Consider the following 232,819-nt stretch of genomic DNA (forward strand, 5'->3'; position numbering starts at 1 on the left):
TATTGCTTCTCTTTGTATAGAAGAGATAGATGTGAATACATAGTACTGGGTACTTTTTTACTTATTTAGGAAGAGTAAAACATAGCCTCCTACAGATTAAAAAAAAAAAAAGAGATCTTCCAGTTTCTTGCTCATTAACCACCTTATTATTATTTCCTAAGGAAGTTGAAAGCTTTATTTCATTTTGTGAGAATTCATTTTTACATGCCTGTCTTAAGGCATGCAAGAGATTCTTTTTAATCCGCATTTATCATTTCTCCTGGAAATGCAGCATTACAGGGGAAACAGTTGGTGACAATGATCTCAGCCTTCTTTACCAAGCAGCGCTGTTGTGATAATGAAATCAGAACAAACATTTTGAAGCATACATTCCTATATGCACTTTATGCTGCCCGTGGACATCCTCGCTGATTTGGAATCTTGAAAACAGCAAAATAAGATTCACCATCCTTTGGAAGTATTACACTGGAAAACCAACCAATAGTTCAAAGAAAAACACAGTGGGCTCTATGAATTGAAACCCCCACACAGCTGATGATACAGCACTCACATTCTTCTTCGGTGTCTCTCCTGGAAAGGTTCACAAGCCTATTATTGTTTTAAGTACAAAAAAAAAAAAAAAGAATGAAACTATTTTATCCAGCAATGGCTAAGTAAAATACTTTTCTCTGGAGAGAACATTTTCTGTGATTACGAAAGAATACCCTCAATCTTCAGGCCACCTAATCACAGTGTGATTGAACACAGTGTAATGGAATATTAATAATGTTAATAACTAATTCTTTACTGGGGAATGCTTTACTGCATATTGTTTATTGCTTTATTGTTCCCCCAAAGTGGTCCATGTGTACATAGTTATGAGGGTATAAAGAGCTAAGCAAATTGTGATGTAAGTGATAAGGAAAAAAATAGAAAGACAACATAGCAAAATATGATTATTACAAAAACGTGCATCACTGTGAAAGTTCTTTTTGCATTTACAAGATGAATGTATGATTAGTAGGCTATATTTCTAATATCCTACATACATCAGTTAAGCCTATATCCATGTATCTACACACACACACATATATATATCTTCATATATATCCATAATCCACAACACGGACACACACATACACTTTAAAATCAAACTCTATTCAAAAGAAGAATTGTTGGCAAATTATGAGTGTGATTTTGTCCCTGGCCTAGACATCTTTTTTGTTCTAGACATAAGATAATTTTAGTGCCACTTTTGGGTGTGGGTGGGAATAAAATGCTGCCTTCTGGTGCTTCAAAATAAATGGAAAACATACCAAACCAAAGCCCTACACGTGTACTCCCAAGAATAAAAATTTCAGAGACCCCATGAGTCTGACCTCGAGGGATGGAGAAGCAACTAATATTTTCTCAAGAGAAAGAGAAGGATGGACGTAAGGGCACTAAAGTAAGCATATGAAGAGGAAGGTGACAACAAAAGAAGTTTCTAAAGGAAGACATCAGAGACAATATTCTCACATAAATTCAGACCATTATTCTAGATTTATGCATATAAGAAAGAATTTAGCACACATATATACTTGTATAACTATATTCAATCTAAACCTTTCTCAGATAGACGTATACATACTAGCCATCTGTACATACAAACATGGAATCATTACGTTGTACATCTGAAACTAATATAATGTCACAGGTCAATCATAGCTCAATAAGAAAAAATGTACAGAATGGTCCCATGTACCTTCACCCAGTTTCTTCCAGAGGTAACATCTTACATAACTACAGTAGGTATTAGAACCAGGAAACTGACCTTGGTACCGTTCACAGAGCTTATTTAGATTTCACCAGTCTTACATGCACTCGTGTGTGTGTGTGTGTGTGTGTGTATGTTTCTGTGCAATTTTATCATCTGGGTAGATTTGTGTAAGCACCAGCACATTCAAGATACAGAAGTGTTTCATCACCACGAAGATCTCTAACATTACCACTTTTTTTTTTTTTTTTTTTTTTTTTTTTTTCAGTACGTGGGCCTCTCACTGTTGTGGCCTCTCCCGTTGCGGAGCACAGGCTCCAGACGCGCAGGCTCAGCGGCCATGGCTCACGGGCCCAGCCGCTCTGCGGCATGTGGGATCTTCCCGGACCGGGGCACGAACCCGTGTCCCCTGCATCGGCAGGCGGACTCTTAACCACTGCGCCACCAGGGAAGCCAAACATTACCACTTTTAAATGACTCACCCTCTCTTTTCCCCCCCACTCATACTTTGCCGGTGGGAATGTAAAATGTTTATGTGTTTATAAATATGTGTGCTATAATGTGAACCAACCTCCTTCTGTATTCCACTCAGGTGTCAAAGGACAGCCCTTAAAATGTCCAAAACTTCTGACCTCAGACAGAAAAAAATATATACTTGTGCTGTTTCCTCCTGGGTGAGTGTGGGGCAGAGAGAATGAGAGTGTTTAAATGGGATGAAGAGAGTGGAAATGGGCCGGATTATCCTCCGCATCACACACACACGCACGCGCACACGCACACGCGCGCGCGCGCACACACCCACCCACACACACTGAACTCCATCACTACCCCCGCAACCACCACTTCCCTCCAAGTGTTACTTTCACTGAGAGCAGATGTAGGAAGACTGGGAAGGGACCGGGGCATTTGGCTCCTGAGTTGCTGGAGAGGAGTCAGGGAAGCCCCACAGACCTCTGCGTCCCGGGGACTGTGGAAGAGGCTGGGGCGGAGCCTGGAGTGGGGCTGGGGAAGCTGCTGTCACTTTTATGAGTCCGCAGCCCACACTGAGAGTATCTCGGCTGCCAGACGACCGCGGAGGGCTGGGCGCAGGGCCCCCGCCTCTCGCTCACCGCGCGGCAGCCGCGGCGGCGGCGGCGGCAGCCGAGCCTCGCCCACTCCAATCCGCACCCTCTCCATCCTCGGCTGTTATTAAAGAACAGCAGCACCGGGCACGTGCCTAGAGGATCCAGGGGGCGGAAAGCGAAAGGGAGCTGGCGCGGGGGGACTGCACAGGCAGCATGCGCCCTCCGGGAGCGGCCTCGGCGCCCAAGGTCTGAGGCTGCAGCCCCCCGTTCGCCATTGTGAGCCGCGCCGGGGGTGGGGGCAGCCGGCGCCACCGTCCCCCCGGGTCCCCGTCCACGCCGCGATGGGGCACCTGCCCGCGAGGACGCGCGGCGGTCGCCGCCTCCTGCCTCTGCTCTGGCTCTTTGTGCTGCTCAAGGTAGGGCCCCCCCTCCCTCCCCCCGCCGCCGCGGTCCTGCCTCTCCGGCGCCCTCGCTCTGTCGCGGGGGAGCGGCGCGCCCCGGGTCGCGATGGCCGGGCTGCTGGCGGCGCCCCCGGTGCGGCCCGGGCGCACGCTTTGTTGTCCTCGCGTTTACGTGTTCTCCGCGGGCTTCAGGGATGGGGGGGGGGGGGGGAAGGAGAGGGAAGTTTGCTCCCTCCGGCTTTGCCCTTTTGTGCTCCTGTACCGCCGCCGGCATGCACATCAAAGGTGGGCTTGTGGGATGGTGCTTCCTCAGACAAAGTGAGATCACTTTCCCTGCTGGTCGCTCCTGCACCCCAGTGCTGCTTAACCTTTTCTCCCTCCCCCAACGGAGTGAGCGGAGGCTTTGTCTTCATTTACCTTCTGCTGGACTTATACACCGGGGCCCGAGCTCCCCGGGCTCAGATGGACTGCCGGGGCTGGGTCGTGAGCACGGTTTTCTTTGACTAAGGGATGTCCGCTGGAGCCTGGAGAGGACTCCCCCCGCCCCCACAAGTCCTCATCTCCAACCCGAGAATATACCCTTTACAAAGTCTCGACTTTCCCCCGCTATATTTACAGAGGATGCTACCTCGACATGTCAATGGCAGACATCTGTATAATTAACTTTTTCGTGCCTTTCTTTTGGAATGTCCTGCTTCAGGGTTTTACCCTGAGAAAAATAGACAAGGACTGCTTAAAAACAAAAACAAAAGACATACCCCTAGTTTGACAACTATACGGTGCATAAAATTTTAAAAAAGAAATTTAAGCTAGATGTCTTTGGAGAAGTGTTATGAAGTTACGAGGTGATTGTCTATCACGCGTGTCTACTTTAGTTCTGTTATTCGTCCTTCTTCCGGCAAAGCAAACTCAAGTACGTCGACAGGTGACCGGGAGCTATCCTTTCAGCACCACAGTGATCTCTACCTTAGAAATGGACGAAACATTAAAGGATGCAAATGTTTTTCTTATCAAAGAGTCAGTTCTTGCTCATATGCACCCTTAATCGTGAACGTCTGACAAGGAGATAGTGGAACAGAGCCAACGGATTGAGAACAGCATCTGTTTTAAATATTCCATATTTTCATTCTTTTAATGGAAAATAGGAAAAATAGTTTCCGGGAGAACCAGCAGCAGAGTGCCTAAATAAGATTCTAAATTGTATTTAATATATTTTTACATTTTCTGAAGCTATCAACAATAATATTATTTAAAATCTGATAAATAATAAGCTCGGTCACATATTTTCACTCTAAGAGGTTGCACTTTAAGCAGACACCACAAATGTGTACGTTTTATGAACATACACAAACTATGAAGTTTTCTATTAATTTTTCTATTTGTCACATTCTATCATAACTGTATGTCTATGCAACACTTGGCATGAATGCAAAGTGAGAAATTGATCAACCACACATTTTACTATGTAACAGCTAGGACTTACACATATGACATCTGATCCAAACCCAACCTTTGGCACTACTTCAGGTTTCTATTTGAAATCTTCATAGTGAGTGAGAATTTCAGAAATGGTCAAATGATGGGTTCGGGAGTATGGGTAGAGTGCCATAAAAAATGTAAAAATTTGTAGCAAAAGTTCTAATCAAAACCTGATATCAGACTGAGAAATTGCAGTCAGTAACGGCATAGACTTTAATAGATGTTCACCCTATTCTACATAATAGGTGTTTTCCTGCACATTTGCAGTTTAGTGTCAATTATGATAAACTGCATCACACGGTAAATACATTAATAAAGCTTGCCTTTTAGTAAATATTGTAACGAGACAAGTAATTTTGTAAAGCAAGTCTTTACTCTTTATTTTATGTAAATGCAACATTTTATGTCAACTGGATATAAAGTATACCAAAAGAAACATATATATATATATATATATATTGCCTTCATATATGTACACTGAATACACACCATGTGCCAGTCAGTCTTCTAGGTATTTCACACATGCTATTTCATTCACTTATTTTGTTACAGTTGACAAGAAATGTTCAAAGTGGTAAACTGGGCACACAGAGTAATGCATTAACATTTTGGAAGTAGTATATTACATGGTAAATTGGGTTCATAGTATAATCTTTCCATAATTTGGAGATGCTTTTGCATTCAAGGTCCTGAATAAGTGTCAGTAAAACAGACTTAACATGCGGGTGGTGATAGAAACATAACATTCCATTATTAAATACCAAGTTGTCGATTGAATATCAGCGATAAAATCTAAAAAGGTCTATCTGTGTTGAGTCAGAAAGAAACTGTTGCCCCAGCCCTCCCCCAAAACTCTGTAGTTCTCATTATGTCAGACAGTCTTTCCCTACTCTGTATGAAGTATCCTCCACAGGAGAGTGAAAATCCCTTAAAGCCATAAAGTTAGAGAAACTCAAATATGAGGCTTGATTTGTAGTTTCATCTTTCCCACAAATCAGAAACAAGCAGCTGGACATAAGTGGTGGGAAAGTCTGAAATTCTGAATCTGTGAGATTGGCTATAACCAGTTTCATTGAGGTAGCCTCAAGGTGCCTGGCTAAGGAGGCCTTCGTGCTTTGTTCCGTATCTGTGGCTTAAGGATGCACATTTAACCAGCCATCGCCAATCGTTTAAATCATTCACTTTATGTTATGAAGCTAATAGCTGCGTAATTGACGTTTCATAAGCACAATGTTGGTTATGAAAATTTCTACTTTCATATCAATATTGGTGGTATATTTCTAAAAACAGAAAACAAAAGAACTCTGTTATCAAGTATACTGGGAGCCTACCAATCTCAAAGTCTTCTACCCACATGTGAATGTAAATCGAGTAGTATTTATTGGAGTATTATTTATTTATTATTTATTTAATCACCAGATAAATACTACTCCATTTAGATTTTCCCTCTCATACATCTTCCCATAATTCTAGTAAAAACAATGTAACTTCTCTCACCTATCCTATCTTTACTACACCTCTCCTTGAAAATTGCTTCCTATATGAGTTCACTGGACATCAGTATTTTGTCAACAAAGAGGCAAGTTGTAGCATATGACATCCTAGGAATTTAGATGCTGCCTTCCCTGAAACGGTGTTCATTAGTAGTTAACTGGAAGGTTTCCCTAAACTCATAGGTTTGGCCAGAATCCTTCTTTCTTTCTGAACCTCCTCTCTATATTTCCTTCCATTTCTGCTCTTACCTGATACATAATCAAGGAACATTAAATTTGAAAAGGCCTCAATTACATTTTCTGAAAGAGGTTTATGTTTAATTCTATAAAGCATGAGTGTTACCATGTTGACCATAGTACTTTTATTCGGGAGAAATACCCACTTTCCAAGTTTTATCTGCCTTTCTCCACTTCCTTGTGACCCCTCTCTCTTTTTCTTTTTTTTCCTTATTCTCTCAGCCTTTCTCTCCACCGCCACCCCCATGTCTCTCCCCGCACCTCTCCCTCTCTGTCTCTCTCTCTCTCTCTCTCTCCCTCTCTGTCTGTCTGTCTGTCTGTCTCTCTCTCTCTCTCTCTCTCACACACACACACACACACACACACACACACACAGAATCTTCACTTTCCTTCTGGAGGTTTTACATGCACATTCTATATTATACAATGTCGGCAGATGAACCATAACTTTTTCATCTTTCTGAAGCAGCGTAGACCCTCCTCCTCGCAGTGAAGTTTGCTGCCATTAACTCCTTTGTCAGTTGACTTCCTTGACAAGTGTTGTTGCCAGCTTATTAGAGAAACCCTTTTATACGTGACATCTCTAGTAAGTTGGAGAAGGTTCACTGGGCTGGTCTTCTGCAGGGGATTAAGTGATAATCCTTCCCAATGTGAACATCTGTTGCTTTCTCTTCTTCTTTGTTTTATGAAAGATTGATACCGTATGAAAGAATAGAAAATTCACACTTACCTCTTTCTCATTTTGGCCCATAAGAAAGCATACATCTGTATGCATAAATAATTAAAACAATATGAGTTGTACTTCATTTTTAAATGTAGTGGTATTTCTAGCATCTAAATACCCAACTTGGAGGTATTTAAACTTATAAGCACATTGACTCCTGGGTCTTATAAGTATAATTCTGGCTTGAGTCTTGAGGGTTTGCAAAGGATCTTTGGTGCTGGATACAGTTGATGCACCTATATAAGCCATTGTGATTGGCAGCAGCATAGCACGATAGAATGCTTAACAGCTGTGACCACAGATATTTCTTTCTCATTTTCTTCCTAATTTAGTGCCTTCAGGTACACACTTCCAGTGGTGTTGCATTTTCAGAAGCATAGCCTCAGTATAATGATGGGCTCTATTAGAAAGCATCGTGTTCATTTAACTACTCCAAATACATTGTAAATATTTTTGAAATAAATGCATGTCTATTGTAAATTTTTTCTTCCATTGGGCCTAGTATGTGGTGTTAGGCATATAATAGAAGCTTAATAGACAGGATTCAAATTTTCGTCATTATATAAATATTTTCTGACTGAGAAGTGTTAAAATATCATAATATTGACTTGTGAACTCATCCTTAAGGAAAATTTGAGGAAATTATCATTGTGTGAATTAAATCATTATGATTACAATGCAATCATTACACCAAAAATAAAATATCACCCATCCCTTATATTAAGAACTTATTAAAATCATAAATCAAAATACCAATATGTTATTTTCCCCAAAAAATAGTACTCTGGATTGCTCCAGCGTTACCTCAACTGCTATTTACTGTCATCAATTAAAAGTCTAAGTTGAAATACTAGAGGAAATGGCTTTCCTTACCTCTGTATGTGGCCTATATTCGGCCAATATCCAGATATGCAGGTAATATTCTCGCTTCCTCTTCCATATTATCCTTCTTCTGTGACCACTACCAACTAGAACTGACAAAGATTTCTGCATTCTTCTATAGAAATCCCTCTACTTTTTTGCCATAACTTTGCTTTTAAGAGATGAAGCCTCTGCCACACCCTGGTCTTGTTATATCTATGGTAGTGGTCAATGCAGCGGCATAAACCAATGCTGTAAAGAACTCTTCTGTGGTGCCCCTGGAGACCCACGGGTATCAGCTCATATGTGAGAGACCTCCTTGTTCACTTTGTGTCATTGATTTGAGGAGCTAAACCAAGGTTAATATGGCACCAGTAGAATGAGCAAAAGGGTGAATGGGCTAGGATGAAACTGGAGACAGAACACAAAGTGTCTTGTCCTCTTCTCTCCTGGTGCTATTGGCTCCAGCAGGTTCCATATTGCTTCTACCAACCTTTCAGAAGAATAGGTGAATAATCTTCTTAAACACCTCTCATGTCATCTGTGGTCACTAATTTTTCCTCATTAGTGAGCTTGTCCGTTCTTAAGCTTGTTCTAGGTCTCCAGAGTGCTGATCCTTAGTTTTGTTTTGTTTTTTTCCTCTGAACAAGGTGCCTTCAAATTTATTTCTATAAGTAGAACCATATCTTAGCCCTGTGTCAGAAAATCATCCTCAACTCATTCATTCAGAATCTCATTCTCCAGCAAAACATGTTTCCTTTGCCTAGGCATTCTAGTTATCTAAAAGGCCAACTCCTCTTACTTCTGAATATATTAAAACCACCAAAGAAAAAAGAGGATGTTTGAAACAACGTTGTAGAGGTTTCTTGATAAAATCAGTTTTTCCCTTCCTTTTTGTCAGGAAATTGAGATGAAAGAGAGAGCAATGATACACGCTTGGAAAAATCTTTCAGCAACAGAGAATCAGGATTGAAAATAGGACTCTGAGTTTGAGAGTTGTGTTACAAACTATAAATATGCATGTTAATTTCTGTAAGTAAATGAATATAGGGAAAATTAGGGAATCGCATGAAAAAAGTTTGATGAAAACAAATATATTGCCATCCTTCTATCTATATGCAAATAAATGTGTTTCCTTCTTGAATACTCTTCATTTGTTTGGTTTTCCACTCTTCCTAAATAGGAATGCTGTGCAGTTCATTCTTCTAACAAGACTGTTCCTATCATAAAGCAAATTAAAACCAAATGAACCTGGTAGTTTTTGTACGTTTACTAGCAAATAAAAATAATAGGGATGCAATTTATGTACAATGTAGAGGTACAAAATCAGAATTATTTTTCATAATACTAATGTATATGTGATTTAAAAGATGAATGTTTCTCTTGTTTTATATCATCTCATTTAACTGTTTTTTAGATAACTGAGATGTTTGTTATTCTTTTTCTTTTTCTTCCCCCCTACATTTTTTAATAGATGATATATGTGTGAGAAAATATCATCAGGCATATATCAGGTCTTTAATCCTAATCCTTCATTATGACCCTCCTATTGATCCAATTCACTACAGAGGAATTTTTGTCCCTTTTTCTCTTTACCCTTAACTTATACCAGAGACCAGCTATGGCTCTGTGTACTGATCCAGTTTGTGATTCCTTCTTAGTTTCACCCACAGAAGCTTGTGGTTGGAATGTACAAGCCAGATGTTAGAGAATTCCAGAAAGTCCCTTTGTGTATTTGGTCTTATCTGAGGTCTGGTTCCTTACCCCTTGTACCTCACTTTCTGAATCAGGACTCCAATTAACTCTAGCATTCTTGCCCTTTCACCCTGGCTTTAACTTCTAGTTACTCTGTCCTTGTCTTTTCATTTCCTTGGAAGGGGATCCTAAATTTTGGAAACCTTGAAAGAGCCAAAACGTTTTTGGCTGACTATTCTTTCCCCAAAGCCAGAATGACCACATTAAGAAGTTACTTTTCTTCTTCAATACTAAGTCTATCTTTTGGAATCTAGGATAATGATACATAGCTCAATTGCATTCAGTTAATCAAACATTAATTGAGCATCTATTGTGTGCCAAGAATTGTACTAGATGTTGTAGGTAGACGAAAGGATATCAGTCAGTTGAATCCTCACAAATGACATAATGGGAAAATAAATATAGAAAAAGGAAATGCCATTAAAATGTGGTCAGGTTTTGTTCTGTTTTGTTTGTCTGATAGAGGAAAACATGGTAATATGCTAGAGGAAAGACATTTAACTATATCTCAAGGTTTGAGAGATGACTTCTTAAAAGATGACACCTGAGCTGATATGAGGTAGGTTAAAAAATATGGACATACAGGCAGAAAAAGATGCATGAATAAAGACCCAATGGTGTGAAAAGCGTGGTAGTGTTTAGGAAAATACAAATTTATACAAAAGGAAATGAAGGGATCGAAGTTAGCTCAGGGAGGCTCCTATAAGCGGTGCCAGAAAGTAGAGCCTTTATTCTCTAGGTGAAGAAGATTATTTAAAGGGTTTAATCAAGGCTTAAGGGAGTAAGATTTGCATTTTAGATAGAGCTTTGGGCTGTAAGAAAGGCTATCCCAAAGGTGTATCAGGCCTGGAAGCAGTTAAGCTGCTTGGCGATTATTGCAATTGTCCAATTAAGAGATGATAAACCTTGACACTAGGGTGATGGGAAAGGGGCTAAAGGAAGAGAGACAGTGTTCAAAACAGCTAGATTGACAAGACTGGTTAGGTGTGGGAAACTGGGGAAAGAGGAGTCCAAGGTAATTTCCAAGTAACTGACACCTCTGCCTAAGATGTTGCAGTTTTAAGATACCAAGTGTACTGGTGGTGTCCATTCTCCTCCAGATCCGCTTACCTCCTTCTCCACCCTCAGTGCCAGGGAGCTTCCCTGTAAAGACTGCTTCTTCAGGATCCCTTGCCCTTTGGCCAGCCTTGAGTTTGACCAACAGGAGGCACTAACAGAAGATTATTGGTAGGAGTCCACGCTGGCTGGACCCTGATAGGCAATGGCTTCACCCCCTCTTTCAATCCTGTAGTCAGCTCCTCTTTCAAAGCCAAGTTCTAGCCAAGTTCCAGAAACAGCTTCCTCCCTTGGTCTCTTTAGGGTAATAGCTTCTCACTGCTGCTCGTCCCTGGGTACTTTATCATCCCTGTTTAGTATCACTACTCCACACCTTAATTAACAGTCTCTTGATTAAACTCCATAGAATTTCCCCTGAGTGTCCGGCTGGGACCTCCACTGCTGTAGTACATGATGAGGTTAGTGGAGGATCTTTTGAATTTGAAGTGCCTAAAAAAAGCAGGTACTTAGATATGAGTCTGATGTCTAGGGGAGAGGGCAGACCTGGAGACATGAATGGGGATGTCCCAGCAGAGGGCAAAGGAGAGAAGAGCAGTGGGCCAGGGTGGGGCCTGAGGAGCACTAACGTTTAATAAGGAGCCTTAGAAGATGAAGAAGGAACAGCCAGAGAGGCATAAGAATCAAGGAAACCCAAGGTCTAGGAAATTTCAAGTGAGAGGGGTTGGCAAACCGCATCAAATGCAATGGAGAGATTCTATAAGCTAAAGTCTGGAAAATCTTTGGATTGGGAAATAAGTAGGCTGTTGGTCTCTCAGAGCTTGGGAAGGGTGGTATGCTTCTGGGAGGAGAAGAGGTGAGAACTGGCCTTTTGTCAAAAGGATAGGCGTCGTTGGGTCAAAGAGACCTGATTTCAATCTCAGCTCTCTGGACTGTGCCTTTTACCAACAGCAGGATATGGGGGAAATTATTTCACCTCTCTGGGGTCCCTATGGTGATTGGCTATATTTATCTCAGAGGATTATTGTCGGGAATAAGTGAGATAATGACCATAACATATTTTAAACAGTGCCTAGAGTACAGTAAGCATTCGATAAGTGTTGTGTGCAAAAAGAAAAAGAGAAAGAAAGAAAGAAATAGGACAGTAAAAATAGCCCAAAGCAAAAGTCAAAGAAGAAGAACAATTAAAAGTGTGTCTAGAGCGGCATCTTCCCAAGTGTCCTCCATGGAACATTAGAGACTTAAAATGTTAACAGATATTATTAAAAATAAACACTTCTGTGCTGACATGAATTTGTAATCTGTTTAACTTTGTTTAAACTAGTATCAATTCATTTATTATTATTATTTTTTGTACCAGGATTCCTTGGAACCTTCACTATGTTAATATGCATTGTGCTTCCAGTAGGAAGATATAGTGTGTAGCATTTCCCAAGTTTGAGTGCAGAATCGTTTTCTAAAAGTGATTCATGGGAATAGTGAATACACCTTAAGAAACAATATCTATATTTGTACACTAGACATCTCTTCTCTTTCTCTCTCTCTCTCTCCTTAATGAGAAAAGTAACTTTAATGATGGGGAAACATACCAGTAAGATCAATCATAGTCTAAATCTCAGAATCTGAAGAATTTGCATGAAGGAGAGCAACTATTCCCAACTTTCTTTTCAAGGACTGATGTTCAATTCTCTTGGAAGAAAAAAAATGTGTATATTTTCCTTATTTTATGGGTTGCGCTAACTCTGGGTGTGGTAACTGTACGTACAAAAATTTCTTTGGCTTTTGACTGTTAAAAAGATAGAAAATTAATTTTAACGCTATTTTTAAATATGATTGTCTTAATATATGACTTAAGAGAACAACATATTTTGTTCAGTGTATTTCATTGAATCATAAAGCTATACTTTTCAAAGATCGTCTAGTTCAATACTTAAGCCGGTACTTAGATCTTGCCTCTAATATTACTGCCAATTGGTCATAAATGGTGAAATTGGTCATATCAGCTGAGAGGTGGCTGTTCCCCTTTTGGACAGTCATTTTGTTGTTTGGTTTGGTTTGCTGTTGAGATGAACTATTTCTGGTTGTATCTTTCACACATTACTTCTATCTCTGTTTCATTTTAATATGGCACTAGGTTGTGACTGCTCCTGCTTTCTTGCATGTTCTGAAGAACCGCTTGCCAACAGACTTGACAGGTTATAAAGATTAAATGTGAGAAGCTTGTCATCTCTCTGTCCTGTCCTCAACCCTCCATCATACTGTTGTAAGCTATTTACACCAGTCCAAGATTTCTGGCTGTTGCCCTTTCGTCTCTTTCATGGCCACAATAGCCAGTTGGGTAGAAGACGATTGTCATTCTTCCCAAAGGTGTTCTGTGATGAACCGTGATAAGGGGCCAAGAGTGCCAATCTCTGCGCAAAGGGTGGTTCCTTAAAGTGTCTTTCCTGAACAGCCAATCGAAAAATCAACCCATCACTCAAATTTTATCACTTTTACCCAGGTTTATTTTCTTTAGAGAATGTATCACTCACTACATGGCATTATATTAGCCCTTTATTATTACTTAACTCCTCTATTGGAATGCTTGTAGGTTCCATGAAAGCAACGTCTTTATCCTTTTTGTTCACTGCTGTATCCACAGCTGTTAGAAGAGTGCCCGGCCCAGGGTAGATGCTCAGTAAATATTTGTTGAATAAATGGACGGATATTGAATGAATACATAGGGTGAGAAAGGTCAAACAGGAGTTATGGGACAGACTCATGACAGAGGAAAAACAGGTTGCAAGCGTGCAAGTTCAGGGAATGGAGCCAATGCACGGTGAGATGAATTAGGAGAGAGGGTCCATCGGGCAGGCAGTGCTGAGGCAGAGTGTAGTCAGAACGGAGGGATAATCTCGAGATGCTGTTTTATTGGTTTTGTGGAGGTAGCAAAGGATTTATTATCACAAGTGAAAAATAAAGTCTTTTAGACATCAAGATAAGGTTCCTCACACATTTTTTTTTCTTGCTTCTGTATTGTGAGAAACAACCACTGGTAAATGATGTGTGCTCAAGCAATGGATGGGTTGCCCTGTGTGGCAAATTCTCATCTGTAATGAAGTAAAAACAGCTTTTTTGATCACTTATTCTCTATTTTATTCATTGACTGTGCATAAAATTTACTTTTACTTGTAAACAAAGTAGTTTGGGGGTTTTTCAAATCTAAAAATGTGTTCTTTTCTTGGCTCTACAATTTGAGAATATCAAAAATAAAAATAATTTTTTACATAATGTTTTTTCTTTATTTTTCCCTCACAATGTATATTAATATACTCAGTTTGGATCTAGACCTCTAAAGGCGTTTCCAGAAACTCACATGACTGACTGAAGTTCAGATGATCATTGTTATTTTTCTTCAATCATTAAAACTTATGAGTCCCTTTATTCCTTAAAATGATATTTTTTTCTTTTTTTTAATGCATATTGGTACCTCATAGAAAATTTCTTAATGGATTTCAGTCAATGAATGTCCTTTCTTGTTTAAGATCCCAATAGGTAATTTTATACAGAAACAAATGATAATTTTCATACTCAATTGAATACTAGATAATAAGTGTTTTATTATCCAAACATGGACAGACAGTTAAGCAGGCTGATTAAATTAGTGTTATAGTCGTTAAAATGTTAGTATATATACACCAAAAAAATGGACTGTCAAGATTTTCAAATGACTAAAATACAAAAATGTATGCATGAAACAAGTACTATTACTTACACTATTTCGCTAGAGGATTGAAAGGTATTACATTGTCTTGTAATATACTAATTTATATCCATAGTCTACTACTGTATTGGTAAAGTGTGGAAGTTTGAGTTAGTTGTAATTTTTTTCTCTATGACTTTAATTTTCTTTTTGTTTGTTGATAAATCAATATCTCCTCTAGAGTCAAAAATACAAGAAAAATTGTGATCAGATTATTTGTACACTCACATAAATGTCTAAAAAGAGGTTTTCCCCTCCCTGAATGTATAATAAGGAGAAGTGCACCTAAAGAGTATAAAAATAATATTAACAATTCTGCAATTAATAAATTATTATTTTTAAGTTTAACAATCTTCTTTTTTTAGTATCAAAACAAAATTTCTGGAAGTCTCCAAGAACACATTTATATGAGTCTCTTTCTCTCTCTGTGTGGTGCATCAGAAGTAGGCTAACGGTCATACATCATTCTTTGTCTCAGATAAACCAGGAATTTCCTATTTAAGTCAAGTTGGTGGTCCAGAAAATAGATATTCTAGTAATATTGCTTTGGGATGTCGATTTATTTTGATGTTGTGCTGAAAACTAAAGTGTAACCCTAAAAATGAGAGTGTTCTTGACAAATTCCACAAAGTATAACCACGAAGTATAACCATCATTTTTACAGTAAGGGCCAACAGCATTACCATAAAAAATACCTTATTACTTGGATGTACTTAAAATTCCTAGATGTTATCTAGGAAGAAAAATTGACTTCTGAAGTTTGTGAATGTTAAGTTGATTAATAAGGTGAATAATAAAAAGCCAAGGGAATTGTATAATGTCTGTAATGTATTATTAAACAGTGAGTCATTTGGTCCTCCTTTAAAGGATTTTAGAAAAAGCTAGGTTATTATAGTGTTATTTACATATCAAGATAGTGATAGGATGTGGCCAAGTTTATTTTGCATCATTATGGGGACTTTCTTCTACAGTTTCCCCTAACTAAATTATACCTTTTAATTAGTCTTTCAGAAATAACTATAGGTCTCATTCAAAATGGATAGGTACTTGGGATTTTTAATATGAAGATTCTGGTATTATCAAAACTGTGTTAACAGTTTTGCAACAACTTAGAATTAATCACTATGGACTTAAATCTTGAAAACTTAGTTTATGTGGTTCTTTTTAATTAGGTAAAACTGTTAAACCTGCTGAAAGTCAGCCCCCTTTAGAGGTGCTCCAGGTTCTTTCCTGTTGCCACGTCTTTTACTTATTTTTTGAAGGCTAATTGGAAACCTAATGAGACTCTTTCTATTAAAATTCTTGTTGCTATGTTGAGGCCTCCATTAGTCTTTTCACCATGTGGTTTCTTGTGCTTCTGAAGTAGGGATTTCTTAATTTGAAATCTCAAAGTAAGTCTGAATCAGGCATGCATCACCAAACATAAGAATTTTATAATGGATTAAAAATTTGAAAACTAATACATGTTCACCGTGGAAACTATATAAAATACAACAGGCAGAAAAGGAAGAAAGGAGCCCTTCCTACATATTCAGTTCTAAAATAACTACCATCTGGGGGACATATCATTCCACATTTTTTTCCTATGTCTGTGTACTGGAGTGGGTATGTAAAAAAAAAGTATCAAATTGTCCCACCATTTTAGCATGCTCTTTTCACTTAAATGTATTATGATAATTTTTTCAGGACCTGAGCATTTTCAGTCCTCTTCAATTTAGGAATTAAGCCAGGGGTCTGAGGTTCAATTATATTCAATTCCCAATTGTACTTTCACCAGTGAAGGACATGGATGATCATAGACATTGATTATGACCATGAAATGTTGGGGACCATCACCTATATGTGTACTTCCCATTGGTGTGATTACTTCAGAATTAGTCACACAGAATAACTTCAGAGGCTATACTGACAGGCATTTATTTTCCATTTCTCCACAGCTAAATATAATGCATAATCCAACTTAAGAATATAGGCTCTGTAGTCAAAAAGGTACAGGATTGAATTTTGGCCGTGCTCTTCTAGCTGTGTGTCATTTGCTGGTGTGCTGACCTCTTCACTGAAGACATAAATGACAGTGACTGCCCAGATCACCATTCCTCCAATGGCCACATCTGCCATCTTCTCCAACACCTGCCATCCTTTGAGGAAAAGTCCTTTTTAATCCTTATGGTTGGAAAGGATCCTACTTGACCTTAATACCCTGGACAGTGATCAGTCAAGGAGTGAACCCTGACCTAAGCTAAGCCCATTTGGGGACTGTACCTGACTACTGTCTTTGAGATTGGCATGTGATCTAAGCCAAACCTATCAGAATCCATCCCTGCAGTTACTTCCAAACTGGCAACAGTGGGAAAGAGTACTCTCCTCTCCAGTTGTGGAGCTATGACATGAGCTAAAACACAGGAGCTAAGTCATGAGCCTGGAAGCTGTCCCCAACCATAAAACTGAAACATAGGAAGAAACATTTTCTAACAGAAAAGGAGGCGGTAGAAAAGTAGAGACTTAGGCAAGACTATCTTTCATTGCACAAAGACTGTCTCATTTCTTATACTCTAGAATCACTGCACTGATACTCAGAGAGATTACAAAACAGCAGTCTACAAAAATGCAATCTATCATAGCCAAGCAGGCATAGCAATGCTTGGAATCTTTAAGAAATCTGAATCTTGTGTACCTGAAACTAACACGACATTATAAATCAACTATATCTTCTAATCAACTATTTTTTAATCTTCAATTAAAAAAAGAAATCTGAATCAGAGAGATTATATAATTTATCATACCAACTGGGGCCCTTCCAAGACTGAAGGGGTCATTATGCCAGGACAGCAGACATAAATCGGCCTGTTCTGGGAAAACCAGGACAGATGGTTACTCCTTCCTGAATATACTAACTAACATATTTGCTGCAGTATGGAATCACTAGCTCCTCACCCATGTCATCCATCTCTGAAAACCTCTGCTCTAAACAAGATGAGTTGGCTGTGTAAGAGGAATTGTAATTATCTTCAGCAAAAAGCTAAAGCTTGTGCAGGAATGTCTATCGTAGCTTTGTACTAACCAAACACTGAAAAGAACCAAAATGCCCTTCAATAGGTGAAGGGTTAAACAAACAGCGGTATTTCTGTACCATTTGATATTATTACTCAGCAACGAAAAGGAATAAATTATTGAAACACACAGCAACTTGCACGAACCACAAGAAAATTATGCTGAGTGAAAAAAGCCAATCTCAAAACGTTTCATACTATCTAATTCCATTTATTAAAATATCCTAGAAACAACAAAATTATGAAGATGGAGAACAAATTCGTGGTCAGCAAAGATTAGGGATTACATGGAGAACAAATTCGTGGTCAGCAAGGATGCGGGTAGAGGAGAAAGCGTACCTGCCTATGAAGGGGTAGCATGAGGGAACCTTGTGATAATGGAACAGTTGTGTATCCTGATGGTTGGGGTACTCACATGAAGTTATACTTGTGATCAGAGTGTGTAGATCTACACATACACACACACACAGATGAGTGCATAATCACTTGTGGAATCTCAGTAAATTTTACGGATTGGACCAATGTCAATTTCATACTTTGGATATTTCCTTGTTTGGGATATTTTCTTGTTTTGATATGCAAAATATCAACATTGAAAGAGGCAGGGTGAAGGGTGCATGGGACCTGCCTGTACATTTCTTTGCAACCTCCTGTAAATCCGTAATTTTCTCAAAGAAAGAGGTTAAAATAACTTTATTTAGTTTGTTTTATCTTCTTCTCTCTTATTATTATTATTATTATTATTTTGTCCCTGGCCCTCTGCTAAGTATTTTAACTGACTAACTGGAGATATGGCCTCTTTCTGATGAGGACTGTCTCTGAAAGACAATAATTATACTTGCAAGGGAAAGTAAGGCTATCTAAGCAAATGTGAAAAGAAAATCAGGAAAATACACAAGGACCTCAATAAAACTATTAGCTGCAAACTCAAATGCATTATGAGAAAGATTGCCTATTGAACTATGTTCTTACGAGATTTATCTGTTGAATTCTGGAAAGGACCAGATATTAAGGCATTCCCATTCATCATTCTCATACCACCAATGTTAACATTTTCATAAGTCTTCAGAGAATCAGTTAAAAATGGAGCCTTGGAAATTACCATTTGGGGAAGTTAGGCCAAATACTTTGATTGATGAAGTAATGTCTTTCTTCCGTTCTTTTAACAATTATTAAATAACATATCTGGAAATAATATAAATAAATTAGGATGAAGTAGAAAGTTATAAAAGGAGCTTAGGTAGCTTGAGTAAAACAGGGGAGATGGGTGGAGGGTATGTGAAGGTGAATAGATGTTTAAGTATTTCAACCAATGAATCCTCAAACATGTATTAAACTGGACATATAAGGAAAGTGCTGTATTCATCATTTTTAAGAGTGCAAAACAAAGTTATGCCCTGAGGAAGTCTGTAAGGTAAGGGAAAATAACATAAACATGTTACATGAAAAAGGGCTATATGTATACGACTTCCTACTGTAAGAGAAGCCTGAATGAGACACACAATTATATCCAGTCAAGTGCCTTTCCCTTCAGATAAAGGAGAACGCACTTAGGCTTGAGGGAGCACTGGTTTCACGAAGGAAGACAAATTGTGATCTGAACTTTATCCATTGCAATTCAGATAGACAGACTAGGTTAAAGAAAACACTCCAGGTGGGAGAAATAGAGGAACAAAAGTAGGAATGTGAGAAAATTGAAGTCCTGTTTAAGAAGGTTGAATAAAAGCAGGGAGGGCTTCCCTGGTGGCGCAGTGGTTGAGAGTCCGCCTGCTGATGCAGGAGACACGGGTTCGTGCCCTGGTCCGGGAAGATCCCACATGCCGTGGAGCGACTAAGCCCGTGAGCCATGGCTGCTGAGCCTGCGCGTCCGGAGCCTGTGCTCCGCAACGGGAGAGGCCACAACAGTGAGAGGCCCGCATACCGCAAAAAAAAAAAAAAAAAAAAGCAGGGAGAGCAGAGTCGAGCTGGAATCTGGGTGCTTTTGCCCAGCCATGAACTTCTATTCACAACCTTCTGTTCAATAGTGCTGCAAAGGCAAACATTAAAATGAGCTTTAGCTCAGCAGTAGTGTGCAGGGGAAAAAAAATGATCATACCTCATTTTAGCTTTAATTGCTTTTATAATTCTGAATTTGCTGTTAAATGCAAAATGCTTAATTCTAAATACGTGTGCTCTGTCTTAATTAGATAAAATAATCCTCTGTTGCTTGGGTAGTTCAGCAAATTAGTCCCTAGACTTAAACTCCCCTGGATCATGTTGTTTATGCATATTATAATCTGTATGCACTCTTAAAGAGAAATGGAAAATAAATGGATTTTATTTTTTTCAGAGACAAGTTGTAACTGTCAGCATACTTTCCAATTTATATCCTCCACGTGTGACTTAAAAATTGCCACGTTTATTATAATAATTATTATTCACATGTATATTACCCCATACCTGTAAAATTTCTTCAACAGTTTTATATTTTATTTAAAACTACGAGTTAAAATTATATTTTGCTGGCCAAAACTAAATAAAAGATCTAAACCTCTGTTATGTACATAAACAGCCTGCCAACTCAGCAATCAATGAATTACCTGTAGTGCCACATTTGTATATAAGGTATGTCCCAAAGGAAACAACCAATATAAATATATTGGGCACAAATCAGAAGTTCTTCCAAACCTCACTGCCTTGCTGAGAATGATGGTGAAGATACTGACAATCACTACCATTTATTGGACAGCTGCAGTTCAGAAGGCATTCTTAAATAATCCTGGGCATCATTATCATTACTTCAGTAATGGGGAAACTGAGTTTCAGAGAGGTACCGAAGCAGTTAAGTACAAAACCTTCGGGCTTCCCTGGTGGCGCAGTGGTTGAGAGTCCGCCTGCCGATGCAGGAGACGCGGGTTCGTGCCCCGGTCCGGGAAGATCCCACGTGCCGCGGAGCGGCTGGGCCCGTGAGCCGTGGCCGCTGCGCCTGCGCGTCTGGAGCCTGTGCTCCGCAATGGGAGAGGCCACAACGGTCAAAGGCCCGCGTACCGCAAAAAAAAAAAAAAGAATGAAACCATTTTCTGACCGTAGAACCTTTGCACAGTGTCCCATTCTGTTTTGTGTGAAAACTCCGGCATGCCTTTTACTTCCCCACTCACTAGCTTACAACTTCTGCCTCTTCTTCTTCCTCTAAAAATATCCTGAGACACAGGTGACCGAATCCGTTTCTAAGTCCTTGGTGGGGACTGCCATCTGGAGAGAAGTGGGCTATGGGGTAGTCCCGGAGACAATTGATTCCTGGTCATCCAAAAGTTTTCCTGCCGTTTCTCCTTTCTGTCAATCAGTCCGTGAATCCCATGTTCCCAGACCAAGGCCTGCTGACTGTCAGAGGACTCCTGCAAATTCACAAGTGTCAGGTTTATGCCTTTGTCTATCACCTTCTTCAGTTTAATGGATCTGTGGCGTCTGAGCTTAGTTAGATAATTGCACAGAGCTGAAAGGAGTGGGATGTGCTGATGTGGAGAGCCCGGGTTTCAGTTTTTGTGCATCCAGAGCTTTCAGAGTCAATGCTGTAAAAGCACGAGGCAAAATTTTTTGCCCCGGCTTTAGAAGCCTGCATGGGATTGTGTGACTTGCTGCTTTATGTGACATTTACACCTCAGACAGGCTTTTCCCTCCATGAAAGATAGCACCTGGACAAAAACAATTTTAACACTAATGTCTTCCTTTTGATTGCATGAGATTTGCAAATTAAACAGATTAATGGCCATGTTCTGTGTTCCTCTCAGCTCTTCTGTTTAATACTCTTACCTGACAAAGTGTAAACAGAAGACAAAGTTAATTACTCATAACTTGCACGTCAAGCTGAATAAAAAATTACCTCCCCAAGAGGCCCGTTATTACATATCTGACTGTTCCGTGAAATTAGTTTTGCAAAGAAAAAGCATACCTAAAGATAAGAGTTTTGTTTGTTTTTCTCTACTTTTTTTTTTTTTTTTTGTGGTACGCGGGCCTCTCACTGTCGCGGCCCCTCCCGCCGCGGAGCACAGGCTCCGGACGCGCAGGCTCAGCGGCCATGGCTCACGGGCCCAGCCGCTCCGCGGCACGTGGGACCTTCCCGGACCGGGGCACGAACCCGTATCCCCTGCATCGGCAGGCGGACTCCCAACCACTGCGCCACCAGGGAAGCCCTTCTCTACTTTTTATTTAACTTACTAGAGTATCTGAAAAAAGATATGGAAGAACAACATTAACTGTTAACATAATTTTAAGGAGCTTACTTCATTTGCCCAAGGGTATGTTATTTTTCTATTAAAAATTTTTTTGCGTTGGTTCATGAGATGCTGAACCCTGTATATGAACGCTATCAAAATGACTATGCTTCTATAGAAGGAGGGTCCCAGAATATGGTTACTACCCCTCTAGAATATGTCCTGCTGAGAAAGTTATTCGCCAAGCCAACTACGCCATACCATCCCCTCCATAAGTTGTCTGAAACTTGAGCTGGGAAGTGTACTACAATGACTAGAAAAAAAATAGAATAATCGTACAGCCCTTTCTTCTGCTTCATCTGTCTAGAGCTGATCTGAATGAAACGATGCTTCTGCTTTAACTGGAGAGCTCAGCATTTCATATTTAGCTCTCAATCTGTTTCATGATAATTTTTGAAGGAACAAACTGCACATGACAAAATCTGCTATACTATTATTAAAGGTGTATTGTCTATATAGATTTCTATCACTGTGAAGCAAAACGATGGCTGTGAATAAATTTTGAATGAGCATATTTTCTAAGTTTTAATAGCTATTTAACAACATGCAGTATATGCCTCAGGTTAGAGAAAACCAAGTATTTGATGAAAAACATGTGAGAGCTATCAATAAAACAAGGCAACATAAAGAAGAGATAACTTGCCTACAGTCACTTAGTCATGTCACCTCTCCGTAAACATGAGAATCATAATCACTTCCACCTCCTGGGATTACAGTGCAGCCCAAATGAGATAATCTGTGAAAGCACTTTGTAAACTGTGAAGCACAATTTAAATGTAAAATATTATCTTATTAAAAAATAATTACACCCCCTGTTTCATTGGCTCTGGTATAGAAGTGTTTTCCCTTCCCACATTTATATGTAACTGTCCATGTGTGTAGGGTGTATCATGAAAGGCTATAATTAATACTTTAATATCAATACGTTCTTCTTCTTCTTAGAAAGTAAAGTTTGCCATACCCAAGTTAACTTTAGGTCCCCTGTAATCATGGCTTGATCACATAAAATTTATTAAATGTTTATGTCTCATGGCAAAATGTTTTCACATCAGCTCTACCTCTTATCTACTGACCAGGTCATTCCCGTAGAAAAGTGATTTTTCATCTAACTTAATGATATAATATTGTCGAGTGTTCTATTCATACAGTGTTTCTGTCTATGATCACGAATCATCATTCATATATGTTCAACAATAGTTCATTCATTCTTTCAATGAACATTTATAAAGCAACAATTGTATGCTAAATATTGTGCTAAGCATGCACTGTCTCCTTGGGCTTCACTCGTCTGTGGTATAAATGGGTTCATATCGACGGTAATAACTCCAATTATAAAGGCTCATGAGGCGTCTGCCTTCTTTCTACAAAGTGCTCACTCAGCATTTCTCAGACTATATAGTAGGGCATTGGCTATGGAACCCCAGTTCTTCTAGGAACCACATCTGCCCTTCCAGGCCCTACCTTTCTCTATTAGACTCCCCCCAACTCCACCAGGTACTACCCCTGCCAACACCAACACCTTCCCTGATGCACTCAAAAATATGGGAAAAGAATCTAAAAAAGAGTGGATGTATGTCCATGTATAGCTGAATCACTTTGCTGTACACCTGAAATTAACACAACATTGGAAATCAACTAGACTGCAATAAAATTTTTTTTAAAAAAGAAAAATATTTCCATCCCTTTGATAGCTAAGGCTTTCTTAGCTTAAAGGTCAAGCATGTGTGTTTTTTTTTGTTTTGTTTTTCCCCTCAGAGCTTGTCAGCTGTAAGCCAATGGATTTCTGGAATTCCTGTCCCACTAATTCTTCAAGCATGTGCGATTTCCATTTAGACAGAAGCTTGGATCTCCTCCCCCGAATCCCTATCACATTAACAGGAGCAAAAATTACTGATCTGATTTGATCTTCCTCTTATTTACCTTGTCCACTTTCCAGTTGAGTTGAAGAAACTAGTGGACAGTGAAATAATCAAATGCTTAGTAGCAAGCTGGAGGATTTTAAAAAAAATGAAGACAACATAACTACAAAGAAAGAAAAAAGCCTGTGTTAAATGCATTCTGTGACCTTTGAAAAAGGTTGATGTCTTTAGTGAATGTAAAAATAGATTATGATGTCAAAGTTTATTTATATTTGATACTCTGTCTCAGGTATTTATAAATTCCTCAGTTGTTGAGATATTAAAAATTACTAAAAGCTCTATTTATCTCAAAAGTATTTGTTTTACATTAAATGTCCGAAATAAGTAGACATTTTACAATTCACAATTTAATTTTTAAAACGAAGCTTTATTGTATTTATGAACACACTCTAACATAAAGAATTTTTATGTGACTCTACCTAATCATTATTATGTCCTGACAAAAATAGAAGGTAAATATAGAGACCAAGCTTGATGTCTTGAAATTAAAAGGGAAATAATAATAAGAAATTTGCACCATTTCAAAATTTCCACTTTTGAACATTGTTAATGTTAAAAACCCCAGAATTATGGAAACATAGGTATTATGTCATACTGTGAGTGTAACGCTTGCTGATTACATTATTTTCAGAATAATCAGTGAGCGTAATAAAATGGCTCTAAAATACATTTATTTGGAAATTTAAGTTCAAAGAGAAAATCACCTTCAAGTAATATGATGTATTTCACAAACATGGCACTGACTTTTTAGAGCATGCTTTTCCAAAGGATTACCAAATTCTACTAGACCTCCTTCTCCAGAAGTCTTATAAAACTTGGATACATACAAATAAATCAATGAAAATAATATCAATTTCTTCCTCCTAACTCAGTAACTTAAGATTAATAAAACACCTATTAAAAGAGGTGAAAGCAAATGTGGTATATGCTGTTGAAGTCGTTGCATATTGTAAATTAAAACTTCTATATGTGATCTTTCAGATCATAAACAATTCGTATAATATTTCCTTAATGAGATTTCCAGACTACTATATAGAAAAAAATGTGTTTTAAGTTTGTGATTTCATGGCTCTTTTCATATGCTGATCTCAGTTCAATATCAAGTCTCTCTCTTTTCACAAACCATCTGGGAGATTGACAAGTTGCATCTCACCAGATGGCCTAACATACCAACCTCTCACTTCCATGGCACCATACCTTCATGATAAATCCTGGAATGCTTTGATTCAATGTCCCTGCTCAGGAGGAATTCCACAGCTCATGGCTTTAAGGTTCATCATCGCCCACTTCATTTCCCAAGGTTGAAATTGGATATGATTTCCACTGGGCGCTAAACAATTCCAAGGCACAGAGGACTAAAGTGATTCTCCCATCATCCTATCTTTCTACAATTTCTCTTCTTAACCCATCTCTCTCTCTCTCTCTACTCTCTGGTCTATACTTTTATTACTACTACACTTTATATAGAGACAGTCCTTTCTTCTTTCTTCCTTTCTTTTTTTCTCATATATAAATCATTGGAACATATACATTAAAGCGTCAGAAAGTAACTACACAGTTTTGAGCTTTCTGTGAGGGAAAATATCTTCCTGAATCTAGCATGCAGCTTCTTTATATCTTGTAACAAGAAATTTAATTGCCTGTGTCAATTATTTTATAGAATAACTACATACTTAAATGTTACTGCCTGTGAAGAGACTCTCAAGGTCCTTCTGTCTTCCTTTTGTCTTCATAAATATCAGGGAGGCCCTAGAGAATTCGTGAAGGACAAGGACAAGGACATGGAAAGGGGTCTTTTTGTTTTCCAGTTTAGAACCCCCCTCATAAGTTTTAAAACTTCCTCCAGCTATTTAGTTTTTAAGAACAAAGTGTGGGGCTTCCCTGCTGGCGCAGTGGTTGAGAGTCCGCCTGCCGATGCAGGAGACACGGGTTCGTGCCCCGGTCCGGGAAGATCCCACATGCCACGGAGCAACTAAGCCCGTGAGCCGTGGCCGCTGCGCCTGCGCGTCCGGAGCCTGTGCTCCGCAACGGGAGAGGCCACAACAGTGAGAGGCCCGCATACCGCAAAAAAAAAGTGTGAATCAGAAACTTGTACAAATATATCAGTCTTATTTCTCTGGTGCCGGGGCATCTTTCTTTTTAATATATTGGATTTTAGCTTCCTTTTCTTTTTTCTTTCTCTTTTTTGGACTTTCAGGCTTTAGTGTCTCCAACAAACATATAAACTGCCCATATCCTCAAATCCGTGTTCTGAATGTCAAGGCTGAGTACCTGCTAAGTTTTTCTTCTCATCTAGCAGTAATTGGCTGTCGTAAATGTACTACCACTAAAAACAAACCCTATCACACAGAACTTTGCCTCCAGGAATATTATTTCAAATCTCCTTTTTACTTACGTTTTCTAAGTGCTGTCTTTTTGATATGCAGGCCTCTCACTGTTGTGGCCTCTCCTGTTGCGGAGCACAGGCTCCGGACGCGCAGGCTCAGCGGCCATGGCTCACGGGCCCAGCCGCTCCGCGGCATGTGGGATCTTCCCGGACCGGGGCACGAACCCGTGTTCCCTGCATCGGCAGGCGGATTCTCAACCACTGCGCCACCAGGGAAGCCCTAAGTGCTGTCTTTTGTGTTATTTTATTTCTCCCATTGCATGCCCAACTTGGATATGATAATAGTACACCTGCATCATTTTTATGTGTGGAGGTTTGCTTCTCTCTATATCTGATGCAGAGTCATAGGAAGTTGTCCGCAGCTTGCCAGAAACAGAAAGAGCTCGAGGGAACCTCAGCTCAGCCTAGTCTGATATTGATCCGAGACAAGTTGAATGCTTCCCTCGGGTGTGATTTTGTGTACTAGAAGAACATCAGCAAATCTTTCCTAAGAATCCTGCATGTTCTCTTCCATGTGGAGAAAAAGAGAAATAAGATGATGAATGAAAGAGGACTGTCTTGATGTAGTATGAATAGATTCGTTCCAGCATGAGGGTGGGGGAACTACCACTAATTCAGTTAGTCAAAGGATAATGGAATTGAACAAGATGAAAATCTGTCATCTCCTCTCCCTATTTAAAACACATAAATGGCTTTCCATGGTTCTTTGGAGGAAACCCACGCTCCTTCATAAACTTAGCCTCCCTGGTTTACGACTACTCCTCTAGTACCATTTCTTCCCCAAGCCTCACTTTTTATGCTGTGGTCATTCTGAACTTTTCCCAGTTCCTCAACATTGATACTCATTTTTACCATCTTCCAGGCTTTTGTATATACCATTTTCTCTGCCTGGAAAATTCCTTTTTCCCACATCCTCCCCTTAACTCAACAAGTGCATATTCATCCTCCAGGTCTCAGCTAAAATGACCCTTTATCCACAGACCATTCCTGACCCTCTCCCCTTCTGAACTGGAAGAAGTGTTTAAGTTTTTCACTTCTCCCTGGAGCTCTTCTCCATTCCCTTCCTCTATGTCCATCTGGAAATGTCCTATTTATCCCTCAAAACACAACTTAAGATCTCCTCTTCTTTGAAACCATCCCAAGCACATTCCAAATGTGATAGATTTCTGCCTCCTTCATGCATCACTGTAACTTGAAGATATGTCTACCATTGGTTTAATTACATTGTAGTGGCGATATTTGTCAATATGTTTGTATTCCTGACCAGGATGTAATATTAACTTTTAGGAGGAAAAGCTTTTCTTGGAGTATAATATGCCTTTATTATCTTTGTATCCCCAAATCTGTTCTTTTCTATCTGTACTTCCTATGAGTGTAATTACTTAATTACCTGTCTCTAAATTATTCTGTAAGCCTTGTAAGGTAGGGACTGTGTTTTATTTACCACACTTGATCTACCACATTTCACAAAGCTTGGCACATGTAGGCACTCTAATACTTTTAGAAGAAAAGTATGAGTTTGTAGTAACTTCATACAAATGATAAATCTCTCTGTAATAAGTCATGAAGGAACGAGCAAGAGACTCTTGATGGCTTTATGTAGATTTTACTAACAACATTTATGATTTATGGTAAATCAGTGATTGTAAAAAAATTCATTTGGTCTATTTGGTTATAATTCATTTGCATGATTCCATGAAGGGCAAAGATCTAGAAAACATAATATCTAGAATTTGTTTAAAAAGTTATAGCAAATAAATCAGGCAAGAATATCAAATTGTTTAATTTATCTATGGCCCTATAAAATTGCCTAATATACACAAAAGGCCTAAATACTACTGTCATCTGCATACATTTATTTTGTCACTCAACACACTATTTACTGATCACTTAAATATGCTAGGCTCATGTGGATGGACCTAGAGATTGTCATACTGAGTGAAATAAGTCAGGCAGAGAAAGACAAATATCATATGATATCACTTATATGTGGAATCTAAAAGAAAGGGTACAAGTAAATTTATCTATAAAACAGAAATAGAGTCACAGATGTAGAAAACAAACTTATGGTTACCAGGGGATAAGGGAGGGAGGGATAAATTGGGAGACTGGGATTGACAAATACACACTACTATAAATAAAATAGATAACTAATAAGGACCTACTGTACAGCACAGGGAACTCTACCTAATACTCTGTAATGACCGATATGAGAAAAGAATCTAAAAAAAGAGTGGATATATGTATATGTATAACTGATACACTTTCCTGTACAGCAAAAACTAACACAACGTAAATCAACTAAACTCCAATAAAAATTTTTAAAAATATATGCCTCTTTTAATAGGCAGAATAATGGTCCCTCAAAGATGTCTACACCCTAACCTTGGAATCTATAAATATGTTACCTTATGCAACAAAGCAGACTTTTCAGATGTAAATAAGATTAAAGACCCTACAATACTGAGATTATCCTGGAATTCCAGTTGGGATCAATCTAATCACATGAATCCATAAAATTGGAAGAAGGAGGTAGAAGTATAGCTCAGGATGCACTCAGAGAGAATCTGCCATTGCTGGCTTTGAAGAAGAAGGGAGTCAGGCACAAACCAAGGTGTGCAGCTAGACTCTAGAATCTGGGAATCTGACAGCCAGCAAAGAAATAAGAGTCTCTGTCCTACAACTGCAAGGAATTCAATTCTGTCAGCAACCTGGATGAGCAGAAAGATTTCCGCCTAAAGCATCCAGAAAGGAAGCCCTGCCAACACCTTGATTTTAGCCCAGTGATACACATACCAGATTTCTGACCTGTAGATCCAGAAAGGAAGCCTTGCCAACACCTTGATTTTAGCCCAGTGATACACATACCAGATTTCTGACCTGTAGATCCAGAAAGGAAGCCCTGCCAACACCTTGATTTTAGCCCAGTGATACACATACCAGATTTCTGACCTATAGAATTGTAAGATGATAAGTGTGTGTTGTTTTAAGTTGCTATATTTGTAGAAATTTGTTATAGCAACAATAGAAAACTAATGCAGCACTGGACTAAACTCTTTGGAGAAAACAATGATTAAGATATCGTCTTAGTTATAGTCTCTTCTTCAAGGATTCTTGAAGACCACAGAAGAGTCTGGTCAGAAAAACAGATTCATGGACAGACAAGGCCAATGTAATGCTATTAAACATATTATAGGAATCTATAAGTTTTATGCTTCACAAAACAGTGATGGCATTAAGGAAGGAGCCAACTCTATTTGGAGGGGGATCACGGAAAGTTTCAGAGAAAAGAAGACACTTGTACGATGGGTCTTTAAGTGATAAATGCTAGTTTTCCAGTCCAAGTAGAGATGTATAGAAGCCACTTCGATGTGAGTTCAGAACTAGGACATGGATTGAAGATAAGGATTTGAAAATCATCTACCTACAAGTAAATTTCATAGACTAGAATATTTCATATGAAAAATCTTGGAGAAATCTCCTGTTTCTAAAGGATAATATATGAGTCTATCCATAACTCTGCTCTAAAAGAAATTCTCATCTGAGTCTGGAAGACGGCTCAGCCTAACTCAGTGTGCTGACTGCCAGACTGGGCCTGCTGGCGGAATGGCAGATGACCAGGTGGCCTGGGATCCTACCTGTGTGTCCTGCCTGACAGGGTCAGAGCCCTGTTCCCATGGAAGACCCTCTATGCCACGCGGTTCTGTTGCATTGCCGACCAGTGTGAATGTAAGCTTTTTCCTCTCGATAACATTTTAACCCCTTCATGAACATATAGACTTCCCACCCCATCCCCCAGTTAGCTGCATATCTGTTAATTAGCAGACTGACAGCTCAGTCAAGGAAACAGCGAAGGCCGGTTTTGCAAAGAATTGTTAAATCTGGCTTGAGTTTGCTAGTGGAAAATGAGAGAAATCTAGGGTCATACCTCTCCCTGCTCCCTGAACAAAATCTTTTAAATGAAATCATTGCCTTCAAATATTCTGATACAGGATTTCTTGAAACTGCCTGGTGACTTCATTAGAGGGAGAAGCAGCCACTAACTGCAAAAGACTACCTCTGTTGTACCAGACACACAAGAAGAGATTTTCACGATTGCAAAGCTATTTATACACAGCCAACTTCTGTCCTCAGTTCACGCACACACACAACTCCCATTGATATCAATGGAAGCTACAGACATGTGGCTGGAACAGAACTTGGCCCACGGAGCTGCAAGGCTTGGCATTCTTTTGCTCACTATGACAACTTCAGTACTGGATCCCTTAGCATGTGAGCTTTTAGAGGAGAGTTCTTGATTTCTTTTTTCTTTTTCCCTCATCGTGGCCTTGAGATACGAAAGGGAAACTTGAGGAACCCCTGGCAGCAATGGGTTCCCTGCAGAGAAGAAACTGTGTGAGGGACTTGGAGAAACTGTGACCTTCCAAGTGTCTAGATTCAAAAACTTGACAAAATAGCTTCACTAAGTGTTGTAGTTCCCAAGGCACAGACTAATGGCCTGGCTTCAGAGTCACCCTGGAAATAAAAGCAAAAGGTATCTTGAAACCACTTTTGAACCCATCTTAGTAAATTACATTTACAAAATTTTTGTAATTAAGTTTTTGTAAATTAAATTCTCAGGCCCAGCATTTAATTTACAAATGACATATTCCAATAAGTATTTGAAATCTGTCATGAGTATGTACCTTATATTCTTTCTTATAGGAATTGTTCCTTCTCTAGTCCCAGTGATTCTGTTGGTACTGTCAGCAAGATTCTTGCCTCCATTATAAAGTTATATGCCAGGCTGGACAATCAGGGTATCCAGTCCCCTTGGACACAAAAATTGGCAGAAGTGGGCACATGAACCGAGGAGAGATAATCGTGTTATGCTATTTTAAAGATTTTACAGGGGCACAGGGAAACTGAGACTCTCCTGATATCAGGAGATGAAAAATACAAAAACATTTAGCTCTCTGGGCTAGTTTTCTACCACTTAGAGAAAACCTGACACATAATGAAGCCAACAAAAAGAAAAGTAAAGGTAGTAAAGAAAAAAACACATATTTGATGATATCACTTAAGTACCTGGATCCAGCCATGCCTCGCTGGATTTCCACAATACAAAGAAAATAAATCCCTCTTATTCTTAAGCTGGTTTGAGTTGAGTCTCTGTAACTTGTAACTACAGAGATTTAATAAAAAACTTTGTTCACTTAAGAGATTCTCTTCTTTCCCAAATATATTTTTCCCTCCCATGCAAACAACCATATTTCACCAGCTCTGAACATACCAAAGCTTTCCTAAATAAATAACCTCAGAGAAAACTTGTCATTTGCAAATGACTGCAGATGCTCTATATGTTAAAAGAAAATGCAAAGCACACCATGTCTCCATGTCTCTGCTCTACAGGGAAATAGGAAGCCAGAGGAGGCCCCTCCCTGGGGAAGTGCTTTAAGAAGCATCCAGTTGTCTTGGGTCTTGGCTTTCACCCAGTGTGGCACCTTGATAGGGTCTGAGCTCAGCATGTAGCCCTGGTAATGGATCTGGCAACAGGGAGAGTGTGTTACAGGGCTCATTCCACGTGACCAGCTGCTATTATGACATCAGTCTCCCCAAATTATTTGAGTGCCATTTTTAGAGAAAGTTAGGAACTCTTCATGGTTGGTAGCTATAGAAGCTACTATTTTCAGAGAAATGAACACCAAGAATACAGGAGTAATCGGTGGGATTTTCAGAAGTGTGAAAGTCCAGTGGGAATGGAGGTGTCTTCTGCCATTGTGAAGTCGTATTGCTTCGCTCATTCTAAAGATAGAGGAATGTGATTCAGCTTTGCTGCACAAGAACTGGAAGAAGAGCTTACATAACCAGGTTTAATTATCTTTACTTAGCATAGCGATGAATCCACACGGAACCTTAATAGTTTCTCTGTGTAGTAGATTCCCGTCACTCAAACAGAAAATATACGTGTTAGGAATATATATCTACTATCTACTTCCTGATGAATTTGATTGTTGAAGAAATAGTTTGCTTTCAGCGTGGTCTGATTTCTGGCACCATTATCAATGTATGTTTCCTCACACCTGATAACTCATTTTATAGACATTCGCCTTGATACTCCTACTCATATGCAGGATACAACATCCACTAGACATAGAAGTCTCCTCACCACACATACAAACACACACACACACACACACACACACACACACATCATAAGGCTAAAAATTGTTAAAGTTTAAGTAGTTTCACTCATCTAAGAGAATCGCAATCATTTATTTGAATATAGGGATGACAAGGAAAGCTCGTTTTCCTTCTATTTTAAAATGTGTGTTTATTTATTACTGAGTAATAACAAGAGGAACCATTTAAAGTTCTTTGTATAGGTTGTCTTACTGAATACTCACAACAGGTCTATGAGACAAGTAGGGTGACCCCCATTTTGCAAATGAAAAAAACAAGACTCAGAGATATGAAGTCACTGAGGAAACAGGTTTGACTCCAAAGTCCATTCCCCATAACCCCTAAGTAAATTTCAGTACATGGTTGTATATTTTAATCAAACTTTATAAAGGGTCTCTAAAGACCAAACTCCTCTCTGCATATAGTTACCAGCAAGCCATCCACCATGCTGCATATTTTCCCCAATACCTTTCCCTTTAGTCTAAACTGATCTTTTTAATTCTATGATTTTTGAAAGCCTAAGTAGTAAAGAAATTTAGGGGAGGGAGGCTGAAGGGAGAGAGAAAGGAAGAGAGAAGCACAGACTGAAATGAATTTAGAAATTAAGGCAACTATGACTCATACTGGTGATATTTCTTTGTGCCTCCTAACAGGGCTCTCATCCGAGATGGACCTTTGTAGGTTGGGTTGAGTATCATTCTGCAGTTCTTATTGCTTCAGTCCCAACTCTCTTCCCTTTCAAAGGACTGAAAATAGTGAACAGAAATGATCTTTTCCGTCATTAGTCATAGTTCTGTTTGGGTTTCATGTAAGAAACTGTAACTGTGCTCTCCCCTCCCACTGATTTCCATGTTCATTCACAGTCTTAAGCAGATAACTGGGCTGTGAATCTTCCTTTTCTGCCCAGGAACAGCCCAGTGCTTGCTGGGTAATTTTAGTTCTCACAATTAAGGAAGCACTTCAGTATGGACATGTATTACCTGGTAAGACTTTTCCCGAGAACCAATATTGCCTTCACAGCCAGGACAAGGAAGGTAGGAATTTATTTGTAATCTCTAATTGATTGCAAAAGTGAAATTAAATCCTATTCTCATCTTTCTCTTCATCTGAAATTAAAAAAATAAAATAACGCTTGAAATATTGCCCCACAAAAGAACATTTTGGACAGATCTTTCAAATCTGAAAATCATGCCTCTTCATTGAAAGTTACCAGATAGTTTAATGTTTATTAGACTGAAGTGTTACGTTGAAAACTCCTCGTTAATGGACACTGAAGTTTTCCATGGCTATTTATATTATTACATAAAAGAAAAATAACAAAAAAGTGCTTTTATTCATTTGAGGAGGTAGCTGGTATTTGCTAGCAAAGGAGAACTGCCATATAATTAACTGTGTCAAAATGTTTTCTTTGTTCACAGTTAATCTAAGTGCAGCTGCTAGGAGACAGAATGCATAAATGTGACTGTGTACTTTTAATTACAGAAAATGACAGGCGTAAGCTATGACTGGAGCCTTGCCTGATATTGTTATAGGCAAAAAATGTTGCTCAGAGGCTCATTGAATTAATAAGTAGCCTTTTGTTTTTTTGGTGTCAAAATTGTATAGATGTTAATAGTGACTAAAATAAAATTGAAATTCAGAATTCTAATCAGCCAAAGGAGATTTAAATGAAATCAATGTAACATATATAGGGAAATATATATGTTATATTGAGTTTTACACAGAATAATATTTCATGCATGTCTTGGAGAAAGAAATGTTCCAAATATGTGCATTTTCTAGAGGCACCTTTAAGAATTAAATTATTTTTTCCCAATTTTCCTCTCTATTCTATGCAAAGTCACTCCAAATTTTAATTGTGATCCAAGGTGCTCTATTAATAATGAAGAAACAATATTTCATACTTGCTGATTTTTTTGATTCCAATGATTTTTTAAATTCCCATACAGGGAAAAATGGGTACCCCTGGGCCCTGGAGTTCATTCACCTCTAAAAGTTTATGCCTATTCAATAACATTAACTAAAAATGAAGCAGCACTTCATTCTTTGAGACAGTCTTCTCTTCTGCCCCCTCTCTCTTCTCCCTTTACTAGCTGGATGGTATAGCAGTATGTTCACTAGGCTTTACATCAAACAATATGTTTTACCTTCTTTGTAACCCTGAGAAAAGTATTTAAAACCTCTCTGAAAACCAATTCATTCTTCTCTAAGGATGAAATAGGATAATCCATGTTTCAATCTTAAATACTGCGGTTGCTCAAAAATGTTATTATTTTTCTTTTTTATGTCTTTCCTCTAAGACTATTGTTTAATCATCCATTTTCTTTTACTCGTATCTTTTTTCTGTACACCGTCAGACAGGTAGAGGGTGTGGTTTGGGTTAGAGAGGTTTCAGGAGTCATGGCCAAGGCTGGGATAAGTGCTGTTTTCAGCTTCCTTGTTGCCTTCCTTCTACTGTTTATCCCTTTTTGCGGTCACCGTGAGGGTGGCTGTCACCTTGGTGACGGCAGTTTTGTGCAGCGCACGTGGTGTGCACACCAGCTTAGTGTGGAGTATAAACAGGTCCTGCTGTCTCAGGTGATTCACTATAAGCAGACAAGCTATCGCCTTTGTTCTCTTAGCAGCTCTGCCACTGAAATACACTAATAATAGAACATGTTAGTTGAGATGGTGCCTCTCCATCTCTAATTACTGCACGCCGACGTATTCGGACTGCTAACTGTGAACAGATGATGGCTGGAGGTGATTGTTTCAGCTTGTGCTGCAGGGGTTCTTCTACTCATCCTGTCCTTGCTCCCCCGGTGTGGTGTGTGCAGTGGCTTGGCTGATTGATTTCAGTACGCTGAATGGTTTCAACGAAATAGAAATGAACATTAAGAAAATATTTTCAAATCAGCAGACGTTCCTTGCTGGTTGACTCTGTGTAAAGGAAAGTGAACAGTCATAGAAATCTCTCAGTTAACACAATCCATCCATTCTTGAGTCCAACTTTTCTGATCTTGGTGGAGACAATGATTCGACTTAGCCTCTACACCTACTGGCTCTCCCAAGTCTCCAAATATTTCAGACAGTCCTTAAACCATGAACCTGGCTTTCTTCCTGCTGCAGACAGTCAATTCTGCCCCGTCAAGCTTTGGGGGGTCTTAGGGAATCTCTAATCCAAGTTGCATAAATGAAAGGAGCTCAATGCTAAACGATTTGTCCAAGTTCTCCCAGTACTTAAAGCAAAGACAGAACAAAAATTCACGTTTCCCATCTGTTGATCTAATGTGCTTTCTGCTTCACTTCATTGTCTCTACCTTTTACATGTCAGTTCCTCTCACAGATGCTGCTGATAAAATGTGAACAGAAGTTGTCATTGGCAGGTACAAATCCCAAGCCAACACGGAAAGTTTGTCACTGCCAGAACTTCTGTTCAGTTTTAGTTACATCTGCTAAAGATTTTCTGATCAGTTTACGTGAATCTTCCAAAAGGCCCTTGGCATTTTTACATCACTTTCCTTTACTCCCTCCTCATACATTTTATGGAGTGAGATCAAAATTTTCAACGTGCAGTTTGCACATTCGTGCACTCAAAGCTGAATTTTAGATGCATCCCAGAATTTGGTCTAATTCTGTTAACTAAAACCTGAGTTGAAACTGGGCTATACTCCAAAGCAAGTTTGATATAAGTGAGGTACAAGAACATTGTGCATTTTCCAGAAGATCCAACCTGCTGTTTCTGAAAGAGTACATGACCTAAGAGACCACTAGAGGAAAGTTGTATTTTTTTTTGCTTTTTGAAAAAAAAGTATTTATTTTTATTTTTAATTAATTTTTATTGGGGTATAGTTGATTTACAATGTTGTGTTAGTTTCTGCTGTACAGCAATGTGAATCTGTTATACATATACGTATATCCACTCTTTCAGATTCTTTTGCCACATAGGCCATTACAGAGTATTGAGTAGAGTTCCCTGTGCTCTACAGTAGGTTCTTATTAGTTATCTATTTCATATATAGTAGTCCGTATATGTCCATCCCAATCTCGCAATTTATCCCTCTCTCCCTTTCCCCCTTGGTAACCATCAGTTTGTTTTCTACATCTATGAGTCTCTTTCTGTTTTGTAAATATTTAATGGATAGATGGGGGGGCATAATAAACCTTTATAATAAAATTGATTCTCATCCATGTATGAACATAAGTGTACCTTTCCATGTACTCAGGCATTCTTTCAAGGCTTTCATTATTGTTTTATTAATATTGAATGCTAGATTTATTTGCAGATATTAAAAAGTTTTAGTTGCTCTTATAAATGGATTTACGTTTTTATCACGTTTTTCTGATTTATTTTTGTTGACTTCCTGGCACCGAGTCTTTTGGTTTTTTTCCATGTTCACCCTGTGCCTAGCATCACTGCAGAGCTCTCTTGCGAGCTCAGAGTCTGTTTTTCCACTCGCTAACCTCATCTTTACCAGCCCGCATGGCTTTGCTTCAACCATACAGACATTAAATAATTTCTAGAATTCTCCAACCATTTTTCTTCCTCAGAGTCTTTGTTCTTCCTCTTTCCTGTGCCTGAAACATTCTTCAACTCTTCAAGTGGTTAAAGCTCTTTTGTTTAATCTTTCCACACTCCATTTAAAAATCAGCATATTCCAAGAGCCTGTTCCTGATCACACGTGTCAAAGGTGGGCCTTCCTGCTATTTCACTTTTCTAAAATCACCAGCGTCATGCTTCTAACCTTTCCAAAACATTTCACAAGCTGGAAGTATTTGATTTACTTCTGTAATTACATTAGAATATGAGTTTCATCAGGGAAGGAACTTATCGATGTGACTCACCGTTGTCTTCTCTGCACCTCGAATAGTATCTGACAAACAGTCCATGCTCAGAAAAATATAAAAATGCAGAAAGAGTGATCTGAGGCCAATGATTGAAGATCACTGGTTATCACATAGAAGATACATTTTCAAAGCATATAGTGATACACTTTGTATCCATTGTTAAAAAAACACAAATAATGTATAATCGTAATGAATATACGTGATGAGTAAAAATTGTAAAATTTCCTGTAACAAGTACAGCCCCAAAGTAGTAAGCAGGAAAGACAACAAAAAATTAACATTGCTATTAGCCACTAGAATTTAAACAGTTTATAATCTGTTCAGTCATATACATATATTTTAACTTGTAACTTCAGTTACACACTAAAAATATATACCAGTAAAACAGAATACGTGATAAATATTTAATAAATAGTTCAGGAATCACTTGCTTCAGAAATGCAAAACAGCAGAAGATCGGGGCTTATTTGGTCAAAGTTCATTAACAAAGTGTTGTGCTTAATGAACCTTGACTCTGCCACAGGAATAAAAGGTGATTCTGATCTGTCAAATAAATGAATCAAGTATCAATGTACCTGGTTTTGCTGAAGAGCACAAATGGCTAAGTGACTGAATGAGTTAAAACCTTAAGTTAGTATTGTGGATGTTTGACAAATGTTAAAAAATAAAAATCTTTGAAAATTTGACACCATGTAGATGCTATGCTGTGTTACATAATATACTATATCGTTCCTAATATTCAACATTAAATCAAACTTATATGTGGAGGAGAATAACTCTCCCTTCATTATTCCTGTTTTTATACCAAACGCCTCTGGAACAGTATAACCTAGAGGCACAAACTATCCCATGGACCCCATTTATAAGAACTTTTCCGTGTTGCTATTACTGGCACACACACTGCCATTGCATTCTGTTCCCCAAGCTTCTGAAACAGCCCTGAAAATCACTGAGGACTCCACATTCACCTCGAAATGTGAAAGCCACTAGTAACTACTGAGAAAACAATGCAAAATGAAGTGCAACCCCGGTTGGATGGTAAATATGGATTTAGTACTGAGTCCATATGAAATATTCTCAGCCATATGCATTAGAGCTAGATTCCAGGTTTTGTACAATAGGTTCACATTTACTTTTATTTTATTTTACAAATACAGTCTAATTCCAGTTTAAAAGTTTATCTATTCTTCAATGTTTCTAAATACATTTTTTCTGTAAGTATTTTCTTATGTTAGATTTACTTTGACTAGGTCAGGCCTTTACAAAGCAGACAGCAAATAGAAAATACTTGATATTTACAGGGCATTTTCTCAGGTTTAGGTATCTTATTATCACATGCCCTTTCTTCTATGATATAGTTTATAAAGTTTTAGAGTTCACTAGTAAATGAATTGGGAACTGGGAACTAGGTCCAGCAAAACAGAAACCAATACACCAAAAGGAATAATCTCCTCATTTAGAAGTGACTTAAACTATAATATAAATTCTAGTTCCAAATAAATGAAATTATGCCATGCGTGTTCAACAGGGATTAATAAATTACATGATTCTTTTTAAAAATGTAAATCTGAGTTAAGTATTCTCATTATCGTAGACTAATGCATACAGAGTTTTCGAATTCCAAATTGGAAAAGTTAAACCTATTTACCAAAATGTTTTCACCCGAAACATTTTTAAACATTATATATTTTTCATTATTACTTGAGCTTTCTAAAGTTAATTATACAAACTAATATTGGGACACCTTGCAAAATGTGATTGGAATGAAACTTACAAAAAGGAATAAGCTATAAATTCAAGATGGAGGAAATTTAATTTCTATGCCGACCTTGATTATGCCTAGGGAGGAAAACGGGCACTCTCTCAACAAAATAAATCAGAGCTCAGTTTCTCTATGGAATGAAGTTTGAAGTGAATATAGAATGAAAGTAAATATTTGGAATATTAATTCCTTGAGCTTCCTCAATATCTTAGTTTTGCAAGACTTTGAAACTATCTTCTCCAGGGACAAAAGAAAATAATTACCTCTCCTCCACATGGTGTTTAATCATGGTCTATTTTTCAAAGAACAGCTGTGTAACACTGGCTGGGCTACAAATTAAACATACCTCCTTCAACTTGCCTAGATTTAAAAGATAATGAGTATGTTAGGTGACAGAATCTGAGCTGAAAAAGATTGGAATAGGCTGGAGCTATAGGCTGAAAACAAGATGAAAGTTATCAAGGATAAATGTAGCATCTTGTACTTGGGTCCAAGAAACCAAGTGAGCAATGCAAGGTTGGGAAGACGTGGCTTGATAGCAACCGAACAGCAGAGTGAATTTAAAAACACAAAGTTTAGAAGCTTTTTTTAACAAGAAGCTAAATATGTCAGTGGTTTGATCTGATTAACAAAAAAAAAAATGTGACTCGTACTACATAAGTAAAAGCATTCATGGTTCGAAACCTTAGTCTGACACAACAAAAAATAATTCAGGTGGACTTAAGGCTCTTTGCAAACAAATGCCATCAGTGTTCATTTAAAGTTTCTTTAAACAGAGGTGGAAGGATTCGCACTGACATAATGTTCATTTTACCAGTTTTACTAAAACTCCAGGAGTTCCTTTTATGACAGAATTTGTAACCTCATAGATACTTGGTGACATCAGAATTTTATGCACATGAAAATATTAGCATATACACAGACATAAATCAATAATACAAGGTGCAGCAAAAATGAGATTATAATGGAGAACTATCCATTTAACTTATGCCTCACTCGTTAAATCTACATTTTCATAATTTGGGCAAATACCACAACTGACCATTGTACAATATAGAAGGAAAAATATGATCTACATAAAAATCACAAGAGGATCTGGGCATATGACATATAAGACATTTATGAGGCTTCACTCTGGAGCATCAAGAGTGCAACTTGACACACGTGCCAGGAGATAAGATAAACCTCTAAGCATATGTAAAAGAGAGAGGTCATTAGTACCTTTGTGAATATTCATTATCACAGAATTGGTACATTCCCCAGTATGTTTACCAAAACAGCAAAACTGTTTTCCTGGCTTCTCGCTCTACAAATAAATGACTATAGTAAAAACTCTCAAAGGAGTGTCAGGTGGCTTTTCTGGAAGTATTTACCATAATTGATTTCTATGGGCTCCTAAATGCTTTAGCGCAAAACCTCATTTATCAATGTTCTGTCTATTTCATTGTAATTGCAGGGTTTCCTATTACGATATCATGGCAGCTCAAAGCAGCTCTGTGACAAGGAGCCCCTGTGTTAGGAGAGAAGCACATTCCACACACTAGCCCATCAATCCAAGTTCCTGACTGTAATTAAACTTACAGGGGAGTTACCCTTGTTTGACAGGGAAGGAGATGGGATGATTTGCGGGACTTATTAAGTCTTAGCAGCAATGCCGGGTACCTGCCCCCAAGCTTTCTTTGAATGTTTGCAGCATCCGTACACATTGGGCTGAATAAGAAAAGACTGGATAACTTTGTTCTGCAGCAGAGCAGTGTGTGTATTGATATCGCTGAGCCCTGCACTTGAACCCTAGAATCACTGGCCCCATTAATTGGACAATATGAACATGCCCTTTGAAGAAACTGATAAACCAGATTTTGCTATTTTAATACCAGTTCATTGCAGTTAGAGCTTCTGGCCTGGAATCCAGTAACAATGTCATTTTTAATGCGTTGATTGCTAAAATCTCTTAATGCTGCATTCTGACCTATTCTTTTCTTCTTCTGGACTTGACTCATCTTCCTTTTTACAATTAAGCTTTGTCCTCACTATGCCTCACTTCTCCAGCTTTGACCATCGACTTCTGTCTTCGCCAAGAAACCAGAATCTCACTTGGACTCTACTGCTTTTTCTACACTGAACACAACCATTCATTGGGGGTCTTGAGGAGCCTTAGATTCTGGATGCCTTGGTCTCTTCTTCTTCCATCCAAGATCCCCTTCTCCGAAATGTGGCCAATCCACATGGCTATTCAGTTTATGTTCGTGAGTTTCAGACAAAAGTGTAGCAACCTTAGTTTTCAAAAAATAAAAATAATTCCGACTCTTGCATGTTACTGTTTGAAATGTGTTCAGGTCCTCTGGGTTTCAAAAATTTGCTCATTGCCACCTGGTTTTCCTTTTGCTTAAAGGGAAAAGGGAATGGTTTTAAAATAACGGAAAAGCTATTTTAATCTATACTTCTAAAATAGCGAGATTTTATCTTAGGTAAATGGGAGCAGATAAGAAGTTGTTTTACCTAAATAATACATTTGCATTCAAGGGAAAGACCCCTTAAGGAAAAGACCTTAAGGGAAACTAGATACAACCCAGAATAGCTTGGAGTAGCTGAGCAAATCCCTAGACGGTCGGGGTCACTTCAAGCTCATCCTCATGAGCCCAAGGTCCACCAGATAAGAGGCAACCACACAAGCTCCATTTGCTAACTAGTACGCCCCACTCGCTCAAGCTTCCATGGCTGCTACAGAAAGTAAAAAGCCCTCCCTATGGAAAATAGCAAGCACTGATCCTGCCGCCACAACCCGCTTTTGGCTATTGTGTGTGTCACGCTGTCATTGCTCATTTTTATCCTCTGGGGAAAGGAAATGGAAAGCTTTCAACAGAGTCAAAGTTTGACACTAAGTTGAGAGAAGTGTTAACGAAAAGAAACAGGGTTCCCAGAGTGAGATTTAATAGGAATTAGACTCATGCTGCCTTTCCTATGTCTGTTTGTGTTGGACCCCTGTGGTGCTTACAGTAATTTGACTTTCTGTCCCTTCTAACATCTTCTATACTATTTCTTGTGTCTTATTTACTGCAATTCAAAAAGCATGTTTTAAAGTCCTAAATTAGATCTTTATTATTAAAGATCTAATTTATTATTTATCTAATTTATTAAAATGAGGATTTTAGGGAAGCAAGGTCACAGAGTGACCAACAAGCTAATTAGGAGATGGTATAAACTAACAAGCGTCAAAGTTAGATCAGGTATTAAAGTACATACTTGTTTCAGGTAGTGCCATTTGAATATTTTATTTATGTATGTATCTAACATCTATTTCAAATTAACAAAAGATTTTACAATTAAAAAATTAAGGAGATCAAGGCAAAAATGAAAAGGTATTCATTAGTGACAAAATTGAGTGAAGGAGATACTAAATTAACTCCACTCTAGAATACGTACAAGGTAAACACTGTTACTGAAAGCAAGAGAAGGCAGTTGTGATGATTCATTTCTTCATCCCAGCTAAATTAAGTCAGTACATATTTTTTGAGCATCCACTATAGGAAAGCAATTTTCTACGCTCCTCAAGAATGCAGATAGGCGCAGCCTTTGGTATCATACCTCCAACCATAAAACTTATAAAGAAACATTCAGGAAGCAGGAATCAAATTACAGAGCAAGATAATAAGAAGCACTGCAACAAGGCACTAAGTAAATGGTACAAACCACCTGTCTACAATGACTGAGGAAAACCTTACATAGAAGGAGGGAGTTGAAAAACTGGTAGAAGCCTGATGGATAGAAAGAAGGGGGAAGAATTTCCAGAAGAGTGTGAGCAAAATTTTGTTTTATTTTATGTATTCATTGGGGTATAATTGACGTATACCATTTATATTAGTTTCAGGTGTACAGCAAAACAGTTCGATATGTGGATGTACTGAGAAAAGATCACCACAGTTAAGTCTAGTTACCATCTGTCACCATACATAGTTATGAACAAAATTTTGGATGCAGCAAAACAGTCTCAAAAATAGTCAATAAACAATTTGACTATTAGACCCACATTGGGGGTAATATCTTTTTTCTTTTGAAACTCTGTGGGGAATTTCCCAAGCTATTGGGGGAAGGGAGTTCAACAGTTGTTTTAAATGGCTTTCCATAAACCATTCCCCTGCATTATCATTGAGTACAGTTAGTTCTGTTGGCAACCCATAATGAGCAAACCTAGTAAATAGTGAATATGTCTTGTGGTTTACAATACCAGTCTGCAGGATGCTAAGGTAATAACTCAGGTCTGGGTCTCCCTAGGAACACCAGATTCACATGTATACTTCGTATCTCCACTTGGATGTCTAATAGGCATCTCCGATTTAATATGCCCCAGACTGGGCTTCTCATATTCTCCCACCAAGCCTGTTCATTGGTAGTATCCCCCATCTCAATCAGCGACAATTCCATCCCCCACCCCCAGTAGCTCAGGTCAAGCATGTTGAATTATGCTTGACACATTCCATCCTCTCACACCCTACAATGCCCAATCTCAACTCGAATGAGACGAAGTGGACAGGATGTTCCTCGGAACCGGTGGGCTGTTGTGGATATAGCTACCGTGCTCTAAACCCACCCTGCTCTGAGCCCTGCCTTCAGTGGAGAGAGCTGTAACTTCTCTGCCTGGGCGACAGTGCCTGCCCTTCCTCCCTTTCTGGGACTAAGGGTAATGGAGGAGACAATAAAGACTGCTTGCTTGACTCATTGAATCAATCAATCAATGGATCAATCATCTGAACACTTCTCAATAAAATACTTCAGTAGTTTCAGTTCTCGTTCAGAAGCCAAGTGCTTACAATGAGCTACCAGCCCCTTCATAACGCTTCTTCAGGACCCCCCTTACCTTTCTGACCCTGTGTGCTTCTACTCTACACTTGGCTCACTCTTCCGGCCGCAGCTTTTTGCTGTTCCCTCAAAGTGCCAGGTATGCTTCCACACGGAGCTTTGCCCTGACACTTCTATCTGCCACGTACCCTTTGCACCTCCTCTAGGCCCAGGATCGCTCCCTTCCCATATCTGGCTGTTTATTCAAACGTACCTTCTCGGTACATCCGTACTGGCCACTTTATACAACGGCCTAAGTTAACCATCTGGCTCACCGTTTGCAAGCACCATTCCTTGCTTTATTTTCCTCCTTAGAACTTTTGCCGCTGAAACACTCTGTAACCTATTTATTGGTCGTATTCATCGATTGTCTTCATTTCTACGAGGTAGAAAGGGGTTTGCCTGCTTTAAAAACCGCTGCATCCTCAGCCCCTAGAATAATATGTAGGCCAGAGTAGAATTCAAAAAATATTGTTGAATGAATGTGTTGTTGTTGGAAAAGAATGAATAAATATCCAGAAGTGTAGATACATATGACATTTATTGATAAGCCTGGATTTACCTTCTAGGTAAATTTCTCCAGAATGTTGACCTTCTGCTTCTCTTATTTGTTTCTCTTTAAATGTGTCTCCCAAACTGTCCTACTAGATTAAGCACTGAGAATAAGTCATATAGTTCTTGTTTATTGCTGCATCTCTAATTCTTGGAAGTAGTTAAGTGGGCCTGGTATGTTGAATATTTCTGAGATGAGAAAGAAGGTTGTCCCTTGGTTGATAATATAGTATATCCAATATGGCAGGGGTGGGTGGGGAGTGAGGAAGGACAGAGATAACAACCTTACATTCTTTTTCATGGGAGACTCTCATGGGAGCTGTGAAACCCTGCAATGGAGGACCACTGAGATGGCGGATTCTGTCTCACTAAGGAAAGCGGTCACATAGATGGAGCTTAGTCTGCCAATGTGCTGCTTCATTAATTCTCTAACCACCCAATGGGTGTGAAGGGGATGCCATAGATTTTGAAAGAAATTTTAATTGGCCTTTCAGTCAATATAGTTTTCTAAAACTAAAATTAAAAGAAGAAATCCCTCATTGGAAGAGTTCAGTGAACACATAGTCTACAATAGGAAAGAAAGATTTCTTTGAGTTAATGTTATTAAGGCGACACACCCCATAATTAAAAACAACCCTCAGCTGAAAATGTATGAAACGTGAAGAAAGTAGTCATTCTTTTCTCTCCTTGACCTTGAAGTCTTCAACCTCAACTTTCTCATTTACCTGCTCTTACAGATATACCAACAATCAAAGGTGCAGAGCTTAGTATAAACCTACCGAGAAAGAGGTGAAATCTTCTCACTAATATTCCTATGATTTATTTAAAGAATCCATCCAATTTTACCTCCTCTTCAAGCCCTCCCAAATTTGAAATACATAGTGGGTTAATTAACTAAAATATTCAATTGGAATTACTAGATTATAAATTTGATATCTAACATAGACTTTAAGCTCTGCATTATATTACATCATGTCTCTTTCCTCATTAGCTTACTGGTTGCAACAGAGCTACTAATGAAATTAAAAGTGATTTCCAGCCTCTAAAGTCTCCTTCAGTACGTATTCATGATATAACCTAGAATAACTAAACAGAGTCTGGAAAACCCTGACCACTGAAAATTCTGACAATTGAGGAAAATCAATCAAAAATTTTAAATTTGTTTATTTCCTCCTCAAAGATTAATATAAGTATATATGTTATTTCAATTATGGGACATACTTTAACAGAGGTTAAAATTTGAGTAAATTTCTTATAGACAAAGCCTTTGTATAAATTGAAGATCTTCACAAAAACTAGTATAAGCATTTATGATATTTTAAAGAAAATCTGGACTGTTTTCCTGCCTGTTGCTCTGCATTTCTAAAATCTCAGCCCCTTTATGTTAGAATCCATCAATGAGTTAAATAAATAAATTAATTAAAAGACAGTAAATAACTCTCTGAATAGCAGCTTCAAGTCTGTCATAACCAGTTCGATGAAAAAAAAACCTTTAATACCACAATAAATTCCAAAATGATTAAAGACTTGAATTCAAATTACAACTGTAAAATAATTTTCAAAAATATGTGAGTAGTAATTTAGGTACAGCATGTGGAAGACTTCTCAAAGCATAATTCTACAGGCATACAAATTTAAACCTCTATATGTCAGATTTCATTATAAATAAATTTAAAAGCCAAGAAAAATTAAGGGAAAAGGACAATTGCTATGTATGCATGACAGGTGTCCTAATTTTTTATATTTCTGATACTCTTAATATATTAAGCATTTTTGCAAATCAATACAAAAGATGAATATTTCAATAGAAAAATAGGCAAAGGAATTAATGAATGACTCCAAAACAGAAAGTAAAAATGGCCAAGAGCCATGAAAAATATTAGTGAATATTATAAAAATTTACAAAGAAGTTCCTTCTTTGCCTTTTTTTTCACAAAAAATATCATAATTGTCTTTGTTGGCAGTGATACAGGAAAACTTCTATGACTGTCTCAAGAGCAAGTGACATTAAAAATCCAAAGCCTTGCATATATGAATACTTTAAACCCAGTAATCCTACTTACAAGTCTATCCTAAGGGGTTAGTGAAAGATGATACAAAGCCTTCGTCAAAGATGACTGCAATGATACATATGAAGAATGTTCATTGCAACAGTACTTAGATTACTAACAAAATTAAGCAACCTAAATTTCCAACAAGCAGAGATAATAAATTAAGGCATATTTATACGTAGCAAACAAGAACATTAATGTTTCATAAGATACCAGCAATATGGAAAATGTTCATGATGTATTGTTAAATGAAAAAATAAATGAACTGCACTTACCATAAAGCAGATAATAATATGGAAAGATCTTCACCAAACTATTTATATTAGCTTCTTCAAGTAGGTGAGATAACGATTTTCCAAATTTCCTGCAATGAACAAGTATTATAGTTAGAAGAAAGCTTGTATCTTGTAACAGTTGAAATACTTTACAACCAGCAAGGTCAGTTAATGTTAAAATAAGTAGCAAAATCTCAAGCTCACATTTTGATTTTAACCACTGATTACATGAAAATGAAAAATCCTTAGGCATTCACTAAATCAGCCATATATTGTATGTATGTGTGTGTTTGTAATTGTATTCCATATATGTGTAGGATTTTTATTTTTTGTAAATCAAAATTGTCTTTTAAAGTAGTTTCACTTTGCAAAATTCTTAACTTACGAGCTCCCCTAAAAGATATTCTGTTCATTAGATGTTCCTTAAGAATTCTTCTGTATGCCAAGTATTTGTGGTATATTATGGTGGTATATATTCCTAATGAATCACTCATCCACATGTGCTGAGAATATTTTCTGCCTTCTTAGCTCATTGGGATGCAATTTAAGAATTGAGATAATTGATTCATATGGAAGATCTTCACTTTTTGTTGTCTGTAGCAAGAGCCATTTGCACAATAATAGAGCGTTCAAGTTCCATAATGCCTTTTATCGGCATAAAAGCATAATGCCTTCTATTCTGAAGTCCATTATGGAACCAATTAGGAGATTCCGACCCATTGTAAAACCCAGTACCTCTGGTTGACCACAGCTGCTATGTGGCAGTAGAAGTTCAATTTGATAGTTTCTTGTTTGTCTTAAGAGAGGAAGTAAAGAATAACTTCTGTGATTAAAACCCCTATGATTTCGTGAGATTTTATTTTTCTTTAAGAGAGAGGACAGTGTAATTCCACAGATTGGAATTCAGCCAAAACACTAAAGCTAAATACTTAAGAGTATTTACGCAAGAACTTACCAACATTAATAAGTTGTTGGAGGTGGGGGAATGGACATGGGAAAGATACACAGGATTCTCCCTACTGACTTGTGAATTGAACAAATCGCTAAAGATAAGCTAGTTATTGATTTTGAAGTATAATGAGAATACTCAGTTTTCCTCTATAATTTAGCCTGAGAAATGAATAGGCTGTCTTATCAGTGCCCAGAATTTTCACAGGCAATGCTGCCGAGGATATTATTTTGTGCTAGATTCAGACTAAAACTGGTTCAGGCAGGTAGACCATCTATATTTGTCAGTTGATTAATTAGAGTTAGTTCTGAGTCAGTTAATGACATGACTGTCACAGGGGCAAATTGGAGTGTAAGTTTATAGGACAGGCAGTAATTAGTGTCTCCAGATGTTTTACATGGAATCTAGTTAAAATACGAGGAAAAATTAAATAGAAGTAACTGCAGTACCTATGAGAAGCTGTTACAATATTCAGATCCATATCTAAAGTGCTAAGTAAAGTGGGCACAGTGGTTTGGTAGAAACCAACATAATTATGTAGTTACAAAGTTGAACATAGGCTTTGCTGCCTTGGACCCTTAATGCTAACATGGTGGCTAGCATTGTCACTTGTGAGAGATTTTCCTGTGAGAGACACACAATAGGACAGGAGAAGAAAGTAATTTGGGCCCTTAGATTGGCATCACATTTGAGACCCCTGAGAGCAATCTTCATCAGTTCTTTTATATTGTTTCATACTGAAGGATCTTTTGGAGAGACGGATCTTAGGATTGGTATTGAGAGATTTCTAAAGTTTTCCAAAGTTTATTTTATTTTATTTTTATTATTATTTTTTTGTGTGTGCGGTACACGGGCCTCTCACTGTGTGGCCTCTCCCGTTGCGGAGCACAGGCTCCAGACGCGCAGGCTCAGAGGCCATGGCTCACGGGCCCAGGCGCTCCGCGGCATGTGGGATCTTCCCAGACCGGGGCACGAACCCGTGTCCCCTGCATCGGCAGGCGGACTCGCAACCACTGTGCCACCAGGGAAGCCCTTCTAAAGTTTTCCAAAGTTTATTTTAAATCTATTCTCAATATCAGCAGAACTTTTTCATCTGTTTTTCCTCCACCTACTCTGCTGTTTCTTGAGTGTAACATATTATCAAACTATTCTAGTTTTTTTATTTAGAGCAATGTTTATCTGTCAAAAGTTGAGGAAACAGAGAAGCTAAAATAATATAGGTAAAGTAGTATTTGTGCAAAATATAATTATTAGGCACCTAATATACACAAACCATTTTATATTACATGATGGCTGATATTTAATCAGCACTCAATAAATGTTGATTTTATCTTTCTGAGTTACTACAAATGATAAATTTTTTCAGAGCCAAAGATGGTAGAAAATATAGGAACAACGATTATAAACAAGTGTAGCATAAAATGCTAAGAGAGAAATTCTTAATCTGTATTCCAGAGACATCTTAGGGATTCAGGACCATGAACACATTTTTTAAAGTGTGTATTTTTTTCACTCATATGTGTATATTGGGAGTGAGAGTTCATACCATTCATTATATTTTTTCAAAGATTCTACCATTCCCCAAATACAAAGAACAACTGATTGAAGAAAGGAGTGAGGATACTGAATACATTAGAAAATATGCTGACTAGTACAGATATCTATTAATACTATTGCTTTAGAAATATTTAAACACAGTATATTTATTACCTAGTTTTGGAATGGCTCAGAACAATTCCACAGTAAGACTAATATCCATAGGAAAGAACTTCTTCTCCAATATAGAAACTGGGTCATTGAAATACTGGAAAGGGAGTAAGGTAAAAATAAGAGTCAATAAAGGGAATTGGAGCTTCTGGGTGAGAACTTATCAGAGTGAGAACTTCTGTAAATCTACTACTTCTGTAAATCTACTCTATAAAAGAATGAAAACAGAGCCTCCTAGACTTGAGAAAAAAGAATGAAAGCAGAAAAAATTATCCAAATCATTTTTCTCAGAGCTCTAGAAATTAACCAAAGCCTTGCAACAATCTGAGAAGGGTTTATTCAAGAAAAGTTGCTGAACCTCAGTAAGAACAACATTTATGGCTTTTAAACTTGACCTACATTAATCCCCTGCTCCCCAGTTCTCAAGTAGCCTTGAAAACCAGCAGACTTGGTTTTCAGCCTCCATGGAGGAGACAGACCAAGTTTGGAACTCCTCAAATAGTCTCATCCTCGAAGCATCATCATTATGGGATTTGTCTCAAAGTTTCCTGGAAGATCTCTGTTCACAAGTCATTGTCATTATCTGACCTGATTCAGAGCTCAGGAGCCCTACCTCCAGGTCATTTGTTGAAAACAATCAGCAGAAATTGGTTATTATCACAGAGGCCTACATTAACAGTTGTGGTAAACGAGAGACTGGACAAAATGTAAAAGACATGGTAATGAGATGTTCATAGGGGTCTTTGAAAAGCTCTGACATATTGTTGAGAATTTAGATGGTCATACACATAAGTAGGGCTGTGTGCAAGCTGAGTAAAGAGCAAAGAATGCCCCAAACTCTCATCTCTGGATGAGGCCCTGTACAAGCAGGAAGTGATGGCCAGGCAGTATTATAAATTGCCTGAATACTACTAGAGTTTTCTAATAAGTTCCGTGGCAAAGGGTAGAAAGCTTACTGGTTTAGGCCATTTAACAAAATCTTTGACCACTCATTTACTGACCATTTAGCTCATCAAACAGAGACTTCAGTAGTGCCCACTTTAGGGAATACGTACTTCTCAGAATTAGTCCCAGGAAATCACTAAACAATAAAACAGCAGCAACAACAACAACAAAAATCAACAACAACAAACTCTGGGGAGGAGATCTGAATTCTAGATTTGCAGTATTACATAATCTGAAATGTCCAGATTCCAACAGAAGACTTGCTCAAACACAGGGAAAAAGTTATCAGTTGAAATTATCCCTGTGGGACTCAGATTTTAGACTTACTAAACAAAGACTTTAAATCAGCTATTATGAATGTGTTCAAAGAACTAAAGGAACTCCTGTCTAAAAAATTAAAGGAAATTATGACAATGATGCTTCACCAAATAAAGTATATCAATAAAGAGATAGAATTTATTACTTTAAAAAATTAAAAAGAGCTAAATAGAAATTCTAGAGTTGAAAAGTACAAAAACTAAAATAAAAAATTAACTAGAGGGGATCTACAGCAGATTTAAGCTTTTAGAAGAAAGAATTGGCAAACTTGAATCTAGGTCAACTGAGATTACCCAGTCTGAGAAATGGAAAAAAAAGAGGGGGGGGGGAAATAAACAGGGTCTCAGGGGACTGTGGGACATCATCAAGCATATCAACATCTACATAATGGGGCTCCCAGAAGCAAAGAAGAGAGAGAAAAGGGCAGAGAAAATATTTCAAAAATTATAGTCATAAACTTCCCAAATTTAATGAAAAACATCAATCTATAAATCCAAGAAGCTCAAAAAACTCTGAGTAAGGTAAAGTTAAGGAGAGCCACACCTACACAAACTGTCAAAAGACAAAGAAAGAAACTTGAAATTGATAACAGAAAAATAGCACATCAAGTATAGGAGATCCTCATAAGGTTAATGGCTGGCTTCTCATCAGAAACCAGGGAAGCCAGAAGACAGTGGGATGAAAAATCAAAATGAAAGAGATCGTCAACTAAGAATTCTACATCCAGCATAATTATCTTTCAAACATGAGGGAGAAATTGAGATATTCTGAGGTAAACAAAAACTGAGAGAATTTGCTACCAGCTCTACAAGATTTACTAAAAGGAGTCTTTCAAACTGAAATGAAAGTGCACTAGACACTAACTAAAATCTGCACGAAGAGATAAAAAGTATTCATAAATGTAACTCTACAGGTAAATATAAAATTCAGCTTAAATTTAATTTTTTGAAAATCTTTTTTACTTCAATATGATTTAAAAGATAACTATATAAAACAATAGCTATAAAAACTGTGTTGGTGGGCTTATATAAAGATATATTTTACATGAAAATATTAGTACAAAGAGAGTGTAGAGAACAGAGCTATACTGGAACAATTTTTTGATACACTATTAAATTATTGTTAATCTGAACTAGATTGTTTTAAATTAAGATGTTAAAAATAGTGTTGGGGCAAACACTAAGAAAATAACTTAAAATTTTTTACAGTGAAAGAAATAGCAAAGTAATTAAAATGGTGCACTAGACAGTATCTACTTAACACAAAAGAAGGTAACAATAGAAGAATACAGGAAAAAAGATGTAAAAAAATGTAGGGAAAAATTAACATTATTGAAGACGTAAATCCTACCTTAAACTCTCTCATAAAAAGATAGATATTAACACAATAAATTTCATAAACGATACAGCTGTATTCCATCTACAAGAAAGACACTTTAGACTCAAAGCCATAAATAGATTGAAAGTTTAAATGATGAAAGAAAAATACCATACAAACAGTAACCAAAAACAAAGCTAGATGGAATTCCTAAGCAGAAGATCAACAAAGAAATAGAAGACTTGGACAACACTCTAAACCAACTAGACCTAACAAACATCTATAGAATACTTCATCTAACAATAGAAAAATACACATTCTTCTCAAGAGCACATAGAATATTCTATAGCATAAATGATGTGCTAGGTCATTGAAAAACCTCAGTAAACATAAAAGAATTGAACTCATCAAAGTATTTTCTCCAACCACAGTAGAATTAAATCAGAAATCAATAATAAAAGGAAATATGAAGAATCACAAAAATGTGAAAAATAAACAACACAGTTCAAAGAAAAAATGACAAGTAAAATTTTAAATGCTTTCAAATGAATGAAAGTGAAAACACAACTTACTAAAACTTGTGGGATGCAGCTTAAATACTGTTAACCAGGAAATTTATAGCTGTGAACATCTATATTAAAAAAGAAGAAAAATCTTAAATCAGTAGCCTAATCTTCCTTTTTAAAAAACTGGAAAAAGAAGAGCGATCTAAACCTAAAGCAAGCAAAGGAAGGAAATCACTTTAAAAGTTAGAGCATTGGGCTTCCCTGGTGACGCAGTGGTTGAGAATCCGCCTGCTGATGCAGGGGACACGGGTTCGTGCCCTGGTCCAGGAAGATCCCACATGCCGTGGAGCGGCTGGGCACATGAGCCATGGCCGCTGAGCCTGCAGGTCCGGAGCCTGTGCTCCGCAACAGGAGAGGCCATAGCAGTGAGAGGCCTGTGTACCGCAAAAAAAAAAAAAGAAAGAAAGAAAAGAAAAAAAATTTAGAGCATAAATAAATGAAATAAATAATAGAAAAACAATAGAGAAAATCAAGAAAGCCAAAGTTGGTTCTTTGATTAAGAAAATCAACAAAAGTTTGCTAAACTTATCAAGAAATAATAATCAAATTACTAAAATCATGGATAAAGAAAGGAAGACATCACTATTGGCTTTACAGTGTTAAGATAAAAAGGATTATAAGGGAATACTGTAAATAACTACATGCCAACAAATTAGATAACATATGAAATTGATAAATTTTTAGAAAAACACAAAATACCAAAAGTGATTCAAGAAGAAATAGAAAATCTGAACATACCTATTATAAGAAAAGAGATTGAATTTGTAATTTAAGAACTTCTAGTAATTAAAATATCCTAGGCCCAAGTACTTCTACCAAATAAATAGAAGTTTTGGTGAATTTTACCAAACATTTAAAGAAGAAATAATACCAATTTTACACATACTCTTTACACACACACACACACACACACACACACCCAAAAAATAGAAGAGGAGGAAATTTCTAACTCATTCTTGAGGCCAGTATTATTGTGATACCAAAACCAGACAAAGACCTTACAAGAAAAGACTACAGAAGGAGAGAAAATATGTACGAATTATATGAATGGACCTGTATCCTGAATATGTAAAGGATGTTTAACAACTCAATAACAAGTAACCCAACTAAAAATGAACAAAGAATTTGAATAGACATTTCTCTAAAGGCATATAAAAGGATGCTCAGGGCTTCCCTGGTGGCGCAGTGGTTGAGAATTCGCCTGCCGATGCAGGGGACACGGGTTCGTGCCCCGGTCTGGGAAGATCCCACATGCCGCGGAGCGGCTGGGCCCGTGAGCCATGGCCACTGAGCCTGCGCGTCCGGAGCCTGTGCTCCGCAACGGGAGGCCACAACAGTGAGAGGCCCGCCTAGCACACAAAAAACCCCAAAAACAAACAAACAAACAATAAAAGGATGCTCAAATTCCATTGTCATTAGAGAAATACAAATCAAAATCATAATAAGATATTAATTCATACCCACTAGGATGGTTATGATCAAAAGACAAACAATAATGAGTGTTGGCAATAATGTGGAGAATTTGGAACACTCATACATTACTGGTGGGAGTGTAAACTAGTATAGCCATTTGGAAAACAATTTGACAGTACCTCAACATGTTAAATTACACTCATAGGTATATGCCTAAGAGAAATCAAAATATATGTTCACACAAAAACATATACAGAATGTTCATAGCATAGTATTCAAAATGGTCAAAAAATGGAACCAATCAACATTTTCATCAAGATAAGTGGAGAAACATAACTTGGTATACACATACAATGGAATAATGACAATGACAATAAAAAGGAATGGATTATTGATGTGTGCTACAATATGGGTAAACCTTGAAAATATTATGCTAACTGAAAGAAATCAATCACAAAAGAACACATATTATATGATTTCTTTCATGTAAAATAGGCAAATCTATGAAGAGCAAAAATAGATTACTGGTTGTCTGGATCTGAGAGGGTGGGGAAATGGAGGATGACTGCTAATGTACATAGGGTTGCTTTTGGTGAGGGTGATAAAAATATTCTAATATTAGGTTGTGGTGATGGTTACAGACCTCTGTTACTATATTAAAACCACTGAATTATACACTTTAAATGGATGAATTTATGTCTGTGAATTATATCTCAAAACAGCTGTTAAAAAGAAGTTAACGAGGACCAGTTTTTATGTAGTTTATTGCTTCCATGGGAAAGTTTTTCTTTTAGAGTAACATTATACAATGTGGTGAGTAGCAAACTCCAGCCTCACATCTATTAATCACGTGACTTTGGACAGTTACTTGAATTTTCGGAAATCTGGTCTTTCCATCTGAAAATGGAGGAAATAATACCTCACAGGGATTTTGAGAGAATAAATTAGATAATGGCACATTTTAGATCCCTAATAAATGTTATTTCTCATCCTTCCTTCCAAAGGGGTCATAGGCTCAAGAGAAAATTAATAATGCCATGGTCTGTGTTTTAAACTATAAACAGGGAATTCAATAAATAAATGCAAAATATCAAAGTTTGTACATAAGTTTTATGTTTTTGCTAATAGAGGAGAAAAATAAATAAATATGGCAAGGAGATATAAAAAGAGATAGATTGAGAAATCTACACAAAAGTACAGACAGAAAAGTGAAAAGAAGAAACACAAGGAGACAAAGAATCAGTACTTCATACATATTTTTTAAAGGCACATTTGGCAAAATTAAATGCGATCTTGGATATGCCCATTAAAATTTAAATTATGTTGCCTTTTACTGGTTTAGAGAATTTCATCTAAAGGTGGAATTTGACCAGAGGGCCAGAGAATTCTTTATCTCAGTTTGGCCTGGAATTTGATGAGGTGATTAAGTAGGGAAACGGTAGAAAAATAAAATTTACTAATAGAACTATATAAACAAGTAACCTCTAATACAGTCTAATTTTTTCTTGTTTTAAACCTCATGTTTTTTGACCTTTCAGTTGTATTCTAAAGAAGTTTGGACCAGAATAGTTATGCTCACATAGGTAAGAATTTCATTTAAGTGGGTTTCAGTCCACTGGTCCTGGAAAAAAGTCATTCAGTAACATTTGATAGGATTTCACTCCTCTGAATAGATTTTAAAGGTGCAGACACACTATACTGAATGATATTATAGAAGGCAGAGTAATCATTGAAGGACCAGTTTGTAGTTTTGAAGATAAAGCATAATCAAATCCTAATAATATAATAAGCTAAAGATAAGACAGAATAGGCTGAATATGAGATATAATATAATGCTCTTATGAGATTTATCTTTGATTGAGAGTAAGTCATCTAGTTTCTACAATTGATCAATGGGGTGTCCTTCCAGTTCACACAATCAAAATGTTTTTAGAATACGATCTTTCAAGATTTTAATTATATTTGCTTTACAAACTATAAACTTTAATTTTTGCAATTCCACTTGCATTATTCTTTAAATATGGGATAGATAGGATATTTAAGATAAATTCTTGCTATTTAGTATTAATGTTAAACTTAACAATGCTTTTCTCTTAATATCCTACTGAGATCAATTTAAGTAGCATAATCTCTACAAAAAACCTGTCACCATGGCTGTTTTCTATATCCCTAGCATTCATGGCTAAAGCCATTAATGTGATCATGTTGTATGTGTTTCAGGCAACAGTGGTCAAGTGACTTTTCTAAGGCTATGTATAAATTTGTTCTTCCCATTAATCCCCTGACAGTTTCAAGCCTCAATTTTTGCTTTACAAATAACCAAGAGACAAGAAGGCAACAATAACCTCTCATGAACTCTGCTGATACTTCATGATAGAAAATGGTCATATTTATTGGCACATCTTTTCCCCTGTGCTTACTGGCACCTACTTCCTCTTTCCCTAAATTCCCACAGAAAATTTGATAACAGACACATTTGCCTTTGCTAATGGCAAAAGTAGACTTAAGACTTTTAATTTCCTTCTCCCTTTCCCTTCCGTAAATGGAAAAGATCTCTCAGGCAGTGTTTATGTTTAAGCTTCAGACTCTTAGTTGGAAGAATATTTGTCCACATTTAATGAACATTTTGTGGCTTTCGAACATTAGGTGATTTTTAAACTATGTGTTTAAAATTCCCTCATCTCTAAAATGGAGTTATTATAGCTGATAATAGCCTTTTGTGGAAGATTAACTGAGCAAAATAAATTAGGAAAATCTAAAATTATTTCTTATTCTTTCTACAACCATCTTTCTAAGCCCAGATTCTCATGCAGACAGAGCCTGGATGAAAACCCATGTGCTATCCTTTTATTAGACAGGGCAATCTCAAGAAAGGAGGACGAAGAAAAAGGGGAGACAGCATGGAAGTGGGTACAATATATGTGTGATTAGGAAGCCTACCACTGCTTGGTACCAAGCAAACCGCACATATTTTGACAATCTTTCAAGAGACGGGATGAATCATTGCATCTCACACGCCCCACGTGGGGAGAGGAACAGAGGAGAATTTATCTGCTAGCTCCCATCTCCCAAAGCTCCAGGATTTGCCCCAAGGGACATTAACTCCCCCACTTTATCAAGTAAGGGTGCACGGGCTCTGAGCAGACCCTGATATCACACGCCTCAGCCCCAACAGGAAAGGCCTGGGATCGGAGGAAAGAAGCTGAAAGCACAGGCTGTGTACAAAGGGGCAGTCAGAGCAGACCATCATGAAGTCCATTAGAGCCCATGCAGAGCTGGTGGTGGCAGCAGCAGGGGGTCTCAGAGACAGGTGACCCAAAGAAGGAATGAGACAGGGCATCAAAGGGTCTGATTCATCATCCAATCAAAGTCTCCAAGTAGAAACTAGGCAGTATATTCAAGTTCAAGTGACAGATAGGAAGCCCTTTGAATGAATATGTTATTGTTCTGTTCTTGGGAAAAAGGCAGTATACAAAGGCTTGATTATAACCACTTCAAAAGGACCATAAAAATCAGAAATTTTTTAGGACATTGCAACTTTGGGCTTTCCTTATAAATCTTTATATGTACTCTAATGCTTGTTGATCAGCTTACTGCATTAGTCACCTCGGACTGATAAAACAAAATACCATGGATGGGGGGGCTTCAACAACAGAAATTTATTTTCTCACAGTTCTGGAGGCTGAGGAGCCCAATTCTGTTCCTGCTGAGCACTGACCTCCTGACGTTATCAGTAGTTGCCTTTTCACTATGTCCTCACACAGCAGAGAGAGAAAGAGATCTCTTTCTTTCTCTTCTTATAAGGCCACCAATACTATTGAATTAGAACCCCACCTTTATGACCTCATTTAGTCTTCATTACTGCCTAAAAGTCCTGTCTCCAAATACAGTCACATTGGAGGTTAAGGTTTCAACATATGAGTTTTGAGGAGACACAATTTAGTCCATAGCACTCACGTATCACAAAGAATAAATCCATTGAAATGTTAAAATAATATAGAATTGGAGTAATCAAAAACATTTGCATGTTTTGTAAATGCTACAATGAATATATATCTCTGGGTGCCAACAACTTTGAGTTTTCCCCATATATGACAAAATTTTCTTCCCTTAAAAATGACCTGTGAGGGCTTCCCTGGTGGCGCAGTGGTTGAGAGTCCACCTACCGATGCAGGGGACGCGGGTTCGTGCCCCGGTCCGGGAAGATCCCACGTGCCGCGGAGCGGCTAGGCCCGTGAGCCATGGCCGCTGAGCCTGTGCTCCGCAACGGGAGAGGCCACAACAGCCAGGGGCCCGCGTACCAAAAAAAAAAAACCAACATATTACTGTAACTCTGAAAGCACTGTTCCCTTGTCAATTTTCAGATAAGAATATTTTAGATAGTGCTACTAAATTGATACATATATGATCCAGCAAATGTATCCACACAGATTTATTTGAGCCTAAACCTAGTTTCATAACTTTAAACTGAATACATTTGATTAAATTATTTTTACCAGAAATTTCTATGGCTGATTTCCATGCAATCATTCATTTAGTAAATTCAACAATTTATAGGCTGAAAATACGAATTGCAGCTTTGAAATCCATTTTATTATGGGCATTATGGCTGACTAAGGTTCCCAGAATCCTCCAGACACAAAGTACATTAAAATGTAATTTTGAATAGATGAGCTGAAGAAAAGAGAGAGAAATCCCTGGACTTGAGGAACAAGGAAGAGCAGAGGACCAAGGAGAAGGATAACGCTGAAGCTTCCTCACAACTTGAGGGCAACTGTGGGTGCAGCGTTCCAGAGTGTAATGCCCGCAGTGTGGGGAACCAGATTGGTCGACCAAGACGTACCCAACCAGATCCAGAAAGGTCTACACTTTGTTCTGGAGAGAAAGGAGGGTCAAGGGTCATGCGGGGGGAAGGGAGTCACCTATAAAAGAACTTGACCAGCAGTGACAACAAAGACTATATACATATATAATATATCTACATATATAATATATATGTATATATAGTATATAATATATATACATATACATATATAATATATATACATATATACATTTTTTGTCTTAGCCTTTGAGATTTTAAAAAAATCCTTCCTTGAGATTTTGTAAATACAAGCTAAATTATTTAGTTTGCAACCACATATCATACTAACTGAAGGACCCCAAAACTGCAAGGAGTATTTTGTTTATGGTGAATCGACTTCTGTGGTTCTCTCAAGAACCTGGAGAAATACCAATATATCCTCTACTCAAGCCTATCAGAACTCACAGATATGAGCACACACTCAAGTTAGAGAAACAGCTAAGGAACTTAAGTGGTGTGAGCTGAGGACTACAGAAACAACTGACAAAATAATCAAATGTTTCAGATACTTGCCTAATAAGATTCAGAATTTACAGTAAAAATCGATGGTATATTTAAATAAATTAATGTAGGAATAAAATACAAACGGGAGTATTAAAATCAGTCACTCATATTTGAAAAAGAAGGAAAATAACATATATATGGTAAATTTTAATGAATAATATTCAAAATTAACTGGAGAAGTTAACTAGCAGAATACATTCAACTGACAGAAAGATTATAAAATAGATCTGAACAAGTTACAAAGACTGTAGCACAAGGAACACAGATATGGGAAACCTAAAAGAAAGTATAGAGCGAGAAGGAAAAGGTCCAATATATACCTCATTAAACTTACATAAGGAGTCAATTTTGAAATAGAGTATTTTTCATCATATAAACATACCTTCCTTCTACTATTCTTAAAATAGAAGAATGATTTTGTTAAGAGTTACAAATACCTAATAATTATTATTCTGATTTTAGTATTATAAAACACATTTGATTCTTTAAAAAAATATTGTCACAATAAATAGTCAAGCCAATTTTTAGTGCTTCTTATCTGTTTCTGTCTCTCTGTCTCTGTCTCTGTGTATATATACAAAGGTTAAGATAGATAATCTGATGTCAAAAACAACTGCATTCAGGCAATTTCATATGGTTAAGCCTATATATATATACACATCTTAGATTGAAGATGCACTATATATTATGGGTTTTCCATATAAAGGCAAAAAAAAACCCTCTTTTCCTCTAAATTCAGAGTCCTGTCTCATAGTCAGTAGTCTACATAATAGTAACATTTTTTCGGGATTGTAGAAGCCACACACAAGATTGTATTGCTTAGCTCCACTCATGATAAAATGCTCGGTATTTAACAGGCTTTGTCAGAGACTCACCTATATGTCCACATCTTCCTCCCTAACAGACAAGTAGCTAGACCTAAGGTTCTTAGCTCCCCCAGAAACTGCTATTTATTTTGGGCTGCCAGGTATTAGTAACACCTGATATTAGATTCATCTCAGGTGAAGATTGGAGATTCGCTTGAAATATCAGTTAGAAAGCTTTTCTATTTTCAAATTACATGAACCATGAAAATTCTCCTGAGCCATATCTGTCTCAAAACTAAAATAACATGAGCAACCTAAAAAAAAAAAATGTTGCTTTCCTTGTAGAGTATGACGTTATTGCCCCCAGGAAAAAATCCTAACTTCTTTACATGCTGGTAATAAAAAATGGGGAGAAGGGACTGTCGTTTCCCACACGTGTTCACTTCCTCCAGAGCCTCCCGCCTTTCCTCATGCTGTTCCTGTGCCCTTAAATTGTTCTTACCCACCTGGTGATACCTACTCCTCTTCTTCAAGTGTTATCTCCTCAGTGAAGCCCTTCCTGATGTCCCCAGCAGAGCTGGTGCTTTTTCCTTCATGCTCCCCTAGTATTTTATTCTTATCTCTGCCTGCCTCCCTCACTTGACCATACATTCACTTTTGGCAGGGGTCATGCCATCTGGGTTTATCTGTGTCTAGAATATACCTGGTACTGTACTTCTCCGCTGAATGAATGAATGAACTAGCAAATGTATTAAAGGCCAATAATGCAAGTTATTTAAATAAAAGAAATAATGCTGGAACACTAATGTTTTACTTCATAACAAACCAGAAAATGTTAAACAGTGGTTTTCAAACTCAGAAGCATATCTTTCTGATGATACTAGTCTGAGAATGGTTTCTCTCTTATTATTGTTATGCCAGAATTCAAAGGGTTTTTCTGGTTTTTCCAGAGACTATAGCTGTACATCTATAGGACTGATTATTCCCCTGATTCCACAATCTGATTTATGTGAATCGCGGTACTCTACAAGGAAAGCAAAAAGAGATCCACTTAGCTGTAAACAGAGCTCATTATAGAACTACCTTTAGCCAGGCCATTGCAGAAGGCCTCAGGGAATACTAAGAGAGAGTGGATTTTTTCCTTGCAAGCACAAATTATTCTTTAACTGTAAAATGCAATGTGCAGGTTTGTCCCCTAATTTCCATCGTGTAAAAAATAATATATAGGGCTTCCCTGGTGGCGCAGTGGTTGAGAATCCGCCTGCCGATGCAGGGGACACGGGTTCGTGCCCCGGTCCGGGAAGATCCCACGTGCCGCGCGGAGCGGCTGGGCCCGTGAGCCATGGCCGCTGAGCCTGCGCGTCCGGAGCCTGTGCTCCGCAACGGGAGAAGCCACAGCAGTGAGAGGCCCGCAAAAAAAAAAAAAAAAAAAAAAAAAAAAAAAATATATATATATATATATATATATATATATATATATATATATATATATATATATATATATATATATATAAATTACCCCGGAAAGTTTTAATTTTTAAAACAAATTCAAGGAAAAGTTATGTAAATTCAAGAGCAAATATTATATATAAAATTTCTATATCTCTTTTAGATACTATAGAAGAGCTATCCACCCACCCACATGCCAGTTTTATTATAAAATTCTGTTTCTTAATTTAAAAGACATTGAGGCTTTTTTTCTTCCCATACTTTAAACTGCTCAGAAATGATAAGATTTGAAAGACTTTTGGTAATAGCCAGAGTCCTGCCATTAACAAATGCCAAAAGAATAATAAAACTCCTAAAATGATAAGGTACTAGTGTCTGAGCTGAATAGCCCTTTAATTGGAAAAAGTTCATGTGTTAATATTAAACATTGAGCAGTGATTAATAGATACACCACGTGCTTTTTTTAGTGGTGTAGATAACTTGTCTAATTCTCATGTAAATTTAGTGGAAATTTTCATGTGCTCCTCTAAAATGCTCTGATTAGTTTCAGAGGAATGTTTTTTGTAAGTCTTTATCAATGAGCACACCCATAAGGTTTTAACAATAAAGTTCCTTAAAAAATTTTTACTCTCTGAAATTGTTGCCATAACTTGCAAGATTTTCAGGTTTAATAAGTACATATTTTATACCTTTTATAAAAAAGGAAATCCAAAGAACGTGTTCATTCTTGTCTTCATCCTAGAAAAAGTGTTTGAACACTTTCCTTGCTGTCGCTGGGGGATAAAAAAAGGCCTATTATTTTTTTCTGTCTTCTTCAAGAAAGATCTATTTTGACAGTATTTTTTTCCTCCAGGGCATAACAAGAATTCACAGAGCAAATGGTACAGTGAATGTGAAAGTAAAGAATGACATTCAGGACAACTTTTACTCAGTTTCATGTTCAGGGAGCTCATTTTATTAATGAAGATATTTGGTCTAACCATAAATATTATTCCAAATATAATATTCCCCACATATTGCTGTCACATTCAGTAATTTGCTGTTATTTAATCTGATAAGCTCATCCTTTCTCACAGCTTTATCAATCATCCAATTCCTTCCTTTCACCTTAAATCAAGTCTTAGAATGCCAAAAGATTTCTGGGTGAAGTCCCTATTCAGTTACACCATCTGAAAGTAAACTGTGAATCTCCCCAATCCAACAAGTAGCTCCCCTCTCAACACTGCTTGTTTTCAATTGACACAACCAGTTGCATATCCAGGCTTGAGAAACTGGCAGACAGGCTCTAGCTGTCCCTTCACTTCATACTTCTAGAGAGTCTCCCCCAAAAAAGTTTCCTTCAAAAACGTTTTCAAGTCCTGTGTTAACCTCAGTTTCCCCCCCAAAGCAAGCCAGGGATCACTGCTTATATAAAGATAGTTTATTTTATTTGCGAGTCTAATCTTAGAGATCAACCATGACGGGCAATGGTTTTGAACAGGGAAAGAAGAAAAACCGATTTGAAGACGTGTTATGGGTAGGATGCCACAAGAGCAACCATTGTTCTGTCACACAGAATCTTCTAGGAGTCCTTATGTTTCAGAATCGATGGCTTGGGGGCAATAGGAGGAAGCATTTACCCATTTATCCACATCTCTGTTACTTAAGGTTGGATCTTAAGTGATGCCCTAGTGGTTGTACATACGTCAGAGCCAAACATGGTCCCATGGGTATCCCACACCATCGTGCTAAGCAGTCTCGTAGCAGGAAATAAGAGTTCCTGGTCTAGGCGTGAAATGAGGTACTGTATGGCTGAACCAGGGTGAGGATTGTTGAGGCATTTAATGGAAGTAGTCAGCACAGCAGTGGTTGGGGAAAGAGATGGGCTGAGAGGATATGAAATGGTCAATCTAGCCCATCCCTTGCACCACTCAGACCCACCATGCCCTCCATTAAGTACAATCTGTCAGGCCCCCTTCAAGTCATCAACATTAATCTGTGAGAAGACTTACTTCCAGGATTTATTGGAACAAACTCCAGTCCCCACTTTTGCAGCCAGTACCAAGGTCATTATTGATATTCCTCATCTCCCTTCTTTATTATTCATTCTATTAATCTCCTATACCCTTAGCCAACACTTTGACTGGCTTAGATTTCTTGTTGCTGAGATGACCTTGATTTTCATACTTGAGAGATCTGAGCCCTTAGTCGCTTTTCATCTGAGGGTATATTTGCTGCAATTGCCCATTCACAGTCTCCCTCGGCGCAGAAACATAAATATTTACTCCTCATGAATGCTATAGTTCCACACATACTCCTTCCTGTTCCCGTTACGTATCACCAATCCTAGCACCGCATAGAAAGTAGAGTCAGTTACTGCCACCAGCCTACTAATCCCCACCTTGACTGACGCAATGGGCCACCCAAGTGACTGCGCGGTAGCTATAGTTTCAAGTTAAAGTGGAAAATAGGAATATGGTTCCACTCCGTCCTCTGGTAAAGCCAATCCCTTTCCAGAAATCGAGGCCACTAATCCTGCAGAACTTATGTTTGTGCCAAAGGGGAGTCCACAAGTGAGTCCCTGTAAAGGACGGTCAGATGAAGTAATGCTACTCTTACTACTTGGTTCTGGGACCCACACGTTCTAGCTGCTGGAGACAGTGCCATATATTAGAGCCACTGATTCAGTGCATATACCACATCCTAGAGGACAGCACCTCCGCCTAAAGAGTTTATAACTAAGTTTGTGTCCTCACTGGGACTCGAACTGACCATTCCATTATTCTGTATGATGAGCTATATGGTGAGACAAGTGAGTTGTATATTTTTGTGCCCATTCTTCAATCTCCTGCATCATAAAAATGAGAAAACTTAGTGTGTGAAACCATGAAAATATATATCAGACAGCATATAAGCCCTAGGAATATGACAATGTTAGTGCTAGTTCTAGCCCTAGAAGCAGAAAAGGCAACTCCATACGCAGAGAAGGTGTCAATTCATAAAAGGATGAATTTCTGCTCCTTTGGGGGGATTGAGTTTGATAAAATCCATCTACTACCAAAGGGCTGACTAGTTTCCTTGAGGAATGATGCCATAATGAGGACTCAGTTTTGCTCTCTGTTCCTGACTTGTTGGCAGTAGGCAGATAACAGGCAGCCCTGTTGTTGGGCCTGCAGAGCTGTATCCCTGCCACTATATCTCTGTGGTCATTCTGTTGATGGTCATATTCTACTAGCACTGGGGTTGCCAAAGAAAGAGGCTAACTGACATCCACAGAACGTCTACTTGAAGGTTATTGAGTGCTTCTTCTGAGGTTAATGCTCCCTGGTGCCCTTTAACATAAGACGAAAACAAATGCACACCTTGTGCCCAATCCCATAGATCCAATCACATGCATCTTCCTAAGATTTCATTGTATCTTATCTTCTAATTGTCTTTCTCCCGAGCCCTGACTGAACAGCCAAACCATTCACCATTTGCCCGGGAGCCCAAAGCCCAGGCCACTTTTCCTTCCATGCAAAGTGAACTTCTAAATGTTATTTTTGAAGGGTTACTCCCTTCACCATGCCCTTTAGAGCTATCCTTAAATGAACCTAACCTGTAACAATTACCCAGTACAGCTAACATGAACAAATTACACCAGTTTCTCTGTGAATGAGGCCCCGGTTGTTGTCCCCTCTGTCATTTAATCATAAGGAGCCCCATGATGCCACAGCTATGCGTGGTGGGAGACGGATTGGTACCATGCAAATGACTTGGGCGTTTCACCACCTGTTTATGTAATTTACTTGTGTCTTTTAGAACTTCTCAGGCTTAATCTTGAACGGTACTTTCATAGTATATCACTGCTCTTTCCGCCCAAACTTGTGGATTAGATAATATATAGCTCTAGTCCCGTAGTCAACTGGTGTTCCAAGCTTGGGCATTCAGCCTCTACTAGTATCCACTATCATGCCAGGAACTGTTTTTCAAATGTTGCAAAATTCTCTGCTACTGAAAGAATGGCCTTGCTCTAATACCCTAGGGTTTTTGCTATGAGCTGTTTTCTGCTGAGGTTTGCCCTCTGGTACATAGGCAACTTATTGGGATGCCTAAAATACCGGCCAATTACTGTAGTCATGTCCAATTACCATTTATGTCAGCAGTGTAGTAAACCAACATGAGGTGTTGCAGCACATGTTGCAGCACAAGGTCCCTGCAGACTATATAGTGACAGAGAGCAGGAGATTTAGTGTAGCTCTGAGGCAAGAAAATAAATGTATTGATATATTGTCCTTCCCATGTAAAAGTGACCTGGTTTTGACTTCTATTACCAAAGAGGGTTGAGGAAGACACATCCTCCAGATCAATCACTAGTAGCCAAAAGCTTCCAAGCATGAGCATAAGAGGCTGAGTTAATCTATTGCCCCCGAAGTACCATCTCCAGCATGTGGTCATTAGGATTACCACTGATTAAGTTTTGATAGTTCACTGTCGTATGCCCTGATACATCTGGTTTATTGAAAGAGCAGACAAATTAATTCCATGATATTATAAGAGGAATCTCTACTTTTGCAATTCTTAGGATTTTAATGGTGGTATTAATGTCTGAAACTCTTTTTGGCATTAAGTACAATTTCTGACTGCTGTCTTTGCTGGAGGTGGTGAGGCGGTATGAAATTTCAAGGACTTTTCTTGGCCTTTCCTACCAAGGAAAGGGCCTTTCCCTAATCTGGTAGGGTTTCTTCCACCTACAGGGAATAGCTATCCAAATTATACATTCAGGAGTCTGGGGAAATAACTACAGGGTGTGTCCATGTTCCAATTAGATGTATTTGAGATGGACTTGAACCCAGATTCGACCTATCACCCGGAGAGGACACCACAGAAGTGGAAGAAATCACACAGAATAGAAGAGATGAGATCTCTGGTAATACTAGTATTGAAGAGGGAGGCAGAGAGAAAATTCCCAATAAAAAACAGACAGAGAAAGAGGGATCAGAAAGGAGAATGAAGCGAGAGCAATAATCAACAAATGTAGGGAGGAAAATATTTTAAGAGAGAAGTGATAATCAATGTGAAATAAAACTGACTATCACAACTGAATTTAGGATTAAATGAGGCCAATAGGTATAGAAAATAGCAAGACATTTTTCCTTTGTTTGAACAATTAAAGCAGAAGAGCAGGGCCAAGTGTCAGATTGCAAGGGGCTGAGAATTGTGGAGAAACGGAGGAAATTTAGGCAATGAGTTTAAACTATTTTAATAAGTTGGCCCTTGAAAAGAGAAAAAGTGACAGGATGGTGCTTTGAAGGGGAGGAAGAACCAGAGCAAAGTAGTGGCTGTTGCTGTTTTTATTTAGTATTGAAACAGTATGGGGCTTCCCTGGTGGCGCAGTGGTTGAGAGTCCGCCTGCGGAAGCAGGGGACACGGGTTCGTGCCCAGGTCCGGGAAGATCCCACGTGCCGCGGAGCAGCTGGGCCCGTGAGCCATGGCCGCTGCGCCTGCGCGTCCGGAGCCTGTGCTCCGCAACGGGAGAGGCCACAGCAGTGAGAGGCCCGCGTACCACAAAAAAAAAAAAAAAAAAAAAAAAGAAACAGTATGAATGAGTTTTAGTCAGATGATGGAGAGAACTCAAAGATTTAAGAAGGTGAAAAAAGATTCCTCTCTCCCCTAAATGCTTTTATTCTTCCAATACTAATGTGAATAATAAGAAATCTTCCCATAGCCCCCTTTTGGAATCAAATCTTTAGCCTCTTATATTGGCTAATTTTATGACCAGCATCTTTTTTTTTTGAATTTTTGAATTTGATTTATTTTTTATACAGCAGATTCTTATTAGTCATCCATTTTATACATATTAATGTATATGACGAACATCTTAATTTTATTTTCTTATTGCTTGTAGCTTAGTGCAGGGAGATTTGCAAAACTATGAAATGTTAGACTGCAGCATGAGAAAAGGAAGGCAGAATTCCACAATTACCTTGCCCAAATTGAAGCTGTCCAAATTTGAATTATCAGTGCTTTTTAAGGGATAATAACCTGTTTCATTTTGTCTCTTAATATCCAACAGCACTGTAGAGTTAAAGATCACATATACTGATGATGAAAGCCCTTGTATTGGAAAATGGGATATTCTGGTGTGTCTGAAAAGATTGATTAAGCAATGAACCAAGACAGGCGCATGGTTGTTTCAAAGTAATCAGGCCTTTGGGACTACATAAGGTTATAAACAGAAGCAGGTGTCTAATTCTTCATGCGTCCTTTTTACCATCGAGAACACAGATCACCAATGTGTGTGTGTGTGTGTGTGTAGCATATTATTTCTGGATGGTACTGTATGCTATAGAAGTTCATTTCCCTTATTTCTTTTTACAAGTGGGGTCCTTCTTTGGATGTGTTCTCATGGAAAGGTATCTGAATATATGTGATGTGGGATGTACAAATGTAGGTGTGAATTTGCCCATAAATACACAGGTTCATATATATAAAGGTGTATATTTTGGTGTATATATCTGTATGTCTGTATGTGCAAGTTAAAGTTTAATCATTGGTACAGGACTCATTTGAATCACACTTGTGCCTTCAGTTACGATTTAAAAATTTCCTTTAAACTGTGGGAAAATAATTCAGTTAGGTATGTATGCTTCGTTTTGAGAAAAATTATAGATATTATAAGTAATACTGTAGCCTTAAATGTTACTAAATTATTATGCTTTATTCAGAAATAATTGACATATATCACTGTATAAGTTTAAGGTATACAGCATGAAGGTTTGATTTACATATATTGTGAAATTATTATTGCAGTAGGTTCAGTAAGCATCCATCATCTCACAAAGATACAATAAAAAGAAAATAAAGTTATCATGTTGTACATTACATCCCTAGTACTTATTTATCTTATAGCTGGAAATTTGTACCTTTGACCACCTTCCTCTAATTCTCTGTCCCCTGGCCCTCTGCCACTGGTAACCCCGTATCTGATCTCTCTTTCTATAAATTTGGTTGGTTGGTCTGTTCGTTTAGATTCCACATATAAGTGAGATCACACAGTATTTGCCTTTCCCTGTCTGACTTATTTCACTTAGTATAATGCCTTTAAGTTTCATCCCATGTTCTCACAAATGGTAGACTTTCCTCAATTTTTTATGGCTGAATAACATTCCATTGTGTATATATATATGTGTATACATATATATGTATATGTGTATGTATATATGTATACACATATATATATTCTTTTTCAGATTCTTTTCCATTATAGTTTATTACAAGATATTGAATGTAGTTCCCTGTACTATACAGTAGGACCTTATTGTTTATCTATTTTATATATAGTAGTTTGATGATATCTTTTATTGTATTTTCTTGCCTGATTGCTCTACATAAGTCTTCCAGTACCATGATGAATAGGAATGGTGAGATTGGGCACCCTTGTCTTGTTCCTGATCTTAGAGGAAAAGCCTTCAACCTTTCACCATTGAGTATGATATTAGCGTGGACTTGTCATGTATGGTCTTTATTAAGATGAGATATGTTTCTTCTATGCCTAATTTGTTAAGAGTTTTTATCATGAATGGATGCTGAATTTTGTCAAGAGTTCTTTCTGTGTCAGTTGAGATGATCACGATCATATGATTATTTTCTTTCATTCTATTAATGTGATGTATCACATTGATTGATTTCCAAATGATGAGCCACCCCAGGGATAAATCCCACTTGATCGTGGCGAATGATTCTTTAATATGCTGCTGAATTCAGCTTGCTAGTATTTTATTGTGAACTTATGCATCTATATTCATCACTAGTAGTTTTCTCTTCTACTAGTATCCTTTTCTGGCTTTGGTATCAGGATAATGTTAGCCTCATAAAATGAGTTTGGGAGTGTTCCCACCTCTTCAATTTTTGGAGAAAGTTTGAGAAGGATTGGTGTTAATTCTTCTTTAAATGTTTGGTAAAATTCACCAGTGAAGCCATCTGGCCCTGAGCTTTTCTTCACTGGACATTTTTTATTACTGACTCAACCTTCTCACCAATAATTGGCCTATTCAAATGTTCTATTTCTTCCTGATTCAGTCTCGGTAAGTTGTACGTTTCTAAGAACGTTCTCATTTCTTCTAGCTTGTCTAGGTTGTTAGTGTATAAGTGTTCATAATTCCATCTTATGACCCTTTGTATTTCTGTGATACCTGTTGTAATGTCTCCTTTTTCACTTATAATTTTATTGATTTGGGTCCTCTCTTTTTTCCTTGGTTAGTCTAGCTAAGGGTTTTTCACTTTGCTTATCTTTTCAAAGAACCAACGCTTAGTTTGGTTAATCTTTTCCATTGTTTTTCTGTTCTCTCGTTTACTTATTTCTGGTCTGATCTTTATTATTTCCTTTTTTCTTTCAAGTTTCGGCTCAGTTTGTTCTTTTTTTTTCTAGTTCCATAAGGCTTAGAGTTAGGTTGCTTATTTGGAATTTGGAATCTTTCTTGCTTCTTTTTTATTATTATTATTGGAGTAAAATTGCTTTACAATGTTGTGTTAGTTTCTGCTGTACAATGAAGTGAATCAGCTATATGTATACCTATATCCCCTCCCTCTTGGACCTCCCTCTCACCTCCCCATCCCACCTATCTAAGTCATCACAGAGCACCGAGCTGAGCTCCCTGTGCTACATAGCAGGTTCCCACTAGCTATCTATTTTACATATGGTAGTATATTTATGTCAAACCTAATCTCCCAATTTGTCCCACCCTCCCCTTCCCCCCCGTGTCCACATGTCCATTCTCTATGTCTACATCTCTAATCTTGCCCTACAAATAGGTTCATCTGTACCATTTTTGGACCATTGGATAGCCAGGAGCTTGGCACATATGTGAATTATTGGATATTTTTCCTTTGCTTATAATGCATCACTAAATTCTAAGACCATACGATATTTGTCCTCAGTAGAAAGGTACTATGATACACTGAAATAATACAGTGTTTTAGTCACTGGCCTACCATCAAAATTTGTAACTCAAAGATTACTTTTCTTCCTAATTAGATTTGCTTTCCTTCGTCACTGAGATCTAAGCAACTGATAATATTTATATCTCTAACAACTATGTTTCATTTATATAAAGGAAAAGCACAAACAAGCTTTCATTAAGCAATGACTATGTGCCAGTCACTGTGAAATATGCTTTCACATGTGTTGTTTACTCCTTGCAATAACACTAAGAGATTAATATCATTATCCCCATTTTACAGGCAATACAATGAGGAAGTTAGGTTCCAAGCTAGTTCTTTCTCATTGAAAAGCCCTGGCTTGGGCTGACAGTCAGAGAAAATGAGAATTTACTTCAGTTAGATTGTTTGGAATTGGGCTCAGTTATCCAGTGTTTATCAAAACAGCCACACTTTAATGAACTTGGATTTCACAAGTCATTTCACCTTTAAAAGTGAGAACACAAATATGTACAACCTGCAGTGCAGTCCCTTGAGAAGGCCAGATGGCCCACAGGGGATAGGGTTTGTGGTTTGGGTCTTAGTTTATTCATCTCTCCATCAACCTTTACTGAGCATCTGTGTGCAATCTACTATTTTAGGAGCTGGGAACAAAATAGGAAAAGTTCCAGCCATCAAGGGTCTTATATTCTAGTGAGTTCTGTGAAGAGAAGCAAGGGAGATGCAGATAATATACAAGTGTTCTGAATACTAATTGACCAATGTTAATGTTATCAAAAACATACCTATTTGAAAACTTAAATCTTCCTGTAGTAGGCCTTGTGGAAGTTAGGCTTATGCATTATCATGGCAATGGATTATCTCCCCAGATCCTAAACGCTGTTTTTTAGTTGCCCTCAAGAATTAAGAGTAAAAGGAATAAACCCCAAATCAAAACCAATATCCGCAAGATGGTCAGCGTGGAGAGAAGGCAGGAATGAACTGATGCTTCCAACACAGTGCTGCTTTAATGTGAAAATAAATATGAGAGCGATAAGGAGAAATTTAAAGTGGTCACGAGACTGATGTAAGTGAATGGTGAGCCACTTGAAAAACTAACAACATCATTAGTAGCACATAAATAGACTCTACCTTGTATTGGTGAAATCAGTTATTCAAAGAAGCACAGTACTGTTCCAATATTCAGAAACGGTCTTAATAAACTTCCCCTTTTCTGGCCTACCATTTTTAAATAACGGTTCTTTGGCATCCTGAGGTCAAGTCTTCCCATATGCATCTTCTATTACTTTTGGCCTTTAAACCTCTGGATACAGTGGAAAAAACGGACAGAAATGTGTTCCAATTCCAGGTTTGCTATTTATATACTATTTATTCAGAAAAATAACTCTGAATCTTGGTTTCTTAGTTACTTCATCTTTACTATAAGAACAATAGTACCTACCACGAAGGGTTGTGAGAAATAAATGAAATTTAAATTGTCTGTCATGTAAGTAGGCATTTAGTAAATTTAGTTAAACCCCCAGAATACCTGTTCCTGTTTCAACACAATATAAATGTAACCCTTTACAGAAACTTGATTTTTTAACTATGTGCCTGATTCAAAGTGGATCCTCGATGACTACCTGTGGATTAAATGTTGACGTTTTATGTACAAATATTTTCAATATAATACACTCAATGAAAGTAGCTATGTACAACTTAGTAATTATCATGTTTTAGGCATATCAAATTATTGTATTACCAGTGTATTAACTCAGGATGGAAATCCAGTCTTCTTAGTGTCTTTTTTTTTTTTTCCTCTAGAGTTTGGCTCAACCCTAGAAAAGCTTTCTAACCATTAGAGCTACCACACAATGGAATGGGTTGGATTGGATTTTTCAGGAGTAGGCTCCAAATTTCTTCAAATGCTAACAAAGAGGCTGAATGGGCGTCCATCAAGAAAGTGATAGAGATTTCTAAATTAGTTGGAAATTGTCCAAGATGATTCCCAAGGTCTCTTCTCTCTCAATGATCTCAGAACTCTAAATAGCATATAGTGCTTCACTTAGAAGCAAGTACGAAAAAAGAAGCTTTGATTTCCCATTGTGTCTTTCACAGGGACACTTTAAGCGTTATTCCATCTCAAATTCTCTTTATAGGTAATAATAATAGCTAGCAATAATATAAGCCTGCCAGGCACTATTCTGAGTTCTTTATGTGCATTCACTCATTTAATCCTTACAACAATCCTAGGAGGTAGGTACTACTAGCATTCCTATTTTACACATGAAGAAAGTTGGTATAAAAAAGTCAAATAACTTGCCCAAGGTCAAGTAAGTAAGTGATGGAGCTGGGACTCAAACCCAGGTGGTCACACTCTAAATGCTACAGTATGCAGTACAGGAGCCTCACACACTACAATCCTGTTTCTCACAGACCCATAGTTTGTCCCACTAAACTAGAAGTTCATGAAGGCACAGACCATATCTGTTTATACTCACCGTTGAACCTATGGCACCTGACTCATTATAGGTAACCAATGAATGATTTTCTTAACATATCAAGATTAATTAGGCTCCTATTTTTCATGTCTTTTAAAAGGTATATCATAGAAAAGTGTGTTGTTTAGCTCTCATACCAAGATTATTATTTACCTGATTAGAGGCAAGAAGTGGTTCAGAAACGCTTGTTTTAACAGACTCAGTACCAAAAGACCTTTAAGATGACTTAGGATGAATATATAAAACATGGTAGGATGACCTAAATTAGAAGTAGGTAAGAACAAAAAGCAAAACCAAAGGCAGAATCATACCAAGGAGACAGTTTGGTATATATATACACATGCTGTCCCATACAATTACTTCAAGTGAGACACACATTTGTCCTGAGCTTTTCAAAACACAGCCACAGGAAGAGGGAAATTGATCAGTTTCAAATTTTAGCTGTCCTCAAAATATAAAAAGAATATTTCTGAAGTGAAGCAAATCTATTCTTAGTGTCAAACTAGCAAGAAAACTCTTCCAAAGATCTACAAAAGAGACTTCAAAAGGAAACGAACAATGTCTTCCAGAACATTCTGTGAGCATTCTGCCTGCACTGCCTTTTCATATGAGACTAAGGCCTTATGCCAAGTCTTGTTAGCGGGGAGGGCACTGTGTAGACAGCAGGTTCCTCCTCTGTAACAGGTTAGTGCTTAGTTTCAGCCAGAAGTTTGAGGTAAATTGCTACGCTCCAAATCACTGTTTAATTCTGAGTTAGAGGTAGCAAGAAGTTGAACTGATACCCTGCGTAAACTCCTGTTTTTGAAAAATCTTTCCAGTCTATTTTCCTCACAGCAACCTGAATATAACAATCCCTTCCAATGCTGTCTCCCGTTTTCTTAGCCAAAACTTACAATCCTTAACAAGACCGAACACGCTCTCCTTTCCCAGTCTGCTGCCCCTCACCGAGTTCATTTCTGCTTCTCAAAAGCCACTCTGATGAGGCTTTCGCCTCTACTTCCCTTAGGTGGACTGGGCACCTTGTATCATTATGGAATGTCTTCACACTCTGAACTTTTCCACTGTGAAAAGTATCCATATTTTATGAGCTCATTCACTTTATCCTTCATTTGTTCAACAGTTAATCACAGATGAGCATCTACTTTGCATCACTAGGTACCTTTCTAGCCCTAAGATACAGCTGTGAACAAAATATACAGAAACCCCTACGTTCACGTAGCTTCCATTCTAGCGTGTGGAACTGTATCTTCACTAAAATACAAGCGTTGTGTGGTCAGTCACTATTTCTGTCTTGTTCAATGACGCATCCTCAGCACCAAGCACAACGTGCTGCATATAGTTTATATCAGAATAGCCTTGGTAATGATGTGAAAACAAACGACCCTAAAATGGTAGTGGCTTAAAGCAATACACGTTTGTTTTCTGATCATTTTGTATGACTGGAATCTCTTTCCACCGTCCCATCACAGTCATTCAGGGACATAGCTGAGTAGAATAGCCATCACCTCAAATACTGCTGGTCATTACGCCAGAGGGCACTCTCCAGAATTTTAACCAGGAGTAAATGACTCTACAAGATTTTAACCAAGAGTTAAATACTTCACCACTCCAGAAGTGCTGCACAAGACATTTCCACTTACAACTCACTGGTTAAAATTAGTCACGTGGCCATATCCAACCACAAGGGGCCAAAGGGAAGAAGAATACGTTTTTGGCAGATGTCACTATTGAGTATAATAGAGAGAACTTAATAAATATTTGAGGAAACGATGACTGAATCACAAGGAGAAGTAGTTGTGACAAAGACAAGAGCTATGTCTCTTTCTCTGTGTGAATTTTTCTGTGAAATATGTGTGCTCATATGTATGTAGTATCTATAGATTAGGCTAATGATAAAATGAGGATGCATTGCTTCAGCTCACATCATCTACTCATAGTTTGATTAAACGGAACCAGGGATGACAAAATTGCTATCCACAAAATATAAAGTAGATATCCTTCAGGCAGATAACTAAACATTCATTATATATTAAAGAGATTATTCAAATGAACTGTAAAATATTTCATAGGTCGGATTTCATTAGACTGGTTCACATATCTTTTTTTTGCACCGCCTTGCAAATCAGACTTAGACACATTCTGCAGGGTTGATTGCAAAGCAAGCTCTATTACACGTTTTGTTCTCCTCACCAACTATAATTTTGTATTTTGCCTGAACATTTGATTCTCTATATTTAATTTAAAATTAATTAAAATTCATTAGAGTATAAATTGTATCTCATCGTTTCATTGATTCTAACTATGGGTCATGCTTCTTAAACACAGAAATGGCCTAGCATTTTATTTCAATATTAGTGGAAGAATTGTCAGGATTATTTTGGTGCCCGGATGGGGATTTGGTATTTGTGTGACTGAATTCTGTCTTTAATTTAGGACATGAAAGCAGCTTTGGGGACTTAAGTTAGAAGGTTTGCCAGAGCAATAAGAAAACCCAGTAGGAAATTCTCCTTGAGACTTAGGATATTTTGTGAAATTTGTTTGCCTCTGCTTAGTTGGATTTTTAACTACAGAATTCTGACAATTATGAGCCCCTGTCTGAAGGAATAATCCACAATACTATGCCTCAGAGCTGTGCTTCCCACCTGAGGTCTTTGGACATACTCTTGGGACCTGAAAGTTTCCTAAGTGTTCCGTTTCTATTTGATAATAATTCAAATGCATACAAATAAATATATATATACATGTAAATATTCTAGATAATCAAGAAGATAAATGCTGACATTCCTTGTATGTCTGATTTTAGTTTGTTTGCATTATATTTATTTTATTAAGAACATAACATGAGGGCTTCCCTGGTGGCGCAGTGGTTGAAAGTCCTCCTGACGATGCAGAGGACACGGGTCCGTGCCCCGGTCCGGGAGGATCCCACGTGCCGCGGAGCGGCTGGGCCCGTGAGCCGTGGCCGCTGAGCCTGCGCTTCCGGAGCCTGTGCTCCGCAACGGGAGAGGCCACAACAGTGAGAGGCCCGCGTAACATAAAAAAAAAAAAAAAAAAAAAGAACATAACATGAGATTTATCCTCTTACAATACCCTATTGTTGACTATAGGTACAAGTTGTACAGCAGACCTCTAGAGCTTATTCATCTCACTTAACTTTATGCCTAACTGATTAATGATGTGCCATTTCACCCTTCCCCCAGCCTATGGTCGCCATCATTTCAGTCTTTGATTTTATGAATCTGACTTTTTTCATTTTCTCATATAAGTGGAATCAAGCAGCCCTTGTCTTTCTTTGGCTTATTTCACCCAGCATAATGTCCTCAAGGTCCATACATGTTGTTCCATATCGCAGAATTTCCTTCTCTTTCAAGGTTGGAATATATCACATTTTCTTTATACGTTCATTTGTCATTGGACATTTAGATTATTTTCACAGCTTATCTATTGTGAATAGTTCTGCAATGAACCGGGGTATCCTATTATCTCTTTGAGGTCCTATGTCAGTTAGTCTGTTTTACTAACACCAAGCAGTACTACTTGAGCTATTCTAACTATTGAATATATAGAATGCAATAGGAAAATAGAGGATTTAAGCAAAGTGAAACATAAATGATAAGGTAAGTAAAGAGTAGTTGCAAAATAACTAAAATAAGATTGGTGTTAATATAAGTACGTGTAACTAAGAAGAACATATACAGTCACAGTTGGTACTAAATCCAGGCATCAAATGCAATGCCGTGTCAGCAAAGATCATCTGCCACATTATATCAATGTTGACAATTTAAATTTTATCAGTTGTGTCCTTTTTTTTTTTTTTTGTGGTACGCGGGCCTCTCACGGTTGTGGCCTCTCCCGTTGCGGAGCGCAGGCTCTGGACGTGCAGGCTCAGCGGCCATGGCTCACGGGCCCAGCCGCTCCGCGGCATGTGGGATCTTCCCGGACCGGGGCACGAACCCGTGTCCCCTGCATCGGCAGGCGGATTCTCAACCACTGCGCCACCAGGGAAGCCCTATCAGTTGTGTACTTTTATTTCTATTTGATTGGTAAATTTTTATTTTATATTCTATATGCATAGTAAACATTTGGTTTCTTATTCATTTGAGAGTTTGTATCTGTTTGACATTACAGTAAGAGTAAAATTCAAACCCCTTACCATGATCTGTAAGGCCCTGATCAACATGGTCTTTTCCTATCTGGTCCCTTCCCATCCTGCTACACTGCCTCGGGCCACTATGCTCCAACTCCATTGGCTTTTCTGACAATTCTTAAAGCACACCCAGCCCTCTCATAATTCAACACCTTTGCACTTGGTGTTCCCTCTGCCTGGAAACTTTTTCAGGTTCTTAACAGAGCCAGCTACTTCTCATCTCTCCAATTTTAGCTTAATATACCCTTTAAAAACGGGCTTTCCCTGACCTCCATGTCCCCTCTACCATTATTTTCTATCAGAGTCCCCTCTACATTTCCTTCCTGGTACTTAGCTCAATTTATAAACTTTGTCTATTTTATTTACCTGATTATTGCTTGACTCCCCTAAACACCAAACACACACACACACGCACACGCACACACACTCCAGAATATCAAGTCCGTGAGTACTATGATCCCATTGTCTTATTCTTCCTTTTATCCTCATTTCTTAAAAGAGTGCTTGGTCCGTACAATAAATAATATTGGCTGAATAACAAAATGCATCCCTCGCTAGTCTCCAGCACTATCTTTCTAAAAGTCTTTGCTAATTTCATCAGTGAAGAGTGGCATGTTGTTGTTTTATGTATTATTTATTATTTGTCTCTGATTACTCATGGCATTGAATATTTTTATATGCTTATTGGCCACGTATAGTTTTGCTGGTAAATTTCATGTCCTTTGCCTACTTTTCATTCAGGGGAACCATTTCATTTATTTGTAAGCATTATTTATATAGTCAAGACATTGATCTCTTAACCATTTTGTCCATTACAGGCATGTGGCTTGCAATATTTTATAATTTTTATACCCAACACTTTCTCTTTTTGATATGAAAGTTGTCAGTGTTTTTCAGGTAGATGTTATTCATCATATTTTACAGGTAAATAAACTGAGACTAAGAGAAAAGAGAGAGCGAACTTATGGTTACCAGTGGGGAAAGGCGAGGGGGAGGGATAGTCAGGGAGTTTGGGGTTGACATGTACACACTGCTATATATAAAATGGATAAACAACAAGGATCTACTGTATAGTACAGGGAACTCTGCTCAATATTATGTAACAACCTAATTAGGAAAAGAATTTGAAAAAGAATAGATATATGTATTAAAAAAGAAGAAAATAATTTACAAATGACTCAGGTTTAATAAGAACTCTCTAACTCAAAATTCACATTCTTTCCATTCTCCATGTCAGCTGACTTCTGTACACTTAGAGACACAATATGTCTCAGTGTTTGACAGGAGATAGTTAGCTAAATCTACATTTCTGTGCACATCTTTAGGGGAAGAGGTAAGTCTGGTTGCCTTATTGTCACATTCACGTGAATATATCACAATGCCATCTATTAAAAGATCTAGGGCTCTGGGGGGAATAAATTAGGAATTTAGGATTAACATTTGCACACTACTATATGTAAAATAGATAAACAACAAGGATCTACTGTATAGCTCAGGGAACTATATTCAATACCTTGTAATAACCTATACTGGAAAAGAATCTGAAAAAGGTGTACAGCAAAGTGATTCAGTTATACAGATATATATATATATAATGTGAAACTAACACAAGATTGTATTTACTTATTAAAGTAAATAAGTAAATAAATAAAAAATGAATAAATGAATGAGTCCAGGGAATCTCAGCTTGAGAAAGGCTGTTCAGGTGTTTCCAGTGGAAATTGCTCGTTTGCCTGCCTGAAAATCCTGTGGCCAACTGAAACTTTATATTTCTGAACTTTGGGCTAGCTTGTTTTTTTAATCACCTTAGCATGGTAGCAGTGGTATCTTATCCTAATCAGACCCTCTAATTGATAGGCCTATATATCTTTGGCCAACACAAATTACGAAAGGTAATTATTTCCTAATTACCTATAAGGTAGACAAAAATGTTTAATAATATAGAATCCATGTGGGAAGAAGAAAATCAGTGGTATTCTTCTTGGGGAAAGAAATAGAAACCATTTTCCAAGATTATCTTTATTTTCGCTTGACTCTACAGAGCATTGCCCTTTAAGAAAAGGAATGTTTCTAAAGTGATTGTTTCTCATTTTTTAAAATTATTTTTATTTATTTATTTTGGGCTGCATTGGGTCTTCGTTGCTGCATGTGGGCTTTCTCTAGTTGTAGCGAGCGGGAGCTACACTTTGTTGCAGTGCACGGGCTTCTCATTGCGGTGGCCTCTCTTTTTGCGGAGCACGGACTCTAGGCGCGCGGGCTTCAGTAGTTGTGGCGTGTGGGCTCAGTAGTTGTGGCTCGCGGGCTTAGTTGCTCCACGGCATGTGGGATCTTCCCGGACCAGGGCTCAAACCCATGTCCCCTGCATTGGCAGGTGGATTCTTAACCACTGCACCACCAGGGAAGTCCCTCTCATTTTTAATTTATTGGAAGTCAATTAGTTATCATTATTCTAAATAATATATCTTGAACCACAAGCTTTTTTTTTGTACTGGAAGATGAGTTAATCATAAACTGCTTCATTTTACCAAGATTAATGGAGCTACATAGTCTTACCAATGAAGCAGAACCAAATGAGCAAGACATAACATACAGTGAAAAAAAAATGGAAGAGGATGTGAATAGGATACCTACCACTGAGGGATCAAGTACAAGTTCCAAATATTTCTGTATAGTTGCTAAAAGAAATTGTATTTTAGATTAAGATATTAAAGTCAGTAAATTAATTTTTCCTTGTGTCATTTAATTATTTTGTTTTAATCAGTGGTTCAAACAAGCTGTCCTTTGCTTACCATAGCATAAGAAGCTAGTGCCGCACTGGAACCAGAATTCAGGGGTCACCTGAGTCCACTGTAGTATTTTTGTAACCATAACTCACTATTTCCAACTCAGAGGATGGTTTGATTTGTGATTATCAAAATTATGTACACAATCCATCTTCTGCTGGCCACTATGTATGCAGTTATTGCACATCGATATTGTTAAAAGAAATTGCACAAACCATGTAAGGATAAATGGCCGGGAAGTGGTTTCTGTAAGCCCAGAAAAGATGTAAAGAACCATGAAACATTAAATGAAATTTATGTTTCTGGAGCAGCCAGATTAATCATGAACCCTGACACTTTAGTCCAGGAGCATACTTCGATCAGCTTCGATTCTTCTTATAGTCTTATGTACATTGTCTACCTTGAAATATTGTCATTAAAAAAATTTTTCTTTTATTAATTTATTTTATTTTTGGCTGTGTTGGGTCTTTGTTGCTGTGCGTGGACTTTTCTTAGTTGTGTTGAGCGGGGGCTGCTCTTCGTTGCAGTGCTCGGGCTTCTCACTGTGGTGGCTTCACTTGTTGCAGAGCACGGGCTCTAGGCATGCGGGCTTCAGTAGTTGTGGCACGTGGGCTCAGTAGTTGTGGCTCACGGGCTATAGAATGCAGGCTCAGTAGCTGTGGCACATGGGCCCAGTTGCTCTGCCGCATGTGGGATCTTCCCGGGCCAGGGCTCGAACCCGTGTCCCCTGCATTGGCAGGTGGATTCCTAGCCACTGTGCCACCAGGGAAGCCCCAAATATTGTCATTTTTGAAAGTGATTTAGGTACCAATTTTGAATCTTCATTTTTTGGTATTACATACAGGCTTTTGTTTGCTCGTTTTCTGATTAAGCTGCTTTATATGCATTTTTCCTCCAGTAAGCTTCCTTGGTTAAACAAAGGTAATAATGACATGGTCTTAGATTAAGTTTAGTTATGACTGTCTCCTCAAGGGTTTGAAATCAGGTCACAGTTAAAAAAATAAATGCTGTGTCCTGATATAATTGTACTAATAGAGAGTACACACAAAGGCACATAAATGATGAGGCTCAGGAAGAATTATTATAATATTTTGTTAACTTTCTCTCACTTTACATTTGACATAAAGATAAGGACTAAAAAGTCATACAAAGAGAATAATTTTGCACCAACATAAAGTGCCATAGCACAATATTTTGCTCTTCTTGTTTTTTTTTTTTTTTACTAGTCACTAAAGTGCTATGGACTTGGAGACTAAATGGTATTATCCCGATTAAAAAATAAACTAGAACAAAGATGTGGAAATAGTCAGTGATTTTGGTACATAAAGGATTTTACAGCCATTTGTTATTTGCACTGTTTAATTTGGTCACAACCTGATTGATTTTCCCGAGCTTTGGATCACAGGAATAAGAAGGCCCTATTCCCCTCATCATTTACCTTAAGATAAGCTTCATCTCTGAGTTATAGATAACATTATATTCTGACCAATCTAGTGCTTTTATGGACTCAGCATTATTTAGAAAAATGTAAGAATGAATGTCAGTCTAGACCCTCTACTCATAATCCAATTTATTTAAAGGCTCATGGAAACTCATTATGTACATAAACACAGATTTACCAGCTTCTTTTCTCAATTCAATTGATCACCAAATCAATCTGAACGTATTGATTGAATCCCTGGAATTTAGTACAGTGTCTAATCCAAAAGACATTCAAAAATATCGGTCTTTGGGCAATTCTGGATTCTGTGAGGGAAACAGAAAAAGTAGAAGATTCATTTCTCCTCTTCAGGTAGCTTACTATCTACTTAGAGTGCCAATGTAGAACAACGAAAGGACAAAACTATATGCATGCTGTACGTATTATAAGGTTCTGTACTACAACCTATGACCAACTTCCAATCCTGCAGTTACAATTGTGATTTTTAACTTTCTCTTGCCATAACTCCAAACATTTTTGCTTTCTCTTCCTCTTTATTATGTTCATCAAATATGAAAATTAGACCTCATAGGATTTCAGAGAAGGAGAAAATGAAAACTAAAAAGGAAAATCATATAGATTCCTTCAAATTTTTCTGTGATCTTTGTGTGGAAGACTTGAAACCATCTATTTATTTATCAGGCTCATTCAGTTTGCCTTCCTAGCAATTTCAAAGTTGATCGCTTCTTCAAGGTAAGGAAATTAAATGATGAGAAAGAACAGGTGTGGATGGGATGGGATGCAGGATTTGATCTAAAGGGTTAATTTGATTTCCTTAAAATCCCAGACTGTAGCTCAAGATCATTTTCTTAAGTATTATCCCTTATCATTATTTAATTTTGGTCTCTAGGATTGAGATACTATTGTTCCAAGATAGAATACATATTTTATATTAACCATTTGAATATTTACTGCCTTTGGATATACCTGAATGTTTCTCTGTGTTGGGGGGGGGTATTTTTAATGATGTTAGTCATTATTGATCTCTGCTAGAATCATCAAGTATCTGTATTATCAAGTATCTCTCCCAAAATAAGATCAGCAACATCCTACGTTTGATAAAAATGGCCATAGTTTTGCAGAGTAGGTCAGTCATGTGAGGTTCCATTCTTTCTTTAGGTTATTTGAAAAAGTTTTTCAAGTTTGATGAAAGTCAAATTTCCTACATAGATTAGTTTCACAAAAGTTATCTCTGAGGTGTGAAAATAAAAGAAAATGCACCTTATTTTCCACTTTAAAGGTGACATAGCATACTGTAATTTCCCTTAGCCCCAGTTTTTTTTTCCTGTAAAATGGCAATACTAATATCAATCTGCTTGAGTTGTCAAGAGCATTAGATATTTATAAAGAACTAAATTTGACACATAATCATCCAGTAAATGGTACTTGCTATTATTTATAATATATTAAGTCTACTTTTTCTTCAAGGTTGAATTTAAGTCCTAGTTCCCTTTAGAAAATCTCCCCTGAAAATTCAACCCTTTGTGATCATTACCTATTCTCAACACGTCTCTGTATTTGTCATATGTCTTTTGGCATACGCTACTCTGTACTTATGTTTGCCTTTTTCATCTGTTTGTCCAATCTCCCCAGATAGATTGTAAACCTTAAGAAATAACAGATAATAAATAATGCCACTTTGTATCTCTAGGACCCACCTAACAGAGTGCCCTGTGACTAGTTGACTCTCAATAAAAGTTGAGGATAATTCAATTATATTTCACTTCCTTACTTTCATGAATAAATGGCATTTCTATATTAACCTCTTAGCGTTATTATTTTTAAATAGGATTTTATAATAATAGCTCACTTTGGTGATCTAAGTCCAACAGTCCTCGGAATCTACTGAAGAAAAAAAGGTTCTGGTGGAAGTCAGCCAGGAAATATCACAGCTGTGTCAAAACATTGCAGCTGATTTCAAAGCCTGGCCTTGTCTCTCACTGTGCCAAATTACCTTCCCCAAGATGTTCCAACTATAAGGGGCCTGACAACAAAGGGCTCAGAGCTATGGCCAATTTACATAGACCCATGGCGTGTGGTTGCCTCTGCTGAGAAATATGCAGGACTTTTTCTCTCATACTTAGAGTTAGGGAACAGCACAAGCCAAAGAGTATTTGCTTTCATTTGGCAATGCAACATCAATACTTCTTATAAGCGGTAGACAAGAGTGTAAAAGTAATGTTTATTGTAGTAACAATCCATGGGAAGTATCCTTCCATCAGCCTATAAGGTGCTGTTCCTCTCCCTCTTATTCTCAGTGTAGGGACCACCAGACTCAACAAGTTGAGGGAAATGTAGAATAGAGAGCCTCATGGTAATGATGCCTGCCTGATTAAGGTATACCGAAGAGTTACTGGTTAAAGGATAATGGACAAAAAAGAGACAGACAGACAGATAGAAAAAAGAATGGGGAAAAAAGATTTACAGATGTAAGATAAAGAAATAAAAGATTGCATGAAACTGACACTGGAAGTATCAAATCAGTGAAACATTCATAAGGAAAATAGTTCCCTAAATGCAACAGGATCTTTGGTCTTTGTTTGATGTAAGAGTAAATGTTCATCAGAATTGTCACGAAATAGTTAACATCCAGGACCATTTGTTTTTCCTCACAGGTGCATAATGATATCAATAGGATTCTGGTTGCATACATTACCACTGAAAATCAGTGTGGCAGAGGGAAAGAACAAAGTATGCAAAGACTGATGGTCTTGAATTTGAATCAAGTTTGTGTCCTTCATTTTCTTAATGTGTAGCCATGGCAAGTTACTCTGAGTCTCAGAATCTGAACATAATAATGGAGTTTTTTTTCTTCCCTATGATTCAGAGTATTTTAAAATGAATATGCATTCAACATGGTGGCTCCTGTTGTGCTCTATTTGTATAGAAGTTTTGGACTTAGAGAATGATAATCAAATTTAGCAATGTGATTCTTTAGCATTTGATTATTATTTGAGGGATGTGCAAATATAGCTAATGGGGTTGTGAGCTGGGCTAGTGCTTTGAGGGAAAACCAGAGAGCTGGAAAAGCTCTGAAGGGGACCGACTCTGGGAGGGAGTAAGAAGGATGAATCTTGAAAAGGGAAGAAAGGAAGAAGGCCAGGTATTGGGTACAATGAGTGTGAAGGGCTTGCTGATGGGATATCCTGGGGGCAAGGCAAGAAGAGGTTGCTGGGGCAGAGGTGGATGGTGCAGTGGTGCCAGGGTCAGGGGGTGGGGGAGGAAGAGTAATGCTGATGCTTTTGAAGTAGTTAACAAGGGAGGTTCATAAATAACATTGCATTATTAGAGATTCTTTAAGGTAATCATGCTTGCTAACTTTCATTGCCAATGTAAACATCAGGTATCAGTGTCTATCTATTAATTAAACTAAAATAATATTATCAAAATAATAATAATATGTACTAGTTACTATTTATATCATATGGGTTTATGGATTTTCTGTAAATAGTCAATGTGTTTTCATGACCCAAACATACAAAAATGATTCTGTGTAAATCACTTCTTTATAGCTCGTAAGGACAGGTATTTTTAGATTCTTTTTACCAAGAGAAAAAGAATTGAAAATGAAAGAAGCAAGAAAACATGCTAGAAAACCAAGTAGAAGTTAAATATAATCCTATATATTCTATATTAATTAAGTTACATATACTTCTGGTGAAAATGGATTTCATTAATAATTTCCAGGTATAATTGCAAAGACAAATTTAAGTTATTCTATGTAAATAGTTTAGTCTATAAATTAGATTCCAATCTGCTTGTCGTCATCAGCTAATAGAAAGTCCTGCCCATTGTAAAAATATTATTGCATCCTAAGAGAAATGTAAGCATTGTGATAGAGGATACTGTAGTCAGGAGAGTGAAATTTAGAATCGTTCCTAATCAGGAAACCACAGGTTCCTTATTGAAGGAATGATTTATTATTGATTTCCACATCTAATATAGCTCCTCATATCTGACAGTAAAATTGGAAGGATAGTGATTTAAATCTTGGCAAGAAGAAATTATGTGTCCCTGACAGCTAATTTTCCAAGCTGAGATCAGGATGCTATGCAATTAACTTCCTAAAGGAATTACATGGACAATTATGCAATATTTTTGGTAATGAGGAAATGTTAGCTCACTAAATTAAAGTCTGAGGAAGTAAACTGCTCTGAGAAATGTGAAGCTGATGATTACAAAAAATGATATTCAAACTGTATCTTAAAGATAATGAATGACCTTTAGGTCATTCAGTAATTTGAAAAATGACTTAATTTTTAAAAAGTAAGGAAAAAAACAGACTGTCTTTTCTTCCAGAGTCAATTAAAGCCATTATTCAAATCTTTGATGCCATCACCTCCTAATTGGTGTATTCAGAGAACTATATATGGTCCAAGTTAGTTATGTGCTTAAATTTTTCTGAATATTTGCTTCCACTGCCTACATGTAAAATGTAAGCTATTGTTTCATGTAAAAATGAAATAGAGACTTATGTGCAGGGCTTTCTCCTGGTGATGGAGCTGGTTTGCTTCAGAGGAAGCAGTCCTATTTTTAACTTCTTTAAATAATCTACTTTTCTTGCTTCTCCTGGGCTTATGGCTTACCCTTGGAAAGGGAACAGAAAAGGTGAGAATTATCTGTGGAGAAGCTGAGAGCAAAGTAGTGGGGTTCTAGGATGTCAGCGTAATCACCAGTGACTGTGTATTGATACAGAATGCTCTAATATGTGCAACTCACTACCGTTCTAAAGTCTGAACATGACGCTTGACCACCTTCAACCCTGATCTAAGAGCTTGGTGGATGCTTTTTTTAAAAATTTAATTTGTATTTTATATTGGAGTATAATGGACACTTCTGATATTTAAGATAGAAAGTTTAAAGGACCACACTAAGTACTACCATGATGCTTAAATTAGGCGATCAGAATATAATCTACTTGGAAATTGATTGCATGTTATTCCATTTTTTTAACGAGCTTAATCCTCACATAGCCTAAGATTTACCACAAAGACTTAACATGATTTGGGGTCATGTTACCCTGTTTAACCTAGCCCTATCACAATTCATGGGAAAATCAGTTAATATTGGCCAAGCTGCATGCTTCAAGTGGTCTAAAAATAATCTAAATAATTATCACTGAATAAGAAAAGAGAGAACCATCAAGCCTCCGCGAGAGGGGCATGTGGTATATTCTGCCAAGATCAGTTACTACCCTGTTTATTGTCTTCACTCACCGTGCTCAGACCTCCTACATGTCAGCAAAATTGCAGAATGTCTTTGGGGTCACTCACATTTGGCTGCAACTATGAAACTTTAATCTGGAAATGCCAGATTTTCTGGTGAGGATAACATTTGAAAGATGCCTTACACTATTTTAAGACACGTGGTGTTATTATTTCCTGCCCTAAGGGATACTGTTCCTTTGAAAAACCAATTTTTAGAAATTAGATTTTTTTCAATATTTTGTATGTTCTTAAACCAAGGTACAATGTCAGCTATAACACCTTATATACATTTCAAGAGAAGTAAGGCTTTTTCTATTAACATTTCTAAAATCTGGCTGTTAAAGTGCTGCAAAATAGGGCTTCCCTGGTGGCGCAGTGGTTGAGAGTCCGCCTGCCAATGCGAAATATAATTTCAATATAATTTTCAATGAAGACGACAGTGTGTTGATTTCCATTCAAGTACGAGCCTGTGGTCCTCGTCAGGGACAAGAACTCTTGAGTAGCACAGGCAGAGATTACATGCAGAAGGTTTCTGTATTCACTGCAGTGTGAACATGCTTAATCATGCCAAGCTCTTCATACTATAACACAGATTAATTGCTCATATAGAATAATTTCTCCATAAACTGTATCATTTTCAATGTGTATTCACTGCTGGATTCCTGGGACCTAGTACAGAGATGGACTTCAAAAAATGTCTGTTGAACAAATAAACCACCTAACTCAATTCCTGCTGTTGCTGTTCTCCTCTTTTCTGGCTTGGATTATGAGCTGCTTGAGGTGTAGGTATAGTTGGTCTTCCTTAAAGGGCCTTCAGCAGAAGTGATTGTAGGGACCAATCACACTATATGTGCACACAGACGCAATACTGTCGTAGAAGTAGACAACTGTAATACTTTTGAAAGCTTTAGGAGTAAGATCTTGTATGGCAGGCGACACATTTTCTACAGTGTAAAATTTAGAGCATTACTAATGCATATTTAACCAGTTAGACTTTCAAGTTAAAGTACACCAAAGATCAAAATAGATGCAAATTTGAAAGAACAAAGATGAGTTTGAAACACAGACCAAATAGGCAGAGCTGAGCTCTGATTTTTAGCAGACATTCATGTTCTCATTGAGCAAAGCCCCCTTTCCCTTCATTTGTGCCCACTAGTTCATTTGTCATTTTCAGATGCGCCCGTAATGATAAGAGGGGGACTAATTGATTGATCTAATTTTCCAGACTCAGTTTTGGAGAAAGGTCAAGGTAGCCATAAAGCTCCCCATTAAAAATAACATCGATAAAAGTGCTGGAAAAGAGTACACGCCAGAGGATGAAGCAATTCAGAGTGCTTCTCTCCTTTTTCAAGATCCCTGGAAATAAGTATTTTCATTACACATGAAAAACGTACCCAAATACTTCACTGAAGCTAAAGCAAAAGCATTTTTTTCTATCAGGTCAGGAGAACTTCAAGCCAACCAAACTATACAGGATAAAGAGTAGTGATCTCAGAAGTTGACTTATGGGATTTTTTTTCTAATTAATAAACAGACTACAGGGGGACTTCCCTAGTGGTGTAGTGCATAAGACTCCACACTCCCAAAGCAGGGGGCCCAGGTTCGATCCCTTGTCAGGGAACTAGATCCCACATGCATGCCACAACTAAGAGTTTGCCTGCCACAACTAAGGAGCCTGCCTGCTGCAACTAAGGAGCCCTGGAGCCGCAACTAAGGAGCACATGTGCCTCAGCTAAGGAGCCCACCTGCTGCAACTAAGACCCAGGGCAACCAAATAAATAAATAAATATCAAAAAAATAAAAACAGACTATGGTAAGAAAATTACTTGGTGCACCACATTTATTTAATGCCCTCTGAGAGCATATCATTTAAGTAGGCACCATGTGCATGAGGGCACAAGAAAAAGTGAAATCTAATGTGGTTTGTTTTGTTTTTGTTTCTGTTTTCGTGTTCAGAGAAAAAAGAAGTAATCCAACATTGCACAGAATTTATCAAGATTAATAAATGTGCATTCAAAGCATCCATTCAACAAACCAGTTGAGTCAGTTACATATTGGGCATTGGCCCCTCCACTTCACACTCTTCAGGGCTCCCTAGTTGACATTTTAAAATGCAAGTCTGATACTGTCACTTTCCTGCTTATAACCTGGTAGTGGCTCTTTCATAACTTTTGGAACAGTGCCCCAATTTCTTACCATGGCATGAGAGCCTCCAGATCCCAGTTCTACCTGATTATCCAACTTTGCCCAACTCTTGTACCTGCCACTTCATACCTAATTCTCCTCCATTGCAACTACCACTGTCTGAATCATCACATCTTTGTGCATCTGGTTAGGATTCTCCCACCGCCTGGAACATCCTTTTCATCCTGGGAGGTAGCCTTTCACTTATAGAAACTCAGCTCAGGCATCACTTCCTTCCCATCTTACCTTGTTTCCTGACCCACCCATGCCACCATGAAAAGGATCCTTAAGACTTAAGTCTTCATATTTTTGCAGGGATTGAATGAAATACTGTATGTATTTAACATAATGCCTAATAATAGTAAATGACTACGATTATACAGTATGCTATAATAATTACCCTGTACTTAGAGATGATGTAACATAGTGTTTAAATGAGTAAATTCTAGAGTCAGATTGCCCAGCTCCATCACTCACTAGTTCTGTGAATTTTGGCAACTTACTGAACCACTCTGTGTCAGTTTCCTCACCTGTAAAATAGGTGCAATACTAATTTCTACCTCACAAGGTCGTTGTGAGAGTTGAATGAGTTTGCACAGGAAAAGCACTTAGTACCTGCCACATGATAAGTATTCAATAAATAACTATGTTGATGATATACTTTTTAAACATTTTAATGGTAAATTTCAAATACATGCAAAATTAAGGATAATAATATAGTAATGCCCATGTATTGAACATTCAGTTCTGGCAATTATCAAAATGTTGCCATTGTTTCATTTATCTATCCCTCTTTTATCTAGATGTTATTACTAGAGTATGGTAAAGCAAATTCCAGAATCATACCTTTTTACCTTTAAAAGCTTCTCTAAAAAATGACGACTTCTTAAATAGAACCAGCATACACCACTATCTTGCATGTATATTTTTGTAGTACTTATGGTCTTTCTTTGAACTGATTTATTTTCCTGTATTTCCTTCTGGGCTCTGAGTCTCTAGCTTGCTGGCTAGAATATGGTAGGAGGTCAATAAGGTGTTTTGTAAAAAGAAAGAGAGAGAAAAAATGGGGAAGAGGCGGAGGGGAGAGAGAAGGAAGAAAAGAGGCTCAAATAACAAAGTAAGAGGGTTGACATTAAAAGATACAATATAGTACAATTAGTGCCTGATTGGCAGTAAGGACCAAACACTGTGGTCCTAGAGAAATTTGTGGGCAGGTTGTTATTTCATTGCCTGGGCCAGGTGGGAAAGAAGCAACGAAATAAAAGACTGTGTGATTCTCTACCATCGTGGTGTCAGAGTGTTTATCCTGGAGTCTGTATCTCTACCCCATTCCCAATAATGTATGATATTATTTATCATTACTAAATGACTCTTATTTTGAAAACTGCGTGACCAGTAGTGTGACACCAAAGAAGGTACAAAGCTCAAACATCAGATTGCCTAGGGTCAGGTTCTAGCTTGACCTTTACTAGCTCTGTGACCTTGGGCAAATCACCCTGTACTACAGCTCTTCATTTTCGAAGTGGGACAGTATTAGCACCTATCTCATTGCCTTGTTGAGAATACATGACATTCTTAGGACCACACCTGATTCATGATAAAAAAATTTTTTTTAATTTTGTCTATTAATGTTAAAATCTAGTTATAAGAGAGCAATGAAATAAATGTAAAGCTTTCCACTTGAAAAGAAAAAAAAAAAGATTGACTCCCTTTAAGGTACTTCCTTTGCCACAGAGTTGCTAAGCAAAAAATAGCTTGGAAGAGAATTATAATAATTATGTTATCTATAATTGAGTGCCTGTTATGTGCCAAATATTTTTTATACTGGGTTGAACCAAATAACATTGCCAACATTTGATGTTTTTAACCTGAGAAATGGTCATGGAAAAAAGGTTCAGCCTAAATACATTGTTTCCACGCCTCCAAATAGAATTCTCCTCTTTTCAGGAAGGAAATCGGGGCTTAGAGAGATTAGGTGGCTTGCCTAACCACACAGCTGCAAAGTGACAGCCTGGGGACGTGGGTCCAGGCTTGAGGGCTCATCTCATTAGTGGCTAATTCCTACATTCTTCACATATTTCCCGGTCATGTAAATAACACAAGACGTAATCAATGTTTGCCATAGTAAATGAGAGAATGGGCAATAAGACATAAAATATTTAAAAGAAGGTAAGACTGTAGTAATTAATCAAAGACAGCACAAAGCATGCTGCTGCTTTAGCAGAATATATGGATTAAAGATGGTAGTCCAGGGCTGCCCTGGTATTGCAGTGGTTAAGAATCCACCTGCTGATGCGGGGGACATGGGTTCAAGCCCTGGTCCGGGAAGATCCCACATGCCGCAGATCAAATAAGCCCGTGTGCCACAACTACTGAGCCTGGGCTCTAGAGCCCACGCGCCACAACTACCGAGCCCACGCGCCACAACTACCGAAGCCCATGCACCTACAGCCCATGCTCTGCAACAAGAAAAGCCACCGCAATGAGAAGCCCGCGCACCACAACGAAGAGTAGCCCCCGCTCACCGCAGCTAGAGAAAGCCCGTGCGCGGCAAAGAAAACCAATGCAGCAAAAAAAAAAAAAAAAAAAAAAATCCTAGTCCAATGTCACATAAACCCAAAGAATATTTCTCCTCCATGTAATAATGAGATAATTATCATCTATCAGTTTCCATGTATACCATTGTACACCCTCTCTCCCTAAATTCTAAAAAGTTATGATCATATTGATAATGCAAAAGGAATTTCTTATTTGTTTACTTAACTTTTTAAAAAGAAGGTAGAAAAGAGAAAATATTATGCATTCAGGGAGAGAATCATCTTTGAGAAACTGAATCAAAGACTGAGAGAAGGCAGGGTCACCTGGTGGAAAGGGCCCCTCCCCTCCCCTCGCCCAGGAGGGAAGAGAGCTTAGCTCCTGACCTACTCCGAACTAACTGCTGTGAACTTTGGGAAAACCCCTTACCTTCCCTGGGCCTCCAGTTCCTCTTGTATAAAGTAAAGTGGCTGAACCATGTTCTTCTCCAGATATATGCCCAGGAGTAGGATTGCGGGATCATATGGTAGCTCTATTTTTAGTTTCTTAAGGAAGCTCTATACAGTTCTCCATAATGGCTGTACCAATTTACATTCCCACCAACAGTGTAGGAGGGTCCCCTTTTCTCCACACCCTCTCCAGCATTTATTGTTTGTAGATTTTTTTGCTGATGGCCATTCTGACTTGAGTGAGGTGATAGCTCATTGTAGTTTTGAGTTGCATTTCTCTAATAGCAGTGTTGAGCATCTTTTCATATATCTCTTGGCCATCTGTATGTCTTCTTTGGAGAAATGTCTGTTTAAGTCTCCTGACCATTTTCTGATTGGGTTATTTGTTTTATTGATTATTGAGCTGCATGAGCTCTTTATAAATTTTGAAGACTACTCCCTTGTCAGTCGAATCATTTGCAAATATTTTCTCTCATTCTGTGGGCTGTCTTCTCATTTTGTTTATGGTTTCTTTTCCTGCGCAAAAGCTTTTGAGTTTAATTAGGTCCCATTTGTTTACAAGGACCTATTGTATAGCACAGGGAATGCTGCTCAATATTCTGTAATAACCTAAATGGGAAAAGAATTGGAAAAAGAATAGATATACATGTCTACGTATAACTGAATCACTTTGCTATACACCTGAAACTAACACAACATTGTTCATCAACTATGCTCCAATATCAAACTGAAAAAATTAAAAAAGTAAAGTAAGGTAGATGAACTAGATGCTCTCTGAGGTTTCTTGGAGTTTTTATAATTTATTGATCTTGTAAAATTAGACCATTAATTATCTTTGAAATGTATGCTTTGCAAAATACTAAGATGTAAGAAATAAACTGGTAAAACATGAATTAGCTTGTAATTGGAAATATTCTCTGTATTTAATTATGGCTTATTTCTTTTTTTTTTCCCTTGTTCATTTTTTTATTGGCCCCAGGTCAACTCTGGGAAGTTTTTTCCTTGCACCTTGGCCACATCTTCCTATTATCCTCCTTGGAGACTGTATAGCTTTTGTGATCCAGTTGCAGACAAAGCCAGGTTATTTTACTTTTAAACATTCAATTAAATCAAGGTTTATGGTTTCTTTGGCAACAAAATTCTCTAAAATACTTGGTAGAGGTTTTAATCTATTTTCTTCCAGATCTACATGCCAATAACCACATTCAAAATTCTTTTTTGTACATAGCTTTAAAATCTCCTTTGTATCCTCACTTCTTTACCCCCTGACTTAGTCTCTCAATAGTAAGTACCTTTAGGTCATCTGAAACAATGAGCTGGGTTGGGAAAAACATACCCTTAATCAGATTTTTGTCTGGTTTGCAAGCAGGAATGAAAGAGCATAGGGAGGTACCAAGTATTTGGGTCCTTGGTTTTGAGCAAATATCTACTAAGACTTATCATTGTACAGTTTATTTCTTGTAGAAGTGTAAACTGAGATGTGTTGCAATTAAACCCATATTGGACCAAAGTGTGAAATAAATAGCTCAGTGCACTTAAATATTTTTGCATAATTAGGCATCATTGACTATTTGGTCCATAAATTCAACTTTACTAACTGCTTAAGCCTTAAGGTAAATGAAACCATTTTGATTCATGCAGATCTATCACATAATTTGGGGGATGTAGAAGTTTTTTTGTTTTTACATTTGTTCAATGACAGCTCAGGTTTATTGGTTTTAAGAGTTGCTTCTTGGCTTTTAATAACATGCTGATATGGCAAGAAATAGGATAATCATAGGTTCACTGACATCCATTGCTTCTGCCTATCAGTATCCTAATTACTTCTCTATGTCATTTAGGTGACTCAGACTCAATGCCAGGAATGCTGATATGAGAGACGCTGCTAGGGATAATTCACTGCAGTTCCATCCTGTACCTGCTTTTACCCTTCCTGCATCTGAGACTTTAAGCTCACAAGTGTGAGAAGAGTCTGGTCATCAAAAGGGAATTCATTTGCCTTTTAAAATATGACAGGCTGATAGGACAGGCAACCTACAAGGAGAAGAACCTCTGACTTGCTGGACAGCATTTCCAATTATCAGCATTTTTCTGGCATTTTAAGTTGTAACTGAATAGTCTTAAATAAATACTGTAAGAAAATGAAAGGTAGCATATGCATTACCTTTTCAGTGAAATATATTCTTATCTATTTATGGAGAACACATGCTATTTTATATTTTATTTATTTATTTTTTTAAACATCTTTATTGGGGTATAATTGCTTTACAATGCTCTGTTAGTTTCTGCTGTATAACAAAGTGAATCAGCTGTACATATACATATATCCCCATATCCCCTCCCTCTTGCATCTCCTTCCCTCCACCCGCCCTATCCCACCCATCTAGGTGGTCACAAAGCACCGAGCTGATCTCCCTGTGATATGCAACTGCTTCCCACTAGCTTTGTGTGTGTGTGTGTGTGTGTGTGTGTGTGTGTGTGTGTGTGTGTGTGTCTGTGAACTTAGTAAGATTTTAGGCAGCCTCTCTGCTAGTGGGTGGGGTTGTGTTCCTGTCTTGCTAGTTGTTTGGCATAGGTTGTCTAGCACTGGAGCTTGCTGGTCGTTGAGTGGAGCTGCGTCTTAGCATTGAGACAGAGCTCTCTGGGAGAGCTCTTGCCGATTGATATTACATGGGGCCAGGAGGTCTCTCACGGTCCAATGTCGTGACCTCGGCTCTGCCACCTCAGAGGCTCAGGCCTTACAACCGGCTAGAGCACCAAGACCCAGTGAGCCACAAGCCTTTGGGAAGTCTTAGGTCTTCTGCCAGCATTCAGTAGGTGTTCTGTAGGAGTTGTTGCACTCCTACAGATGTATTTTTGATGTATTTGTAGGGGGGAAGGTGATCTCCACATCTTACTCCTCTATGATCTTGAAGGTCCTCCTCAAGATATTTTAGACATGCCCATCTTTTGGGGCCACCAATGTAGGTGAAAGTAAGGTGGAGTCTGAGAATCAGAAATTGGGTGAGGCGCAGTCATGGCAGGGCCATTGGTGCTCAAGGCACATGGCAGCCCAACGAAGCAGGCTTTGCCCTTGCTGCGCGTTCAGTTTCCCCGATTCTATTTTATATCTTGTAATTACAGAACATCAAAATTCCCATATTGGACAACCTCTTTTTTTAATCTGAAGAGGCTTTTTCCACTAGAGCATGAAGATGGAAATTTAAAAATGACATCGATTGATGCTTAAATATCCCACTCTTCTTAACATTTGAAAATGTTATATGATTATGATTTAAGTAAACATGGATCCATTACTGTGGAATCAAGTGGTAATTATCCATGAAATAAAAGAGAAGTACTTAAGTAAATATTCATTCATCATTTACAAAGATTAAGTCCCTAATATAAAAATAATAACTAAAGAAATAAACTAGTGATGGCCTGGGTGCTTGGAAAGATTGTAATCTCTTAGGAGATATGCAGGCAGAATGATAAAACAAGTCAGGAGGTGGTGATCAACCCATAGTTAATATAGAGAGACCAAAAAATAATCCTTGCGTGAAAGAGGGGACTTGGTACCTCTTCTGAGAAGCTAAGGAAGATATCCTAGAAGAGAAGACATCTGAGCTGAGTCTTGAAGGATGCAGAGAATATTCCCAGATGAAGAAACAGAAGCAGGACATTTCAGGCAGAGGAAATATCAACAGGTGGTCAGGAGATGTGTGAAATACTCAGGGAACGGTTACAAGGACAAAGCGGTTCAAGTGTAAAGGTGAAGGTGAGCTGGGGCCCCGCTGTGCGGGACATTTGATGGGGATGATTGTCACCCCACAGGCCACCTGGTCTCACCTGGGAGGCTAGAAAGATGTCCCTCTTCTCCTTCAAGCATCAAGTGCTTTCTTCCTTCAGCTGTGGTTATTTTAAGACTCTGTGTTTTCCCAATTACTAGAAGTTACATTAAGATTGAGCCACTTGACTTTCATTTTTCTTTGCTTTATACTTTTCACCTATTTTTCTCATAATTTGTTGTAGTTTGCTTTTTGACTTGCTTTTGCAAGTAGTCCCCTTTTGTCATTTTTATGTGGTTCTTATACTTGTACAATATTTTGCTTGTTTTGTTATTTTGTGTATGATTTTACTCCCATACACAAGCTTTATTTTTTAAGTTTAGTTAACAAACACATGTGTACCAGATATTTTTCTAACATGCCTTAAAAATGTTAACACATGTAATCCTCATAACAGTCCTATGGGGAAAGTATTAATATTTTCAAATGACGAGCAAGGAAACTGAGCCATAATATGAGAGGTTTCACAACTTGTTAGTAGGTCTGAGTCCAGGAAATACTCCATAGCCCATACTCTGAGCCCATGCTAAGCAACTTTCTTTAAAATGTGACCCTCTGGGGTTTTTTTGTTTTTGTTTTTTTAAAATAATACCTATGCTTTGCATCTCATTAAACAACTTTACAACTCAGACATTATAAAAATTACTTCCTAGACATTCTTATAATAATTTTATGGTACTGTAACTTTTTAGTTTAAATTCTGTAACTTTTTAGTTTAAAACTTTAATCAATTTGCTATTCATTATTTTGCACAATTTGAGTTAGCAACGTTCTTTTCCCCTCATCTTTTATTGTAGTAGCCACTATTTCCCTCACTGATTTGAAATGATAAATTTATTCTAAGATAACATTTTATATATTCATGGATTATTTTTGTAGATCCTAATTCTATTTCATTGTTCAATGTGTTCACTTCTTTTTTAATACCATATTGTCCAGATTACTGTAAACTTATAGCATTGATGCTGATAAATGTTAAGTAAGTGTCCTCTTTTTTCAAAGTATTTATCACTCTTCTCAGGCATTTACTCCTCCAAAGAAATATATAAAATCAGGCTTCTAAGTTCTATAATAGTTTGTTTGTTTGTTTGTTTTTTGTAAGAGGATGGATTTTGACTTGAGATGCAATTAACTTTAACTTGAAGAAAACTGTGTCAAAATAATTATCTCTTTCACGCTAGAATATGATGTATCTTTTCATTTATTAAAGTCTTTCTTACACTTCACTCCATTTTTAGAGTTTTATTCTTAAAGGTCTCACACATTATTTGCTAGGCTTATTTCTAAGTATTTTTTCATTGTTTTCCATGTTTAATGAGATCTCAAATTCCATTAGAATTTCTAATTAGATCCTGCTGATATATAGAAAAATGATTAATGTTTGCATGTCTTTCTTATATATAATTGCTATATTATATTAAATTCTTGTATTAGTTCTAGTAGTTTTTAAATTAGTTATCTTGAAATTTTTCTTAGACAGTCATACCCATGAAAATTGTTATCTTTATCTCTTCCTTTGCAATATTTACATTTTTTTATTGTATTGTCTTGTTTTGTATATATGTATGTATATAATGAAAACTGTTGGTAATAATATTCTTAATTTTATAGTTCCTGGCTTTAATGAAAATACTTCCAGTGTTTCCTCATTAGAATGTTCCTACATAGAATTTTGATTTTTATTCCTAGACTAGTTTAATTCACCCTGACATTTAAATGGTACTTCAGCTAGTACAGGACTATAGTTCCCTAATCCTTTGTCTCAATTTTCCAGCATCTTTCCAAACCTAGGATCCTGTGTTTCAGAGAAGAAGGTTGATGCCAATATAAGAGTCATTCCATTGTGGTCACATGTTATGGTTCTCCACTCCTTTCCTTGTTCATGTATAGAATTGTCTTCATCCTTGGAGTTCAAAGATTCCATCTCAATTTCATCTAAATGTACATAGATTTGGATTTAGGGTGGCTAGACAAAATACCAGATACCCTTAAATGAATAAAAACTGTCTCAATTGTATGTACTGTTATTTGCTAAATCTGACAGTCCTTACAGGCTATTTACAGTTGTTGTTATTATTATTGTTATTATTACTTTATTAGTTTGACACTTAGTGGGCCTTTTTAAACTACAGTCTTTTCTTCAGCTCAGAGAAATATATTTTTATTATTCCTTTGATGCTTTGTACTAGGTCAGAAAACTGATTCTTGAAATAATTATGTATATTGAACATTGTGCCACCTTTATCCCTTAGGCAAGCTGTTCTTAATTTGGTTATCTGCCTTCAGCTCTTAGATGATCACATGACAGAACAGGAATAAAAATTGTGGGTTTTATTTTCTCCTTTATTCTCTCCATTGTTGTTTTCTGGAAAGACTGATACTGGAAATCCTGATCTATCCTCTATTTCTCATAACTTACTTATTAATTTTTTATATTCTTGTCTTTTATGACATGTTTGGGAAAATGTCTTCAGCCAAATTAATTTTATTATTTATACCTTTTGTTAAATTTTTAAATTTTAACAACCATGGTTTTAATTTCTAGGAATTTTTCTTGATCTCTATCTCAATTTATCATTGATCTATGACTTTTTAAGTTCTTTCCTGTTGTTGCATTATCTTGGGTTCCTCTACGGTTAGTTCTGTTTGATCAGCATTCTCCTTTGACATGAAAGTGTTGATTTTCTCAAAAACAAGGTCTGATGACCTTTGGTTGCCCATTCTTATTTACATACTTTCACGTTTATAAATGAAGGATTGGGCTTATCAATAAGTAACAACAGTGGTCTTCTCAATAGTTGTAAAAGTCTGTTTTTTTGATAGTCCTCTCCCTGAAGAGTAGAGGAAACTTGAGGTCTCTGGGAATAAGGTCTGGGCATCCTGACCTTCCTTTGTTATGCAAGCAGGTGGAGGCAGAAAAGCTGGACATCTTCACAATTGTCAAAACAGAAGATGTGGTATATATATATGTATATACAATGGAATACTACTCAGCCATAAAAAAGAACAAAATTTTGCTATTTGCACCAACATGGATGGAGTTGGAGGGTATTATGTTAAGTGAACTAAGTCAGACAGAGGAAGACATTCTGTACGGTGTCACTTTTATGTGGAATCTAAAATATACAACAAACTAGTGAATATAACAAAAAAGAAACAGACTCAATGATACAGAGAAAAAACTAGTGGTTACTAGTGTGGGGGGAAGGGGCAATGTAAGGATGGCTAAGTGGAAGATACTAAACTATTGGATGTAAGATAGGCTCAAGGATGTGTTGTACAACATGGGGGCCATAGCCAGTACTTTATAATAACTGTAAATGGAAAATAAACTTTAAAAAATTTTTTTAATTAAAAATAACAACAAAAAAAGTAGGAGGGCTTGAGGCAGAGAGCAACATGACCAGTTTTATATATTGAAAAGATTGTCTGAATACAATGTAGAGAAAAACTGAAAGGGTATAAGAAGAAAATACAGAAATTTCATTACTCCAGACATCCAGGCAAAATAAGAGAGAGGGAAATGAAGGTGGAATTGAGAGATAAAAAGAATAGGACTTGATAATTTTGATATGACAAGAGAGTGCGAGGGTGAGAGAGGATTTGGAGGTGACTCCCATGTTACATTTCCAGATTGTGCAAAGGATGGATGGAGGACCATCTTCTGAAACAGGGGAAAACTAAATAAAGGTTAGGTTGAGGAGCAAGGTTTAGTTTGCTTTAAAAACCTTGAGTTTGAACTGTCTTTCAGACATTCAAGTAGGTATTTCAAGAAGGCAGTTAAATATACAGGTCTGGAGCGCAGAGGAAATACCAAGGCTAGAGAAACAGATTTGAGCATTTTCAGCACAGATGGTTGGTAACTAAACCACAACCCTGGATGAGATCACCAGCAAAGACAGTGGAGAGGAGAAAAAATAAGAATCTAGGACACGGGGGAATTTTTGGTGGTCCATTGCTTAGAAGTCTGTTCTTTCACTGCCAAGGGCTTGGGTTCAATCCCTGGTCGGGGAACTAAAATCCCACAGGCCAAAGATGCAGCCAAAAAAGAAGAATCTAGGACATGAATATAAAAAACTGGCAGGAGGAGGATGGCAGAGAGAGGCAAAGGAGACTGAGGAGGGGCTGGGCAGGTAGATGCTACGTGAGGAGTTTGTGGTGAGATAGAAGCCCATCAGGGAGCACTCAAGGGCATTAAAGACAGTCAGGCTCTATAGAGGAGTCAAAGAAGATAAGGACAGAAAGTGAAATTTCAGGCTATAGAAGGGTTCTGAAATGTTACTGCGAGGATAAGCTGTAACAAATACCTCTTCAAGTCAGTGATATGTGTGTTGTGCATTAATATCTGGACCACTCTGAAGCCAAACTCTCAAATGATCCTAGTAAAGATTTAGCTTTGTTGGGACCAGCATTTCCATAGAATATATGGAAATGGTAGAGTCATTCGTTTCTTAATACTGTACCCGATACTTTGATGTTAACCTCAATTAAAAAATGTTTATTCAATTTGTGAACTTCCAGTCACTCAAGGGACAAAATGGTTACTTACCGTTTCCAGTCCTAGGGTGAGTTGCCCTGGATACTTGGTCCAGGAGTCCGTAGTTCGTCCTTGATAAAAAAAAAAAAAAAAAAAAAAAAAGAGTGGGTATTTCCCTCAGGGACACTGCAGGATATCACAATATTAGACTCTAAAAACCAGAATTGTGGCCAAATGAGGCTTTCTTTAGTTTCCAAAAGAATGGAGCTGGGTTTGAGAGAGGGTTACATTGAATGACACCCCTCATCCTCGATTCATTCATTATTTTACTCACATTGGAAGAATGTGCCTTCAAAAATTGTACCTTTGGGAAAGCCATCCACTTAATCATTTCTCTCCACCCAAAATATCATGAAGTATTTCATTTTTCACTCACTTCACTTCTTCAAAGCTCTTACAATAAGGTGCTGTGTGAAATTATCTCTTTTTGTAATTAAAATATTTTACTGGGTGATCAACCTAACTGCTAAACTACAAGGGACCTATGGTTATTTTAAGAGGCAATTATCAATGTAATGGTTCTAATCCTTATTGTAGTTCAATGAAATATGTTTTATATGCATGCAACTACAAAAGCAAATGAAAAAATTTCAGATGTTTTTCAAAGGGATTATTTACTCTTGTATTTGGCTTTTTAGTTTAGAAAAAATATTAATATTAGAAAAACTTTGTGCCAGGTTTTGGAATTATAACAAAAAGGATCATATATCATTTCAAAAACTAGTTACTAATGTTTAATAATTTATTTTACTGTATAGCACAGGGAATTATATTCAATATCTTATAATAACCTATAATTGAATATAATCTGAAAAGAAAACTGAATCACTTTGCTGTACACCTGAAACTAACACAATACTGTAAATCAGCTATATTTCAATTTTTAAAAATTTCTTTTGAACCTGCATTCTCATCCTAGAGGAACATGCCTCATCTCTCTCCATACATATGCTGCATTTTACCACATGGCAATCTTAGCTAATATTCCCTGACCACTCAAGCATCTTTAGTTTGTTTAAATTAGTGTTCATTGTGATCTTCAGCTCAGCAGCTTATTTTTTTTCTTTTTTCAGGACAAAATGTTATCCTGTATCTTATCCGAAGCTCTCTGTCCATTTGCTGAATATATACTTGGTCTCTGGGTCACAGTGCAGCCATTGAATTTCCTTTGTGTTCCTGATCACAGGTCCTTTTTACCCAGTATGCACAAAAATTGCATATTTTAAAATGAGTAGTCGAGTAAAATGTCCCTCAGAGAATTATTTCCATTATTTCTATTACAAATCTTATTAAATTTGCACAACTACAAGACACTTTAAACCATTTTCAAATTATCGCTTTATCAAATGAAAGCAGATATATACTCAGATGAAATTTCAAAACAATAGGAGTTATTGCAAAGAAGCTTTAGCAGCTGTGCTACAGGACACAGCTCCTGCTCTCACACTTCTCTCAAGTGTCTCTGTTGGCATAGCCCCTGAAGATACCAATGTCCCTAATTTCTCTCTAACTTAACTTGTATAAACATAGAAGATCTGATCAGATTATTCAGTCACTATCATATATGGAGCATCTCCCATAATCGTAATAAGTAGGCAGGAAGCTGAGATGGGATAATAGACCTTCCCACCTATCAGAGGATAAAAGTAATTGTAACTATCAAAATTATGACATACTTTCCAAAAGTATGTGAAATTAGCCATTCAAATAATGATTTATAAGGCATGGTTCTGTATGATTTAGGATGTTTTTACAAAACACAGTTTTCACCTATCTTGAAAACGAAAGCAAAGAAACCCCATAAACATTTTTGTGTAACTGACATAACGTATGAGTCATGCAGTCTCTGCTTGCTTAGTAATTTGTCATTCTTTCAAAAATAATTTATTTATTACTGTCAATCCTGATGTAGCTTTGCACCACACGGGATATAAATCTGTTGATCTTTTAGCATTTTGGCTAAGATTGACAGTAGCTTTTTAGTAAATGAATTCATAAAACATCTGCTTTCTCTTTGGCAATCTTCTAAAATGCCTCTTTATCTCTCAATTTTTCTCTTTCTCTATATTTCCCACTCTATATCACCACTTTTTCTTCTTCCTCCTGATTCTAAATATCTGAGAAAAGTTAGTGGGGAGTAATCAACTATCCAAAGTTAGAAGAAATAACCAGGCTCTAGTGATAAATGAATGGTGCAGTACCATGGAGAGCAGAGCACGTGCTTTCCAAAATACTAACCCATTCTCCCCCAAATTTTAGTTGCTATATTATTAAAAACATTCTTATTAGCCAGCCATTGGCTCAGACTGTGATTCCACACTGAGAAGTTCTAGTGCATCTAGCAAAATTGGTTTCACCTTTTGAACTATCTATGTTAAAGGAACAAGTCCCCTTCCCCCAATCTACATGGACCAATACATCCATCAAAAACAAACGTATGAAAAGTTAAATTAAGTTAAAGCAGATATATAAAATACAAGCTCCAATTTGTTTCTTATTATTGTTACATACTGTAACCAATTGTGATAAATGATTTCTATGTTTACCCTTAACTGACGTGCTTACTTTGTCACAGATGATTAATAAATAGTTATTACACTGGCATTGTCCCACAGACTAACCTTTGATTAGTAATTACTGAGGAGCATAGGACTTCTTGTCTCATTATGGGCTGTGCAGTTGGCAAACCCTATAAAGTTTCAAGCACCCCAAAGTGGAATACTATACAGCCACTTAAATAAAAACAGAGAATGTTTATTGATGTGCAGAGACTTTCCCACATGCTAATTTGTGAAAGCATGTTATAAAGAAGCACAATTCCATTTTTATTAAAGAATAGTAACATGGTAAAAGAGTCAGGAAATATGACAGTGGTTACCTCTGGGTGATGGATTTATGAGGGATTTTTTTTCCTTTTGTTGTTAACATTTTCTTTCCTGTATATCCTTAATTTTTATACCATGATTATATATTTTTTTATGAAAATAATGGGACTCATGGAAATGAATTATTATTTTTAAGTTGATCATTCACTCTATATTTTTGTATTTCAATTCATGGTCTATCACTGTGTCTCTATGTGCTTTGATAAGTGGCTGGTTTAGAGCCCCCATAAATAAAGTATACGGCCTTAGAATGTGAAAAAAAATGTAGGTACCCAAGAAGCATTTATTGTATGGAAGTGGAAGGGCTGACGTTATTTGGTTTTTATTTTCAAAGCATCCAGTTTCAAAGACATATTTTGTTAACTATCACAAATTTCATATGGCTTAACCTAACATTAAATCAAGTTATAGCTAAGTAAGATTTCCTCCCCCCTTTTCTAATGGACAATTAATTATGTGCCCATAACAAATGGATAATCTTTACTCTTATCTATTTTACAAAATGTATTTTGGTATCTCCATTCAGAAAAAAAAAAAAAAAGCTCCACTAAAATGATCCAATATGAACTGACACGAACAAGTTCTGCAAATTTCTGCTTGGTTTCTGCATTGTAAGTTATCTTCAATTAATTAATCCTTATCTCCCTAGGGTAGGCCTTTGACAGGTCTGGAACAAAACTCAGCCAAGTGTCAAAATAGGAGGGACAGAAACAGCTCAACTGAAACAATCTGCCAAATCCAACTTAGACGAATTTATTTCTTCTGGGACAGAGAGCACTTATGAAATTGATATTTGCAAAATAGAATTTGTAGCATATTGATAAAAAGTGCTAAATACACAGGTTTTTAAAATAGTGAATCACTTAGGACTCTAATGCCTCATTAATATGGCATTAATCTATTTAGAACAATGCACAATAGAGCCTACTTCCTCAGTAGATTATTCTAGTGTTCAATTTGTAAAGGAATAAATAATCCCAAACTTTTTTCTTAAACATTTGGGTTTTGTCTTTGAAGCCATATAAATTTTATGTTACTTGAGGTTTAAATTTTACTAATATGCCCACACGTCTGTAATTAAAGTCTCCTGGTCAGAGTAAAGGGAATTGTTAGAAGAAGTATAGTGAGAAAAACATGCTTTTTAAAACCTTCTAGTCCTCTCCAAAGAGATGGGGGCTAGAGGCCCCACAGAGCAGTAGCTGCTGAAACAGCTAAAATAATAGGAGAATCAGACAGCCCTCTCTATTTACTTGGAGCTCAAAGGCAAAGTAGGAATAGATCCCTTTAGGTGCCACCAAGATCCATCTCCTTGCTCCAGTTAAGAAAGACTCTCTAGTGTAAGCAAACTTGGAAAGAGCAGGCCAAGTTTTACTTCCCTCTTTTTTGTTATCGCCAGAAGACAAAAAAAAAGAAAGAAAAAAAAGCAACACCTGCAGGGATCCTACATTACTCATGCTTGGGGTCATTACCATGCATCATTTGTGCCCCCCTCCTTCCTGGCATGCTGGCTCACAGCGAGTGGCCCAACCTCCAGTGACTCCTTTGGTATTTGCTTCTTGCAGCCTACGTACAGCATATGAATCATCAAGCCCCCCAGCAGAGGACTGCCTGGAAAAAATAAGGTTTCAGTTAGAGAACCAGCCATATGGATGCATGGCTGACTCTCACCACGCAACTCTTACAGCAAGTGAAACAGGTTAACAACCAATGGCCATGCTTTTCTCTTTGTCAATGGATGTCTGGGGGGAAAGGCAGTAGAGCGTGTAAATGTCAATGTCAAAGAATGAATGTTCAGTTCCAAAACTGTGCATAAGTAAATCTGAAAAAAAAAAAAAGAATCACAGCAGCATCTTATTGCTCAATTCCAGCCCATTTACAGATAATAAAAAGGCAAAGCAATGCGAGTGAAAAGCAAGATATCAGACTCAGCAGGACTCTGCCACCTTGGCTTTGAATGCTGCCACATTTATGAGTTTAACTGTTTTACCACCAGCCTTCTACGATCTCACTTGATCAAGAAAGATGGCAAAGGTTTGGATGAGCAAGGCAGCACTGACCCAAAATTAGCTCTAGGAATAAGATAACGCACTCCGTGAGGAAGGAATTACTAAAGTTAAGGCCAGCTAATGAATTCCTGCTAGAATTCCCGATGGATGCATCCAAAAGTTGATTCTTGAATTAGCCACAAACCTATGCCTCATAACTGTTATTTGCCACACACACAAAAAGGATCCAGGACGCAGTTTTTGAGAGCTAAATTGCCGGCAACATAAGTGGGTTGCATCTTACTGTCTTCAAACAAAAAGGAACAATATAGGTATGTTGGATTGCTGGTTCTTTTGAAACTAAGCATTCAGTGTCTTCTGTCATGTTCATTTCAAAAGGATTGCCATTGATAAAAGAGAAATTGTGGACTTCATATCAGTCTTCTCAGGAAATATTTATTTCATTTTGAAGTATAATTCCAGTTGAGTAAACATTACTTCTGTTGTCGTTGAGATCGTGATTTCAGTTTTCAAAAATTCTAAATCGTGTTTACTTGTGGTGACTATAACAATAGAGTCACAAATCTGCAGCAATATTATAGCAATGTGGAACTGCTCTGAAACACATGACGTATAGCTCATCTCTTTAGCCTATAAGATAATGAAATGCCAAGCATTACATACATATGTACTTCCTCTGCTTAGTACATCCCAATGTAAATTGGTTACAGTTCATGTTTAAAGAAGGATGTTTTTTCTAATACTAGGAATTTTCCTTATGGAATCTTATTTTTTTTAATTGAAGTATAGTTGATATACAGTGTTGTGTTAATTTCTGCTGTCCAGCAAAGTGATTCAGTTATACATACATATATACTCTTTTTCATGTTCTTTTCCATTATTATTTATTACAAGATATTGAATATAGTTCCCTGTGTTACACAGTAGGACCTTGTTGTTTATCCATCCTATATATAATAGTTTGCATCTGCTAATCCCAAACTCCCAATCCAACCCTCTGCCGCGCCCGCCTTCCTTCCCCTTGGCAACCACAATTCTGTTCTCGATGTCTGTGAGTCTGTTTCTATTTCGTAATTTCATTTGTGTCATATTTTAGATTCCATATTAAGCGATATCATATGGTATTTGTCTTTCTCTTTCTGACTTACTTAGTATGATAATCTCTAGGTCCATCCGTGTAGCTGCAAATGGCATCATTTCATTTTTTTTTTAAAGCTGAGTAATATGGAATCTTATTTAAAAGAATCCATCCAGTGTTATAGTTTTGCCTATTCTATTTTCCCCTGTCTAGCAAAATGCACTGATTATAAAGAAAGGGTGGCAAAGAATAGGGAATTGACATAACCTATATGGATTATAGGAAGGCCTTATACAGTAGGTTCTATAAAACACTTGTTGAATAGTTTCTGGCTCACAATGTTCAAATTCTTAGCCTGGCATTCAAGACTTTTCTTCATTTGCTTTAATCTAGCCTTTTTCCTTGTCTCTCATTGCTTCTTCTCACGTGCCACGTGCTACCACTGAGTAAAACTTTTGAACTTAATCGGGTTCTGTACTTAATACTGTCTACCTCTAACAAATTTTCCTCACCATTTTCACTAGCCCAAGGGATCAGACTCATTATTTCCAAGGTCCCTTTAAATTTTGAATTTAATGACATGATTCAAGGAAATACCACTTCCTATGTGTAACATTCTTTGATTGCCCCAGCTGAATATTATCTCTTGGTTTGTTCCCTGCTCTTATTGATCATGTCTTCTTCCAAATGTTGTATATCTGTGTCCATGTCTTATGTCCCCTGCTGTATTTGCAAATTCTCTGAGCAATGCTGCATGACAGTATTCTGCATTCAGGATATTTCCTCTAATTACATATTGAATTACAGTGAATTACTAAGCAGCACCCCTGACAATGCAGGAGTTTTATACTGTAGTTTTTTTCTCTCCTGGGTGTTAGAAACCCTCAGCCAGAAGTAGCTGAGCTTTCTCCCCAAGGTAATTAAGATTCTCTCCTGCCTTTGTCATCTCAGTTTCATCCTGTGATTATTTGGCCGTAATGACGTGACTGCTTTACAGAAGACTTGATGTTATATCAAGTGCACAAATTTTGTCTTTTTGTCTATAATTGTGCAATTTCATTCTTAAAGTACAAGCTTTCTGCCTTTGCTGCATGGAGTTCATCACCTCTACCTGCTGCTCTTTCTAGATTTAAATCTGATGTGACACAACCCATAGAAACCCGGAAATATACAGATGCAACACTCTTTTCTAACTCTTTCATAGACCATTTCCGTGCGAAAAGAATCACATTTAACTGCCTGATATGGAAGTTGCTTCATGAATTTTGCAGACCTGGGGTGAGAAAAAGAATATTTAGATCCAAGGCTTGAAAGATTCACCCACACAGTTTTCAAACACACATTCCTCCAAGTCTTTTGAACACCTACTGTGTAACATACAATTTCCAGGTGTATTATGTCATTATCATCTCTGAGTTATTCTAAACATAAAGTTGACAAAAACTGAAGCTTAAAAATAAAATCGAGTGAAACCAAGGCCCGTAATCTTTAGTAGGTTAACCTAGATCATAAAGCTAAGTAACAGGATTTCAACTCAGGTATCTAATGCAGAGTTCAGTGCTCCCAGGAGGACACCCAGGGTGTCAAGCAGATGTGTCAACTGTGGTAGCGTATGGCTAGTGCTTCTCCTGGTTCATTTAAAGCCTCTGAGCCTCATCTTTGTGTTACCCCAGTGGTAAAAGCCACCTCTTCTGAAGACGGCTCCACAATGGTTTATCAGCAAATTATCTTGTCCACTGGGTCACCTGTTTTCACACTGCCAATGCCTCCTGGTTAGAGGGACTGACTTGCTTAAGACTCGGCTTATCCTAGATGGCTCGAGACCTTGCTGATTAACCATTCATGCCTTCAACCTGTGAGTAAAAACTTTGAAAAGTAAGGCTTTGCTACTCAAAGTGTGTTTTATGAACCAAGAGCATTAGAACCACCTGGGAGCTTATTAGAAATGCAGATGCTTGGGTCCATCCCAGACCACCTGAATTCATATTCCTTTGAATTTTGAGAAGCCCTACCAAGGCACTATATACATTGAAGTTATTTCTCTTACGATATAATAATTTTTGGTATGTTTGTGACTAAATGCAGTGAAAAAATTCTCAATTTTTTGTTTTTAATTTGATCGTTTGGTATCAAAAAATGATAAACTCTGCAGGCAGTCTCCATTTCCCCTTGGAAAGTAATCACTTGTATACAACAATTGCCTCCACTCTGCCCACTCATCTAAGAGCCAAATTTGCCTTGTATCTCTACAGAAAGTCCACTTAAGGAAGCTTTATTTCTTATGGCAGAAATGGAAAAAAAAAATTAATTGATTTGGTAGGTTTGGGAGGACAAAATATCATCATGGAAATATCACTGGAGTGGGTTCAAGAAGGTCTGCATTCGACAGGAGTCTTCCTCTAACCAGGCAGTTACCCCTGGGCAGGCCCCTTCCCACTTCCTGGCCTTGGGTTTCCTCATCTGTATTAAGGAGTTTGGACAACAGAATCTCCAAGGCTCCTTCGTACTCCGACAGCCTGTTGGGACTTTACTGATACTTCCTTAGTAGATTTCTCATTGCCACCCTAGTGTCTTTCTTCACTGCCAAGTCCAGATAAGCCTTGCTTATTGCCACAGCCTTCTAACTGGTCTCTTGCTTCATTTTGTCCGCTCCCCATGCGAGCTCCGTACCACTGCTAGTTCCTTTGCTCTCAAAAGAAAATCGAATCATGGCCTTCTGATGCTGAGAACGCTTCATGGGTCCCAAACACCTGGACATGACCTGCAAGTCCCTTCCTGCTCCTTAAAGATGCTGTGCTGTCCTCTGTCCCTAAACACACGGCTCCTCCCAGCCCCTCTTGCCTGAAATGTCCCCTACACTCCAGCCTGTTGACCACTGAGTCTTGATAATCTTTCAAGCATCAATTTCACCATCACTCAGTAAGGTGTTCTTGCTACCAGAGTACATTGTGCATCTCATCATCATATTTGATGCTTCTTACTGTTATTGCTCATCTAGAATTAATCTTTGTGAGGGTGAACAAGTCTCCCTTGCTCGTAATTGTGCTCTTGTAACCAACACCAAGTAAGCATTACAAATTATTATTTGAATTCCATCCTCTGCTTCCTAGTTATTGATAAACTAATAATAGTAAACTCTAAATATTGCTTTAAGGATTAAGCACGATTGATCTAAAATGCCTAGAACAAACCCTGGCATACATTAGGTATTTAATATATGCTAGCTATTACTATTGTTTCTATTCTTTTCTCTCTTTAATTATAGCAGTTAGTACAGGCTTAACTGTAATTACCTGATAAGTAAAAATCTCTTTTTCATTTTGAGTGCTAAAGGGAATACACAAAGAAGTAGATGCATTCACCTAAATAAATGCATCAAGTTAGTGTTTTCCTTATTCCAGTGAAACAGAAAAATCATACTGTTATGTACTAAATATATATAATTAATCATATCCATTGTAAATTATGCAGCAATGTATTTGGAAAATACGGTATTGAATTATCACAAAGTATTAGTAAATTCTTCCAGTAAATGTTCCATGATTTGTTCCCTTGAAGCTTAAGCTAATGGAAAAGGCTTGAGAGAAATTATCATTTTGATAGGAATGAAAACAGATCCTGGATACTTATGACCTAAAAGGAAATCTGGCATGCATCTCTTAATATTCTTAGAAATTACTCATAGGTTCAGCTTTTATTAATTCATAACTCTTTGAAGTTATGAATTGAAAGGGGTCCTGAAGTCCAATCTCCCATCCAATATTTGAATCTCTATGGCACCATCTTAGCCAAGTGGATGGATGGCCTCCGCATGGGCAGTTAGATGATTAAATCTCTATTAGTTTCCATAGCAACATATGATTTATTAATGATACATCCATGAGTCTTTAAGAATATATTATCTGTAAGTCAGAAACAAATTATAACACAGTCATAGGAGAAAAAACACAAAGTGGAAGGTAGATAAGGAAACAATTGAGATATTAATGAAAATTTAGTTTGATTTTTTTCTCTATCAGATACTAAATAAGAACACAGATAGAGTCATGACCAGCAAAGATACAAAATGTCAGTCTTATTCTGCCACTGTGTTATTGTTCATTGTTACTTATTCCCAGTTTACACCTTTTTTTCATTATCTCTCACCCATTATTTCTTTATATTCCTTTAGTCTTACCTCTGTGTCTAATTCCTGCTTTCTCACCACTTACCTCCTTGCCTCTCTCCTTAATATCTTTCTTAGTTTGGCCAAGTATTCTTTTATTTCTAAAGTACAGTAATATGACTTTGCCATAATAATACAGAAACTGAGCTGTAATAAGAAATACTCTGACACATAAGAATAGGCTGAAGAGACACAGTAAGAATATGTTGTTAAAGGCTCAGTAAAAATAAGACAGGTGGATGAATGGATAAATGGATGGATTTCAGTTTATAAATATTTATTAAGTTCCAAATAGCAAAGTACTCTGTTAGATTCTGTGATAGATAATAAGTGAGGTCTGATTCTCTGTCTTTAGGAGGTTAAAATCTACAGGAAACTTATACACAGAGCTAACCAAACACAGCACAAGACAGACCATGAGCAGTAGTAATATGAAGGGAGAAAACAATGGGGAAAAAAAGAGATCGAGAAGAAGGGAGAAGTGGAATATTATTCAAGGAGGAGGAAATAGAAATAGAGTAGTTAGCAAATGGAAAATTAATATTGATTATAAGTATTATATTTCAGGGTATTCAAGAAAGGAAAGGTGTGTTTCAGAACTTAAAGCACATGATATTAATGTTTTAAAAAATTATATGGATCTCGCATTCAGCCATGGCCTGGTAAAAGTATTGCATGCTATGACTTTATTAAGACTTTATTATGAATCAAATAAAAGCTTTGTAACTAAAGATCTTTTGTTTAACATAAATTGTGTAGATTAATGCAAATTGGCGTGAGGCACTTGTATCGGGCCACCTATAACAGCTGCTGCCTTTATGAACAGAAACTAAAATAGTAAGAAAAGCTACAGAAAGAGGTTTAAACATTTCTGACAGAATCCTATGAAAAAAATTCATGTTTACCATTAGATTCTGTACCATCAAAATGTTCCAATGGTAAAAACCCCCTTTTAAAATTATTTCAAGCATTTCTGTTTTTCACCTTTTAAATTACGTCTTGTACAGGGCAATAAGAAACTATTTCATGATGAAATGCCAATTAACAACAAGTTCAGTACGTCAAGTAAAAGTAATGATATTTCCTCACCAAATACCACAGCATGACTTATAGAAATGCCATCCTTTCCCAAAGAATGGAACCCTTTCATTTGGTGCAGTAAATTGCATACTGTCTTTTTACAGCTGTTCCCAAAGACAAAGATATTTTTGAGCTTCATTTATAAAACATAAATATCAGATTGTTGTTCCAGCCTTCTTGTAATTCAAAATAGCATCAATGCTGGCTGAACATTATTCATGCAGTGAATTAAGAAATGGTGACAATTTAAAGTTAACATTGTGAAATGAAGATGAATATGTAAAATATTAACCTCAAACGGTTTAAGTAGATGTTATGAATACTTAAAGTGAGGAGAGCAGGATCTTGGTAAAAGAGCCTTTTGAAATTATTTCCACTTCTTACTGTAAGGGCAATCTGCCTGTTACTAGATTCGTGTGATCTCATGTACAGAGTGATGTGTTCTGGGAGAGATTTAGATAGAGGGCTGTGGATTACAGGAAGAGACTGATTCTGTCTGAGATGGTCACAAAGAGGTCTCGAAGAAGGTGGTATTTGATAGAGATACGGTGCCGGAATTGGATATTCGAAGTGAGGGAAGGGATATTTCAGGCAGAAGGAATATATCAGTAGGACAAAAGAGGCAAGAAAGCCCCTAGGCAAATGGAATGGGGAGTTTGACTGGTCTGTGAGGTTCATGGAGTTCTTGACAGAGAAACAGTGACAGATCAGATGAGATGGTAAATGAGGGACAGACTGTGAAAGGCTTTAAGGGTCACACTAAAGAATCTGGTTTTTATTGGCTAGTGAATAATAAGCTCAGTGATATTTTTCCCCAGGGTTTTAAGCCCAGAACATTCACATGACCAGAACTGTGCTGTTTATTGGGCGTTTAGAATGCACTCAGCTGTGCCAGGTAATTTACAAACATTATCCGATATGGTCATCACAAAAGCATAGTTAAAGGAAGTAGTAACCCCATTTTACAGATGAGAAAACTGTCTCAGAGAGGCTATATAACTTGCCTTTGTTCAACAATCTAATAAGACAAATGTTTACCCTAAATGATATGCTCCTTGCTCTTCATAATTCTGTTTCCATAATCCTATTGGTTTTTCAAGGCTGTAATTGTGTAATTCTCTTACTCTTAATAATTTGGTATTTTGAAGAAAGGAGAAATAGGAGAGAGTTAGGCTTGTTTAGAAGCTATTTTACTATGAGAAGAAAAAATAATATTTCTAATTGAATTATATCTATAACTAGTTCAAGTAACAGCAAATCTGAGCTACCACTGTTCCTGAAAAATACACGTTGAAAAATTGCATGATTATCATTTTAGAGTTTTATTATGATGTTGAGGGTTCTTACACAAGTGAAAACTTAAATTTCTTTTATTATCTATTCAGTTTCTAATGATATTCAGAAAGCTTTGCAATGCAGCTAACAAGAGCTCCCTTAGCCAGATTCATTAAGTGTAACTGCCATTTTTTAAACCATCAAAATTAAGCACTTAGTATGTGCAAGACATAAAATATGGCAAGTATCTTAATTCCATTTTTTTCATTTTAATCACAACAACATTGTAAGATAGGCATTCTTTTCCCATTTTCTAGACAAGGAAACTAAGGTTCCCTGAGGTCTCTATGGGGTAGTCCATATGTAATGGAACTGATACTTATGCTGAGCTCTATTTAAGTCACTATTCTTTCCACTACACCTGAATGTCCTGCAACTGCCCACACCATGTAATAAAGATGAGTGATCTTGAAGTGATGTTCATGCCACGTGGTTGCAGAGGAATGAAATAAAAGACAGTCTGTGGCACAAACGTGAAGTGGAGTGTCATGGTTATTGCGCAGACTTTGAACTCAGAGAAACATGGATTTAACTCTCGTGCCCACCACGTAAAAGCATGTGACCTTAGGCATGTTACGGAAGCTTTCTGAGGCTCAAGTACAAACTGGGGAAATGCAAATAATATCTATCTTAGAGGGCTGTTAAAAGGATTAAGCAGAGTAATGCCTAAAAAGTTCTTAACACAAAGTAGATTCTTTTTTTTTTTTTTTTTTTTCTGAATGAATCCCAGTACCTTTATTTTGAATCACAAATTCCTGGGTGACTAAAATTCCTAGAGTTAAAATTAAATTGGGAAGGGGCTGACTACCAGAAAATAAACACCTACTTTATGAATACAATAGCAACAGAAAGGGTTTCCAATTTTTAGAAGAAAAATAACATGAAGCAGCACCACCTGGTGGGTGTTACAAGACGAAATGCCCACATCGACTGTTCTGAGAGCCCCCACCGCACTGCAGGTGTTTCGTCAAGGACAGCTGCCATCAGAGCTGCTGCAAGGCCATGCTTCTCACTGCAGCTAGCCTCACAGCCAGCTCCTCAAACAGAAGACTGAAATGATATATCATTCCTGTTTTGGAAGCTTTTGGTGTACAGAACTTCTCGATGTGGATTAACACAGCCTTGCTTCTTGAATGTAAGGAATGCCATGAACCAATCTATTAAGTTGTCTGTGGTGCAGTCTGCCAGAGTGCTCTGCGAAGAATCTCTTTTTCCATTCCTACCATGGCTGGGTGAGAGGAGAGGAAAGGGTGGAAAGGTGCCAGTGTACTAATAAGCAATTCAGGTGATGCTCTGTCCTCCATTTCCTTTCTGTAGGCATTTCTTTTGGCAGCTGCAGCAGCTTGACGGGGGGGGGGGGGGGGGGGGGGGGAGGAGGAAGAGGCAGCCCACCAATCACCTCTTCTTGAAGCCATATTTTTTGCGTTCATAGAAGAGATCTGTCTTAGAGCTCCCCAAATTGACAATCTTTGGGCAACCATCTCTATCTTTCTCCTGGATGGTGCACTCCTTGCAATAATAGGCATCGGAAACCCCGGGGCCTCCACAGGTCACACAGCGTCCCTGGTAAGACCCATAGTTACATTCATCACATATGCGCACCAGGGTGCAGGGACACACACAGGAGTCACAGCTCACACACTTGCCGTCACATTTTCCACACAGTCTTCCAATGGCAACACCAGCCTGCTTGCGGCAAAAGATCAAGTCCGGGTGATGTTTAGCCATAGCTCCCTCTATACAAAGTCGATTCTTAATAAGAGTATAAGCGCTGTTAATAGTAGTAGCTGTGTTACCACGCTGCCGTATCTCCTCGATTCCCAGGGCTTCAGCTACCATCTCTTCTGCGATCTCTTCCAAGTGTTAGATCCAGACCTCTCGTCTGAATTCTGGATACATATGGCTCATAACCCACTTGGCCTGTGCACTTGGATATCCCACATGCATCTTATACTCGTTGTGTATCAAACTGAACTGAACTAATTATGCACATCACCTTCTTCCCACCCTGCTGATCTCTGCTTGCCTGCAGTCGTTTTCGTCTATGATTATGGTAATGTGTGAGTTTGTGTGTAAAATCAACCCCACAAGCAACCCACAACCAATCAAATTTCAAGTCACTAAGTTCTGCATTTCTATCTTTGCTCTACTTTTGTAGAACAAAAGTTCTACATTGCTCCTGACATCATGCTGTTCCCAGCTGCCATCATTTCTCTCCTAAAATAAGACCATAACACCCTACAACTGCCTGTCCTTTCCAACCAGCTCTCTGTACTGTAACCAGAAGGACCCTCCTACCCACCCTGAGACCTAAATGAAATTGGCTTTAAATCCGTTCCCATTTCCAGTGTTCAAATCCCCTTGGGATTTTTGTCAATTTGGAGGAGGTTTTCATTCTCACGATCTCCTCTTCCCTCAGGCATCCACCAACTTCTATGACGACCATTTCTGTGTCCTAACACGTGGATGTGAAACTCAGTCCCTTCCTCAAGTCACACGAATGAGCCACTCACACAAAACACGTGTGACTGTCACAAACATTAGTAAAGGTTGGGGTTTGGGGAGATGGAGAAACGTTTAGTATTCAAAATGCTAACCTCAAATGAAACATTAGGTTTCCCAGTTTTAAAATGCTCTTTGACCTCCTCATCATCTGGATATTTCTGCTGGCCGATCGCCCCTCCTGTATCCCAATATCACACCATCATGCTGGCTCTTCTCTCCATGTTTTTTTCCAGCCCCTCCTCTCTTATCTCTCTCCCTTACTTTCTGGAATAAGGCCATTCTTTTCTTTGTAACTGGAATACTAGTTTGACTGTCTTTTTGGTTTGTTTTTGTTCATTTGCCTAGATTCCTCTGCTCATACCTTTAGAGTGTGTCCTTCTATTCCAACTGGTTTGTTATCAAGTATTTTTTCATTAAAAGTTCCCCCAATAGGAATTTGGGAGCCAGAGGTTAACATAATAAGTGTTTTGCTTCTATTGCAGAATGCAAATCTGTTTCACTCCCCTGCTTAAGAACCTGTAAGTGGCTTCCCACTGCCTTGAGCAATAAGCCTCAACTTTTTTAGAAGGACTTAGAAAGTACCCTATGATCTAGTGTCCACTATTGACCATTCTGATGTTATTCTGGTTTCTCAAATACATGTGCTTTCTCCAGCTCTCAAATCTTCATATACACTGTTCTTCACAGATCATATTTTTTCTCTAAATCTTAGCCTGTACTTACCTGTATAGACTCTTACTTACTCTAGGTTAGATCCTGTTGCTAGGTCCTCTTTTATCATCATTCACTTCTTTACAATGCCTCTTCCACTTGTAATTATTTAATTTGGTATATTTCTTCTCTCCTGTTGTAGACTCCAAACACCACTGGAACCAGGACCAAATTTCTTTTCTTCACCATCGTATCTTCAGTACCAAGCATACAGCAGGCACTCCATTTTTAAAAAATTAATTTATTTATTTTTGGCTGCGTTGGGTCTTCGTTGCTGTGTGCAGGCTTTCTCTAGTTGCAGCGAGCGGGGGCTACTCTTCGTTGCGGTGCGCGGGCTTCTCATTGCAGTGGCTTCTCTTGTTGCAGAGCACGGGCTCTAGGCACACGGGCTTCAGTAGTTGTGGCGCACGGGCTTATTTGCTCTGTGGCATGTGGGATCTTTCCGGGCCAGGGCTGGAACCCATGTCCCTGCATTGGCAGGTGGATTCTTAACCACTGCGCCACCAATTTTTTTAAAACTACATGAAAGTACATATTGAGCAAAGCATGTGTGTAAAGTACAGCACTACATCTCCCTTGACTTCTGGGCTTTAATTTATCCGGCATGGAGGGATCAGTCCTCCAGGAAAATCAAAATCCCAGTGATGGTGGAGGACACAGGAAACAGGAAACAATTTGCTTTAAAGATCTGTAATTTCGGTTGTTGACAATGCTAGCTCAACGAGGAGGGGAGTTAGAGGGCACTGCTTACAAAAGGTCACAAGGATCGCATCTAAATATGCTGTGAACTATGTGTTGCATAAGCAGAAGGCACTCTTTGTCAACTATCCTCAGGATTTAATTAACTGGTGTCACAGTTGGAGAGACACTTCATGCCTGTGGGGAAATTCAACTGAACTCATTAATTCTTAAATAACTGATTAGCACCATTATCTTTCTATAAGTGGGACAGCTACATTTTTACAAGCATCTTTCTGAGGTAAAACCACTTAAAAACCATAAATACTGTTAGGGATAGAGAAGCGGGGTAGAGAATTTAAAAATTCAGGCAAAATAATGTTTGTCAGTGCTTTATGTTGAAGTAACACTTGTTGTTGAAAATAACACTTATTTCACAGAATTGACCTGTCAGAGACCCCTATTTTTCATAACATATTAAGCCAGAAGAATGTCACACATTTTCAGAATTTGCCTGATCACTGGACTGTCAAGAGCAGATGTATGTGATGGCTTCCTGGATGGTGGACCCACCTCCTCCTGAGTCAATCATCAACCAGGCAGCTTCATAGGTCTCTAAACTCGTCACCATAGAAGGTTCCAGAAAATGTTCCCATGGTAACCTTCAGTCAAACAGGTTAGCTCAGGCTGTCTCACACAGGTGTAATAATAGAAAAAGAAACTCTTTCATGATGCCACAAAAAAGGGTAATATTGATTATTGAATAAGTAGACTGAAAGTCAGAGTGGTTATGGAACCATTTATGAACTATGGTGTTAGTGTCCTAAAATGATACATCTTCTAAAATTTACATGTCCCAGAGAGAATCAAGGAGAAAAATAGGTCATAAATACTGTAGCAATAATTAGCTATTGTTTTTGGAGGCTCTACTAAATATCATGTGTTCAACTGGGTAATGTACACATATAATCTCACTTCCCCCCACCAAAACCTGGTCATAATAGGTTTTAGCTTTTCCATAATTTACCTGAAGCAAAGGAGGCTCAAAGAATTAAAATGAGAGACTACCACTCAAGTGAGATTTGAACCCACGTTGGCCTACCTCCAAAATTTCTTTTTATCTCCCAAACTGCTTTTTTTCATGATATCACACTTTTTGAGCATCTCTCAAGCATAATCTAGAGGAATAAGTCATCGTTTGTGCTGAGAGAGTTCACCACCAATTAAGGACAGGTATGAAAGGTAGCATTTGGGCTACCTTTGTGCCTCAGTGTTTTCATCTGTGAAGTGAGATAATAACTTAATGGGAGGCTCTGAGGATGAAATGAAAAAATGTATTTTAAAACATTTTATAAAATATAAAATGTGATATGTGGCTATTGTTATTATCCTACATATCACATAAAATCTTGGCATATCTCCTCAGCCTAAGTTTCTTTCCACTTTAAAAATGCCAGGTTGAATTCTTTCCTCAAGCTTGTTCTCTTTGATCTCCTAAATTAAGAGCTCCACAGAGCTTCTACCCCAGGTCCATACTGACAGTCAGGAAATAATTACTGCATTAGTATATATAATAAAATGCTATTTTACACACACTTGTGCATACACACGGCAACTTGCTAAGGAAATATTATTAGTATTTATTTTAAATTAATGCTTAATGGGTAAAAATTGACTTATCATTCTGCATTCTGGTTGGGCAGAGCAGAGTAAGATTGAAAGCTGAAGGTGCAAAGATAATCTATTTAATCAGGAAATGGCAAATGCAACAAATTCAAGGGTTGTAACCCAGTAACCTACGGGCTGAGACTGGCCTGCAAATGTGTTTGCTTTTTTTTTTTTTTTTTTGATATAGCACCTTTTATTTATTTGTAACTAAACTATTTACAATATAATCAATGCCCATGAATCTATTATGACCCCAAGACAAAGCTAATATGAACATTCTTGGACATGTTTTTTGGAACACATATACGTTCATTTCTGCTGAGCCTATATCTAGAACTAGAATTGCTGGGTCATGTGTTATGTAAATATTCAGCTTTAGTAGATATTGCCAGTTTTCCAAAATGCTTAAGCTAATTTACACTACCGCCAGCAGTGAATGAAAATGCTACTTGCTCTAAATTGTTGTCAATACTTTGTATTTGTTGTCTTTTTAATTTTAACCACCCTATGGGTATGTAGCTTGTCTTACTCTTTAACTCCTTAAAAGTTGCCTTGTGCTCTCATTACTTTATACTAGTAAAGGACGTGCTCTTAAAGATGTTACTATTGGGCTTCCCTGGTGGCGCAGTGGTTGAGAATCCGCCTGCCGATGCAGGAGACACGGGTTCGTGCCCTGGTCCGGGAAGATCCCACATGCCGCGGAGCAACTAAGCCCGTGAGCCATGGCCGCTGGGCCTGTGCGTCCGGAGCCTGTGCTCCGCAACGGGAGAGGCCACAACAGTGAGAGGCCCGCATACCGCAAAAAAAAAAAAAAAAAAAAAAAAAAAAAAGATGTTACTATTAACTTCTTTTTTTTAAAATTTTTATTTATTTATTTATTCATTTATTTCTATTTATTTTTGGCTGCGTTGGGTCTTCGTCACTGCGTGCAGGCTTCCTCTAGTTGCAGCGAGCTGGGCTAATCTTTGTTGTGGTGCGCAGGCTTCTCTTTGCGGTGACTTCTCTTGTTGCAGAGCACGGGCTCTAAGCACGCAGACTTCAGCAGCTGCGGCGTGCGGGCTTCAGTAGTTGTGGCGCACGAGCTTAGTTGATCCGCGGCACGTGGGATCTTCCCGGACCAGGGCTCGAACCCATGTCCCCTGCATTGGCAGGCAGATTCTCAACCGTTGCGCCACCAGGGAAGCCCACTATTAACTTCTTGATGACCAAGTCTAATGACTTTTCTTCGATCCTTGCCCTTCATTTCTTAGCAACATGTGACACCACTGACCCCCACTTTCTTCTTGAAACTGTATTCCATTGACTTCCATGATATTACATTATCCTAGAAGGTACATCTTTATCCACAGTCCCAAAATCCAGTATACCCTTTATTTTATGTTTGCCTAGAGGCAAACAAATGTGTTTTCTTTGGCCAGATTTTAATGATGCTTTTAGACAGTGCCTGTAACCTCCCGTTTGCTAACTAAGCCATCATTCAATCCTCTTATACTTGACTGCTTCACACATTTATATTACCTGCCTGACATTTGAGTTTTGGACCCCTTTACCAAGTAAGAGGCAAAAGAGATGAGGGCTCTGTCTCATGAAATCATAAAGACAGAAATGGATTTATCTGAGCATGTAAAACATGAAAGGTAGTGTTGGCGTGAATTTGGACTCAGGCACCGAGAGAGAACTGACATACTCCACCTGAAGATACATTTAAGACTCACATAAAGAAGTCTGGCAGTACACAGCAGATGGTAAGCATATTCACTCAGCAAGCAGCTTTCAAGAACCTGCTGTATGAGCTTCAGAGCAGTTTCTGGCACCACGCAATAAGCACGATGTAAGTTGATGTTCTTTATTATAATATCGTCATCATTGAAATCATTATCATTGTTATGATTATTGAACAGCCACAATTCTAGGAAGGACAAAGTCACACAAGGCCTGTCTTTCTCTTTACTCCCAAATAGAATATATCCTCAATGTCCTGCACCAGTCCTGAAACATGCTGGTTGCTCAAAATTTTCTGAAGAATGATAGAATAAATAATGGGAGATTAGGGGGAGGCCATCCTTAGTCTTTGAGATCAACTTCCAAATTCTGCTCTGACACTTTCTGAAAGAAAGAAAGTATCAGGGCAGCTCTGGGACTTTAATCTTCCTGAAGGAACTGAAAGGACAGACTGTCTTGCTGGAAAAGGTTTCCCAGGAGCTGGACAGGAGGCTAAGTGGATGAATTACATAACGTCTGCAGAGAATTATGGCCATTAGGTGCTATATAAGCACCGGACACCATTAATATTGCTATTTAAAAGAACTGAGCATCCCAGCACTTCTTATGTGGTAACCTTAGCACAGCAGAATTTTCTAAGTGTTCCCTCTAAAATATCCTCTCTAATAATATTGATCATTGATTGGTTTGCCAGCTGAAGCACTGATAATGTTCTAGAATCACGTCACACTGGCGGGTCACACAGGCGGATCTGATGCAGCCGGCTCTTGCTTGAACTCTGGTCAGGTCTTATGTGAACTGTTTACTGTTTGCTGACCTTAGACGGGCTCAGTCAGCCAATTCCTAACTACACTAGGCCCCTCCTTCTAACTATATCGGCCTTTCGAAACTGTGATCTGTCTAATCGTGCCACTTTCCTGCATTAAAACAGTGCATGATTTCTTTTGGCTTAAAAATATCCAGATTCCTTAATAAGGCATAACTTGCACTGGGCTATTTGCTCTCTTCTCGGAGCATCCTAGCACTGTCTACCCCCTCCAGAGCGCCCTGGAGTCTCTTCCTACTTCTCCAGATGACTCTCCTGACTTTTGTGTCCCTGGGAAACTCCTGAGTATCTTTCAAGCATCCCTTCTACCCTGAAACCTTCCCTCATGTCCGTCTGCAGAAACAGAATGAATTGCTATCTTCTCTACATGTCTATAACACTGAACAATTTTCTTGTATCGACCAGGACCCTTGGCTACAAATTTTGGAGGTCCGACTTAAACAATGTAAGCTATAAATTGGGATTTATTCAGTATGTATCTGTGGCTAGTTCTCTTCCTTGACCCACATCCCAGGGACTCATCCTGCATTTTTCTCCTCTTTCATGCTGTCCACTCTGTCTCCAATAGCTTTTCTGTCCCAGGACTGGCTTTAGAACAGGTGACAGGCTCCTGGGCTCCCGCTTCTTTGCTGAAGCCAAACCCCTAGGCCCCTTTTGCTGTCTCAAGCAACTTACCTCTAGTTCAGGAAAGAGAAATACCAAGGGGCATCAGAACGTGTGGATCCTAGACCTTATTCTGACATCAATTAGCTGTGTGACATTTGACCATTGTTCTCTCAAGTGTGAAATGAGGGTGTTGGACCAGAGAAATTTCTATATTAAACTTTGTTATGCAAAGGACATTTCAGTGAAAATATTTTTACTGCAGAGTCGAACAATACCTTTACCAGTCTCAGAAAAAGAAAAAAGTTTTAAATGGTTTTCTATCCACCAAATAAATCAGCATTAGCCTTGCTTAAGTTTACCAGATCCGTTTTGATTACTTTTAATACTTCCTTTTTGCTCTGCTTCTCAGCACGGATGACATACCTGCAGCATACATTCAGAATTTTCTCCTGAATATAGATTCTAGGAAAAGCTGAAGTGAAGGGGACAGAGAAGAAAAAATAACATAGATGACATTTCTTTTAGGCTCACTGCCTGGATTTGCACTTGGCCTGCTGCCTTATTCTCATTAGTCCCACTGACTGAATCTAATTAGCCCACCCTGATTTATTTTTGGCAACCTGGGAACACATGGGCCAATGCTTATTTTAATGGCTGATACAATCATCCCCAAAGCTGCTTTTATCATTTGGAAGATTAGTTCCTTTCCCTGGAGGCTTTCACTGTCTACAAGGTATCATGACACATGAGACACGTATTTCTTAAACACTTTACAAAATTGAGTTTATTTTTCCCTCTTTTCATTATCATAAATACTTCCAGTTCATAGGCTGTTAAAGCATAGAGCAAAAAATTCTTAGTAATTGTGTATCTGATGTCTGTAAACATTATTTTCTGAATTAGTGAATCAACTTCTATAATCAATAATGAATAAAAACCAGACTTCAGTGCTACTAGATACTCATCGCTCGGTTTAGCCTCACATCCCACCTGATCGCTGGCAATGGAGAATGGGTCACATTTTATGTTTGGCCCCCGAAGTACAGAACTCTGTTTTAGAAATCTGCCCATGTATCTGAGGACGAGAGACAACTGTGGATAAAGGACGTTTAAAGAGTCAATCTGTACTGACAATCCCAGGTTACAGAGATCTTCCCAGGCCTGCCCAGATCACAAACCACCTGGCATATGCCAGGCATTGGTCCTGGAGCTGGAGACACAGCTAGAAATAAGATGCAGTCTCTGCCCTAGAGGACTTACAGTCTAGTGTAATAGGAATAGCGTGAACACAATTAAGTCTACTAAATGTTAACATAGAATTAAACTTCTCTTAATGGCCAGATAGTCTTTATAAGTACTAGGACCTTTAAAAACTAGACTTCTTAAAAAATGAAATAAGAAGAAAAAAAAGTCAGTATGTTTTTAGGTCTGTACAGTATCTTTTAAAGGATTGATGTATCGCACACTTGATTTGGTTGCTGACAATATGTGAGGTACCAAAATCAATAAGTAGATTAATCCTAAGAGGAGAAGGCTCACATATAATTAATGCAATCAGCAATCCTTTCATTCATTTAACAAACATTTATCAGCTATATCCTGTCTGTCAGACTCAATGTTAGGAAAATAAGTCAAGAGGAGAAGGCAAAGACATGTAGAACAACAGTGGAGCTCAGTCTCGGTACTTGTGTACAGTGGTTAGAAGTCCACACTACATGAGTGACCTGGAGCAGGTGACTTAATCTTTCTGGCTCTCGGTTTGCACAGTGACAAACTGAGATGGAAATAATATCTATCTCGTGAGATAAGTCTGAATATTAAATGAGATGATCATGTTTACAGCCTGCCTAGCTTGGTACCTGGATCCTTGTAAATCTTTGACAAGTTTCGGCAATTTTTCTGTCCCACTTTTGTAGAAAAGAAACCTGAGGCTCAGAACAATGAAATAACTTGTCCTGGACACTACATACCCAGAAGGTAAATTAAAAACAGAACGGCAAATGTTAGAAAGTCTGTGAGTCTTGTCAAGACCAGAGAACAGAAGAGGACAGATTCCACCTATGGAGCGTGGGAAAAAAATCAGGAAGGAATATTTAAACCAACTACACAAATGATTTTTCAAATATGTTCATGAGCATTTATCTGGAGACTTGGAGCAAAATTTTCAGTCCACTAACTGCTGATTTTTCCATCAACGCCCACGGCTCCTCAGTCTGGTCCTTTCCTCAAAGAGCATCTTAGTTTCTCTTATTAAGGATTGGCTAACCTTTAATGAGGATTATCACAGGTTTCTCAGCCCTGACTATGTCAGTTTCCAGAACTGACAGGTGAGACACATCAGAGAGGAAATAACTCCCTTGAAACATTCTTCTAGAATTTTCCTAGGACTACTCCCTCCAAAGTAAATAGTGCTTCTTCAAACCATACAGCTTCTTCAGCATAGGTGAAACAAAGACCTTCCATAGGACTTCTCTGGAAGTTGAGTGCCAAGATGATTTTCATTCATTTATAATTACACGTTTCCATGATGTTTATTTTGTGTTTATTACATGGCACAATCCATGAACCGGAAGAAGCTTTTCAATCTAGAAGAATGCTAAAAGTAAAAAAGCCTGAGAAGATCAATTGCCACAATAGGGTTAATCTCCCTCTTTCTGCTTTTCCTCGTACACTAAAATACCTATGTAACTCTATTTCACAAAGCAATGCTTATCACAACACTAGTTTTGGGGAAATTATGTCAGTATAATTTTATTGCAAAATAATCTGAAATTTGACCTCCATTTCCTTTTTCTCTCTTTTCTTAAACAGAATGCTACAACATTCCATGTAACTGTCCAAGATGATAATAGCATCGCAGTCTCTTTAGAAGCTTCAGATGTCATGAGTCCATCATCTGTGTATGTAGTGAAGATAACTGGTGAATCAAAAAATTACTTCTTCGAATTTGAGGAATTCAACAGTACTTTGCCTCCTCCCGTTATCTTTAAGGCCAGTTATCATGGCCTGTATTATATAATCACTCTGGTGGTGGTAAATGGAAACGTGGTTACCAAGCCATCCAGATCAATCACTGTGTTAACAAGTAAGCGTCATGTGCAATATTGTTCTCTGTGTCTCTTTGTTGGGTATATTCCCCTGGGGGTTCTCATGAAAACAGAGCCCAGAATGGCAAGATCAATTGCCTTGAAATCAAGTGACAGGATTCAAAGTTCTGCTTTACCTTAAGAATACAGTCTCTTGCTGAAGCTGGATCACGTTTTACTATAACCTTTTGTTAATCAAAATGTGTTTAAACCAAAAAAAGTCAACCTATTCTGAGACTGAATGACAATTTTAGATTCATGATTGGATGATGTAATTTGCTGCTATATAATTTAATAGTATGATTATAACTAAGTTTTTTTTTCTAGAACACATATTCTCATATTAAGCAAATTGCTTTTTGAGGCAATGAATTTATACTAATATTTAGCTGGCTCAAAATCAAAATTACATATTTTTAGTTGAGAGAGAGTAAAAGATATCGTTATTTATCAGTTGCTATTCCTCACCTCACCCTCAAAATAACCTAGGCTTCCACCGCCCAAGAAAAATGCCAAGAAAAAAAAGTCATTAACATTTTAACCTTTAGTAGCACATGTCTTAAGAGGTCATGCTGCTATTAGAAATTTTTTAGGAGTGGTTTTAACTACATATGATTTTTCACTTTCTCTCTGCCTTTAATACATAATCTCAAAGTAAAATTTGGCTCTACTGTGTATGTTGATGTATGGAAGAAAAACTGTTATCTATAAGGTGGTAGAGTTTATCACTAGAGCAATGCAATGTCTTAGCAAAGTTCTTTTTGCTCTTTGTTCCAGTGGTTGCAATCTTTTTTTTTTTTTTTTTTTTTTTTTTGTGGTATGCGGGCCTCTCACTGTTGTGGCCTCTCCCGTTGCGGAGCACAGGCTCCGGACGCGCAGGCTCAGCGGCCATGGCTCCCGGGCCCAGCCGCTCCGCGGCATGTGGGATCTTCCCAGACCGGGGCACGAACCCGTATCCCCCGCATCGGCAGGCGGATTCTCAACCACTGCGCCACCAGGGAAGCCCTACAGTGGTTGCAATCTTTTAATTGCCATCTATACGTGATCTTTCTGGCCACAATTAAGGAAAATGACATAGTGCTATTTTCTGTTGGGATTAAAGGAAAGAGAAACACCAAGAAGCAAGGACTCAGAATCAAGCTAGAGGACATATTTTTAACATGTCTGTCAAAAATTAATTAAAGTTTCTCTTGGCAGAGTTCCAGGATCTGTACTGAGTTCTAAAAATTAGGAATGGCACAGACCCAAGACCTTCAAGGTTTATACATATAATGAACAAATCTAGCACCAAGCTGAATTAAAGGAAGGACTTGCCTGGTAAAATGCTGGCTTAAACAACCTCCAGAAATGGAGAATTAGGAGCTAATAGAACCAGGCAGCAGATCTAGGTGTATAATGCCTATAATGTAACACTTGGTATCAGAAGCTCTGCCTTACTCATCTTCATAATTTCATAAGCATGACCTAGCATGACCCTTATACTTAAATGGTGATCAGTAAATATTAATTCAATTTAGCTGAGCAAGTAACAAGAAAAGGAACCAGGAAAAAAAAGGCTAAGACACAGAGCAAACTAAAACTAGTAACTGTTGCTGACCCAACACTCATTAGCAGGCACTCAGCCATTCTGGATCAAAGTTGGAGGAGTCAGCCCTTTAGTTAATGGTTCACAAAGAAATATGTTAAGTAGATGGTGAAAGATTTCTGGAATATCTTGTTGATATTTTAGCATGTGCAGTAAGTTCTACTCAACATGTTTTCTATTTTCTTTTGTGATTTCTTCTTTGATATGTGGGCTAGTAATTGTGTTGTTGAATGTCCAAAACTTTGACGATTTTGCGGAGATCTCCTTATTGATTTCTAGGTAACTGTGGTTGTGATCAGAGAACATGCTCTGTGCAATTTCAATGCCCAGAAAGTTGTTGAGATTTGTCTTATGGCCCCAAATATGGCCTCTCTTGTGCTTTCTGTGAACACTTGGTGGGTGAAGTTTCAATAAATGTCAATTAGGTCAGGTAGGTTGTTCGAGTCTTCTATACCCTAATGATTTGCTGTCAACTTGTTCTAACAATGACTGAAGGAATGGATTTGTCTATTTCTCCTTTCACTTCTTTTAGTTTATGCTTTAGTTCGAAGTTCTGTTGTTACGTTGTTAGGTGCAAATACAATACTTTTAGGATTACCATGTCTTTTTGATGAGCTGACCTTTTTATCTATATACAATGTCACCCTTTATACCAAATAATATGCCTTGTGTTGAGGTCTATTATGGCTGATATTAATATAGACATTTTAGTTTTCTTTTGTTAAGTATTTTCATGGTATACCTGTTTCATCTTTTTTAATTTTAACCTACTTATATCTTTATATGTAAATGGGTTTCTTGTAAACAGCATAGAGTTGGATCTTGCTTTTTTCCCCAATCTGAAAATCTCTGCCTTTTAATTGGAGTGCTTAGACAACAGGATTAGCTTCCTGTTGTCTCTGGCCAATAACAATAGAATGTTAACCACATATGTAATATTAAATTTTCTGCTAGACACATTAAGAAACTTTCTGAAAAGGTGAAATTAATTTTAATAACATAGTTTACTTAACCCATTACATTCAAAATATTATTGTTTCAGTATGTCGACTAAAAAAAATATGCACAACCTAAAAGTTGAGTGTTATGTTTTCTTCGGTGGACTTACTGAGGACTTCAAGCCCGGGAGGCAGCGTCTCAAGTAACCCTGAGAAAACTGCTCCAAGGAGGTGAGGGGGGGACCTAGGATATATAGGAGTTTTACAACAAAAGGCAGGTGGTAGGAACAAAAGATTATTGTTAATAAAAGAAAACTAGTTTAGGAATTTAACGCTTTTCGAGTCTGGGCTCACTGAAACCATTCCTTTGATACGCACTTCAGCTGCCTGAAATCCTCCGCTTTCACATCCTGAGTTTCCTCGGGGCTCACCAACTCACCCAAAGGTGAGATGACTGCGACATCCTTTGTTTACTGATAAGGCAGGCACTATTTTATTTCTCAAGTATATAATCAGGATATAAAAATTTACACATTTTTTTTACTCTTAAATATAATTAAAATATAGAACATTGAAAATTCAGTTTCGCAGTGGCACTAGCCTTATTTTAAGTGCTCAATAGCCATATGTGGCTAGTGGCTACCAATTGAAACAGTACAAGCTTAGATCATTTATATTTAATGCAGTTAAGTATATTGTTGAATTTCACTTAAATCTCCCATATTGCTAGGCTGTTCGTGTGAGGAGTTGAGTCACTCTAGTCAATAGTTGAGCTCAGTTTAAAGTACTATTAACCTACAGTTCATCACAGACTTCAAATTCTTCTGGTCAATGGTAGGTTGCCAGCAGTGACAGAAGGTGTTTCTCAGTGTTCCAGTTCTAGCCTCAATGTTCAGCAAGTCCTGAACCCATGCACCACAGAACGGATCCATGATTTTGCCTCTCCCTTACCGATGGGACTTTTTACTAGTGCTAACTTTTGGGGGGATGGGGGAGGATCTTGGTTCTCCTGGTCCAGCCTCAGGCTTAGAGAGACGTTGTGATGCTAAGGGGGGCATTCTCAGCATTCCTACCCCTTGCTATACACTCCCAGACAAAGTCTACCTTAAATCTGTAGATGGCCTTGGGTTGGAGAGTCTCCTGCCTCTTCGCCATAGTAGCAGAACCCTACCTTCTATCAGTGCGTGAAGATCATGGGTCCAGAGCTGTTTCTGCCCTTGACTCAGGAATATACATCTTTGACTTCTAGCTGTCCCCCAGAAGTAGGAAGACCTTTGCCAGTGAACCGAGAGGGAAAGAACTTCTACCTCTCCCCAAGGCATTAAGCGTTTTGCTTTGTATTTTTAAAAAGTCCAGAGAATTAAGTTTTCTCCTTGATCTCTTAATGGTGCTAATTATCACTTGTCTCCCTGTGTCCTGGAGGGTAGGAGGGTGGCTCTCTTGCTATCAGTATTTCTCCCGAGCACCTGATGGAGGCCTACGTAAAGGGCTAGAGAGAAGTGGGCTCCACTTGTGCCTGGGAGCCTCACTCATTTTAAACCAGCTCTGTCCTATACTTGTGGACAGAACTTTGGGATGATGGAAATGTTCTATATCTGCATTGTCCGGTACAGTAGCCCCTCATTTTTAATTTTATTTAATTTTGATTCATTCTAAGTTTAATTTAAATAGCCACAGGTGGCTGGTAACTACCTTCTTGGACAGAGCAGTCTAAACTGTTATTTAGAACACACTCCACCTTTCTGGATCAGGAAAATTTTAGTTGCTTTCTTCTTTCCTGCTTTAATGGTGCCCCTTCTTTCTGCCATGCCCTACTAAAGCTAAAACAATTATTGTGTCCCTTTTCCCCTCAGAGGGGCTTGTCTTCAGAATTTAGTTCATTTGGTTGCTTTGCAATCTTATTTCTCTGATAGACACAAGAAAAATTGTGTCTCATGGATTATTTGGCTTTTTCTTCTCGCTGTTGGATGTTGGGATGTGGCAGGAAGGGGGACCCCTTCCAGGTCCCGAGAGTGGGCTCTTGTCTAACACTAGGAAATGAATTGTCCGAGGAAACACATGTGCTGACAAAGCAAGAGACGTGATTGGGAAGGGGCGCCCGGGTGGAGAGTAGAAGGGTAAGGGAACCCAGGAGAACTGCTCTGCCACGTGGATCGCAGTCTCGGGTTTTACGGTGATGGGATTAGCTTCCTGTTGTCTCTGGCCAATCATTCTGACTCAGGGGGTCCTTCCCGGTGGCACCGGCATCGCTCAGCCAAGATGGATTCCAGCGAGGAGGATTCTGGGAGGTTGGTAGGACATATGGACTGGCATCTCCTCCTTCCTTTTGACCTTCCCTGAATTGTTCCGGTTCGTAGTAGCTTGTTACCAGGACCTCCTGTTTAAGATAACTCATGCAAGGGGCTACTATGGTGCCTGGCCAGGGTGGGCGATTTTAGTCAGTGTTTCCTCTAACAGGAGGATAGCATTGACTTGCAGTTTTCTGCAACTTAAGCAGAAGAGGAAGTTTGCATTGATGTCTAAAGAGTAAAAATTGATTAATGATGCTTTATTGTCTCTCCCCTCTACTCTATTTTTAAATACTCAATTACACCATCCCAGATTTTTTAAGCAATAATAGGTTGGGAATATAAAAACTGAGGGTTAATGCACAAATATTTCTGTGACAGTAGGTATGAAGTGATGGGTTTCAGCTTCCTTCTTTTAAAAAGAGAGTATTAAAATACATGATGACTAAGATTACTTTTGAGCTCTAAAATTAGCATTATTTATCAGTTAATGATGTATTTTTGCCATCTTTATTTTTCTAAGGGGAGGCTTTTCTTGGAAGTTTAGGAAACATTTGTAGGATCTGCTCCCATAGTTGACACATTGAGGAAAAAAGGGTACATTTGTTGCAGTCATTTATTCTGTGTTAGATCTTTGTCTTCATGAAATAAGCAATGACAAAGCAATTGGCCCTGGGGCAGTCCTTTGATATTTCTCTACCCTTGTTCTGAGTCTGGCGCTCTCGGAGAAAGCTGAGGAACACGACAAAGAATAAATTCAGCACAAACAAGTCATTTGGCCAGTTCAAAAGGGTTTCATAACCCTTAGGCTCTGACTTCTGATTAATATTTAATTGATTGAGAACCTTCAGTATATAATGTGCACATTAGAGAGACGGAGTAGTTTCTCAATAGATAAAATAATACATGAAAACAATTGCTTAAAAATTGGGGAAATGCTATTTACACACTACTGGCTCCTGTGTTTGCAAAGTCTTAGAGATAGTGGCTGTAAACATTGCAGAACACACATGGGAACACTCTACAAATATAATACTCCATACAAATTCATCCATGATAATAAAAATAATGCATGAGTTTTTATTTTATGTATTACCTACTTTCTTTACGCCATGTCCTAGGTGGCAGAGAAATAAAAATAAAATACCCACACTCAGAGATTGCATATAGCAGTGGAAAAGACAAACAAAACTTTACAAATATATAAGTGCTGTAAAAGAATTATGTAAGAGACTGCCCAGCCTTCTTAGGGAGCACTGGGAAGAAGAAACAATTATTTAAAAATTAGTGAAAACTTGCCAAATGAATAAAGAATGGAAAATGTCACAATCAGAGTTTAAGGGAATCATAGGTAAAAAGAATGGGGGCATATGTGCATAGCATGGCACCCCTGTGAACTTCAAGGGTGAAGGTGGCAAGAACCTGTGATTCCAGAAAATAAAGGGGAAGGTGGCTAGAAAAGTTGAGAGGAGCCTTGAATACTTTACAAAAGAGTTTAGACCTTAACCTCAAAGTGCTGAGGAATGAGGATACATCTTATTCAAAGAAATGACATAATACGATTTGATTGGGGAAATCTCCTTCTTGTAACAGAACTGCAAGCCACAGGATCCTGAATCCTGCATTGGAATGGACAAATTATCACACAGATATTTTGAATAGTGGATCAAAGCATGAACTTTAGAGCCAAAGAAAACTGGAAACCATAATGAAGACGTTGGCAGATTATTACATTCTCTTAGTTTTCTAATTTATAGTCTATTCCAGAGGTTAGCAAACTTTTTCTGTAAAGGCCTAGGTAATCAATATTTTATGCTTTGTGGACCATATAATCTATGTTGCAATCATTCAACTCCACTATTTCTGCAGAAAAGCAGCCATAGATAATATGTAAACAAATAAGCATGGCTGTGTTCTTAGGAAACTTTAAAGACACCAGAATTTGAATTTCATATAATTTTCGTATGTCATGAAATAGTATTCTTCGGTCGATATTTATCAACCATTTTAAACTGTAAATACCATTCTTAGCTCATAAATCATACAAAAACATGTGGCAGGCCAGATTTGGTTTGCGGGCTATAGATTACTGATTTGGTAGAGGGTGCTAGTAAATAATGTAAATTTTTTTGTAATAAAAAATTTTTAAATAAACTCCTTAACAAAGTTTGTAGCACCTGGTATAAGATCAATAAATGTAATTAATACCGATGGCATTAAACAGAAAATTACTCAACGGGTTGGGAGCAAAAGAGAACGAAAAGAGGTCAGGAGGGGAAAAGTCAGTGAGGTGAAGATGACAGGTGGAAGTCAGAGACTCCAACAAAAGTGAGAGGATCAAGTAGCCTGCAGCCTTAAAAGTTTTGAACAGAAGTAAATAAGAAAAATTAAGATGAGATTGAAGGCAGGGAGAATAATTCAGAAAGCTATTTAAATATTCCAGGAAAGGATCACAGAAGAAGAATTTTCCTCTACCCTTCTGTGTTCTTCTGGCTGGCCTAAGAATTAACTTGATGTGAGACAGATTAGTAAGAGAAAATCGAAACTAAAATGTAGTAACATGTATGCATGCGAGAGACCCAGGAAAACGGATAACTCATCAAAATGGCCAACACCTTCACCTTAAAGACCAGCTTCAGCTAAAGACAAAAGAGGATATCGGGGTGGTGGTTTGGGACTACAGAGGGAAGGAAGGCAATTGACCTGGAGATGGACAAGTAAACACCTGGTAAACAGATGTTTGCTGGGCTGTGCAGAGACAATGGGACCCAGAGTGGACTCTGATCTCCAGGCCCTGCTGAGTTTCCCCTGCCACTTCCGGCCCATTTTCTGTGCAAATACCTCTGGTGATAGCTCTATTCCAGGAACAGTCCCTCTACCTAAATTCTTTTAGGCAGTTATGGGGAAGATTAAGGGTTCTTCCTGAGTCTTCTTTTTCTTAAAAATACTCAGCCTAAGTTACTCCTCATTGCAAAGAGATACATTTTGGGGTGGCAAATTTTGCTCTCCTACTAAAGAAATAATGGAGACTCAAACTAAGTTAGTGGGTGTGATGGTAACCATCCTCCTGGACCATGAGTGGCTGCTGCAGCCAGCTCACCTCAGTGGCCTGCTGGGATACAGCTGAACCATCAGGTCAGGTCTCAAATTATCATCAATACATATTACAAGAGCTCTGGCCTGGGACCTGGATTGGTCCTTTTTCCCTACTCCTGCCATCAGAAATGAGGGACTAATCCCATGTTCATCTCCCTCAAGAGGGCTATGTCAGAAGACATACATGTTCTTAGGTTGGACACATTGAAAGCAAAGGATACTGATCACTGACTCAACAGCTTTTTTTGGTTTTAGTTCCTCAAAACAGAGCGATCACAGAAAGAAGCACCTCTTAGCACTTAGCAGATACTAATAAGTACAAGGCTACCTCTGCTTTCTTGAAACAGTATTTGCTCCACATTTGCTTTTGTTTTTTCATCTTCTAAGATAGCCACATCCAGAACTTTAAAAATCTTCCTATTTATCATCTGTATGAAAGGTTCAAAAGTAATGAAGGAACAGAAAATATTCTTCAATTTGAACATCAGTTTTTATTACATGGAATGCCTAATGAGGAAATAATAATGATATTTAATGTCATTTTTAAGTTTTTTATTAAAAGAAAAAATGGGAACCTCATGGTAGGATTTTTAGTAAAAATAATGCAGTAAAGTCCTGCTTTGTCATATACTCTGTGCTCCCACCAAAAAATGAAAAGAAAAACAGAAGTATATTTCCAGGCTCAAAAATAAGATAGGTGTCTCCATTAATCAGAAACTCAAAGTAGGGAAGTACACTGAAGTCATGGGGCCCCTGTGCTCTGGGTCTGAAAGGAGACAGTACTGCATCTAGGCCCCTGTAGAGGAAGAAGGCTTGAATTGCTCTAAATTAGATATGGACCAGAGCCAGACTCTGCTTGGAGTAAAGATTCTTCCTGCTTGTGAAAAAAAAGCACATATGGAGGCCTAAGGATACAGGCAAGGGACACACATTCTTACTATCAAGGACCAAGCTTAGTTACCCTCTGACTCAGAGAATGAATTTGTGAAAACCACTATATCATCCACAATATGAAGAACCCCAAAATAATGTTATATGCCCTGGTTCTAGGCTGCTGATTCTGGTGAGCTGAAAGGATGCTAAACTGCTTCAGAGCAATGAGGAAAAAACAAGAAATGGGGCAATGAGAAAACAAAATTTGGTCTAGGGCTTATATTTTAGAACACACAAAGAAATCTATGCTAAAAAAAATAGGCATCAAAATTATTATAACATTTTGTATTATATTTTATGTAGCAATGTAACAAAAATTTACAGTATGCTATGATATACAAAGTGATAAATGAAAGAATTATACATATTAAAAAAGAATTAAGGAATAATGAAACAAAAATTGGCAAAAATAAAACAGAAACATACAGAATAAATATAAATTTTAAAAATAAAAAATACAATCATTTAATTTAATATTTTAATTGGTTAAACTAGGTAAAATTAATTTAATTAATCAAATTTAATGTTAATTAATTGAAAAACTTCAATAGATGCGATAAATTCTGTACTAATAAAAATTAAATAAAGTCAGTAAATTGAAAGATGATACTGTGTCCTTGTCCCATGATTTAGCACAGTGAGACAATACTCCCAGAGATATGGAGGTGGAGAGATTCTAACTAAAGAGATTAAGAGATTAAGAAAAAAATGGAGGGGATGATTGGCACAATATTTGAAGAAATTATTATTTCCAAGACTTGAAGAATGACATGAATCCACAGATTGACAAAGCATTCCAAGTACCTAGACCATAATTCAAAACTAAGACCATACCTAGATATGTGATGGTGAAACTGCAGATGATTGAGCATAAATAAAAATATATTAGAAGTTTAGAACATACTAATGGACAAAAAGCATAGTATCCACAAAGGAATAACTATTAGACTAACAGAAGCTTTCTCTTCTGCAATAACTGGAGCAAGAAGACAATGGAGCAATATCCTCAAAGTGCTGAGGGGAAATCAGTCTACCCAGAATTCTATACCCAGCTAAACTACATCAAGAATAAAGAAATTTTTTTTGTATACAGAGCCTAGGAGAATTTAACACCCATACTCTAACTTAAATAACTATTAAATTATATGTTGCAGCAAGAAGAAAAATGTATCCAGATGAAAGGCACAGGACACAATAAAAAATGACAATGGGGAAGTGGTATATGACAAAGGTTGCATTAGAAATTAGCAGGAAAATATGGAAAAAGAATCCATGAAACAGGCAAGGGTATCAAACAAATGAATTTAAGAAAAGGGAAGCCAAATGACAGGTAAACATATGAAAAGATATTCAATCTTTTTTTGTGAACAGGAAATTAAGAGACAAAATTTCACAGACTTCAGAGTGACAAAAATTAAAAAGACTGGACTTCCCTGGTGGTGCAGTGGTTAAGAATCCACCTGCCAATGCAGGGGGCACAGGTTCGAGCCCTGGTCTGGGAAGATTCCACATGCTGTGGAGCAACTAAGCCCATGAGCCACAACTACTGAAGCCCACAGGCCTAAAGCCTGCACTCTGCAACAAAAGAAGCCACCACAATGAGAAGCCCACGCACCGCAGTGAAGAGTAACACCCACTCACCACACCTAGACAAAGCCCACGTGCAGCAATGAAGACCCAACACAGCCAAAAAAATAAATAAAATAAAATTAATTAATTTAAAAAAATAAATAGACTGATGCAAGCAAGTGTTGGAAAAAGAATATGGAGAAACAAGAACTATCACACACAACTGATAGATAGATAATTGACATAATGTTAGAAAACATTTTCACAATATCACATACAGTTGAAGATGTGCATACTCTACTATCCAGGATGTCCAACCTAAGGAAACATTTCCCAAAACATTTATTGCAGCATTATTTGCAAAAGTGAGTGATTGAAAACAACCTATATAACAACAACAAAAAACAGATAAATTATATTGTTTGTATAGTTGTAAAATGGATACTAAATTTTCTAGAGATACATCAAGACAGACAGATCTCAAAAACGATGTTAGGTGACAAAAAGTAAGCCGCAGAATCATATGTACAATATACCATCAACATAACATGTTAAAGTATGTGAAGTAATAGTCCATATGAATATTGGACACTTATAAATGTAAAAGTGAAAAACATGCATGGAAAGAGAAACACCATATTCAGAATAATAATTTACCTCTGGCCAAATTATGGGAGGCAAATGGGATCAGGGCAAGTTATATGGGGAATTTCAACTATATTTTGTAATGATTAATTTTTTTAATTAAAAAGGAAAAACTAAAGACAAAAAAGTAATAAATGAAGATAATAAATGATTTCTATTTTTAAACAACAACATTTCTCTGTCCAGTCTCACCTGGTTCCTAAAACAAGAAAGGGAAGTATAACAGGGTAGTTGGCAGAGAAAGGAGTAATGAATTAGATCAGGATTTTACCTTGTCATCACTGAAAAACACATGAGTAATTACAGCTCTGGTTTATGCCACATCCCTTAATTTTTCAAAAAGAAAAACAATGAGGGAAGTAACTGGAGAGATGGTAAAATATTTCTAGAGAATGCATTTGAGTTCTAGAAAACAGTAATTCTTGTATTGAATATACCTCAAAAATGCCTGGGCATGGACTTTAGAATTTACACCTGACCTGGGTTATATATGTTGAAGCTGAGGGAAATACAGGAAGGAAACATGTAAATAGGCATTTTAAAAATGTTCTTAGTTTAAAATTTAAGTAGTTGGCACAGCTAACAGAGAAATCACAAAATAAAATATATATGCTCTGATCCTCCTGTGTCTCTTGAATTTCAAAGTTTGACTATGGCTTTGATGTGCAGACTTCCTAACTCAGGGCATGAAAGATTGAGTGGACCTCTAACTTCTCTTTCCAGTACACAAACCCCTGGTAAGGATGTGAAACTGGGCTGCAGCAGTGGAAGAGTTATGGCTCTGTGGCTGCTGTTTGCTGTTGGCTTTCATTTTGTTTCTCATATCCAGAGTCAATAAGTGGATTGTGCAGACTCCCTGGGTTAGTAATTAGACTGAGTTGGAAGAAAGATCTTCCAATGGTTCAAGACTTCTTTGGGATTAATCGAAGAGAAATACTCAGCATCTTCAGGGCTTGATTTGCTGGTTTCTTTACATAACACTTAAGTGAGTTCACTCTGTTCTCCCTTTAAGTAGGAAAACCAAGGATGAGACAAAGATAAAATAGAAACATTCTAACCAGAAAACATTGAACGTAGTCTACAGGGACATGATCCCAATATATGCTGCAATCTGAAGGCCTTCCAACTTTTTTATAGATGTTGGCTTGTTTATGAGAAAATTCCAGGAAAAAATTAAGAATTTTAACATGTATTTTCAGTCTTCCCTGGATCTCATCAGTCAAAAGCAAATATAGGTTGAGATACTGAAGAACAAAATGAAAGATATTTAGCTACAGATTGAGACCAAGTAGGTAATTATTTGTTGAATGAACTAAGTCAATTTTGGTTCCTTATGTTATTGAAACTGAAATTTTCAAAGTATAAAATTTAAACTAAGGATATTTCATTTAGGCTATAGATGTCCAAGAATCCTCTCAATTCTAAAATTTTGAATTAAAATCAATTTTTCTATAATACAAGAGTTGACTCCAAGCCAAATTATTTAAAATATTTTCTTGAACGAAATGAATGCAAGTAAAACTTATCCAGCAGTTCCTACTGAAGGGTGAGGGGCCTCTGGCACTTTACAAGACTTTGGCTGTAGGGTGGGATGTGGAGGAGATGCAGACATACATCAATCACAGTTATTTAAAAAATGAGTATTTACAAAGTTTTGCGCTAAATTAACAACTCATGCAAAATAGAAATAAACATTTTTAAATTTCTGTAGAAAGAATAGTTTGATAAAAATCATAAACTATAATCCTCACAACATAGGATGGTTTGCAATGTTATACCTAACATTAAAAAAGTGCTAAATTCACACAAAGAAATAACTGATTATTGAAACATTTATCCTTGGTTAGAGCCAAAATGTATTTTCTGCTAGTCGTCTATTATTAATGTCAAATTTTCTTGGCTTGGGGAAAAGAAAAATGAACTAGGAATCTGGAGATACAGACTCTGCCATGTCCTTGTTAAATTACCTTTGACAAGTAATTTAAAGTCTGAGTTATCATTATTTTTATATGTTGAATGATGATATTAATATTTGCTCTTCCTAAATCTCAGGGTTGTTGCAAGAGGCAAATGGAAAAATGAATATGAAAGTTCTTTGAAAGGCAGAAATCACTATTTAAAATATGCATCATTAATTACTGCTAAGGAGAACACTCAACTCAGGAGTACTGAGGAGTTTAGTGTCTTACAGATAATAAAAATATGTGTAAAATTCTAATAGGTGTAATCCTTGGCCCTTCCAAGTATTGATAATGGCCTTTTGGTCTTTTCTTAATTCCCCTTTCTCCATTAACTTTCCTTCTGCAGAACCTCTTCCCGTAACCAGTGTTTCAATATATGACTATAAACCTTCTCCTGAAACAGGAGTCCTGTTTGAAATTCATTATCCAGAAAAATATAACGTTTTCACAAGAGTAAACATAAGCTACTGGGAAGGTAAAGACTTCCGGACAATGCTATATAAAGGTAAGAGGCAAAAGGAAGATGAAAAATGATGACTATTACTTTTACATGATTTTTGCCAAATGGTCTTGCTCTTGCTCTGAAGAGGTCTTATAATTCACTATTTGGTCATAAATGAACCAATAAAAATAGTTACTGATGCATGAAAATATTGTTATGAGGAGTCTTAGAAAGAAATGGTTAAGTGAGGTGCTTCTAAATTTAAGTTTGAATTTGTTTCCTGCACCAGACATGCAGGAATAATATTTGGCAAGAATAACATGTGAGTCACAATAATTTGAGTTTTTCTTACCCTTACGCATGACACATGACTCTAAAGAACCAGACATTCTGAGTGTGTTAGGGCACTTCTAGAACGGGGAAGATAGAGAGGTGCCTTTCACAAAGTTTCACTTGGAGATGGTCCAAGATTATTCTCAAATGCAAAAGACAATGCTTTTTAGTTCCTTTGTATATATTTATCTGTATGACTATCTAAATGATTGCATTAATATTCCAAAATTCGTTTCACTATTTTTACTGGCTTGATGGGATCTTGAGAGAGAGGAGAGCCTAGGGGAATTAATAATTTCTAAAGAACTCAACTTTTCAGGGGCAGAGGCAGGTCAAGAGGGAGAGGGATAGGGAGAGAAGGAGGGAGGGCCTTTGGGGACTGAACTGGGGAAATGTAAATATTCTCAGGACTCAGCACCATAATATTTATCTGCAGAGAGTATAGATGATGGTCTCAAATTTGACTAGTTGTAACTGGAAACTAAGTAGAGGATATGTACTCAACCACATGATATCCAGAAATATCTCACTTTGACTTGCTGCTTTTACAAACTCCTGAATCTTCCATGGATTTTTTTTTTTTTTTTTTTTTTGCGGTACGTGGGCCTCTCACTGTTGTGGCCTCTCCCGTTGCGGAGCACAGGCTCCGGACATGCAGGCGCAGCGGCCATGGCTCACGGGCCCAGCCGCTCCGCGGCATGTGGGATCTTCCCGGACCGGAGCACGAACCCGTGTCCCCTGCATCGGCAGGCGGACTCTCAACCACTGCGCCACCAGGGAAGCCCTCCATGGATGTTTTTTAATGAGACATTGTTTAAAATATATGCAGTGAATTTACAGAGTTTTTAAACTTAAAAAAAAAAATCAAATAAACATAAATAGACTCCATAAATTACTGCATTATTTTCAATGAAAACAGATTATCTGCAAATTAATAATTGGGACCTTATTTGCTTTTTGATCATATGCAAATATAAGTTCAGAAATAATTGAAAAATAGTCACTGAAACTTTTGTTGAGCTAAATGCCATCAGTTTAAAAATAAGTTAATTAATATGCTCTCTTTTTAAATTTAATTAATTTGAAATTATTTTTGGTTTTTCATTCAATAAGTGGTATTTTTGTTTCTCTCATTTCTTTCTAACTTGGATTGGATTTTTAAATTTATTATTATTTTCCAAATAAAATTCAATATTTTTATTTTCTTCTTTTTTCAAGCAGATCCTATCTGCCAAATGACAAACTGTTTTATTTTTAAAATAGGCTATATTCTACAAGTGAGACTAGTGAAAACATTTCTTGTAAAATTATTTTTTCCTAAGTCATAAATTGGCAAAATACCTTGGGTTTTTATCTTAAAGTAAATGGCTAGCAGAAACGTAATCTCTACAATTTCTATATGTTATCTTCTCCACTTAATACACCAAATGTTCTTATAATAAAATTTTAATTCCAATTGTATCCAATTCTTGCAGAAAAAGCCTTTCAGTTTGTGTCAAAAAAATCCAAATTTTCATCTCTAACCTTATATCAATTTTTTATTACTGACCATGCCAGAAGTTGCAGGAAATATTATTTTATGGATAGTTAGTCATAATTGTTCAGAACTTTCTAGAAGTGTGTGGCATTTAGGAAACTGAAATTTTAATATAATTGTTTTTTTTCCTCAGACTTCTTTAAGGGAAAAACAGTATTTAATCACTGGCTGCCAGGAATATGTTATAGTAATATCACCTTTCAGCTGGTATCTGAGGCAACTTTTAATAAAAGCACTCTTGTGGAGTACAGCGGTATCAGTCATGAACCCAAACAGCACAGAACTGGTAAGTCTTCCAAAGAATCAAATTAAGTGAAAAAATAATTAAATTATATGTTATTATATATATAATTTCTATCATTCTAAGGAAAATTCTGTTCCAGAGCTAAGAAAGAAAATAAATATGTATTTTAGTAACCTAAAACAAATTTTCTATCAATGTAAAAGGAATTGAGCAAAATATTCAATAAGAAAAATTTTAAATGTCAATGAAATCATAGATTTATAATCTTTGAATTAAAAAAATTGTGTGATACTACCAAATGTTATAATTAAGTAATTTAACTGGATCAAGTGTGCATCAGTTATTTTATAACCTGACAAAATACTCATATGACAGAAGAACAGATGTGAGAGGTTCTACTACAGATTATCAGATTATTAATTTTAGTAGCATCACTAATACGAAGCACAATCATAGGATGGATGGATGGATGGATAGATAGATAGATGGTATGTAGATGGAAGAATGGATGGGTAATATAAATATACACATACTAAATATCCATTGCCAATACCAATATGACTGATATTTTTTCATGCCTAATGTCCTCAAGTATTCAATAGGAATGCAGGAGACACAATTCCTACAAACATTGGGAATGTGTTATAACAGATCACCTCTGAGACCCTGCCATTCTGAAATTCTAAGATGTGTTGAAAAAATCTGAATTCTCATTAATTAGGCCAAAGCAAAGAAAATATTTCAGCTAAATTTTATTCACCTCACATCAACATCTAAGATTCTACTTGTAGTTTTCATTATTCAAGTAAAGAAAATAGTTGAGCATCTTTTACCTGGGAGCTGTTTAAAATACTGGGAGAGATGAAGACAAAGTCTGGTGAGATGGTTCCCTGTTCTCAAAAATGGTAGAGGTACTGCTGGCACTCATACAAGGCAGAATGCAATAATAAATATTATTAAAGAGGTACAAACTTCTATAACAGCACAGAGGAGGGAGAGATTCGTTTTTATTAGAAGTTCATAGAAGAGGTGAGAGTCGAGCGGCTATTTGCACGATGCATACAATCTTTTGCAGGTAGAGACCGTGCAGTGTGCCTTCATAATTTTCTACCCCTACAAAAGTATGATTCCATAGTTCATAAACTCATTTTGTGTGCATAGTTTTTATTTTAGAGAGATGAGGAGTGAAGCCATATTTCCAACATACATGTTATTGTTTCTGAAGGCAATTCAGACATTTAACTCTCTTAAGTGCAACTATGTCGTAGGGAGTATTTTTATCTTGATAGCTATAAAAACACTATAGTTGCTTTTTTTGTAAGAAAGATCTAGTGACAGAGACTCAGTTTTTTAAAAAGGAGATTGTGATAAGCTGAAAAATATGTATGTAACTCTACTTTGGAAGTGGTTAAATCACCACTTGGACAAGCATAGTATCACGAATTAATGTATCAATATTTGAAGTGTGACTGGTGATAAGCTAATGTGTGCACATTGTGTACAAAATCTTAGATGTATGTGTACCTGAAACCACACTTGTTCTTGATGTAAATTATCTATACAGTAAAACTAAACTCTACTTTCTAAATCTGCTTGTATGTTTGACTCATTAATAGATTAAATATTCATTATAATAGTTAAAAATACTTGAAAATGATAATTCTCTCTCTTACAGCCCCTTATCCTCCTCAAAATATCTCAGTTCGTATAGTAAACTTGAACAAAAACAACTGGGAAGAACAGAGTGGCAGTTTCCCAGAGGAATCGTTCATGAGATCACAAGATACAATGGGAAAAGACAAACTCTTCCATTTTACTGATGACACTCCTGAAATTCCCTCTGGCAACATTTCTTCTGGTTGGCCTGATTTTAACAGCAGTGACTACGAAACGACATCCCAGCCATATTGGTGGGACAGTGCATCTGCGACTCCTGAAAGTGAAGATGAATTTGTCAGTGTTCTTCCCGTGGAATACGAAAATAACAATACACTCAGTGAGACTGAGAAATCGACCACCAGCTCTTTCTCTTTTTTCCCTGTCCAAATGATACTGAGTTGGTTACCGCCAAAACCACCCACTGCATTTGATGGGTTCCATATCCACATGGAAAGAGAAGGTAAAGTAATAGGAAATCAGAGGAAATAAGTAATGGTGCAAAGGAAAGGAAATTGAAACTTTTAAAAATTATATTTAGGGCTTCCCTGGTGGCGCAGTGGTTGAGAGTCCGCCTGCCGATGCAGGAGACACGGGTTCGTGGCCCGGTCCGGGAAGATCCCACATGCAGCGGAACGGCTGGGCCCGTGAGCCATGGCCGCTGAGCCTGCACGTCTGGAGCCTGTGCTCCGCAACGGGAGAAGCCGCGACAGTGAGAGGCCCGCGTACCGCAAAAAATAAATAAATAAATAAAATAAAATAAAAAGTACATTTAGAAAGAAAGACTGATGGTAGCCAGTTAATATCTAAAGAAAGATGGTCAAGTAAAGGAAGAATTTAATTGAGTATCCAATGCAGACTGAAACCAGAAAACAAAAATGAACAGATTGGGTCAGAATCCGGTTTGGGTAGTTCAGACATTGCAAGTATAGGTAACTGTATACATTTCATTACCTGACGTTTCACACACCTCAGGTCACTGACGAAACTTTAATATTTGGAAAGATTTTGAATTAAGGTTCTAACCATCACAAATTACAAAATATCCTGGAGAAATATTCTGTTTTCCAGTACACAAATTTGTGAAGCATGCAGCAAAACAATCTTGCTGACAACCTGGCTACTTTCCCAAGAGTATCAGACCTGTGTCCTGCTTATCAAGCTACTCTTATTCCCCTTAGCGGGTGCCCCCTGGAACTAGCACCACTCACATTTTCCCAAAGAGAAGCTGGTAGTAGAATAGAAAATACATAGCAACTGGTATTTCCACTCTGGCTACTATATTATATATTATATTCACTTAGCAACTGAGAGTTATTCTTTATATTTAACCCACTAATTTATGAAAAGCAGGGCCACAGAATTCAGTAAATTTGGATCATGAATCATACGTGAATTGTTGTTTGGTAGGTTTTCATAGTTATTTGTTGTTTGTTTTGCTTTATGTTTTCCAGTCTAGTAGTTTGGCTAGCAAAAGTTTTGCCAAAATCGGAGATTAAATTGACAGGCTTATTTATAGGATAAGGTTTTCAAATCATGTAGTCTTATACATGATATATTGTTTGCCCCCATTTTATTCAATAGAATGAAATACAAGATCTGTGAATTCCTCTATACTATAGAGCAATCAGCCATACCCAAATAATCTATAACATTGAAATCCTTTGTCATTTCCAATTATTTGAGTCAAAATTCTTAACATTTGCCTGAAATTACTTGTATTAAAAAAAGTTCCCTTAATCTATCTTTTATTTTTCTATTCCTCAATATATTCTATGGAAAATAGGGTCTTATAATTCATAATTTTTTGTAATGCCTATTTCCATGAAGGTTCAATCATCCTTTTATCTGACTGTGGTGTGTTGTGTTATAGTCACCAAATGATAACAACTTCAAATGACTAAGCAGCAGGAGGTGGACTTTGAAGCAATGCAAAAGTCATTTTTACTTTTAAAATTTCTGAACGCAAACCAATGAAGCAAAAATATTACAAGTGTCAGAAAAATATAGCCAGAGGATTATTTCTAAATAGAGATAATTCAATATATTTTAAGACACTTATGGATATTTAATGCTACCACAAAGAACTTATACAATGTTTGGTACTGTTTTTTTAATCCTTTATATCCAAATGAGAACGTTGATTATTGCTATTTTTTCCTAACATTATACTTCTATTTTGTGTATATAATTTTATTGGTTGACAGTATGTAAGAATGCAGTATATATCCATCCCTAGTTTTATTGATTGGTGCACCATATTTTAATTTGGTTATTTAAAACTATTGTAAAAAAATAACTTGAACTCTTAGTCACCTTTTTTAATAGTAATTTTAGAGGTATAATTCAACTTGACAAAAGGAAGGAGGAAAAATAAAAAAATACTTTTTAAAAATTAATTGACTTCTATAGCCAAGGCTGTCCCAGATATCAATTCATATATGTTCTCTTTTTTATACTTGATTTAGAAAACGTTACTGAATATTTGACAGTGGATGAAGAGGCACACGAATTTGTTGCAGAACTGAAGGAGCCTGGAAAATATAAGCTATCTGTTACAACGTTCAGTTCCTCGGGATCTTGTGAAATTCGAAACAGCCAGTCAGCAAAATCACTCAGTTTTTATATCAGTAAGTACCAAAGAGATTATTTTGCACTTACAGAGGAGCTAGAAAAATGGAACTGGTGGGATTAATGATGCTCAGGCATCAATTATTCATCAAACCTTAGAGACTCTGAGAATTCTTCAAGATCATGAGAGGCCCGGATCCATGAGATTTTGACAGCAGGAAAATATATGTGTGTTTCAGAGTAGCAAACCTACCCAGGGATTTAACATGAGGATATTTTTAAATGATTGTGATAACTGAACATTTATTAAACTGACCTTCCACACTAGTGATAACAAAGTCTCCAAGGATGTGGACACATAGTTTGGGAAAGAGGACTTTTGTTTGAAGCCATAATGAAAATTGATATTGTTGGTCTGTGTGAAAAGTCTCATTAGAGTATTGAGCTTATGGAGCTTGAAAGAAAGAGAGAGATTCAAGTGTAGTAAGGCCTAGGTGGTCTCCAAAAGTTAGCCCAAGACTAAGCTAGAGCATCATGAATACTCCAATATCAAGTCTTGGGGCATCTTCTACCAATTCCATCAGGGATAATAGCAGAGCAATAACTAGCCTCTAAAAGCTACACAAATAGTGTATGTCTGTAATGTTTTTTGCTAATCTGACTATGCTTACCAGAAGTTTAGAGGGCAAAAATCAGTTTCCTAGCTTATCAGGAATTAAATGTGCCTCTGATCAGCAGAAAGAAGAACCAGAAGGGAATGGACAAAAGCTGAGTTCTGAGAAGGAAGATCACCACACTCTATCTCCTCCTTCAGAAGCAGATTACCGACTTTCATCAGATGATCCTCAAAAAGATGGACAGGGCAAAGAGGAGGAGGGCAGAGAGAAGAGCTCAGTTTACTTAGCAGCTTAAAAATGTTGAAAATATCCCATATAACAATTTTACTTAAGAAACCAAAAATGTCACCACTGGTGAAAAGGCTTGAAATATCCACTGAACATGCAGAAAAAATATCTGTGATTGCCTTGCATGTCTTTCAGTTATGGGCAATCTTTGACGTGACATCACTTGAGAATGAGAGCAAAGTTTAGATCCATTTCTTCCCATGAGGCTAAATATGTTTCATTAACCCAGAGGTTCCCTTGTCTGCCAGCAGAGATCCACCGCAAGTTACAGGAAAACTCCCACAACTCTTCTGGCCATTGGCTCTTCCCTTCTCTGAATTTCTACTGAGTTTCATAATGCACAAGACAAAATATGAGCTTATCTGAGTGTGGTATTTTTCTAGATGTATTTTATTTGTGTACATCCTGCTTCTCTTACCAAATTACAAAACCCTAGGCTGGGGTTAAACTCTTTGCTTATTTGTTAATTCTGTTGTACATTCGACAAATATTTATCGAACCACTTTCCAGTGTCAAGCACTCTGCCCTGTTCCTAGAGTATCCAGTTGACCAGAGCTGCTGAGAATGTGTCAGAATTGCTCAAACATGATTATTTCAAAAAGATGCATATTAATGTTCATCTAGGAAAATATAGGGCACTAGAAATTTTGCTATTTCTCTGCCAATAAAAATCTTTTTGGAGCTTCATATATGATGTTCTGCAGTAATGAGTTACTCAGGTGTACTCTGTATATGCCTTTGATTTTAAAAGGATACTGAATTTGTGTAGTTTTGAAGGTTTTACTCAGAGATAAAAATTAAGGTAGAAATTTACATTAGTCTCCCAATAGCCTCATGAAGGGAATATTTCTCTTATCACCATTTTTCACTTGAAAGGAAATACTGAGTCACAGAAAGTTTAGCGAATTGGTGTCAGAAGAAGAATTAGACTCTAGAAATATTTAATAGCAAAGTCCATTTCCATGGAGCCTGCAGTGACCTATTACCTTGGCTTGATTATCGCGTCAGTCCTAATGTAAAGCCATTAAGTGAGTGAATTCATTTTGCCTCCCCCCCACCTTCTCTCTCCATGCCCCCACTACCCCAGTAATCATCATAACAGTAATAACACTTCACATTTAGATAGTTCTCTAACACGTTATAATCTCATTTGATCCCATCAACAGTCCTGTGAAGTAGACTAATCAGAAAGTATCATGATAAGTTATCACAAAGCCCCAACCCAGGAGACAGGAGTTCTAAGTTGGTTCCCAAACATTACTAGCTCTGTGTCATGGGGCAGTTCATTCACTCTCTGGGCTCCAGTTTCCTCATCAGTAAAACAAGGCTTTGAAAACCTGAAGTCCTTTGCAATCCTGACATTCTATGATTTGTCCATTTGACAGATGCAATGACCGAGACTCAGAGAAGTTAAGTCATTTGCCCAAGCTTGCATTGCTAATAATGAACAAAACTGAGTTTGGGGCCAACTTTCCTATCTCCAGACCCATGCCTTTCACTCTTTCATAGTGATCCTGGAAGTTTCATGCAGGGGTTAAGAGCATGGATTTTGGAACCAGACTTCCTGTGCATGAATCTCAGCTCTACTTTTGCTATCTCTGCCTTGGTTTCCTCATCTGAAAGCGAAATCAATCCTAGTACTTATCTCATAGGTTAGTTAAGAAAATTAAAGGATTAAAATATGTAAACACATATAAACTTACAACAGAGCCTGGCACGCAGCGAGTCCTACAACTCTTTGCCATCATCATTATTATGATCATTTTTATTGTTGTTTTTTTCCCTTGCCCAATCAACCATGAGCCTGGGACTGCCCTCCCCAACAGAGCCGCTTTCTCCTTGCCCTCTCCTGGGCTCCAGGAATACAGCTTCCTAGGAGGGAGCTGAGAAATGTACACTAAGCAAATAAAAGAAGTTGCACATTTGCATTTTAACAGTGCCTTGCAGGAGATAATAATCACCTTAACATTTCTTGGGTCCTCATGATGTTGTCAGGCACTGTGCTAATAACCACTTTGGAAATTTAAGAGAACACAGCTAATGGCGGGCACTTTCAGGGAGATGTTTTATAATGAGGAGCCCACCGCGTCCTCAAATGATCAGCCAGGTTTCCGCCAGCTTCTATCATTGAGCCGCCTGTTGCCTGTTTCTTCTCTAAGGTAGTCACACCCTGCCTCTTTGATCGTGCTGTCACCAAATTTAAAATCTTCACGCGACTGTAGTAGAGGCTAATTGGAATCTCAACATAATTACTTCTAAAGACTGAAGATCCTAACAGCAAAGGAATTATAAATACTCATGAAATGCCACACTGCCCCACATACTGTTTGTTACAAGAGAAGTAAAGTCTCTCTGGTGAAGAATTTACCCGAATAATCTCAGAGGCACGTAACAACGGAAGCGGAGCTCCTGTCTCTCAGTAGAAGTGGCTTGGTTGCTGCTGCCAGGCTTAGGTCAATGGGGAGGTCACCCAGTGGACACTGTAGCTAAGCAGAGAATGTAAAGACCTGCCAGCCTGGCTGCGAGTCTTACTTGGAGTATCCCTGTAAGGGCAAAAGGGCAACAACATGATTTTGAAAACTAGAATCTTGTAGCTCAACCAGCTTCGGCGTGAACCCTCCCTTGTGCTCTGATTTGATGTCCAGGTCCTTCAGGAGAGTGGATTGAAGAACTCACTGAGAAACCCCAGCATGTGAGTGTTCACGTTCTAAGCTCAACCACTGCCTCGATGTCCTGGACGTCTTCCCAAGAAAACTACAACGGCACCATTGTGTCCGTGGTGTCACTCACCTGCCAGAAGCAAAAGGAGAGCCAGAGGCTAGAAAAGCAGTACTGTACTCAGGTAAAGGAATGGAAGGGCCGACTGGTTCACTCGCCTCTCCCCCCCCCCCCCCCCCCCCCCGCAGCCCAGCCTCGCGGGGGATGCAAGGGGGCCGCCGACGGCAAGAAGCTGTGCTGAGGTCTCCCGGGTGCATCCCCGGCAGTGTTACCGAGAGTGCGGGAGGAGCTAGGAAATCAATGCAGGAGCCTCTTCTATCACAGTCGCCTTCCTTTTCCCTCTTAGAACTACCATCTTCCTTTTACTTAGTTCCTCATTCAAGAGAATATACTGAATATCTACGATGTGCCGGGTCCTGGGATAGATGGTGGGGATCTAGACAATTCTTACACGTCTTGCTTTTGCTGAGTTTATAATCTAGTGGGAACAATGGTAAGTGAACATACAATTACCGCAGAGTATAAAATAAGGCCTAGGCTAAAAGTAAATGGTCGAGAGGCCATATGAGCTAACAGAAAGAAGGGCATGAATAAATATGGATTGGGGCAAGAGGATTTGGAAACTGCTCAGAAATTCCCCCAGGGGAGGAGATAACAAGGAAGCAGAAGATTTGGGGGAGGTTTTGTTTGCTTGTTTTATTTTTTTTTCCCATTGTTTCTTGTTATTTTAACTGTAAAAGAAGGCATGCTCACTGAAAAAAGAATTCAAAAATTTAAAGTACATAAAGTGAAAAACTACCCCCTCACTACTCATAACTGGAGAGTTTTGAAGGAGAAATAGGTGTTCGCGGAGCACAAAGGAGTGGGAGGGGCGAGTGGAAACACAGGGGAATCAGTAGTTCTGGGCGAGGCTATGGAATGAACACCACACCCAAAACACCCAGCCTGGGCCCCAGAGCAGACTTGGCTCTCAGATGCCCTAAATACCCACAGGAATCCTGGAGCCCAGTCCTGTTTTCCTAAAACCTGGATTTATTTTTTTCATAAGATCAAAGGTACTGATTCTTGGTGTCTTACAAACACAGTATTTTCTTGCCTAAAGGAAAAAAATTAAATTTGCAATTTGTGTGGAGTACACTGGAAATATCATACGCAGTCAAAAAAGATGTTTGCTGTGTGAAAGCTATTTAGAGTGTTTCCATTTATCCCATGAAAATTAGGCATTTAGTGTAATTCAAAGAGTGAAAATTTTTAAATTAATAAGATGAATTCAGGAATCACGGCCTTTGGAGCTCTTGAAAGCCTTAGAGCGCTGAGATAAGCCCAACTTGAAGATGAGGCTATCTCTCGGCTTGAATTAATGAGTAAATATGCTAAACGGTTTAAGTAGTAATCACAGCTCACTGAGAAGCTTATTAGCTTCCTTCCCTGAGGGTATGCAGCATGACTGACTCTACATTAATAGAGAATGTGTCCGGTGCCTGCAGGACATGACCTAGAACTTGACTGCTCTCAGGTATGGTTCTTCTTGTTCCACCTAATGTGTAAGTTACGTATCTTAACATAGAAGCCAAAGGCTAAAAGTGTAAATAGATATTGTATATTATAAAAGAACCAGAGAAGTCTGGTCTAAGTGCACTTTGACAATGGCTTCTTGAAATGTAGAAATGAAGCTGTTAAGGATTATAGGCAAGGAGGCCAGTATTTGAAGTGGAGGGTGGGAACTAGACCACTGTGCTAGGTGTTATCTCAATTACTGCAAGAAGATTGTGTTATTATTACATCATCATCATTACACACACACACACACACACACACACACACACACACACACACACAGACAAACACACATTTTCAAAGAAGGAAACATCAGTGCAAAAATCGGCCTACTGGCTTCCCTGGTGGCTCAGTAGTTGAGAATCTGCCTGCCAATGCAGGGGACATGGGTTCGAGCCCTGGTCGGGGAAGATCCCACATGCCGCGGAGCAACTGGGCCCGTGAGCCACAACTACTGAGCCTGCGCGTCTGGAGCCTGTGCTCCGCAACAAGAGAGGCCGCAATAGTGAGAGGCCCGTGCACCGCGATGAAGAGTGGCCCCCGCTTGCCACACCTAGAGAAAGCCCTCGCACAGCAATGAAGACCCAACACAGCTATAAATAGATAAATAAATTTAAAAAAAAAAATTGGCCTAGATTCATGTACCCATTAATCAAAGGAATCCAGAAGACATTCTCACCAGGATTGGTCTGACTTAGGTTATTTCTTGAAGCAAGCATTATCCAGAAAGAAAACAATAATAACATTTCTTTAGTTCTATAGTCAGTAGTACGGTGTTACGTTAAACAGAAAATTCAAAACGCAGCTCAAAAATAAGAGTGATTCCAAAGCCAAACACAGATGAATAATTAATCACAATGTTTCACTCTCTTATACTTTCATTCTCCTTACTTTTCCTCTACCATCATCTCATCACCAGTACCACAGGATCATTGCTGTATCGATTACCTAGATCATTCATGAGATTCGCCACTAATGTCCCTGCTCCTCCCCACAGCTTGATGGATTTCTGTGTTCTAGCGGGTCCTATGTGAGATGCTAGAAATAAGAACAAATTTGATTTGAACCTTGATTTCATGAAGCTTAGAGTCTGGCCTTCCATGTAGGTACATTGGTACCCCTTAATTTGAATTTTTCCTCATTACGTATATGTTCTTCCTGTCTGGTTTCTGTTTTGTGTGTGAGTTTATATGCAAATGTTCGTGGAAAAGGGAGTTTTGTGATGTAACCCTTCTAACAGCCATTGTAGTGCTATTCATTAATAACCCTATGTTGATATGTTAAACATCAAGCCAGTGCTCAATCAGTTTTCTATGAAGGACCCAGTCAATTCTTTGCAGTAAGTGTGCTTCTGGCATTTTCTCCAAAGACTCACACACAGTTGTGAATTTCAGAATTAAGAAGCATCATGTAAATATATGGATGCACAATTATTTTTATACGTGATCTGCTTGGTCCATAAAAGTTTGGTGACAATTTATAGGAATGTATAATAACTAAGTGACTGGACAAGAAATACTGACATGAGTGTAAATAGGAAAGAAAAGGTGGAAATGCTCACTTATTAACTCAGTTTAATCTTATTTTGATCAAGTTATTGGAAAAGAAATTTTGGTGTGCTGTTTCCTTACTTACATGTAGAACAAGTTGTACCAGTTCAAATTATACAATTTCTACTGTGTAGAATTATTGTTTAGTATTGGAAAAGTTTAACATTTATATAATATAACCAAAACTATGTTTATTCTTAAAATCATGATGAGACACAAAAAACTTACAGCATAGGTAAGTTGTCAACAATATTCTTCTTCATTGATTCATGCTCCTTTTTGTAGCAATTTTACACTTTTAGGTACTCTAGATGCCAAAAAGTTAATGAGTAATAAGAGTTAACTTTATTGATACTCTAGTTTAAAGATCCTAACACTCTACTAGGTATGTTACCTATAGTTTATCAATGAGGAAGTCAAGGTAAGAATTATTAAAAAATTAAGAATTACAAATAAATTCCCATGCTTTCAAGGTGTGGAGTCAGGATTTGATCTCAGGCAGTCTAATAGAGAACCTGTGTTGGTTCCACTAAGCAAAACTGTCTAGAATATCAGAGGCACTAATGGGCAAAGCAGCACATTTCTTAACCTATTAGTTAAACCATCAATTCTTATGCATGCCAACATTTAATATTAATAAATACATTTTACTCATCTGTCTGTTCACACTACTTTTCTCTATATGGTATTTTTTCCATAGCTAGAAGATTTTTTTAAAAGGAACAGTAGAAGAGCTCATCTAAATAGAGATGTTCTCTACATTATTTTAATGGGTCACAGTAGCCTTGCAAAGTGCTAAGTGCTGTTACCTTTTTTTATTGAAGTATAATAGATTCACAATATTATATTAGTTTCAGCTATATAACAGTGATTCAATATTTTTTTAAACATTTTTATTGGGGTATAATTGTTTTACAATGATGTGTTAGTTTCTGCTTTATAACAAAGTGAATCAGCTATACATATACATATATTCCCATATCTCCTCCCTCTTGCTTCTCCCTCCTACCCTCCCTATCCCACCCCTCTAGGTGGTCACAAAGCACCAAGCTGATCTCCCTGTGCTATGCAGCTGCTTCCCACTAGCTATCTATTTTATATTTGGTAGTATATATAAGTCCATGCCACTCTCTCACTTCATCCCAGCTTACCCTTCCCCCTCCCCATGTCCTCAAGTCCATTCTCTACATCTGCATCTTTATTCCTGTTCTGCCCCTAGGCTCTTCAGAACAATTTTTTTTAAGATTCCATATATACGTGTTAGCATAGGGTATTTGTTTTTCTCTTTCTGACTTACTTCACTCTATATGACAGACTCTAGGTCCACCCACCTCACTACAAATAACTCAATTTCATTTCTTTTTATGGCTGAGTAATATTCCATTGTATATATGTGCCACATCTTCTTTATCCATTCATCTATTGATGGACACTTAGGTTGCTTCCATGTCCTGGCTATTGTAAATACAGCTGCAATGAACATTGTGGTACATGACTCTTTTTGAATTATGGTTTTCTCAGGGTATATGCCCAGTAGTGGGATTGCTGGGTCGTATGGTAGTTCTATTATTAGTTTTTTAAGGAAACTCCATACTGTTCCCCATAGTGGCTGTGCCAATTTACATTCCCACCAACAGTGCAAGAGGGTTCCCTTTTCTCCACACCCTCTCCAGCATTTATTGTTTGTAGATTTTTTGATGATGGTCATTATGACCAGTGTGAGGTGATACCTCATTGTAGTTTTGATTTGCATTTCTCTAATGATTAGTGATGTTCAGCATCCTTTCATGTGTCTGTTGGCAATCTGTATATCTTCTTTGGAGAAATGTCTATTTAGGTCTCCTGCCATTTTTGGATTGGGTTGTTTGTTTTTGTGATATTGAGCTGCATGAGCTGCTTGTTAATTTTGGAGATTAATCCTTTGTCAGTTGCTTTGTTTGCAAATATTTTCTCCCAATCTGAGGGTTGTCATTTCATCTTATTTATGGTTTCCTTTGCTGTGCAAAAGCTTTTAAGTTTCATTAGGTCCCATTTGTTCATTTTTGTTCTGTTTTGGTTTTTTGCTGTACGTGGGCCTCTCACTGTTGTGGCCTCTCCTGTTGCGGAGCACAGGCTCTGAACGCACAAGCTCAGCGGCCATGGCTCACGGGCCTAGCTGCTCCTGGCATGTGGGATCTTCCCGGACTGGGACATGAACCCATGTCCTCTGCATCGGCAGGCGGACTGTCAACAACTCCACCACCAGGGAAGCTCTGTTTATTTTTGTTTTTATTTCCATTTCTCTAGGAGGTGGGTCATAAAGGATCGTGCTGTGATTTATGTCATAGAGTGTTCTGCCTATGTTTTCCTCTAAGAGTTTATAGTGTCTGGCCTTACATTTAGGTCTTTAATCCTTTTTGAGTTTATTTTTGTGTATGGTGTTAGGGAGTGTTTAATTTCCTTCTTTTATTCCAGTTTTCCCAGCATTGTTTATTAAAGAGGCTGTCTTTTCTCCATTGTATACTCTTGCCTCCTTTATCAAAGACAAGGTGACCATATGTGTGTGGGTTTATCTCTGGGCTTTCTATCCTGTTCCATTGATTTATATTTCTGGTTTTGTGCCAGTACCATACTGTCTTGATTATTGTGGCTTTGTAGTATAGCCTGAAGTCAGGGAGCCTGATTCCACCAGCTCCATTTTTCTTTCTCAAGATTGTTTGGCTATTCGGGGTCTTTTGTGTTTCCATACAAATTGTGCAATTTTATGTTCCAGTTCTGTGAAAAATGTCATTGGTAATTTGATAGGGGCTGCATTGAATCTGTAGGTTGCTTTGGGTATTACAGTTATTTTCACAATGTTGATTCTTCCAATCCAAGAACATAGTATATCTCTCCATTTGTTTGTATCATCTTTAACTTCTTTCATCAGTGTCTTAAAGTTTTCTGCATGCAGGTCTTTTGTCTCCTTAGGTAGGTTTATTCCTAAGTATTTTACTCTTTTTGTTGCAATGGTAAATGGGAGGTGCTTCCTTAATTATTATTTCAGATTTTTCATCATTAGTGTATAGGAATGCAGGAGATTTCAGTGCATTAATTTTGTATCCTGCTACTCTACCAAATTCATTGATTAGATCTAGTAGTTTTCTGGTAGCATCTTTAGGATTCTCTATGTATAGTATCATGTCATCTGCAAACAGTGACAGTTTTATTTCTACTTTTCCAATTTGGATTCCTTTATTTCTTTTTCTTCTCTGATTTCTGTGGCTAAAACTTCCTAAACTATGTTGAATAATATTGGTGAGAGTGGGCAACCTTGTCTTGTTCCTGATCTTAGTGGAAATGGTTTCAGTTTTTCACCATTGAGAATGATGTTGGCTGTGGGCTTGTCATATATGGTCTTTATTATGTTGAGGTAGGTTCCCTCTATGCCTACTTTCTGGAGAGTTTTTATCATAAATGGGTGTTGAATTTGACAAAAGCTTCTTCTACATCTATTGAGATTATCATATGGTTTTTATCCTTCAATTTGGTAATATGGTGTATCACATTGATTGATTTGCATATAATGAAGAATCCTAGCATTCCTGGGGTAAACTCCACTTGAACATGGTGTATGATCTGTTTAATGTGCTGTTGGATTCTGTTTACTAGGATTTTGTTGAGGATTTTTGCATTTATGTTCATCAGAGATATAGGTCTGTAGTTTTCTTTTTTTGTGACATCTTTGTTTGGTTTTGGTATCAGGGTGATGGTGGCCTCATAGAATGAGTTTGGGAGTGTTCCTCCCTCTGCTATGTTTTGGAAGAGTTTGAGAAGGAGAGGTGTTAGCTCTTCTCTAAATGTTTGATAGACTCTCCTGTGAAGCCATCTGGTCCTGGGATTTTGTTTGTTGGAAGATTTTTAATCACAGTTTCAATTTCATTGCTTGTGATTGGTCTGTTTATATTTTCTATTTCTTCCTGGTTCAGTCTTGGAAGGTTGTGCTTTTCTAAGAATTTGTCCATTTCTTTCAGGTTGTCCATTTTATTGGCATACAGTAACTTGTAGTAATTTCTCATGATCCTTTGTATGTCTGCAGTGTCAGTTGTTACTTCTCCTTTTTCATTTCTAATTCTGTTGATTTGAGTCTTCTCCCTTTTTTCTTGATAAGTCTGGCTAATGGTTTATCAATTTTGCTTATCCTCTCAAAGAACCAGATTTCAGTTTTATTGATCTTTGCTATTGCTTCTTTCATTTCCTTTTCATTTATTGCTGATCTGATCTTTATGATTTCTTTCCTTCTGCTAATTTTGGAGCTTTTTTGTTCTTCTTTCTCTAATTGCTTTAGGTGTAACGTTAGGTTGTTTATTTGAGATGTTTCTTGTTTCTTGAGGTAGGCTTGTATTGCTATAAACTTCCCTCTTAGAACTGCTTTTGCTGCTTCCCATAGGTTTTGGGTCATTGTGTTTTCATTGTCATCTGTTTCTAGGTACTTTTTTATTTCTTCAGTGATCTCTTGGTTATTTAGTTGTGTATTGTTTAGCCTCCATGTTTGTTTGTATTTCTTACAGTTTTCTTCCTGTAACACAACCATAGTGTTGTGGTCGGAAAAGATACTTGATACAATTTCTATTTTCTTAAATTTACCAAGGCTTGATTTGTGACCCAAGATATGCTCTCTCCTGGAGAATGTTCCATGAGTACTTGAGAAGAAAGTGTATTCTGTTGTTTTTGGATGGAATGTCCTATAAATATCAATTAAGTCCATCCTGTTTAATGTGTCATTTAAAGGTTGTGTTTCCTTATTTACTTTCATTTTGGATGATCTGTCCATTGGTGAAAGTGGGGTGTTAATGTCCCCTACTATGATTGTCTTACTGTCGATTTCCCCTATTATGGCTTTTAGCATTTGCCTTATGTATTGAGGTGCTCCTGTGTTGGGTGCATAAATATTTACAATTGTTATATCTTCTTCTTGGATTTATCCCATGATCATTATGTGGTGTCCTTCTTTGTCTCTTGTAATAGCCTTTAATTTAAAGTCTATTTTGTCTGATATGAGAATTGCCCCTCCAACTTTCTTTTGATTTCCATTTGCACAGAATATCTTTTTCCATCCCCTTACTTTCAGTCTGTATGTGTCCCTAGGTCTGAAGAGGTTCTCTTGTAGATGGCATATGTAGAGGTCTTGTTTTTGTTTCCATTCATCCAGTCTATGTCTTTTGGTTGGAGCTTTTAATCCATTTACATTTAAGGTAATTATCGATATGTATGTTCCTATTACTATTTTCTTAATTGTTTTGTTCGTTATTGTAGGTCTTTTTCTTCTCTTGTGTTTCCTGCCTAGAGAAGTTCCTTTAACATTTGTTGTAAAGCTGGTTTGGTGGTGCTGAATTCTCTTAACTTCTGCATATATGTAAAGATTTTTAATTTCTCTGTCAGATCTGAATGAGATCCTTGCTTGGTAGAGTAATCTTGGTTGTAGGTTTTTCTCTTTCATCACTTTAAATATGTCCTGTGACTCACTTCTGGCTTGCAGAGTTTCTGCTGAAAAATCAGTTGTTAACCTTATGGGGATTCCCTCGTATGTTATTTGTTGTTTTTCCCTTGCTGCTTTCAATATTTTTTCTTTGTTTTTAATTTTTGATAGTTTGATTCATATGTGTCTCAGCGTTTCTCTTTGGGTTTATCCTGTATGGTACTCTCTATGCTTCCTGGACTTGATTGACTATTTCCTTTCCCATATTAGGGAAGTTTTCCACTATAATCTATTCAAATATTTTCTAAGACCCTTTCTTTTTCTCTTCTTCTTCTGGGACCCTTATAATTCAAATGTTGGTGTGTTTAATGTCCCAGAGGTCTCTCTGACTGTCCTCAATTCTTTTCATTCTTTTTTCTTTATTCTGCTCCCTGGCAGTTATTTCTACCATTTTTTCTTCCAGCTCACTTATCCGTTCTTCTGCCTCAGTTATTTTGTTATTGATTCCTTCTAGAGTAGTTTTAATATCAGTAATTGTGTCATTCATCACTGTTTATTTGCTCTTTAGTTCTTCTAGATCCTTTTAAAATGTTTCTTGTATTTTCTCCATTCTGTTTCTGAGATTTTGGATCATCTTTACTATCATTAATCTGAATTCTTTTTCAGTTAGCTTACCTATTTCATCTTCTTTTGGGGGGGGGGTCTTGTAGGTTTTTACCTTGATTTTTTGTCTGTAACAAATTTTTTTGTCTTTTTTTTTTTTTGATGTGTGGTGCTGTATTCCTGTCTTACTGGTTGTTTGGCCTGGAGTTTGCAGGCAGTTGGATAGAGGTGGGTCTCGGTGCTGAGATGAGGACCTCTGGGAGGCCTTACTCCGATTGATATTCCCTGGGCTCTGAGGTTCTCCTTTTGGTCCAGCAGTTTAGACTCAGAGCTTCCACCACAAGAACTTGGGTCTGACCTCCAGCCTGGAAACCAAGATCCCGCAAGCCGGTTGCTGGGCATTCCTCCTGTTCCCTTAGGTGTCCATGGTCCCCCACTGGTGCCTGGTAAGTGCCCTAGTTGTGAGGATACGTGAATTCCACATCCTCCTAGTATGCCATCTTGACTCCCAGAATTAGCTTTTCTTTATATGTCTGGTAGAATTCCCCTGTGAAACCATCAAGTCCTGGGCTTTTGTTTTTGTTTGCTAGGAGTTTTTTTTTTTTTTTTAATTACAAATTCAATTTCACTACTAGTAATCAGTCTGTTCAGATTATCTGTTTCTTCCTGATTCATTCTTGGCAGGTTGTCACAGTAGCCTTGCAAAGTGCTTACTGCTGTATCTTGCTGCTTGGACTGTGTCATGGATTAGAGGTCACAATGCTAGGCTTCCAGTCCCAACACTGATCTAGATATGTGATCTTGGCTATTCTCTAGCTTTACTTTGTTGATCTGTTAAATGAGAGATTTGGACTAGATAATCTCTGAGGTCTTTTCCATCACTATAATTAAATATTATATGCTTCTAAGTGATGAGAGTCTAAAGACATTCCTGCACTGATCTTTGCATATAATCAGCTGACACTATAATTTAGGATGTCAGACTATCCTATGTTATTCCTGATTTGATTATGGTTAGAGGCTGATGTGTTTCTAGTGTACACAGTTACAATTGACATTGATGGTTATAAGGCAGTTCACGGGGCTTATTAAATCTAGCCTTAGAATTTGAATGATCTGGGTTTCCTCCAGTGCTCATATAAACTATATATCATCGTAATTTTGAAATTTGACCTTCCTCAACATAAGTAAAGGCTTCTGGATTTCAGAGGCATTTGTGATTTCACAAAGTGTCCCTGAATACGATGTTAGCCTCTGTGTCACATTCTGAAAGCCCAGCTCTAAATAAATCTTATTGGGTGTTTGGTTTGAAGGTGAACTCAAGCAAATCTATTATTGAAAATCTGGTTCCTGGTGCCCAGTACCAGGTTGTGATGTACCTAAGAAAAGGCCCTTTGATTGGACCACCTTCAGACCCTGTGACATTTGCTATTGGTAAGTTGCCAGCCACAAGTATAATACCTTTATCAGAGTACTATTTGGAGGGGTGCAATTTCTAAGCTCAAATCATTATCATCATTTATGGGAGGTCCATACTTTTTCACCCAATATTCAACCTTCAGAGTAATTAATGATTACAATTGTATACCTGGAAGCCATCCTTAGCATCCATTACTTGGGAAAAAGAAAATCTCAGGCAAATATTTTTAGTTTTTAGTGATTGTATCAGAAGAGTGAAAAATCTAGTTATTAAGTAGCAGTGTGAAGCCATTGCTAAGATATTAAACATTCCTTCTTGACTTTCTTTTTTCACTCCCCTCCCTTCTTCTTAGTTCCAACTGGAATAAAGGATTTAATGCTCTATCCCTTGGGTCCTACAGCAGTGGTTTTGAGCTGGACCAGACCTTATTTAGGAGTGTTCAGAAAATATGTGGTTGAAATGTTTTATTTCAACCCTACAACAATGACATCAGAATGGACAACTTACTATGAAATAGCAGCGACTGTCTCCTTGACTGCATCAGTGGTAATCTTTCCTTAACCAGCTGTCACATTTTTCTGTGTCAACAGACATGCTTTCATGTACCAAATGTGTCTGCAAAACTTATTATGTATTATGTAAATTAGACCATTTTGTAAATACACACAGGTAGCTTGCTACTGTCAAGGTTTGGGGTTGTTTTTGCTTTTAAATTTTTGTTGTTTTTTGAGAAAGAGAGAGAGAGAATTATGTGAAACTAACTTTCACTCTTGAGTGTATTTGCTAATTCACATTTTAGTAGACCTACCAAGTGCTTATTGTTTCTCTCTGCTCCTAAGGAAAAAACCACAGGAGATTTCCTCTAGTCATTCAATAATTAGTTGACACTGCTTAACTCTATTGATGGCTCTTCTTGACATTGAAAAATCAGTTAAATACCAATAATGTCAGGCCCTTAGAGGATGTTCTTCAAGAGAGCAGGAAAAGATTGCTCTTTCTGAGACTAGAATAACTTTAAAAGTGCAGGTTAGCTGCAGGTCACATACAAATTACACAATTGTCCTCTATCCAGTTGACAATTCTGGTGATTGCCACCCAATATGCCACCGATATGCATGTTTATGGTCCATGCTGGGAGAATATAAAGTTGTGAAAGGTTATTTGCCTTAGAAATAGGAGGACATGTACGTATGTGACTTACAAATAAATACTAACTCACTTGTGTAATATAACTTAGGAAACTGCAAAAGGAAACCAATACTGAATGTATTTGACTCTGTATATATTTTGATCACTTTTTAAAATATATTGTTGTACATCATTTTATTTACACGTCATCTCATTCCAAAAAGAATATTTTTAATGGAAAATGGGAAATACAAAAAGGCAAAAGGAAATTAAAGATTACTTTTTTCATAGCCTAAGAGAAGTACGTAACTGTATTCCAAAAATATGATTTTCCCTCTTAGTCTTTTGTCTTCTTGCTTTTTTCAGAGGGTAGCTCATCTGTTGCCAGCATGGTACTACAACTTTCGAGTTACCATGGTAACGTGGGGAGACCCGGAACTGAGCTGCTGTGACAGTTCCACCATAAGCTTCATAACAGGTGAGTGTGTGGGAAGTGGTCCCATGAGGAGAGATCACTATTTTGAGGAAGTTCTGAGGGGACCCATCTCCAGAAATTGCTAGTCATTCACCCAGGACCGACTGAGTATCAATTTCACAGAAGATGATATACTTGATTCTGAAAATTTATTATTTGTTTAAATAATAGCTTTTAAAAATTAAAATATAATTTGTATCCTGAGTTACTGTCCTTGATTTCTTTTTATCCTGAGTCACTGCCCTTGATTTATGCACCCCTGTTCAGAATTGATTAGAATCGAGATGTAGCAGGCTGAGCTTTCAGCTTTACACCACACTCAATTGATTTTATCCATTTTGATCATTGTATTTGGTAGAGTGCCTCCATTTCCTTATTAATTAAGCCATTTTCAAAGTCACAGGCTGACTGTAGTACTGTCCATTGCAGGAATTAAAACAGACCTGGAGACACATAAACTTGGGTGTGTGAGTCACAGATTTGCCAACCTTCCACCTGTAAACTCGAGCAAGTTAATTCTTCTAAGCCTCAGTTTTTTTTCAGGTGAAAAATAGGGATGATAATGGTATCTATAATCTGCTATTATTATCTATTGTTACTTCCCAATTAAATAAGCTACTTAGCAAAATACATGGCACAAAGTTTAAGTACTCAAAAAACTGTTAGTGTTGGATCCTCAGAGCCTAAAACTGTGTAGATCACTATCATATGGCAGAGATAGCAGAGGTGGGCAGAGATAGCAACAAGAAGAGGAAATTCATCCAAGAAACAGTAACCCTCGTTGTCTGAACTAAGATTTTTTTCAAGAACTTTTGATGGGACTGCAAAGCCATGATTAAAGTTATACTGAGAAAAGAAAAGAGAAAGATATTGTTTAGGTGAAGAATAATTTTGTCAAAATAATTTACTCACTGGACTTCTAGCTTTACCCTGTTGCGATTTATCAATTAAAAAAACAATGGAAAGAAATTAATCATGTGAATTCTTACACAATCAATTTACATAGTTCATCACTTTGTTTACTGGTCAATGTCAAGAGCTTCCTTTGTTCCAGATGTTAATAGTAATATTAAAGTAGAGAAGTGAAAGACTACCATAAAAAGAGAAAATACCAATTATTTGACAAGCCCTGTGTTAGCCTTTTTGACTATATTCATAATCACATACTTAATTATAATTAAACTTCATTGTATCAATAATTCATACACTTTCCTGAGATTAAGGCTCTGAGAATGCTCTTTCCTTCTCCGACAGAGCAGCTGTCTGGAAGAAGCCCAGACGTCACATCTGATCCCTTGATTGAGCAGCCTTGGGCCTGCTAAGTTCCAGCTGTAGAACTTTGAGCAAATTATCTTAATGATCCTGGACTTGTATTTTCTCACTGGTCAAACTCAAAATTATTGCCTAACAACTGGCTAATGAAACAAAGCTAAACGTAGGGAACTTGCTGTAGTGAGCCAGGACACTTTCTGGACAGAGTGTTCGTGGTGTCTCCGAAAGGGGACATCAGAACTGAAATATTGGGCTTCCCTGGTGGCAGAGTGGTTAAGAATCCGCCTGCCGATGCAGGGGACACAGGTTCGAGCCCCGGTCCGGGAAGATCCCACATGCTGCGGAGCAACCAGGCCCGTGAGCCACAACTACTGAGCCTGAGTGTTTGGAGCCTGTGCTCCGCAACAAGAGAGACCGCGATAGTGAGAGGCCCGTGCACCGCGATGAAGAGTGGTCCCCGCTCGCCGCAACTAGAGAGACCCCTCGCACAGAAACGAAGACCTAACACACCCAAAAATAAATATAAAAATAAATTAATTAATTTTTAAAAAATGAAATAGTAATAGGATTTGGGGTTCTGGACTCAAATGGTTTAGGTGTGCCTTTCTAAGTTGGGAACTACCTGGGAATGGGGAAAGATCATGAGATAAGAGTTTAGGTGGACAAAGCAAGTCTGGATATGTAAACTATGGTTAATAAGCAAGCTACTTGCCTAGGGGAGCAGTCTATTGTCTCCAATAAATTGATCTTTGGGAGTTTCTTATTTTTTTCCTGGGACCAACCACTAAGTCATGCTGACACTGGGGGTCCACAGTGTTATCTAAGCGTATTGACACAGATGGTCTCAATTCTCACATCTGTAAAATGGGCATAATAATACCTCATAGGGTAGTGTGAGAATTAAATTATGTAATCTAAATCATTATTAAAATACATATGGTAGCTGCATTCTATTTTTATACCTGTATCTAAAACTAGTTGAAATTTTAGCTTTTGGTCAGGGGGGGCTTTCTTCCCTCATTTCAATTTTAAAGCAAACAAAGACTTCATACTTTACTTTCATATGTTTTCCAATTGTAATCCAAATTGCCAAATTGTGTGGGAATGGGAATAAAATATTTGAATAAGGTGCGATTTATTAGAACCTCAAGTCTATTATCTTTGTTAGGCAGTTTGCAAGTCAAGTTCGTAATTATGCTAGTGTACCAAATAATGTTTAATAAACAAATAGTGACATCTGGTGGCCTTTCAGCAATATGCTGGATTTGAAATCAACAACATGGAGTATAAAAATATGAAGACTTCATACCTGTGAGCGAGAAATATATACTTCTGGCTTTGCAATTTTAAATATGTTCCCTCAAATTAGAACTTGAGAAAATATCCTTTGAAGAAATATACGTATAGGTTCTTGTATATAGTGAATTATGTAAAAATATGTTACGAGGCTATAAAGAAACCAGGGTTATTTTCCTTTATTAGAATTTTCTGCAATATGATATGGGGTTGCGCTACTTATTATAGACATTGTTGATATTTCAAGATTTTATTGTCAAACATATAGAAATGCTACTCATATTTAGCATGAAAAAGAAATATGTTTTGGGGGGGTTTTTTTGGTTTTTTTGCGGTACGTGGGCCTCTCACTGCTGTGGCCTCTCCCGTTGCGGAGCACAGGCTCCGGACGCGCAGGCTCAGCGGCCATGGCTCTCACGGGCCCAGCCGCTCCGCGGCATGTGGGATCTTTCCGGACCGGGGCGTGTCCCCCGCATCGGCAGGCGGATTCTCAACCACTGCGCCACCAGGGAAGCCCCAGAAATATGTTTTTTACTATTACACATCTCTTTAGTGAATAATTGTTATCTGAAAGCATAGATAGTTATGAATGTTTGTTATATGTATTAGTGCATGTTAAAGAAAATAAGTCTTTTTGATTTGCAGAAATTCTCCTCCAAACATTGGTTGGTTTGGGACTGTATCTTGGAATAGAACACTTGGCTATCTTCAAACCAACATCACATGAAATTTAAATTCAACTGTGTATTTGTTAAAATCTTCAGAATTATCAGTTACTTTAAAAAATAATTAAAGTGTGCTTTCAGAGCTTATGTATTATAAAGCTTGTGATGAACTCTCCTCCCCTATCGGAATTTTTTTTAATTTAAACGTGTAAAGTTATAAAATAAATTCATAGCGCTTCCCTAGTGGCGCAGTGGTTGAGAATCTGCCTGCCAATGCAGGGGACACGGGTTCGAGCCCTGGTCTGGGAAGATCCCACATGCCGCGGAGCAACTGGGCCCATGAGCCACAACTACTGAGCCTGCGCTCCGCAACTAGAGAGGCTGCGATACTGAGAGGCCCGCGCACCGCGATGAAGAGTGGCTCCCGCTCGCCACAGCTAGAGAAAGCCCTCGCTCAGAAACGAAGACCCAACACAGCCATAAATAAATAAATTTTTTAAAAAATAAATTCATAAACTCAGTGTCAGAGAGAATTTAGCTTTTTAAATGTAAAAATCTCTTCCTTCCCTCCCTAATACTTGCTTCAGCATCTTTTATTCAGAGCCTACCTTCCACGAAGCACTGTGCTAGACACTGTCAATGCCATTGTCTTGTTATCTTATGGACATAATATTTATTTTTCTGTTCCCCTACTCATCGATCCTACTGTTCTTTATTCCCGTAAACTTCTTTGCTGCCACAATAAAAAAGATTTATTTTTACAGGACCCCGGAGTTTCTAGTACTGCTTGGAAAATAAGTTCACCAGTGTCTAATAATATTAATTTACTGATCCAACAATAAATTAACCCCACATTTGACCCAAGCATGTGAACATTTTTGGAATCTTGTAAATGAAATTTATATAAAAAACCTTACTCTCCTCAGGTATAGGTCTGGCTGTCTTGGGTCTGAGCCATACAAGGTAGCATCCCACAAAACAAGTGCCCACTTCATACCACCAAACTTCACTATATTACCGACAGGTCCAAGAGTCCCTAGGACCATCATGAGGTGTGAATTTTAATTCTCTAAATTAACGCTATATGGGGTTTCATGCTCTGTTGATAAGTACTTTAATTATTCATAGTCTCTTATACTAAAGTATAGTTCTTTCCTCCCTCATAGCCCCAGTTGCTCCAGAAATCACTTCTGTGGAATATTTCAACAGTCTGTTATATATCAGTTGGACATACGGGGATGACACTACTGACCTCTCGCATTCTAGAATGCTCCACTGGATGGTTGTTGCGGAAGGAAAGAAGAAAATTAAAAAGAGTGTATGTTTCTTTGATTCCCAGTATTGGGCATCTGTTGAAAACCATGAAGCAAACATTTACTGAGACATCAAAAAAATATTTGTATGCCAAGGGCCACTGTTTTTGGTTCTGGAGACAGGATAGTGAACAAAAATTCAATTCCTTCTTTCCCAGAGCTTACCTTTTAATCTTTAGTAGTGAGTAGTAATCATTGTATCTATTGATTTCACCTGTGTTTAAAGTGATGACCGAGCTTTTTCTTCAGGATACTAAACATTTTCAAGAAAACCATAGTTATTTCATTATTTTCTCCATATATCCCCAACACCTAAATATTTGGATATGTTGGAAATACTAATTTCTTTTCTCCTGGTTTATTAAGCTTTTTGACATTATATTAGTTCGGGTACCAACTAAATGACTGTAATAATATTTTTTTAAAGGCTGTGGATTAAAGAATATCAACACCTATGTCTCTCTCATGGTACCCAGCGCTAACAGGGCACCTCTGCTGTGAGGGGTCACCCAAGGGTCCAGATTCTTTCTATTTTTCTCCTGCATCTGCCACTATGTGTAGTCCTCTTCTGCATAGGCCAAACTTCCTCATCTTTACAGCCATATTCCAGCCCACAGGAAGGGGAAAAGAGAGGACACAAAGGCCCAGCACATACAGGGTGTGAACAAAACTATAAGTTGCCCGTGGTACCTCCTCTTACCCATGGTTGGAATGGGGTCACATGGTCCCCACTAGCTATAGCAGAAACTGGGAAATATAGTCTTTAGTTAAGAAAGCAGATGTCCATAGACATGGTTAGGTTTCTTCTGAGCTTCTCAGCTAAGGGTGAACAATGTTCCTATTAGTAAAACCAAGCAATTGCTTTTTCTAAAATTTGCTGTGAATATGAGGGGAAAAAATTCAGAGGAATACCCATTCCAAACAAAGGAATTAATCACAAAAATGTTCCTTTATGTATTGTGCCTATTTAGAGCTACCTTGCATTTGGCTCAGCTGAGAAATTTATATCATGTTCAGAGGAAATAATATATTCGTAAGGCTTAATCAACTGTAGATTGTGGCACAGAACAGAGAGGGACCATCTGTGATAGCCCTGTAGTTGTTTGGAATAGTATTCTAGTTCAAGGCCATTAGAAGCTTAAACCCTCCATTCTGATGATCTTGCAGGTAACACGCAATGTCATGACCACAATTCTCAGCCTGCCTCCGGGAGATATCTACAATATCTCCGTAACTGCTTGCACTGAAAGAGGAAGTAATACCTCCATGCTCCACCTTGTCAAGCTAGGTAAGAAAAGTACACAGGTGGGTGTGTGAAATAATCATGCTGGGAGAACTAGTGTTTCTATCTCTTGGTTTAACATGGTCTTCGCAACTCAATGAAATAGAAAAAAAATGGTTTGCTGTCTTTCATAAGTACAAAAGAGACAATACTATCAAAAGAGTACATTCAACTTATAAATTTCTGTGAGTGCAGTGTTTACTGTGCTGGAGACAAGAGCGTTCATCATTCATAGTAAGGCTAGAGGAACCAATGAGTCTTAGAATTTTAGAGATGGATGGACCTTAGATATTATCTAGTGCCGTGTTCTCAACCCTATCAGACACCAATCCCCTTTTATATAAATATTATGCAACGCCCTCATTAATATCTTATATTGAAATTCATAGATAAAATAATCCACATGTTGATTTTTAAAATTCGATATAAATCCTAACTCTAATACAAAATTGAAATAAAAGAAAAATAATTTATAAAAAATAATATGGATTCCCTATGTATATGTTCAGGTACAGCTTTTAGCTATTCTAAAAGTCATAATGGGACTACCTGATGACTACATACAATGAAAACAAATAAATGTGAGTTTGCAAGAAGCAACAGGATCAGTTCTTCCATACAGGAAGTATAAAAATAAAGAAATGAATAAATCCATATTAATTAATTTATTATTATTAATTAAAAATAAAGCATAAGTACAGGTGGACCCTAGAATAAAACCTAGAGTTAGGGTAAATAATAAGAGACTAGACAAATTTGCCTGTGATGAAAGAAAGAGGGAAATTACCTGAGTTAAAGTAGAGATAACATGCTGAGAAAAATAATGAGCCGTGGATGAGGGAAAATGAGGAAACTAAGATATTACTGCAAATGAGCTGGAACTTATTGTGTAGTGTCAAAATAATTATTTATATTATGAAAAACAACTTGGAAGTGACACTATATGACACAGAACACATCTTCTACATTCAACAATCTACCATGTATTAAAGTATATATTTAGTTTCTGGTACTTAAAGGGACCTCAGAAGTAATATCCTATAATCAGCAGCAGGCAAAAGAGGACAGATTGGCAAAAAGTTGGCTGGTAGACCTCTTGGGACGGTATCAGTTTGAGAATGATGACCCCAAAATAAATGCAGTTCAATATGTAATTTTCACAGCAGCGATCTCATCATTTTTATAGTTGAAAAATTTAAATATATACATACCTAGACATCATGAAATCATTTCATGATCCATACAAATATTGAATCATTATGTGGTACACCTGAAACTAATACAATGTTGTGTGTCAATTATAATTCAATAAAAAATAAATGTATATGGCAATAAAAATATATTCAAAACATTTAGTTCAACTTACTGACATCACCGTTTCAGATATCTGCTAACTTATATTCTGTGTCTGTCTGTCTGTAAAAGTTTCAAATCGTTTCTGTTATTACACATGTTCATATGTGCAGCTATAAGTAAAGAACAATCCAGGGTGTTTTATTAGCAGCTTAAATACCAGGAGAAGCAGCGCTGACAGTGATGTACCTTTAGAAAACTCTTGGAAAATCCAGAACTAAACAGAACAATCTTTTCTTAGTTTATCCACTAGTTGCATTTCTGTATAATTCAATGCATAAGACACAAAGTCTTAAATCTTTTTTGTCTCTTATTTGCCACAGTAAAAACTAAACTCTTGCCCTGAAATCCTTTAGAATTAATTTGGTAACTGAAAATGCATGATGTACTAAATAGACTCTATGGGCAGAAAAAGTAAAGTATTGAGTAGGTTTTTTTTAATAGCATTAAAAAAAATTTATTGGAGTATAGTTTATTTACAATGTTGTGTTAGTTTCAGGTGTACAGCAAAGTGATTCAGTTATATGTATACATATATTCATTCTTTTTCAGATTCTTTTCCCATATAGGTTATTACAGAATATTTACTAGTGTTCCCTGTGCTATACAGTAGGTCCTTGTTGGTTACCTATTTTATATATAGTAGTGTGTGACTGTTAATTCCAAGCTCCTAATTTATCCCTCCCCACTCCATGTTTCCCTCTGGTGACCATAAGTTTGTTTTCAAAATCTGTGAGTCTGTTTCTGTTTTGTAAATAAGTTCATTTATATCATTTTAAAAAATTACATTCCACATATAAGTGATACCATATGATATTTGTCTTTCTCTGTCTGACTTACTTCTCTTAGTATGATAATCTCTAGATCCATCCATGTTATTGCAAGAGACATTATTTTGTTTGACATTATAGCTGAGTCATATTCCATTGTATATATGTACCACATCTTCTTTATCCATCCTCTGTCAATGGACATTTAGGTTGCTTCCATGTCTTGGCCGTTGTAAACAGTGCTGCAATGAACATTGGGGTGCATGTACCTTTTTGAATTATGATTTTCTCTGATATATACTCAGGAGTGGAATTGCTGGATCACGTGGTAGCTCTATTTTAGTTTTTTAAGGAACCTCCATACTGTTCTCCATATTGGCTACACCAATTTACCTTCCCACCAACAGAGTAGGAGGGTTTCTTTTTCTCCAGACCCTCTCCAGTATTTTATTGTTTGTAGACTTTTTGATGATGGCCATTCTGACCGGTGTGAGGTGATACCTCATTGTAGTTTTGATTTGCATTTTTCTGATAATTAGTGATGTTGAGCAGCTTTTCACGTGCTTTTTGGCCATCTGTATGTCTTCTTTAGAGAAGTGTCTGTTTAGATCTTCTGCCCTTTTTTTTTTTTTTTGCGGTACGCGGGCCTCTCACTGTTGTGGCCTCTCCCGTTGCGGAGCACAGGCTCCGGACGCGCAGGCCCAGCGGCCGTGGCTCACGGGCCCAGCCGCTCTGCGGCACGTGGGATCCTCCCGGAACGGGGAATGAACCCGTGTCCCCTGCATCAATAGGTGGACTCTCAACCACTGCGCCACCAAGGAAGCCCCCATTTGTTTATTTTTGTTTTTTTGGTTTTTTTCATTACTCTAGGAGGTGGACCAAAATAAGATCTTGCTATGATTTATGTGAAAGAGTGTTCTGCCTATGTTTTCCTCTAAGAGTTTGATAGTGTCTGGCCTTACATTTAGATCTTTGATCCATTCTGAGTTTATTTTTGTGTATGGTGTTGAATAGATTTTAAATAACATCTTAATTCCATTTGTGTCCTTCTTCATAGCAACTTTCTTCAAAATTATTTTACTTAACCTTAAATTTTTTTCCAATATTAATTGCATGATAAAGTACTTGTACTTATATTTATAGTGGATTTATTCTGATGCAAAGTTAGAAATTCATGTGGAACGTGGGACATGGGACAGTTTTTCTCTTTGGAACTTTCTTGATTATTGCAGGACATCTAGTATTTCTGAGCCCTGCCCACCGAAGTCTGGTTAACTTCCTCCATTGTGACTACTAAAAACATTTCTGCAAATTTCCAAGCACCCTCAAGGGGGCGGTACTACTCCTACTGAGAATCATGAGTAGAGTTCTTTCATGCACTGTACACAATCTGCTTTTCCCTAGCAGTCTATACTTGAATTCCAGGGATGTGGAGATCACCAGCTTCCAACATTGCATGATCTATTTATTAAGACCAAAAAAATGACCTGATTCCAACCATTAACTCTGATTTTGTTCTCTGTATGAATGTTAGTTCAAAACTTGTTTCCAGGTAACTGGAATTACTTGAAGATCATGCCTGTGTTCCCCAAGACTTTCTTTTCCCAAACTTTACTAGCGTAAGTAACCATCAGTGTTCCTCGGGTTTCTAAATGCTTCTCCAACTTATTTGGTTTGTTGGTCTCCCTTAAAGTACAAGTTCAGAAGTGGCCTTACCAAAGTAGCATTCAGTGGCTTATTGTGTGTTTTGCTGTCATTTTTATGTGACATGATGGATGATCCATGAAGCCTCAGGAATATGGGTTAAAGTCATGAACTGGGACAATTACACTCAAACCAATAGGAATGTGAGTAAAAAACCGTCATCGTTTCCCAAACTTTTCATGAGGTTTTGAGTCCCCGTGTCTCCGCATTAGCAGACAGGACTGCCTAAACCAGTTTAGGAAGTTCCTTTGAGAGCTTCCCTGGTGGTGCAGTGGTTAAGAATCCGCCTGCCGGGCTTCCCTGGTGGCGCAGTGGTTGAGAGTCCGCCTGCCAATGCAGGGGACACGGGTTCGTGGCCCGGTCCAGGAAGATCCCACGTGCCGTGGAGCGGCTGGGCCCGTGAGCCGTGGCCCCTGAGCCTGCGAGTCCGGAGCCTGTGCTCCTCAACTGGAGAGACCACAACAGTGAGAGGCCCGCGTACCGCAAAAAAAAAAAAAAAAAGAATCCGCCTGCCAATGCAGGGGACACGGGTTCGAGCCCTGGTCCGGGAAGATCCCACATTCTGCAGAGCAACTAAGCCCGTGCACCACAACTACTGAGCCTGCGCTCTAGAGCCCAAGAGCCACAACTACTGAGCCCGCAGCTTGCATGCCTAGAGTCCGTGCTCCACAACAAGAGAAGCCACCACAACGAGAAGCCCGTGCACCGCAACGAAGAGCAGCCCTGCTTGCCGCAACTAGAGAAAGCCTGTGCCCAGCAACGGAGACCCAGCGCAGCCAATAAAAGAAATAAAAATAAATAAATTTTTTTTAAAAAATTCCTTTGAACTTTTCAAATAGGGAAGACAAGTTCCCGCAGCAATTATTTCTCGTGAATCATTACCCTTAGAATTGATAAGTTTTTCCATGTTGGTATCTTAATATCAGACAAAATATTACCTCTATCCTGTTCCTCTCTGAAAGCAAGACAATCTTTATACACTGTGCCTGTCCTTAGCCCCTTTTCTCCCCTGAAAATGAAATAACCCTACTTTTTATCCATTCGTCTAAAGATCTATTTTCCATTCTACTAATGACATTATTGTGTTTTATAAGCTCTTTCAATTTTCTATAACACACACTACCTTGTCTGCGGTAGATGCTTAATAGATATTTGTTGAATGGAATTGAAACTATAGACCTCGAAGCTGAAATTAGTATTACAGTTAATATTTAACCAAAACAAGTTTCAGCTTTCAGAGAAGTGAAACATTTTGCTTTAGTAATAACTGAATTGCAATTTTTTTTCACAAACCATTCATTCTTGCCATTTTTATGTTTCTATACAGCATTCATTTAGTATACATAGAAGTCAAATTAATTCTACTTTACAGAAAAATACAGCTTGGGCACACAGATTTTCAGTGCTTGTTTAAATCAGAATGCCATCTTTAACCTAGGAGCAACCCTGGTTGAACCAACCCTGAGTTTAATTTCTCTGTATAGAGAGCTCTTTCGAATGGCTCTACTTGCTGTCATGGAGGACAGGATCTACATCTGGGGAAAGAACCAGACTATCAATGAAACCAGAACAACATAAATTAATCCAAGATGACATGTACAAGGGTAGAAAGCTCTCAAAACAGTTGCCAAAATTTTTCAATTATTATGTCATCAACATACAACCAGAGAAGTTATGTGCCATTAGTGGTGCTGTTTGCAAGGCTTTGAGCCAGTCATCCCATTAGGAATTTTAGGTTGCCAGCAGTTTCATGGTACTACAGTGGTACGTGATGACAGCTCACTTTGGCAGTTAACACAAATGTCATTCAAATCTGCACTAAGACTTGTCATTTTACAAGAGATCCTTGGTCTGCATACAACTGCGGCTTCAACGAGCAACCAGTTGTAACTTCTAGTCTTGGTGAATCTACCTGGAACTCTGGAGAAACTTTAGGAGGATTTGATAAGCTTACAACATACAATCAGTTTTCCAACCTAAAAAGAAAAAAAAGGGGGGGGGAAGAAGGAAGGAGTGAGGGAAAGAAACAAGAATGAGAAAGAAATAATGAGATTCATAAAATAGATCTATGGTAATAGAGTATCCATTCATTAATTTATTTAACAAATATATGCTGAGAAACTTCTAAGCACTGCTCAGATGCCAGACTTCTTATCGTAATAAACCCAAAAAGTTACATTCATTTTCTGTTCACAAGGAGCTTATGATCTAGTGAAGGGAGAGATGGTCATAAGTGCTTTACAGAGCATTAAAATAGGGTAGTATGATACAGATGGCTTTGGAGTAAAATCTTTCTCTGAGGAAACAACGACAAGAGATCTGAATAACAAGAAAGGATCATCCATGAAAAGGCTGAGGGAGAGTGCGTAGGCAGAAAGAACCAGAAGTCAGATTATATGGGACTTGTGAGGCATGGAGTTGAGATTTTATTTTTAAATTGCATATTTGAAGCCATTTAGAGAATTTAACATAAATAATCTGACTTATATTTAAAATAAGCCTTTCAGTTGCTCAAGGTAGAAGGGATTTGGGGGTTGACAATAAAGGCAGGGAGACCAATTAAGGGATTATTTGTCCTTAGCCTTAAAAACAGCATTCTAATTAAAATAAGTGCTGTGGGAAATGACGGTAACTTTGACCGAAATGGTAGTAATGGAGATGGAGAAAAACTGGGCAGAATTGAGGAGCTGTTTTGGAAGTTGTGTCCCCAGAATTTTCTGATGGGGTGAAACAGGAAATGAGAGAAAGAGAAATTAAGAATGTCTCCTAGGCTTTGCTTTTGAGCAACTAGGGTGGTGGGTGGTACAATTTACTGAGATTGAAAGGACTAGAAAAACTAGAAAAGGAGGAAACTGGAGGAAAGCTGAGAGTCAAGGATTCTTCCTCAGACATAAAAAAATCAAAAGGACATCCAAGTGCAGTTGTCAAGTAAAGAGACTAGTGATATATGTGTCTGGAGATCAGGAGAGAATTCTAGGCTGCAAACATAAATTTGGGGGTGTCTGGATGAGATCATCAAGTACTAAGTAGAAACAGAGGAGAGGAGCCCTGGGTCTAGCCAAGAAGAACCACTCTAGCATTTAGAGACTAAGCAGAGGGAGAGGAGTTAGCAAGAGAGACATGGAAGGAACAGCCAATGAAGTCAGAGAGAGGCGAACAACAGAATGTGTACACCGCTACTGTCAAAGGTCTGCTTTATCCTGACCACCAACCCGCTCAGGCAGGTTCAAGATAAGGACTCAGATAACTTTAGTTCTGGGAGAGATTTGGAGATCATTTAGCGCAACATCCTCATTTGGGCAAGTTGAAACCTAGAGAAATCTGCGGAGCCTGGATCTAGAAACAGTACTTTTTAATCCATCTGCTGGCTTATGTCTTCCTGGATTTGGGGTGTATTTTTTTTTCTAAAAAACTTCATTTGTCTTTGAACGCATTTAACAGAGCAGGAAGGAGCCTCATACCCATTCCTGTGGCTTTCTGTTCCTGTTTGGGAATTTGAGCATTGTGAAATTGGCTTGATTTCCTTAATCTCAGCCATGAAAGTTTTTCTATAGATGAGAAATCTTTAAAGCATAATTTGACTATAGACACAGATGTTAGGAATTGAGGGGATATTAGAATCTGGTCTCTTCTCTCACTCTCTCTCTCTCTCATGCACACTCACACATCAAATTTTAGTAGCTTACAAATAAGTATATCAATTTTGATGAAATGTAATTTCTGACTATATAAAAGCCCAGCCATTACAAGGTACTGACCTTCCTGGTCTCACCGTCAGTTGAGACAGTTTGTTTAATTCTTATGTTGAAGTCACTGAGTGTACAATTTGGGGAAATAGTTACTTGGATATATGCAGTTCTCATTTTTGGTACGAATTGAGTTAAGTGTTGTGAGTCTTGGCAAACTGAAGTCTAAAGTACCTCTCCCTAGCCACCCATCCCTTTCCTGGAATCCTCTCCCGGTAAGTGACTAACTTGCTATTTCCCTTACGGGCCATCAAAACAAACAAGCAAAAATGAGTTCAATAAGAAGGTGAATAAATTTGTGTCAAGGTAGCACAGAGAGAGGAAATGAAGATGAACGAATGAATGGATTGAAGAGAGGGAGGAAATGATTAAGGAAAGTGTGTATATCCTTTATTTATATATATTTATATTTAACATAATTTATATATATATATAAACACACTTTACACAGATATTCTATGTATTGGGGTAATAATATGGCTGTGATAGCTGACAAAAACTTACCAAGTACAACATATATATATATACCACCAGTCAACTAGAAAGAAGATAATAAAATAACCAAGGTACTATCGTTTTTAAAAATTAACTTATCCTACCAGTCAACAAATCTTTATTTAACATTTATTATGTGCTTCCCACTAATCTAGGTGCTGAGGATACAGAAATGAACAAAGCTGACAGAAATGTCTATCCTCCTTCTAGTGGAGAAAAAGAGACACTAAGCATAAATATAAAGAGGTCAAATGGTGATAAGTGTTCTGGAGAAAAATGAAGCAGGAAGAGTTCTGTGGTGCAGGTGGGGATGCAGATTTTGTAGGGATGGGGATAGAGTAAGCTTCACTGCAAAGGTGCTATTTCAGCCAAATCCTGAGGGAGCTGCGGGTGCCGAGCAGGTAGCTGGGAGGAGAGTCTGTAAGCAGAAGGAACCACAGATGCAAAGTTCAAGAAGCAGCCCTGAGCTTGGAAAGTTCAAGGAAAAGTTGCGAAGGCAGCGTCACTGACGTGGAGTACAGACGAAGAAGAGTAACTCAAGGCAGAAAGGTAGCAAGGGAACAAATCGTGCAGGGTTTAACCAGAGGGAGATGGTGTTCCCCTGGGGTTCAAGCAGAGGAGTAATAACATGACCTGACCAGTTCCAGGGATCACATGGGTGAGGGTGAAAGCAGGAGACCAGTTAGATAAGATGACCATTCATCCCAGTTGCTTCAGATACCAGTTTAGATCTGTTATGGATCAGGTAAAAGCTAGTCATCTTCTTTAGCGATCCCTTTCCTCCGCAAAGGATTCCAGCTGGACACTTCTGATAATTTACATGATCACCCTGCTCCTTAGGGTGAGGAGGCCACAGCGTCTATCCAGATACAAGATTATACTGGCTTTTACCAGCGTGATGAAAAGTGATCAGATTCAAAATTTATTTTGAAGGTGGGGCTGAGAGAATCTACTGATAGGTTTAGGTGTTGTCTATGAATGAATGAAAGAGGTCTGGGGAAATGACAAGTTCTGGGGTCTGAGAAATTGGAAGGACAAAGGTGCAATTTATTGAGTTGAGGAAGATTATGGGAGAGGCAGGTTTGGGGGGAAGGATCAGAAGTTCGGTTTGGCATGTGTCAACATTTGAAGGTGTCTATTAAACAATAGACAACAGTTACTGAGTAGGCAGTTGGAGAAAGGAGCTTGGGTTCTGGGGAGACTTCAGCACTGGAAATCTAAATACGAGGGTAGACAGAAAACAGACTTGATGAGGTTATCAGGGAACAAGTAATGAAAGAAGAATGCTACCCAAGAACTAAGCCCTAGGCACCCCAACTTTTAAAAGTGGAAGTGGTGAGGGAAAACCAGCAAAGGAGCCTGAGAAAAAGTGGCCAGTGAAGTAAGAAGAAGCACATAAAATGTGATGTCCTAAGAGCCAAGCAAAGAAGGTGCTTGACTGCATAGACAGTGATCAACATGTCAAGCTTGTTGATAAGTTAGACGACAAATGAGAATTGATCACTGATCTTAGCAACCCAGAAGCCATTGGTGATTTGCAGAGAAGGCATTTGGGTGGAGTGGTGAGTGAGGAAAAAAAGACAACAAAAGCAGAAAAACTGAAGACAGCTGGAATTAAACTTTTGCGGAGGTAAGATACTGTAAAAAGGCAAGAAAATGGGCAGTGGCTGAGGATAAAAGGATCCAAGTTTGTATTTTGTTTTTGTTTTGTTCTTCCTTGCCTTTAAGTGGGTGGAAACAGTTTGTCATTGAGCTAATCAGAATGATTCAACAGAGCAGGGGAAATTGATGATGCAGGATAGTTAGAGGTGAGATTTGTTGGGGTGAGATTTGTTGGGGTAAGAAGTGAGATTTGTTGGTCCTTAAATGGGCCAAACGAGATGGGACCAACGGTGCCATTGGAGGGGGTGGCCTTAGGGTGGGTGGATCTGTAGTAAGACGATAAATGACAGAGTCTATGGGCATTAAGGGGATGTATGAGTAGGAGAGATTGATGATGGAAGCTTGTGAAAGTTCTCATCTATTGACCTCTTATAAACACATGCAATTTCCTTAGGTCTGCAGAGGATCATAACTGCTGTGCTACTATTCTTACACATTCCTGATGGCCAGCAGTCCCATGCAAGCATTTTTTTCTGGGTGAGGCTGCCAGGCATATCACTGTTCCATGGCTCCGTTCCTGGGCCCAAGACTAACCAATACCTGTCCTCAATATATGCCTCCCCCATTTCTCATTGCAGTGGTTTTCTGAGTGTCACTGCAATCTGCCAACTGCCCATGGCCGTGCCACACAATTTCAACAGTTCCCTAAAATCATTTCTCCTGCCCACCATAAAGTGCCTTGCATGTTTTGCTTGTGGCCCTTCGATATATTTAAAGAATCTGGATGTTGGACTAATATGGCAATGATCATGATGTCTGCCTCTGATTTAAATACTCAAGCAAGTACCCACTCTGGAAAAGTCGGTCTTCTGGGCAAAGGAACCTTCCAGAAGACCTCATCGTCCCCAGTTATATAGAAATTAATGGGAAATGCTCATATGTTTAGGGAGGAAGCTGGATGCAGGAAGCGGACCCTTACCTAGAGGTACCTGCTTTCACAGTCAAATTGTGTCACTTTAGAAAGATGACCCAGGCCCTCTGAATTTCAGCTGCCTCTTCTACAAAATGAGGGTCTGGACTAAATGATCTTTACTGTTTCTTCCAGTTTTAGGATTTAGTTCGTAACTGAGTTCAGAGTAAAGGCAACAAGCCTGATGATACAGTAAGAGTAGCTACCTTTTTCTAAGAATTGTGCAATATCTAAGTCCTAACTAATAAAACTCCAAACAAAAACACATATTCCTAGAATCAACAAAGGAGGAAGTCAGATATTTTGTTTTAAGCTAAGTTAAAAGAGAGATCTCTCTGAAAAAGTCTACTAATCTTTAGAAATTACTTGAGCTGGTAATACCATAACTTACCCAACGATTCACAGAAAAGGATATTACATTTGCCATCATTAAGCTATAAAGAATTTATTTAAAATGTAATGAAAATGACTGTTATTTCTAATTCCTAAGAAATTTCTACATTCTGTATATGAAAAGGGCCTAATTGTAATTTACTGCTAAATATTTGCCTGAATATTTTTATATTCCCCAAATGTTATTTTAAATGTTCTAATTACCTATTAAGTGTACGGAGGAAAAGAATCTCCCAAAGTCAGTAAGAGAATAGGCCTAATAAACTTCAGATCTAACAAAGGTGACTGTTGTTAAATATATATTTTCCTCTTCTTAATTTCATGGCATATCAATCTTAACTCACCCTTAGGGTTTGGGTTTTTTTTTTTTCAAAGAGTGCTCTCTTCTGCAGATGCTGTTTTTGACCAAGTTGATGGTAATTTATGCAGTTTACACTGCTTAAGTCACAGATGTTTTCTTTGGCCAAGTTGAATGTACGTTCTGTGGCTTGAGATGAGGAAAATAAAAATCGATTTAAAAGACTTACTCTAATACAGATGTTAAAGACCAGCTTTTGTGTATGAAGAGGATACTAACAAATTGCTGTCAGTCAGGCTGAGGGTTAAAAATAGATTTTGCCACGTCAGTCATTCTTTTACGATGTTTTTCTATTGAATTCTCCTTATCATCAATGTCACACATTTGTAAAACGACTCACCAGGTTTAAAGGTATGAAATACAAATGGAATAAAACCAGTAAGCTTTTATGGATTTAACCTTAGTCTCATTAACATGATTCTATCACCAGCTAAACTAATGGGTCACATTAAAATAAGAAACGATGTAATAACTGTCAGAGAAAGATGGATTTTAGGCAATAAATACATTCTGTTCTGCTCCAAGGCTGAATATTACACCTGACCCCCTTTGGAATTCCCAGGGAAAGGAAGAGCTTTGCTGCCAGAGCAGAGAATGTGAATCAAATGCTCACTCATACCTCACCCAATGTCACCTTCACTTCCCGGAGATCCTGGGCAGCACCTGAGCCTCTCATAGTACATCCTAAATTAAATGGTAGCGATAGCGGTACAGCTTTCCATTCAGTCCATATTCTATGCATAGTACTTGATTTTCTTATAAAATTAGGTTGGATCCCCAACGCAAATAAGAGGGGCACTGAGGGGGAGAGAAGAGAAGGAAAGAGAGGACCAAATAGTTGAGTATAACACTTGCAATGATTAGCATATTTAAAGGCAGACAACCCTGTATCGATACAGGGTTGTTTTGTAAAAATAGTATGTCTATCTCCTTTCTTCATATCCATAGGTTCTCATACCAAATATCATGGATTCTGAAATTATTTGAAACAAAAGGACATCTGACATTATGGAACAGGGGGAATTTTGAAGAAATTTTAAATGTCATTTAGGGAGCTAGAAAATGATAACCAGAAGCTGTTCTGTAACTAATACGTACATGACTCTTTATATTACTTGAAGTGTTTTGTATACATTAAATTAAGGCTCACTTACTCTTAACAAAACTGAAAAAGGCTTCATGTCTCTCTCCTTTATGAACTAGATGGAATTTGATATTTTGAGCAGTAAGAGACCATATTCGTTTGCTAGGGCTGCCTAAACAAAATGCCACAGGCCGTGGGGCTTAAACAACAGAAGTGTATATTCTCACATTTCTGGAGGCTAGAAGTCCAAGATCAAGGTGTTAGCAGGTTTGGTTTCTTCTGAGGCCTCTCTCCTTGGCTTGCAGATGGCCACCTTCTAGCTGTGTCCTCACGTGGTCCTTTCTCTGTTCCCATTCATTCTTGGTGCCTCTTTGTATGCTTAAACATCCTCTTCTTACAAGGACACCAGCCAGATTGGATTAGGGCCCAGCCTAATAGCTTCGTTTTAACATAATCACCTCTTGAAAGGCCCTATCTCCAATCACAGTCACATTCTGAGGTGCTGGGGTTTAGGGCTTCCACGTGTGAATTTTAAGGAACACAATTCAGGCCATAACAGAGACACAGACCACTCAAGAAGCTTTCATCTGTCAATATATTCCCCACCATACGAAATTGTCTAAACAATATTTAGCCATTCACCACTTTTAGTCTTGTTTCTAAGGTTGGGGAACATAAACCTCTAAGCCATGCTAAGCTATGAGTCTGAGCTGACCTTGCCTTCTCACGAGAAGAGATAGACAGCAGAAGGGGGTCCCCTCTCACCAGTTTCTGCTAAGAATTTCCAGACTTCTCTACCAAACAGGAAGAAATGTTCTAACCCAGTACTGTACAATTCAAATATGGTGAGAGCCACAAATGTAATTTTAAATTTTCTAGTAGTTGCATTACAGAATAATAGAAAGAAATAGGTGAAGTTGAGTTTAATATACTTTCTTTAACCCAGTAAATCCAAAGTAGAATCATTCCAACGTGTAATCAATGTAAAGAAATATTAATGAGATATTTTTATTCTTTCTTCACACTAAAGTCTTTGAAATCTAATCTGTATTTCACTCAAGCAGCACCTCTCAGTTCAGACTAGCCACATTTCAAGCATTCAGTCGCCACATGTGACTTGTAGCTACTGTGTTGAACAATATAATTCTAATATTTTAATACATTCCCTGGGGCAGATGTTGTCTTGGGTAGTGAAATTTCATTATAAGCCACTCCCAATCTAATTACACCTCCACTTATGAAATATTGTGATAACTTTATTTTCTTTGGAATAGCAGTGTGGACATTCTCCCTAATATATCTAGGAAAATATACCTATCAAAAGATCATAAGTCTTCAAGCAGGTGATTTGTGAATGTTACTCATTAACAACTGAATGAGTTGTGAGTCTGCATTCACAATGCAGAACTGAAATGCATTATGTCTTTCAGAAAAGAATGCAGAGATAATGGGTATAGTGATCTTGGAATAATCTATTGCCTCATATACCACCTGAGGGGAAAAAATGTTACATGGCTGTTTGAGGGACCAGATCCTTTGGAGATTTTCCTGAGGATCTACTTCTCACCTAGGTCCACATTCTCAGCCAGACTCAAAGAAATCCCTACTCCATTATCTAAATCATATTTCTTGGGCCACTGAGAAAACTTCTAATTCATAACGGTCCTTGACCCTGCCACTGAGAGCTGATGACTTTTTACAAATATAATCACTACAAAAAGGCAGAGAATATCAAAACTCAATGCCTGTCTGGTCTTACCTGATGCTTGAATCCTAACGCCTCTGTTTAATGAATCTTGACTTATGTCTTAAGTCTGTCAATAGATAACATTTATTGAGTCCCTACACTTGGCTAGTTCAAAATAAAGATGAAATAATTTATAACACATGGCCACGATTCTTAAAGAATCTAATAGGACCCAGTGGAATCAGGAGTTCACTCACATAGGTCGCACAGGAAATAGTTAAGGGCAATAGAAGGTCAGAGAAGGGATAGAGCATCAAGAGAGAGTCATCAGATAAGGCTTCAAGGAGAAGGTAAGACTTTTTCTTTAAGACGATCAGAAGAGAAGAAAGAGTACACTGAGGGCAAATACATGAGTTGAGCTAGAGTAATACCCGTATGATGGTCAGTGCAAAGACTGGCTTTACGGGGCAGCATGTCTGCACAGGAGAGATGGTGGTGATGAGTAGCAGGTGGCCAGTGTACATAGAATCTTTAACGCTTGGCATATTTGGATTTGACGCCATAGACATTGATCACAATAGATCATTGCGCAGATAGGATCTAACAGGAGCAAAGTGGTGTTTTAAGACCTTTTAAACCATCACTGGCAAACAAAGAAAGAATCAAGTAAGAAGCAGGGAAAGGGAATAAGGAGCCATTGTAATGGATGCTAAGTGTGATGGCAAAAGCCTGGATGTGCGATACAATAAAAGGAATAAATAAAAGGAAGAGATGAAAGGAAGTATTAAAAGATAATGCGATCTGAGACTAGAAGCAAGAGGAGAGCCTCAAAACTGTCAGCTTAGATAATTGAAATAATGACGCTGCTCAGGACAGAATCAGGGGCAGGTGGAAAGCAGAACCGATGTGAGGAAAGGCCAGGACTCCACATTCCATTTTAACCTTATGGAGTTGAAGTTAATAGTGAGATACTTGAGTAAGAACAGATGATAGGTGATGGGAAATCAGTACGTAAAAAGTTGGACCCAGAGCTTAGGATCTGGGCAATGTTCATATCAGATAACTAAACTGGTTTTATCTACCCATCAGGAAAGAATATATAGATGTCCTAGGGATTCTAATCATAGTCTGAGAAACTCACTCCAAGGAGCAATTCCACAGTGTGTATCTTTTAAAGAGACATAGCCCAGGCTCAGCCTAACAGATCATCTATCTCTGCCCCAGACAACCTCACACTTGCTTCCAAAGATCCAAGTTCTGCAGGAGTCAGAGTCACTGGAGGACTTAGTCTCTGACTCATAATGCTATTAGCAGTGACAATTATGAAGGATGTAAGAAGTGGAAGTAGACTTCTGTGTTTCATCAATAGTCTTCATCATAGGGCAAGTGAGACGATACACTGTCTAGAGGAATGAACAATTCATTGCAAATGAGAAAGGAGTCCTGACATCTGTTGTGAGTTATACTTGCCCAAGACCAACTCATTTATTTCCTCCTTCAACTCTTGTGCCCAACTGTGTCAGGTTGCCTCTGGAAAGGAAAATGCTTCTTTTTCAGTTGGACACAAATTTAGGTTACTGCAATAGATCACGTCAAGAATGATTTTGACAAAATTCTTGGTTCTGGACATGATGATGATATTCCGGAAAGAAGGTCCAGACCTTCCCCCCACAAAGACATATCACCTGTCAAAAGAGTGAAATGGCTTCTAAGGCTTTTTTGCTGAACACCAGGAGCTGTAGAACAGACTTGGAAGGGTGAGGCAGATAATGAAAAGAAATCCAAGTAACAAGCAAACAGTGTGGAGAGCTGTCAGGGACATGCTGATGGGCACAGTACGCTATTATGTGAACCTGACAGCAAGACGTTTGTCCAAACAAACAATGTCAGGACATCTGACAGCAGGTAAGAGGGACCCTGGCTTAAGAACTTGGATTCAGGCATAGCACTTTGTGTACTGGAGGAAATTGGGAGAAGGGCAATGCCCAAAGGACACGGGTGCAAGGAGGGGACCAGGAGAGATTCAGCAACTGGGAATAAGACAGCAGACCACCTCCTAGAACTGGGGAACAGACAGGCATTGGTATCAAGCCTACAAGTCCAGTGACTCGGTTACTGGAAAGGCATATGAAAGGGCACAGATAGAATGGTTTACTTAACTAACGGATTAATTTATTAATCAAAATTAAATGTCTAAAAGAATAAGATAATCTGTCCTCTAACATTTTATCAACCATCCAGTCCTCTTCCATCAATCCTCTTCCTTAAAAATCATATTATCTCTTTAGCTTTACCCCTCTTAATTTTGACTAAATTTTCAAGAAGCCATTCCTCTGGCTAAATTATTCCAAATAGTCTCCCGAGAAAGGAAGGCAGGTTTTTGGCTCAGCACCAGACTGAATCTCCCCATAAGAAGGGAGCACACCACTTTCATTTTTCTCAGTCTTTTCAGTACAGATTTTTGTTTCTCACCCAGAAAATTCGGTATCATATGGGCAGTGCTAACTCCAGTGTAGATGACACAAAAACTATTAATAGATTATGTCTATAATAAAGCTGAAGTAGAAAACAGAAGTGTTACAAAAAGGGAAGTATCAAATGAAAGATGCAAAATATTCGGCCTTGCAAAAGCTAGATGACCGTCTTTGTAAAACGACGTATTTCAAAAGCAATCTACACTCTTTATGGTGCTCTTAACTACCTATATTTGGAAAATTTTTGCCTATTTTTTTCTTTTGATTAGTGAAGGAAGGAAGAATATTTTCGATTAAATTAATTTTTTTAAAACTTATCTTTGCTCAGAACCAGCTCCTCCAAAATCACTCTTTGCAGTGAATAAAACCCAGACCTCGGTGACTTTGCTGTGGGTGGAAGACGGGGTAGCTGATTTCTTCGAAGTCTTCTGTCAACAAGTGGGCTCCAGTCAGGAAATAAGACTCCAGGTACTGTATGCTCAGATTTTCCTTTTCTGAGTTAATTTTGATTAAGGCTCATTATCCAAGCAAAGTGAAACCCTTCTCTTTCTTTGAATGATATAAAATGAAACTTTTCATGTGCACTTTTGGTTTTCAGTGATAGGAAATTTAAAATTATTCTTAGAGCAAGCCCCAAATGTGTCATAACCAACTTGCCAAATCACAAAGTTTACTTCCATCATTGTATTTATCTTTTTTTTAAACGTCTTTATTAGAGTAGAATTGCTTTACAATGATGTGTTAGTTTCTGCTGTATAACAAAATGAATCAGCTATACGTATACATATCTCCCCATATCTCCTACCTCTTGCATTTGTCCCCAGTTCTTAGCCACTCCAGGTCATATTGAGGTTAAATTGAGGCATTTTCCTATTGGCCATTAAACTGATGGAAGGGATAAAGACACTGCCATATAAAATGTAACTTAACAAATATGAACTAATTGCCACTTATGAGAAAGGCATTGTATGGGACACAAATCATAGAATCAATACTTGCCTTCAAAGAATGTTTTTCATTTAATTGTGGATATTTCACTCAAGTAGAAATAATTAAAATAAAATATAAGTGCCAGAAGAGAGATCCATACTACCAAGGGAATTTAAAAGAAGTTAGTAAGGAGGACAATTTTGTTTGGGAAAGTGAACGCTGAGAGAGGTGATCGTTAAAGCTTTAGAATCACAAATAGCAGATATGATGAATAATGAGTTTTTCACGAGGTTAAATTGAATGGAAGGAGAGAAATGGACGTGAGGGAGGTAATGAAACCACAAGAAAAAACTATTTTACAGCCACACGTGGAAGGAAAAGGGCAAATTTGTGAGGGATGTCACAAAATACAGTGCAAAGACTAATATTATGAACATGAATAATCGATGTTTTTTAAATAATGCAGTTCATGAGATTGAAAAGAAAAAAAGGATTTCTGGGAGTACGAATCTTTTCATATGAGTGTTAAGATAATTTGCTTTGATTTCTTTCCCCTTTTGATGGCCTGTTCTACAAATGTATCTCTTTTTGATTTGTACTAAACAGCTGAATCTTTCTTCTATCCCAAGAATCCTTTTGGAAAATAGCTACTCTGCCAGTAGTGAATTTTCTTCTCTGCAACTACAGTAATGTCTCCCTTTAAGAAAACAATGGTTACTACAACTGAGTCCTGTTAGCAAAAACCTTTCCTTAGAATCATTCTTTTATGGGATCGTGAAAGAGATGGGAGAGGGAAATCCGTGCTCATGGCTCTCACCTCTTTAGGCAGAGTTGTTTTGAAAAACAGTATCATGCTGCCTCATCTTTTTATACTGTGCAGTTGTACTTATCACTGTCTGGCCATTGGCCCACCAAATTAACAACTTCTTCTACTCAAGAATAAGTTAATATTAAATGTTTTGGAGAACACAAAGTCTTTATGCCTTTGGTGGACGCTATTTAAAAGCCGAGAATGCAGACAAAGGGGATAGTATTCTTAATATACAAAGATCTACTACAAATGAAAAAGATAAAGACCAACAAGGCAGAACAAATATTTCATAGAAAATAAACACAAAATGTTCTTAAGCATAGAAAAAGATGATCAAGCTCACTCATGGTGAAAGAAATGCAAAATAAAACTATAATGAGGCACAACTTCCACTAATAAGATTAGAAAAGCTCAAAAAGTTTGCAAATTTGTTGTGTAGAAACAGATGTAAGGAAACGGGCATTGTCACACACTGATGGTAGGTGGGTCCCTTGGAAAATGTCTATGGAAGATAATTTGTCAATAGCTTACAAAATTAAAAATCTATAACTTTTTGAGCCAGCAATTCAACTTCTAGGAATATGAGTGGTTGTATATGCGTGTATATTCATACATACATACACACAGGTTTTGTGTATGAATGCATATGTGTATATATACATACATATATTAAATGAGTGTGTGTATATATACATATGTTCCCATAATTGTGAAGTCATATTCATTGTTGCATTGTTAATAATGGCAAAAAAATCAGAGACCGCTTAAACATTTATTAATAGGGGCCTGGTTAAATAAAGTATGTTCCTTCACTGGATTTCTACGCAACCCCTAAAATGAAATAGCTTTATCTGTGCTAATATGGAAAGAGTGCCAAAATATACTGATAAACAAGATAAAAAATAAGGAGAATGATGCATAAACTATGTTGGCACTTACATTTTTAACTATATTCTTTTATGTTTATACATCCATAAAATACAGATGGGAAGAAAAATAACCTACCTGACAGCAGTGGTTGCTTCCATGGAAGAGAATTGGGTAGATGGGAAGTACAGAAAGAAGGAAATATTTTTCGCTGCTTCCTTTTTGGCTTTTTAAATTTTTTACTCTGAGCACACACGTTACCTACTCAACTATGAAAAATACTGATAATTTAAAAACCAAAATAGGTGAAGATAACATAACATTTATCTTGTTTTCTGCATCTCCAGGAACCGATTTCTGTTTCTTCTCATGTCGTGACCATCTCCAGCCTCCTTCCTGCCACTGCCTACAACTGTAGTGTCACCAGCTTTAGTCATGACAGCCCCAGTGCCCCTACATTCATAGCCGTCTCAACAATGGGTAATTACAGGCATTAGTGGACTCTGGTGTCTTTGGAAATTATATCTTTCCAGATTTCCCTTAAGTTTTCTTTTTAAATATATGTAATCCATCTTTTTTAAAAAATAAAACAGCTTTCATTGAAAAATTCCAAGCTTGGAGTTCAGGGAAACTTTAATTCTAGTCCCTAACTGCACTTATTAGTTATGTGATTTAGGGAAAGATATTTACGATCTCTGAACCTTTGTTTCTTCATCTGTAAAACTGGAATAATAATATGTACCTTGTTGAGTTGTTTTCAGGCTTAGAAATAAAGTACATAAAGCTCTAGTACATGCTGTCTAAATGCTAGCTGTTATCATCCATTTCATCATCCTCTTCAGTGGTACCCACAGTACCCTAATCAGGTCAGGTGCATCTATTCTAGCCTTGACCTTTAGCTGTCACTGACCAAATAAAGGTGAACCTAAATTACTGGGTCAAAGCAGAAAAATTTCCAATCAAGCAGAAAGTATAATTGGGGAAATTAGATAGTAATGAAAAGTCCAGAATAATGCTATTTCCTTATTCTTTTTCTGAGTTACATTATTTGTTTTACTTCCCTGCTTGAGTCTAATTCTGTAATCTGAGACCCTCTCTGAAGCTGCCTGTAATAAAACCACTCTTACCATCACATTATGCTTTTACTGGTTTGTTTTCATTTACATAACATTAATATGTTTTGCCACTACATCCAGTGACCGCTAGAATAGGCTTTTTAATTTTCTGTTTTCAGTTTTTGCTTTTTCAGAAGTGATGGCAAAAATGGACCTGAAAAACTATATTAATGGTCTCTCATTTTGACATCCTTTTACATTTTCTAAAAATACTTTAATGTTCATGATTCCTTGTCATCTGTACAGCAATCCAGTGAAACAGGTGACATTATTAAATGTACTTGCAAGTGAGGAAAATGAGGCCAGAAGAGACTGGTAAAATAGCTTCCCCAAATGGCAGGTAATAGTCAAGCGAACTTGAACAGTCTCTTCCGACCACGAGTCTAATGTTCTTTCTGTTCAAGTACTTCTGCCCATAAAATGGAGCCAAGCTGGCCCAAATGGAATGTGGAAAATACCAAAAGCCTTAGAGATTGTGCAGGCCAGCCAGTTCTGTGACTTTGTTACCAATGCAGAGGATGGTATCTCCTCTTTTCCTCTGGTCCACTTTTAAGAGTTCTATAAAAATATTTGATATACATTCCCGCCTTTAACATCTTCGTCTTCCAGATATTGTGTGAAGTAGGCAATGTGTAAGTGCCATTGAAGATGGATCATAGAAGACCTAGTATATGAGAGGAAGCCCTGTTCTTAAAGACCCTGCAACTTATTAATAAGTTTAATCTCTTGAGTTGTACAGATGGAAAAACCTCTAAACACATGGTTACAGATCATCAGGATGCCTACTGCTAGCGATGTGTTAAGTGCTGCAGCAGATGGCAGCTTGCTAATGCCTTTTTCAGATACATTATTAGTTGTGAGGGAAATATACAGCTGTGCTTTCTGACTTTAAAGTCATGGGCATAAAATAAGAGCCTGCCCCTCTCTAAGCTTTTGAAAATGTTAAACAGTGATAATACATGATAATGGCTTCTAGATTTTTTTTTCAAGTGAACCCAAACCATGGCAGAGGCATTCTTTACATTTCACAGTTTCCTTTGATAAGAACATCCTGAATATGGGCCTTTGAAATGGACTCAATTCTTCCAGCCACCCAGACACTATTTGTCAATCTACTTTACTATGTTAAGAGTTGACCTGGAAGAGGCCATTGCCTGCTGGGAGAAACATCATTGTTGCTGTTGATGTTATCATCATACGTTTGTTAGTCTTAAGGTCAGACGAGAAACAATGAATGGTTCTGTTAGTTTCCCTGTCGAGGAAGCTACAATGAACCTGTTTGGCTTTTCTCTTTAGTTACAGAAATGAATCCCAACGTGGTAGCGATCTCCGTGCTGGCCATCCTTAGCACACTGTTAATTGGACTACTACTCATTACTCTTATCATTCTTAGGAAGAAGCATCTGCAGATGGCTAGGTAAGTTGTGTTGTGCTCATCTTTCACCCATCGCCTTTCAAATATTTGTGTTTATCATGCACGTGCGGCTTTTGCAGAGCTAAATTGTACAGCAGTGAGTTTGCTTTCAGTTTCTATTTTGTGTTTTCTAAATAGACTTTTCAATATTATTTTAGAGAGCATGACCATTGAAATAGTAAAGCAAAAGATTGTTTGTTTACACAAAGTCAGACCTCTTACTATCAATCTTGTCATTTTAAGTAGCCCATACGTTGGGATTCATTCATTATATTTGGATACTTCCAAATACATTTTGGAGTAAAAGAAAGATCTATGCCTACTCAGTACAATTAATGAAAGGAGTTAATATATATGGAGGCCACAAGGAAGAAAAAAATTCCTTCCCTCATGAGTTCTGTTGAAGCTGTTTTAGCAGAAAAAACTTATTTTTAGAGTTTATGATTAGGTCCCTTCAAGCCCCCCTATTAGTTCTGTTCCTACCCAGGGCTGCAGGCAGTTTCATTTTTCTTGCAGTTAGGAAAGTCTTTTGATTTATGATTCTGTTGATTCCCTATTTTCTTTGACCACCGATGCACTTCTTATCAGGGCACATTTGCAAGTACTTTCTGTGATCCTCTATATTATCAAAACAATCCATCAGTTCTCTTAAAAAAAAAAAAAAAAAGCAACTATTGCTAGTTGAGTGTTATTGGGTTTGGGAAATTTGTATAAAATTTATATTTGCCCAATGCTAGCCTGCTGAATTATCAATTAACATCCTTGTCCTTTCTCAGAGTTCTATCATTTACTTATTCATAAATAAACTTATCCATCTGATAATGAGTCAATCACTGCCTTAGAGAGCACAATCAAAGAAAAATCAGAAATCCAACCTGTCCGCTAGGAAGTTAGCACCTAGCTGGAATATACATGAATAAATATATTTAAAGGTATAAACAGACCTGTAGCAGAAAGGAGATAAAAATGGGATACCATGAAAGTCGAGAAAAGGGATTAGTTCTGAATATAAAAATCAAGCTTCTTGAGTGCTAGTGTTTGGACAAATCTTAGAAGGATAGGGAGGGCAGTGGTACGGAGCTGAGGCTAGAATATAAAGCTCTGAAGTTACACTCCTTGGGGTCAAATCCTAATTGACAACCTACACAACCACGTGCAGTTCACTGAAACTTCATTCATTAATTTAACAAATATTAATGGATGCCTGCTGTGTGTCAGACTCCCCTGGATGCTTGCGATATGGCTGCATCAAAAACAGACAAAAATCTCTGCCTTCATGGAGCTTGTATGCTCGTTGAGGAGGTAGACAAGAATTAATAAAGATGAAAGTAAGAAGATTCTGTGGTGTATTACAGATGATAAGAAAAAAAACAATAGCGTAGAGTAAAGGAGATTAGCATTCAGGCATGAAGGGGATGAGAGGAGCCCTGGAAGGCAGGTAGGCCTCACTGAAAGAGTGACATTTAAGAAAAGACTTAAAGGACGTCAGGAAGTTAGTCATGTATTATCTGGAGGAGGAGTATGCCCGGTAGAGGAAACAGTCAGAGCAAAGGCCCTGAGGCAGAAGCACGACTAGCAGGTTCAAGGAAGAGGTTCGCGTAGCTAAAGCAGAGGAAATGAAGGGAAGAATAGCGGGAGATGATGTAAGGTCCTATAGGGCTTCAAAAGCCATTATCAGGACTTTGGCTTTCATTCTGAGTAGAGGGCAGCCATTGCAAAATTTGGGGCAGAAGATCTGACTTATATTTTATCATTTTCATTTTGACTTTCATGGAGAAAAGAGTCTGTATTGAGGCAAAGGCAAAAGCAAGTATATTAACTGGGGGAGCCAGCTAATCCAGGCAAGAGATGATATTGGTTCAATCCAGAGTAGTGGCAATGGAGGTAAGAAGAAATGATCGGCTTCTGGATACATTTTGAAAATAGAGGAGTTTACTAAACAGGATTTGCTAGCAAATTGAGCTTGGAATGGAAATGATTAAGAGTCAAGGATGACGCCCAAGTTTTTGGTTCTACCAACAGAAAGGATGGAGTTGCCATCAACTGACATAGGATTCTAGGCAAGGATTTCAGAGTTGGGGGAACATCGAGACCCCAGTTTTGGAAATGTTAAGTTGGAGGTGACTGCAAGTGCAGGTGTGGAGTAGGCAGATGAACATAAAAGTCTGATGTTCAGGAAAGAAGTTTGGATCGAAGATATACATTTGGGAGTTCTTAGCATACAAATGGTATGAAAGCTGTAGACTGGATGAAGCCTGGGAATTAAGCGTATATTAGAGAAGAGAGCGCCAGCACAATCTAATATTAACATTTTCAGAGAGAAAATAAGAGGTAATGGCAAAAAAAAGAAAGGCTGACAAGGCATCCAGTGGCGTGGAGGGAAAACTAAGATTGTGGTAGCCTGGAAGCAAGGGAAAGAACGTTTATCAAAAAGAAATGAAAACACCCCCACATTAGTGGGCTGTGAGGAGCAATGCTGCAGTAACAGCATAGTGTCACAGGAAGCATGCAGTAAATGTTAGCTCATAATAGTAATAGTGCAGGCAGTGGTAACAGAAGTAGAAATGGAAGTAGTGGTATTTATGATGGCATTATTGCAGGAACATCCTTGTGATGCATACAGCAAAATATTTAGGAGAAGTGATTCTACTTCAGCCAGCTGGTCATTAGAACAGAGATTCTTAACATTTTTTGTGCATGATTCTCTCTGGCAGTCTAATGAAGCCTGTAAATTTCTTCCAAGAATAGTGCTTTCTTTCTCAGTGCATAAAATAAAACACATAGGGGGCTTCCCTGGTGGCGCAGTGGTTGAGAGTCCGCCTGCCGATGCAGGGGACGCGGGTTTGCGCCCCGGTCCGGGAAGATCCCACATGACGCGGAGCGGCTGGGCCCGTGAGCCGTGGCCGCTGAGCCTGCGCGTCCGGAACCTGTGCTCCGCAACGGGAGAGGCCACAAGAGTAAGAGGCCCGTGTAGCACAAAAATAAAAACAAAAAAACCCACATAGGATTAAAAAAGAAATTAATTATATGAAAATATGGTAATCAAGGTATTCAGAAAACAAATGTGTTATATGCTTCTTTATGAACACATTAGATAACAATACTTAGGAGAGTATCTAAGCAATCTCATAATTTCATCAGCGTGATGACGATAAACAATATTTCAATATCTGGAGCAGGTCTATTGTAGAAAAATATCTTCAGTTTCTCTTAGCAAATCTCACAAGTGCTGATGATGTTATTGGGGCTTGTTGCCTACTTTAATAATTGAAATAATTGTTAAATTTCAGTTACAAGTTGTGAAAATAAAGATGTCCTTTTTTTTCCCACATATGTTCATAGAGCCCTAAATTCTATCCTCGGACCCCAGATTACGAACACTTGAGTTAGAGAGTAAAATAAATGCCATACACGGGAAACTGACATAGGAAAATTAATTGATGATATCTAATTTATAATACATACAACACAAAATAATGAAATGTTAGTGGATTTTTCTTTTTTAATAATTTATTTAGTTATATTTGGCTGTTTTGGGTCTTCGTTGCTACGCACAGGCTTTCTCTAGTTGCGGCGAGCGGGGGCTACTCTTTGTTGCAGTGCGTGGGCTTCTCATTGCCGTGGCTTCTCTTGTTGCGGAGCACAGGCTCTAGGCACACAGGCTTCAGTAGTGTAGCTCACAGGCTCTAGAGAGCTCAGGCTCAGTAGCTGTGGCGCACGGGCTTAGTTGCTTCGCGGCACGTGGGATCTTCCCGGACCGGGGCACGAACCCGTGTCCCCTGCATTGGCAGGCGGATTTTTAACCACTGCGCCACCAGGGAAGTCCCTGTTAGTGTATTTTTCAAGGAAGAAAGTTATCCTTAGAACACTCAAGTTAGAACAGGCAGATAACTGAAGTTAATTAGCACATTATGCCAATGTCAAAATCTCTGCTTCAATTCTGAATAAGTCCATCAATTTCATACAGAGGGAAAAAATGAGATGTATGCACCCCAGTGAGCTATGTTATTTATGCATGATATTAAACAAAAGGTGGAGAAAGCATGAGAATTATATTGACCTTTTTCCTCCACTTCTGGGAAAAAAAAAACTAACAGTATTTTCTACTGACTCTGCAAAAGCCAATCTATTTCAGTAAGTATCACTCTTTTCCTCTCAAGTGATTAATCGTATGGGCATCACAACATGAGGTGAAAATTTTGAAGGAAGAAAACAATCCAGTTTGATCCACTCTCATTACAGAGAGGAAATCAAAATGCTATAGAAACAAAAAATATTTGCTATAAACGGAAAACCCTCAGTCCATCTAGGAGAGTTTCTATACCTTACTATTGAAGGCTTTGTAAAAAATATTCTGCCCCACATAGTTCAACGATTTATGTTAGGATCAGGAGTGCCCTTTGGTAAGCGTTGTGAACTGAATCCTTCTGGCTTCAAATAACTTGATTTGGGTGTGTGCGCCCCTGTGAAAAATTGTTTTATTTTTCTATATGGCATTGTATCGGAAAGAGGAATACATGCAACTTATATTAGCTTTTTAAAAATTTAATGCTGTGATGAGTAGCCATTAAAGACTCTCCTTCATATCAAGGTAAAGGGTGCTCTTGTTAAGCACTAACCTTGATTTTGTGGTTCCTTTCCAACAGGGAGTGTGGAGCGGGAACTTTTGTCAATTTTGCATCCTTAGAGCGGGATGGAAAGCTTCCATACAACTGGTGAGTATTGTTTCAGAACAAGTCTCTAGATGGCTTACCTATGCTATGTGTGCTCTAAACCTGATTGTACTATCTTTGGGGGATAGATGGTTTTGCCTGATTATCCTTTCATAATTTTGGTGATAGTGGACTTCAAGGTGACATCTTCTTCACAGAGCATATTAGTATATATAAGTTTAATTCAGGTAAGAAGGAGAGAAAATGAGGTAGTCTGCTGTGTATTCACTATATTACACAAAGGACTGACGCAGTTGTACAAGTTGCTCACAACTGGGCTGAAGAAGGGTTAATACAGGAGCCTCATGGAACACGTGTGGTTGAAGGCAGGAGGGGAGACTCCGGGGAAGCAGTGGGACACAGAGCAGCATCTCTAGTTAAAACTCACATTTCAGTGCCTGGGGATATGAGCTACCCTTTCTGTTCAAAAATCAAGCACATGGCTTCCCTGGTGGCGCAGTGGTTGAGAGTCCGCCTGCCGATGCAGGGGACGCGGGTTCGTGCCCTGGTCTGGGAAGATCCCACATGCCGTGGAGCGGCTGGGCCCGTGAGCCATGGCCGCTGAGCCTGCGCGTCCGGAGCCTGTGCTCCGCAACGGGAGAGGCCACAACAGTGAGAGGCCCGCGTACGGAAAAAAAAAGAAAAAAAAAAAAAATCAAGCAGAAGTGTACAGCCCAGCGCTCTCAGCTCTTACACTTACAGGCAGATAAATATCAAAGCTAAGAAAGTTCCCTGAGAAACATAGCCTCATGTTTCTTTATGCTTGAGTATTAAGGAGGGAGGATGTATTCTGAGAATTAAGAAAGCATTGTCAAGAGATTGAATTGGTTGGCGTTATACCTAACAGCGATCCATGGGAATTAACATATATATTAATATATTAATTAATATACAGAGCAATTAATACCCAACAAAATTGCTGATTAACTAACCACTTAATATGAAGCCAGCACTGCTTACGTGATCTAGTTTGTTTCTTTCACAAGCAACCATGCAAAGCACATTTAAATATATACATTTCATGTTAATCCTAAGTGATTTTTTTTTTCTGTCCTAAGTCCCCCAAAATGGTTACTCTGACAGAAATTAATACGTAGAGACAGGAAATTTTAGCCCCGGAATTCATGAGGGAGGAATGGCCTTATTTAAACTGTAAATTCTACTTCCCTGAGTGGGACACTAGTTGAGATCCACTCTAGGTGAAAAATCTAGGTGAAATAGGATTCTCTTTAACCAGACAATATGCTGTACTAGTTTAAAACTTCAACCAGAATGGAATTTTGCTCTTCAAATCTGATTAATTCAACTGTCAAGAGAAACCCATAAACTCTTGCTGGTAAAAAGTTAGAAAACATTTCTAGGTTTGTCCAAATGTAATTAACACCTTTTCCAAGATTAAGAGACTGACTCACTGATGTATGTTTCTTGCCTGGCCTACCCTTAAAAAAGGCCCAGTCACAGAGTAGAGATGAGGGGCCCATCTAGGAATTGATCCCATTATACTTGTGACTCAGGAGAACTACCTATTGACTAACTACACAACTGGTCACAATTTACCGAATTTATGAGAGACCAGTTATGGGAGAACTGAGGCAAAAGAGCATTCATTTCAGGACATTTCTATACAATTAAGAAAATTCTCTTGCAGCTGTGGGCAAAGACAGTTTTGCCAACACTGGCATTTTCTCGTTAACTGAGAGTACATATCTCAGTGGAGATTTGTAATAACTAAAGGGACAAGGTGACATCATTTTTCCCCTAATTCTCAGAATAACTATAGATACAACCATAGGCTATTTTAAAATCTGCATTAATAAATGTTCTATTTTACAAGTGGTCTAAATATCTGAAATTTGATTCAAACTAGGCATTTTAAATTAACAGTCTGCATTAGTGCTCATGTGAAGCTAAATAATTTTGCTTCCACTCAACTGAGTAAAAGATGAGAAACTAGGTAGCTGATGAGCTACTTATTTTAAATGAATGATACGTGGGTGTCATACCATACCTCTATTTTAAGGATTATTTTTTGGAAGTGATATATTAATTTATACTTAAAATAATATAGAAAGTCACACCTAACAGTGCAGTTTTCTAAGAATGTGTCCTGAAAGCTTGTTTACCAAAATCAGTATGCACAAACTAACCATTTATATTCCATACACAAGCTGCTGTTAGCGATCAAATGTTAGATTTCTTAAAATAGGCTTAAGCATCGCAAGGGTAATACCCAAGAATAAGACTCGAGATAACTGATGAGGCATTTCAGAGCCGAATTTAACCGAATGCAAAATGTAATCACCTAATAGCAGGCTAATTGACACAAACCAAGTTGAAAGAAATATGTCTGATTACAATAAGATGTGAATAAAACTGATTTTGGCAATATTATAGCACTTACGTCCTCACGTTTACATTTCAGAGAATGGAATATTTAATTGTAAAACGTGCTTGTCATTTTAATTGATCCCAGTAGGTAATTTACTGATCTCTGTTCACAGTTTGTATTACTAACTCTTGCCACTTTTTCATCTTTACATCTGTTATCTATTAATGCTCACAGGCGTAGGAGTATATATGCTTTCTTAACCCTGCTACCCTCATGTCTTTGGACTGATTATCTTTTGGCATTTTATATTAATCCTTGGTAAGTGATTTTTTTTTTTTTTTTTACTGTTTACAAAGTCTTTAAAAGTTAGCTTTCAAGAAGTAAACCAAAGGGAAAATCCTTTTTAATGATCTTATGTGTTTGAAGCATGTAAAATTATTAATTATGTATTGAAATGGATTAAAGCAGCTAATGGTACCAAGATGCTAACTATGTTTTCCCAGTGGAATGTTCTTCTTGTGATGTTCTTGGCAAGATTTCCTTCCATTTATTGCTAAGTTATTTGTCTCTTCATTGAGTCCGTCCATGGCCTCTCATCTTTATAAATGATGCCTTTCATTTTTCTCACCATTTCCATTGATTAGCTCCCTATTTCCAAGAAGGAAAAGATGCAATCAGGTAGAGAAACCCAGAATACTATGTATCGGGGGCCTTCGTGTTTTTATAATAATGCTCACTCAGTGAATATTAAACAACTGACTGTGTGCTAGCCTCTTTGTAGAATCCTCTCATTTAATTGTCCACACACCTCTGCAGAGAGTATTATCAGCACCATTTTACAGATGTGGAAATAGAGGTAGAAGGAGACTAACTATCTTAACATCATATGACTATATAGAAAATTCAGTTTCTAAACCCAAGTGTCTCTGAAATCTATTCTTTCCTCTCTAAAAAGCAGCCTCCTTTAAATTCTTATTTTCTTGACTTTTAAATCATTTTAATAATCAAATCTCGGGCTTCCCTGGTGGCGCAGTGGTTGAGAGTCCGCCTGCCGATGCAGGGGATACGGGTTCGTGCCCCGGTCTGGGAGGATCCCACGTGCCGCGGAGCGGCTGGGCCCGTGAGCCATGGCCGCTGGGCCTGCGCGTCCGGAGCCTGTGCCCCGCGACGGGAGAGGCCACAACAGTGAGAGGCCCGCGTACCACAAAAAAAAAAAAAAAAGAAAGAAAAAAAAATAAAAATAAAAATAATCAAATCTCAAAGAGTATCCTTTACAGTTTTTATAATATATAATAATAATGATTTTCAATTCTGAGACTAAAGTATCTAGAAAGGCTGTTTCTTTTTCTGAGCCATAAGTAAAAAGGTAGCAGTTTCCCAGAGGAAAAAAAAAAAAACATGGTCCTTAAGTGTTAGTCCGTGGTGTTTCGGTACTAAATTATGTACAGACAGATCCAGAAACCTGGACAACTTGAGAAGGACTCAGATAAAAGCAATAAAAAAAGTTCATGGAGGGTTAGGGGTGGAGTTCAAGATTTAAAGCAATCCGGAGAGTTAGCTATTCGAAAAGACAATTGATCAAACATTCTTTGGCTTCCCCGAGACAGAATAAATACAGTGGGCAAAGTTAGAATTTGAGTTGCAGTGGGAAAAGAATAAAAAAGAACTTTCTCACAGTGGAGATTATTAATACCAGAATCTGTATTTTCTTTAAAAGAGAGCTAGGTGAAAAACTTTTGAAATATGGTAGGCACTGATATAAGCAATAAATTATAAGTATAAGCAATAACTTCAGAAGAATGTACTGGATGATGAGGACCCCTTCACCATTATTCTGAGTTGATTCTTAATAACAAGTCTCCAATATAGGACTTCCCCAAGGTCAACCAATATTTTAAGTATTTAACATCACATGATACACATAAATTCCATCTTGACTTTCAAAACATACATTTACTTTGAACTTAACATCTACTGGTCATCCTCAAGTATTCCACCTATCATTAGAATACTTGTAGCCAATACCGTTAGGGTACCCTCCACACATTTCAATTAAAACAAAAGAAAGATGCATATAATGTTATATTCCTTTCTCTACTTAATTCTCTGACTTTCTCATTTTCCATAGTTTGTTTTAAGCTTATATCAGGTAGGCCTATGCTTGTTTGTATGTCTTTCTTAATAGGTCCCCCTGATGAACATATATTTTGGAATTCTAGCAACTCCTTCAAGGTCTGTTATTTATAGTACTGATCAAATAACATGAGACCTAAGTTAGGGGGGGAAAAAACCCCTGCAGTAGTTTTTAGAAGAATGGTCCTGAGGCTGAAAATGGTTATCTCCAGGTGAGAAGAGAAGGCAAAACATAGAGCCCCAGGCTTTCTACACTTTTCGTAAACTACACACATATTAACCGATGAAGAGCTCCCGAACATAAACCGTTTTCAGCCCTAGACTTGTGCCCTGCCAGAAATAAAAGAGGTAAAAGTCATGGTCCCTGATCCTTCAAGTCCAACTCAGTACTCTCACAAATTCACCCAAATTCCCTACTCTTTGCTACTTTTCTCTACATCTAATAAGTTGCGGGTATTCTCCCCTGCTTTCATTTGCTATACAGTCTTTAAAAATCCTCCTCTAGATGGGTTTGTCTTCATATTTCACCCACCTGTTACCAACCACCCCAAGAAACAGAGCCACACTCTCCTTTCTTAACACTGCCCGGCTTTGTCTCTAAGCTGTCAACTTCTTGGAAAGATATGTTCCCGTTGATTGTCTAAAATCCACCTGATGCCTCTGACGGTTGTGTGGAAATCCAGACTCTCTCCCCCATGGGTTGCTCAAGCCTTTTCCCAGGTGGCAGCAGAACCGGTGTGGAGCCTACGTGCCCCGTTGGCTTAGTCCCAAGATTGTATTCTGCCAGGATTTCTGACTTCATGGATCTCAGATTGTATTTCCTGTTCAAAGAAAACCATCTCCATTGGACCAGCTCGGTCTGGATTCGGTGTTGTTACTCTCTTTGTTTGCTATCACGGTCACCTCATGCTCTATTCACACATTCATCTGTCTGTTCTAAATCCTCAGCAGTTGGCATTTTAAGCATGATGTAATATTTAGTTTAAACTGCTCAGCTTTTCTCTTGTTGTTGTATGTTCCATTCAGAGAATGACATAACTCTAAAGACCCTTTTTAAGATGTGGGGATGATTTAGCTCATGAAAGAGTAAGTAATGCTTAGGAAATTGTGGTCATTTAACGTTTTTGACTTTACGGTTTGGGGTTTTAGTTTTTGTTTGTTTTTAACCATTGTGAACCCCATGTCTCTGCCATTGCCTCGTATTCCTCTTTGGAATGAATTTCATCCTGGTGGGCTTTCCAAGATGGTCATAACCGTGAAGAACTTAAAAAGAATGCATCTTAACTTCTTGACGTCTTTAGGCTTTTGAACCTAATCTAGTATAAGTGAAAGAGGAAAAGTAAAAGAAGCACACCATTCTGTATGCATATATACTGTATGTCGGATGGGTGTTGTTGATCAGTTATTCAGGAAATCTTTCACAGTGATAAGATGATGTCTTCAACATCGCCCCAAATGGTCACTGTGGCATGCACACACACGAGCTCTTTCCATAAAGTGCTAAAGTGAACATTGCTGGCAAAACCTGAACTTACATGTATAAAAGTGAATTTTCCCTTGATTTGAGTCTTAGGATCAGCACAGCGATTGAAAATGCGGGAAAATTCTATCAGTGTTGCTGTGGAGTCTCATAATTCAGTCCTGTCTTGTACCACAGCCTTAAGATACAAGAACCCTTTGGAATCTTCAGGAAGTCAGCAAAATCTAATCAGAACAATGAAAGTTGTACACAAATCATGAAGACATACACTTAAGACAAGAGGTCATACAAAAGATGTGGTAGGATTTCATATTATATTTAAGGTTCATTCAATCAGTGAATGAGACTGAAAGAAAAAAATACTGCCTCTTCCATGAATCAGGTTTCCACACAGCTGTGGAATAGTAGCGATTTAATATTTCAGCACTGAATTTATTTAGTGTCACCCTACCACATATATTTGTTTCTTCCCAGTTTCCCTTAAAATCTGTTTGGATTTGGAAAGGTTTTGTGCTTTTCTTTTTTTAATTTCACTCTGGATCACAAAATATGTTGGCAGCCTGCAGACATTATCAGAACTGCTCCTTAGTATGCTAAAACATTCTGTTTTCATCAAGCTCTAAAGTAATGGGCTCCTACTATGCGAAGTAAATGTAGGATTCCTAACGTTAACTAAATTAGCATCACAGGAGCAGAGTAAAAGAATGATTTAAGAGGTACACCATGACAGTGATCTTTTGGGGGGATGAGGGAGAAGTGAAGTAAAAACTAGAATGTCTATTACCTCTAAATCCCAAGTATGGAAAGCCAAGAGAGGATGAGGGAGGAAAAAATAGGACAAGAACTATTAAAATGTATTGTCTTCACTCAGAATTGAGAAGAAATAAAAACTGTCTGAAACTAGAAAAGGAAAACCAGAAACACCACTTGCCTGTATGGATACTTCCTTTGCTGAAGTACTTCCTCTCCACCCACAAGTGCCATTTCCCCAGTGGGATCCCTCAGGAGCCCAAGTCTAATATCAAATCCTCAATTGCATCATTAGAAAAAATTGTGAGGATGACATAACAAAGATGTTTTGTTTCAATTCAATTAAATAAGCATTTATTGGCCACCTGCTAGTGTTCCATTAACTGTGCTCAGCTCTGGGGGACAAAGGAGAGTCTAGTGAGGAGCACATATACAGCCGATGGTCAGACCACATAAGAAATGCTCATGAACCAAGTGCTACGAAAGCCCAGAGGAAGTAGTACTTCATTCCGCTAAAGGCTTTCCAGAAACGCGGGTACCCAAGCATTCCTAATTTTCAATATAAATAAATATTTTGGCACATAAGAGTACTCAGATCACAACTGGCTATTTACTATCGATTGTTTATGTTCTGAAAGTCTGGGCGCTTCTGTCAATATTTCAAGACCTTTGAAAATTACTTATAAAAATTGTCACACTCAATCATGTATCAATATCATTTATGTAAGACAATCTAAACACAGTAATGAAGCCCTCCAGCAGATACTTATCTTAGCATTAGCTGATCTAGGTCAGTTATCTTATGTGTTGGTAGAAAACAATTCCCCTTTTAATAAAAACCCTAAAAATATAATAAACTGAAACATACATTAGTATTACATGTGTCTGAGCTTGTAGACTAGCAATGAATTAAGAACAAGCAGGTAATAGGTATAGTTCTTCAGATAGCTGAAAAACTAGTTCGAAACTGAATAAGAACAATGCCATAATAGAATACACGGCACATGACAACACTGATAGCACAAATTCACATTCCCAATGAAAATGTCCGAAAAGTTTATTTTATTCCTTAATTTAAAAACCGTTATGTCCATCCTCCCTCCACCAGTTCTCACCTTTATTCCCCAATTCTTTCCTTTTGCCTGTAGAATCTGGAGTATTAAGACAGGAAATACTTCTATATATTTACAAAGCTCTTCAGCAACTTCATCACCAGGAGCAAGAAATTATATTTCTAGAGTTCAGTTTTTTGGCAAATCTAAAACATAAAGTGTAGGTATGCTCCAGAAATCTAACAGAGTTTTAAAACATGAATCTGGAATTTTTATCATTATCTTCTCATTTAAGGGGAAGTAAGTAAACAAACCTGAGGTATGTTTAATAAAAATTAAGTAAAATAGCAGTGCCTGATGTAATTCTTTAAAGCTCTTCAAGTTTAATCATCATGTTAATCAATTATTTTGCCCCGATAAATTTGCCTCTCTTTTCTTAATTCACAGGAGTAAAAATGGTTTAAAAAAGAGGAAACTGACTAAGTAAGTTTTTCTTACTATTTCATTTAAAAATATTCTTTATAATGATCTTCACTTTCCAAACTGAAAAGATTGCTGTCTTTAAATAGAAGGGGTGCTTAAGAAAGAGGCAAATGCATATTAAAATAGCTAAGCTATCATGTGTAGGTGTACCAACAGAAAGTGTACCAACAGAAACCACGTCAGGAATAAGGAAAATTCTCACCACGTGAAATCTGAAAAAGAATGGGTCGTTAGGAATTATAAGTCTTACAGAAGGAAGTCTACTATTCTAAATCTATAAGGAATCTAATATTTAGCTACATCAAAGTAGTACAAAAACCTTTGACATTTTGTATCTTCACATTTCGTGCTTATTGCGGGGAAAGGCTTTTACTCTATTTGATGTTGTAACAAATACTTGGATAAAAAAATGCTGTCTCAGTAAATCTTTATAATAAACAAAAAAGGATAATTACTTTAGCTAACCTGTGGTTTCACTTATCTACTGAACCGTTAAGTCATAAGAGTTATAATTCTGATGGGTGAAAATGAACAATCAGTTGATTTCAAAAGCCTAATTAGAGTAGCACCTCCAGGCCTTTAGTTAAAAACTCTTCATATAAAGAGTGGACCATTCCTATAAATAGAGTTCATTCTTGATACTTGCCTGGGATAGAATATTGGCCCATTCATTAAGGAGGCAATTAGGGGTCCCAGCCAGATCTATGGTATCTGCGCTAATGGAATACATAACACAAGAGAAAAATTGATGCAAAATATTTCTCTTCAGCTTTGAGTGACATATAATATTTTGGCACATACAGATGACAGAAAAATTTTTTCCTAAATCTATTTCAAATCAGTACGGATTCTATTGGCATATATCAAGTGATGCAGGAGAGAGACAAGACCAGCCAAAGCAGAGGAGAGGTGCTGTCAGCCCAAAGGAATGATTTGACAGAAACAGACTTTCTTGCCCAAAATTACTAGTTGGGTTGTTAAGTGAAGTACAGAGGCATAGACTAGAGCACTTAGAGAACAGGGTCTCAGAACCAAAAGGGGGCCCAAGACCCAAGCAGACAGAAGAAGCAGGATGTGGACCAAAGTTTGAGTGGAGCATAGACATGGTGGAACCTGCCCACAGGCCGAACCCTCGAGTCAAACCAGCTTCCTCCTTCCCTCTTCTTGTCCTCCTTCTCACCCTCCCTCCTTCTCTACAAGCCTTTTATTTTTTTCTCCAGTTTCTAGTGTATTTTTATTGATAAAAGTAGAGAATGGTAAGCTTTGTCTGTAAAGTAGACACATTATGGCGAAATGGCAGTGGATCTGGATATCAAGCAGTGGATAAGCTTCTACAAGCCATTTTTGAGGGACTCCTCCCATCTTTCCATTTACTTTCTCTTTACCTTTTCTCTTTCACTCCAAATGCCCCCCCACTGCCACCACTGTGCTCCTTGGCTCTCCTCGCCCCTCGCCCCTTACCTTCATTCCCCTCCTCTCCTCACCTCCTCTCCCTCTAAACCTTTGTCCCACTGATGGATCTCTGCTCCTTCCCAGTTTTCTTTCTCTTCTCCTCACCATTCTCCTCCTCTCCCTGATGTTCATTCTTCTACTTCCTGGGTCCTTCCTCTGACTCTCTTTCCCCTCTCCATCCTGCTTTTCCTTTTTCTAACCCCCTTTTTCTAATCCCATTTTCCTCTTAATGAGCTGAGAACCAGAATCATTAAGTCCAACTCTGAGGTCAATGCACTGCTAAGACAGCAGGGAAGGATCATCCCACCCCACCCCCGTGTAGCTGTTTCTTTTGGAAGGGTGGCAAAGTTGAATGAAAAAGCTTTTAACCAGGAGTCCTTCTCCCTGGTTCTACCCAGGGTTCTCGAGTTTAGTAGCCCTGAGATCTTGAACTACTCGTTTGACTGTCTCAGCCTGGGCTCTCTGTAGTGTTCCATCTGGAGTAGGGAGCTAATGTTGTCCATGTCTACCTTAACCATCAACCGAGCAAGATAATTCATAAGAATATTTAGGGTGTTTTAAGGGTCCAAGTCATTCGTGTTATCATTATTAAGTAAAACCATTAAAATTTGAATGTATTATCTGGGAGGTATAATACCCTTAAAAATCAACTAAAATCTTAACATAAGTTAATCTATCAGGTTAGCTAATCAACGACGTTGAATAAATATCTATTATATACTTTGTATTTGCTAGTAGGGCATAAGACCACAGGTAGATGATATAAGCTGAGTGATTTGCAGCAAGACGAAGGGAACGGTCAACTGTGTGGACCTGTCAAGGTGGAAAGGCTTGGGTTAGGTGGCAGTGTGGCATCCTGAAGAAGCTCGGGGGACAGGTTGGCACAGGTGGGCTCTAGAAGAGATAAGCAGCTAGAGAAAACTACAGGAAATAAAACAATTCTTATTCAAAAAAAACAAAAAAACAAAAAACAAGGAAGAAGGAAGAAGGTGAGCACTTCTGCTATTGATGCAGAAACATAAACTCAGATGTGTGACTTGATGGCCCTTCTGAACCATTTTGATATGCAAGGCTCTGAACGCAACTCTGAGAGAGAGAGAGAGAGAGAGAGAGAGAGAGAGCGCGCTCTGGGAGCTCCCTGGAGAAATGTTTCCTGCCAGGACCCTGCCTTTGCTCTGGGAAGACAGTGCAGCACAATTCCTTACACTTGTAAAGCTGTTCAAACTTACACGTTTAATCTGTGACATACTGTGTGTCAAACTTGTGATGCAGGCAGCACTAGGATTTTTCACAGATGAGCATGTTAAACCTCAGAAGAGGTAGGTAAATAAAGTAAAACTATAATTCAAATAGGTCTTCAGACTAGTCCTTTGTTCTTTCCCATAAACGGGAGTTTTCTAGAAACAACACATATATCTGTGAGTATATGAGTGTGTGTATATGTAATATTTTATCGCTAAAGTAAAAGCCAATTAAAAATCTAGAGGATTCTCCTATCCTCAAGGAAGTTTAATATATAGGGATCTCTTTTTAATTATAATATATTAGTGACTGGTAACTTTAACCAAAAATAAATAAATAAATAAAAGAGTGCTAACCTCTAAGAAGTAAGAAGAAAATTGCAAGAAAATTGTTCATGTTTGAGAAGTATGGTGTTCAACACTATGACACCTATCAACAGGGTTTTTAAAACATAGCTTTCTTTGTATTTGACAAAGTCCGGTGCAACTGGATGACTTCGACGCCTACATCAAGGATATGGCCAAAGACTCGGACTATAAATTTTCTCTTCAATTTGAGGTGAGTGAATAAAGTTTTTCCTACCCTCTGTGGGCAGGGGAATTGGCAGCTTTGTACCAGTGTCATTTCCCTTTTCACTGGGCAGTGCTGGTGGTGTGGTATGGGCAGGATGGTAATTGGGCTTGGCGGTACTTAATGTGCTGGTTCAGAGCCAGGATGTCAACCCTTAGTTAGGAGGTTAGGGTTTGGGTGGCACGAATGAAAGAAAGAAGAGAAGAGATGCAGGTACTGGAGGTGCTGGGGTGAACAAACATGGTAACAGAAGAAGTTTCCAATGGTAACATTGAAAACCAGGGGGATAGAAAGTGCAGAGGGAAAGCAAGCTAAGGATTGAGATCTGGAACAATTTCTCTTTCAGGGGATTTTTAGTGTGTTTCTCATGCCACTTAGGATACAGTAAGGGTGGATGGTGGATGAATTGGACCCCTTTGTCTCCTGAGCATATAAGAGCCTGGTGTCTCTTTTGCTGTAGGACTCTACTGCACATGTCTTTGTGAGGTTTTGTTTTCTTTTCTTAGAGAAATTGGAGAAAGAGAGTTACACATGCTTTGTGTAAAAGAAGAACAAAATTGGCAACATCTTTTTCTGAAGCACACATATTTCTTCGATGCCAAGAACATGTGTCAGAGTAGATGGAAAAGGGCCTAGGATCTCAGGAGTGTGAGGGATAAAACTGGTCCTCAGGTTTTCTTCCCACACATTTCACAGCTCAGAACATAGTCTGGATAATCTCCTGTTCTTCAGGCTTCCAGCGAGGCTCAGGGAGACCAGGCAGAAGGGAAAGATAAAGTGACTTTTCTAAATTATGTCATTTTTTTAAAGCCCCTTAGCTGCTTTTCCTGTGAGACGCCAGGTGGTAGAGTGTAGCTGCTTTCTCTTCATGATCCATATTCATTTCTTCTTTCCTCACATCAGCCAAGGACAGCTTTGTTCTGCAAGAATCAGCAGGAATCCTGGTATGGATATTCATTCTAACAGGGAATTTAAGGATGAGAAGAATCTTACACATTATCAAATACAAAGCCCCCAAACTATCACCTGTGTCATGAGAAGTGCCACATAAAGCCTGGCTCAGTCATCCACTGTACGCAGGTGCATGAGAAATTATAAATGCTACACCAAATGCTATAGCTTGAAGAACAGAAACTCAATTTGAAATGGAGATCGATGGTGAGGATGGCATTTCAGAAGGGTATACCAATGAAAGGAGGATGCTTTTTCTAAGAAAACATAAGCCCAAACTCAGAAGAAAATAAATATCTAGATAATTCTGATAATGGTGATGAAAATCATTTTGTAGTTACACTTTCAATCTCTTTGAATCCACAGTCTCTTAATTCCTACCAGATGATATGGCCTTGGTGGAACAGCCGGGGTCACTGCCTTTCCTGGCGGGATTAGTATCTCAGTTCATGTCATCAAACCCCAGTGTAACTATTACTGTGCTTCTGTATTGCATCGTTATAAAAAGAAATTCAGTGAATCATTTTCTGGTAAAAAGAAAATATTTTTTTCGGTTGTGAATGACAGAAATACAATTCAAACTAGTTTAGACCAAAGAAGAAGGGAGTTTGTTCAAAGGGTAACTAAGGTATCTCATATAATCAAAGGAAAGGTTGAATAGCTAAACCAGGAGGAGAGCAGGGAAGCAGCTCAGCTTCAGGAATGGCTGGAATCAGGGGCCACACCCCTGAAGAGACCCCCTCTTTTTATTTCTCATTTCTACTTCTCTCTTTGTCTTGGCCTCACTTTCTTTGGCTGCAAACCAACCTCTTTCTCATAGTGGAAAATGCAACCACAATCAGCCTCGGAGTTTCACACCTATGGTTGCCAGAGGGAGTCATTGACTGTCTTTCTTGTTCGTAGTTTAAAAAATAACAGGGGAGGATTCTGATTGGCTGGCGTGGGTAACCATGTCTGCTCACAGTGTCCGCGGCCTGGGAGGGCAGAATTATGGAAGAACAGGACAGTTCTTGTTGGTACCATGTGGTTAAACCAGAGACCTAGGGCATTACACCCAAAGAGAGGACCAAGCAATAAGTGATTAGATCTGAGCTTCAGTTGTTTCCAAAATGTGAAAAGTTGAATGGTCAATTGTATGACGAAATATTCAGTTTACAATATGCTGAGGGCTTCTATATAGTCAGGGTATAAATGAGCACATTCAAGCTTATTTCATAGGATTTATAAGGCAGATAGGAATGTACCCACCTGAGAGTCCAAAAACCTGGATCCTCACTACTGTTTTGCTGCTAATTAATATAGGAAAAAACATCAGTGTCTCATCACCTCAGTTTCTTCATCTCTAGAATAGGTAAGTTGAACCCAGAGTGGTTCTCAGCTGGGCCTGTGCCAGGCAGTGCCCTAGGGGGAGTTTGGGGTGTGTGTGGTTATCCTAATGGCTTGGGAGCAGTATTTAATGGGGAAAGGGACAGTGATGTTAAGTGTTCTGCAATGAGTGGGACAATCCCACACAACAAAGATCCCAAGCCAGTGGTATTCCATGGAGAGACACTGGACTCAACTGGGAACAAGCTTACATTGAAGCTTTATAATTCTTACATATTATTCAGGGTTCTCTAGGAAACAGAACCGACAGGAGACACACACATTTTATATATATATATATATACACATATTTTTATATATATATTTATATATATATAAAATATATATATATTTATAAAAAATATATATTTATATATATTTATATATATAATATATATAATATATATTTATATATATATTTTATATATATTATATATATTTTAATATATATATACATATATACATATATATACACACATATATAATATATGTTAATTAGATTATTATATGAGTATTATATAATTATATTTTATAATATGAAGATCCTATATATGATAATACAATAGAAGATAGAAGCTGATACAGATAGATAGATAGATAGATAGATAGATAGATAGATAGATAGATAGATAGATGGATGGAGAGATTTATTTGAAGGAATTGACTCACATAATTGGGGCAGCTGGCAAGTCTGAAATCTGTAGGGTACCCAGGGACGAGCTGGTGTTGCCACTCAAGTCCAAAGGCAATCTGGGAGTAGAATTCCTTCCTCCTCAGGAGACCTCAATCTTTTAAGGCCTTCAACGGAGTGGTTGAGGTCCACTCACATTATGGAAGGTAATCTGCTTTCTCAAGTCTACTGATTTAAATGCTAATTACAGCTAAAAAAATACCTTCATCCAACATCTAGACTGATGTTTGACCAAGCAACTTGGCGCTATGAGTAGCCAAGTTGACTCATAAAATCAGCCATCACACCATGACTTGAAGACATGTTTCGTAATTTTTATTTATTTTAAAGAATTTTTTCATATCCCTTTGTTCTTAGAACCTCATTGGTCAAATATGTAACTTATTTGGTGCCAAGTCCTGATATTGTATCTCTGCTCTGGTGAGAAAATACAAATTACTCTCCAGAAGTCTGTTTTAAATCACAAGCTCAGATTGTAGGTTTTGGACTAACATTTGCTTAAACAGTGACCTAGTGGTCTGACTCACTTCCTTTTTCATTTGACAGCCTCCCAGGAATTGCCACCCTCCAACTCCACCCAACCGCACATCCTCAGGTTCAGTGTCAGAGGAACCCCATCTATTTTCAAAGACTCATTGTGCTTTCATACCTGACTTCAGGGTGAATGTCAAACCTTTCACATGGCAGCCTTCAAATTTTCCTGAACTTGATAATTAATGGAGGCTTAAGAAAAAAATGTTTCTTGCTCTAATGGGACCCCAAGAAGGTATAGAGATGGCTGGCTGAATCAATTGGGCTATAGCTAAATTCAGTATCGGACAGTCATTTGTTCTGTTTCTATTAATGCTTAATACTTGTATTCATTTTGACACTGACATGGAAAGATCACACTCATATTGAGAAATTATATCATTTATAAGCATCATGCAAATTGAAACTGTCTGGATTTACATGTATTACCAGTACCAGTCATACATGAAGCTACACGAGTTGCTAATTTGCATTCATTGAATAAATTCCTTTTTCACTCTGTATCTGATTTCAGATCTGTTGGAAAGATTGATTATCCTTCTGATGAAAATATACCTCTTTTCTTAAGGAGGTTTGGGACCGGGGGATTAGATTCAATTTCTCATTTCTATTGTCTCATGTTGAGAACGTTTCAGAGAGCCAGAATTTTAGAGCTTGGAATCTGAGATCCCATAAGACATAACATATTGTTCATTTTGCCATTAATTTCTGTACTTTGTGTTTGATCAGGATGCTAGGAAAGCCCTCACTACCTTCGTTTGGAAATGTGGCTGCATAGGTTAAAACAAAACTATATCACTTGCCACATAGTTCATAGGAGATGATCTTTGATTTCTGGTAGTAGCTCCCATTTGTAGCTTTTTAAAAAAAAAAAAAAAAAAAAAAACCTTAACTATTTATTTATTTATTGGCTGCGTTAGGTCTTTGTCGCTGTGCAAGGGCTTTCCCTAGTTGTGGGGAGCAGGGGCTACTCTTCACTGCAGTGCGTGGGCTTCTCATTGCAGTGCCTTCTCTTGTTGTGGAACATGGGTTCTAGGCATGAGGACTTCAGTAGTTGTGGCACGTGGGCTCAGGAGTTGTGGCTCACGGGCTTAGCTGCTCCACGGCATGTGGGATCTTCCCAGACCAGGGATCGAACCTGTGTCCCCTGCATTGGCAGGCAGATTCTTAACACTGAACCACTAGAGAAGTCACTGTAGCTGTTTTTATTTGTATTTCAGTCCAGTTCCCTGGAGACCTACCTGCAGCATTGCTGAAATAAGTCAACTCACACCCTCTCCAACAGTTCTTACAGAAGGGGTCTTACTTTTTTCCCAGACCTGAGTTTCCTCTGCTCTCATTCCTCGTTGCCTAGGTTTGGTCTCTGTTTCCAAGTGCCTGTACTAGTAATTTGTCTACTGATTGGAACGTTACCCCTAAATTCCATCCTAGAGCCCAGGGCCCTACTAGCTATTGCTAGACTGTCCTGAGATTGACATCCTTCTTACCCAGTATTACATCAGGTGTCCAAGTTTCCCATTCTTCCTTCAGAGTACCTGTTATAGGTTGAATTGTGTTGCCCAAAAGATGTGTAGGAGCCCTAATTGCGTAGTTCCTCAGAATGTGAACTTATTTGGAAATAGAGTCATTGCAGATGTAATTAAGATGAGGTCATCCTGGAGTAGGGTGGGCTCTTAATCCAATGTGTCTAGGGTCTTATGAAAAGACAGCCATGTGAAGACACAGAGACAAAGAGAGAGAATCCCATGTGATGACAAAGGCAGAGACTGGCGTCATGCACCTGCAAGTGAAGGAAAACCAAGGATTGCCAACAAACCATCAGAAGCTAGGAAGAGGTGTTCCCCTGTAGGTTACAGAGGGCCTATGTCCCTGCTGACACCTTGATTTCGGATTTCAAGCCTTCATTATTATAAGACTATAAATTCCTGTTAAGCCAGCAGTCCCCAACCTTTTTGGCACAAAGGACTGGTTTCATGGAAGACAGTTTTTCCACGGCCTGGGGGTGGGAGTGGGGGTGGGGATGGTTCAGGCAGTAACGTGAACGATGGGGAGCAGCAGATGAAGCTTTGCTCACTCGCCGGCCCGCTGCTCGCTTCCTGCTGTGCGGCCCAGTTCCTAGCAGGCCGTGGTCTGGTACCGGTCCGTGGCCCAGGGGTTGGGGACCCTGTGTTAAGCCACCCAGTTTGTGGCACTTTGTCATGACAGCCCTAGGGAACTAATACAGAACATCACTAAATACCTTGCTCTAAATCCTTTCTTCTCCCTTTGCGTTTACCTGAAAAGTAACCAGCCATTGCCCAATCCCATTGGACTTTTCACTGACCATAGATGGAACCTCTTGTGTCAACCACACAGGTCACATTGTTTCTCCTGACTTGTCCTGTAGTCTAGTCATCTATCTCATCTGGTCATCTATCTCATCTGATTCTAATGTCCAACCTCATCCGACAGCAGACAGCAAGTGCTTATCACCTGTTGACATTGTTACAGACCCTAAAGCCAGAATATAGCTTGTGCTCTTCTGAGAAGATGTGGTACATGTTATGGAACGAAGGTATCCCTCACCTTCCCAAATTCATATGTTGAAGTCCAAGCCCCAGTGTGATGGTATATTTGGAGATGGGGTCTTTGGGAAGTGGTTAGGGTTAGATGAAGTCATGAGGATGGGACCCTCATGATGAAATTAGTGCCCTCGTAAGAAGAGACACTAGAGACATTGCTTTCTCTTCTCCCCAACCCTACCATGTACACACAAAGAAGAGATCATCTGAGCACACAGTAAGACGGTGGCCATCTATAAACCAAGAGAAGCCTCATAATGAAACCTACCTTGCCAGCACCTGATTCTTGGATGTCCTAGCTTCCAGAACTATGAGGAATACATTTCTGTTTCATCCACCCAGCCTAAGGTATTTTGTCATGGCAACCCAGGCATACAGTGCATGTGTTTGTGCCCCACTTTCCAAGACCGTATGCTTCAAACACAGCCAACACAACACACACTGGCATTGGCTTCAGTGACTGTATCGATTTCCTAGGGGGTTGCCACAACAAATTACCATAATCTTGGTGACTTAAAACAACAGAAATGTACTCTCTCACAATCCTAGAGGCCATATGTCCGAAATGAAAGCATTAGCAAGGCCATGCTCCCCCTTTGAAGGCTCTAGGGGAGAATCCTTCTTTGCCTCTTCTGGTGGCCCTGGGCATCTTTGGCTTATAGCTGTAGAGCTCTAATCAATGCCTTCGTCCTCATATGGCTTCTCCTCTTCTCTCTTTTATAAGAACACTTGTCATTAGATTTAGAGGCCACCCAGATAATACAGGATGATCTTATCTTATGATTCTTAATTACACCTGCAAAGACTCTTTTTTCCTAATAAGATCACATTCACAGGTTCTGGGGGTTCCAACGTGGACATATCTTTGGAGGGATTGTCATTCAACACTATGGATGAGTATGTAAGCTAGAAAAAACCCCACAATGATAAATTATATTAGAAACAAAACTGGCAAAAGAAAATTCAAAAAAGATTTATGTTGGTTTCAGGCCATCACCTCATACTTTGCCTGCATGAAGATTGAAGCCTATGGAGTTTCCATGTGGTTGGAAAAAAAACATAACTGCAAAGCTACTGGGCTGGAAACTTAGTAGTTGATTTTCCACTTAGTGACGGGCTAAATTACAAAAGATTGCAAGGTATTTTGTGTATACATGCCATTCCTGCTTTGCTGCAATTTAACTTTGGCAATTTACATTTACAGTATTCAGCCAATTAAATCACTCTTATCAACTTAGGGCATTTACAGCAGGGAGGCAACACACAATTAAAGTTCTATCAGTTAGTCAGCTTCCATATGTGCTCCAGCTCTCAGCCTCAATCTGTTTCCACAGTTTCTTTTTGTACCAGAGGCCTTTTCCTGTGGCTTATCAGTCTGTCCTCAAAGGGGGGCTTTACTGGGGGAGAGTTGTTCAGTTAGCACAAATGGCAAAGGAGGGAGAAATTATGGAGCCAGGCAAAGCAAAACAAACAAAGAATCATAATGGAAGCATTTCATAATCATGACCAATAGTGCTGCACTAATATTTATTGAGTTTAATCATTCCATTTGTTAGTCATTATATACCAGTGAGGTATGGAAAAAGTATTAGCCTTATCTTACAGATAATTAAACTGACGTTAATGAGAGCTGAAATACTTTTTCAAGGCCCTGCGGTTTATAAGCGGTCCACCAAAATAAGCCAGAATTTTTTGACAAACTATCTATAAAGACACTCCCCAAAGGAGGTAGATTTCCAAAATATTTTAAGCAATGGAAGCATCATTTAAGTAAGCTTATAGCTGCCAAAAGGAGCTAACCTAAAAATAACACTGATATGGGTGAAGTTTGCTAAAAATAAATTGTTTCTTATAAGAATAATATAATCAGTCTTTGACAACCCTTTAAAATGGAAAAAAACAGTTATAAAGGAAAAATTACAAGCTTCTGTTTAAGGGCATTTGGCAAGCGAGGGTTTTGCCCGAGGTGGAAAAAACCTTCTAAATTTGTAAACTGAAGATCAAAGACAGCATAGTTGGTCTTAAGATTGACTTCGACTTGAGCCAAGAGCTCGCAATTTTGTGAGCCTGGAAAGCCAACAGGGATGAGAAATCAAAGGAAGAGAGAAATCTGGACAATCAGATCAGTTCATCCATGTTGACTGCAGCTTGCATTCCAATGCCATTAAACACACACACTAAGCTACCAAAGAACTTCTATGTGGACATAGCAGACGTCCCAAGAACTGGGTGTCTACAACATTTGCTTTGCATGGGCACTTGAATCAAGACACTGAAGGCACACACACCAAAAATATTCCCTGCTCAATCTCTCAAAACATTATCAAATGTCTCCAACTCCCCTCAAAACTCTTTCAAATACTCTCCAAAATTCTTACCCCAGAGAATTATCCCTCCAGCTTATGATTCTTTAAGGTAATAATTGGGAGGAATCATGAAGAATAGCATCCCATACAAGTAAATAAAATTTCTAGCAAGTGGTGTCTCTACTTGTTCACTCAATAGTCTGATAGAAAAATGCATACTATATAAGTAACCCCATTCATAGATGGTTAGACAGACTGTTTACTAATATTGCCCTCGGATATGTACGGCATTTGCTGCATTGGTCATGCGCTGCACAATTCCAAGGAGCCCCATTTATGTAGACCACAGAATGATTGATGCCCCCGGAGAAATCCAGGTGGCTTGACTCCAACCCGTTTCCTATCAGACACATGTCATAGAAGCTTAGAAACCCCCCTTTCCAGTAACATAGATTTTCAGAAGTAAGTTTGTTGTCTGTTTATATAAAAATTGCTTTATCAGTGCACCTTCTGATAATAGAATTTATAAGAGTAATGATGCACACAAACAGATATTTGGATGCTCCCATTTTCATGGAAGGGTTTGCCTACCCACTACGGCGTCATCCTTATTTGGGGGTTTTATTACCAGATTTTAGTGACTGTCAATCCTATATCTTGTAATGTGGAGAATGTGCCCTACTTCGTGTTCCTCACTCTCTCCTTTTCTACCTTCTCAAAAGCTCATTGCCTTCAGGAGAAATGCCTACAATTCCTCATAGAATCGGAAATATTTATGCAAACTGCATAAATTTCAGTTACCCTGTACCTCCAAAAATCTGAAACCTACTTCTGTTTTCAAATTTTCCATACCCCTGAGTGTAATGCACATAATTCTAACCTTCTCCAAGTGATCACTTAGTTATCCAAGGTATTTATGTATTACATCAGTCAGCTATTACTGCAATAATGCTTTATAAGAAACGACCTCAAAATCTCAGTGACCTACAACACTTATTTTTCTCACTTTTGGCTCTGTGGGACAGATGAGATCATTCTACTTCAGGCTGTGGGTCAGAGTCAGGTCTGTTCCATGTGTCTTCTCATCCTGGGACCAGTAGCTTTCCTGGGCACATTCTTTGCAAGCAGATGTTAGAAGCACAAGAGAGCAAACCAAGCTGAGCAAACACATTTAAAGCTTCTGATTGGACGTGAGTTCTACCCAACTTCATTGGCCAAAAGCAAGGTGGCAACAGTAAGATGGAGAAGTACACTCTGCCCCAAAAGGGAGCCACTGTGACATGGGGGTGTGATAATTGTGATCATTCTATTAGAGGCAGGAAGTGAAGAATAATCCAGTATGAGCAATAAACCAATGTGAACAATAATGCAATCCATACCATGTATGGGAATCTCAAATCTATTCTCTGTCATTTACAGGAGTTGAAGTTGATTGGACTGGATATTCCACACTTTGCTGCAGACCTTCCACTGAACCGATGTAAAAATCGCTACACAAATATCCTACCATGTAAGATTGTCAATAATGCCAATCCTACTCATGTCTTCCAAAGGCTGAAGGGCTGTTACTGAAGATTAATCAGTTTCAGGAACCTCTGGCCAGACCCAGTAACGGTCTGTATATTCAAAGCCATCTCTGTGATTGCATTGATCACATTGGTGCTTTGATGTCATTAGATCCTGTCATGTGTAGGAAAATTTAATAATTATGCTTTTAAATAAATTGTATCTGAACAGAAAAGACCGACCATTTGGCTTTTTGGAGATCCAAAAGTATTAGCCAAATTAGGGACAAGATAATCTGTGCTCATAACCTATTTTCAGTCAATTCATCGACAATGGAAGGAGGCAAATGGAAAGGGAGTGCGAGGTGCGAAAAAAAACCTCTTTTCGTACTTCTGGCAAGCTCTTCCATTCCTTAGCATTTTGTAATACAAGCAACATTCAAAGAACAAAATAATGCCAAGTGCAGCAACATGAATGGACCTAGAATTTGTCATACTGAGTGAAGTAAGTCAGACACAGAAAGACAAATATCATATGATATTGCTTACATGTGGAATCTAAAAAGTAGGGTACAAATGAACTTATTTACAAAACAGAAATAGAGTCACAGATGTAGAAAACAAACTTATGGTTACCAAGGGATAAGTGGGGGAGGGATAAATTGGGAGATTGAGACTGACATATACACACTACTACATATAAAATAGATAACTAATAAGAACCTACTGTATAGCACAGGGAACTCTACTCAATACTCTGTAATGACCTATATGGAAAAGAATCTAAAAAAGAGTGGATATATGTATATGTATAACTGGTTCACTTTGCTGTACAGCAGAAACTAACACAACATTGTAAATCAACTATACTCCAATAATATTATTTTTAAAAGCAACAAAGAAAAAGTAATATAAAGTACTTACAAGACAATTAAAATACATTTAATATAGATTTAACTTTCCTCTCTGCTACACTCTGGGGGGAGCTGGGAAAGAAGGGAAAAGTGCAAAGTTCTAGAAAGAGAACTCCCTCCTTTAAAAGGGTTCTTGACAAAATTAAGCAGTATCATCATTACAACACCTTACTTCTGTACACAGTTCAGGATTTACTTTTTTCATGTGAAGTCCATTTACAAAAAGACCATCAACTCCATCTTCCCTTCTCGAGGCTTCCCAAAAGTAGTGAATTCTCTGGATGTCCCTGAATGAAATGGAAATCCTGTGTTTAGGGTACATTCTATGGCCTTCCATGCAATCTACCAGATATTTTAGTTCCTGTATATATTCTCCACAAATCCCCAAAACCTGGAGACCACTCTTTCAAGGACAGGAGGGCTTGAGGGAGGAAATATTGGTGGGGAGATATTTATACATTTATTTAAACCAGAATCTAGGATTGAGATAGGCTAAAATATTAAGCTAAAATAAATTTTATCTGCCTACCTTATCACTGACCGATTTGACTTGGTGCTGAGCACAGATATTGGGTAAAGAATTGTCTTGACAAGTCTTCCTTCCACTCTGATTTTTTTTTTCTTGTTCATTTGTTTTGTTTTATATCTGTTAATCCCGAACTCCTAATTTATCCCTCCCCACCCATTTCCCCTTTGGTAACCATAAGTTTGTTTTCTTTCTATGAGTCTGTTTCTGTTTTGTAAACAAGTTCATTTGTATCAATTTTTTTTTAGATTCTACATATAAGTGATATCACATTATATTTGTCTCTGTCTGACTTACTTCACTTAGTAAAATAATCTCCAGGTCCATCCATGTTACTACAAACGGCATTATTTCATTCTTTTTTATGGCTGAGTGATATTCCATTGTGTACATATACCACATCTTATTTATCCATTCATATGTTGATGGACACTTAGGTTGCTTCCATGTCTTGGCTATTGTAAATAGGGCTGCTATGAACATTGGAGTGCATGTATCTTTTTGAATTCGAGTTTTCATTTTTCTGGATATATGCCCAGGAGTGGGATTGCAGGGTCATATGGTAGTTCTATTTTTAGTTGTTAAGGAACCTCCACACTGCTCTCCATAGTGGCTGCACCCTTCCACTCTGACTTTTAATATTTTTCTCCTTATGCTTTACAGATGACTTTAGCCGAGTGAGATTAATCTCCATGAATGAAGAGGAAGGTGCAGACTATATCAATGCCAACTACATTCCTGTAAGTAATCAAAATTAAAATTAAAATTAAAAATTTAATTTAATTTTAAAATTAAAAAAATCAGCCATCCAAATTCTAACCCAGCCAGAGGAAGACTATTAGGGCTTCAGGGATGTGTCAAACAGCTCAAGAGAGAGCCGTTCTCCACTAAGCACTCCAACTCTAAAGAACAGTTTCCATTATTCCATTTTTTTTTTTTTTTTTTTTTTTTTTTTTTGCGGTACGCGGGCCTCTCACTGTTGTGGCCTCTCCCGTTGCGGAGCACAGGCTCCGGACGCGCAGGCCTAGCGGCCATGGCTCACGGGCTTAGTTGCTCCGCGGCATGTGGGATCTTCCCGGACCAGGGCACGAACCCGTGCCTCCTGCATCGGCAGGCGGATTCTCAACCACTGCGCCACCAGGGAAGCCCCATTATTCCATTTTAGAATAAAGAAGAGGGAGACAAAGAAGCCCAGAGACTAGTAATATACAAATGTCTTTGAAAACGACTAGTGAAATTGAAAATCGATCATTATACTTATCATCTTCCTTGTGCTTAAATGTCAGTGTCAGCAACCACCTGGGCAGCTGTGCTTTTAAAATGTATCTATAAAGACAGTGGTTGGGCTTCCCTGGTGGCGCAGTGGTTGAGAATCCGCCTGCTGATGCAGGGGTCATGGGTTCGTGCCCCGGTCCGGGAAGATCCCACATGCCGCGGAGCAGCTGGGCCCGTGAGCCATGGCCGCTGAGCCTGCGCGTCCGGAGCCTGTGCTCCGCAACGGGAGAGGCCACAACAGTGAGAGGCCCGCGTACCACAAAAAAAAAACAAAAAAAAAAGATAGTGGTTGTTATTGTCAAAAGGTGGGGGTGTGATTTTTAGGCTTCCCCCCCCAAAAAAATGTGTAAAATCATATGGATTTCTACAGTCAGCTACTATGACTGCCTCCTTGATGAAAAAAGGAGAAAACATTACATACGTGCATGATCCCTTGCCATTTTATCCCCAGTAAATTTTCAGTTTTTTCTCATTTGTGTGAAACGGCATTTGGTGTTGACTGTTAACTCCTTAGGTGACAACTTTGTCACTTACCTTCCAGGGATACAACTCCCCCCAGGAGTATATTGCCACACAGGGGCCTCTGCCTGAAACCAGAAATGACTTTTGGAAGATGGTCCTACAGCAGAAGTCTCAGATTATCGTCATGCTCACTCAGTGTAATGAGAAAAGGCGGGTAAGTGCCTGGTGGGGTGAGCCCCACGCAGCAAAGCCTGTACCAGCCACTGCCATGGATTAAATGCTTAGTCTACTGGAAATTATCCCACTTGCTTCATCCTTCATCCTCACAAAAATCCTGTACAATTCTTCAGAGGCAAGTCTTTCGCTTTCCCTAGATGAGTACAGACTATTTCCTGCCTAGCCTGTTTGTTCTGAAAGATTGTGCTCTTGTCCCCTCAGGTGAAATGTGACCACTACTGGCCGTTCACGGAAGAACCCATAGCTTACGGAGACATCACAGTGGAGATGATCTCAGAGGAAGGGCAGGATGACTGGGCCTGTAGACACTTCCGGGTCAACTATGTAAGTCACAGGGTGTGGCTTCAGGAGCTGTCCCCACGCTGAGGGAAGCCCCAGGGTCAGAAGACCGACCCCCCTTCATGGGAGACTCTGAGCACCTCAGACTTGGCAACACGGCTTCCCCCAAGAGAAAACTCCCTCGTGTAATGTGCTTGTTTCCTAACTCCTCGAGAACCGTGTGGTTTAAATACTTATCCTGGAGAGCCCGGGGAGATGGAATCAGAAAGCTGCACCGTTCCATCTCAGATTTCAGCCAGGGTAATAGAAGACACGGTGAGCCCCTGCTCACCAGGCGTGACTGAGGAGAGAAGTGTTGTCACTACTTATATTAACCATGTATGGGTATATTTAGGATATACAAGCACCTGCATTATAAATTAAAATTTAGTTTTAGATGTAGTGGTTTGGGTTTTATTTCACTTTGGCTTTGTCCCTTATTTTGTTGTAGTTTGGCTTTTATTATTCCTTAGGTACTTCTGGACCTTATTAATCATGGTTTCCTAGCTCTTTTGAAATGCTATTGAATTCTGATTGTTAGAATGTCAGAAAAGTCTATTTTTTCCCATAAGGACCGCTACATCTCTGCTAACAGGCAGGCTATCGAGCTCATGCTGAATGTCTGTGTGCCAGGTGAGGTGCTGACATCAACCACAGTGAAACTGGTTCCTTCTTCACTGAGGGCAGCCCTAGAAAACAGGAGGGAAGTTTTACTAGTATTCTCCACCTAAGCATGGTCTCTGTTTAGGACAAACTTAATACTAAAGTCCTCATTAAAATGTGCTTCTCTGCTTAGGAACAACATTTTCTCACAGTGTAGATCAGAGGATGAACAAAAGACCCTGCTTCGTGAAGTCCATGAGCTAAGAATGAATTTTACCTTTGTAAAAGTTGGAAAAAATTAAAAGAAGAATAATATCTCAGGGTTTCCCTGGTGGCGCAGTGGTTGAGAGTCTGCCTGCCAATGCAGGGGACGCGGGTTCGTGCCCCGGTCCGGGAGGATCCCACATATCGCAGAGCAGCTGGGCCCGTGAGCCATGGCCGCTGGGCCTGTGCATCCGGAGCCTGTACTCTGCAACGGGAGAGGCCACAGCAATGAGAGGCCCGCGGTTAAAAAAAAAAAAAAAAAAAAAAGTAAAGAATAATATCTCACAGAAAATAGTATACGGAAATTATAAAATTCCAATTTCAATGTCCATAAATAACGTTTTATTGAAACATAGCCACAGATTTGTTTACTGATTTTCTACGACTCTTTCTATGCTACATCAAGCTTGAATAGTTGCCACAGAGACTGTATGATCCACATAATCTGAAATATTTACTATCTGCCCTTTACAGAAAATGCTTGATGACCTTAACATAGGCAACGGAAACAAGGATTGTTCATATCAGTGCAACCCAAGCACTCATTAACTCGCCATTTATTGATATTTACAAGAAACAAATCACTTCTTAACCACTACTAGTTAAAAATGGCTTTTGCTACATTGGGAATTTAGGCAAATCCCAGTGTAACTGTTAACAAACTGCTCCAGGCTGTTCCATCTCTTTGAAATGCCCAAATCCTCCTGTTCCCTAAGCACACTCCTACTCAGAATTTCAGCTCAAATGTTAGCTCCTTTATCAAGCCTTCCCTAGTCTCAAAAGACCTTTCTCCCTGTCCTCTCCTGCTCTAGTTCCATGTATATCACTCCATCACAGTGCACCATACATGGTTATATTTCTCTCATTTCATGTCTGCCTTCCCATCCCCCCCCCCATGTACTATAATGGACTCAAGTATCCTGTTTTAATAATCCTTGTAATCCTAACCCTTAGCCACTTAATAAATCTTCATGGAATTAATAAATCAGTGAATGAATGAATGTTTTCAAAAATAATAAATCACTTAGAAAACATCAACAGACTTAGCCATCAGAGAAAATGTTTGACAATCTCAATTCCATTTGAACTCTCCTTTCTTTCTTGGCTATTTTACCCAGAAAGCCAGTATAAACTGCTATACAAATACAGAGTAAATCTTTCCCCAGGTTTTGCATCTGGGAGAAAAAAGTTGCAAAGCAAAAATAAGGTCTGTTCCCTTGACTGGGAAAAGTGACATCGATCACTGTGTGATCAATACTATGTTCTTGTCCTTGGTCTTAAATAATAACTTTTCAATGACAACCATGTGAAGGGCTTGAAACATAGGAATAAAACGCTGAATAATAGACTTTTCTGGTTTTTAACACCGTAGTTTCAAGCATCTGATCCCAGAGCGCCCCCTTTTGGCCATAAACAAGTAGAATCTAAATTTTAAGCTCCTGCAATGAAGGTTAAATTACCAAAGAACCTTGTGCTGTGCTGATGGATACCTTTTTCTATTTTTTCCATTTTTTGCTTATACACTTCTTTATTCCCTCCATGTTGATATGTGGAAATTTTCAGAGTACAACCAGATAAAATTACACAAGTGAGGAAATCAGAGTATGAGAAATTTTGGAATGGTTAAGTAAGATGTAGCCAGTGGGGTTTGCTCATTTAATAGGAAAGGAGGAAAATGACCATAAAACAAAATTTGTCACTCTCCAGTACTTGAAACTTGGCATGAACTGAGTAAGAACTGGAGACTAAAAACCAGCAGAAACGTGTTTGTTCCCATTACTTGTGCCTTGCTATTCAGCTGACAGGAATCACCCATATGATACAAGACCTCTGCCCTGCAGCTACAGAGACACTAATCACAATTTAAAGCTTTCTTATTTTTGAATCACCTTGCATATTTTAGCTGGATACATTTCCAGATACATTTTAGAATATATATATTCTAATATAGTTATATATATAAGTATATATATATATGCATGTATGTATGTATATATTCTGTCAATTAAAATAACAATCTACAATAGGAATATATATATATATATATATATATATATTTTTTTTTTTTTTTTTTTTTTTTTTGGCGGTACGCGGGCCTCTCCCTGTTGTGGCCTCTCCCGCTGCGGAGCACAGGCTCCGGACGCGCAGGCTCAGCGGCCACGGCTCACGGGCCCAGCCGCTCCGCGGCACGTGGGATCTTCCCGGACCGGGGCACGAACCCGTGTCCTCTGCAGGCGGATTCTCAACCCCTGCGCCACCAGGGAAGCCCTACAAGAGGAATATTTATTTGAACCAAACTGAGGACTGTAGCCTGGAAGGCAGCCTCTCAGGCAACTCTGAAGAACTTCTCTGGAGAAGCATGATTTTCAGCACAGTTTTATATCTTGTCAGAACAAAGAATATTAAACAAGTCAAGGATACATTCCTTCAAGATTTCAAAAAAGCCCAGATCAGCACATACACAGCAAGCCAGTATGGCTTTGGCCCCTGGGAAGGGATTCTTATCTTGGAAGGAGGACCAGCATTGGTGTCCCGGGAAGAGGGCATTTATCTTTATTTTCAACATGGACATTCTTTACTTCCGGGCAATGCACCTTTTTCTTTAATAATTAAAGCAAGTGTACAATGTATGTTTGATAGGCCACAAACAGGCCGTTCTGGTTAGCATACAATTCAAATTAATTCATGTATAACCCAGAAGGACTTCCCGTACTTCAATATGTAAAAATTTCTTTTATCAAAAACACATATATCCCTACAGTGTATGAGTCTGTGCTCAGCCTGGGATCCGCATTTGGAAAGAGCGAGCATTTTTGTGAATTTTTCTGGGCAACCAAAATAATCTGGGGATAGAGTATCCTTAATTCCTCTGGGTGTTGAGTAAATTCATTCATTCTGCACAATTTATTATGCTTGCGTTACTTTCTTGCCATACTTCCTGAAGACAGCAGTGAGGTTGGCCGGCATCTTTGCAGATTTCATGCTCCATGTGTAGAAGACAAAGCCTTTGAACTTGCTCATACAGAGAGACATTGCCTATGGCTGGGGACGTGTGGCCTTAGGCCAAGGAGACAGCGGGTCTAGTTGAAGTGCTGACATTTATATTTATACAAATATTATTATATTTGTATTTATACATTTATTTATATTTCTAATTTTTACCTCACCCAAGACCAGTGACACTTTGAAATTCATTTCTCTCTAATACCTGAAAACCTAAACTTTAACTCCAAACTCATAGGCAGACCAAATTCTTCCAAAGTATGATATAGTATTCTATCTCCTGAGTGGATCCTAGGGTCTTAGCAAATTTGAGGGGTGAGGGATGCATTAGATCTTTGTGAGGCTTGGATTTGGAATATTTCTGATAGTTGATAGCAAAACTTTATGCTTGTCAATTAGTAGGGACTTAAAAAAGTAAATCTTGGAGGACGCACATCCTAGCTGATATTTACACAGGTCAGAGGGGACAACGATATATTTGGTATACGGGTTCATATGAATGGGAAAATAATACAAAACATATCCATTTACTGGAATTCCCAGAACCACCCATTGAAATGCACTGAGCTGCATGACAGCAAGTGCTAGTAATTATGCTGTAGTCGTGATGAGGATATCTAACAGACACCACCCTTCACAAACACAATCACACTTAATCTCCACAACTTCGGTGGGAGACGCCTGTGAGAAGTGGGGCGCAGCTAGGTGCTATTAGCAGCGCCAGGGAAAGGGGGTGCAACAGCCTGGCCCCGTGGACCCAAGCGGGACACCAACAGCATCTTCCAGTATTTAATTCATCGCCCAGAGCTGATGTAACTTCTAAGTGGCAGGGCCAGGATGCAAACCCTGATCTGCTTAAGCTCTTATCACGACAGAGGCATGGATTAGCCTATTTAGCCTACTATCTGAAGCTTTATACAACTAGTATTTTTTTTTCAGGGCCTGCTTTGGGCCAGACACAATGCTGAGAGCTGGAAAGGGAGATGTACCGACCAGGAGTGAAATGTGGCTTTACCTTCGCTTGGAGCTGCCTCCGAGGCCTGAGCCATCCTCACGGGGAACTGAGAGATTAACGCTTGTTTTTCTCCTAAAGGCTGACGAGATGCAGGATGTGATGCATTTTAACTACACTGCGTGGCCTGATCACGGGGTGCCCACAGCCAACGCTGCAGAAAGCATCCTGCAGTTTGTACACATGGTCCGACGGCAAGCGACAAAGAGCAAAGGCCCTATGATCGTGCACTGCAGGTAACCTCATCAAATGCATTGTCGGTTAGAAATCACGGAGGAAATTGCCCACCAGACTGAATTAACAGTTAAATGAATTATGATTTTTTAAAATGTATGATTAACTGAAGTCTTACTAGATACATGATTTACTTATAATATGGCTATTTATATCCTGTAGTATATGAGATTAATAATATTATTGCCATTATTAGATTAAAAAAAAAACAAAAAACCTAAGGCATAGAAAGATTAAGGAAATCACAAAAGTTCATGCATCCAGAACACGGAGGAGTTAGTATTCAAATCCACGTACACCCGTCTCCAAAGACCGGGCTTTTAAAAGCAGCATGTGATGGTACCCTATCCTATCAAGGATTCTGTGGGGTTTATAACAGAGCCAAATACAAAGTCAAATTAAAAATAGCCAATCACAACCCAGAGTAATATAAATAGACATAAAAAGCAAGTTGAAGGAAAAGTGAAATAAAAACATTCAGCTCATGAAGATAAACATATTTGCTAGGTTTCTCTTCCACATTATCTCTAAATTTCCAGATGGTGCCGAGAAAAGGGGCTATGATCTACTGCATTATCAAAAATCAAGGACCACACTAATCCCTTACAGAAAGAGTTATCTTTGAATTTAAGCTTTCTTTCCTACCATGTGAACAAAGCTCCATCAAAATCCAGCAGTGTGACATGATGTTGCTGTGAAATGTTTATGCAGCCTCAGAAGAGCCGGGGGTATAAATGCACTCCTATTGTGTATCAGCAGTAGAAGCAGTATAAAGCTGTCAGAAGAGGCATTCGCAGCCATTAATCCTGGATCTAGTACCTTGGTCTGTGAACTAGAATGGCTAAGGGTGTGTGTGTGTGCGTGTGTGTGTGTGTGTGTGAGAGAGAGAGAGAGAGAGAGAGAGAGAGAGAGAGAGAGAGAGAGAGAGAGAGAGAATGTGTCTCCCTGGAAAGAAAAATGTTTCATAAGCTACCAAGGTTCTGATTAGGGAGACTGCCCTTGCTGTCAGTCATTCCCAGGTCAAAAGCTTTGCTTCACCAGATGAAATGATCTCATCTCAAAATGGTTCTTTCCAAGAGCAGAAAATAAAGCGGCTCAACCCTGGGGTCAAACACATGGACTCCTTTCACGCACGTAGCAGGGTAGCAGGTATAGTTCTGGATGTGACCTCGCAAGTTTCACCCAGACACAGAACATTTTATCTGAGAAGATAAGTCCTAAGAGGGAAGAACTGTCTGGTAGAAGAAGCAAACCCGGGCTCTGAACTCATGGTTTCTCCCGTTGGATTTCTCTCCCAGCAAATCGCACATGTAAATTGGTTTTGATGTCTATTTCCTCATATTCCCTCGTAATCCGGAGTTCAGAACCAGTTGGCACTTCAGTGTGTGAGTGATTGGAGGGAAAGGACAGGTGACTTTGGCTGTAACTCTGGGAACGGTGGTGGAGAATTGGTCAGCCCATATCCCTCCACTTCCCTCTATGCTCTGAGCCCTGGGGTTTGGGGACTGGAAGAGACAGGTCCAAATATTAATTCTGATTTTGAGGCAACTCTCTGCGAGAATGAAGCAGACCAGCACCCACTAGCAGGGCAGGTGCATTTTAAGGAAGGTCTGAGACGATGAACTTGACCTAGGGCAGAAGACGCGCGAATTACCATGGCCCCGGCCCTAGAACTAGGGTGTGGACGTCTCAACTAAACTTTCTAGCTGGGTGTGAGGGCTTAACCCTGAGGCTACTCAGAAGACTGGAATTGTTTATGTGTATCAGCTCCCTGGAGGGCGGGAACTGACTCTCCAGGAGGCTCCATATGGAATCCTTACTTTCCTAAGGAACAGAATCTCTGGGGGGCGGAATGGGCAGGTGTGGCCAAGGCAGACCCACACCTCTCTAAGAGAGGTGGCAGTGATAGAACTGTGACATTAGGAGACACATCAACCACAGCTGCAAACTTAAACAGTTAAGCGGGAAATAGTGTCAGTTTAGTCTTTTTTTTCAATGGTGCTACATGTCGTTTTGGTGTGTTTTTGGTTTCTGGTTTTGGTTTTGGTCTTTTTTCATCGCCAGTTTGTTTCCAACAGTGTAGAAGCGCTAAGTGATTTGCTCTCGGAACCTCTTTTTCAGTGCCGGAGTCGGTCGGACAGGAACATTCATTGCCCTGGACAGGCTCTTGCAGCACATTCGAGATCATGAATTTGTGGACATCCTAGGGTTGGTGTCAGAAATGCGGTCATACCGGATGTCTATGGTACAGACCGAGGTAGGAACATAATCACATGTATTTTTAAATTTGCCCTTGACTGAAAAACTTCCCATTATTCAATCTCATATGTCAAAACCATTGTCTCGAATTTTTTTTTTTTTTTGCATCTGCCGTTCCCAGTTTCTTATTGTGCACATTCGAACTGCTCCAAGGTATAAAAGAAACAGATATTAGTCTCTAGAAATCCATTTGGTGTACTGTGCCCGCACTTTTATTGGTGTTACGTGCCCTTCAGGAACCCAGAGCACATGGGTGTATCTGTAATGGAATAAAAGCTCTTCGAACAGACTGAGAGTTCGGTGAAGGTGACAGCCATCTGGGGAAATGCCACCAAGTGGAGACTTTAAAACGGATGTGATTTAATTTCTATATAAAATGCTAGATTTGATTCAATAAGTTTGTCATTAGTTTGCCCTTCATGTGGCTCAATTCACTTTTGATGATAATATGGGTTGACTTTGCGCTTCGTGAGGAAATAAAATCCTTACAATTTTAAGGATTTCCAGCCTCTCGTCTCCCAGCACTGCCAGCCCCTTGAGCTAAATAAATGGAAGCGTCATTGTAACAACATGGAAGCCATCCCCAGAAATATATATCAGTGCTACGTGCTCCCCTTCCCCCTCTTCTCTCAGGTACTCTCCACCTCGAAGCCTTAAAATGCGCTCAGGCTGCAGTGGCAGCCCCAGACAGACAGCATCACACCGCCTCCGAGCAGCGGTGGGTGTGCACTTGTGTGGGTTCACAAAACCTAAGCACTAGAGTTTCTTCGTAATCCTAGTCACCCAGCCGTACTCGCAACTTCTTAGCTTCAGGCGAACACTAATCCCTTTTCTCGAGGCGTGTGTGTGGGAGAAACACCTATGGACCGGAACCCAGCCTGGCCTGACCTCTGACTCAGTTCCCAAGGGATTAAAACCTGCCTTCGTCTTCCTCATGCTTTTCCCACTAATCACCACTAGATGTCAGTATAACGCAAAAGGCCACACACAGTCCGGGCTGCCGTCTCAATGCTTCCGGTTTCTCCTTTCCCACCCTTTTTATTTATCTCTCCTGCCTCTTCATCCTGTCTGACCAAGACTTGGCACAGACATTCCAATCTGTTTATTTCTGAGCTCTAGTAAGATCATAGCACTTTGGAAAGAGTAACTCATTCACATTCAGACGGCTCAGGGATGGTTAGGAAGCAAGACATCTATCGGTGCGCTCACTTCCTTGAGATCACTCACATTCCAGCCCTGCTACCTTCTAATTTACCATCGTGGAGACATAGACATTATCCTATTATCATAAGTTTAAAATGTCCTGGTTTCCCAGACAAGCCCAACTACCTAGTGATTAAACAGTGCGTTATGAATCCGTTCATATTTTTGGCTTTCACTTCCATAAATCAATATCCTCCTATGTGATTAAAATTCTCTGTTATGTATATTGATCTCCAAGCTTCAAAGGGCCACTCCTTATTTTAAGTATTTGGATTTGATTAACTGTCTGCCCCCGTTGACTTAATGCATACCTTTTATAATTTTATAGACTGTGATTACAGCCTGTTGGCTTTCAACTTTCCAACGACAGAATCCTAATCCCTTTTTAAAAGGTCTACGTTCACATGGTAGACCCTCTATCCAATTTTCAGTGCCATTATCTTTCTTCATGTGTGGTAATCCCAGGACACCAGGGCCACCACCATGTGCCTTTCTGTAAAGCTGAGAAAAAGTTGGGTTTTCTCTGTAACTTTCTTTCCTCAAATTTTGATCGCTTCTTTGTTTATGGTAGTATTTTAGGTTGACATCTCCAGGGAAACAGTCTTTTTTTAAGTACGATATCCCTTCCCTGAACTCTCGTGGGAAAATTCAAAGTCAGCGGAAGAGGCAGAGGTCACCACGGGTCACTTATTTTTCCCAACTGTTCCAGTTCACTCTTGAGTTCCCTCAGGATTTTGCAGTGATCCTCTCTAGTTCACGTTACTTATTTATGTCGGTTTTGTTAGTTATGTCTGGAACAACTTGTCCAATGAGTTACCTCTGTTTTTCCTCATTCCTGTGCTCTTCGTGGTTCAACCTGTAACTTGAATGTTAGGATTTCCTTAACATCCTCCTTGAGCTCATTCCCGCCCCAGTCCTGCTGCCTCCTAGTTTACTGATGGTAATAATAAAGAGCAGAGTAAAAAATTATTTCTCTTCACCATCCCAGAGCACTCCTTTGACACTAATGGTTTTCAAGAGGCCAGAATGATTCTCCAGCTGAGTCGATGTATATACAGAAACCACAGTGTGTTGTGTACAGGTTACCTCCCATGCTGGTTTTTAATTTTCCTACGCCCTCTTGACGGCCGTGATTCTAGTACCCCACCCCCTCTACAAACAGCAGAAGTCACTGATTGATTTGACCATATCCTCAGATGCATATTTCAGGTCCCTGCAACATGCCACGTGGGCCTTTTCCCAGCTGACCAGGCATGCCTTGTGGACCCCTGCACAAGAGGAGCGAGGGGTAGTCAGAGAGAAGGGTGGTCAGGCCAGACCCCGAAAGAGGCCCGGGACCAACCCTGACCACTGTACAACTCACTTCACCTCTCAAACCTCCCATTCCGATGAACAGATACACTGTACTATATGTAAAATAAATAATGAACAAAGACCTACTGTACAGCACAGGGAACCAGACTCAGTATTTTGCAATAACCTATAAGGAAAAGGATCTAAAAAAAACATAGACATAGATGTATGTACAACTGAATCACTTTGCTGTACACCTGAAGCTAACACAACGTTGTAAATCAACTAGACTTCAATTTTTAAAAAATTAAACAATAAAAATATATATTTTTAAAAAACTCCATTCCTCATCTGTAAAAAGTGAAGGACAACGTTCATTAGTTGTTTGTTGTAAAGTATACATCAGGTGAACCGATATCATCAAGATAAGTGCTTTGAAATTGGGAAGTGCCACATGTGGATGGCCTTGGCCTCTCCTGGGCTCTCTTCTATTTTTATCAAAGGTTTTCTTTAATTTTCCTCTAATAGGCTTTCCCTGGAGGTCAGCTAGGGCCTCGCTTTGAGCAGCCTCTTCCCCTCATCGGCAGCCTCCTGATTTCTCAGGAACTCTCAGAGATGCGTCTGTAAATAGTCTTTTATTTACTTTTCCTGTGGCCTGGCTACTTTATTTACTTATTTATTTAGACACAAAGTTTGGCCACTGCGTAGGTATGAGGTAAGAAACCAGGCAGTCTCTGTCCTTATCGATGCCCTGTGCTTGACTCAACACCGGAAACAAGGGAGGGATGTGTCATAACAAGAAAGGGAAGCTCAGTTACTGATGTGATATTGTCACGATATAAGGGAATACATTTTCCCCAAATTTTGTTGAAAAATACATGTGAGTCCAGGGAAACTTGAAGTATTTAATTTTATCCTTTGTACGAAGTTGTCATACAAAAGGCTCCTTGAAATCCTGTGGTTATCTTAACTGGTTCTTATTTAAAGGTTATTTTTAATGGTATTACTTAGAGAGAAACTCCGGAAAGCAAGGAAAAAGGAGAAATGAGCTTGACTTCATGGCATAAAGACAGCTACTCTCAATATTCTGGCATAGCTCATGTCGGCCTTCATTCAAGTATAATGTTCACACAGTGGTGCTCATATGCCCTATACACATATGCTAATTTTACATTCTGATTTTTCACTTAATATCTTGCTACCTGTATCATCCCAAATTGCCTAAAACTCTATAACTCTCATTTTAAAGACTGACTACTGTTTCATCTTAGATGTGCTGTTGCTTACTTAAAGCATTCTCCTTTTTATAGGACATTAAATTGGATTCTTTCCTTTCTGACTTTTATCTGTCCACAGTGCCATTTATTAGCATTTATTTTATTAATTGTACCTCCACCAACTGTAGGTAAAAGTGATTGCTTCAACAAACTCAGATCATCACTGAATATTATTTTTTTCCTTTAGGTTTGCTTACTTTATAGATAAAAAAGTTTTAAGTTACAATTTTTTATTACTTGGCCATTTTTTGCATATGGTTTAATATTTTCTCTGTTTACTTAAACATTTAATAAGCACAAACTAAGTGCTGGGTATTAGGAATAAAAAGACACGGTCCCTGCCTTCCGGGAATATTTGGTCTAGTGGTCAGTGTATTTTATTTATTTGTCACTTTAAGTGTGCATGTTATTGATGTGGATGAATTTTAAAGAAAGATGACGGTATCAACATTTGTCATAATTCTAGAAAATATTCCCTCTCAGTTTCTGGTTTGCCCTTTATTTTATTCTTTTTACTGCTTTTTATATACAGTAGTTTGACATTTTTATTTGTAACTTATTTCATTGTTTAAAGTTTAAACAGTCCTTCCTTAAAGTAATCAGAGAAAAATTAACCTATATTTTCCTTTATATTATTATGGCTTAACTCATTAAACTTCCTGGAATTTATTTCAGTGTATTATGAGGTGATGTGCTACTTTTTTTTTTCAAATAGCCGCATGATTTATTGATTGAATATTCATTGCCTTTAGCATTAAGTAGTGATAGTCTAAGCCCTATTATTAATCAATCTATTTCTACAGTTGATTCTCTTGGATTTTCTAGTTATAAAATTGTGTCATATATGTGGAATCTAAAAAAAAAAAGAAAAATAACTGGTTCTATGAACCTAGGGGCAGGACAGGAATAAAGACACAGATGTAGAGAATGGACTTGAGGACACGGGGAGGGGGAAGGGTAAGCTGGGACGAAGTGAGAGAGTGGCATGGACTTATATACGCTACCAAATGTAAAATAGATAGCTAGTGGGAAGCTGCCGCATAGCACAGGGAGATCAGCTCTGTGCTTTGTGACCACCTAGAGGGATGGGATAGGGAGGGTGGGAGGGAGACTCAAGAGGGAAGAGATATGGGGACATATGTATATGTACAGCTGACTCACTTTGTTATAAAGCAGAAACTAACACACCATCGTAAAGCAATTGTACTCCAATAAAGATGTTAAAAAAAATTGTCTCATAAATAAAGAAGAATGTTTCCCTTGACATCACATCATAGCATTTAATACTGCCGTAGTATTAGAATATTATATTTTTGCACAGAGATATCTTGCTCTAAAACATGTCTTTGTCTTTTGCCCCAGGAGCAGTACATTTTTATCCATCAGTGTGTGCAACTGATGTGGATGAAGAAGAAGCAACAGTTCTGCATCAGTGACGTCATCTATGAGAATGTCAGCAAGTCTTAGTTCAGAATCCAGACCAGTAAGTAGAGAAGAGCCCATCATGGGCACCCTGTCTTACAACAATGGGAGAGGACGTGAGGGAATACGACAAAGGCAGCAGTGGCTATTTGTGCTGATTCTGACCCCAGAGAGGTGGTCCTAGGGAGAGACAAATACCGTAGCAGATCTTTGAGCTTCAGTGGGCCTTGGTTGGTGGGTGTGACATGCAAGAGCTTCAGCAACTCATGAAGATTTGCCCTCCATTCCCTCCACCCTGAACCTTAAATTACTCTGATATTGGATCTGGGCCTGCAATATCAGGATATTACCATCCAATGCTATTTATCTAGATACTGTATGCAAACATTTTACTGGCTGCAAGGGCCATACAAGGGGCTACAAAGAAGACATGAGCTAAAGTAGACACCCCAAAGAAGAAAAGCAATATTGACAGTAGTCTTAGGTTAGCGGAGTTTTCAAATGCCTTGATCTCATCTATTATGTGAGTGCTTACTTGAGAGCGTCGTGTAAAGAATCGTAACACAGTCAATGCTTTGTACTCACGTTTTCACTAGGAGATCAGACTTTGGAGGTGTAAGTAATCTCTGCTAAAGTAACAGGTAATCTTCTAACTCAACTCAGTAAACAGAACATAGAACGTGCATGAATATATTAAGGTTGGAGGGATCATTGACAGGGAGAGAGAGGACAAGGGTGCCTTGAGGAAGAAGTATGGAAGGATATGGACCAGTGAGTACCAGGATAGGATTAGCATCAGACCGTTACATTCATCAACAAAGACAGACAGAAAGCACAAGGAGGCAGGAAGGATAAAGAATAAGGCAAGACAGACAGAGACAAATTTGCAGGTGGAGGGAAAGACAGAGCCACAGACAGGAGGACTTGCACAGAGGAAGATGCACAGATAAACCCACGTCCACATGGGCTGTGGGGTTGAGTGTAATGAGAGCTAGTGATGGAATCAGGAGGCGGTGACTGTACTTCCAGCCACAGAGCTGTTGTTTAGGGGCTTTGCTCTCCCAGGCTGCTTACCATCTTCCTCTCTCATTTACAGGACAGGACATGATGTGAACCCATCCTCCCTTGCTTCCAAGAGTTTTTTGGGGGGGCTCTACTAGCCATTTGCTAAAAAGAGCCCTGCTTTGTAGTATGTGGCCAAGGAGATAATTTATCTCATAGAAGCACCGGGAAGACTTAGCCTTAAAGAGCCTACAGTGTCTTTTGGACTCTCACTTCTGGACATTCAATAATGGACCAAATTCAACCGGACACCAGAAAGGTCCAGACGCTCTGCAAAGGGCAGGAAGCACAACACTTCCGAAGAGTTTCGCTGGCCCTTTGCCGGTTGGGCTGAGTTTTTTGTTGTCGTTTTTAAGTGCAATAATTTTTGTACGTGTGTGATTTTATCAGAACGTTGAATTGTTTTCTGCCCGCACTATTGATCAAGCTCGTAGCCCAAGAAGGATCAGGCATTGTTAGTGTCAAATTATACCTCATTGTTAAAAGGAGGCATGCACACACATGAAAAAATGCCAATTCTGCTTCAAGGAAGTTGAACCAGTGCTATCTATAATCCAACATAAGCTTACTGGATCAGGAATGGGGAGGGTGGATCGGGGGGGAGAGAGAAAGGTTCTTCCCACAGATCAACTGAGTATCTTTTCCAAATATGAAGAGCTGTAATTCAGCTTCAAAGTAGAGTAGAAAAAATATTTAAGTCTTAATTGTTCTAGTTCTTGATGTTTTTTTCTTATTAACAGCTCAGTGTTTCTTCCTTGGCCCTCTTGGACTAATGTCACTGTCCAGGTTCTTTTTCAACAAACTAGATCTGGTTCAGAAGACTTTGAAAGTCTCCCTCTTTAGACTCCATTGCTGTCTGAGCAATCTTGGTGCCTAGAGTTTGCGTTCCTTTTTCTGTTGACCTGCATCCACGTAAAAGCTATTTCTTTGCGAACTATAGGCTGTGAACACGCACTTTCTTTCCCCCAAAGAGCTGGGAGTTTATGAAGTTGTGGCAATGAACTGCAGCATGCTGGGACAATGATTTGCCTACATTTTTGGGGGGGGGTAATGTTGTCAAGCATCTCTATGGGTTCTGACAGAGATAACCTTCTGTTTTGTTTTCTTTGGGGTGGTTGTCAGTTTCATTTTAACCTGTGTAACTAGCAACACTCTATTCTTTGCATTTTGTATAATTACAGTACATACTTGTGTCTTGTGACATGAACACTGTCAGAATGGACACAGATGGCATCCTGAAGCCTGCTACTTTGTGTCGCTTCCTGAGAATGAAGAGGCGATGGATATACAAAGGAAAACATTTTGAGTTGAAAGTAAACACAAGCTTGCTGCCTCACTGGAGCAGTTGGCTGTCCTGAGCCTTCCTGTGTGTGTTTCAAGAGGCTGTGTCCCCCTCTCTGTGCGTCCGCCCCCTCGCCCTGGATCCCCGCTTTCCTGCGCATCTCCGCGAAGCCATGTACGCATCGTCAGTTTCACATTTTATCAGTGACCTTTGTAATGGCAAAGGATGCCAAGTGAACAGCTCTGCACCCCACTGTCTCTTGTCACCAAGGCCTGGCCACAGCAGAGCCTGGCACAGTCCTTTGCAAGACCTGGCCAAGCAGGGAGTCTCAGGTTCGCCTCGTGGGGGTGGGAGAGGAATGTCAGAGGCTGTCCAGACCCCGCAGGTCAACAGCTTGGGCTCCCTGGGTGTTGTCAGCTTTGACTCGCCCCCACCCCTTCCTCCCCTTCTCACCTCCCTGCTGCCACCTTCTTCTCTTCTCACTCGCACCCCTTTAAGTCCCTTCTTGGACATGTTAATAATGTACCACTCCATT

The 232,819-nt window shown here is 38.3% G+C and overlaps 1 protein-coding gene and 1 pseudogene across 2 annotated transcripts; one reads left to right on the forward strand and one right to left on the reverse strand.

The window, feature by feature from the left end:
- The first annotated feature begins 2,580 nt into the window (after window positions 1-2,580).
- PTPRO (protein tyrosine phosphatase receptor type O) lies at window positions 2,581-232,365 on the forward strand. Of its 2 annotated transcripts, XM_059081430.2 has the most exons (27): window positions 2,581-3,215; window positions 124,059-124,332; window positions 137,695-137,853; window positions 139,794-139,946; window positions 141,580-142,023; window positions 144,029-144,190; window positions 147,682-147,878; window positions 158,215-158,335; window positions 158,674-158,867; window positions 159,816-159,927; window positions 164,324-164,475; window positions 165,638-165,758; window positions 182,717-182,856; window positions 185,344-185,476; window positions 187,408-187,528; window positions 192,172-192,240; window positions 194,801-194,884; window positions 200,429-200,464; window positions 203,635-203,716; window positions 213,553-213,643; window positions 215,742-215,818; window positions 216,895-217,029; window positions 217,254-217,376; window positions 222,334-222,488; window positions 224,608-224,743; window positions 229,881-230,001; window positions 231,037-232,365. In XM_059081430.2, exons 1-26 carry the CDS (start codon window positions 3,141-3,143, stop codon window positions 229,983-229,985), a joined length of 3,651 nt encoding a protein of 1,216 aa, XP_058937413.1. In that variant the 5' UTR covers window positions 2,581-3,140; the 3' UTR covers window positions 229,986-230,001; window positions 231,037-232,365. The 2 variants fall into 2 exon arrangements, with proteins under 2 accessions (XP_058937413.1, XP_066864864.1); XM_067008763.1 differs by lacking the exon at window positions 194,801-194,884.
- LOC131766742 (PHD finger-like domain-containing protein 5A pseudogene) lies at window positions 113,906-114,265 on the reverse strand (annotated as a pseudogene).
- Window positions 232,366-232,819: the final 454 nt, after the last annotated feature.

The sequence above is a fragment of the Kogia breviceps genome, chromosome 12 (genome assembly GCF_026419965.1).
Source record: "Kogia breviceps isolate mKogBre1 chromosome 12, mKogBre1 haplotype 1, whole genome shotgun sequence".
NCBI lineage: Eukaryota > Metazoa > Chordata > Mammalia > Artiodactyla > Physeteridae > Kogia > Kogia breviceps.

What these genes read in the sequence shown, in the direction of transcription:
- PTPRO (XM_059081430.2), top strand. Translation starts at nt 3,141, where the DNA reads ATGGGGCACCTGCCCGCGAGGACGCGCGGCGGTCGCCGCCTCCTGCCT. An exon ending in GCATTTTATATTAATCCTTG is followed by an intron (nt 194,885 to 200,428) that starts GTAAGTGATTTT and finishes CTTAATTCACAG; the next exon opens with GAGTAAAAATGGTTTAAAAA. An exon ending in CTACACAAATATCCTACCAT is followed by an intron (nt 213,644 to 215,741) that starts GTAAGATTGTCA and finishes TATGCTTTACAG; the next exon opens with ATGACTTTAGCCGAGTGAGA.